This window comes from Acanthaster planci, linkage group LG01 (assembly GCF_054643075.1).
Source record: "Acanthaster planci isolate LZ-2023a linkage group LG01, COTS_SCS, whole genome shotgun sequence".
NCBI lineage: Eukaryota > Metazoa > Echinodermata > Asteroidea > Valvatida > Acanthasteridae > Acanthaster > Acanthaster planci.
The window spans coordinates 10,352,629-10,595,721 of NC_141777.1; the positions used below are offsets into that span (position 1 = coordinate 10,352,629).

The 243,093-nt window shown below is 41.3% G+C and overlaps 7 protein-coding genes, 1 long non-coding RNA gene and 1 pseudogene across 17 annotated transcripts in view; 1 reads left to right on the forward strand and 8 right to left on the reverse strand.

The window, feature by feature from the left end:
- Positions 1–2,980, reverse strand: part of fez2 (fasciculation and elongation protein zeta 2) — a 48,281-nt gene extending 45,301 nt beyond the window's left edge. Inside the window, exon 1 of one of the 2 annotated variants that reach the window (XM_087135961.1) lies at positions 2,569–2,980. In XM_087135961.1, the coding sequence (XP_086992087.1) occupies positions 2,569–2,882 (314 nt within the window). In that variant the 5' untranslated portion in view covers positions 2,883–2,980. The remainder of the gene's footprint in view (positions 1–2,568) is intronic. The other variant, XM_022243707.2, reaches the window with a different exon arrangement.
- Positions 2,981–4,741: 1,761 nt separating this feature from the next.
- unc79 (unc-79 homolog, NALCN channel complex subunit) lies at positions 4,742–81,062 on the forward strand. 3 transcript variants are annotated; one of them, XM_087146989.1, is made up of 51 exons: positions 4,742–4,853; positions 8,989–9,085; positions 9,632–9,752; positions 10,491–10,654; positions 24,934–25,104; positions 25,683–25,772; positions 26,423–26,478; positions 26,926–27,049; positions 27,615–27,679; positions 28,408–28,496; positions 28,634–28,709; positions 29,030–29,238; positions 30,446–30,714; positions 31,121–31,152; positions 31,947–32,050; positions 33,166–33,253; positions 34,362–34,574; positions 35,270–35,710; positions 44,385–44,672; positions 45,247–45,378; positions 46,048–46,189; positions 46,820–46,932; positions 48,159–48,307; positions 48,953–49,110; positions 49,826–50,007; positions 51,404–51,605; positions 52,040–52,252; positions 52,830–52,907; positions 53,480–53,589; positions 54,501–54,554; positions 55,823–55,855; positions 59,638–59,763; positions 60,382–60,564; positions 64,508–64,673; positions 65,615–65,796; positions 66,244–66,426; positions 67,128–67,549; positions 69,408–69,548; positions 70,800–70,838; positions 71,355–71,470; positions 72,418–72,503; positions 73,724–73,891; positions 74,512–74,691; positions 75,465–75,755; positions 76,484–76,665; positions 76,928–77,093; positions 77,728–77,811; positions 78,332–78,472; positions 78,673–78,750; positions 79,126–79,170; positions 79,433–81,062. In XM_087146989.1, the coding sequence occupies exons 2-51, from the start codon at positions 9,064–9,066 to the stop codon at positions 79,613–79,615; spliced, it is 7,350 nt and encodes a 2,449-aa protein (XP_087003115.1). In that variant the 5' UTR covers positions 4,742–4,853; positions 8,989–9,063; the 3' UTR covers positions 79,616–81,062. The 3 variants fall into 3 exon arrangements, with proteins under 3 accessions (XP_087003115.1, XP_087003150.1, XP_087003201.1); XM_087147024.1 differs by having other exon boundaries at positions 46,823–46,932; XM_087147075.1 differs by lacking the exon at positions 55,823–55,855.
- A 6,533-nt stretch (positions 81,063–87,595) lies between these two features.
- On the reverse strand, positions 87,596–88,544 carry LOC147800326 (uncharacterized). The gene is made up of 2 exons (XM_087142836.1): positions 87,898–88,544; positions 87,596–87,740 (listed from the first exon to the last, which is right to left on the reverse strand). The coding sequence occupies exons 1-2, from the start codon at positions 88,542–88,544 to the stop codon at positions 87,596–87,598; spliced, it is 792 nt and encodes a 263-aa protein (XP_086998962.1).
- Positions 88,545–92,764: 4,220 nt separating this feature from the next.
- Positions 92,765–158,230, reverse strand: LOC110983970 (protein unc-79 homolog). Of its 5 annotated transcripts, XM_087147173.1 has the most exons (6): positions 158,154–158,230; positions 154,132–154,286; positions 95,975–96,231; positions 94,485–94,572; positions 93,416–93,593; positions 92,765–92,963 (listed from the first exon to the last, which is right to left on the reverse strand). In XM_087147173.1, the coding sequence occupies exons 5-6, from the start codon at positions 93,537–93,539 to the stop codon at positions 92,767–92,769; spliced, it is 321 nt and encodes a 106-aa protein (XP_087003299.1). In that variant the 5' UTR covers positions 93,540–93,593; positions 94,485–94,572; positions 95,975–96,231; positions 154,132–154,286; positions 158,154–158,230; the 3' UTR covers positions 92,765–92,766. The 5 variants fall into 5 exon arrangements, 2 of the variants coding, with proteins under 2 accessions (XP_087003299.1, XP_087003328.1); XM_087147202.1 differs by lacking the exon at positions 92,765–92,963 and having other exon boundaries at positions 93,582–93,593; XR_015427991.1 differs by lacking the exons at positions 92,765–92,963; positions 93,416–93,593; positions 94,485–94,572; positions 95,975–96,231 and adding an exon at positions 138,964–141,304.
- On the reverse strand, positions 107,595–115,573 carry LOC147800327 (uncharacterized). The gene is made up of 3 exons (XR_015428028.1): positions 112,381–115,573; positions 109,449–112,145; positions 107,595–108,641 (listed from the first exon to the last, which is right to left on the reverse strand). It is a non-coding gene; the product is annotated as an uncharacterized LOC147800327 (long non-coding RNA).
- LOC147800328 (uncharacterized) lies at positions 121,601–123,627 on the reverse strand. Its single transcript, XM_087144270.1, has 2 exons — positions 122,530–123,627; positions 121,601–122,487 (listed from the first exon to the last, which is right to left on the reverse strand). Exon 1 carries the CDS (start codon positions 123,625–123,627, stop codon positions 122,884–122,886), a length of 744 nt encoding a protein of 247 aa, XP_087000396.1. The 3' UTR covers positions 121,601–122,487; positions 122,530–122,883.
- On the reverse strand, positions 144,306–149,058 carry LOC147800329 (uncharacterized; annotated as a pseudogene).
- Positions 158,231–170,897: 12,667 nt separating the features above from the next.
- Positions 170,898–222,981, reverse strand: LOC110981394 (kinesin-like protein KIF16B). 3 transcript variants are annotated; one of them, XM_087137881.1, is made up of 31 exons: positions 222,673–222,981; positions 220,697–220,766; positions 214,664–214,786; positions 211,040–211,156; positions 209,204–209,236; positions 204,393–204,451; positions 203,600–203,703; positions 202,954–203,023; positions 202,110–202,182; positions 201,609–201,676; positions 200,436–200,536; positions 199,734–199,880; positions 198,723–198,820; positions 197,979–198,050; positions 197,277–197,327; positions 196,665–196,724; positions 196,256–196,375; positions 195,495–195,546; positions 194,631–194,768; positions 194,208–194,364; positions 193,813–193,866; positions 192,216–192,777; positions 190,306–191,394; positions 186,075–186,176; positions 182,108–182,253; positions 181,339–181,518; positions 180,254–180,329; positions 179,223–179,336; positions 178,524–178,613; positions 177,495–177,578; positions 170,898–176,897 (listed from the first exon to the last, which is right to left on the reverse strand). In XM_087137881.1, the coding sequence occupies exons 1-31, from the start codon at positions 222,717–222,719 to the stop codon at positions 176,742–176,744; spliced, it is 4,413 nt and encodes a 1,470-aa protein (XP_086994007.1). In that variant the 5' UTR covers positions 222,720–222,981; the 3' UTR covers positions 170,898–176,741. The 3 variants fall into 3 exon arrangements, with proteins under 3 accessions (XP_086994007.1, XP_086994008.1, XP_086994013.1); XM_087137882.1 differs by lacking the exon at positions 186,075–186,176 and adding an exon at positions 187,973–187,993; XM_087137887.1 differs by lacking the exon at positions 186,075–186,176.
- Positions 222,982–224,355: 1,374 nt separating this feature from the next.
- On the reverse strand, positions 224,356–239,867 carry LOC110981452 (phospholipase B1, membrane-associated-like). Its single transcript, XM_022239039.2, has 14 exons — positions 239,576–239,867; positions 236,407–236,504; positions 236,027–236,087; positions 234,861–234,919; positions 234,047–234,114; positions 233,389–233,432; positions 232,774–232,882; positions 232,147–232,342; positions 231,569–231,657; positions 229,921–229,990; positions 229,686–229,787; positions 228,528–228,623; positions 226,786–226,851; positions 224,356–226,192 (listed from the first exon to the last, which is right to left on the reverse strand). Exons 1-14 carry the CDS (start codon positions 239,646–239,648, stop codon positions 225,875–225,877), a joined length of 1,449 nt encoding a protein of 482 aa, XP_022094731.2. The 5' UTR covers positions 239,649–239,867; the 3' UTR covers positions 224,356–225,874.
- Between the last annotated feature and the right edge of the window lie 3,226 nt (positions 239,868–243,093).

Consider the following 243,093-nt stretch of genomic DNA (forward strand, 5'->3'; position numbering starts at 1 on the left):
TTTGCATCACAGAGGGGGTAATGACACAGAATTACAGAGTAACTTGACCACAATGCAGAAATTTATTAGTCATCTTGATGAAAACCATTATGTTAATGTATACTGACATTACATTTTAATCAATACACGTAAGCTTCAGCTACATGCACACTTGAGACAATCCCAACTACAGTAGCTTGTGAAGTTGAACAATCCCATCTACATGTAAATGTATTTATACCAGTCTAGTGCTGCAGTTAGACCAGCTATTCACCAAGTCCAATGTACTGGTACCACAGTTGGGACCATCTCCGCAGCTGTCAATTACAAGTTACAAGAGACCAATGCAACGGCATTTAATTATGAGAAAAAGACAGAACTGTATAAATGGTAACTAAACATTCCTTCCTTGCTCAAAAGTACACTTTATGTAAAATATAAGCCCACATTTACAATGTAGGATGCTGTAAGATACAATGTCCATTTAAGATGCAGTGGAAGGTAAAGTCTCTGTAAAATTGTTTAAGGTTAGATCCACAGTTCAGAAAGTGGGCGAGCACTTGTACTGGGCCATACATTTGTAGGCTCACAATAAGTGGTCATCAGTTGGCACAAAAAGGATTTGTGTTGGACTATGCTCTATGGCTTCAAATGGCACAGAAACATGTACACAGTAAAAATATATGTACTAGCAAATCTCCATGCCATGAGTCATAGAGCCGGGTTTTCTACCTTAGATCGTTAATATGTGTAGGCCTAGAATAGTACATACATGTACATGAACATGTAAAAATGTACTTTACGTGTTGAATTGGATAGTATTGTAATTCTTGATCACTAATATCACAATTAAGTGGGTATTAAGCGTGCATCAAAAAAGCAGCAGGGACATTCACTGAGAATGCCAACAAGAACATGTACATGTACTTCTGACTCCCTGTTGGACTCTCTAAAAGCTAATGTACACCTTAACCACATGTAGTGGGGACAGGAAACTTCAAAGGCTAAATGGCTGGAAGGTTGGCAGTTACTAAAGTTTCATGTTACCAAGTCCAAGTGACAATGCAGACATGACACTTAATGATTTCCTCACCGACATCATGAACTGACTCTCATCCGCAAGTGGGTGTCAGTTCGTGAAAACCACGTAAACAATTTCGTTTTCACAAACTGACACCCAAGCTCGTAAAAACAATACAGCGCGAAGAAAAATGCTTGGAAAAGTTTGATATGAATCTAATCCATCTGTATAGGGCCTAGTACTTGTTGCATTGCACAAAAATTCAATGAAAAGTCGTTTTAACTGGTAAAATTGAGATCGAAGTCAGTTTGTGAAAACCTAAATGCACAGAGTGCGTGCTGAAAGTGCCGCACTGTACTGGGTGCCAGTTTGTGAAACGAAAATTCCTCAGTTCTCTAAAATGCGGACAAATTGGATCACTTCGCGCACCACTGGGTGTCAGTTCATGGTGTCTCCGACGATTTGTACAACAAAGAACCAGAGTGAAATACGACAATATAATGGTTTCTCTTAATTTTCAAAGCATATTAGCAAGAATACCGTGGTATAAAAATTCCACACAGTACAGTGTACATGTATGTGTATTTGGTATTTCTTGATCACCAGTGGGTATTTTTCGGCACTAAACAATGCCACTGTTCGGTAACATCGTTTAAACATCAGTTCAAGTAATGAAAGCATGTAAGGCACATTATCTGAAAGGGAATGCAATTGTGAACACAAAGTTGGACTTGTCGCAATAATCATAAATAATGGTAACTCATCCATGTGGTGCATCAGAACTTAGAGACTACCCCTAATCTTGCAGAAGTTCCTTTCTAAAGAAATTCTATACTGAGACAATATCCTTCCTCTAAAAGGAAGAATGTCTCCCAAAATGGGTATTTTTCTTGGGGATCCTACCGTTGCCCTGGAGATCTTGTCAGTGCGATAAACGGATTCATTGCAAATCCTGAGAAGCCGTAAAAAATTATGCAGTTTACATGTTTGATTAGGCCTATGAGCTGAACCATGCCTGCAAGGGGACATGAAATGTGGTTAATGAAACAAACTTCAAAAGTGTTGGAGGTTTAAATTCAGTTTACTGTACATGTACATGTGTAATGATCAACAGAAAATGACTGTTCTGTTGACGGCCTGCTGTACGTATGTATCCCTAGAAGTCTGGGGTTCGTTGTCCACAGCAGACGATGAACCCCAAATTTCTGGGGTACCAGCTGACCAGTGCTTGCTGTGAACATATTTGATAAGCAACATCAACCATGAAGATACTGGCACAACAACCATGCAATATTGGAGAATTCAACAGCATGACACAGGGCCACCCCCAGCTGCTGGTGCAGGGTTCGTTCGGTAGCACAGCGGACGACGAGCCCTACCGTATAGACAGTTCTTGGGTTGGGGAAAGGGATGATGGTAGCCAAGGGCCTCCATGTACATGATGTAGCATGCCAGGCAAAGCCAGACCATCATGATCGTGATTCAGGCAATTGGCTATCCAAGAGGAAGCCATTTGCAGGCCCTCCGCTACAGTTACTTACTACATGTATTTACCAAATCATACTCACTTGCAATTTTTCATAACCTCCTCTTGTGTGAGAATTTTGACAGGTGCAATTCTTTCCGTGTTCAGGTTGTAATTCCTGAAGCACACGGCGAGTTTGTCGTCAAAGTTGTTGACCAAATCCTCGATTGACATGGTTCGTTCATTAAAATTGTCCGGGCATATTTCCTCTTTTATCGACAAAACCGGGAAGGCATTTCCATTAGAATTGATGTCATCTGCAGAGGAGCCCCTGAACTCGATAAATTCCGGCCATTCTTCCGTGCTTGGGGTGTGTGGATCGCCTTGATCGTCGAAAATCGCAAGCGGTGCTGCCATTTTCTTGACTTGCCTGCGATGCACTTCATATGTTTTCTCCCGTTTATTACGAGTGCGGCGCGGCGACAGCTTGCTGCATGGGCTTGGTTCACTGGTCCCTCCTCCTTTCATTACACGACTGTGCGTTTGATGAATACCAGTACAGCGGGGACGATGCGTCAACGCATGATGCAGAATACAAATTTCATGCAGGTGTCAAAGGCTTCAAGGGGGAGGGGTGGAGTCAGGTTGGGAGGTACGCCGGATACACAGTGCCAGACGACCGCCGAGCGCGAAGTGGGGAACTCCCTCCATCAGTTTGTGCACAAACATAATGGAAGCTATAGCTCTGCTCTGTTATTGTAATATAATTAGCAAATTACATGTACAGATTTGCTCTAGTAATCGCACCTAATATTATGCAAACAATGAGTAAAATGGAATAACATAATGACGTGACAGATCCCAAAGATGACAATTTCCGAAGGTTTACCGAAGGCCCTTGCATTTAATTTAGTTGGGGAGCGCATACCCCCGTCCCTCCACCACGGCTGTTTTCTCATCTTTGTACACACGACAACCACTTTCATGTACATGTACTTTTGGAGGAAATCCAAATGAATGTTTACAGTTACGCGTAAAAACATATTGATATCTTCCCTTAAACGTATTTTCTTCAAAACATTTTTATATTTTATGATGTCATCATGACGTATCACACGTTCCAAATATAATTTGATATAAACAAAGCCACTTTTATGCATGACATAAAGAAGTAAATAAATATTCAAAATTTAAATTACTAGCTGGTGACAGTTTATGACGCCACTATAGAGTTTAAATACATGTATTTGTAACATTATGCTACTTCTCACTTGTTAATTTGAATGAATCAGACGAATGTACCCTAATAAGAATTTTTAACATCGCTTGTTTATGAAGTCTTCACGACTTCATATCATCAAGACCCCATCATTCATTCCTTGCGTAGTAATCACCCAATCTGCACATTTTTTTTCCTGAAAAATAGTCCAGAACCTTTTCTCATTCTGTCCCGGTTACCAGAAGCTTTACATGCATCTGGCCGAGGCGGAGATCCCACCCAGTTTCGTACAACGTTCACAGTTCATTGGATAAAAATCCTCACCCCCTCCCCAGAAGGTGGTAGTAGAACCGTTTCTGAAATGCTGGCGCTTTCAACTCCTTAAAGAAAACGCCACCCGTACCACTCCCCCAAAGCTTGTTCACCCTGAACACTCCAAACTTCACTAAACTGATAAGGGAATTCACAACAGAGGTGCGGTAAGAGAGTATGGTATACGAGCGGTCGGCCGACATATTGATTTAATCTGGGTATTAACATATAATATATGATTCTCGAACTGGCCAGGGCTAGGGAAAAGCGTGCGAAACGTTTGACCATCATGAGCTCCTCCATGGTTTGACATGGAAAAGAACATTTATATTAAGGGCATAACTTCAGATCTTCAAGGGAGATTTGAAACCATTTTTATTTTGAGAAATCACTAAATTACTTCAAAATCTGCTGTGACAAAGCGCTTTTACCACCATTTGACGTTCTAGCATTTGCCTGAGGAGGAGCGCCTGTGTGCACAGCATGCAAGAAAATGTTAACTATGTAAAGTATGCGAACTACAAAGCGGGCCAAATTTTTTTTCTTCGACAAGACAATCAATTAATATAACTTATATATATTTATTGATGTATTATCTATTATTTTGCTAATTTTTAGTTAAAATAAATTGATAAAAATACTATTTTTAAATGATAAATATTATTTAGATTTTTAATTTGTACGAAATTTATTATATGGGGACTAAAATAACTTATAAGTACATATAGTTTGAACGAGACCGATCTGTCACACGCGGTCAAATCGAGGTCAGTGAAAAAATAATGACAAGACTGAGAGAAATGGTGAACAGAGATTTTGCCGGAATGTCAGAGTGTTGGCTGTTTTCAAAGCAAAAAGTGAGTATACGTGGAAGATAGTCAGAATTTAACAGTATAGGCCTGTTCCATGAAGATGTTCTGAGCCTGAGGCCCTTCATAATCTGTTCATCAGTTCATAAGCCTTACATGCCGTAGGCCTATCGCAATTAGGCCTAGGCCTACTGCATGAGTAATTTTGTATAATTGTAGAAAGGCATTGTGGGAAGGCAAAAGGTTCAATGTTTGCTCCTTTTTCCTTCCCACAATGCCTTTCTACCATTGTGCAAAATCATCCGTGCAGTGTTTGCGATAAGAAGTTATGCCCTTGTTATGTCTGGGCTCGTTCTACATGTTCTGTGGCTTGGTCCCCAAGCAATAGCCCCACTAGTAGTGTGGCATGCACTCTCACTCCCGCTCCATCCTTAGCCACACATCCGTATACGTAATTTCGTGTTGGCGTACTGAAAATTTTCGGCGCACCCACTTATCACCGTGGCCGCAATTTCTTTTGCACACAGAGATGATCCTTAGCCTCTCTGCTTTCTTAGCGCCATTTATTGAATGATTTCACTCACGTTGTTCTGGTATTTTCCAGTTTGAGACGATGAGGGGTCAAGTGACGTAATGTTCAACGACCTTATTTTAAAGATGGCGACTGTGAGAGCGAGCCCGTGAGATTAAATGGGTGAAGGCAAAAAGACCGGAAAATACCAGAACAACGTGAGTGGAATCATTCAATAAATGGCGCTAAGAAGGAAGAGAGGCTAAGGATCATCTCTGTGTGCAAAAGAAATTGCGCCCACGATGATAAGTGGGTGCGCCGAAAATTTTCAGTACGCCGACACAAAATTACGTATACGGATGTGTGGCTAAGGATGGAGCGGGAGTGAGAGTCCGTGCCACACTAGTGGGGCTAGGGCCCCAATTCAAGGGCACTGCCCGAGTGGAAAGAAGTGATTTGGCCTCATTACTGAGGGTAATGCCACAATGGCGTCGTAATGCTGTGGGGTTTTGGATTTGAATTTTTGTGGTGAAATGGTTCACAGATGTAAGAAAGCTATTAGGCGTAGGCCTAAATCAAATTTTCCCGTCAGCAAACCTGCTTAATCAGTTACGCCTAATCTACATCTAGGCCTATAGGCCTACTTCTAAAAAGCAGGATAACCAAGTTTCAGAGCGTGAGACAAAGTATATAAAAAAAATAATTAGATTTATGGTCACCAATTTCGCGCTTCCTCCCGTTGACTGTTGCTCCGTTCATGCCGTTTGTGTTTATCAGACTGCGCATGCGTCAAACCCACCAATGACCGTGAGCGCTTGCTTCACATCTTGGCTCGACCATTTTTGGTGGTGGGGGATGACATCTTGTGTTGTTTTCGTCGCGGGACTGTCCTGGCTGCTGCTGTGACCTGAAAACACATATCGGTCGAGATGCGTGACGTGCTGCGCCGTGTAGGTATAGCTTGGACAAATACTCATACCTCGGATGACTCATACCTTGGACAACTTTTACCATGGGCAACTCGTGCCTTGGACAACTCATACCTTGGACAACTCGTACCATGAGTTAAGACTACTCGTACCTTCATGTTCACAATTCATTTGTAACTTTCTTGTTCTTCCTTTTCACCATGATGAAGATCATATTTGACAAACACTTCAAGGAAAAATCTTCATAAATCTCCTGGAAAGATCTCGAGTGCCAGCATGATTTTTTACCTAGTACCTGACGCGGGCGTTGGGGCCATCGGTTTACGTGACTGATGTCGAACAACCTGACCGTTTACCAACTTAACTTCCTTTTTTATTTGATGAACATTTTTAGTGGGGGGAGGGACTTTACTAAACTTTAAATTCTGGGTTTTTTGGGGGGGACTTCAATTTATTCTTATGGCTATGGAAAACCATTATTTTACTGGAGGTATGAGTTGCCCAAGGTGTGACCCGGCAAAGGTATGAGTTGGTACATTTATGTTGAGTTGATGGTACGAGCTGTCCAAGGTACAAGTTGACCTGTTCCCAATGCCACGATGACATGAGTCAGATGAGGCCTGGACAATGCTGGGACACTTGGCAATACCTTAGGCTTGTACTTGTAGCTAATACAGCATGGGTAATTTTGCACAGTGGTAGAAAGGCATTGTGGGAAGGAAAACAGGGCAGTTTGCTCCCTTTTCCTTCCCACAGTGCCTTTCTATCATTTTGCAAAAGTATTAGTAATAAGGCTTAGGGCCTAGGCCGAACGTTATAGCCATATGCTCTCCGTCCCGTTCCCCCACTCCCCGGTCAGTGCCATTTGAGCATAAATAATGAGCCCTGTGATTGGTCACTGTGACCCCCAGCGTGCAGCAGCCAACTGCCATTTCAACAAGTCAGTCCAGTTATGGCGAAGTAGAATTACACACACATAGGCTTAGGCCTGTGGAACAGTGTAGACATCTGGGATTCTCGCAAAATGGCAGACACCATGTCAGTGAAAATAGTGACCATGGTGACGTACGCATACACCAGCCAGTCTGAGGATCAGGTTGCACAATCTTTTCTTTGATCAGTACATATGTGGGTGCCTGCTCGTTGCAGTTGTTTTCATTGGCGTGGTGTGGTTGCTACGTGTACACGTATCCGCAATTTTCTGAAACTCCCGGATGTCCGCGCTGCCCCAGTCGGAAAGTGGCAGCAGCCAATTTCCATACCTTGCGTATCGATTGCAGCTGTAGTCAACCATTTGGTAACGGCTTGTCTTCACATGTACATACACTGTATGTAAACTGCATGACTCTCGAATGCTGATCGGGAAATATATGCACCTTTTATTTAAAATCAGCGTGGTTTTGGCCTTTTTTTGGTACAAAGTACGTAGGTGTGTAAGCTACCAAACATAGAACTCTTGAAAGGAATGGAGCAGCATTTCTATGGGTACACAACCACCACAAAATCCCTGTTCATGCTCTGTTTTTATGGGAGCGGGGCAGACATCAGACACCACAGTTTTGAGGGTTTGCATTGTAGAATATACATGTATGTTTGCAGGAGTACATCGTAGACGATGCACCACAGCATTTTGAAGGATATCTGTACAAAATAGATTTCTTTTTAAACATGTGTCCATTTAGGACTGGACACACCAAAAAATCGTGTGGCATTTCTGATTTTTAGTTATTCAATCATTTCGTCGAGAAATGCAATGATGATCTGTGACAACCGTAAAAAAAAAAAAGGAAAGAGACTCAAGTTTTTCAATGATATGTTGGCAATGTGCCTTGTGTGCATCCCGTGTACGCGCCCCTTTATTTTAGAGCATCCTATGGGCTCTGTTGGGTTGAAGGTGGAGATGATAGTGTAATCATGACAATGCTCGTGATGTTTTGAAGGTGAATTCAACGCATTTGATGTTCATTTCAACTTAGTGTTAATTCAAATTGGCCAATGAGAGAATTTTTGGGTACACCATAACCAGACCCTCCCCACACATACATGACATACATAAACAAGCCTGTGTAAACCCAGCCAATCCTGGACAAAATTGTGGGGACACTTGGCAATAGCCATATTCTCTCCAGCTCCCTCCCCCACTCTGCTAGTCAGCGTTGTCATGTCCAGCTGAAGTGCAAACCTGGTGCATAGACCCAACATTGAAAGGGTCTGGGGGGTTGGAGGCCCAACGAGATTTGTCCAGGATTATAGCATGCCTACATGTAGCTATGAGTATGAATGATGCTGAGCATGTTCAGCACGTCCGCGCAGTCTATCGGTCCCTGAGTTGATGAATGGATTTTATTCCAAGGCAAATCAACTGAGGATGGAGTACAAAAGTTTCAAAATTGCGTTGAACATATACACTGGACATGTACATGTATATTAACTTTTAACCCATCATTTATGTCACATCATTAGTGAAATTGTGAATAGGCCTGCGTGTAGGCCTAAATCCAGGAGAAAAAAACAAAAGCGGAAACCTTTGATCTAAATAAAAGAATATGGTTGAAATGGAAAGAATAATGATTATTGTAGAGAATAGAGGTACACTTTACTGGTATAAATGGAGATCAAATGTACAATGTATTATGCCCAACTTGTGATCACACCTGTCACACCTGCGCAACACCATTGTGTACAATACATGTATGTGTCATTTTTGATATTCTAGGTTAGATTTTGTTTTGTAATATTCTAGGAGTGGTTGGTTCCGTCCTGAAGTATGCAACAGTGAAGTAGACTCTTGCCTTGTTTCCATTAATGTGACTTTGAAATGTCTACCAAATCAGAACAGTGTAAGTACATGTAACACGTTTAAAAGATCCAGTGCGTATATAGTGTCCCTTGTGGTTACATTTATATGATCCAGGTATTTACTTTGTGGATTATGATTGGACAAAAATAGCACATGATAAAAAAGGAAAGAGTTCTATGTATGGACAACTCTTCATGCCCCAGTAAACAAACCTGAAGACTTGTTTGATTAAATCTAAGTGTTTTCTAAGTAAATGCTGTGACATTTTCTCTGCTAAATTTCACTTTTTAGGACGTTATCACTTTCTGACCGCTGTTACAACATTTGAAGGGAAAATTAGCGTTTTTCATATATGGAACTCTTACCCCCCCAAAAAAGCCAGTTTCTGAAAAAGTCAAGGGGTCACTCAGCTTAGTGACAAAAAATCTACTGAATCAATACGTACATCATTTATGCACCATCTTCTGTAAAGACTCAATTCATTATCTACCTGTATACGTGTACAATGCACATCTTCCTTTTCACCAATTTACGCAGGTTTCATGTAAGATTTTGTTTGTCATTTGCAATTTTCTCTCATTGACAGTTTCGGCTAAAATCCGTAACTTGACGGATTACCAGAACCGGATCTTGCACAACATAGCCCCCTTGCCGACAGGGACTGACATTGCCAATACATTGCGGTATTTCATACACACACTCAGAAGGTACATGTATGTTCAAATTCAAATATGGAAATTCACCCACTGTGTTAACCACTTGGTGTTGGGGTTTCCGATACTGGACTCCTTGGTTTTGTATAAATAGCCGGGCTGCCCGAAATCAGACAAAGAGGCTGGGCCTTGTAACAAAAGACTGTACTTGGAACAAAAAACCTGCTGCTGGGAATTACCATCATTTTTCAGCTGGCATTAGCGGAGGTAATCTGTCATTGTTTTGAAACAGTATACCACAGTTATCACTGTGGACAAAAGTGCTCCAGCACTCCAGCGATGAGCGATACAGTACCGCTGCACACTCATCCGGCCGCATTTGAAAAGATGCCACTGGGCCAATTTCGGGAACAAAGCAAATTACGCAACACTGCGCAATCTAGGCTGTCTTTACTGGGCCGCAGGCCTGGCTGCAATACTAGAGCATCAGTGAAGGTTGCCTGTCAGATTAGAGTAGCCATCAAACAGTCATTTGTGTGGGTGTAAACCTTCAGTAAATGAAGTTATAAATTCTTGATGATGATGCACGATTACTTAGAAGAGCTCTTGTAGTGTGCTTGAATGTGTACTGTAATGAGATGGTAAAATCTTAAATGTTGAAAGCTTTGCAACAAGAGGAACGGTTCTTTCAATCAAGGCATGTTTGGTATTGTGTATATCTTTCACTTAGATGTCGGAATGTCTCTATAATTGACATTTTCTGGCATTTGAATGTTTGTTTTGTTTTGGTAGCATCTTGAAAGAGGCTCCTGCTGACCTAGGTGATGTGAAGCATTCTGCCCGGCGGAGGCTGAACCCCCGACTGCCCCACTACCCTAGCCTGGACTACCTTTGCCTCTATGAGACCCTAGACAGCCTTATTGAGATTGTGCCCAGTGTGCAGTATGGCCAATCAGGTAGGGAAACATTAGTTTTTACAATATTTTGTCTCTTGTTTTTAAAATGTTTTGTCTCATTGATCGATGGCAAACACTTTGGCAGTAATCCTGAGCAAGTGATAGGAAAAGAATTGTAAATAATCATGACACTGAAAATGCTCATAGCAGTGAAGTGTTCATGAAGTAAATCTTTGGATACATTTAACATTTGCTGGCAGGAATCCTGCAAGGTACTGTACATAACTCCATATAATCTTAACTTTGTGTCTTATCACGGTCTTATGTTGAGGTTTAGCTGCAAGAACATCGCGGAGGTATCAATTGTCATTAAATCATATTGACATCCATTACTAACTTAATCAGCACATTTTTCTCCAGATGTACCCATTGCACCTGAATGATTAAACATTGGCAGGCTGCACAGGGTGCCATGATTCAAAGGAGGGGATTTGTTTCTTTAATCACTTGTGTCTGTTAACTGTATTTTGGTTCAAGCACGTTCATCTATTTGTATATTTTACTTGAGATTTTAGAGTTGCTGTACACTTGTGCTAATTGTGAGAGCTAATTGACTAACTTCCAGGATGATTGGAAGTCTCAAGAAATACAAAGTTTTAACCTTTACTTCTGATTACTTTCTGGTCATTTGCAGCGAATTTTGCTTATTAGTTGAAATGTATGCAACTTTTGTAAATTTTGATCCTGAATATCCGTTGTGACATGACAATTTTATATTCATTTTCATTTTGCATAAGGTACACACATGTATATAAACTGGCCTTTATTTACCAAATGATGGGTGTGTCAAATTGTTTTCCATCTTTGTCAAATTCATGCAATATGCAGTATGTTGTCTTCCATTGAGGGTATGTATGAAGGATATGCATGTATGTATATATCTTAACAAGTTTGATATAGATATTTGGGATTGTTTTAAAACATGATGTTTTAGATGTACATAGATGTACATGTACATTTATATTAATATATTGATCGTTTTATTTACATGAAGTCCTTTCAGCCTCTGACAGTTAATCAGACACAAACATTCGTAATTACTTGATGCCTGTTCAATTGTACCATTGCTGTGAGATTTTGCATCACAGGGGAACTGCCAGGACTGGTCTACATGTATTTCCCCCGATTACCTAACCTTGATCCTACCAAGCACTAGGATGGTATCAAGTTCCAGGTGGTTCCTATATGCACCTGTAGCATGGGAGATGGGGGAAGTGGAATCTACCTGACTTCAGCATCTGCGGTCCACGTAGTTTGTTGGATTCTATTTGTAGAAATTTTTATTTGCCTTTTAACCCCTTAACGGTGGGAATTTCTTGCCAAAAGCCAAGTCCAAGAATTCCAGCCTTGCTTGGCCACGAAGGCCACCTGCCAAACTGCAAATTCTAGGTTTGTGGCCCGACGTGCTCTGGCATGCGGCTCTACTCACCCTTCCACATTCCCGTTGCCTCTTTTCAAAGTGGGGACTATTGTGAAGCTGGTGATTATGATGCAAATTCGGTCTTTTCATTTCTGGGCTACGCACAAAGACCAATTACCATATATACAAGAGCCAGGGTCTGCCTTCTTTCACCGTGTTCGCTCGAGCGTGGGCCGAGAATAATAGCTGAAAAGCGGGCTGAGGATCTCAATTTCTACGGCGTGTCTAGCCACCTCTCGGCACGAAGGGGTTAAGTTGAATCATGTCCTTGGTTTACTTACACATACATGTACATGTACCATTAGCTATTCATGGTACAACATGTAACTCATCTCAAGTTGCTTTCAGAGGGTTGCTTCCGTGCTTTATTTTGTTGAGTTTGTGGCCATACATGTACATGTAGTTATAATTGGAGTCTTGTACCAACATGTGATATGATCTGCGAAAACCTGTCACAAAGGAAAGTGTTAGCTTTTCAGCAAATGGCCCTCAAATACTGATGTTTCTGTTTCCACCTTGGTTTGAAGTGCACCCTCACCGGCTTGTGCGTGTCCGGAATACATGCAAAGACTGAACATTCCAACATAGATTGGCTGCATGTAGTCTGGCCAACCCACGCCAAACATGCATGAACCTACACTAGCGTGCGTTGAGTGCTTACCAAAGAACCATCGGTTCTACATAAAAACATGCCCTCACTTGTTTCTGCTCAGAGCATATTATACACGTACATTTCTACACAGTCCTCAATAAGCATCTGCATGGATTTCAAAAGATAGATATGCTGTGTTTTTTTGCTCTTTTGTTATTCACTGGCGCATTGAAATAAAGAATTATTTAATCATAACTATTCCCACATTGAGTGCTCAGTTGCTTACTTGCCTGTAAAGTGTCATGTACGCTACATGTATATGTACATGTAGCTTAGAACTGCTGCATACAAGAGCCAACTGTTCTTTGCTTCAGTAGAGACCACCCAGAAAAAATTTTGATCAGTGACAAGTTGACAACGCACTCACTCCCACACTTTAGTTGTGGGGACATACTGTACACTCGATATTTCACCTACATGTATTTTGTGGGGATGGAAAACGTTGTGGGGACTCAGAAATGTCCCCAAAACTCAGTTCAAATTTCCCTAACAAAAGAACTTGTCCCCTGAACTTGGTGAATGCCTACCCACACATGTGCACTCATTTACTCCTCTTCTGGACTGCAAGCATGGACTGGTTGCCCGTTCTGTAAGATGGTCTCACCCTGTTCTGGCTGATGGAATGAAGTGGCAGCAAGGCTTGGCGGTATGTTTTCAACACATAATTGCAGATTCAGGGTGAAGCCAGTACCTGATGACACCTGTAACAGTACAGCATACATGTGTTGCCAGTAGGACTGAGAGATCAAGGTGGTCGAGTTTAGCTGGTTGTACGATGATGGTATTTCAAGGAACTGTAGTCTGTTAGTTTCACTATAATTGTTCATTGATGCCAGTACGTGTATTGAAAACGTGTTTGTATATTGACCATTTTTAGAACCTGCACTGAACTGGAGGTGAAGTCCATTTATCCATCTGGATCAGAGTTGACTCGGTTTCTTTGAAGAACTGAGACTGTAGCAAAATGATAGACCTGTTGTATCATTACAGCACATTTTATTTATTTAATTGAAGTAAATTGTGGAATTGTTAAAGAAGTCTTATGTACAATTTCTTCTTTTCTTGAGTCTTGAATTTTTGATAAGATATTCACCCACCGGACTGATTCCTGTTGCAGTGATCAGCAACTCATCCATTATCACAGAGCCATTTACCGGTACCTCAGTTCTAGGCAGTTGGACTGGCAGAGTACCGATACATGTACATATTAAAGCTGCATGGTTTCCAATAGTCCTTAGTGTCACCCGTTCTACTGGTACTCAATTGTGTGCTCCGTATGAAAGTCTGATACATGTGGGCATACAAATATTATGCAACTCGGTGTATCGGCCAATCATAGCCATTACAAAGTCATTTGCCCCCCCTCCCAGATGGTGATGGAGGATGTCAGTTGGACACCAGTTATCAGCTGATTCAAGGAATTAACCACTTCCTGCCAGGGACTCCGGAATCGGAGACGTATGGTTTATGTGTATGGCCAGGGTTTCCGAACTCAGACAAAGGAAACAGGGCCCTGTAACAAAAGACCGTACTCCGAACAAAAGACCAGGCTGCTGGGATTTATCGACATTTTTCACTTTCAAAAGTGGTGATAATCCAGCCTTGTTTTGAAACCTTATACGGAGGTTTGGGGCATTGAGAGCAAGCAGATTACCACCGGGGACAAAAGTGCTCCACCACCGCAGCGATGAGCCACACAGCATCCCTGCACCCTAATCTGGCCCCTATTGAAAAGAGGTCAGCAGTGCTTTGAGCCACGTTCGTGAACAAAAGAAAGTTACATAACGCCGTACAATCTGGGCTCTTTTTACAAGGCTGCAAGCCTGGCTGAAACACTTGGGTGTCAATGAAGGTCACTTGTCAACTAAGAGTAGTGCCTAAAGATTACTTCGTGCGGCTATGAACGACTGTTAAATGAAATGATTAATTTTTGAAGAATTTTGAAAACGGAAAAAATGATAGTCATGCCAGCCCAGCATCATCAACATTGAAAAATGCCCCGGCATGAAGTAGTTAAAGAAACCTGTGCTCTGCTAATATGCCACGCATGAGAATTGATCAACTTCAGCCTTATAGTTCAAGTCTGATGATCAAGTGGATTCAGCCAGACACAACAAGAATTGAGCTCACTTTTTCTAGCAAATAATATTGAAACTTGTGTGAGAACAACAGTGGAGGAAAACAGAAAAACATTTTCACCAGGCACTGACTCCAACCTTACTGCTTGCATGAGCTATGCTTTGTAGCCAAAGGAACAATGGCAGATGTCTGTTTATTGTCAAAATTGGGAGGGAGGTGAGTGCGAGTTCTTCTTGAATAATCAATCATGGAATCTGCCTGCATGTAATAAATGTTTATCTGCAAAGTTTTAGCAGATTATATTAAACACCGGCTCACAGAGAGAATGGAACATTGGAAGGATTGTTTTCAAGTTAATGGAAACCCCAGTTCTGGAATAGTTGTTGATTTTCTCAGTGGTGACAAGCTGACTGAATTTCATTGAGCCACTGTTTATTATTGTAATTAAACGTTTTGTTTAAAGTTAAGTTTAGTTTAAATTTATTTCTCATTAATGCAAACTCTTTTCTTTGATCCTTATTACTTGTGGTGGTTTTGGCCACAAAATATTTTCCAGATGTTGCTCATTATTCATTGATCGTTTGAATAAAATGTTGAACTTTAGGAAAACGTTGTCCTTGTTCCTTCAGATCCTCATTAGTTGTGGTGGCATCACCATAAATAATGTGTTTTGTAAATTGAATATTACGTAACAGGATGTCCTAACTACACAGGAAGCAAAATCACCCGTGAGTGGCAACTCGCACCTACAGTTGCTTGTGATGGTTTCTTCCGTAATTGAGTAATCTTGTATGGAATTGATGCTGAAACATTTTTGACAAGAGTGCTTGATCCAGTTTCAAACTGCCCACAGTGCTCCAAGCAGTATTGGAAGACAAGAGATTTTCATGGGTAGAGTATTACAATAGAGGGCCTGCATGGAGCACCCTCCCAGAACACACGTTTGTTAGTTAGATTTAATGACAGTGAATGCACAAAAGTTTACTCAGGCCTATCCCAGAGTAAGAAAGAAATGCCCTCTAACATGATGTCATACGCAGGGTGTCTGTCAATGAACAAAAATCACTTTCATCTGTTCAAAATTCCTTCAATTGTGTCCACTTACAGTTCCTTGCTCTGCACACTACTTTTTTTTGTTAGCCAGGCACCTTTGTTACGTTGCCTTAATCCATGCTAGGGACCTGGACTTTGTAAGGGTTGCCCAGCAGATTAGGATGGAGTGACTCTTGTCTAGTAGAGATTATTTGCATTTGAATTACTTGCCTTTTGGTGTAAGGGAAGGACACTCCCTTGGATTCCTTCTAGTGGAAAAGAGCATATACATGTACTTAAATGTTGAAGACTCATAGTTGGGTGCTGGTAAGGGCATCATGTCTGTTGATTGATTTAGTTGATTTACAGTAGTTACTTATTGTATTGATTGCCAAGGTGGCTCAAAATGCAACATGTTTTCTGTTGCTGAAGTACTGGTGGCTGTTGTAAGTTAGTTTGTTTACATGCATTGATGTACCTCTTACCCCATGTCAACAGTGCCTTTGTATTCCCTTAACTGGTACTGTTTTTGATAGTATAGTACATGTATGTAAGTGCTGGGTCTCATGGATGGCCACTAAAAATTAATTGAGGATTACATCTTTCTTTTATTTGATTGAACCACTAGTTCAATTGTGCGATATGGCCAAGAAATTTGTAGGACTAATGTTGATTGGAAGTATTCACTGTTTTTTTCCCATTGAATCCATACTGCAAAATGTGTGAATTGAGTATTTTTTCTTGCAATAAATGCTAAAAGCCAGTTTGACTTCGACAGTTGATGTTATTTTGTTTATGCTCCCTCTGCTGGTAGATTCCTAATTAACCAAGGGTTTTGTTACAGCAGGGTCCTATGGTTCCAGATGCTTCTTACTAACAAGCATTTACAATAAAGAAATATTGAAGTTGAAGAAGAACCTCGTGCTGTTTGTTGAAAGCAGTATTTGCACAAATTATGATGCACTTGCACAATATACATGTGCCTTTGTTGCCTACACCTCCATTGCTATTTGCCCCCTCGGGTGTACAAAACTCATTGACCCTGTCTCAGCAGGCAACAATTGATTTTCTATACCAAGGTAATACTAGATTTTTAAATGCGTGTCAAAATGTATTTTATTTCACTAAAGTTGTCCACCAGCAAAGTGTTCACATGTAGTTAAACAACTTAAATAAAATTGAATAATTGATGGTAATATCATCTTTTGCCTCCGTACTACCCAAAAATTTTTTATTCTGTCATGGGTAACATCTGAAACTGCGAGGTCTCCCCTGTGCCTGTCATGCCTGTGATGATGCAGAATTCTGAGCCACCGTTTTCTTTGTGTTGATGCTGTCCCATGCAAAAATCAACTTTTTAAATTTTTTCATAATTAGTTATTGCTTATGATTTGAAATGAATTTCATCTTTGTAAGAAGATATCTGTATGTAGCATATTTTTTCTTGAGTCCTCTTTGCTGGTGTCGGTTTTATAAATTTTTCTTTTCAGATTCTGCTTGTTGCCAGTTTAATGGATGGATGCTGATAATAAATGACAAACTTTTAATTTTGTTCATTATTCCGGTAACTTCTGAGTATATCAATAGATCTACAAAATACAGACATGTTGAACTTGAAGAAAGGCCGCATGCAGTCTGTACTTTGGGTGTTTGATAGTGTAACATTTTCCATAAATTGTGATGCACATGTACAATGTGACATTTTTGCATAAAAAGGCATCTGCTTAGGATGAAAAACGTCTGTTGCACTGATTTGCTACTCATGCATCATATCCATCACAGAGTCATTTAATTCTACTGGAATGCAGTTGTCTTTCATTGTGTCTTCTATTTGGACCAGTGAGGCCGTGTCAGAAACGGGCTTCCAGAGCTACGGCTAAGTCTACTGTCTATGCGTCTCCACGCATTTTCAATGGAGTGAAGACCTAGACCTAGCTCTAGACAAGAGATTCGGATGGAGCCTAAGTTGGCAGGATGATTGGTTGCAGATTATTAACAGCAGCTGACAGAGATCCGATAATGATCATGGGCTGATGAGTCTCTATGGTTATTGACAGAAGGTCAAGTTCTGGAATTATTGATATAGTTTTTTGATGGTGACAGAAGCTGACTGAACTTTATCGAGGAACTGTCTTTGGATTATGATAAAACAAAGTGTTTGAAATTATTCTTAAATTTAGTGATGTGGTTGGAGATCATATGCAGCAGAAGCTGACGGAGAGCCAGTGGAGAACATGCGGAGGAGTGTTTCAAAATTAATTGTTATTGCTGGGAAATTGAAATAAAAATGAATTTTACAGTAAGATATGTTTGTCATTGTTTTCTTGTCATCTTTTCTTAATTTTTTGGTCCAATTTTTTCCAGATGCTACTTGTAACCAGTTTCATGGATGGAGTATGATAATAAATGACAGACTTTGTGATTTCGTTCTTCCCGTAGCTTATTAACATCTATAAAAATACAGAAATGTTGAATTTGAAGAAATGCCTCATACATGTTCTTTCAGTACTTTGAGTGTTTGATAGCAGTTGACAGGTTCCACAAATTATGATGCACATCTACAGTGTGACATCTTCGCGTAAGCAAGGCAACTGTTCTGGTTGAAATGAAAGGATATAACCTGTCAGACTCACTGCTGTTGTAGTGAGCAGCAACTCATCCATCACTTCAATCACAGATAAGAGACTGTGACCAGTAATTTTGAACTATCTGCAGACTATTCCAAGTCATGCCATTGCTGGGACAAACTGCCAAGTTTCTGGATATATCTTTGCTAGATGTTGATCCCACGTGACTGTTTCTCATCTCTCTATTTTGCCGAAGATATTCATTTTACTCTGTGAAGTGGTACATTGTAACTCACGTCCATGGTTCTTGGACCTGATGAGTGACTCATTCTATCATAGCTGGTGAAGTAAATCAGCTGTGAGTTGGTTCCTGAGTGTTCTTACCAAGAGCTGATGATCTGGATGTGACATTGGGAAATGGTTGCAGGCTTTTCTTAGCAGAAGCTGTGAGTTGATGATCGATGGACATTTCTGGAACTGATGCTCGACCATTTCAACCACGATGCCTGTTGAAGTTCCAGACTGCTGGCAGAGTTTTCTCAGCAACATTGGAAGACAACGTAGTTGCATGAGTAGAGTACGACAAAGAATGACAGCAGTACATCTGTCACAGAGCATTGAAGTTGAGTCCTGTGCGTGTGCTTATTTCGTTGGATCTCCTGCTTGAACTCGCCGATGAGTGAGTTATATGTACAACATGGTTGTTGACGTGGTTTTGTCTGTAAGATTCTTTTTCAGATGCTGCTTGTTCAGTTTCATAGATTGAGTATACATGTAATAATAAGGGAATAAATATGTGCTAGGCCAGTCCGGCTCAGGAGAATGGACGTGACTCGGCTCGGGCATAATCAGCATTCATTCTCGTGAGCAAGGTTAGTTTAATGCTGGCCAAGCACATAGTTAGTCCCATTTATGAATACCTGGGATTCAGAGGTGTTTGGCCCAACGACTGTGCTGGTTTTGTTGGGGGCACTGGCTCGGCGGCCTTGTTCCTATTGCATGGCTCCTTATTTCAGGTACCATATAATTAAACACGGCCAACTATGACTTGCCCCTTTCTATGATGCCCATTAACAGTACCATTTTGTAGGCTTGGTGCTAGTTTTTGCTCCATTCTGTAATTTTGCTTGGCTAGGTATTTGTAATATTTCGCTTTGCTTGTCAATGATTTGGCTTATCTGTAATAGTTGGTGTTTGCATGAGAAGTTAAAGTTGCTAACAAACAAACTTTTAATTCTGCTTTAATTCATTCATTGTCCTGCTGATTTCAGTTATCAGTTCAATTTTGCTTTAAATGTATTTCATTAGCTTTGTCTCAGCCTGATGTCATTTAAGCATTCTTGTTCTTGTCCTCTTTTAAAACTTTACCTTCTGCTGTACGCTGGCCATACGCAACAGTCCTGTAAGGGTTAAGGATATATTATGGGTATGTTTGTGAATTTTGTTGGAGATCAATTTTGAAACGAGATCCCAAGTAATTTTGGGATGTGAAGTGTTTTCCTGGATTAGCTGATGAGAGATCCAAATTGTAAATACAGTTTGTGTTCATCATTGGGGAGTGGATATGACATTGTAAAGATAGGTAAATTGTATTTTCTCACAGATACCGTTCTGCTTATATTTCCATATAAAGTTTAGTATATTTGAAGAAACCTTGAGTCGTTAGTCTGAGTTCTTTATTCTTCTCTGTATTTTTTTCTCCATAAATTGTGTTGTTCAGTTTTCCTTGAATCTAAATGTATGGAGGGTATTTTTGCAGATTGTAGACTATGGCACTAGTGCAAGAAGGAGGTCGCACAGAAATTGAAGAAGGGATTGTTGACAGAGAGGTCTTAGCAGAAGCTGAGAGCAATCCACGAGAGAACTGTGGGCAGAGTCAGTGTATTTTCAGTGGCCTAGATGGAGACCTGATTAGAGTGAATTCCAGAGTACTCCTTTGTGAACGAGTACCACCTCAATGGCAAAGGAGGAGGAGATCTGACTGTAATGCGTGCCTGGCATCCATAAAGATGGTACACTCTGATAAATGTTGCTTGCTGTGCTCTATGTGCCCTCAAAGGGTTGTCGTTGCTGTGCCACTGATTGTTTTCACACACAGCCCTTAGCTTGAGGAATATTGCTATTGCTGTATTATGGTACTTCCTTTTGTTTGCTGGCATATAAATTGAAATAAAAGGAGATTATTTCTTTGGCTGACTTTTTTTGGTATTTTTTGGTTAGTTTTGTCCATTTACACTATCTGGCTCTTCGTCTTAAGCAGCTTTCCTCTGTCAAGTGTTCTTTTGTCTTGTTCAGCTCTGTAATGTCTCATTTGTTTTTATTTTGTCCAATTTTCCTGTTGTAGTTTTTCATTGCTTTTTATGTTTACTTTACCAATAATAGGATGATTTTACTTGAATATTATTTCCCTTGATTTTGATTAGTTAAAACTGTATTCTTTTTATCCATGCTTCATGAATGAATAATTTGTTATTGTTGGCTAGGGTCTTGATGTACACATCACCTTGATGACAGTTGTTAATCTTTTATATTATTACTGACAAGCACTGCTGAATCTTTTATAATGCTTTATTGGAAATGTCTGAAGATCTGATATAAACAAGGAATAAAATATATTATTTAGTTTTGGGTTCTCAGTTGTTAGTTCTCAGTCTGTGCCAATATCGGTTGTGATATACATGTACATACATGCAGTATTGACAGATTTCATTACATACATGTACATATATTTTTCCAGGATACAGAGAAGATGTACCATGGAACTCAAAGGCCAGTCATTTATCTCAGTGCATTTCATTTCAGCCTCTGTTTTACCCTGATTCATATTTCAGACTGCTACTGCACTCAAAATAGGGCCTCATGTGGTTGTGACTGAATCATAAAAATGAGTAAAGTAATTGGCATTTCGCAGAATGTATGTATTTCTTTCAGGTGCAGATTTGAAGCTGGTAGGAGGTGCTGACTGAGACCCCCAGTTGGAATGATGATAGAGCAGTTTCTAGATGGCACCTGTCAGCAGTTTAGTTAATGAAAATGAGGAGTTTTGCTTAGTGTGGCCTGCATCAGGGGCTCGTAAACCTGCATTAAATGTGACGTGTTTTGGATCCCGCCAAGGGGACATTGTTGCTACAGGACATGTGAAGACACTTCATTTATGAAACTGTTGCCTGTTTTGTACATTGTACAAATGAAGATGTGTATTCACACAGTGTGGAATTAATTTGTTTAGAATACATACATGTACAGATGTGTCTGGGAACTTGATACAGAATACCTTTACTTTAGCAGCAGCTCAAGTCACAGACTGGATGTGGTCTCGCACCATGACTGAGTACAACCTGGCCACTAACAGCTTCTCACCCTGTCGAGTCTGATGGAGTACATGTTTGTTACCCAGACTGATGTCATGAGTATTCAGAGGCAGCAGCTCAAGTCACAGACTCGATGTAGTCTCGCACCATGACTGAGTACAACCTGGCCATTGATGACAGCTTCTCATCCTGTCGAGTTTGATGGAGTACATGTTTGTTACCCAGACTGATGTCATGAATATTCAGAGGCAGCAGCTCAAGTCACAGACCTGATGTGGTCTTGCACCATGACCGAGTACAACCTGGCCATTGATGACAGCTTCTCATCCTGTCGAGTCTGATGGATGAGACTGATGTCATGAGTATTCAGAGGCAGTAGAGTTTTTGTAGGACCTGTGATGGAGTGACGACATGAAATGAGAAACTTTCTACTCTACATGTATTAAAGTTAGTTACTGTAGTATTTTGATGTATTGCAATAAAGATTGTTGAAATGTAAGAAAGTCTCAAATCACCTTTGCTCTGAGCTCTTAGTACTATGCTTTCAAAGATCTGACCTAAAATAATACAAATTGGCTGCATGACCTTCCAGATAAAAAGCATTAGACTTGTTTTTTTATTTTGATTTTCTCACAGACCAGTCTTTTTATCAATTTATATATTGCATGGTGCTACATGTACTTATCAGTGTGCTTCATCTGAGTTTTCAGACTATTTGAGCAGAGCAGCCTGCTGTGGACGAGATTCACTTGGAGGTGATGCAGACGGAGTTCTGGGCTGATGCAGATATTTTCAGAGAACCTTGTGTTGAATCGGAACTGGAATGGAGTGACCACTTGAAACGAGAAACATGCTATTCTGTGTTTTTAAAGTTACTGGTAGTGACTGTTCTTGTATATTTATATTTATTGAAATAAAGAGACATTGAAGTGTAAGAAACGAAATATCTCACAAAGTCTTTGAGCTCCCAGTGCTTGTGCTTTGAAATATTTGACCTGAAAATAATACACATTGGCTGCGTGGCCTTTCTCATTTTCATTTTCTCACTAACCAGACTTTTTTATCATCGAATTGGGAGCACATGTGTAGACATTCCATGTACAGGATGCATGAATTGCTTGGCTACATGTACATTGTATTCACAAGTGTACCTCGTTTAAGTTGAACAGAGCAGCTTGCCATGGACACGTTACATCAGGTACTGATGCAGATTTATTCAGAGAACCTTGATGGAGATGCAGCTTTAAATTTGGAGCTGACATTTTGCAGTGGAATTTGTTACAATAGTTTCTTTGAAGAACATCATTGGAGTGTTATGAGGAAGAATGTTTTGACTATTGTTCCAGGCGCACCTTCACTGATGAGTGGCAATAATAAATTGTACAGTGCTGACTCAAGTCCTGGCTTACTTGGTCACTTTGTCATAAATTATGTACAGTGTTGTTCATCTATGAATTTGTTGCGTGTATGCTGACGTTTGATTGCAGGGACACTTTATGCATGGAACATCCCAGACTTGTATGATGATACTAGTATGTTAAGCTGAAACACAGAACTGTAAGCATTGACTCATTTTGTTTTCTTTTACTGAACTTTTAGAGTACTTTTAGCTGGAGAAGAATATGTAGCATGGAACTGGTGACCTTGCATTCAGCATAGGGAGCTGGCAGGTTTCTTTAAAACAGAGTTTAACAGAGGACTCTGTGCTCTGCTTTCTGATTCCAATAACAGTTTGTTGATAACGACTTATTGAAACAGGAAAAGTGAGAATTTTTATGATATTCTCACTTTGAAACCTAATATTTCTGGAGTGTTTGTCCAGGTTATGAGTGCAGTATACTTTTTTCAGTCGTTGATTTGGGATGTTAATACAATAAAGCATTTTTAAAAATTTAATTTTTGTGCCATCATTTCTTTGAGTCCTTAATCCTTGTGATTTATTTATCCAAAATAATAATGAAGTCTGATGTCCCCCATGTCTGCAACAGACAGAAGTACATGTAATGTACAAGAAACACCAACAGGTTCATTTTGCTCCAGCAAGCAGCAGTAATCAACGTCAGTAATTTATTAAATTCAGTTTGTGATCTTGGAAGGTGCACGTACTGGCATGTATGAGTGTGCATGTATAGGAAATTTCTGTACATGAATTTAATTGTGAAAACCTGATTAAATGAGAGACTTCATTCCTGTGGGGCTGCCAGTGGAAATGACTTGCAAGGCTGATGGCAGAGTGGTGTCAGTATGAGACGGAACTGGTAGCAGAGGTTTTCCACTGGAAACTTAGTTTCGTTGAGTAGCTGTACGTGGAGGCATGTTACTATAAGAGATACATGCTTCATTTTTAGTTGAATGGTGTACACATGTATTTCAATGTTTTCTGGGTATGTTTTTAAACTGAGAGAGTTTTCATGCAGTGCTTGCTCAAGAACAGTTGCATACATGTACATGTATTTGTACGTACAGGTATCCTTTGATGGACATGTACAGATGTATGCAGATGTATCTGTCTCGGTGAAACCAAACTGTGCTTGTAGGTGTACATTTATGTTGAGTGCTGTGTTTTGTGTTTGCTATTTATAATACAAAGTTTTCACAGTGTGAGAGAGATTTTGCAGATTACATAATTTTTTTAACATGTATTTATTATTTCTTTTGCATTGGGGAGATGTTAATTTTAAATAATGGGTTTTGCCCTTATCCATCGTATATATTGATAAACACTGTATGCTCAGAGCTAGTCCGAGAGCTTGTGAAAAAATTCACAAGCTTACTCGGGTGGGACTCTAACCCACGACCTTCTTACTAGTGAAGACGTCTTAACCACTTGACCACTGAGCTTGCTGGGGTCGGCTGGCCGGTCTGAGTCAGGTGAAGCAGCGGGTACCGCAAACTATTACATCAGGTTACTGAAATTAAGAAATCATTTTCTGATAACCAGCTTCCCTTACACATATTTCAAATTTAATGAAAATGGAGTTTTTCCTATAAACAAATATACTGATCAGTGATGTCATTAAATATGGTACGTTGCATTTGATACATGTACGGTATGTTATTGTTAGATACATGTACACAAAAATGTTCTCATTCTCACACCAAAAAGTTCTCCCCACATTTTCTGCAGAGGTGACAGCAAGTCAGACTTTATTGGAACTTCTTGGACGTTGTAGATTCACAATACATGTATATTGATTTGCCTGTTTGGTTGATGCCAGATCTTGGCCAGGCCATTCAGCAGCTGTTTGGCTGCATTCTTTGGTTCCTGGAACCTGAGATTGTGGACACCATTCCCCACACTGTGGCCTCCACACTGGCCATATTCCCTGCTGCCCTACAGAAGGAGACGGTGGATCTGCTCTGCACCACCTTACTCCCAATATGTCTGTGTAAGTTCTCTAGTTCCGTCATCAAGGAACAAGCTTATACTCTTGAGCAACTGTGCACTACTTCTGATAACACACTATTTGACAAAAATTGAACTAGTCTTATTATTTTGTACCACATTGCTGGCAACATGCAGTTGCAGCTACCAGTGATATCTATCACGGATCGTAGTAAATCTTAGTCATATTACTAGTCCTGGCATGCCACAAGTAATATGGCATGAATGATTCCACATGTCACAGTTCTTGTGAAAGCATGTACATTGTACACTGTATCAAGCGTGACTTCAGCTGGGATGACTTTGAAGTTGGTGGTGATCATCTTGAGAAGACTTTAAACATTGTCCCAAAATAGGATCTTCTCTAAAGGAGAAAATTTTCCATATCAACCTGCTTTCTTAATCATATACTGGCATGCAATTAACTTCTGAGGTTCATGGAATATAAGTTCTATGGCAAGGAACATGCTGTAATTAAGTACATGTATCAAGAATCCAAAAGTTTCTCCAGTTTCATCATAATTTTCTTTGTTTCTTGATCCCTTTTCCATCCTCACTCTTTCGCTTTGTTTTAATTAATAGCTGAAGTTCAGTCCATTGAGGGAGACACATATGCATCTATGTCAGTGTCAGCCGTCATCATGTTGGTCCTTCAGCACTGCAAGAACAAAGGTAGGAAGAGGACGTTGGCTCCCAAGTTTTTTCTTGAGAATGAAGACATGCGTGACTTAACCCAACAAAATGATTCAAGGGAGCCACTTTTGAGTTGCAGTCTTTTGAAGGAACCTTGCACTATGAAGAGGAGGTAGAATGTTGTCGTTTCCATCCACGATGTCCGTTTTCATAAGTGTGTTCTGTCTTAGTAAGTATGTGAAGCTCGTCTCTTGTAGCAGTCTGCTGCAGTTAGTCGAGTGTCCTTTAATTAATTTGTCTCACAGTTGAGTGAACAATATTGGCCTACGGTTGTGTTCTGTCTGCACCATCAGTTCTATCCTTTCTGCCAGGCTTGTAAAATAGACCGTATTCGCTGGCAACCCAATTTCACTCAGATTCCCCAATGTAGTGTATTCATCGGGAACGTTCAATTTAAAGAACCAAACTCGATTCTATGATTTCATTCTGAACCCCCAAATCACATGTACTATCCCATTAAGGGTTTCAGATGTATACAATACATTCAGGACTATGACTGACATTGGGTCACCTGCAAATACAGTCTGTGGTTGAGTAAAGCTACAGGTACACACAGTATAATTTATTTGTGGTCAATTGTTGTGTATTAGTTATACCACAGTATTTTGCAATGCGTTGTGTCTCTGCAGCTCATCATGCCCAGCTTATGGAATGCATTATGACATACAAGAAGGATGTGTATAAGGTAAGAATAGTTCGACTTAAAAGCCAGTGTCATATTGTCATATTTAATTGGTTTTGTAAGTATCCGGGACTAGGGGAGGCAAGGGAATCATCATGATTGAAACATACCTGACCTTTAAAAAGTGATTCCTAAAAATCATGCCCTTCGTAATTTTCTCATCTATTTTCAAGATTGCAGTTATTATTACAGAGTAATATACTGCCCAGGAGGAACATGAATAATGTAGGCACTTGTGGATAAATGCAGTAGTTACTGTCTGTGAGCAGTTGCATCACATGCTTTTTATCCCTGCACTTGCATTATGGACGGTGAAAATGTAAGGACTAGACACCTGCCTGTAGCAGCACAGGTGGATATGAAGTACAACTTTGCAGGTAGGGCTAAAGAGACTTCTGACACCAATAATATCGCGTTTGATCTCCTGACTGATTGTTACTCCCTTTGCAGGATATCTTGTGCACCATAGCATTTGGGCCTTCTTCAGCCCGAGGGGCTGCTGCTAATCTGCTGTTCCACTACTGGCCGTCGCTTGTACCTGCCAACGTAGAAGACAGAGACTTCTCTTATACATGTAAGCACGTGTGGTGGAAGCCAAGGTGGTCACCTTGCCTGAACAAGATAGAACACATGAGGGTTTGTTGTGAACATGCCATGTGTGCTTGAGGGCCTGTTTTCATGCTGTTGAGAAAACTCGTAGAACATACTTTTTCTCCCACTGTAAACACTCCTTCAAGCTGGATTTTGTCCCTCTTATCTTGCCAGGATTAACCAGGAGGGGAAACATTGTGAGGACCTGTGGGAGTCCACACAGTGTCTTCAAATCCTGCATTATGTTGATCACTGTTCCCGGATCCATACAACCGTTTTAAAGTCCAACCACAGTTCCCTGTGGCATGGAATATGCACAATGTGAATATGCTCAAACCTACTCATAAGGTCTTTGTGTAAGCACCAAAAGCTGAATGACCGTGACCCTTCAGTGTTGGCCCAGTTTCCCATTTTTCTACCAGTGAGGAGTTTCTTGTTACACGAAACATGCTTTTTTTCTTAGTAAAAATGTTCATATCAAAACGGTCCACGGTCCAATTTGAAATTGTGTGGCCTTGTTTGCTCATGTGTATTGCTTTGTTTGACAGGTTGGAAGCCCATCATGTGTCAGAGGTCCAACTGTTTGTCACCCGTCAACAATGCTGCTGTCAAGGTAGGGAAAAGAAAAGCGGGCCTTGGTTAACTTTGTCTGGGGATACTATCCACTCTATCAAACTTTTTTATAGTTGGTGATGTGCTTCTCCCTTTCTGCTTTGAGGAACCTGAGTAAAAACTCAGTTGATATTCCTTGAGCAAGTGTATTATCTTCAGTGACTTAAAAAACAAAAAGGGATTTTGTACTTATGTACTTTTGAATTGGCTGATAATCTAGACCACGCAGGTCTGCCAGCTGAAGCTGTTACGCTCATACATCTGTACATGGAAGGTTATTGCGTATAGTTCTGATCTTACCTTGCAGAGTACCGCGTTTTATGTGTTGTAATTAATCCTTTTTTCCTGTTTGCTTAATGCAAGAATTTGACAAGTATCCTTCTACTCTATTCTGCTCTGGAATGGATTCTCTCTAGCACTCCATATTTCTGTTGACGTGCATTCTGGTCACCATCTTGAGACCTGTTCTTTCTTCTCCTGACCACTACTCATTGACTGGTGCCTTTGAATAGTTTGCATCGGGTTCTCTGAACCTTTAAAATATCCTTTTTGGAGCATGGAACTGGGCAATTTCCACTTTTAGTAGATCTCATTCCAGATGCATTCTGAAAGGAAGCAGAACATTATGGGCATTGAATTGGTTCCTGAAATGCATGCTTCATAAAGATTACATTATTCCCTGTCTAGGCCCTTCTTACATGTACATTTCATGTTTTGTTCTTCTTTCAGATGTGTATGGACCCAGTGATAGCTGGCAAGTACAGCAAACACCCACCTCCTCTGTATCTTTGCCAAGTCTGCAGTGACTATGTTAACAGGTATGTCACCTATAGCCTCTCTTTTGACCATCATAACTTGGCATAACATTGATTAAAACATTTACTAGCAAACTTGTGTGATGGCAACTTTGTTGTGAAAACGTGATAATTCCCAAGAAAGTTTCTTTTATTTTCAGGGAGATCAGTGACTGCAAGCCATTTCTCAATGTTCTGCAACCCCAGGAGATTGTCTCGAAGATCTGCGAGAACAAGGTACGACATATCTGTAACCTACACTCCTTAATTTTATCCTAGCATTAACCCTCCCACGTCTTCAAATCCAAGGGGCATGGTGATCCTGATGCCATTTGAATGCTAAAAGAAAAGTGTCAACTGACTGTACATGTAAGACAGCTACAGGAACTTCAAATAGTGTGGTTAGTTTCGAGAAGTAATTTGGGGAGGGCAACAGGTGTTTTACCAATTAATATCCCATTTTAGAGTGTAAGGCCTCATCATTAATGTATCACTGACTTCAGGGACAGGTCAGAAGAAAGTTGTTCTCTTTTAATTGTTCTGTCTTTCCACTTCAGAACTGCTCCTCAATGGATAAAACAGCCTTGTTCACCTGTTACTCCTCGGAGTGCACAGGTTACCATGGTAACCGTCCCATCCGCTACTGTACTAGTTGTAACTCCTACATCCATGCTGACAGGAAGGATCACATCATCCAGGATTTCCCTGCAGATCCACTGTCGTGTGACAAGGAGACCCAGAGTTACCTGTGTGAGGCAATCATCAGGTAAGTGAGGCAGTTTGCAGGGCCTCTGCCTTGGTCTGTGACGCACTCATTACCTACAGTATGTGGAATCTCTTTGTAATGTTTGCCCTCATGTATACTCCGGTGAGGTTGTGGTATTGTAGTCGAGACCAGCACAAGACCAACACAAGACCTCTAGTCTAAATTCTAGTCACAAGCTATTCAGCTGAACAGCCACAAAAGCATTCCGTTGTCGTCGTTCACCCTGTTACTTGTGACTAGTCTTGTGTCTGTATTTGTGTCTTGTCTTGTGATGGTCTCGACTACAACACGGTGAGGTTGCTCGTAACTGCTGTTATTGGTCATACAACTGGCTGATGATATAATACCTGGCCTGCCTGGTGATGACTTTGTACACATGATGGATTGGATTGAAGTCATATTTGAGCAAATTCTACCGTAGCAGTTGCTGTCGGCTTGAGATTTTGATATGTCTGCCTTCACCTCTATTAGCAACAGTGACTCGGCTCTGCTTTGCAAGTGCATTTCTCAAATGCCAGATACTGATAACTTTTTTATATACAATATATGTCCTTAAGTTCTGCTTAAGCCCAGATAAATTCATGGATAATTTTTTGTGTAAAGTCACTGACCTTGAAGTTGCCAGGTCACTTATTTAGGTACTTATTGTTAAGTCGGATTAGTTTTTCACAGTAAGTAGGAATATAAGAGACCTTGTGACTGTGGTCATGAGTGTTAGACTTACATGTGTATGTAATATATTATTAACAACTTCAAGTGGCATTTGGCCACATGCCTGCACATATGTACATTGATTTCCACTTCTCCAAATTTTAAATTAGAAAATTTGAAGGCCTGAGGTTTTGATTGAAAGCAGAATTTGTCTCAAAAGGCAATCTGCTGAAATGGAATCATGAACGCCCTTATGCAAAGATACATTCTTGACACAGTTGTCAGATCAGTCAAAATCAGTCAAATTTCCCATATGTGTCTGTGTACTGGGGCAAATCAAGTGGAAGGAATGTTTTACTATTTTTGACGGTTACAGCAGAAAGAGGGTTAAACCCTTTTTACCTTTGAGAGTGATTTTGAGACAGCAGTTTTGATCTCGACATTTCCGGCCTCTGTAATCAGCAAGCAGTGTTAGCAGGTTTCTATATTTCATACTACTGAATCTGATAATTGTATGCTACAGTTGATGTAACGTCATGAAATATTCCATGTGCAGCCTTCTGAAGGAAGCCCACGTTATCGAGAAGGACCCCTTGATGGCAGCTGCTGAGGCTGAGACCAACACAGATGCCCTCAGCCAGCCCTCGGAGAACGAGGTCTTGGACCTGGAGGGCGGGGAGGGGGACTCCCGCCTACTCAGCCGCTTTGGCCTATGGCTTCTGATTGAGAAGTGCAACCCTACGGAGCGGACGCCTGACGAAGTGGTGGGGCGTTTGCTCAGCATGGCCTTCCAGTGGTTTGGGTTCACTGCCACACTGACACAAGGTAAGTGTGGTACCTTTCTGTGTGTGATCCTCGCCCTGGGTGGAGTAGATGCAGCTCGGTCTCCAGTCCTAATTCCATACTTTTGGAACCACTTTCACATGTCTTGTTATTCCTGCCCTTGATGAAGAATAACTGGCTACTCTGATTCTAAAATGGACAGAGAGGTGTGGAGCTTTTCTTCCCTTTGTTTAAAAGCGACTTTGATCTTAGCCTGAAAAATTTGAAAGATGTAAATTCAGTCCCTTTGTCATCCCATTATTCCACTTTCATTTGCATCCCTTTGCAAAACTCTTTTTAAGGATTTCTTATTCATGTCTGGAAATCCATGCAGAAATTTCATCTGTCTGATTTTGAGTTTTAATATAATTAGTTTTTCATTATATTTTATTCTTTTTTTCACCCACAGACAGTGTTGCCTTGGAGAGCTTAAAAGCAGACGTAAGTTATTTGAAATTAATGATTTAAAGATGCTGCCATATTCAAATGAAAGACATTTTTTTCAGTGAGATGAATAAATCAATACTGAAGTATCAATATAAATGACTTTGTTGTCGGACTCTGCTTTGTGTGTATGGCCAACGTCTTCATTTATCCTCATTAGCCATATAAGTAATTCCAGAAATTAGGGGTCCATTTTTTTTTCATGTCCCTGTCACATCTCACATATGGTTTTGTAAGTTTAGAACACATTTTGTAATTTCCAGGAGTGGTGAATTAATGCCATTACCAGCCAAACAAACAGTAATAATTTGAGTAAGTAACAAGGGACAGATAACCAGGGACACAAAAGTGTCACATTTTTGGACGCCTAATTTGTGGAATTACCTACATGTGTTACACCTGCTAGGTAGAACTGAAACTCTGCTTAATCCTGATTCTGCCAGGTCTTGCAAAATCTTCTTCAGCTATAGGGAAGGTATAGTCCAACCACTATTTCTTGACAACGGGGCTGGATGCATCTTCCAATCTCCATTCTCACGCCATTCAACCTCTAGCCCACCTGTACAACTTACTCAGTAACCTTGCTTTGTCATTTTATCTTCCCTTCTTTGAACTTGTCAAAAGGCTTATGATTTGACTTGTAATGGATTTGTCATTATGACTACAGCTCTCAACCCAACTTCTAATTTAACAGCATGAAATTGATCAGTGATCTGAATTAAGAAATTCTTCATAATGATGTTTAGTATGACCATTCTGCATTTCATGTTTGGTGTCCTGTCTCCCTACAGTACGTGACTAAATGGCTGATGAAGATTCTGAAGAGTCACTTCAATGTCTTTGTGTCCTGTCTGTTACCACAGCCTCCTGACTATGCCAGAGTTGGTGGAGACTAGTAAGTAAACACTTCAGAATCAGTTCTGTTAAATGTCTGATCATGAGCTGCAGTATATGCACGTTGCTAAATGCCACTTCAGTTTGGTGGGTTTTTTTGGAAACGGACATTCCAAAGTGATGTTCAGATATATTGAAAAGAATAAGAGATTAAATCAGTACTCTGAAATATATGATTGCTTGCCCTGAAGAAGGTACCCAGTTACCGAAAGGTCGGCAATCATATATTTCAGAGCACTGATTTAATCTTGTATTCGTGTTGATATTCTGATCACGGTGCTACGCAGCCCTTCGTATTTTTCAGATATATTGAACTTGGTTTGTTGGACTTCCAAAATGAGAAGGCTTTTCAGTGTTGAGTCACTTAGTGCGTTTGAAATTCAAAATGTTTAAATGAGCATTTTGAGCCCCCAGAAGCCACGTAGATCTCTACAGGATCTTAAAATGGTTAGAAATCAACCCCATGTCATTTCTCAACTTCTCTCCTTTTGTACCGATTGATGTGCATAATTCTGCCTCAAAGGGATGTGGACCTTATTTTGGAGCACTGTCTTCTGGCCCAAAGTCAGTTTCTATGGTGTTACATTATGCCGTGTTGAAAAATTTGGCACTTTTTCATGGTCATGACTTGTAAAGACTTTTCCTTGTGATTGTTCTCCTTGTGATGGTAAAGTTAAGGAATGCCGTATTCCCAACATTCACAAATAATAATAAGAAGAACTGAAAATTTATAATGCGCTGTTTCCATGAAAAATGATCAATGGCGCAGTACCAGTTAAGATAAGAATAATTAATTTAAAAATGAAAGGATAAGGAAAAATGAATAAGGATAAACGAATGAATGTCAGTGCGTTAGTACCCACACCGTAGTATGGGGATACGTCTGCCCCGCCAACAGGGAGAACCTAACCCTGCTGGCATCGATGATGCCAGTAGAGGTTTATGTATATAAACACAGACCTGCCAACCTGTCGTACACCTTCCTGAGGTCAGGCAATACCACACAATAGATTAAAAGTATTTAAATGAGCCCTCAATTCAATTCAAATTCTAATCTATTATGTAAGGAGGAAGGAGTACCATTCCAATCACCTTGGAGTTCAATTTGTTTCACAGTGACAGTCTGTGCAGCAGGATAACTGAGCTTCTTGGTGGCCTAAGGAAGGTCTTCAGTCTGACACCATACAATGCAGTAACATTTGAGGTGAGATTGCCAAATTGTTTGTTTTTTCCTAATTGCTGCATGACAAACCAATTAACCCTGGATTTCTCTTCAGCACAGATTGCAGTTCATTGTAGTTGCAGGGCACCATGAAAATTACATGGGTACCAGTCTTGCTTTTTACACTTTGACTAATAGAGCTGCCCAGTCGGCAAGATATTGAATGTATATATGGAAACATGGCACATGTACCGTGCACAGTGATACAAAAAAGACTCCCCAAACCTTGCGTAACAATTCCTGATTGGCTCAGAGATGATTCAGAATTACTCTGTTGGAATTTTGAAATGGTAACCCAGTGATCATGGGTTTACATTCCTTGTTCGGGCATTCAGGTTGGTGCTGTGTTAAATTCCTTGCTTGCCTGAATCAGAATTTACTGTTTTAGCAATGGAATGGTAACTCAGTAGACTTTTGCACTATGAATTCATAATTATGCACATATGTGCACAATGGCCTTAGCTACAAGAAGTAGGCAGGGGCCATTACATTCCCTGCTTGCCCGATTCAAAATTAATCTTTTATAGCATTGGAATGGTAACTCAATGGTCTTGGGTTCATATCCAAAATTCAGGGATTCAGATTGGTGCTGTGTTACATTCCTTGTCTACCACTCCTGTGACCCGCGCATAAATCTTAACGAGGGTCATGTAGGGACTTGGCTGTCTGTGTCCACCTGATTCCATTAATGGCTTTCCTCTAAAGATCATTCTTTAAATTTTGGGTCCAAAAATGTGACACTTTTGGTATCCCAGTTGCACCAGACCTGTGTAAATGTAAGTGGAAATATCATTGAAATAGACTCGATGCTACGTACGTTTGTTGGGTTGGTTGGTAGCTAATTTTGCAGTGCTTAATCACTGCAGGATATTAAGGAGGGTATACTGATCTGACAACATCATATGTCAAATTGGATCTCATACTCATGAAATGACCCTAAATCCTTTCATTGTAGTCTTCTTTCCAAGATTTTATACAGTACAGTACACAATGCCATGGAGCCATTTGTTGAATCCCTGCTTTTGTCACCAGATGTAACCAAAAGAACCATTATCAAAATAGAATCCGTCGACTGTTTTGGCTTAACCAGGTGTGGGACTACATTATGCCTCACTGGATGGAGTGCATCTGTTGTGACATCCCTGATGAGGAGCTGTCTCAGCTCCAGGACGTCCTGTGTCGCCTCTTCGACGTGGACATGAGCCCGTTGCCCTTCTCCACAGAGAAGCTCTTCAACTTTGTGGCCTGCCGGTTCCGCGGCATGGCGGCCAATGACCAGGAGAAAGCCCTGCTGTGGCTTCAGGTGCGTGGACTTGAAAGGATGACAAACCTGTCGCCTGGTACCTGTGTCTGTGCTAAATTCTTGGCCCTCTAGTGGCCTTTCTTCGCACAAATTCAAGAGAGGGAAAAAGTTTTTTATTGGCTTATGGTGTGACTGAACAATTGAGTGAATTTCCTTCTTAACACCTTTGCGACGGATGACGGTAAGAGCTGCCGTAAAAATTAAGATCCTCAGCCCGCTTTTCAGCTATTATTCTCAGCCTACGCTTGAGCGAACACGGTGAAAGAAGGCAGACCCTGGCTCTTGTATATATGGTGATTGACCTTTGTGTGTTGCCAAGAAATGAAAAGGCCGAATTTGCATCATAATCACCAGCTTCACAATAGTCCCCACTTTGAAAAGAGGCAATGGGAATGTGGAAGCGTGAGTAGAGCCGCATGCCACCGAACAATGAGCCTTTTCACTATGTAATTCAGAGCACGCAGGGCCACAAACCAAGAATTTGCAGTTTGGCAGGTGGCCTTCTTGGCCAAACGAGGCTGGAACTCTCGGAGTCGGCTTTCAGAAAAAAGTTCCCGTCGTCAAGTTAACATGAGAATCCCCCAGCCAAGTTTGATGTTGTCCTCTTAAATTTCCTCTTTCAACCAAGTGACACAGGTATATGATAATTATGGCTGATGCAAATTCTGATATTGTTTGTTCTGTACCGTAAATAGATTTTGACGGAAACGGACATTGTCATCCCGCTCAAGCTTCTCCTGAGCATCTTCAGTGATGGCCTGACGTCCATGTCCAAGATCCAATTAGCCAAGCAGAAGCAGAGAGACCAGCAGCGGGCTGCTAGCCAAACTGCCGAAACCCCAGCCGGCCCAGAACAGCAGCAGCAACAGCAGCAACAGCAGGCGCCTGACGAAGTTGCTGTAGAAACCCCAGGGGCTCCACCTACCGAGCCCACTGTCGCCGCCGCACCGCCTTCAGTCACACCTCCTGCAGGGGCTGGCCCAGGGACGGAGGGAGGAGTGGTGGTGGGAGGTGTGCCTGTGGAACCGCCCCATGTGAAGATTGATCCCTCTCCAGACGATGGACCCATACAGGAACAGGATGAAGAGCAGATACTGAGATGCTTTGTGTTGATGCTTGACATGCTGAATATTCAGGTAACTGCATTGGCTACACATGCATGTACCTCATATAATTTCTGCTCAAATCACTTTCCACCAACAATCTAAATAATTTTTTAATTGTATGACTTCAACAAATGTGGTTGTGGTCTTTTGTGTTTGTTACTGATTTGGATAAATGTTGACCAGGCTGTGTCACAGTGGATAATTGTGACATAGGATTAATTTCATCCCAGTGCTTGAATTTTTGTCAACTCAGTTTTGCCCCATAAAATAATTCTTTTGGTTCTTTCACAGTCATTATGTGAATATTCATTAGAAATGTGATCTGCAATCAGTGGGTCAACTCTTGCTATCAATGATGATGCTGTTGTTAATCATCTGTTGATGATTAGATGATTAGCAATCTTTTGTGCCAAGCAAAGATCAGCAGAGAGCCAGTCAGAGGTGTCACACAGCATATTAAAGTTTGGCTGGTAACCTGTTCTAGCTCAGCAAATAGTCTCTGTGCACAGTCTACGTTTGTGTTTAGCACCTGCGAAATCATACCCTCTGAATAAATGTTGGGTAAAGTTAAACAAAGCAGGCAGCAGAAAAGTTGGAACTCTAGCAAAGAAGCCTACTCGACTTCCTAGAGTCACATCAGAGTTCTCTCAGGAGAATATTGCATGTTTGATGGTGCCGTAAACTGGGTTGCATACAGCATGCATTCAGCTCACACAATCAAGGTATTAAATGTTCAACAAAAGGCTCCTTGCATGAACCAAAAGCTCACGCTTTGGAATCCACACTTCACGCCTCCATCATTTTCTGATTCTTCTACTTTTTTTTCTTATTTACATGTATTTGTGCCTTTTCTCCACTCCCACAGAATTCCTGCATGACATGGTGCGGTGCTCTTGTCGATAGTTGTTTTTCTAGCTTCTTGTCATGTAGACAGTGTCTAGTACCCTGTGTGTGAGTTCACCCAAGCACTTTACAGTGTGTGTCTGCATGATCCCTTTCCTGTCATGTTGGTGTCTCTGGCTGGAAGGACAGGTCAGTATTGGTGTTCGGCATTTTTATTTGTGTGTCGGGCAGGGCAAAAATCCAAAATCCATTAACATCGCCGTGGCGCAAATCCATCCCTGGAAAAAAATCCTTTGGTGAAAATAATATCTTACCTGTTAAGCTTTAATATATTGGAATAGCTTTTCCGTATGTCATTCTTATTTGAAGTATGGAACCATTTTTCAGAAACCGTGTCCTTTCCAGTACCTACAAAATGTATTGCCACTGTTCATGTGGTTGTTGCTGTAGCTACTGATGCAAAGTTTCCAAATCTCATTATTCACACATTGCACTACAAGCTTCAGCAGTTATTAAAATAAGTTTGGTTTCCATGAGGCTGCGGAAGTACAGTCAAACCTGCTTATCCGGCCACCTTTGTAAAACGGCCTCGTGTTTGTAGCGGCCACTTTTACATGGTCCTGAGCGACATTGCACGTAATTTGTTGGTTGCAGGTTTCAATATTGCAGCCACTGTCCAATGCGGCCAGCAGACAGGTGTCTTGGAACGGTGTGTGTACATTTATATTGCGAGAGAACTTCCACATTCCGGCCAACGAAAAAGTGTAGGCCGCCCTCTTGTGGTGCATCAAATTTGTAAAGTCAGATACCTGGACTTCTTTTGTCATGATCATACATGTGTTTTAGGTGCCGACTATTTATCACCAATGTATGGTTACCGCGTGCTACACAGCCGTTTTTCACACGACGTGGTGATCTTTCGTGACTTCTGGGCATTGTTTTTCTTGCATTTTCCCTTAATTACTAATGAGTACAGTGTTCCTGTGTACATGTGAATATTAAGTCGGACCCTGCTACATTTGTTTTGAAGGGTAACTGATGGCCATTGTTGGATAAAATGTGTACAAGTGTGTGTAAGTTACAAGTTGGGCATTAGAATGGAAAAAATAAATACACACACATGTCCATACATGTACACATGTAATGTTGGAACGTTTATAAAGAGGCCACCTCTCCTAGTGGCCACATTCCCCCGGTTCCATGGATGGCCACTATATGCAGGTTTGACTGTGCTACAAACTTGATTGAAACACACTGCTGAACAAGGGCTTAAACCCAGGTTGTCAATTTTTTTTCATTTTTTCCCCCTAAATTCTCTTTGTTTGGAAAAAGTTTTGTATCTGAAGATCACCTGACACTCTATGCCACAAACCCTGTGAAACTGATCTGAAAAAGTGTTGTCTAAATTAATTTAATGCTTCAGTATTTTCCCTGCTGATTTTGACTTTTAGTACATGTACATATTGTTTTCTGATGGCTAGATATACCACCGCAAGTGGGAATTAGTGACGTCTGTGCACTGTACATAGACTTCTTACCCATTTCAGTCAAACCCTGCATGGATGTTCACTTTACATAGATTTTTTCTGATAGGTTTTTATCCCTGGAGGATTTTTGTGAAGGGAAATATTGAATGTCAAAGAGCCTCTTTTCTTGGATGCTTACGGTTGGTGCATTAGAAGGAATAGAAGGCAACAGGTACCAGTCTAACGGTGCCAGAACTGTAGTCAAAAGCCCAGGTCGTTTTCCAATACTCAACTTTGTCTCCGTCTCATGCTTCGTGTAGCAAACCATTCCCCGATTGTGGGCCTGAAACATTTAACTTAAATTGAAATACTGTAATTTTTGGCACTTTTGCATCTTACTTGATGTTTTGTGGCACTATCAGACTTACTATTGCGCTTACAACCTCAAAGTCAGGAAGAAAAAACAGTTGAAGCCTGAGACTTGGCCCAAGTCGAGTATTGGAAAATGGCTCTACAGTAAAAGACCATAAAGATGATGACATCACTGTATGCCATGTGGAAGCACAACTGACACTGAGTGCTTTCTGTTTTATTTAGAATGCTGTACCAGACAGAAATAATGGCAGTTCCGTAGCGGCCATTTTACCTTATGTACTTGTGCAAGTAGTGCTGGTCTTTCTGGCCCAAAATTGGAACAAAACTGATAAATGAACTGATGGTAAATAATACAGATAATAAAACCCTCCTGTTTTAACCATCAAAAACAGTCAAAAATGCCTTCCACTTGATTTCCCCCAGTACACAGACACATGGGAAATTTGACCGATTTTGACTGATATGACAATTGTGTCAAGAATGTATCTTAGCATAGGAGGGTTTTAAACATGATGCAAATGTAATACAGTCATCACTTTTTACATCTATTCTACCTTAAATTTTTCATGAAGTTTCAATCTCTAGGTCAACAAGTGGTTCATTTAAGCTTACCAAACACTTCATGAAATCTTTGATACTGTAGAGTACCTACTGCCACATTTTTTGGCATTAAATAACTCACCAAGTACAAAGCAAATTTAAAACTGCTAAACTTTGCTTTAAAGCAAGTTAAGAGCTTTGCTGCTGCATTATAATCATAGTGTTAAAAGGTAGTCTTCAATATGATCAGTGCTTAGTGCAACAAAATCATCACATAAAATTCTTGTTACGCGGTTCCTTCAACATATTTTAGATTTTGTGGGCAATATCTGAATGTCACTTATCTGAAGTTTTTTGAGGGTTCAAAACTTCACTTTATAGTTGACCAAGTCATGTTGCAGTTTAAAAAGTTCAGATTGTTAAATTCTATTTCATTCCACTTGCAATATGTCATTTAAGAAAACAATAAAACGTACTTAGACTCTTTAAAAAATTGTGAGAGCCAATGAAATAGAAAGCAAAATCGAATCCTGGACACTGTATCGTAAATTAACTCTAAACACCCATGGCAGGTTTAAAATCATTGAGCCCAGGTTGCCCAAACCTTATAACCCCACTGCCATGATATGGGCAGTTTTAAAAGGTAGTCTTCAAATTATATGATCAGTGCTTAGTGCAAAAATATCATCACATTAAGGCCCAGGTATTAGTACACATTGCTAATAGAACACCTTAACATGTAAGTCAAACCATTTTTTTTTACACGAATACTGGTTCGTGTAATTCAGTTGCTCTGGTTATAGCCATAATTTCGAAATAATCACTTCTTAAATGTTTTATTTTTTATGAAAATATTACTTCAATATCAATTTGAAAAATCAGTTTTTAGCAACTGTGATCATATAAGTACTTTTGAAAACCGTAAACGTGTATGTACAATATGAACATTTGCATTTAATATCAGCTATTACCTTGTCAAAAACATCCACTTTAGCCTGCTGCTTAGTCCTACATTTACACTTGCTAAGATTCAGCTACATGTACTTTTGCAAGTAAACTGCCCATGTTTAAGCCAATCCATCCAGTGGTGAATTGCCATCAAAGACTAAATCAGTCAAATGATGGGTGTATTTTACGGACAAGGCAATGTTCTTGATATGTAGGCATTTTAATGAGCAGTCACTGAGATTCAGCACCTTTATGTAATGCATAAGTAACTTGACCATGTTTCAGCTGATCCACACAACGTGGAGATGCTGGCAGGGCCCAGATCAGTCAAAATCTTTATGCTATTTATGGGTCATATGTAGCAGTGTGCAATTGTTATGGTTCAGATCCCTCACGTAACACAATTTTGGCAAGTTACTCGACCAAACTTTTAGCTTAATCGAATGCTGAGTTGCCAGTAAGGATCAAATCCTTCAGATTTAGCATGTCACCTGCAGAGGAGGCAATATGTTCAACATCTGTGTCCTGCAACGAGCAATTACTAAGGTTCAGCTCCTTCACGTACCTCATTGTTGGCAAGTGAATTGACCATTTTTCAGCTGATCCACGCAATGCTGAGTTGCTGGCAAGGATCAAATTATTCGGATGATGCATGTGTTCTACAGATGAGGCAATGTGTTTAATATCTGTACATTGTAGTGAGCAGTCACTGAGGTTCAGTACCTTTATGAAGTGCATATATCGCAAGTGAATTGACCATGTTTCAGCTGACCCACCCAATGCTGAGTTGCCAGAAAGTGTTAAGTCTGTCAAATATGGCATGTAACTCACAGATGAGGCAATGTGTTTAATATCTGTACATTGTAGTGAACAATAATTGAGGCTGAGTGTTATGACATGCTTCAAGTATTGTAAGTAATTGGACCATGTTTCAGCTGATCCACCAATTGCTGTGTTGCCAGTCAGGATCAAATTACTGAGCCCTTTTTTGCCTAATAGCAAGGCAATTTGTCTGAAAGTTTGAATTTGCAATGAGCAATAGCTGAGATCCAGTTTGTACTCACTCCTTTCATATGGGGGCAAGTGAGCTGTAGATCTTGAGGCTGACTCATCAACAAGGATCAAGTCAGTCAGTCTTGGCATGCTACTTACAGACAATGCAATGTGTTCAACATCTGCACATAGCAGAGAGCAGTTTCTTAAGTTCAGTGTATGTAGGTACTGCATTTGTGGAAGGCTACTTGCCCACGTTTCACCTGACCTACCCAATTCTTCGTTGGCTGAAAGGATCAAATCAGTCAGTCTTGGCATGCTACTTACAGACGATGCAATATATTCAACATCTGCACATTGCAGTGAGCAGTTGCTCAAGTTCAGTGTATGTAGGGACTTCATTTGTAGGAGGCTACTTGCCCACGTTTTTCCTGACCCACCCAATTCTTTGTTGCCTGAAAGGATCAAATCGGTCAGTTTCGTTATGTCAACAACAGATGAGGCAATGTGTTGAATGTCTTGGCTGTGTAGATTGCAGCTTATAATTTCTAGTATCTTTAGTTCTGTCAAGTGTTTGATGAACACAGCCCACTCTTCTGCTGGACCTCCAGATGTATTTTTGCCATGTATGAACAGTTTAGTTAAAACTCTGTTTCATCTCAGTGATGACAGGATTTCTTTCTTTCTTGACGCCACAGTTGTGTTTTTTGCCTACAAATGGCTGCTAAAATTATAATTGGCCTTTGGTACAAAAATTTTAGAATAACTTATAGTGTTAAAACCCTGTGCAGTTATCAGAACACTAGATTGTAATACGCATACTGTTAAATACTAAATGGAAATACTGTACAACCCTATTGAAAATAAATGGGACAAATGTCCATTTTAAATGAACCTGAGGTAAAATTAAAAACAACCAAATGGCGATATTCTGTAAACTTTGGCCGCCCATAAAGTTGTAGGCAAAATGGAAGTGGTCTGTCGCCGATGCATTGCCACATTGTTAGCTGAAGTTTAGGGCACAAAAACCCATAAACTCAATATCACAACAGCATTGTTGACTACATGTGGAATAGAAAGGGTGTCCACCAATGATTTCTTTGCAACTGGCATGCATCGCCGACTTCATTGAGAGCAAGTAGTGAATATGGTGTTAAAGTAATATTTTCAGCTCTGATGTTGTTTCAATCCAGTACCGGTAGTGAGGAAAAAAAACTTAATATCCTATTGACAAAACCCTTTCCAATCAGCTGAAGCAACATTCCATGTGTAATTCCAATGCTTGGTAATGCAGTATAGGACAACAGATCCAATGGACCTCATTCCTGAGGAGACCATTTTTCAACTATTGAATGGAATAGTATCAGACCATTTTAGAATGCATGTGGGTTCCAAGCTTCTTTTCCATTTTTTATATCGTTGATCTTGATGCTAAATATATGCTTTCAGTAGTCGGTACCTAATAATCATCTGAAGGGTGAAAACATTACACTCTGTTGTAAACCATTGGCTGTATTCTGCTACGGTGAACCAGAACATCTCTAAAATTCGGTACAGGTTTTTTGTTTTTTCAACTGCATGCAGTCAGTCTAGATAGACTGGCTGATACACATTTGACAAATTGGATCCTTGCTGCTTGTTTTCATTCTGGAGTACATCTTTTAGGGGCTAGTTAAGTCTTAAGGTGCAAACGTATGAGTTTCCTATGAACTCATGCTTATCAGTGGTGTAGTTGAGACCTCTTACATGTAAGACCATCAAAAGACCATTACAAAACTAACACAAGACTGCTAGTCTGAATTCAAATGAACTACAATAAAAACATCAATGTGTTACTCGTCATCTTGTTACTTGTGGTTGTTTGTACCAAAAAGTGTACATGTAAATTTGATACATGATCAGATACCGGTACAACAGTTATTTTTCACACACATAAATGTGTGGTTTATTGCATCTTGAATAAAACATACAATTAAGCAGTATTCTTAGATAAGGGACGGTTCTAACAAATTGCAGACTTAAATTGCATCAACTTTAAAATAGTTTTCCATCTGCATATCCCATATCTGTATTTAAACAATTTTATTCCTCATATTAATCCTGTTACTGGTTCATGCCCTTGGATGATTTCAATGCTGCCCTGTATCAGTACTAGGGTGTGTTTGTTGACCCTTGATGTCACGGCTTGTAAACTCAACAATACCACGTCTAGGGCACATCAATGATAACCATACAAACTGTTTCTGGCAGTGGATTTCTTACCATGTTTATGCCTTGCTGATGTTTAATATGCCTGTTTACAGACTTTGAATACCATTTACAAGTACATGTATGAGCACACTTCATGTGCACGTATTTTGCAGGCTCAACTTTATAAAATCTAACCTGTGTTGCAGGTCGAGACCACTTTAGACCTTCAAGACCAACCGGCACAAGGCCAACACAAGACCTCCAGTCTGAATTGAAGTCACAAGCTATTCAAATGAACTGCAACAAGAACGTTCCTTTGTCATTGTTCACCCTGTCACTTCTGACTGGTCTTGTGCATGGTCTTGTGTCTGGTCTTGTGATGGTCTCGACTACAACACTGCTGTGTTGAGGTAGCAGCAACTCTTTGTGGGGAATTATGCGAGTACCACGTACAGTGGTCATTTTCAGCACCTTGTTGATTTCAAGATGACAGCCTCAGTGGAATTATTTACATATAGATTCTTAAATAACTTAAGATTTAGTTTACAAGTTCTGTTTTCTCTGATGTTTTGTAATTGCTACAGTGGTAAAAATAAAGAAGTTTTACCCATCACTTAGTTTTATGCTTCGATGGTGAAGTTGAAGGGATGTTTTTGCCTTTTGCAAAGATGCACCGTATTTTTGCCCTTTTGGAGCACATTTCCTGGGAGCTTGTTAAGTCCACTGCATAAGTTATGTATGATTGTCAGTGGCCCCAAACTTTGGCTGGGCAGAATTGCAGTTGAAATCTCAACGGCTGAAAGTTTTACACTGATGCCAAAAGCAAGACCTTGAAGTTTATGGCTGAGGCGTGGTGATTAGAAGCCAGTACCTTGGTATCTCATGTTTAAAGTACACAATGAATGACAAGAAAACAGAACAAAAGACACAAGAAAACATAAGTCCAGGATATAATCAGATAACCAAGGTTAACTTTTCTATAAAGTCACTTGAAAGTGAATGCTCTTTCAGATGGACCTGCGGTATCCCCATGTTTACCAGGACATGGAGGGCAGCCACTTCAAGGATGTTAGGTTTCTCCCAACCAGACCTGCCCATGACTTTGTTGGATTCTAACCCCCCCCGCACCAACCCCTAGTAACCATTAATCTCTAAGAGTTTGCTTCTTGAGCTAATCATCTCCCATTCACCATGGCATAAAGAACCGTCAGTCTAAGGAAATTTGTCCCCCCTCCAACCCAGACCTGTCACTGAAACCTGTTGCACTCCCCACCCCCACTGTTGAACAAACTGCCAATAACCGTACCAATAATCTTTTACTTTTGCTTCTTGGGCTGTTCATCTTCCAGGTGGACCTCCAGTACCTGCCCTTCCATCAGGGCATGGAAAACAGCCAATCCAAGGACTTTGTGTCCCTGTTGACCCAGACTCTCTCCATGACCTGGCTGGACCCCCACCGCTGCACCAACCCCCGGGGTTTGGGTCGATTCCAGCAGGCTCCAAGTGGCCAGCCACCCACCCGGGCCCTGGGACCTTGCCCTACCTGTGAGCTGTGGGGCATCTACTTCCAGTTGGCCCTCAAGCTTCTGGAACACATCTCACCTGTCAGTGAAACCAAAGTCTGCGATATGCCCGAGGTTTGTTGCTCTGGCATTTTAAAGTTGCCTAGTGTTTTGTCAGAAAATGGAAAGTAAATATCAGAAAATGAAGAATGAAAAGAATAAAAAAAAATTTTTGCTTTTTGTTGAAGTGATGATTAGGTTCATCTGGCAGATGTTGTATCAATAATTGTTTGTGCACTGAACAAATGTTAACGTTGTTTGCCTAAAGTTCTTGACAAACAATTTTGTAGAAACAATACTAATAGAGAGAAGGGCCCATGTCTCGACTTTATAATCGTAGTGCTCCTCTCTTTGAAACATAATCTGTATCAAAATTAATGTTAAATATTTCTAAATCCAACACACGTTTTTATATCTATAAAAAATTCAATATTGTACGTCCAGTCAGCTCATTTTATTTTGGTCCAGATGACTCAACATTGTTGTAGTGTTTGCAATTCTTAATTTGCGTAGACAATAAGGATTAATACATGTAGCTGGAGACTCAACGTGCTACATGTACGGTGTTTAATGGAGGAAGTCAAAAACACAAGTATTTAATGTGGTGAATCAAGCACTCAGTATGATGACCTTTGTGTTTCCTTTTCAGGTGTCAGAGTACCAGTTTGAGAAGTTCTTAGAAGATGGGCTGGCCAAAGCCAAAGCATTGAACAATGATGTCAAGGGGAAGAAGAACCGTATGGCTGAGAGAGGCTCCAGTAAACAAAAGAGGTTTACCAAGGTAACCAGAAAGATTTCATTACCATCGACATTGATGTCTAGGTGCTGCTTCACATCTCTACTCATTGTGATGGCTTATGTCCGCCGTACAAGTTGAACTATTTTCCCCGTGTCAAATTTGCCCAGTAGTGAGAAAGAACATGGCAGAGACTTTGAACCCCATGCTGTGCTGTGGGGTGTGTTGGCACCCGCATACATTGTAAATGTATCAGGTTTGTGCAGATTCAGCCGAAAAATTGGCCGTGCATTCTCAGCACTCATTTTGAACAAACCATTCCTCCATGCATACTTCCCCTCATTATTTGGCCCTACGGAATACAATGTACCATTCCTGCACAGAGCTCTTATTGAATATACGGCTCTGGGGGAAAAATGAAACCCACATCACCATCACATTTTTCATGCACTTTTTGTGGTCTAGGCAAGGTCTGACCAAGCATTTGCAAAAGAACTGTGTCATGTGTCCATGCCCAGATGTCCTTTGCTGTGAGACACTGTGTTTTGTGCCCATTTAGATGAAAATTGGTCAAGCGCACTTTAAGAATGCACCCAGGGCACCCTGTACCTCAGTCTGTTTACACACTGCAAAGTCTGTGCGGTCCATTGACAGGCCATGACAACAGTCCAGGAAGTGCACTTTGTAGAGTAAAAATATTATTAATTCGTTTAGACCAAGGATCCAGGCAAAGGGTTCCTGAGTGCCACTGAGATGAAACCAGTGGAGGTGTTTACGGCAGAGACTGTCAAGCTGCCATCAGCCAAGGACTTGAAGGCAGAGAAAGAAAAAGCTGTCAAGAAGGCAACAGCTGGAGGTAGGACCCGGCCAGAATATGTCAACTAATTATCAGGGGTCATCCATTTTTTCCCATCATTTTTACACTTGTACAAAATATAGTCTTTAACTCTGATCTCTCCCCATCCCAGAAGCATACGCAATGTCATGGCGATGGTCGATTGTTGTTTTCACATGGAGGCTGTTAACCCCTTGCTGCCTAGTGTGCATTTTACACACTTTGGGAAAATGATGAAAAAATGAATGATCCCTTCAGAGAGGGGATTATACTCTACTGCAATCAAAAGGTTCAGTGTTGAGCATTAAATACTGTGGGTTGCATGGTGGAGACAAGTTTTTAATAATCAGGTCTTCATGAGCAAAAATTTTAATCATTGAAGTTGTCACTGTCAAGTTGCTAGGTATTCAACCAAAATGTGACAGAAACATTCTGCTCTTTCTTAAAAAAAGAGAAACGATATTCACGACCCCCCAAGCCTTGTGAACTCACTTGGAATCTAACTTACATGTAGAGTTTAACTGACCAGTAAGCTGACCAGTTAGCTGACCAGATGACAATTTAGACTTGAGAGTTAAGAGTAAAGATGTTTACTAGTATACCACACAATGTCTTTGCTCCTCATCTGTGCCTTGCTTTCCATTTTCAAAGCAGATAAAAGTGCCAAGGGGAAGAAAGACGGTGACAATGGGTCCACGAAGGAAGCTCGCTTCAAGCTGGAGGAACTGCCCAAGTCAATCCAGCTCCTCTATGTGCTGCTCAAGGTAGGTGGAACAAATAGGTCCCTCCCTCCCACCCTCTACACCAAACAATTACCCCATATTCACCCACTGCATCTTTTTGGCATCATGTTGATTGATGTGTTATTGTAATTGATCTTATGTAGGGCGTAATGTCCCAAATTTCTGAGCGCTAAGAATGTGCCTCTTGATTATTCATCATGGGATTTCATTATTTTTGCTGGATTAACATTTTGTAGGTACCTTTTTCCAAAAAGGGTTGGGAAATGGGGTCAAGAAACTTTGTCCTTGTCCTTTAGACTGGAAGTTCACAGAATTAAGTGAAAAACTTCGCAAATACACCCCTGACTCAGTTTGAGACAGTTGGCTCTAATGTATGACCGACACAAAACACAGTATACAGAAACCAGTCAGTTACTGTCTTGTTAGCAGTATCTCCAAGATGGTTAAGGTGATGACTCTAGTATTTCACATCCAGCTCTTCAATGGAGATGACAGCAGAGTGAATTCATTTTTAAAGAAAAGTAATGTTCATGTTAATGTCAGAACTGAGAAGCAAAGATTATTCTCTCCATATTTCTTTACAAAAGGGAATACTGGTAACAATGTTTGAAATACATGATCTGCTGTGTTCCAGACTACAGCCTGCTATAACTACACAAAATTTCTTGGGTATTGAAACACTGGCAGAAATTGGTAATCATTGGGGTACCACTGCTAAGTTGACTGACCCCTTTAATGTAATTTGTGTCATATGCTGCCGTCCTGGTAGATTTCATAACCTTCCCCCCCCCTTTTTTGAAAAATGGCATTCTAATTGTGACTGTAATTCTCCTGGCCATCGTTTATAGGAAAAGATACTGACGTGATTTGAGATTGATAACTTTTAAGAGACTTGACTGTGGCGCATCGTGATGTACATGTGCATCTGTTACAGTATATTGACGTCTATGGCTGTTTCACTCAATCCGGTTCGTAAGCGTGACGTCACCTCAGTTTAAACCACGCCCACTGCACATGCACTGCACATAGAGTTACATGTATTGATCGTCGTTTACTGGAACCATGGAACCGGAAGCTTAACGCGCAAATTCAGCAATCGTCCAATGGGAGCCTGTATATTGTGGCACTTGTTCCTTCGTGACAAAGTCACTTACGAATCGGATAGTTTGTCAGTGTGTATCCAAATGCAACATACCTAATTGTTTTGTCTCACAGTTTCGTTTCTGTTTGATTTTATTCTGATGTAGGAGGTACCAAGACAGACTGACCCTGATGTGCTGCTCAACCTGTTCAACTGCATCAAGATCCTTGTCCTGAATGCTGAGTGTCTCCGCCAGGCTGCCAAAGATCATGATGCTTTCCTCAAATATGCTCAGAATAATCTGCTTATTCCCAGGTATGTCATTGCCTCTGTGTCATGCCTTGCTCAAGGACATCAGTGCCATTAGTTTGTCGGTTATTGCTCAGTCACCTGAAGGTTCAGTTGTAGGAAGGTTCAATGAACCAACGTTGCAGTATTCCAAAAGTTCAATATTCCAAAGGTTTTCTAGTCTGAAGGATTGATTGTCTGAAGCACTGGTGAATGGCAAGGATCAGTTATATGAAAATAAAATAAAAATATTTAAGGGAAAGTCTGTGCCAAGTTTGGATTCATGAATCCTGAGTGCTGTTTAGATTAACAAACCTTCAGACTATTGGACCTTGTTTTGATTTCTGAGTTGAGTGTTTGAACCATTAAAGCTCATTCTAAATTTAAAGTATTGAACGTTCCCAAAAAATATTAGAGTTTTGGAATATTGCACTTTCAGACAAATTCTTCGGTGTGTTAAATCATCAGGGGGCAGAATCTTTTGACTTTGGCACCAAATATGTATCAAAATTAGTGAACTGTGATTGGATTATTGGACCTCGGTCATATAAAATATGTCCGTTCAGATTAACAAACTTTCACACACTTGAATCTTTTGGATATTACATCTTCAGACTTTTTGGCAATCCTGTCTGCCATGAGTAATGTTCTCTTGCTTCTTCCCTTCCCCAGCTTCTGGAATTTGCTGGAAGGAGAGTTGAGCCATGTCAATGAGATCCTGGTCCCCCTCTTCCTGCACAGCCTGGCTCTGCCCCACGGGTCAGATGCCATGTGGAACCTGCTACAGAGGGATGTGGAAAGCGATGACTGGAAGGCACGCTTCAGGGCTGGTAAGGGCCTGAAACATCATTTTGCTTCAACAACAGCTCGTGATTTGATGATCCAGTGATGTGGCTTTCAAGACCTACAAAATGGTGGCAAAGAGTGTAATTTTGTCATTATGCCTTTCTTGCCAGCAGTGTGGGATAATTTGAACAAAAGTTGACTAAAAGGGAATGTTGTAAGTTGTTGCCACATCAGAAACCTTACCCTTATTCATGATGTTCTTTGCTCTAGAAAATTGTCCAAAAGTCATGGAAAATTGTAACTTTTCAAAACTTTCAAATGACCAGGAAGTTATATAGTTTACAGTTCACACACCTCTTACTGATTCTTACCCTGGATAGCTGATGAAACTGTCATGCCGAGATCACTTACATGAGCACTTACAGTGGCCTTTATGCCAAGTACCGGTATGAACTAGATGAGTGTCAAATGCTGCATTGATGCAATTCTGGAGTACCTGTGTAGGGTCCATTTTGGCTCTTTACTGAACAATTCTTGATTGGCTGCAGTCAGCTAGTGTTGTAGACCCGTCTATCATTAGTCCCCACAAGTTCCTTCAAGTCCATCACCACGGGAAATGCTGTCCACATGCGTATTAGGTCCTGTGTAGGACGTTGGGAATTACCTCGGCAAGTCTTTGGAAAAAGTCTGTCCCCAGACCCAAACCTTTCAAAAGGGTACATGTGACAGTTGCATGTGGGTTTATATGTTTTCCACTAGTTGAGCGTGTCACGGCTCTTCTGCGGTTTGTGGAGAAGAAGTCATTGGGTAACAACTCTGTGATCATGTGCTCACTGGCCTGCGCCTTCAGCACCCTGGTTGCTGCCACCGATGACATCTGCCCGGCCGTGTCATCCAGAGCTATGATCATGCTAGAGACCATCCCTAAGAAAGTCATCAAAGTGAGTGATGTGATCTCCAGCATGATAAGTTTGGCATATGAGACAAAGACTTGGCCAGAGTCTAGGAATTAAAAACTCTGGGAGTCAACAAAAATAGATCATGTTTTCTCCTCAGAGGTTTTACCCAGTGGCATTTCAGTAACAGGGCCTAACCAAAATCAGGAGACACTGTATTCTACACTGGACAGCAAAAGAAACTTGCCACTTCTGTCAAAGGCCACACATAAAAATTCGCTCCATAGAAATAAACAATTTTTGTACACAGGTATGCTGCAATACCCCTCACTAATCACATGACCAAAAGCAAATGATTATCTTTATAACAAAGAAGAAATTGACATGCACAGCCACTTGGTAATAATGAATCAAAAGTCACACACAAAAGCACTCTCCACCAAGCAAAAATGACCCATGAATGGACTACATTTTAAACAACCAATGACAAAGTGAACACCTGTTTTGTCAAAATGATGTGCATGAGTGGTTTCTGTATAGGGATGCCATCCTTACTGACTATGCATACACATTATTGAAAAGTAATGATTGTAACTTCTTTATTTTGTTCTGTGACATTGATTTCTGCGTAAAATCTAAGGCTTATTCTGTTACTTTCTGTGACTTTTGATTTAGTAACCAAGTTGTGCATGTCAATTTCTTCTTTGTCATAAAGATAATCACTTGTTTTTTGGGCATGTGATTAGTAAGGGGTATTGCAGCATACCTGTGTACAAAAATTGTTTATTTCTATGGAGTGAATTTTTATGTGTGGCCTTTGACAGAAGTGGCAAGTTTCTTTTGCTGTCCAGTGTATAATGAATAGAGTGAATGAAATTCCCTATGTCTGGTTAATCCTGTGCTTAAAACAGCTTACCATGAGAAATGATGGTCTGGTTTTTTAGAGAGCCATTTCAGAATAAATCTACTAGTGCATTGTCGTTGACATTTTGTTTATTTGAATACAACTTTGGTGCCCTGCGTGTTATGCATCCTTTTCCCAGGAATTCAAAATGTATGCTTGGAAAGAAGGGATGTTACAGCCTGTACACACTTGTACAAACTAAATAAAAAGGTGGATCAGCCACCAAACTGTTGTGGGATGGTAGGGGTAGGGATGTATCAAGGATGACAAAATGGAAGACGTTGTAATTTCCCATGTTGAAAAGTATGTTTACATTTTCAGATTTTTGCATACCCCTATGTGTATGTGAATTGAGTAATCTTACGTCAAACCTTTCAAAATGCTGTTCCTGGAAAGGCATTTGTGCCACATTCACACAAGTCAGGGCACAGAAAAACCCAAACAATGTATTACCTGGTTGTCACAAAATGTCTGCACGTAGTGCATTTCAGTCCAAGAGAATTACCCGTTGTGATTCGTCTCACTCTCTCTGTGCAGGTCCTAGTGGGCTGTCTAGAGTTCCAGTGGGACTGTGTCATCGAGGACCGTGTCATGATCCTGAATGCCCTCTACAAGCTGCAGCACTTCCTGTCTGACATGATAATCCTGTCCTGGGAGTTCTTCATGAACAGACTGGACACCTTGGCCTTGGAGGCTCATGTAGAGATGGAACAAAACAAGGAGTTCCCCTTCCCCATCGGTAAGTTCCCTTTGTAGGGGGTTAGACAACAGGGCCCAATTTCAGGGTGCTGCTAAGAATGCGACCTTATGCTTACGGAGGCGCCATGTTTTTTCAATGCACACTATATACCTTAGAGGAAAAAATTGCTTAGCTTAGTGATGTAACAATAGAAATCAGTGTGCACATGGAACTAGTAGCCCAACCACGCTCTGCTAGCAAAATTGTATTCTATAGTAAGCATGACTTTGCTGGTAATTGTTAAGTTGTACTGTGAAATTGGGGCCAGTTTGTAGGGTGCACCATGCACTGGGACAAAGAGTTCAATAACACATGATTGATGACTCAGCAGTCTGGTGCTAGGGATTTGCTGCTGAATTGTGCAGTGTGGTACATGCAGGTTAGTGAAACTTTCTGACACGCCTCCTATCTTTTATCTTTCTCTGCCTCTCCAGATCTGAGCCGTTCCCAGGCCGGGGCAGGTGATCGCATGGACACCTTCTTGAACAAGCAGACCCGGGCACGAGTTGCTCGGTCACAGTCGGAGACGAACAGCTCCCTCAAACCACGTTGTCTGTCCTCCTTCAACTTGAAGTCGGATTTCAAGCGTCGCAGCATGTCATCCCCAGCGACTACCAACGGCTTCAGCCGCATTCAGTTTGCACCAAGTGAGTCTTGTTTTAAATTAGTTACAGTACATGTAAATGGCTGTCCTCGAGGAGATTAACTTACTGTTACCCTTGACTTCATGATAGACTTTATGCTTTATTAACTTTGTAACCCTACAAGTATTCTCCCAGTCCATCAGTATTCACCAGGTGGTTTGGGCAGATTTTGCTGAATTCAGGAAGTTGGAGCCTAGCCACTATTACTTGCACGGGACTGCATTTTCTTTGTAAATATGTGCCATTGGTATCTTGCACAGTACTTGTAGATGATAAGGGAAGGTTCACACTTGTTGTTGGGGGGTGGAGTTATGGCAAACACCCCCTCCACCCCTTTCATCATCCCATAAAAGAAAGAAACTTAAGTAAAAAGGATAAAAACAAGCAAAGTTAGAAAACTTGGTTAAAAATGCCTTGAAACTGACTTCCCTTTCACCCTGAATAGTATCTGTTTATAGGTTATAAGTGCTTACATGCAGCCATCCCCTGTAAGTTAAAAAATACCACTTACGGAGCCACCCATGTCACTATTGACATTGTAACTCATGTATTGCACATTTACATTTTTCTCTCCTGGCAGCTATCCGTTCCACCTACAGCAGGCTCTCTGAATCCTCAGAACAGTCTGTTGGACCCTTAGGGGACGCTCTGTTTGATGGTATGTCCTCTTCTAGAGTGATCATCTGCTTTCCTTCTTCAAATATGAAAGGACATGTGTTTACTATTAAGTGATTGCAACCAAGTTTGTGTCATAAAAACCTATTAAAACTTTTCTGTTTCTGGGCCCTTTAAAAAAGCACTTTTTGGCAGACGATGCTTTTGCCGTGCAGGCTTAAGTACAAAATATTTATTGCCCCCCCCCAAAAAAAAATCATCTAAGAATGTATAAACTGATTTCAAAAAGAGAATGCCATTGGAAACTTGTATTGGCATATTATTCGTTTCTAACTTTGAAAATAGTCTTGCTTGGATAATGTTCTTCCATTGCAATTTTCTAGATAATGAAACTTTAGGGCTAAAAGGGAATGTAAGACTGAGAGAAAATTCTTTCTAAAGTTCACATGGATTCATGGCTGTCAGCACTTTTATAAAGAGGTCAAGGCAGGTTGCCATTTTTGAGCATGTTACGTACTCCAGAACACACCATGAGAGCAAGGCTTCAGTGGAAAACTGAGCCAAGTTTAGTGTCAAAATAAACACCGATATTGCCCAGTTTGTTGCCTTTTTCAGATGGTCATTTGCAGACTGTGCAGGAAGAACAACCGGCTGACATTCCTCCGATGGACCTGTCTAGCTTGGACAAGGAGACGGTGCATAAGCTGATATCACTTCTGATGAAGGTACAGGCCAAGTCACTAACTTGATGTCTTAGACTAGAAAAGTTCAGGCTTTGGATCAGGCTTTCTGCCATTTGTCGAGTGCATATTGCTATGATAGTGCAAAGCCAAAATATACAAATTTGGCAACTCTCTGCAGGAACAAGACAAGGGTTAATAAGTGAAACATTGAGGTACCGCCATTACTGAATGCACAAACTTGTAGAAGCTGCAAAGAATATACATTAATGTGATATTTGAAAGTTGTCACTAAATACATACTTGACACATCTCCCCTTTGCACTTATTCTCATGCAAATGGATCAGAATACACACCAACAATGCTCGGTGGAAACTGCAAAAAGTTATGGGCGCATTTTACTGTATTTCTCATGTTAACACCTGTTGACCTCCTGAACTTCCCAAACAGCAGAAGTTTGCTCTGTTGGAAAGCAAGGGTATGTTCTTTATCAGACCCTCGGTATACTGCTCCATCATGTAGGTCATAAAAGTTTAATGGTGACTGGTGTGGTGAAAGCAGCATGCAGGGGTTGGCCTGACCCCTGTAGATCTCTGTATCGCTGATAAGATGGTTGTTGCAAAGTGAGACCATAGAATCAAGAGGCAGGATCTCACAGCCAGGTAGTCTGCCTACTGTCTGATCTCGGTTCTGCAGTGCTGATTTTATAGAAGTTTCACTTGAATGTGAAGATGCATTAGTTTAAGTTTCTCTCAACTTTTTACCTGAGCTGGTCACGTGTGACTGCAGGTACTTTAAGAACTTCCAAAGGGAATTTAGCTGTGATTGTGTGAGGGTTTAGATTTGAAGGGCCTGTCAGCTGTTACTGTCGTTACAGACCCTGTTGGTGAAGATAAGCTTCCACTGTGGATTGAAATTGGCTATTCACTGATTATCAAATAATTTCTTTGTGAAGTTCATGACAAGAGATAGCAGTGCTGACGAGGAGCAAACTTCAGGCAGGGCTATGGTAAGTCTAAACATGTCCGATTTGCCAGAAGTACTTGAAAGAAGTAATGCAGCCTTACTGTTCCGTTAGTATTAACTTTATAATTCTGTTTGAATAAAGGAACATTCAAATTCCTACTGGAATTTGGTTAACTTAAAAAGTTGGCATGATATATGGTTCATAATAAACTATGAATAAGGGGAATTCCAGTTTGTTTTTCTACTTATAACACTACTAACACGTCTACACTTTTTCAGTCATTTTTCCATTTAACGTTATTCATGTGTCAATGCTAACTGCTAGGCGTAAGTGTATTCATTCTTAAAAGCAAGCAACCAAATTATTCTTAGAAACATAGCAGTCAAATATGTCTAGCTGGTTGCAGAGTAGCCAAATGGACTGCCAATTTCCTGGTTTAAGGATTTTTATATGCCTGGTTAATATAGTAATATTGCTCTATGGACCTGGCACCCCATTAAAGAAGTGGAGGGTGTTGGGTTAGTGTTATTACTTCAGTCTATCGGTGTTTAGCAGGAGCACAGTTCTATGGGAATATTGTTATATTGCCAGGTGAACAAGAGTTTCCTCAGTGTTACTGTTACTGGGCAATATTAATTATATCTCAATTAAAAGTGCTGATATGTAGATAGAAATATTCTGAGTAATTCATTCATTCTTTGTAGTTTTCACTGTGTTGGGAAGAGCCATGTTAAAGTAACACACATTGTCACGCTGTCTTCCAAGAAATAAGAAAGATTATTGCCGCATTACTGCTGAATACAGCCAAAACAAGGAATCAACAAAATTAAACTGTTTCAGCACCATTAGATTTTGCAGTCATTTGAATTATTTTATGTTGGAGATAGTACAAAATCTTATATACTAGAATTGGCAGTGTGATGTACCTTGTGATTAAAAAAAAAATGTATTTTGGGGGCAGTTTGCATGAGTTTTTTGTGCAATCAAAACTGGTGTGATTTCTTGGCATTTTTTTTGCACAACAAACTTACTTGGTTGTAGCCATTTGGAAAAGACCTCATTCCTTGTTAGCTGCTTAACCCTTGTAAAAGTCACAGTACCTTTTTGTTGTCATTGTTACAACTCTTTTGGATTCTAAGTTAATGTTTCTCATCCTGTAATTTCATATTTGAATTAATTTCTGTAAAAAGAAAGCAGGGTTGTTTGAGAAGACTTTGAGGAGAATTTCATTTCTTGGAAGTGCGGTGTGACTAAGGCTGTGACATTGCTAGAAATCTGCATAACATTTATTAAACCTGTGCATGTTCCAGAACTCGGTGAAGGGGAGAAATATGATGCGCAAGGTCAGTGCCCCAGGGAGGCCTCGTTCACAGTCCGTCACGTCCGTGCCCCCTATAGTGTGTCTGTCACATACTGAGAATGTACAAAATTTGAGCTGCTTTGAAAACGTGGCTGGGTTTTCTTTAACAAGGAAGAAGTAGGATACTTATTTGGATTTTTCTGCATTCACTTGGTTGCTGATTCTGTAAATTTCAAATGGAATCAAGTGCTGGATGTGAATCGATGATTAGATTGCTTTTAATCCTTTGGAATTTTAATATGAGGGTTAAGGCTTTTTAAATCCTTTTTGTCTGAAAATCTTATGCTGAAGAATGATTCTTTGACAAAGGGTTTGAGGGGATACAGGTTTTGGGTGGGGGGATGCAACTTTGCAAATTGAAACACATTAAATTACTTGGTCTTTTTGGAAATTGATAATTTTCCTCCATCATAATACTAAGGAAAAATATATACCACAGAAAATTTGAAAAATTGAAAACTTTAAATTCGCCAATAATTGGAAAAAGGGAAAACCCAGAAGTTTTCAATTCCCAGCTTTTGTTTTGTGCACCTTGTGAGGCCCATGTGAAAACTCCAGATCATTTTCTGGAGTCGGTGGACAAAATGCACACATGTACACCTCCCATGTTTGTAGCAGATTTAAAACGCGTAACACCCAAGTGCACGTGTCCGTCCATCGTTTTGGAGTAATGCCGTGTGGCACAGCCATTTCCTCCCAGCTGTTTCATGGTCCTGTTTTGGAGCCTTGGATCTCCTGTCTGACCCCACATCCCATCCGTTTTTTGCCAAGTTGTGGCCAATTTCAGATCTCCTGCCTTCCACTCGACATGTCCATGTAGTTCTGTCAAACCTTGCAAAGATGCTGCCCATGCACCAAAATGCCATGATACATGCACATTTTGCACTTGCAATTGAATCCGCATGGAGTGTAAAAGGTAAAGCCCATGTGCTTTTTAAACAGGGATATTCACAAATTGTCGGACCTAATCTCCTGATGTCCAAGTTGACTACATCTTTGCAAATGCAGTTCCCCTAAAGATACAATGTACTTGCCATTGTTTATACAGCTCTTTCCATTGAAAATACCATTTAGCCCTTCACTTTGTTAATCTTTCCAAAAGGACAGAGTTCTGAGTTTTGCTGTGAAGAGATTTGGAATTGGCTAATGGCCGTCTGTGACAAGCAACATTGTCCCCTGTATCGTTAATGAATTGTCCTGTACGTTCAGCATTGACCCCCTACACGTATTGCCATTCAGTTGCCCCTGTTTCACAGAATACATTGGATTTGGTCACATGATGTACAGTCTTCTTACTCCGCAACAGACCAAAGACCGTTTTCCAAATCTTTAGCTTGTCTTTGGCTTTAGCTTTCATTTGGAATTTTGAGCCATTTCCAAATAATTGTGTGAACAGAAGGGGACACTCCAAACCATAGCCTCACATTGCACACATCCATGTTTCTCTGGCAGAAAAACTGAATTCATGAAACTTCAGCTGAAGCCCTGGGGATGAAGTCCAGATTTTGAAATCCCCATAATGCCAGTAGCATTGTTGTCGTTCATGATTTTGATGGGATCTCTCTCTTTTGAAAAAAAAGTGAAAGGGGGCAGGCATTGATTTGAAGAAGTGTGTAAAAATGCTCTATGACAGCGAATGATTTATATTGCCTGCCACTTTACTCAGCCATGTCAGAAGAGTGAGGTGTCATTAATTGAGGTGATATTATGTACAAAGTGTTTGTATAATGATAATATTCAACCTGATTTGTCTGTAAGTGTAACATAGCGTACACCTTGCTGTTGATCCAATTTCGTCATGGGTTGTCTGCGTTCTGTACACTGTCTACGTCCCCATGTGTTAAGTCGTCCAGTACAGCATTTGGTATACTTGTACAACGTTGTGATTGACATTGGAGGTTAGGTGCCAGTTCGTTAGTACAGGGTTCTTTGTGTGAACTTGTTTGAATTGTCAAGAGGAGAAACAAAGGCAGATTTTTTTTCAAAATTTTGTCCTCTGTCAAATCATCCTGTGATTGCGTTGAAAATTCATAGACATGAACTTCATCTGTTCCAAGGATTCCCGCATGCTCTTTTGCTTGTAATTTACCGGTCAATTTCCAAGAAGCTGTGGCAGAAGTACCACATTGCAGCCCTGCCCCCCAAAAAAATCCTGTGATATTCAACTAGAATGTTACTGATTTCTCAGTTGTCAAAACTCCAACTTGAATTTGGCCCCGAGTCAAGGGAGTTTGATGCAAATTATTATGGTATTATTTTCATTAATACCATGAGCAGTTTGGTTATATTTATATCAGTTCTTTCCAAATGGCAGTGCCTCTATTCAGGGAACTTCTTGCCTTTATTCACAAGAATAATAACCTTTAATCTTCCAAACATCGTCAGTGTTCAAACCTTCCAGCAATGGACTTGGTATTTTACATTGTTTATCTATTAAATGGTTTTCCTTTGTTTACACTTGCATGCATAAATCAACCAAAAAACATAAAAAGTAAAAAAACAAAAAAACAAACCAAACCAAAATCAAAGACGATGCTTTTCTTGTGGACCTCTGACACTTTTTGTGTTCCACAAACGTGATTAAAGGTGTCTCACTTGTCTCTGAAGCTGGAACCTAACAAAAAGGAATGCATCATATTACAGTTGATGCATCTCTGTTGTCTGTGGTCAATTTTAGTTTTTATCCACCTCTCCCATCTATATCCTTCAACAAGCTGATACCCTCACTCCACTGTACAACACTCGGTGTACATCATGCCACTGTATGTTAACACTGACACCAGACCATTGTTACATGTAAACATCGTCCACCATAACCCTCTGTTAACCCTCATCTGTTTCATCCTCAGCTCATGTTTTCTAAGTTGACTCGCCATTTTCCATATTTTGTTCATTTGCATGAGTAAATACCTCATTTCTCCCACGGCTGTGTTATATTCTGTTTTTCATTTAATTTTGAAGGTTATTATTTGACTTTATACTTCTTCTTCATCACATGGTTCCATTGTCTTTCTTCCATCAAATATTTGAATGAAAAAAAATCCAATTGAAAAAGAAGATTCCATCTTCATGCAAATTCATTTGACAAACAGGTCCATAAAAGTTACTTTTATCACAACATTTATTCTTTCTTCCCTTTATCATTTGGTTTCACTTTGGTCATTTTTTTTGGGGGGGGACATGCTGAACCAGTATAAAAAAAATCTTTATATATCACAGATTTGATGATTAGTGCTTCCTCTGGTACAATGCAGTAAAAACTTGAAACTCAGAAAATCTGGAAATTAGAGCATTTTGGCATTAACAGTTTCCTTAACCCGGACCACCTAGGCCCTGTTGGCTAGAATACACCTTCAATCCTTCAAAACCCTCCAACTGCCCCCATGAGAAAAATGGATCCTCAATCCTCCTGTGACATTTCTTGAAGATGTTCTGTGGAGGGGTGTACCCACTGCCTCCATCCTTCAGAATCCTCCACCAATTCCTCATTATGTTGAGGCTGTGTGAATGGTATCCGGGAGCAGTATGGAGGATTTCACATATAACATGGGCATGAATTTATGCATGGCTGAACATAAGCAACACAAGGTCTAACCCACAACCTTGAAAGAGTGCATCGTTTTGTAATCGGTAATGCAATTTTGCCATGCAGCCTCAATCCTCCAAAACTGCCCGGAGGATTTTGAAGGATTGAGGATGGTTGGGGAATGGGATACATTGTGAAATACCTTGCGGTAAAGTATCTTTTTTTTCCTTTGGGGGCAGAGCACTGTGCTGCGTCATCTCAGTGTTCTCATGGGGTACAATCAGGTGGAGAAGTGCTTCATCCTAGCACCCCAGCAGCTCAGGGAATCAGCTGTCTTCTATGCCTTTATGGCCGGAGCACCAAAGGTATCCAAGCACTCCCTCAGGCCCTGGGATGTACAGGCAGTTATAATACACTGCCCACTTTTTTCCCATGTTCCCAAATTTACTGAAATATTAAGGGCATGTAAGTACACATACAAACTAATGAAATGTGTTGACTGAAAACAGTATACATGTACAATGTTAGAGGATTTCTGCAATAACAACAGAGCCCCACAGGAGATGTTGAAGGCATGTCCAATTCCCTCACTCCGGTAATCTCCTTGCTTGAAACAGTGAACTGAATCACTCCTGTTGACCTACATACCAGTAATGAAATGTGTTGACTGAAAAGAGTATACATGTACAATGTTAGAGGTTTTCTGCAATAACAACAGAGCCCCACAGGAGATGTTGAAGGCATGTCCAATTCCCTCACTCCGGCAATCTCCTTGCTTGAAACAGTGAACTGAATCACTCCTGTTGACCTACATACCAGTAATATGGATTTTCTCGTGTAACTAAACTCAAGATTGCTTAGTGTCAGCATAGCAAATGAGTGTCAGCATAGCAAATGAACATCTTATTTGACTTAGTCATGGTAAAGCCATGCATTTTCAAGATGGTTCATAACCCTGATTGTTTCTTCTTGTGTGTCTGCAGATGCTGGACCACAACGTGAAGGTGGGCAACATTCTCCTGCCCATGATTATGGAGCTTTTTGCCTACTCCCCATCACCCCAAAAGTCCCCCCAGGACATGCAGCCCCATGACTACACCCTGTGGTTCCTGGAGCCCCACTGCAGGCACTCTTGGCTCATGTCGGTGCTCATCATTCTGTACAAGGTGAGGCTGAAGGCTGGGCCAGACATGGCCCCTTCATAATGTGTAACACTTAAGCCACCGTTGTAAGGCATTCTTGCAGAATGAGACAGTAGCACTGTTATTCATCTGAATGTGCACAAAATTATACTGTGTGGAGAAATTGCATCTGTGGCACTGAGTTGTCTGCCACAGGGTCTGTTTTTGTCTTCTGGGGTTGAATGGTACTTTTTTTGCATGTAGGAGGAGGATCATTGGGACAAGGTACATGTATGTATAAAGTGGATGAAATGGTGGATAAAGTTGGCATAATGGTTGGGCTGGATAAGTGGGATGATGGGACAGCCAGAATAAGGAGTGAAGGGAATGATGGGGAGGGGTGGAGTAGGAGGTGAATTGGATGATGGGGAGGGGGCGGAGGAGATGGATAGGGTGATGGGGAGGGGGAAGAGTAGGAGATGGATTGGATGATTGGGAGGGGGAAGAGTAGGAGATGGATAGGATGATGGGGAGGGGGCAGAGGAGATGGATAGGGTGATGGGAGGGGGGAGAGTAGGAGATGGATAGGATGATGGGGAGGGGGCAGAGGAGATGGATAGGATGATGGGGAGGGGGCAGAGGAGATGGATAGGGTGATGGGGAGGGGGCAGAGGAGATGGATAGGATGATGGGGAGGGGGTGGAGTAGGAGATGGATAGGATGATGGGAGGGGTGGAGTAGGAGATGGATAGGATGATGGGGAAGGGGCAGAGTAGGAGATGGATAGGATGATGGGGAAGGGGTGGAGTAGGAGATGGATAGGATGATGGGAGGGGTGGAGTAGGAGATGGATAGGATGATGGGGAAGGGGCAGAGTAGGAGATGGATAGGATGATGGGGAAGGGGCAGAGTAGGAGATGGATAGGATGATGGGGAAGGGGCAGAGTAGGAGATGGATAGGATGATGGGAGGGGAAAGAGTAGGAGATGGATGGGAGGATGGGGAGGGGGTGGAGTAGGAGATGGATAGGATGATGGGGAGGGGAAAGAGTAGGAGATGGATGGGAGGATGGGGAGGGGGTGGAGTAGGAGATGGATAGGATGATGGGGAGGGGGAAGAGTAGGAGATGGATAGGATGATAGGGAGGGGGTGGAGTAGGAGATGGATAGGATGATGGGGAAGGGGCAGAGTAGGAGATGGATAGGATGATGGGGAAGGGGTGGAGTAGGAGATGGATAGGATGATGGGGAAGGGGTGGAGTAGGAGATGAATAGGATGATGGGGAGGGGGTGGAGTAGGAGATGGATAGGATGATGGGGAGGGGGTGGAGTAGGAGATGGATAGGATGATGGGGAGGGGGTGGAGTAGGAGATGGATAGGATGATGGGGAGGGGGTGGAGTAGGAGATGGATAGGATGATGGGGAGGGGGTGGAGTAGGAGATGGATAGGATGATGGGGAAGGGGCGGAGTAGGAGATGGATAGGATGATGGGGAAGGGGTGGAGTAGGAGATGGATAGGCTGATGGGGAGGGGGTAGAGTAGGAGATGGATGGGATGATGGGGAGGGGGGTAGAGTAGGAGATGGATGGGAGGATGGGGAGGGGGTGGAGTAGGAGATGGGTGGGAGGATTGGGAGGGGGAAGAGTAGGAGATGGATAGGATGATGGGGAGGGGGCAGAGGAGATGGATAGGATGATGGGGAGGGGGAAGAGTAGGAGATGGATAGGGTGATGGGGAGGGGGCGGAGGAGATGGATAGGATGATGGGGAGGGGGCAGAGGAGATGGATAGGATGATGGGGAGGGGTGGAGTAGGAGATGGATAGGATGATGGGGAGGGGGAAGAGTAGGAGATGGATAGGATGATGGGGAGGGGGCAGAGGAGATGGATAGGATGATGGGGAGGGGGCAGAGGAGATGGATAGGATGATGGGGAGGGGGCAGAGGAGATGGATAGGATGATGGGGAGGGGTGGAGTAGGAGATGGATAGGATGATGGGGAGGGGGAAGAGTAGGAGATGGATAGGGTGATGGGGAGGGGGCGGAGGAGATGGATAGGGTGATGGGAGGGGGAAGAGTAGGAGATGGATTGGATGATTGGGAGGGGGAAGAGTAGGAGATGGATAGGATGATGGGAAGGGGACAGAGTAGGAGATGGATAGAATGATGGGGAGGGGGCGGAGGAGATGGATAGGGTGATGGGAGGGGGAAGAGTAAGAGATGAATCGGATGAGAGGGTGGGGCAAATTAGGAGATGGACAAAATGATGGAAGGGAGGAGTAGGATATAGATGGAAAGAGAAGGTGGATGTGGGATTGGAGACAGATGGGATTAGGGATGGAGTTAAAGTAGGCATGGTAGATATGGGATGATGGGGTAGAATTGTAGAGGATAGGATGATTGGGTTGAATGCAAAGTGCAAAACTGATATATTAGAGGAATCTAATTATACACAATCCATCAAACTCACAAATGCACTGCTTATCTAAGCATCCAGGTCTAGTCTGACTGTACTGGGCCCACATTCTTTAGGCATTGCTCTCTCCTTTAAAGAATCATGAAGCCTTTGTATGCCTATCTCCCTTGTTGATGGTTTTATGTTGATTTACTTTGAGGGATTTGATTGCATAATCTTTATGAAAGGGAAAGAAAATAGGAATTGTTCTGTTCTTTGCTGTGGTCATCTGGGCATGCTCTCTCTTCGAAGACAGAATCGAATTACCCTGATGACAGAATAGTGCATTCCAGAACAGGGTGGACTTCATTTATATAACTTGGATGTCTCTTAACATAAGCTGTTATTACAGGAAAGAAATTCAAATTCATAAGAAGCAGCGAGCTATGGCAGCTTTGCTGTTCTAGTTATTCTGTGTCTGCATATTGTACACTTCATTTCTGATCAGCAGTACTCAAAGTGCCAGTGGCTGTGTGGCTTTTGTGAATGGAATAATCACAAACTCTGCCTGGTTCCTTACTTCGGACAACCAATCATGCCAGAGAAATTTGGTGGTATACTTATTAACTGCATTGCAGACCTGCGTACACTTCCCATTCAAACTTACAAAGTGCTTTCACTAGTTTGCACCGTGACTGTAAAGATGATCCATCTTCTGTGGTGAACCTCTGATTGACTGTTCTTGCAGAAAAAGAAGTTCTTTCATTGTAATTTCATTGTTTCATTGTGTTGTCTATCACAAGTCCTTTCTGAAGACCAGTCGCAAGTCTTTGCAAGAGGTGCAGTAGTTAAGTCTTTTCACAAGACCAGTCACAAGTAACAGGCCTAACTTGACTAGCTTCTGACATTCAACTGGATGGTTTTTACCCTTGATTGACTGTTCTTGCACAAAAAGAAGTTCTTTCATTGTTGTAAGGCAGTGCAGTATTCAAGTCCATCACAAGTCCTTTCTGAAGACCAGTCGCAAGTCCTTGCAGACGTTCAGTAGTTAAGGTCTTTTCAGTCACAAGTAACCTGTCACAAGTAACAGGCCTAACTTGACTAACTTCTGACATTCAACTGGATGGTTCTTCCACTTGCATGGACTTGTACAATGAACTCAACTACAACTCTGTGGTAAGATTGTACACACACTCAGAGCATGAAATTAGACCAAAGATGTGCTCGGTCAAAATGTCATAACACAATCAATTTTGTTCTGACATTACCTGCTTTTGGTCTGCCAAGGTAGAGTTCTAACGTGCAGTGTCAGGGGTCGAAATTCACTTTTTTCCTGGTCCTACCAGAACCACACACGCAGCCATATTGAACAAAACTAATAATACATCAGATGCCATAATCCCATATATTGTGTTGATATTTTAAGAGCTGTTATTGACATGTTGGTCAGACAGTTTGTCTAAGCGTCTTTGATTTGGTTTGGACAAACACAGTAAGTGCTTGGAAATGTCCGATGTCCAACCGTAATTTCACACTCTGCACACAGTACAAAACCACTGCTTTATATTGATTTTTTTTCAATTGCTCCCAACAGTACAACTTTGACCAGCTGGAGCTGAAAGCAGAGGTGAAATCCCTCATGCGCATCACCATCAACACCCTAGAGGCACAGAGGCACCAATGTAAGCCCAAAAGGCCTGAACCACCCTCGCCTGAAGACATCTGGGGAGCTACCACACCACTGGAGAAGAAACGATCAGGTGAGATCACAAAGTCACTCTGCTTGTGAATGAAGTGTGGAACCCAGCATGCCATAATTTAGTCTGTTAAGTAACTTCCCTAACTAACTAATAGCTAACAGACCTACAGGTACCTGTTAAATGTACTCAGATCAAGTTAATCAGTTCTTGCTGAAATTAAGCTTGACGTTATAAAACAAATACCATCTTTTGGTGCAGTAAAACTAGCTCCCACCCCCCTCGGTGTTCCATGGAGCATTGCATTTTAGAAAGTAGAATTTTCCATTGATCACCTCAGGAGGCTAATTTTATTTCACAACTTGAAGCAGTCAATTTTTGTATAATTAACCCAAGCTCACCTAGCGCAGCTCTGTCCTTCCTAAGACCAGAATTCAGTGAGTTCTCAAAACTGCAGGAAAAGAACACCAAGTGTAAACTCTTTTCCTCATTTCTAATCTTGACCTTTGCACTCTGACCCTGAGCTCCAGTTGTAACCACTGCATAGAAGCGCATGGCTTTCTGCTAGCAGTTCATAAAGAGCAAGCTAACTTCTTATTCAGAATATTCTTGAATAGAGGTTCAGCAAGAACAATTTCAATAACAATTAACAATGCATTTGAACCATTAGAATGTGATACTTGCAATACATGTCTTGAGATGCATGCAATAGCAACAGAGGTGTGGTTTTGTCATACTTGCTGGATTTCAGCATTTCTGACTCCAAAGGTATGAATTTTTAGTGGTTTAAACCATATTTGCTGCATTAGTACTTTGTAAAAAAAAAGTGCTAGATGCAAGATTGACATTTTTATACCCAATTTGGAGAGCCATCGTGTCATTTTAGGGATTTAAAAGACCTAGAAAAAAATCACATTATTATATTTTGCACAGTTATCTCGTCAGTGCCTGGGCTAATTCCCAACCACTGTCAGAGAAGTAACCATTTCTCCATCTCTTCGCAGAGTCCAGCCTGATCCAGGCTGTAGGAGAGGGAGAGGAACAAGACAATGGTGAGGAGGTGTCCTCCAACGCCTCGGCAGGGCCTTCCTCCCCTCTCATCCCAGTGGCTCCCAGGGAGATTCCTGCTGGCCTCCATCAACAGGTGGAGTGTGAACCTGACATGCTGTTCGTTCCTGAAGAGGAGGTAATTTTTCCCTGTTTGCTTCCAGCTGAAAATGAATTTAAGCATGCCAGTTTGGTTGAACTTAATATTTGTACTTATTGGACGCCGTTTTGCGAATTCTGAAATTATTTCAGGATTTCAAAAAATTAAAAATGAAAATTGGCATTCACCTCATTGTTGGGAAGAGTAGGTGGATTTGTAGATTGTGGTGCACATTGTTACACTTATAGAAAAAGTTTTGTGAGTTTTCGGAAGCCCACCTGCACACAACCACCAATCATCAATTTCATACCTTAATTTCACTCTATACAATATTGTGCACTCTTCAGTGTATGTGGTTCAGTGTATACTACTAGATGTATGCAGGAGTCAAAATGCCATGATAGGTGAAGTGCTTCAAGTTGATTCCGTACTACAGCCTTTACACTACAAGCTTTTGCAATTGTATTTGATGTTTAACACTCAAAGGTGACTGCCCTACCCATCAAGAAGTCCAACCTCAGCTTTGTAGCATCGACCATCGTAGAGGTAGAAGAGGAGAATGAGGAGAGTGTGGAAGCCCTAGAGCCCCTGAACAAGGTGGAAGCCATCCCAGCCAAGGCGCTGATGGTCAGCAAGGAGGAGCCGGTCAGCGTCCAGGCCGTCCCTCGGGTTAGTCAGTCGGGGCATTCTTGCCATTCACAAATTTCAATGTCTGTTCTGAAGAAATGTCATCCTGGAACACTTCTTTTGGGAATTCTTTGGGCCCCTTTGGTTTTTTTTTTATGTCCCCGATGGGAACAGGCAACAATGTTGAATAAAGTGAGCAACAATGTTGACCACCTTCCCCATACAGGAACACTTGCTTTTCCCAGTAGGAGCGGTGGATGTTCCCAAGCGGAATAAGCAGTGCTTTCTAAATGATCAATAGCATTCTAAATCTGCTCAACTTTTTGCTGGATTTTTCGGGATCTGGGAGAGTTTAACAGGGAAACCTTTAGAGATGAGATTAATTGAGAATGGAAACTTAACACATTGACTGCTGACTACGAGTGTACTCTTAGTTACAGGTGCACTGGATTCTGTCACTATGAGCATACTCGTAGGAAAGCGAAGGCTATTGGAATGTAAATTGAATGCACTGGCATCAACAAAGAACACAACAAATAGGCTGCTGCCAGTGTGGAGGGTGTACCTCCGTAAAGTGCTCATGTTCAAACAGACACCTAAAAGGTACCTGTTAAATATGCACGCATGCGTAAAACGCTTTGCAAATGGGAACACCCCTTTGAAATTATTGGCGGCAGTGAACGTGTTAAACCTCAGTCTACAGATGGTTAGATTTTGACTGGCTGGTATCCCCTGTTCCCCAGGTTGTGACCGAGATGGCGAAAGTGGAGCGCCAGGCCCTGGAGCCCAGCCTTATGTCAGCCAAGGTGGAGTCCTTCTTCTCCCCCTTTGAGAAGAGCAAGCTCCAGCCCCGCTTCCGCTCCAAGAAGCAGCGCAAGATGGGCGTGGCCACCATCTCCTCCAACGCCCTGTCACAGCGCATCGACAATAAGCTAGGTGGGGGAGGCAAGCAGGGTGAGCTGAGCCTAGACCTGTCGGCAGCTGGTGCTGGAGGGGGCATCAACGCTGGCATCACAAAGGGAGGCTTGACCAGGAAGAGCAAAGAGAAGGGGAAGAAGAGGTCACAGAAGCTGAAGGAGCAGGCCAAGACACCAGAGAAAAAGAGCAGTGTGTACTCAGCTGCTAAGCGCTATCATGAAGATAAGAACTTCATGGCTTTGACAAAGTACGCTGTTAAGAAAACATTTAGGGATGTCCTTTACTGTGCACTTAATGTTGTAATACCTGGTTCATACTGTCATGATTTTGGTCCCGATAGCTCCAGATTAATTGTGAACGTGTGTATGGTAACGAGTTGGAAATGCAGGGCCCCAGTTGCATGATACTGACAGTTGTTCTGCAGTGAGACTATGGATATCAAGGACAATTATACGAATTATGAAGCAGATCCATCTTGGTTGGATTATGATACGTTACAGTCAACAACGGGCTACTCCATTAGAGTCAGGAATACAAGATATTAGTGATGATTATTCACGTTTCACTTACAGTTGTAATATTAATGAAGATTTATCACCTGTATCATATGCGTTGAAAAATGTACCAAAGGGTAGTACAGTGTTATATATTTGTACTGAATTGTCATAGAACAGCCTCTTCTGACCTACCGGTATAAGGACCACCCAAGGTTCTGGATAATCAAACACATGCTTTTTTAACCAGTTTGTGCCGGGGCAGTTTTCAACGTTGATGATGCTGGGCCGGCATGACTATCATTTTTTCCATTTTCAAAATCCTTCAAAAATTCATCATTCCATTTAACGGTCGTTTATAGCCGCATGAAGTAATCTTTAGGCACTACTCTAAGTTGACAGGTGACCTTCATTGATGCCCGAGTATTTCAGCCAGGCCTGCAGCCTTGTAAACAGAGCCCAGATTGTGCGGTGTTATACAAGTGTCTTTTGTTCAGGAACCTGGCTCAGTGCACTGCTGACCTCTTTTCAATAGGGGCCAGATTAGCATGCAGCGGTGCTGTGTGGCTCATCGCTGCGGTGGTGGAGCGCTTTTGTCCCCGGTGGTAATCCGCTTGTTCTCAATGCCCCAAACCCTGGTATACGGTTTCAAAACAACGCTGGATTATCACCACTTTTGAGAGTGAAAAATGTCGTTAATGCCCAGCAGCCTGGTCTTTTGTTTGGAGTACGGTCTTTTGTTACAGGGCCCTGTTTCCTTTGTCCGAGTTCGGAGACCCCGGCCACGCATATAAACCATACGGCTCCGATTTCGGAGTCCCTGGCAGGTAGTGGTTAATACATGTATCCTTGCGTGCCATGCTTCATCAAGACTTTGTAAATAGGGGGCTAGTGGAGCCAAAATCATGAAAGTGTGAGCTAGGCTTTAGACAAACTAACGAGGTTTCTCTCAGATGCAGAATAAACTATTTACCTTGTGCCCACTAGTTCAGAGGTCTCATACACACTCAGCTCTTATATTTACAAAGTTGAGCTGGCTTGTTCCAAACGATGTAGCCAGTGGGTACAGTAATCAGTGGCCTGGGTTTTTGCATTACGAACATGCAATATTTAACATCTCCTCAGTAGAAGGAAATACTTTGGGGGTATACCTTGGGCATATATTGAATTGATGAAAAAAATTAAAAACTAGGTAAAAAATAGAAATGGTCACTGTGGAGTCGATCTCATAAGTTTTGGTAAAGTTTGACCATAAATTAAGAACGGTGTTGAAGTACAAAAGATGTAATTAGTTTTTTGTAGCTGAAGTGTTCTGAGTTTGCAAAACTAATAAAATATATAGTTCAGTATTCAGGTTACTGATGTAGCAAAAACTGTATTTAAAAATACTGAGATACATTGTATGGCTATTGTGAATGATCATGCTTGTCAAGGTATCACACATTGTGTATTGGTAATTACAGATGGCCACGATCGGTTTCAGCTTATCTGAAATGCTGTTCATAGTCCCATTAACTACCTGCCTTGCATGCACCTATTTTGTCATCTCTTTTACACTTGTTTTATTTTGATCACTCAAGTGATTCTTTTTTCGACATTTTTGTGTGACAGATGCACTGATTGCGGTGTATTACTGGAGGAGTACGATGATGACACTGTGTCGCTGGCCATTGTGGTATTGTCTGCACTTGTCCACAGGGACCCTGAGTTGGCAGCTCCTCTTCTCTTAGAGATGCTGCAAGTGGTTGCAAGGTAAAGGGCTGACTGTTGATGAGTAAGGTTGGTTGGGCCTGGCTACTGGCCTAGGTTGGGATTGATTAAGTAATATTGGGTTTGGTGTGTTTGAGTTGCAATTTTTGGGAGATTGGTGCCTGGTTTATTGGCTGGGTTGTATGTTTGTATGAATTGCTTGTTTGAGGCAACATTGGTTGGAATGGCAGTTCTGGGCTGAGTTTTGTTTTGGTGGAATTGGCTTGGATTGATCTAATTGGGTTGGCTGGTTGCATTTGGCCACCCTGAACTGGGTTCAGTTAGGCTGTCCTTGGCCAGGTTTGGCTGGATTTGGAGGATTGGGCCAATATCAGCCTGTGTATTGGCTTGGTTGGACCAAGCTAGGCTGAGTTTGATTAGATTAGGTTGGGTTGAAGTAGGATTGGATTGTAATAAGCTACGTTAGCTTGGTTTTGGCTGGGTTGTGTTTTAAGCTGTCCTGGAATGGCATGGTTAGTTGGGATTGTCAATGGCCGAGTTTGGTTGGGTTAGGAGGTTTGTGCCAGGGCTTTGCTGGGTAAGGCAGAATTTGGTTAGGCTGGGCATGGTTGGGTTGGCTTGGCTGGGTTGGCTTGGCTGAGCTGGGCAAGACTGGATGTGGTTGACTAGGGCCGAGTTAAGATAAGTTGGGTTGGGATGGTTCAGGGATGGGACGGTGTTAGTTGGACTGGGTTAGTTTGGGCTGTCCTAGATTGGCTGGGTTTGGTTGGGGTGGACATGGCTGCACTTGACTTTGTTAAATAGGCTGCCCTTGGCTTCGCTGGTAGAACTTGGCTGTCCTGAGTTGGATTGGGTAGGGTTGGACTCTGATGGGATCAGCTTGGCTAGTCAGGGCTGCGCTTTGCTGTCGCTAGACTTGATTGGGCTGGAGTTAGATTGGATTGGGCTGCACTCGACTGGGTTGTGCTGGACTCAACTGGGCTGCTCTGTCCTGGATTGGTGGGTTGGGTCATGTCGGTTGGGTTGGACCGTTATGGATTGGGTTCAGAACAAATAAGTGGCCTGGTAGATGGAGCTAAGTTGATTGGATTTACTGGGCTGGCCGGTGTTACATTGGATTTGCTTGGACACAGGCTGATATTATGTAGGGACACTTGAGTTTACAGACAGATTTTGACTTTTCAGCTCTTTTTTCATTGTTGCTTAAATTTATATGAAATTCCTCTACCGTCAGTTTTAATTCATAAGGTTAACCAAAAAAAATTTTATTTTACCATTTTTTCTTTATGCTAGGATTGCTAGTGGAATCTTCTCCCCTTGGCAAGCAGAAAGGTAAGAAAATTGCAGTGAAGTGTCTGCATTGTCACCGATGTGAGATGGCATTTATTAAAAGTCAATGTCAGCTTGGGTTTGCTAGATGAAAGGTCCTTTACACAAAAGTAGTACTTGTCACATAGAGATGTCATTGAGTGAACAAATCCATTTACATTTAATGTTGAATTTTTACATGTTTATAGGGCAACTTTTGATGTCAATGTTCAGTCTTTTGATTGAAAGTAGATGTTAACTTCTAGATGTGGCCCCAAAGAAAAGGAGTTCAGATTTAATTTGAATTGTAATAATGTGATGAGGCCATGTTTGTCCTTATATTTGCTTCAAAGTTTACCAAGTGGAATTCTAAAATGTCTCATGCCTTTTGCTAAGATGGGAAAGTTCAATTCATGCTTGTCTGATGCGGTTATAAATACTAAATTTTGGATGTATGGCAAATTGTCTGAAAAATTTGTGCAGTGGAAAAAGGACATCTCATTTCTAAAAAATGTCTCATTTTTTATTTCTCTTGGCTAGTATTGGGAGTCCACCAGGCCATTGCTGCACTGTAGCCAAGCAGTTCCTCCGCTGTACTTTGCATCAGCTCGCTCCCAACGGCATTTTCCCCCAGCTTTTCCTCAGCAAGATCGAAGGTATAGTCTAACCAAACATAGCACTGGAGCCTCTGGCAAACAGATGTGTGGCAATCGCAATCTATTGGTCTGTTTGTTCCATATGGATCTGGATCACAATCAGTGATCCCAATGCTGATTTGCTCCATCCATTAGGCGGGTTGTGGTGGCAGTGAACCAGTGTTAGATCACTGGTTGCCATTTGGATCTATGTGAAACAGAGGCCCTAAGGTTGCATTTGCGCGTGTTAACTCTCGATGTATTTTGAGGGGTACAGGATCATATTGGGAAACCAGAAAATGTCTATCTTTCTGCCATCTTGAACTGTATGCACTGGTTTGATTGAGTGTGCGCCCTCACTTAACATGAGTCATACTCAATTATATATAACGGGTTTGCCCGTCTCCCCAACGCAAAAATACATCTTGAAAATAGTTCGCGGTACCCGCTGCTTCATTTGACTCGGACCGGCCAGCCGACCCCGGCAAGCTCGGTGGTCGAGTGGTTAAGACATCTGCACTAGTAAGCAGGAGGTCGTGGGTTCGAGTCCCACCCGAGTAAGCTTGTGAGGTTTTTTTCGCAAGCTCTCGGACAAGCACTGAGCATACAGTGCTTATTAATATACGTTGGGTAAGGGCAAACCCGTTATATATAATTAACATCTCCCCAACGCAAAAATACATCTTGAAAATGAGTCATACTCGCAAGAGTACATACGCCCAGGAAGGTGCTTGAGTTTGAGCAATACGCTCAAATGCAGCCCCAGTTATCTCCATGATAGAAAGCAGGAAGTTTCGACTTGGAATTCTATTCAAGCAAAGTGTAAAGCACAAGCCATGCTGTGTTTACCCAGCCTATCCTTCAGTTTGGATGTCTACATATCATTCCATGTGTTCATCATGTTTTATAATGGGTTTATCCTCATCAATGGAAATTGTCATTGTCAGCTATTGACATTGTCTTTTCAGATGGGGACTTTCTCAAGACCATGGCAGTGGCTCTGACTGATTTCAGTGACCTATCGCCTCTGGATGCTGTCAGCTTCCTCCTGGAGGTAAGTGCCGATAAATTCAAGGAATATGGTCTGGCTTATCAGGTCCGTGCCTCTGCCTACATCAAAGCCAAAAACAGTTCAGCTGGTAATTACTGGTGTGATTTGAAAATTGGACTCCATGAAATGATGCAGTCAGGTTTGTGTGGACTCAGTGACAGTATTGTGGCTGGCTGTTAAGAATGATGACATTTGGCTAGCTGTTCAGAATGATGACAGTTTAACAGGCAATCCAAATCATATTGTCACCGTTATCACAAACTCAAGCTCAAGCAGTATCTTTGGATAGTTCATGAAAACCTTCTGGTTTCACAAACTGACATCTAGGTGTGCACACTCACTGTGAGTACATAGGCATCACAGAATATTTTTGGTCCCCATGAACATGACATGCAAGCATGTCACAGATGAACCTTTTTGAGGAACAATTGACGAGATCCATTTGATTGAGATAAAGGGAAAAAAATACCTAGAAATCCTTTTAAGAAAAGCTTCAATTAGTGAAACCAAAACGCACTAAACGTGTGCACAAACAGGCCTGGTTACAGTTAATGAAAACAAATTTCATGAAAGAGGAGAGCATCTAAGTACCATCAAGTTCATGGTGTCAGTTACAATATTGCTACATCCTGGCGTGCTCAAAATTAGAAATGATATGGTCTGCATTTTCTTGAAATAAAATTTTTCCTTGCTCATTATTGAGAAGTGTAGTATTTATCCAAAAAGCTTACATACCGAAAGGTGTTTGTACATTTTTTGGATAAGTATGTGGAACTCACCCTTCAGCTGACAATAGCTAAACCAGTCTGGCAGTAGAACTGTCAGCAAGACCACACCATCGAGATTGGTTGCTGAAGTCATCCATATCACAGTGCCTAGGTTTATCCAACACAAGTGAAGTGACTGTACCACATAAGTTTTCATATCAGGTGTTTTCCCCTTTATTTGTTTATAAAACCTTGAGCTTTGGAAAAAATTTACAAGCTTACTTGGTTTGGACTCCAACTCAAGACCTGATGCTTACCAGATGTCTCACCACTCAGATCAACTGCTGAGGTTGGTTGGCTGGGTTGTGTCAGATGACCATTGGGTACCATAATTTTCATTTTTTTTCCCCTTGGCAGCAGGAAGGTGTTAATTTTATGATTGCTGTTTTTTCCCGTTGACCTGTATTTATAATCACTGCATACTCATGTTGTTAACGTTGCATGTTGATGTTGCAGGGTCTGAATGAGAAAAAGACGTTACCTTCACTGCGCATCTTGCTGGTGCTGATGAACCTGGCTGAGTACATGGAGAATCTGCCTCTAGAGGGCAGCAGTGCCTGGGGCAACCTAATATCACTCTTTGAGACGTTCTTCAGGAAGTTGGCCTTTGCCCTGCCTGAAAGTGTTAGTCCTTGGGTCATTCTTGATGAGGTTGTTTGTCATTGTATGAGCTTGTAAAAGTCGGTTTATTCTTTCCACTTTGAATGTAAAATCTGGTGTAAAACTCAAAACCAGAATACCACTGAGCAAGCAGCATGATATTGAAGGGAAGATTTGGGATGCAAACATGGGATTCTTTTCCTGAAGTGAAGTCACTGGAACTTGATGAGGATAGCAGACAATGAGAAGCAGTCCTGTGCATATTATAAGTGCTTGTGAGGATGGAACTGAAACGTTGCAGTTTACCTTTTGTAGTAAAATAGATGTCATAGCCCTTTGAGGTCTTGTCTGAGGCTTCAACTTCGGAGACTTTGCCATTCAGGTTTTTGATGACTCGACCTGCTGATGAGATTTTTCAGTTTTGTTTTGCCTCAGGCTGCATGTCTAGCCTCATAACTGCAAGGAAACAAGGCAGATGAAAAATAAATAAAAAATTTTACAGGTGGGTTGATAGCCTACAGTTCAGCGGTCCTGTCGAAAGTTGGGGAAGATAAAAATCAAGCAAAGCTGGAGATGTAAGATGAAGCAAATAACTTGGGAACACTCTCCAAGTGACCACTGGCTCGCTTGCTTTCCATCCACAGTGTGACACCAACGACCTGTTCCGCATCATGATAGTGATCCTGAAAAGCCCTGCTACCAAGACCCTAAGCACCCTCCTGGACCCCATGACCAAGCTCATTAGCTATGTCATCCAGAATTGTCACTTCAAGCTTAAGCTGCTGATTGAGGTCTGCACCCTCTGCAATCGCATCTTTGTCAAGGTACTGGGGTCTTGCTTTAAAAACCAAATACAGAAATTATCACAAAGGTTTCTGAAGCAAGGAGATATAGTGAGCATGCTGGATGGATCCTTATTTTTTAGTGGTCTTGAGATAAATGCAACTCACACTTACTTTGTGTGCACATCAACATGCACATCAAACATAGTATCTCCCTTGCCATTGTAAAGCATATAGATAATACGGGCGCTCCTCCAAGAGTTGGAACATGTTGACAAATCACAGTGTGTGAAATCTGTCAACCGAATGCGCGTTTGGATAGGGTTGACAGATGTCATGCACTGTGATTGGTCAGCATGTTGAAAAGTCTGGAGGTGCACTGTTGTAGATCCCGAATTGTTTACTTTTATGTCTGTCTGTGTGTTTTGAGGGATGATAATCGGCCTATGCAACGTTTTGATTTAGCAAGCCATTGTGGGTTGCTGTTGGCCAAGGCGCAGTGATAGGTTAGCAAAGCATTTGTGATGTGATCAAGCAAAATGACTCGTTCAATGTTTGGATTTTTGTAACTTTGAACGGATGACTGGAACAGCAGGGGTCTTCACAGTTGTAAAATAAACAGTGTGTTTTCCCAACTGTAGAAAAACCAATTAATTGAACATGGTTGACAAGATTCATTTGTTGATTGCATCATGCATGTGCATGAACTCAAAATGACTAAGTGAAGGTTGCAAAAAGCAAAATTTGTTTCAGTTTACTGAAAAAGGGTACGTATATAAAGCGACCAATTGTTGTCATTCTTGGGTTGCCCACAGGAGCGTGAGCGCCAGTCTGTCGCCCGCTGCCTGGTGATGGAGTTTGTTAATGCCCTCAAGTTCAAATCTTCCCTGCCGGACATCAACTTGATCCAGCTGGTCCAGTTCATCTGCCTGGATGCCGGTGGCAAGATGAGCGACTTTGGCAACCTGGTGGGAGGGGATGGGGACATCTCGGATGCCTGCATGGCTGAGCTGTCGTCCTCCAGCCTGGCCAATGACTGCCTGAAGCAGTACCTGAATGATGCCATCGAGTATGTTGGTGATCTACATACATTGACCAAAGTCAAGGTACGGGCAGACTGAAGACTAAATGATCTTCATATCATATACTTGTGACATGATAGGTAACTCTTTCAGAGATTCTAAAATTAAGTTGGTTGCTCTTGTAGGTCGCTCTAAAAATAGAGGGTCCAACTGGGAAATAGGGTTGAGTTTACAAGTTGTTCAACAAGGTTCAAATGAAGCTCAAAAACAGTGTTTCCACATTCTGATCTATCACCTGCAGTTTTGCATCCCGGCTTTCCAAAATATCTTTTGGAGTAGAAAATATGAATGGCATGAAATGAAAATGAAGACAAAATTGTAATGAGGAAAGTGTATGAATTTTTTTCCAATCCAAATGTACTTAGTAATGATCTCAAACTGTTCCTATTTTGTACCAAGTTTGCTTTGTAAAGCTCTGGACAAAGAGTGCATGATGGAGCGAATCCAGGATTTGTGGGAGGCAACAAAAAGAGGACAAATACCCAATTTTGCATTGGTCGATTTCCGTGCCCTGTATAAATCTGGTTGACCTGTGTGTGCAAGTGTGCATTCTGATGGAATACAGCTCTAGAAGTCCTTAAAAGGCTTCAGGATTTAAACTGCGAGAACTTTTGTCAACATGAGTAAGCATTTGTGGCCATGTGTATGCATTCTTGAGAACAAGGCTGATCTCATAAGTTAAAAGGGATGGGATCATAACTCATAACAGCTTACGGCTATGCTGGCACACCTGTTTCCTCCTCTTCTCACAGGACAAGATGAAAGGCGGATCCCACCAGAACCTGAATGAGGACACTTTAGGCAGCCAGCTGAAGGCAGGTGTGGCCCAGATCATAGCGCTGGAGTTTACCCGTAGCAATCAGCGTGACTCCACCAAGGCCGTCAACCGCTACTTGCCCTGGCTCTACCATCCGCCTTCTGCTGTCCAACAAGGGTAAGTGTGTTTTGGCCGACAGTCACTTTTTTGGGGGGAGTGGGTTTCCAATGTTTTGTCAAGGTCAACTTGTCAAGAATTATAGGGTTTTTCTGTCTTTGCCAAGTTTAGTATACAGTCCTTCTCAAGGCCTTTCACTACCCAAAGAAATGAACATGCCTCTATTGTGTTGTGGCCTTGAGATAACGTAATCTTGCAAATTAACCCATTTGTAATTTAGTGTTGATGTATTGATGAAGACTTTATATTTCCTTTTCTTCAGACCCAAGGAATTCATTGACTGCATCGCTCACGTGCGCCTCCTGTCCTGGCTCTTGCTCGGTTCCCTGACTCACGCTGCTGTCTGCCCCATCAATTCATCGGTAACTGGCATTGTGTGCCACCCTATCCCACTGGACGCTGGTAACCACATCGCTGATCACGTACAGGTTAGTCGGGAATTGCTCACTCAATCTTCATTTTGCTTTATGCCTTACAGCGAGTCTTATGGGGGTACGTGTAGGTTGTCTTGGAAGGATGCATTTTGGTGTGTATCTATCACCTTAACTAAGAGTAGTAGTCACCATTTATGCTTTTCACAAGAGTTTCAACACACTTCAAGGTCACCAGTTGCTTGAATGTAGCATTGGGACTGAAGATGATTTCCATGATGCTTTTCCCTCCAGAAACACAAATTTGTCAGCTGAAAAGAGATATTGTTCAAGCATCAATGTATATTCATTGTGTTAATGGTTCAGAGAGCACTTACTTCGACCTGTAGTCAGTTTGAGCTTGCCTGCAGCCAGTCCACCATGATATGAAACCTATGACGTATTGTCTAGTCAGACATAAGGCTGAGTTTGTATTTTGGTAATCTCTGTGTTTCAGTATTTGGGGTAAAATTTCTGATGAGCGTGCACACTTGGTGCCATCTGTGAACCTGGATGGGGTGTTTCTGTTTTCTCAGGGTGTGGAGTGACACCATCGAGTCTGGAGCACTTGTTGAATTGTGCCATAAAGGGTCAACTTTAAACCTTCCCAATGCAGCGTTTCATTAAATTATTTCTCTCTCTTTATTTGTAGGTTATCCTGGCAGGCTTTGCTGAGCAGTCCAAGGCATCAGTTCTCCACATGTCGTCCCTCTTCCATGCCTTCATTCTCTGCCAGGTACAGGTGTCACTGTGTGCAATATTCCCCTAAGTTAGCCTGGTCTTTCCTTGAGCTTTCCTGTGAGCATTGATCCTTTCAAATGAAATGGGTAGAAGTGGAGTTTTTCTATTTCTTTCTGTTCACTGTGTAGAGGTACCCACGCACCAGCAAAAACATGTAAGTTTGGTTTGGACATTCATAAACAAGGTGTTGAAACTGTGCTGCGTGGTGTACCATTATCTCTGCTCCATCCCACCTCCCAAATCAAGTCTACTTTAGAGTGTGACTGTATGGGCCTCGATCTGGACCAAGAGAGGGCGCTATTTTCTAAGCCATGGAGATTTCTTTGGCCAGAACTGAACTTTACTGGTTCATAAATAATTAGGAAGTACACGCGTCACAGTCGCATCACTACCAACATTCCCAACTGATGAAGGAGTGCTTGAGGTGGATTTTCATGTAATGGAGATTGTGATGGTTTAGGCCAAACCATAGCATTCCTAATGCATGTTGTGCATGGATCATTTGTTGTCCCCAGTTATGGACCATGTACTGTGAGCAGATGGCTTCCATCAACCCACCCCAGAGTGACCAGCACAACACAGCCATGATGAGCGTCATGGACTTTTGGGGTCGTGTCACGCCTGGCGTGCTGCAGCTGCTCTCACACTCCAAAGTGGTAAGCTAGCAGGTTCCTTGCGACTTCAACTTCATCAAGGGAACACTGGATCTGCAGTTACACCTGCAGGTGTAGTTGTTCGATCTAAACCCTGCCACAAAAGAAGGATTTGTATTTTTCGTCTTTGGCTGGCAAGTTATGTTTTTTTTCTGATCTATTTTAGGGGGAATAAAAATAATTAATTTTGTTTTGTTTTACAGCTTGCAGATATGGTCAACCTTCACTTCTTAAGTTTAATGGAAGCACTGCAGGAATGCAACTCCTCCGTTTTGACCAAGGTACGTCCCATCTTCACTGCTTTCTGGTGTCATTAGCTCCAATCCGTCTCATTCTGTCACCACATGCACCTGTCCTTCGTTAATTCCTAATTCAATTCATATTAACAAGAGTTTGTTGCTCAGTCTTGCATTGTCTGTCTTACCCAAGGTTAAACTCGACACAGTGATTCTTGAATGTGGTGTTTGGTATTCTTTGACCACATTTATTAATGCACCAAATGTGCCCTCTTTTAAGTCAGCACGGAACATACATGTATAAGTTTGTTGCCTTTTTGACTGTTTAAAAAGTTTTTTCCTATGAATTGCTTTTTTAAATTATACCTTTTCTAGTAACGTTCGTAATTTTGATATTTTTCATCCATTTCTTTGTTGCAGCTTTTTCCAATGTGGACATCTATACTTTTTAGTTACCCCTCCAAGGTAATATTGTTTAAATTTTTGTGATAAAAACAGATATTTTCTATTTTAATTCCTGGTGTTGGCATTTAATGTGAAGTAAAGACCAAAGTTAAACTCAAATACCTTTTTTCTGTTGTATTTTTATATTATAAGCCAGGTGTACACAAATAGAAATTAGACGGCTTGGGACTGTATAAATACATAAGTCTATTATAACAGCAAGTTCCGTCATTGGTTCACACATTATAATATTGATGCCCCTTTTTCTGCATGGTACATGTAGCTTCCAGGCAGCCTACAGGTACGCCTGCAGAATTGTGAGAACTGGGCCCCACCAAGTCTGACCAAAGGGGAGGTCACCACTTACCACTCCTCGGTGCTGCTTAAGTGGCTGAAGAGACTGCAGTTCAAGATGGGTCAGATTGAGATCCAGTCTTCGGCAGCGGCACAGTTCTATACTGTCTGAAACTGCAAAGCAGCCAAGTTCAGTCTGGATGGGTAGCACATGGTCTCATTTGCTTGTATAATGTAAAAAGACCACATTGCTTTTGGAACGACACAAAATTAGCGTATTGCTGATTATTGGAAACATTTTCATTTCACAGCATGCCTCATCACAAGTTGATCAAAATGCTTTTTTTGAGTTCAGCCTTGCTACTGATATTGTATTTTTTCAGTTTATTATCAAAAAGTCTTCAAAGGGCTGAAGGAAATGAAATCTAAGTTTAAAAATCTTAAAGCAAATGAGCAATTTAAACCAGTCCAACAGAGTCTACACAGTATATTTAACAGTGTTTATGTATTCTGTACTTACATGTACTCTTTGCCACCTTAATCTGTAAGCTAATGCTGCATGTATGTGCATTCAAGTTGATGCAATTTTGAGGCGACTATCTAAAAGCAGTGGAGTACTGTGTCGTTGCATTGTTCGTAGTGTTTTCTTGATCCATCCCTTGAAGTCCTTTTTGTCCAACTGTAGGTTTTTGTTGAATGTTGGGGGTGAATTTACAGCTTGTGTAAGAGTCATATGATTTAATGGTATCACAGAATATAAAAAACTATTTATCATTTAAGGAATACACAAGGAATATTTAATCTTCTGCACCGTTATAATATTAGGGGAAAGAGCTTGATTAGGCAGCCATTTCCATTGGCTTGTTCGGAACCTGTAGCCTCATTTTTTTAACAATTTGATTTGGACACCAACTGAAGTCATATTTGAATTTATGGCCGAAGATGTTGCTTATCCACCTTGAGCGCTCTCATTAGTTGAAAAGCATTTAAAAATTTTGGTAGTGATCGTTCATTTTTGTTGTCAGCTAAGCCGCTGCAAGGCATAGTCGTTCATGAACTTGTGAAGTCTAGTTCCCATAGTAGCATCTCGTTAGGAAAATTGCGCCCTCTCTTGGTCGCATTCGGGGCTAATTGTATCATCTGCCATAAGACAAATACATAAATAGTACCGTGGTACAGATTTCAGAAGTTAACTTCCTCCGATTTTTTGATTTGTGTATGCTATTTTGCCATTAATGTTTGATAGTTAATTTTTATTTAAACAATATTTGAAAATGTTCACGAGGTAGACGCCATATTTGAGGTTACTCTGTGCAATGTACTCGTATAGTGCTATAGAAATTAACGTTAAATTTATACGGACATTCTGCTGTGTAGATGTTTCGCTTGACATACTTCCGTAGGTCAACAAGCAATCGGTGCTGTCTTGCCTATCAACGAGTACTAGTATACATATATGTAAGAAATAAGCATGTTTTAATGTTTCAAAATGTGAGAAGTAATATAAAATGATGAAATAAATCATTTGTAGATATCCTAATTGTTAACTTTGATTTAAATATCCATTAGAAGATTAATACAAAATACATTAATAAAGGTGTTCGGGTAACTGAAATTTACTTCCACTCTTCCAATTGAACCTCTTTCTTATGAGGCAATGCATTTCCCACACAAATGACAAGGAAAAGAATGACATCATCCGATATTTCTTTAGCCTTTCCTTGCCGATCTGATGGGTGATTTGGTTTACGATGGGAAAAAAAGCAGACCAGGTGTGATTATTTAGTGTCCACCTGTTACATCCGATCATACCATCACAAATGCACCATAATGTTGTACAACTTCAAACCAATAACAAATCAACTGTCGATGAATAACAAGCCTGTAACTGCTAGGAATAAAAATAATAGGAAAAAAGATTTGTACGATGTTCCCCTTGAATTTGTAGTAGATTATTTACAACTTAATTACCGCACTCTTTTATTACATTCAACGTCGGATTTTCTTGCCCGAAGCTGCTGCAGGGGGCAGGTTTTTTACCCACAACTCCTTCAACTTTGCAATTGTGCTTTGACCTAACAATGCTTTAATAAGTCAACAGCGGATATGGCAAAAGAATTCGTAAACGAGTGTACATGTCCTCCGTGGAACAAATAAGAAAATTGCGTTTACATGTCATCCGGCGTCAAGTGGTTAATTCATTTCCATGTTAGAAGTAGTTCAATACTCCCGACAAGTACAGATGTGAGTTTATATTCCCAAACAGCGCATTTGGCCGGATCCATGGCATTACAGCTTGACTTCAGGTGTTACAGGCTACCAAGATCCACCTTATTACATGGGAGGGGGATGTAAGGGGGATTCTTAATCCCCAAAGGTTACGGCATTATGTACAAGTGTCATGGCTATTATTGCTGGAAATAACTCAAAAGTTACATTTCAGTACACCAAACAAGCATGTTCAACTTGTCCTTCTTAGCAAAAGGCATCAGATATGCTTCAATTTAGTAGACTCTGAATAACATAAAAGTACTGCTTAAGTCTGACCGCCTTGTGGGGCAAAGTATAGAAGTAATGTGTATATTCTCAAAATACCCAGCATTCACCACAGAAATGGCCGCATGAAAATGTTAAAACTGTAGGCATTCTTATTCTGAAATAAAATCCCTGCATGACACAAGCACCCAGTTGTATATTTATAAGCTCACATTAGTGCCAATGAAGGCATATCAATAAAGTTTTTCTCACCTTTCTGCCTGCCAAGGGGAGAAGATTCAACTCGCAATTCTAGTATAAAAGAAATATTGGAAAATGAAATGTTGCAATTGAACTCTGCATAAATTTAACTGAGACTGACAAAATGGAGCTGAAAAAGTCTAAACCTGTCCTTAACAAGTGTTCCCACATAATGAAACAGCCCCAATCCAGGCAAATTGATAGATTTGATTTATTATCATTGTTTACAAATACACCTTAAAGTAAAAATCCATTTTTTGCTCACTTAAAAAAATACACGAACACTTTACCCATTCTTTATTACACCCAAGATATACACAAGTAAAATCACAATAAAGATCATTACAAACAATGAACACAATTATTCATGTGGCAGATTCACGTTTTAAGATAGATACATTTAGTTATAACTAGGCCTTTGCGATTCAGCAAAGATCAAAGTACTCGTTAATGCTATTGTCTATTTTCAAAGCTACTGGAGAGGAGACCAGGCGAGTAGCGCAGCCACGAGGCCTTTTCCAACTTGATTTTGAGGGTGTTGACAACTGTGGTAAGTTATTCATATGCTTCCTTATATGTGCATAATTCATGAATTTCACGTAAACAGTTGAAGCATAGACTCTCCAAAATAAACGGCATCAACTCCTAAGCTTACGCAATGTTCCATCTGGTTTTTCAAGAGGGCAATAATAAGCGGTGAGATAACAACTATGATGCTTGTTGGTGGGGATGGTACTGACGTTGGAGTAACACGAGCAAGTAGCAGTTCAACAAGGCCGAATGGTCAAAGCAAAACGGTTAACAGCAGCTGTTGAAATATAGGTCGTCTTACTCTTAGTGTTACCGTATCCCGTGGGCAGAGACGAAAACGTCACGCCCGCGTACATATACTTCAATAGCCTAAACACTGCAACAGTTTAAGCTCGGCAAGGTGAAGTTTTCCAGCAGCAGAACTGTCAAAATACTGCTCAGACAACTGACCTGCACTCACGTGACGGCCGCCGACGCACTTAACACGCTCGCCATCTTTCTTATACTTTCAATTTGCATAATAGGTTAATGTATGCAGATCCCCTCGCTTATGATTGGTTGGCATTTTTGCTACCCTAACGGCCCGGGGTAGCAAAAATCGAAAACATAAAGAAAAACATAAGAAATTCCTGACAAGTTGGAAAAGGCCCTCGTGCTGAGCCGCTCGTGTATGCGGTCTCCTCTCACAGACAGCCACGAAGGCCTTGATGAAAGGCTACTTGGCTCACAGCACCAAACCCTGACAAGGGCAACTCCTAGACTCGTCCAGTCGAGTACAAGACTGGACGAAGCGCGGGTGACTTCGACCATGGAGGAAGTTCCATGCTTCGACCCACTCCTGATCAGTTGGTCATCAGTTATGTAAATCATTATTTCGCATTTTATAGCGCCTAATTCAATTCTGCGTTAACACTGCACAGACAACTGTCGAAAGTTTCAAATGCGTTCGTTCCAAGCTGTCCATAGAAAGGATTACAATACTTTTGCAATCTACAAACATTTATTCAATTTCGTGTGTAGTCTGTTTCCTACACAAATAACGGCCTTTTAGATTCGTCTAGAGCTACAAGGCGATATAACACATCTACAACTCCTCAATTTCGTCATCAAAATCAGATGATATGATAATGTTGCCATTCGGGAATTGCAAATAATAACAACCGTGAAATACAATCACTTACAGTAGTCTGGACACTTCACTGCTTAGCCTACGGGCTGATCGGGAAGGCGCCTGTTCATGCCCCACACCGCATAAAAATTAGATAATATGCAGCTTTTGCAAACTGCACGATGATACAAAAAAATGATCCAATCCATCGGAGCAAAAAAACGGCCTGCACAGAACTGGCCTATAGCTTTGAAAATCACTGCGGCATATACAGCTGTATGCCGCGGCAATATCTCGGCTATACCCGAAACAGAAAATGCTCTGTGCCCAAGAAAACAATGGACCCACAAGACGACGTCAATCCCAAAAACATAGGACAAGAAGTGTTCCCGCTAACGACGCACCATTAATAAGTTAAACCCCTTTTTGTGACTGACCAATGGATCTTAACGACTACGACCAGCAATGTTATGCAATCCTAAACTTGCACAAGCCACCAAATAAAAATACCTAAAGCTTTTTAGGTGACAAAGAACTTCTTTCACTCATCATTTCTCGTCGTCATTGAAATACTGCAACTCATCAAACAAGTAAAATAAACTTTCACTCTCTGCATTCTTTTCAAGAGATGAAATGTTAAAGCTGCAACTCATGAAACAAGTAAAAAAACCTTCCTTTTACCCTTAGCATTTTTCAAGAGATGAAATAAGTGCCACAATTCAAGGGGACACACAAAAATAACATCAATGACAAGGCCAATTTCAACTGTCCATTAGTGTACGGTGTGGTAGTCCCGGAAGCAGGGGACGATGCAGAGGGCCTGGTGGCACGAGTCACACTCGATGTGCGTCTTTTTTCGCTGCCCTTTGGAAGAGCAGAGAACACATCGCCGGTAGCGGTAGTCGCCGTAGCTGCTCCTCTCCAAGGTAACAGGAAAGTGACGGCCAACGAAGCGGGAGCTCGTGGCTGGTGGAGTATCGCGCTGGGGTCGGTACTCGGGCAAGGGTTCGTCGAAGAGAAGTTCACGGACGAGCTGCAGGCGGAAGTCGAGGAAGGAAAGACGGTGACCAACAACCCGGTGCATACAGTAGCTGTTTACCAGGGTCAAATCCAGCAAGTAGAAGAACAGCTTCTTGTACCACTTCATGGACTTACGAGTTGCTCTGTGATTTGCCGCTAGCTGGTCACTGATGTCAACGCCCCCCATCAGGGCGTTGTACTCGAGGACGCAAGCTGGTTTCTTCTTTTCTGCCCCTGTCCTGTCTCGCTTACCGGTGCCACGGATATCTGCTCTATGCATGGTGGAAAGCATGCGGACGTTCCGTTTGTCTTTCCACACCATTGCTAGGAGCGAACCATTCACACCCAGGTCAGCCGTCTGGTACGCTGTTCCGCCACGCCGTAGTTCGACGGACTTGAGGTCTTCGGGCATGCCCTTTCTGTGGGGCATGACAGTACCGACGACGTTGAACTTCTTAAAGTGAAGTCGGCGGTACAAATCTGGACTGCTGAAGGCCCGGTCGAGGGCAAGGTTGTATCCCTTACCGTTTAGATTGACCACAAGGTCCATTACCACTTGTGTATTTGCTGGAAGGTCTCCCTTACTTTGGCCGGTGTATATCTTGAAGTTGTAGCAGTACCCGGCGGCATCCCCGGTACTCTGGCACAACTTGTACACCTTAATGCCAAAGCGGGCCCTCTTTCTTGGGTTGTAGGTAGTAAAGCGAAGACACCCGTAGAACTTCAACAAGGAGTCGTCGACAGAAATGTCCCGCTGTGGAGTGTACACAGTGGAGAACTTCTCAAGGAGATAGTCGATGACAGGACGTAACTTGAACAGGCGGTCAGGGCAGTCCTCCGGCATGGCACTGTTGTCGTTAAAATGCAGGGCCTGCAGAATGGCAAGGAAGCGGTCTCGGGGCATGATGGACGGGAATAGGCTCATTTTCAGCAGTGGATCGGTCGACCAGTAGCTGTGAAGAGTGGGGTGTTTTGCGATACCCATCATGATGCAAAGGCCCAGAAAGGCCCGCAGTTCTCGGGTATTCACATCAGTCCATGACCTCATGTGTGCCGATGTCGTGACGGGTCTCTGTGCGGCGAATCGGTTGGTTTCTTGGGTGATCTTGTCATACAGTTCGTCGTCAAAAAACGCCCCAAACGACTCACTGCAGGTGGAGCTGCGATGTAGACAGGGATCGACGGCACCACCTTTACCGGTAAAGCCGTACCTCATCGGTGCACTGTCCTCATCCTTCCACTGGAACGATGCGGCACTGGTGCTTGTCGATGCGGCGGTTTGCGTAGCTGGGGAATCCCTCTTTCGCTTAGCGTACATCGCCAAGGGTACATCACTGTCTATAGGCCAACATAAATCTGTACTCAAGTTTACTTGGGCAGGTGAAGGACACGGAGAGCCCTCATCTGAACTTGGCCAAAATTCACTCCCGTCACTGGATGAACTGGACTCGCCAGATGAAACTTTAGCCTCGTCAGCCATGTTTTCAGAAAGCTGAAACAGTGCGTGTCCTCCTATAAAACTCTGGCTGGCACTGTGCACGTAATGGCCGCTGCACCGAGGTTTTCATCTGCAGCAGCGTTTCGGCTGTACGTGGGGTGAGCCGTGTCAGTGAACTTGGCAAGGGAATGAATTTTTTTATCGCTAATGCGGCATGCAGCGCGTGGGCCATGAGGGCGACCCGGCCGGGTGAACCGGGTATTCACTGGGCACACCAGCATAACATTCATAATGAACCCTGCACAACTGGCTGTGCGTACATTGTACGTCGGCCCGTTCGCCTATTCCATTTATTAAAAGGGAGGCGGTGTTTATCATGAGGAACAGTTTAATTTAAAGCTATCCAGCGTTTCTATTATCTACAAGGATTATTGAAGCACTCGTCCTATTTTCAATGTGTTCACCAGCCCATTGTTTCATGGAGATTCTGGAAAATGATTCCCATTTGGGGCTGTGAATCCTGTTGTGGATCCTGCATGCGAACACGCTTAATATAATGCACAAACTGCGCCACGATCTCCTCAAATTAACACCCCTAAAAATCATGCATAACCATGACAACGATTTATTTTGTAGCTCCAACCTTAAACATGGAGTTTTCCTGAAATGTACACGTACGCGTACAGGTCTCAACTTCAGACTGTAGTCGTTTAAAGGAAATCCTTCCCTTCAACATGACCGTTTTTCTACACCGTTATAAAAAAAAAACCGGATGCCTCCAATGGAGTTTGGTACAAATAAATTCTTTGACATGTTCAGCGCACTGATGGAGATGCAGCATGCACGCTCAAACTTGTCGCCACAGACTATGGACACCCAGGCAACAAAGTTGGTTCGGCACGGTCAAATAAGGAATTGCAGATGAATAAAATGAAACAAAATATTTATACTAAAGACAATTTTCATCTCGAAATTACCTTTTCTAATACAAGTTAAAGTCCTATATTAAAGAAATATGCATTGGATCTTCAGAAGTACAACACGCATCCCAGCCTCGAGGAGTCTTGTGAATCGTATGGGGCTAATTACTCAGCCATTTTTGTTCGATTTCTTTGGCAAAACTCCTCTCGGTAACTGTCTAACGTTGGTCTAGTAAAAACTGGTGAAAACTGTGTCACATTTTGGACAAAACTCTTTCAAGAGAAAACATAAGAAAAGATGTCTGACAAGCATGGTCTGGTTACAAAGCTCCAAACTAGTGACGGCGCTATTCAGAATTCTTGCCTGGCACACTGGAACATCCTCAGCCCCATGAGGATTTAGTCCTCATAGCCTTCTGAAGGGTAGAGCACTGCAATCTTGTTGATAGATCTCTGCAGTTCTCCTGATGCTTTCTTCACCTTGACGTTGCGCACTTTGCCATCTGTTCCTGGGTAGACTTCCAGGATTCTGCCTATACACCATCTGCCTCGTACCGGGTTTGGGTCAGCAACAGTCACGATGTCATCAACTTGGACATTCAGCTTCTCTGTTCGCCATTTCTTGCGAGGTACTAAAAGTGGTAGCACATCTCTGGTCCAGCGTCTCCAAAATGCATCTACGATCCTCTGGACAAACTCACTCGGTGTCGAGGTTTTTTGTCTCCTGGAAGGGTCCTTGGGGTACGGTGTTTGATGTCCTTCCCAGTAGAATCTCGTTTGGGCACAGGTAGGCCCCATCATCAGGGTCGTTGGGGAGCCTTCCGATAGGTCTCTGGTTGATCAGGTTTGCAACTTTGAGTAACACTGTGTAAAGTTCGAAGGGAGTCAGGATCTGTGCTCCAACTGCATGCTTGAGTGCTGCTTTGCAACTCTTAACAAGTGACTCTGCACAGCCGTTCTGGTGTGGTGCGGTAGGTGTGATGAACCTCCATTCCATCTTCCTCTCTGCACAGTATTCCTTCAATTTGTCGGCATTCCAGCCTTCTATCATCTGCCTCAGTTCTCGCTTAGCTCCCACTAGCTGCGTCCCATTATCACTGATCATCAGAGCTGGATAACCTCGTACTGCAAAGAATCTTCTGAGAACTTGTAAGTACTCCATGGTGGAGCAGTCAGGAGCTAGCTCCAGATGCACAGCTCGTGTATTCAGGCAGGTGAAGATGACGCCATAGTGTTTTGCCGTCTTGTTTCGTCCGATCTTCACTTGGTATGGGCCAAAGTAATCACATGCTGTGAAGTGAAATGGTGGGGCGTGTGGTGCCAATCTCTCTTTCGGTGGGTCTGCCATGAGTTGATCTCTGTCTTGCGTTCTGCTTCTCGGCAGGTAACACATCAGGGTAACCCTCACAATAACCAGGTAACCCTCACAGTGATCAGGATAACCCTCAAGTCTAAATAAATAATCTACCGATGGCTTATAATTGATAAGTCTTGACCACACAAGCAAATACAATCTTCGTAACTGTACAAGATGGCAGCGTGCTAACCAGAGCTCTGTGGAGTTGTGTTGTGTTCTGAGTTTTGAGTGTAAATCTGACGTACGACCACTGATGGTTGGGGATCAAGTGTACCTGGTGCGCTGCCATCTTGAGAAGTCCTGGCAACCCACGCAGCCAGCGCCCAGACCTAAGGTAATGCGCGCCTGTGATTGGTTGCCGCGCGCATGTTTAATGCATGAATTAGACGCGCCTGAATTATTAATGACCCAGACTAAACACAATTTTGCACAGCTACCCTGTTTCGCCACAGTAGTTACATTTTAAATTATAGACCGTACTGCGATAAACGCTCCCTCGTGAAGCATGTCTGCAAGATGGCAAATACCATACCAATCAGAGTGTGGTGCTTGTTCTCAGTTGCCGGAGCTGCCGATTATATCAGATCTCTTTGAAGATTAGGGAATCGTTAGACAGTCTCGTTTATTTAAGAAGTGGTAGATTATAGGGTTAGGGAACCCGTGTGAACCAGTTAATTCGGGAATTAGCGGAGCTTAGACTAGAAGGATTGTGTACCGTTGTTCCATGCTTGTTGGCATAGCGACGGTTGGTTGCGGTCCTGGTCTGGGAGCTTCCTTTCCTCGTTGAGGTTTACTGGGTGCAGGTTTCCATTAGAGTCTGGTGAGGACTATTATAATCGCCTTCTTAATCAACTTACCTGTGTTATTTCGTAATAACTTGAAGTGGGTGAGGGTTATTTAAGTCACCTTAAACCTTGTTGCAGTTTGGGAACTGTATTGCTTCGTAAGGCAGTATAGATTATTGTTGTACGAGTCCACACCGTTGTGTTGTACATTTATGAAGATTGTATTTGCTTGAGTGGTCAAGGCTTATCAGTTTTAAGCCATCGGTAGATTATTTATTTAGACTTGAGGGTTACCCTGATCACTGTGAGGGTTACCTGGTTATTGTGAGGGTTACCCTGATCGCTGTGAGGTTTACCCTGATCACCGTGAGGGTTATTCTGGTGTAGGTTAAGGATAAGGCCTATCAATCACGTTCGTAGTGCAGTTGACCACGTAGGACTACCTCCCTGTGAGGATAATTTTGTATATAGTTAATTGCTGTTGTATATAACGGATAACTGAGCACTGACATTGAATAAACCAATCATATAATTGCCTTGGAAATCACTGGTCACCGTGAGATTTAGTCAGTCCTGTATCACTTATTGACATTTATTGTAATCTTTATTGGCATTGGGATCAATTACCTAATCACAGAGTGGTAGTAAACTTCCACAGCCCCTAAGGCATAGTCCACCGTTCGTTAACTGATATCCCCTTGCATTTGGATAGCCGCTCATTCTTGCATAAGGTTAAATAAATATATTTGTGGGGTTAGGCCAGGTCAATTCTATCTTCGATCAGGCCAGTCTGCTGGTCCGCCACAAAAAGGTGTCAGTTGTCCCGCCACACTACTCTTGGCAAAGAAATGCACCATAACTTTGAGAAATTTTACGTTTTCTTGGTTGAAAGAAGTTGTCAGCAATACAAAATCACGCAAAGTTCCCGAAAACACTTTTTGAACCATGAAAATCTGTCCAGCGGAAACCAAGACTGATCATACTTTTTCATTACAGTAGTAGAAAGGTATTTCACACATTTGAAGTTCAGGCAATGGTCCGTGGTTCAGGCATTCCCCCGGTGGAGGCCGTCTGGTCATGGGCTTGAGATCATTTATCTTTCTTGGGGGGGGGGGCTTGTGTTTATAACTCAACAAAATGACTTCCCAAGGTCTTGAGGACTGCATGTGGATTTGGGTTTGAAAAGTGTCACTGTTTGAAAAGGCTGTTTCGTCGTAGCTGCTGCTTCTTGAACGACCCTGGGGTTACACGTACATGTACATGCGTTTCTATCTAATTTTCTTTTTTCTGTGACAAATGTTGCCGTACGTGTGAGAATCTCCACAACAGATAACTTCATTCTTTATTAGACTAGTTTTCGAGCGTTTTATAATAAGCTGGCGGTACCGGTGATGGACGAGATCCTGGCCTCCATAGGTCTTTCCGATGAAGTAATGAAAAATGCAACGCTAGTTAAAAAATGCGACGCTGGCTGAAAAATGCGACGCCGACTAACAAATGCGACGCTGGTCGAAAAATGCGACGCCCGTTAGAGAATGCGATGCCGGTCGAAAAATGCGACGCCTTTCGAAAAATGCGATGCCCGGTCAAAAAATGTGACGCCAGTTAAAAAATGCGAAACTGCAATCTAGCGATTCATACGACCCGACTGCACACAACATAAACGATGACGAGGAACACACTGAAACCTACCAAATTTCCCTAGAAACGTATACTATATATATACTTACGTGTGTTGAAGAAGAGCAGACGAACTTTTGCCGGGCGTCTTTCACCCAATCAACCATCTTGAATTTACCGTGCAAAGCTACCAACGGCTGTTGAGCATATCGCAGGAAATATCTTCATCAAACACGACACAGCCGTGCATAGAACACGGGTCATCCTCGTCTAATAATGAGCAAAATATTTAACGATATTATGCATGCGTCTTGCCTTAGAAGCGTTTAGTGAAATCGATCCTAGGGCGCGTCTTAGCTAAGATCGATCGTATGGCAGGGACTAGTCCCAAATTCTAAGATGAGTTGCAAGATAAGACGAGTTTCGTGAAATCGGCTGCTGGTATTTTATAATATAAAAATCCCATACAATTTAGGATAATTAAATTAGGACTTAAGTCAGTGTGTTTACGCGCAATGGAGACTTTACGCGTGCGCGATGTGCGGGAGAATACGTGACCGAGAGTCAGCGGCAAGTCCCAGCAGTTCACAGTCAAGTTGTCAACCCGGCCATGAATAAAGGTCAAGTTCTTGAACCCCTGGGAAGGCTCCCATTGTTGCCCATCAGTGACGGAATTATCTCATCTAGTGGCCTAAACTTTGACTGACAGCAAGTGAACTATCTTTACAAACACCCAGCAACTTCATTTTTCTCAAAAGAAAGTTGCAATTTCGGGCACCCTGGCAATGACTATGCAGCCTTGAAGGTCTCTGGTACCGGGAACCCTGGCAGCAAGTGGTAAAGGATGAGGAAATTAAACTAGCCCTACCAAGCCAAGCCCCAAAACCCATTCCAACAGTACATCCCCATCTCCAATTCAGCCTTCCAGGGCCAGGAGCAACCCAACATAACCCATTCCAACTAACACCGGGTCCATCTGTAGTATTCACTGCCATCATTCATTTTGTATAAAAGGTGCTCAGTTGCGTGCGAGATACTGGTTTACAAAGACTCAAGAGACAGCAAAGCCTAGGTTCAAATGACACAAACCTGGCTGGACTCAGTCAGCAAGCAATAATTTCATATTGCAATATGCCTACCAAGAAAGCAGGTGATACACTCTAGAAAGGACTGTACACGTTTAAGGGTCCAATGGACTGTTCATCAACAGATTCTGAGCAGGTAGTATGGATAAATCTGCCAGGAGAGAAAAACGTACGTGTTACAATGTTAATACTGGCATACGTGTCTTGAGTTAGCTAAGCAATTATTACCTAAACCAGATAAACCATTCAGGGTGAAGAGGAGATCCATTTCAACATATTTTTAACAGAAATGGTGCTGTTTTTATAAATTTGTCTACATTTTCTTGCTTGTGTCATTTTTAAATGGTTGCCCCATTTACTTTTTCCTTTTTGTTAGTTTAGAGGGAGTAGGGATGATGGAAGGGGTGGAAGGAGTGTTTGCCGACCCATCTACCCCACAAACATGAACCACCCAGATCCTCCACTGTGCAAGAACTAATGGCACATATATATTTTTGAGGGAAATCTCGTCCTATGCAAAGTAACAGTGGCAGGGTTCTTTACCTTTCTGAATAAATCAAAATCTGTCCAAACCACCCGGTGAATTTTGAAGGCCTGGGGACAATACTTGTAGGGTAAAGAGGGTACTCAAGCATGAGGTCTATCACGAAGTAAAGGGTGACAATGATGTCTGAAGTAAGTTAATGTCCTCTTGAACAGCCAGTAACAGATTTAAAACTGAACTCATCGGTGTAAACTGGATGCGGCCAAATCTGTTTGCAGTTGCAGGGATGACATGCTGTGATGCTTGAAATCTGCCTTCAAGTTGAAGGAAAGGCAGTGTAGTTTGATGGAGCTTTTTGTCTCTGACTGAGACCGAGCAACCGGCACCCTGGTCTGCTTTTTCAGGAAGATGTCCATGCAGTCACATGTGCTGGTCTCTGAACGGTTTAGATTTGGAAAGGCAGTGAAAGATGAAAGAAGGGAGGCACGTTAGTAAAAGTTCAACTGACCTGCATGTACCACACTGTAAAATGCCTAAGCGAATCCCTGTCATCTGACTAGTATAATGCATGGTACACCATACAAAGTGGGCCCTATTTCACAGCATTGCTTAATTAAGAGCAGAAAAGTCGTACTTTACTCTAGCATAAATTCTGCTCACCAGAAGCACTGTTTCATGGCAGTGCTTGGCGTGGTTGGGCTACCGGTTGCATGCGCATAGAAATTATTATTGTTACCTCATATTAGCTCAGCAAATTTTTCCACTGAAAAAACATGGCGCCTCTGTAAGCATAAAGTCATTTGCTTCAAGTTAGCAGCCCCCTGAAATTGGGCCCTGGTATTTGGCCCCCTATAAGGGAATCCACTGATGGGAAGGGCAACTCCCTACTTTGTTCCATCTCTACATGAGCCTCCAAGGCCAAGGTATCCAGTCTGTTCATGAAGAACTCCCAGGACAGGATTATCATGTCAGACAAGAAGTGCTGCAGCTTGTACAGGGCATTCAGGATCATGACACGATCCTCGATGACACAGTCCCACTGGAACTCTAGACAACCCACTAGGACCTGCAAAGAGGGAGAAATCACAAGAGTTTTGTACTGAAATGCTGCTGCTGCAACTGACTCACTTTGGTGACTTTCTCAGGGATGGTCTCTAGCATGATCGTAGTATGCTGTGATATGCAACCCAGTTTGTGGAACTGTCAAACATGAAATATTTTCCTGGTAGAGCTCTGATAAGTCCAGGCGGCTTTGTTGCTGTACAGCTATTAAAACGTTTCTGCCAACCACATTTATAGGTACATGCAGTTTAATATAGCCCAACATTTATTCTACAAGTATGATTTCACAGGGCGCTATGAACTAAAGCAGACTGTGCAAAGAAAACAAATATCAATATGCTGTGTTTGTAACCTCTGACAGGCTATCTGCTGATTTTTGCATTGCACACAAACTTGGTAGTCATCTAATTATCAACAGATAATTGGCAAGAGCATCATCATCAATAACAAGAGTTGACCCACTGATTAGAGATCAAATTTCTAACAAATATTCACAAGATGACTGGGAAGTAACCAAAATAATAGGGCACCAAAGATCACTGAGTTACCATTCCAATGCTCCAAGAGTAATTCTAAATCAGGCAAGCAATGAATGCAACACACAGTGCCAACCAAACCCTGAATATGGATGTGTACCCAAGATCATGTATTCAGTCACCATTACAATGTTCTAAGAGAGTAATTCTGGATCCTCAGTGGGCCAATCGAGAATTATAGTTACACAAAGTTTGACTATTTCAGTTGTCTTTTTTTGTGTCACAATGTAAGGCACATGCCTTGCTTGGTGTACAGTGTCCTTCCAGTGCAATCAACAAAACTTCACTGAAGAGAATTTCGGGGTTAATTTTTTGTAGCTGTTTAACCGTTAAAAACCCCAACCAATGCAGCAGCTCACCTCAAATATTACTGCGCTGTAAGGTGCCAGACTGAAGACCTTCCTAAAGCCTTCAAGAAGCTCAGCTATCCTGCTGCACAGACTGTAACTGTAAAAGATATTGTACACTCAAATATGATATTTGATTAGTATTTACATTAAAATAACCCTTATATACCTCTTTGTGAACTTTGGGAAGATCTCTTAGATCACGAGGGAAACAATCACAAGGAAAAGTCCCATCAAGGTGCCAAATTTTTCAACAGGGCAAAATACAACCGTAGGAACTGACTTTGGGCCGGTGGAAAATACTTCAAAATAAGGTCTACCTCCATTGGAGGCAGAATTTTGTACATCCATAAGAAACAGCTGAAAAATGGACATTGGGTTGATTTCTAACCATTTTGAGATCTGTGATGCTTCTGAAGGTTCAAAATGCTCATTGAATGAAGCGACTTCAGTATTTCTGAACAACACTTTGGAATGTCCATTTCCAGAAAACCTACCAATTTGAAGTGGCATTTGGAATAGCAATGTACATATATTGCATCCTTTAAAGGGCAACAGAAAATAAGACATCTGGCCGTAGTATGTTTACTTGGATCCCATTATAGACATCTATGCCATATAAACCTGGATTCAGCAATATTTTTGGTTAAAAAAGCTCACTTTTGAAACCTGTTTCTGCTGAGCGCCATGGCTACCTTTCGTGAAAGGAGCATGTTGTCATTGCTTCATTTACATCTCATGAATACCGCTTTTCCAGGATTTTGTCGACATAGCACCATGAAAACGGTTCTCCAAATGGTGCATGTACATATATACTAAGCGGGTGCGGTCTCATCAATGCACATAATTACATGTAGTAAAGTATTACGTGTGTAGTTACATAGTCGCAAGCCCAAGGCGAAGAGCCTTACCTCTTCGAACCCATCGTGCCACCAGAGCGCCGATTGGGCTGACAATATGGGGCCCAGGATCATGTGACAAATATGGCATGGTAAGTTCAGAGAGAAAGACAGATGTTTTGAATGTTTTTACGTTAAAATGTTATTTTATTCAAAAAAGTGTCAGGTTATAGGCTGGCAGCTCAGGCGTGCAGGCCTTTGTACGAAAACGTATCAACAAAACCAGGTCCTGTAGGTTATGATGTGTTTCATTTCCACGGTAGTACGTTGTTAAGAATATTAAATTGTATTCCCCATTTTTCCACCACAGTTGGGGTTGCTCTTTAAAAAAGTTTTGCAAATTTTCAAATTGATGTACTGGAATGATATTGGAACTGAATTCAAAATCTTCCAGAGTTTTCAGGCTAAGATTAAAGTCCCTTTGGAACAAATGGATTGACAAATTCAAATCTCTCTGTCTATTTAAGAATCAAATTAGCTGGTTATTCTTCAAGAAGTAGCAACAAAAGTAAACGTGACCTGGATTAGAAAGCCTGGAATTAGAATGACCAAGCAGCAACTACTTCAGGGCAGAGACTGCAGGCAGAAAGGCACCAGACTTACCTTGAGCCGGCGTGGCAGTAAACTCAAACCACTGGAAGGCCATGCTGAGCAAGTGCCCCTCCGCCTCATCAGGTGTCCTCTCTGTAGGGTTGCACTTCTCAATCAGGAGCCATAGGCCAAAGCGGCTGAGTGGGCGGGAGTCCATATCCCCGCCCTCCATGTCCATGACCGCTCTCCAAGGGCTAGCTGAGGGCATCTGTGTTGGTCTCAGCCTCTGCAGCTGCCATCAAGGGGTCCTTCTCAATAACGTGGACTTCCTTCAGAAGGTTGCGGATGGAATATTTCACAACATTACATAAACATAGCATACTATTTTGAGTTTCAGAAACAACTGCTTGTTACTTAAAGTGGCCTAAAATGTTGAGATCGAAACGGTCATCTCAGAGCCACTTGCAGAGGTAAACAGGGTATAATTTTTCAATTTCAGCAGATTGCTACGGGATCGAAACATCAGGCTTTTCAAATTTCTTATTTAGAATTTGAAATGTGCAAATCAATGTGTTTCAGTGCATTTTGTGTTAGGCATGCGGCCAAATAGTACTCAAAGTTGTCATCAGTACATGTCAATAAGTCTATTTAAAAACATCAAGAAACCACAAGTTTGTCTGGGTTTTCACTGTCAAATGTTTAAAGGTTAGCACAAGTTAATTAACATGGATATAATAAAGAAACTGGGTGAAATTAGTAATTTCCCCTCAAAGAAAATCTCCCGGACAAAAAAAAAAAACATTTTGATGTCCGAAATTGTGCCAAGTACTAATAAAGAATTCAAAGAAATGAAAAGGGTTGACAAAATTCTCTCTCTCTTTGTTTTGATCACGCTGAGCGTTAGTATTGGAAGAGAAAGCCCGCGAAACTATCGCAACAATATAGGCGACTCACAGCAGGCCTACTTTTGACAGGCCTTGTAACAGTCGCAGCGAACAGATTTTGGACACGCCCACTTTGAAGTGAACAAGTTTGGACAGTGTGCATTATGGCAGGGCCACACGGCAATATCTGTGTTTACGTGGCCTGGGGCACATACGTGGGGACTAGAAAATGGTTGTTCTGCCAATCAAAGGATTGTACGTTGTGAGACGCAGTAGAAATAGATTCGAAAAATTTCTCTCGCACCCGAATTATGGGGTGCCAAGGGGTGTGTAAAAATCCCAATGGCTTGAAGAACGTTCAGATGCCGGGGGATGCAGACTGGAGAGACACAAAAGAACTGAAAAAGATACATGTAGGAAGTCAGCCTGGAAAACGTTATTTGTTCGTTCCTGTTTTGGCGCCTGGTAAGACTGTCTCGAATGATGGTTGGTTTAGACTTGTAGCAATCATTAGAGATCACCAGGTAAAGCATGGACTCACATCCCTGTGGCCTGGGCAGGCTTACCGATGGTAGCCATAGTAGCTCCAAAGGGCTGTGACTGAGACTCGTGATTGGGTCCACATCCGATGCCGTATTCACCAGGGCAGCGATCTGGGAAGTTGGTCCGGAAAGTGCTACAGTGTGGATTACGTCTGGATGCCCAATTGTCATATGCTTGCTAGGTCGCCTTTGCATGTAATGGCCGCTTGGAAAAAATGGGGTAGTGACTCATGTTCATTGAGGAGGCGCCCGAAGGACTCTAACAATACATGTATAATCGAAGACAAACAGAACGAGCATTTATAATATTTATTATTAATTTATAATACAATGTCATCTATGACAAAGAATTTTTTTTCATTTATTTTCACATATCTGATAACATATGGAATTTGTAAAGTTCCAAGGACCCCGTTATAACAGTGTTCCACTGTATTCAACTGAGTAGATTGTCTCCAAGACATTCTGCTTGAAGGCCCAAGATAAAGGGGAGGTGATGACAAGAAGACATTGTCCGGGGCTGCTCCAGCCTTACAAGGGGGTGTGGTCCGCTAAGGCGACGAGCCTACTTCACAAATGCGAGCCCCGTAGCAAGAGTATCTCAAGACGTGGGGTGGGCATGGTCGGTATCTTCCTCCGAAAGGGAGGCTGACGGAGGATCTGCAATCTGGAAAATGTCATAGGCAGTGAGGATGCAGATAAAATCAGTGTCATCCTCAACCAAACACACGATGACTTTGCTTCAACTGAAGTAAGGCCATGCTATAGTCAAGAGCAAAGGGTGCCCGTAGATTAGCAGGTTGAGCGGAGGACCCTCAGGCTGGAGTGGACTCAGACATGTGCCAAGTTCTGGCTTGAGACTAGAATATCACCACGCATGAACGATCGACTGGAATTTTTGGGAAAATTGGTCTGCAAGATTCCAGTCATGCTATGTCATGGCTGATGTTTTCCTCTGGCAAAGCGGCTAACGGCAGGCTGAGCACTTGTCATCATGTCTCGCTGAATAAGACAGGCGGCAATCAGACGGAGTGAGGGCGTTGATAGAATCAACTTCATTCTCTTCGGAAAACAGTGCTGGTTGCCTGGTTGGGGACAGGGCAGTGCCTCGTTCCGAGCCAGCCCCATGGAGAGCGGCCTGCTCCCGAGGGAGTACGCCCGGCTGGTGTGATTCTGATGTGGAACCCTGTCCGATGTAACCATGTCTCGTGGCCAGAGAGGGCAGAAGGGCCTGGTCTGCCAGAACAGGAACTGCAGAATTACGGACAAAGGGACCAGTAGAGATGAGGTTCGATGATGTCTAGTTGAAAGCCCTGAGCCATGGGTGGGCTGCGGTGACTTTATGTCCAGGTGGCCCGACAGCAGAGGTGGAAGACGGGGCCGCGAGACGCGGAACGCCCGGGTGTATTCCCGATCGAGGTCAACGGGAACTGCAGAATTCTGGGCAGAAGGACCACGAGAAATGAGGTCCAATGACCCAGTGATGCCCATTAAAAGCCCAAGCCGCGGTGTGCTTAAAGCACCTGGTGGCAGGTGGCCCGGTGGCGGAGGTGGCAGCCAGGGCCGCAGAACACCCGAGGAGCAGTGCCAGTTGAGATCAACGAGGGCTGCAGAATTCCGGGCAGAGGGACCACGAGAAATGAGGTCTGATGACACGGTGATATGCAGTTAAAAGCCGGAGCTGCAGATGGTCGACTTGAAGACCCGGAGAAGTAAAAACCCTTTTAAGTTAAGCCAAAAAGGGGTTAGCGGGTGTCAGGGTGTCATGGCTTGAAGACACACCAGGTGGAGCGGGCCACAGCACTTGCGGGGGGCCTGGCCCGCTTACTTTGGTATATGGGCGAAAGAGAGAATGCCTGGGGGCCGCCGGAGAAGTAGTATTCTAGGCCGATGTCTAATGGCAGGTGGTACTCTTCGGTGTCCCCGGGGAACGCTGGCTGGCATTCTGCATGAATGCCTCTGGGCTATGTCGAGCAAAGGGCATGGCGTACCTCATGATGATGGCAGGACGGGCCCCGGAGACGTCTGATGGGGTACTCTCAGGGAGTCCTGGATGGCTCGTCAGGCCAGAAATTGACCAAGGAGACAGAGTCCTTCCCAGATCCAGTCCACCACAGAGTTTCCCTGTCAGCTCCGTGGGGCCAAACAGACCAGGTCAGGGTGCACCATTGGTGATCAAATCTTTTCAGCGAATGAATAATACCTGCATGGGAAATTTGCAAATGTAAGTGACTGTTTGGGTAGGTAGAGCGCCCTAGACATTACAAATACGTAGCCAAACAAAATTTCAGAAAGGAGCAAAAAATTGCAAGCCCCCAAATAGGATTATTAAGGAGCACAGCAAGAGTGGTAAATCTTAGTTTGTCAAGTATAATCGAATTATTATCAATGTCATTCATACTGGTTTATTAAGCAAACATTAATTACACTACTTGTGTGCGGAGTAAACTTTGTAACTTAATCATAACAGGACAACTTGTAGTAAATGTGTCTGAGATAAGCCACAGTCAATGCATTTGATTGTTCCAACTGCCGTCACATTGCAAAATGCACCACTTGTGCTAGCAGTCTACACTTCGCCATAACCCATGAAAAAATCTATCAACAGCATCCAGGATTCAACCAGACACAGTGGTACCAAAGTTCTCTGACATTTCATCAATTCAATCTGGAATAACACCAACACATTGCCTTTTAAAAGTAGTTTCTTAAACCACTGATGAAAACTCTCCAGCTTCGGTTGAATCCACTCCACATCCTGTGATACTGTTTCTTCAGCAGTCTCTACAGCAGAGTTGAAGTTGAGTTCTGAACCTGTGGTTCTATACTGGAGAAAATACTTGTACCGTACATCTGTTACAGTAAAGTGCAAGTTCTTACTTTCACAATGAGTATGTTGTAGTGGCAACCTGAGCAACCTGCCATATGGAAGCTTGTGTACTGCATTTCAAAGTTAATAGACTAAACCACATACGAGGATTACATAATGATGTCATATAGTTCAATATTTACCGGTATTTCATCAATTCGTAAAAAAGATAACTGGAACATTTTCACAATTGCCTCTTATTACTGTAATCTGCATACATTTCCTCGAAATCTAACAACTTCTCTATAACCAAGAGAACTCATTACTCAAGAACTCCTCTTTCTGTCACAATCCTCCAACTGTTCTAAAACTGGCTTCGAGTCAGATGCTGTTGTATACATGCATAATCTGCCACCAACCCTGCTGTTAATTTACTCTGCCAGTCCAAACATGGGACAAATGACATGCATACCTACATATAGAACTGAAGTAAATGACTCTCAGGTGGATGTGATTAATGAGTTGCTGCATGCTCACTGTAAGAGAAATGAGTCAACTGGAACAATTTGCTTGTGTGGAGACATCACATTGTAAACAGAGCATTATTTGTGGAAAACCAACACTCAAAGTACGGACAGCATGGGTCTTTCTTCAGGTTCAACATTTCTTTATTTTTATGCATCTGTTATGGATAAACTGCTGGACTAATACAATGTAAATTTTTATTATTATACACCATCCACTGAAGTGATAACGAGAAGCATCTGCAAAGAAATTTATAGACAAAAATCACCACAGGCAGAAACAACTAAATACCCAGAACATCTATTGTTTTTTAAAAGTTAAAATTTACTTCATACATTCATTGTTCATTTATTTCCACAGTTTAACATACATACAATTTCAATTTTCAAACACTACGTAAATACAGAGGAAACGCAGTGGAGGTACCCACTAAAAAGCAAAGCTTATGATTGTGGGCCCTAAAAGCAATTTATAGTTATCAGTTAATTACCACACACAAAATACAAACATTAGACAGACCAGACACTATATGTATGTCAGTTAACATTTATTTCAATTCATGAGCAACAACAAATTAATTGAAAAATAATCCTTCTCAGGTTACTAAACTGTAGGCTGCTGCTGAATATAATCTGCCTCCAATCATCCTGCTAACAAACTCTGCCAGTCGCAGTCAGCCAATCCCAGACCAGAAGGTGCCCACCATACAGATCTACTGTGGATCTGTGCTGGCACGCACACCCACCGGTTGTCAGGCATTGACACTACCGCCCCCTCCGAGGACTCTTGTTTGTCCCTGAACAAGGTGGCGAGCACCAGCAGCTGGGTGCCCACAGAGGTCCGCTGGCACCAACAACTTTTTCACAAAAGGGAAAAACATGAGGAAAATACATAACAAACAATTTAGAAAACAAGGATGCTAAAGTAGACATATGGGCATCAAGGTATCCCACCACTTGAAGGTGGCTGCTGGTGGACTTCTGTTCGCATAACGAGTTTCTCCCAGAGACAGCGGATGGGCATTCTCCAGAAAACGAGGGAGTGGTGGTGCTCCAGGTGGAAGCAGCCCTCCTTAGTAGTTAGACACTTCCACAAGATAGGTTTCAACATCCAGCTCCTCGTCATCTGGTGTCCTATGGGAGCATCTCCAAGCGACGCACCGTAGATGTCGTGTTACAGGGTTAGTAACGAATGGGCTGAACGGCCAAACCAGCTGATATCAGTTCCGTTTTTGTCAACCAAGCTAGCACAGCCACAGCACGACAACTGCTTGCAGCTGCTGGGTGGGTTGATACTGTTCCAATTCCCGTCCTTGGTTCAGTCTCCATCTCGGGTGCAACTTCAGCCACCACACAGGTATGGTCCACGATCCAATTCTAAACCCGTAGCCAACAGCCGGCCACCTCTGCAGCCTCCACATTATTACTGTCAATCATTCCCATCACCAATTAGAGAACACACCTTGACCTTCTAGTTCTTTGTGAGCAAACCAGTTGTGCTACTGGTATATTGACTCCCGTATACGTGGAGTCCCTCTACCGGCTCCATGCCATTCACATCAGTGTGGGGCAGCCCTGTTGGCTCAACTTTATTGATTCCCACACAGAGCCCATCCACCAGCTCTGCACCATTCACATCAGTACAGAGCGGCCCTAGGCTCCACTCCATTGATTACCACACAAAGCCCCTTCTTTCGGCTCTGCGCCATAAACATCAGTGCAGAGCGGCAATGTCGGCTCTACTCCACTGATTCCTGGGCAGAGCCCCTTCACAGGCCCCTCACCATTTACTTGCATTATGAGCAACTCCACCTCCATGATTCAAGTAGGGCAAACAAGCTCCAAAATTCGACACACTGTGAGTTGGAGAACTTAAGTGCTGCCAGAAGAAGGCCCTTCTGTCTGCCGTACGACATGTGTTGTTAGGTGTCTTTACATGGGTTAATTCCTACTCCTGCTATAGGGGCTGACACAGCCAGTGTGCACCACATTTCGAAGACAGGGTCCGTAGTTGCACCGAATGAGTCCTGGCACTTGTGGTTGTGGAGTGAAAAATGTGGGGAGTCCCATGATGAAGCCCCGCCCCCGTTGAAACAGCCAAACAGCTTGACTACATTCGGAATGGAATAGTGTGTGCCACGCTGAAAAATGAGGCTAGTTTGTCAAATGTGATGGTGTACGTCTTTTCACAAGGTTGGTCCTTCAAAAAGAAATCAGTTCATCAAAAGTGATGAATGGCTGACCCACTATCTCCAAGGCCCTATTCTATTCCCCACCGAGTGGCGAGGCAGATGCCAGACCAACATGACCGACAAAAGACAATTATAGACTTTTGCTCACATTTTCATTGCTCCCGGCTGTTTATTTTCACACCAGCACTTCTGTCTGGCATAAGCTCCAAAACACTAACACCCAAAATAACGTGACTGAGAAAACCACTATTACGCTGACCCAGCGGCAAAGTGTGTCCCGAAATGACCAGTAGGGGCCAACCACACAGCTCTACAGTGGATCCGTTCTAGTGGCCCCAATGGTCACCCGGCACTGACGCCCAAAATATTGTGAATCTTTTCAAACTGAATAGATCCTTGTTTATGAGGAATTGTTTCTTTTAAATGTTGCCGTTATCAAACATTCAAAAGTATTGATAGCATGAAGCCCGTCATACAGTTCAACACTTCTTTATTTTCACATTCTTGTTATCAATAAAAACACAGCTGGAACAATACAGTGTTTGTTATTTAGTCTATTTGTTATACTCTATTCAACTGTTGTCTTCCAATGTTACATGGAACCAACAGTCGGGAACTGGATCAGACAATTTTCAGATGTCTGTCAACGAGCAACATACCAGTACCCTCAGCTTCTGCTCAGAACAACCTATACAACATCCATTTGATCAGCTCCTGCTAAGACAAAATCCGACCCAAGCAAGATAGTCAGCCATGTTGGATCAACAGCCTGGCAAAGATATACCCACAAGCTTGCCACAGTTCAGGAGATATGGCTCCCCCAAGCAGTTGGATGACTTGGAATAGTCTGCTGCTAGTTCCAAACTACTGGTCAGAGTCATGTTGTCACTGCTGAAAATACTCTACCACCTGCCATACAGCTCTGAGTCACAAGATGGGGCTGCTTTGTACAATGCTACCTGTAAACTACCAGTTCAGTGAGTAAACATTGGTAGTTAGAAATAAAGTCAGCAACTTTGGGTACAAGTTGCCAATCACTAGAGCTTTTGCTTTCTGCTTATGGAGAACATCCTATATATTGCAAAATATTCCAAAATTCTATGGACACAACGAACGCAAGCAAGAGGAAGGGAGCAGTGACTAGCTTTCTCAAGATCAACATTTTATTTCATATTATCAATCAATGAGTAGCATCTGGAAAGTAATTCTTGGACAAAAGAGCTACACATACAAGCAATGCGATCAAAGGAACAATGACATACATTAAGGCTTTTCTTTGTCTTGGCATTTATGCTATTTCAATTTCTAGCAATTAGGAAGAATTCTACAATATTAAACACTGTATTATCATAATCCACAGACAGGTGATAAAAATCAGTTAGCTTCAGTCACCATCTGTTAATTCTAGAATCTGACTTTCCATGAACTCAAGTAGAAATAATCATCCCATGTTCATGAATGGATCTCAGTAAGCTACTGTTGACCATACATGTAATCTGCCACCCAACACCCTACTATAAAGCCCACTTAGCTCTCAACAGGAGACACAAAGAAATAGAAACTGCATAGAACTAAAGTTAGTGGCTCTTATCTGTGATGGATGTGATGAATGAGCTGCTATTCACTGCAACAGACGTGAGATTCACAGGTTACATCGTTTCAACCCAGTTACCTTTCATATTGGTGCGGAGATGTCACATTGTATATATGCATCATACATGCAAGCTGAGGGTAATGTTCCCGTTTATGCTCAAATTGCAGACACCACCAGGCTCTTTTCAAGTTAAAATATTTATTTTTACACATCTATTTGACAGGCTTCTGGGATGTTAGTTTCTATTACACTATCCACAACACTAGTAATGAGCAGCATCTCAACAGAAATTTATGGAAAAGGAAACCACAAGCAAAGAACTGGCACACACATCTTCTTTAAAAGTTTTCGTTTATTTCAACTTGAACAATAAAAATTATTTTAAAACAATCGTTCAAAGTAATTCTCTAAACATGATCTCCGTCAGCTGCTGTTGAATATTATCTAACATCACCCATGCTGCTAACTCACTTGGCCAGTCTGAACAGAAGATTCAAAAACACATGCTCAGACTCAAGTGAAATTAATGGCTCGATGGATGTGATGAATGAGTTGCTGCTGGATGCAACAGGAGTTTTTCAGCTAGAAAGTAGCCTTGCTTATGCTGAAACGTCACAACGCACAAGAGAACCATAGTTGACAAAGTTAGTTATCAACCCACGTAAAAGTATACATACAGCATGAGGCCCTTCTTCAAGTTCAAAATGTCTTTATTTTTACATCTGTTCATGATCAGCTTCTAGACTGAAAGGTTAGTTTTTATTATTATCACACTGTTGATGAAACTGGTAACAAACAGCATCTAGAAAGAAATTTACCGGTATGAATAAAACAAAGATGACCAGAAAAACGATGGCATGCATATATTTCTTTTTGAGTAAGCATTTATTTCAATTCACAATCAATAACAAATGATATTAACTGGATTTCTGTCAACTGGTGATGAATATTATCTGCCACCAAACATGCTGCTAACAAACTCAGCCATTCCAAACAGAAGACTCAAAGAAAAAAAAAATTGATAGAATGTTAGTAAAATGGCTCTATGATTGATGTGCCCGATGAGCTGCTGCTCCCTGCAAAAGAAGTGAGACTTAGGCCCACAAGTTTCTTCTGCATCCTTTCAAGTAGAACAGTTTGCTTGTTTATGGAGCAACATCGCACTGCACAATTTGCAGGTGCATCAAAAACTGTAACCGCTTCTCATTGTCTCCAGGCTTGCTAGCTACAGTGCTTAGGGCGCTTTTGGGGAATCCTTGGTGTAATTACCAGAAATATATATAACAATAATATAATAATACAATAATCATAATTTGTGAAATGTTACTGATATCAAACACTCAAAGTACATACAGAATGAAGCATTTGTTACATTCAACACTTATTTCTACATGCTTGTTAATAACATGAAGCAGCTGCAACAATTAAACAATGTTACTTGTATACTGTTGCTAACTCGTGAAACTCTGCTGTCTTTCAATGTTGCTAAATACTCTGAGGCTGGGATGAAACTACATCAGATGGCTTAGCTGAATGTGCCATCACCAGTTCCAGACTAGATGTCCGTCAACCAGCAACTCTCGGAGTCCACTCAGAACAGCCTTGTTCTGGATTATCAATAGGTAGTAAGCAGCATTTGGGAAGTAATTTGAGAAATGACATACATGTACTTGGTGGCTTCTCTTTGTGTTGACATTTATTTTGATTCACAAGTAAATGTGAAGAATTTTAGAACTGTAAACAATGTGCTTTATCATAATTCAAAAGACAGTTCCTCAATGGAGTTCAGTCTGCTTCTGTCACCATCAAGAAAACTTTACCATTAATTTTCGAACTGGTCTTTCTGTCAACTCCAGCAGAAAATAATCCTCCCTGTTCATAATGATCCACGTTCACTGCTGTTGAACATAAGCTGCCACCAAACAAGCTGCTTACTCACTCTTTTCAATGTTACGTTACCAGTCAAATACTCAGAAAGTACAGACAGCGTAAGACCTTTCTTCAAGTTCAGCATTTCTTTACATTCCTTTATTTTTTAAAACATCTGTTAATGACAGGCTACTAGAACACTGAAATAATGTGAGCCATTCTGCAATCATACGTCCTCCATAAAATTTGCAGTCATACCCCATTCATAAAATCTGCAATCATACCCCATTCATAAAATCTGCAAATTGCAATCATACCCCATTCATAAAATTTGTAATCATACTCCATTAATGAAAGTAGTAACAAACAACATCTGGAATGAAATTTATGGACAAACCATCATCAGGAAAGAAGATAAGAGAAAAAATGCCATGTACAAATACATGTATGTTCTTTCTATAATTGACATTTCTTAAACAATACAAAAGTTTAAGATAATCCTTTATGCTACTGCCCTATGCAACAGCATGGAGTCTGACAGGCTATGTCCTAACCAAAATAGTTGCCTTGGATTTGAAGATATCAAATTGTACATATGTATCTTACATATTGGCTGAGGAAAGCACTACTCATACCAAAAACACAAATCACAGACATGAGGCTTTTTCCCAGCTCATCATTTTTTTCATTTTTACACTGCTGAACTATTGTTATTACAATCTTAGTTTTTGTTTTCATACTTCATCCATGAAACTGGTATCGAGCAGCAGCAGCACAGAAATTTATCGAAAAAACCCACCTGAAGCAACGATGACTAGAGAAGCAATGGCAAACATACATGTATATTAAAAGTTCATGTAACTTATTTCAATTGAGAAGCAATAATAAATAGGTTTAAAACAATCCTCCAAATGTTCTCTACTGGATCACTGTCACCTGCTGCTGAATAAGCCTATTATCTGCCATTGATCACATCCATGCTGCTCACTCCATCCAAACAGGAGATACAAAGACAAACAATTGCATAGAACTAAAGTAAATGGCTCTGTGATAGAGTTTCTGTTCATGCAACAGAATTACAGCAGTACCCGCTGCTACTTCTGACTCAAACCAGCCAGCCGCTACCAGCAAGCTCGGTTGTCGAGTAGTTGAGACATCTGCACTGGTAAGCAGGAAGTCGTGGGTTCGAGTCCCACCCGAGTACACTTGTGGTTTTTTTTTTTTCGCAAGCCTTCGCGGGAAAACATCGAATACACTGTGTTACAATAAATGTCGCAAAAGGCAAAAAACCCAAATCAACAGAGGTACACCTGAGAGATAGATTTGGTATCTTTTCACAATTCCCTTTTTATGTGGCAATGTTACATTCAACAATATACTATAATTTGGGGAAATGTTGCTGCTATCAAACACTCAAAGTACAAACAACATGAGACCTTTCTTAAACTTGAACACTTCTTTATTTCTAAGCTTGTTAACAATAACAAACAGCTCAAAGAATAAAACAATGTTCATCATTTTAGTCATACTCGATATCTATTCATGAATGTCTGCTGTCTTCCCATGTTACTGGGAAACTCTGGAAGTAGTCTGGGCCTGAATCAGGCATCCTGACTGAAAACTAATCCAGCACCAGTTTCAGACTATACCTCTGTCAACCAGAAAGTTTCAGAAACCCTTGGCTTCTGCTCAGAACAGCCAGCAACCAGTTCCCAACATGACGGCCACATTATCACCTCCTGGAAAAGAAACTCATCAACCATCGCCCAGCTAATTTACTTCACCTGCCATGATAGGATGAGTCTTTCGTCAAGTCTGTCACCATGGCTAGAGTTGCAAATTCAAAGAGTAAAATAAGAATCCTTAGCAAAAGGGTGAAACAGGACAGTCGGCCACATGGGATCAACAGTTTGGCAAAGATATAAATGCAATATATGCCAAAATTTGGGACAGAAATTGCGTAGCAGCAGGATGACGTAGGCTGGTGATGACACGACTTCTAAATGTTTGATAAAACTGTTGAATCCAATCGCTACACCAGTGATACTGCTGACTTTCTTCACTAGTCACCATAGCACAACTTCACTTTATAAGTTCTGTATAAGAAACGATGGAGTTTTTCCTGAAAAACGGTATCTCTTTTAAGGAAAAACATGGCATCCACACACAGGTTCTCACTTGTTGGCATGGGACAGGCTGAGCACCCAAGACCAACTTCTCTTGATGTGTGCATGTATGGTCTTTGCGTGTGAGCTGTATGCCAAGTTGGACTTTTTCCACCAGTCCGTCTCTTCTTTCCAAGTGACAGAATGCTTCTAGTCAGAGCTGAAATAGGTTGAGAGTGATGTTAACATGCGCCATCGTATCATAAACATTGTACAATTTTTACCTGCTGTGAAGAGGTCCATCATGTTTTGTACACCTGAGGGTGCCCTTTGCCCCTGAGGGTGAACAGAACCCAGGGACCCATTCACAACAGGCAACAATTGTTGTATTACATCATGGTAATAGATTTTACGAATGCAAGAAGACGAAGTGAAATCATTTTGACACATATTTCATTTCACTGAACTGATCTTCACCAACATAGTCTTCAGTTGAACAAATTCAAGAAAATGGACTAACTGGTAGGAGTACCATCAGTCGTGACATTTCTGAAGAAATTTTCCAGAATGCTTTCTTATTTTGTCATGGGTAACATCTAAAAACTGCAGTCTCCCCTGTCATGCCTGTGGGCATGCAGAATTCAGAACCGCTGTATTCACACACGAACAGAAAGTTCTATACTTTTTTTGTCCAAATATTTTCCTGCACAAAAATCAAAATTCGGATCTCGTTTTTGGACAGAGAGGAAACCTTTTCTTAAAACCAACCAATTCCATCTGACGACAAAATATAAAGAAATTGCTCCACTTAAAAGCACGAATGAACAATGTAAACAAAAATGGCAGTCATGGCAGACATACTGCTTCAATGTCCCACGTACAGCATACTTAAACTAATGTAGTACTTGTGCCACTGCAGAACCTCGTATCCCAGGTCACACCAGTACAACATGGAGGAGACAACAATTTAACCCTGGGAAACATCAACGTAATGGGCCCTATGTGGCACTGTACATTACTAACATACCCCGGTGATCATCGCTCATGTTCTCCCAATCCAGCATCTTGTCCATGCGTTCTAGTGGCATGTCATCATCACGTGATTGGTTCTCGTTCGATGAAAAGTCAAAATCTACGACTGTGCCATAAATAAAAACGTACATGTACTAAAGACTTGGTGAAGGAATGACAACAGACATTCCTTGCGGGCCAACAATTCTTGATGAAGATACACAGAGTAGATAGGTAATGTGAATAAACCAGTAATTCAACGAATCTGTCTTGATATTCTGATTGGCACACATTCACCACTAACAGTCTGCTGCTAGTTCCAAACTACTAGTCACAATTACACATAGTCATTGCTGAAAACACTCTGCCACTGACCACACAACATGTAATTACAGCCAAGAGTGACCAGATGAGGCTATCTTTTAAGATACTACCTGTAAAATATCAGTTCAGTGGGAAAACATTGGTGGTTGTTATGAAGTCAGTAATGTTGGGTATGAGTTGCCAATAACTGGAGCATTTGCTTTCTGTTTACTAAGGACATTCCTTCACAAAATATTTAAACTGACAAAATAAATGAGAATCAAAGAAATACTAGCATACTTAAAGGCTTCTCTTTGTGTTAAAATTTATTTCAATTCACAAGCAATTAGGAAAAACTATAGGATTACCTTAAAATGCATTTATCATAATCCAAAGACAGCTCCGTCAGCTTCTCTATCACTATCAAGAAAAACTAAAATGTTAATTCTAGAACTGGACTGGATAAGCTGTTGGACTAGCACAATGCAAGTTTTTATTATACCCCATCCATGAAACTTGAAACAAGCAGCATCTGGAAAGAAATTCATAGACAAACCCACCACACACAAAGATGACAAGAGAAACAATGGCATACATATATCCTCTTTTTGAGTTAAAAGCATTTATTTCAAGTCATAAGCAATAAAGAAAATAATTTTCAAATAAACCTTCACATTTTGTTATATGGATTTCTGTCAGCTGCTGTGGAATATCATTTGTCTACAACCATGTTACAAGAAATAAACAACAGCATAGAACTAAAGTGAATGATTCTGGGATAGATGTCATGGATGAGTTGCTGCCCCTTGCAACAGAAGTGAGTCTGATGGATGACACCATTTCAAAGTTAATATTTGCCTTGTTAATGAGGCAATGTCACATTTTACCAGTGTCATAATTTGTGGAAATGTTACCGCTATCAAATACTCAAAGGACAGACAGAATGAGGCCTTTCATACAACTGACACTTGTTAATTTTTACATGCTTTGTATCAATAAGAAACAGTTGGAGCAACAAAACAATGTCAGTCACTTATTGTCAAACTCTGCTCATGAAGCTGCTGTTGTCGTCCAATGTGGCTGAGAAAACTCTGCTATCAGTCTGGAACTGGATCAGGCATCCTGACTGAAAACCAATCCAGCACCAGTTTCAGACTACCACCCAACCCCTGGCTTCTGCTCACAACAGCCAGCAACAAGCTTCCAACTTGACATCCATACAATCAGCCCCTGCTAAAGAACTCAGCAAGTAGCTCAGAGCTGATTAACTTCACCAGCCACTAGGATGAGTCACTTGTCAAGTCTGTGACCATGGCCATGAGTTACCACCTCACAGATGGAGAGGCAATATAATCAGCCAGGAGGGATCAGCCTGGCAAAAATGTACACACAAACTTGCAAGTACTCACAGAGATTTTGCATGGTGCTACCACAAATCTATTACGTCTTCTTGCCACCTTTGCCATAATTTCAACTAATGCATGGAAAGAGCATTGCAAGTGATTCGGACAAAAAACAAACTGCAGAATAATGAGCAAGAGGTGAACGAATAGGTGGTAGAGTTATCTGGAAAAATATGTACTTTACAATTTGAAAACATTACATAACTGGTTTATTTCACTACAAGTGACTTTTGTATATATACAAAACATTTGATGGGTATATCGACTGCCATTCATCACAAGCAACTTATAAGCACCTAATGCAAAGAGTTGATATTTATTGAAATTCACAAGAAATGAGGAAGAATATTAAAATAATTTTAAATACTGTGCTTTATCACAGTCCAAAGAAAGTTAATCAATGTTACAATCAAGAAAAATTAAACAAAATCTGCAACTAACCATGTTGCCAATACACTCAGCCAGTACAAACTGGAGACACTGAAATAAGCAGTTGCATAGAATTAAATAATTTTGTGATTGGTGTGATGAATGAATTACTGATACTCAGTAACCAGCGAGTCTGACAGTCTAACTTTTCAATCAAAACAGTTGCCTTCTTAAGCAAAAATGTCACATTGTAAATGTGCATCTTAATACAATTTTAATTTCTTAATAAGACCATCCATGAAACTGGTAAGAAGCAGCCCCTGGAAAGAAATTTATGGACAAACACAAGCAAAGACAACTAATGCAACAACGGCATACATATCTTCTTATAGAGATCAAATTTATTTCAATTCATAAGCTATAAAAAATAAGTTAAAAATGATCCTTCACGTGTTATTAAACTGGATCTCTGTCACCTGCTGCTGCTGAATATTATCTGCCACCAACGACGCTGTGAAGTCACTTGGCCAGTCTGAACAGGAGACTCATAAATTAATGACTTCATAGAAAGTGCTTGGCTCTGTGAAGGATGAGTTGCTGCTGGATGCAACAGAAGCTTTTAAGACTCACCAGTTGCCCTGTTCATGTAGAAATGTCGCACTGTACATGAGCAACATTTTATGTGGAAAATACTTCTCAAACACTGAAGCACAGATCTGTTAATGTTAACTAAGTCACAAAATAACACAGGACACCTGATTGTCCGGACTCGATGTAATCTGATTTATTGAACTGATCAAAGAAATGGAACGGCAATAAATGTGAAATGTATCGAGTAAAAAATTGAACCTGCTGTATGCCTGACTCACTCACGTGCTTTATCGCAGTCCAGGCTGCACTACCTTTGCTGTATGGTTGACTACAACGCTTACAATAACAATTTGCAACTGCCAGTGGAGTTCATTTCAGTGCATGTGGTTTACCACAGCTGTGGGTGTCTCTAGTCAACCACATGGGACGCAGCTGGAAGAAAGGTAGGTCTCGGTTCACTGCGATACACATGAGCAGTAAATGCTGACGTCACCCTCAACCCTCAGCACGCTCTCCCACACTTAGCATGATCCTACACATGAAGCTTTTACTGCACATGCAACTTGTTCTGTTCCTGCTCTGATGAAGAAACCACCTCTTACTCTTATTAATAGGTGTGCAGTTTACTGCAGTTCGTTCCACAATGAACGAAACACTTATTAGTGACTTCACCTATTCTTTGGAAAGAAATTTAAAGACAAAACCACCACACGTACAGATGACCAGAGAAACATCCATACACATTTATCTTCTTTTAAAGTTAGTGATTATTTCAATTCATAAGCAATAACAAATATATTGTAACTTGAAGCTAAACCTTCACATTCTTAACTGTGTGTGCCACAAGCCAATTGCTAGCTCACTCGACTGATCCAAAAAGGAGAGTCAAAGAAATAAACAATTTCATGGAACACGGGTAAATGGCTCGTTGATGGGTGTAATGAATGAGCTACTGCTTCCTGCTACAACTGAGGTTGCTACACCAGTAACTGAATCTGTCGCGGGATCAATGGTGGTAGTGCGTGCACACAAAGGGTATAACAATGGAGCGGACGCAGTGCTGTTACCTGACCAAAGCAGGTCTTGAGATGTTCTCCCTAGCACGCATGTACTGTGCATGGCATTTTTCAGACACAAAATAAACTTGCGCCAGTCCCGTGCTGCCTTAAACATGTACATTTGCATGGGGAATCACGTACAGATTAATGCTAATGTACACAGATACGAATACAGTGGTCTTGCGCATTCTCTGTGCCTATTCAAAGATAAGATTGATGTCATAATTTTACTAAGACCTAAACCTGTACAAGCCATTTCCACACAAAGGCCCAGCATAGCTTGAATTACCCCCAATTCATGTCCACATAAAAATCGAAGGAATAAGTAACTAGTATAACTCTTCTGAATTATAGAATTGTAGAATTACAGAATTATACAGAAAAATTATGGTTTGCAGAAAGAATTTGAATACTCCAACAGAACACACAAGAGAATTGAGCCTATCACAAAATTCAACTGTCAAATGGTTGTGAAAATGACTTATATACCGAACAATCCAAACTTCGCACAATTCAAATGTGTTAAGAATTACCGTCACTTATTCAGAATATGGAATCTTACACAGAACTTAACACAAGCCTTAAAACATTGTGAAAAGCACACAACTGGTTTTCTTTATTCCAAATATATCTTTAACCAGTACAAAACGTTCATGAAAATACAAAAAAGAAAAAACGAATACACCTTTTTCTTCTCTCTTCCTTTCAAACAAGTAAAGGCAACCACTTTAGTTTCAACTGTTGATTAAGATCTGCTGAAGATTTTTATACAAACTATAAAATGTTTGAACCTGTAAAAATACTATAAAAATAAGTTACAACACAATATACAATGAAGGTTGAACGAGCAATAATACTTTGGATATAACTTACAAAAACTAACCTACATGAGTAAACTCTTAAGTAGCTCATCCCGAGTTTGGCCTTCTCTGCACTACAGGGGAGAGGTCTAGGGTTGACTCTGTTGTTCCCCAGGCTGGCAGAGCTCTGCATCAACTTCAACAGCCAACAGTAGGACTCCCAGCACTTCGTCTGACAAATGCAGGTCCCATCCAAGTAGACTCCCGTCATGGTATATAAGCTGACAGTGGCCATCTTCTTGATCTTGGCTGCAGGCCTATGGGACCCTCTGGATCCCTATAATTTCAAGGGGAGGCATTGATGAAGCAGTTGACACCGATGTCTGATATGGCACATGGTGAGAGCAAGAAGGCATCCTCCTCCATTCTTGCTAGCTCCCCCTCTTGTTCCTTGGGCTGCTGTCTAAGAGGATGTCAAACCAGTAGGGGGCATCCAAGTACTTTGGATCACCCAGGCCTCACTGGATACTTGTGGCCTTTCCATCTCCTCCTGAATGGAAGTGCATCTCCCTCTTTGGCCTTGTGGAAGCTGGCGTAGTGTCTCCCAAGGGTAGCCTTGTAGTGACAATCCGTAATACAAATACTTAATTTGACCATGGGACTCTCATATGTCTGACTCTTGTGGTGTACACCGGTTCACGAAGGTGGCATAAGGGAGCATTTTATCCCAATCTCTTTGCCTTCTCTTCGGGCCGATGAGGACTACAACAATGATCACTGAGGTTTTATTAAATCTCTCAACCATCCCGTCTGATTTGGGATTAAAGACTGTAGATTGTCACCTTCCTTCTGTAGAGGTACTGATAGAACAAGTACATTACTAGTACTACTGTTTGTAATTCACATCTCGTGACACAGTAGTTTCTTTCAGGTCTTCGAGGTTTCTGCAAGCATAAGCCAGAACTTTCTCTTCCCCATCCTGAAGCTGGGACAACACCGTACCAATGCTTTGTCCACTAGCATCAGTGTCAAAGGTGAAGTCCCCCTCAGGGATAGTGTACGGTATGACTGGAGCAGCCTTCGAGCTTACTCTTAAGCTCTTCAAATTATACTGGCATGCTTCACTCCACTCAAACTCTCACGCCTTTTCTGTCAAGGCATGCAGAGGACTAACTATCTCTGCAAAGCCTCTAATGTGCTTCTGGTAGTAGGAAACAAAGGCCAGGGAAGCTTGTTACGTCCCTTACACACATTGGCACTGGCCACTCTGCCACTGCCCTCACTTTTGCTGGGTATGCGGCCACCCCTTCAGTGAACACAATGTGCCCAAGGTAGCCAACAGACTTCTAGAGTAGTTGGCATTTACTTGGCTTGAGCTTAAGCCCTGTCTGTCTCAACCTCTCTGATACCACTCTCAGATATTGTACTGTCTGAGTCTCTGTCTCACCAAAGAAGATCAGGTCATCAAACTATATCAACTGGATTTCCCACTGTAGTCCTGCCCTAACCTTCTTCATAAGTCTCTCATGGGTTGCTGGGGCATTGCAGAGGTCAAAGAGCATGCATTTGCATCTGTACAGCCTATTTCTCACCACGAATGTGGATTTCTGACTGGCCTCGTCAAGGTAAAGCTTGACCTCGATGCTTGACCTTGATGGTTGAGGTCAAGCCTCGCAAACCACTTGGCTCCTCTCAGTGCGTTGAAAGTCTCATCAATGCGTGCAACTGGGTACGCTTCTTTAATGGTGACAGTGTTTAACTTTCTGTAATCTACACAAAAATGCTCTGTCCCATATTTCTTTGTCACAAGGATGACATTGGCCACCCAAGGACCGTCCGATGGTCCTATCTTCCCTCGTTCCTCTAGGTCGGCAACCTGACTCTGGATTTCTTGTTGGTTAGCATAAGATTGCCGACTGGGTCTCTCTTTTATTGGTCTAGGCTTGCATCACCAGTCTTGATCTCATGCTTAACAGCATCAGTTCTGCCAATATCATGGTCACCAGACGAGAAAACATCTTGGAAGTCTACCAAAAGTTTCTCTACTTCTCTGTGGTACTGTACCTCTAGAGTAGAAACACTCCTAATGTACAGGTCTTGCAAGTACTCTGGCAAGCCCTGCCCTGATTCAGTGGGCTTGTCCATTAAACTTTGAACTGCCTCAGGTTCTACCACAGTGACCGTTCCCACAACGGTCCCTTTCTTGGTAATTCTTTTGCCTTTTCCTGAGTTAAATACCCGCAGAGAACAGTCTCATTCCCCATCTCAACCAGCGACCTGGCCAGCACTAGGCCTTTCTTGGCCAAATCTCCACCTCCTTCAAGAGGCTCTACTACAGCTGGACCTTCCGGTCCTGCTCTTTCTGAGCTATCTTGCCCTGCACCACAGCCTCATGCCCATGGAGAATCACTATGGTTTCTGTTACCACTGCTCTTCCAACAAAGGGCTCTCCTGCACTGATGGTGCACTTAATTCTTTCTCCATTTACTCTCCACTCTTGAGTGTGGAAGTCCAAGTACCCACCTGTAGGTAAAGGGAAATCCATGCCCAAAATACATTGGCACTTCATTTCTATAACGACTGCCTTGACAGGGCGCATGGGTCTGCCCACCTGCACATCTACCCAAGCGGCAACAACTGCAAGGGGACTGCCATCGGCCTGTCTTACCTGAACTTGGCCTGATTCAGGGACTGGTTGTTTTTCCTGTGGTATTTTGTAGTAGACCACACTACTTATTAGGTGTCAGCTGAACCAATGGCGATCAAAAATCGACATTTGGTTCCTCTCACGACCCCTTTCACATGCAGTCCACCCTGGGGACAAGAGTTGGCTACTGGAAGGGTTACTTCCCTTTCTCCACCCTCTGATCTCTTCTCTTCTACCGCACTGTCTCTGACTGGACCGTCTCTCGGGTTCTGCTGTTCCGAGCGTGGCCACGGACCCTCACCATCTTGGTGGGCCTACCATCAAGCATGCGCTGCTGCTGGACTCTCAAAATTCTGTGTCTCAACAGCAGTCTGAACGGCTTCATCAAAATTCTTTGGATGAGCCTAGTTTTTGCCTTCTCGTACAGACCGACTTTCTACTGCTTCTGGAAAGTGATTCTTTGCCAACCAGTCATGCGATTCCTCCTGAATGTCAGGTTATGCCTTGACCACCAATTCCTGTATGGCTTGGCCAAACCCTTGAAGAGTCTCTATGGGCTTCTGTCGCTGACGCCTTAGCTTGGCAAGGTAATTCTTGCATTGGCATCCTGAGCCAAACCTCCTGTCAAACAGTTTGAACAGTTCACTATATGAGTGCTCCTGGCCAGATGGAGCCTCGCCTACTAATCTTAGGGCATTACTTTTTCAGACAGGCAAGCAAAAAAGCAGAGCCTGCTCTTTGTTCCACTGGTTCATAACTGTTGCCTGCTGTGTAAGCTTCCATGGAGCTTGGTATCCTGGTATACCCGAGAGGTCAAATGGCACCCAAGGTAAGGTAGAGGATGCAATTTACCCCTGAAAGGAGTACAAAACCCACCGACTGTCATAACAGGCAAAACAGTTTCAAAGATGCAAAGAGGGAGTAAAATTTACTACATCACAATTCATTTCATAACAATCGTCTTCACTGACACTGAGTATTGAGTTGAACAACGTCAGCTTAGTTGAGTGAACCATTGACATTTCTGAAAAACTTTTCCAGAAAGCTAGATATCTCAGTTTATTTGGGGTAACACCTAAGAACTACGGGGTCTACCCCCGTCATCATATCTATGGCGACACAAAAGTTGAACTGCCATATTTGCACACACACGAAATGTTCCATATTGTTCTTCGTACTGATGCATCCTGCACAAAACTCAAATTTCTCATCTTAATTTTGGAGTGAGAGAAAAAAATCCTTAAAAACTAAACTGCTGTTACTGTGAAAAAAGTAAAAACAGGAACAAACAATGCAAAAAAATGGCAGTAAATAGTGCTTCACTATCCCCAACAGCACACTCACCACATATATGAACTAACGTAGTACCAGCATAGCTGTACACTATGGCATCCACGGTCACGCCAACTGGAAACGAAACATTTAACTGTCATGTATGTCAAACATTACTCATGTTCTTTTGATCTAGCACATGAATGCGTGTTTGTATATCAAGTGATTTTTCGTCTGATAAAAATTGCAATACCGTGGTATAACAAATAAAATGTACAAGAACTGAGGACTAAATGTAAGGATGACAACAGACTTCCCCTGCAGACCAACTCTTTATTTCGATACACAAAGAGTGGGTAATATAACTACACCAGTAATTCAACAAGTCAATCTTGATATTCTGCTTGGCACAATTAGTTTTATACCAATAAAGCAGTCATCCCTTGACTGCTACTGGTAATTACGCACTCCTCCACCAACTCCAAGCAGGACATTAATTAAGCCTTCCTGGAATTGTCTGCTGCTAGTTCAAGACCTCTGGTGACAATTACATGTAGTCATTAAGTGCTGCAAAACTCTGCCACCCACCAACAAGAGTGACAAGATCGGGCTGCCTGTAAACTATTTGTTTCAGTGAGAGTACACTGGTGGCTAGAAGTAAAGTCAGCAACTTTGGGTACGAGTTGGCAATCACTTGGAGCTTTTACTTAATGAGTGCTAAGGACATTCTATCTCAAAACATTCCAATTTATGAAATGAATTATCTCATGGACAAAATCAACACAAGCAACAGGAACAGGAGGAACAATGACCTGGTTTAAGTATAACAATTGATTTCAAATTTTAATGAGCAGTATCTGGAGAAAGTAATGGACAAACACCACCACATGTAAATGTAAAAATGAGAATCAAAGAAATAATGACATACTTGGAGGCTTCTCTGTGTCAAAATTTATTTCAATTCACAAGCAAGTAGGAATTACAGAATTACCCTAAACAATGCAGTTTATAATAATCCAAAGATGGTTCCTCATAGTTGTCTTCTATCACTATAAAGAAAAACTATACCATAAATTCCAGAACAGGACCTTGCATCAAATCCGGTAGAAATCAATCCTCCAAGTTCATAACTGGATCTGTGTCAGCTGCTTTTGAACATCATCTGCCACTAGCAATGCTGCCAACTCACTTTGCCAAGACAAGTAGCAGCTCACTGCAAGAGAAATGAGTCTGACAGGTTGTATCCTTTGAGGAGCAATACATAGATATGTCACACTGTACCATATGAATCATACATCTAACTTGAGGAAATTGTATACTGCTGTCAAACACTCAAGGAACAGAGAGTATGAGGCCTTTCTTCAAGGTCAACATTTCTGTATTCTGCTGGAATAACACAAAGCAAGTTTTTAATTATACTCCATCCATGAAACTTGTAAGAGGCAGCATCTGGAAAGAAATTTATAGACAAAACCACCACTTGCAAAGATGACCAGAGAAACAATGGCATACATATATGTGACCCGGTACATCGAAATGAGGAATAAGTTGCGAATTGGCTTTTTGAGATGTGTAGGGCCTACATGGTCAGAAAGAGAATTTCATAAGCTTTCAGATGGTACGCATTACAAACACACCTTTGCAACTGTCTACAACAAGAAATCCAGTTATCTCTAGGTTTTTGTGACACCAATCAAAAAAACACTGCCAGATTGCTTCAGAAATGAAAAATCTGCCGTGATGTATGAGTGGAACTGCTTGTGTTGCATGAATACTGCACACGGCATGGCACACATGCACTGCACACACTATACTACCGTGATCGCACAAACCCTGTTTTCAGGCTTGCTTGACTGCTACTGCAGACCCATTTATGGACAGTCCAATTGTTGATTCTTTCCAATAACCACATGATGACAGAAAGTGTTGTCATCAGAAAACCCAAGCAAAAACAATTTTGTGGCATGTCAAGCTGAACAGGACTGGTGAAAAGATGAAAGATCTGCCACACGAACATACACCCTTGAATCAATTTTTATTGATTTCTAAAAAAAGATTTTTAGGCTACAACATTACAAAAATCTTAGTACAATGATTATTTGTCTGTAAGAAATACACTGAGAGATATAGAACATTGGAAAAAATCACTAAAAAATGTTGTCTCAGCAGAGCAAGTAAAGTTTAAGATTAGGCCTTATTTCATGTATATGTTTCGTAACTCCATGATTCAGGGAATTCCATAACTCAAAATCTGGATAACTCAAATTTTTATTTATTCTCCAAGGTCTGAGTTTTCAGATGTAAATGGCAACCAACAAAAACATGACTGCACCAGCTGCACATGGTACACATGGCCCGGCTGTGGCCTTTGTGACTTATCCTTCAAAGTTTGCCACCCTTGTATAAGCCGCAGAGACATTTTTCAGTGTGAGAAATGTATTATAAATGAATTATATTCCAAACTTTACAATAAGTCATGGAAATATTACTTGTATCAAACTCTCAAAGTACAGAACAACATGAGGCCTTTTTCCAAGATGTATTTTTGCGTTGGGGAGATGTTAATTTATATAACGGGTTTTGCCCTTACCCAACGTATGTATTAATAAACACTGTATGCTAACATGAGGCCTATCATACATTACCCGGTATGTGCCTGTCATGAAGAAGAAACAACTTCAACACTTCTGTACGCATGTTAACAATATGAGACGACTAAAAACAATACGTTTATCATTCATTGCCATACACTATTCACGAAATTCTGTGGCCTTCCAATGTTGCTGGGTAAACTCTGTCACAGTCTGAAATTGGATCAGGTAGCCTGGCCATGGAGGAAGGAAGACAATATGTCAGCACCAGTTTCAAACTAGATCTCTGTCAATCAGTAAGCCTCAGTTTCTGCTAGGATGAGTCACTTGTTGAGTCTTAGACCACAGCTGTAAGTTACCACTTCACTATTCATGAAAATGTTTTCTTCTAATGTTGCTCGGAAAACTCTGCCAGCAGTTTGAAACTGGATCAGGCAGCCTGACTATGCTGGAAGGAAGACAATGTCAGCACCAATGATTAAGTGCAGAACCGATGTATTCGTACACGAACAGAATTTTTCATATTGTTTCTTATGCTGATGCCTTCCTGCACAAAAATCACACTTCTGGTTTTTTTTTTTAAAGAAAGAAATTCTTGTCTTAAACACCAACCAGCCTTTGTCTGCCAGCATTACAGTGAGATTATTGAGAAATTGGCCCAAAAAAAAAAAAAAAAACCCAATGTGGTCGTGACCGTGGCAGAAATAGGGCTCCAATGTCCCCTACGGCACACTACAGCATACATGAACTAATACAGTACTAGTGTACAACTTTGTATGCAAGGTCACACCAATACAACCACTACAGTGGAAACAATACTTTTAACCATGGGAAAGAAAAGTAAAGTGTTCCAGGCGATACACTATTGTGGCGGGCATCCCCGGGCCTACCCTGAGTTGATGGGATCAAACCAAGCACCATTAGTGGCAGAGTCGATCTTCCCAACCCAAGGCTTTTCCCCAGACGAGAGACCACACAGAGCGACCTCAAGGCAAAGGGTGCGGGACCGTTTTGGAGGAAATATACCGCCGATTGTGACCGAGTGTTAATTAGTCTCTGTTGAATTACACAATCAACCGGTAAAGAAAGTAATCCTTGACAGAAGAACTGTCGGTACAGGACGTTCAATTATTCCACAATAATCAACACAAATCAACAATTGAAATGTACAGTGAAGTGATTGGGAGATTGGTTTGGTTGCCTGTGCATTTACTTACTTGGATTGAGCACTAATTAAGCGTAGGGCCCCAGCAGCAATACTCCAATGCATCAACTATGCACCATGCGCATCAGCCATTCACTGCGCATCAGCCACACACAGCGCATCAACAGTCACACTGCGTCAGCAAAGTACAACTTGTACAACTTCGTACGAGCTTCACCTAACGTGCATGCGAGCCAGCGTCAGCAACGTACAGCTCTCACAGCCTTGTACTTGCAACACGTCAGCTACACACACTAGTCAGCCACGTACAGTCTATACAATCACGTACTTACAACGCATCAGCACCACGCAACACTTCGCACAGCGCTGACAATGCTTTAGCTCCGTGCCAACTCACCAACTTCACTCTGCGAAGTCCAACAAGCAAAACCCAACTATATTGCGATCGCAGCGCTCACTGCGGTAGCACGACCATGTGCACACAGCGCGCTACGCTATGCCTAGCCAGCACACGTTACCAAGTCACTAGCCAATCAGGTACGTGCACTGCAACTCATTAATAAAATTAGACTAGCTCTAGTCCTATACACTTTCCGTCACAAAGGCCCGAGCATGGCGGGGTATGTCCCCATACACCACAAGCCATAACAATTAAATAAGGAAAGTGTGTCTTCAACTTATAACTCTTCTACAACTCATAGAAGATTCACTGGGTCTTATACAAAGTATAACTCATTAGATATTCACAAGATCTTATACACATTCTAAGGGGAAAAAGAACGCCTAATTTTGCCTCATTAAATATGCGCAAAACTTTCCTACGCAATGCAACGGGCACAAGAACACCAAAATTTATCTAATTTAATATGCACAAGACTTTACCAAAATTTCAAGGCACCTAATTTAATATTTACAGGAAAATCTGCTCACAACTTGGAAATGGCATACAAACTGATCACTGTTTCTCGCATGATTTTACACAAAATTAAGAGACAAGACTTCTGGCAGATAAAATTATATAAGTAGATGTTCTCCAAGGCTCACAATATACGGTTGATTTTACACAGGTTTTAATTTATACAAAAATAGAAAATTTCAAGTACTGCATGATTACACATGATTGAAGTATAGATTTCACTTACTCGTCCGTACCAACTTAAGGATTAAAACACTTATAAAAATAACTTATGTCATCTTTAAACAAAGCTTAAAACTCTTTTATATAAGAGTGTCGGTCCTCGTCTCTGGTTCTTTACTTCCCGGTCGGCTTTCCCTCCGCGTCTACTTCTATTTGCTTCTGGTAGACCGAGTTGTGTTCATCCGTCTTGACGAGCTTGCCGTCTAGATACACCTGCGTGCAAGTGTACTCCCGGACGGTGGCGGTGCGTGTCTTCTTCGCTGGAGGCGGTACAAATGGTAGCGAGGCGGCCTCTTGTTCGTCCTCTTGGGAAGCTGACGAAAGGCTCTCGGCGGCCTCCTCCACGACCATCTGCAACATGCCTTTCGGTTTTCCCCCGGACCGCACGTAGGGTGAGACTGTTTTGGACTGGGGCGACGAAGGGCGCTCCGTCAGTGGGGACATGGGGGTAGGCGACAAGGACAAAACTGCTGCTCCAACAGACTGCTTAGAGGCAGTTGCCTCCGCAACCTTCGGGGACGGACTTGACTCACTGGGCGACATGGCCTTAGTAGTCGGCTGACTACCGGTCACCACCGTTCGCACGGCGCTGAATAACGACCTGTCTTGACCAAGGCTCTGGGCCGGGCTTTTAGCGCCCTCCCCCGCCTCACTAGGGTGGCAGGTCTCCATATGCCGGAACAGCGTGCCTACCTGACCCGCCTGGTAGGAACACCTACTGCAAAACAAGGTACTCTTCGACTGATGTATATTTCGAATATGGCGCCAGAGGCTTTGCCTATGGTTGAACCACAGGGGGCACTCTTGGCAACTGAACCGCCTTGGCTTGGACCTTCCACGACCTTTGTCTTGCAGCATTTCTCTTCACACTCTGCAAGAGAAACCATAACAGAAAGAAATATGTATTAATGGAACATATGTCGATATCTGGACAACCCTCGATTGTTAGCAATTCCACTGCAAGTTAAGTACATGCAATTTCACAAAAAAGCAAAACAACTTTGTACAGCGCTAACGGTAGCGCAAGGGCAATCTGTGCGCCCGTTTTGGGTACCGCCTCGACGGTGTTTGACCCGACACAAGATTGTCCTCATTCTCCGAATTTGACCCTTCTCTGACGTCATGAGACACCAGAGGAGTTTCACCATTACTGGCCTCATCAACCAACTCCCCAGATGAACCACTGACATCTGGAACATCAGTCACTTGATCTATCGGGAGGCTCTCCTCCACAACATCCTTGGGTTGACTTGCCCAAGTACCAACTGTTTCACCGACACACGGCTTCAACCTGTCAACATGGACAACTTTCAACTTATTCCCCGACTTTTGCTGAATACGGACGATAACATCCGATAACTTCTTGGTAATTAACCAAGGTCCTTCCCAACGAAGCTGTAGCTTGGGGGAAAGGTTCTTTCTTTTCGCTGGGTTGTGTAGCCACACAAGTTGGCCCTCTTTCAACCCGTGTTCGAATGCTCGCCTGTCATAATTTCGCCTTTGCCTCCGGGCACTTTTCCTGAGACAATCTCTTGCCCTTTTGTGGGCACTCTGCATTTCACTTCTCAATTTCTCAGCAAAGTCCAAAGTTGTGTCCTCTTCAACCTCAACACACCCCGTGACCAAATCCACTGGAACGGTCACTTCCCGTCCCAACATCATCATGTTGGGGCTTTCGCCAGTTGAGTCTTGTGGCGTACACTGGTAGGCGAAGGTGGCATAGGGGAGAAATTCGTCCCAGTCCTTCTGCCTTCGCTTAGGGTCAATGAGCATCGCCACAATGTTGACCAAGGTTTTATTAAACCTTTCGACCATGCCGTCAGACTTTGGATTGTAGGCGGTCGTACGAGTTTTGGAAATGCCAAGGACTCGGCACATTTCAGCAAACACCTCAGATTCAAAGTTAGTGCCCTGATCTGAATGTAACTCTTGGGGCACTCCAAATCGACACACAAACTCTTTCACCAAGGTATGCGCGACCGTAACTGCAGTTGCGTCTGGAAGCGGGAGTGCCTCCATCCACCTTGTGCAGTAATCGCCAATGACCAAAACCCAACGGTTGCCATTGTCCGTCATGGGCAATGGCCCGAGCAAGTCGATGGCTACTCGCTCCATGGGAACCCCAACTGGATACTGCTGTAAGGGTGCAACCCTTCTCTTAGCAGGTGACTTTCTTCTGGCACAAACATCACATCCCCTCAGATATGACCGTACGTCCGCGGACATACCTGGCCAGAAATATCGAAGTTTCACTTTGGCCAATGTTTTATTGACCCCTAAGTGACCACTGAGTTGCCCACCATGCAACTCAGCAATGACTTCCTTGCGGAACTTTGGTGGTAACACCAACAACCACCGAATGGACTTTCCGTCATCGGAGTCCCATCGTCGGTGTAGCACACCTTCGCGGACCTCCAACTGGTCCCACTGCGACCAATAGGTCTTGCAGGTCGCTGACAAGTGGGAAATTGTCTTCCACTCTGGTCGGTTTTTGTTCTCTTCCTTTAACCTGATGAGCCAACTTACGGTGTCATCCTGTAACTGTGCTTCTCTTAAAACACTCCCAGACAGGACTGGTTGGGCGGCCACGCCCCTAACCAAGAACTCACTACCCTGAGGCTGACCCTTGGGTACCATACCAGTTGCCTCAACTCCACTGATCTCTTCCTCACGGCCGCACTGTTTACATGGCCGTCTTGACAGTCCGTCAGCATTTCCATGCTTCTTGCCACTTCTGTGCTCAACAACCAAGTCGTACTGAGACAGAACCTCCAACCATCTCGCCAACTGACCCTCGGGGTTCTTGAAATTAAGTACCCACCGCAATGCAGCATGGTCAGTTCTGACCGTCACCTTCCGGCCATACAGGTATTGTTTGAAATACTTCAAATACACCACCACAGCCAGCAACTCTTTGCGGGTGACACAATAGTTTCGCTCAGGTTTGCTGAGCTTCCGGCTCGCGTAAGCAAGCACCTTTTCGTCACCTTCTTGAACCTGGGACAAGACTGCCCCAATGCCATCACCACTGGCATCGGTGTCCAGGATAAAGTCGCCTTCAGGAATCGGGTATGACAGAACTGGAGCGGCCTGAAGCCTGCTCTTCAGCTCGTCAAACGCCTCCTGACAACTCTCCGTCCACACAAAGTCCCTTGCCTTCTCCGTCAAGGCATGGAGTGGGCTTGCGATTTCTGCAAATCCCCGTATAAACCTCCGGTAATACGAGGCGAGACCCAGAAAACTTCTCACTTCTCGTACACACCTCGGAGTTGGCCAATTTGCCACTGCTTCGACCTTTCTTGGGTCTGTGGCAACCCCTTCTGAGGACACAATGTGCCCCAGGTACGCCACTGACTTTTGAAACAGCTGGCACTTGCTGGGCTTCAATTTGAGCCCGGCATGTCTTAGCCGCTCAAACACTATCCGCAAACGGGCTAAGGTCTCCGGCACCGTCTGACCAAACACGATAATGTCATCTAAATAGATCAGTAGGATCTCCCACTGCAAGCCGGCCATGATCTTCTCCATGAGCCGCTCGAAAGTGGCAGGGGCATTGCACAGCCCAAATGGCATGCATTTCCACCGCCACAGGCCATTTCTCACAACAAATGTCGACTTTTGACTGGCGTCCTCATCAAGAGCGACTTGCCAGTACCCCGATGCTAAATCGAGGGTACAGAACCACTTCGCCCCTCTCAAGGCATCAAATGTTTCATCAATGCGCGGGACGGGATAGGCATCCTTGATGGTAACCGAATTCAACTTTCGGTAGTCAACGCAAAAGCGCTTCGTACCGTCCTTCTTGTCCACCAGGACAACATTTGCTGCCCATGGACTATCTGAGGGTTCAATTACTCCCCTCTCCTCCAGGTTGCGTATTTGCTCCTGAATCTCCTGCTGATGCAGGTACGGATGACGCCTCACCCTCTCTTTTATCGGTTTAGAATCACCAGTGTCTATGTGATGCTTGACCACGTCCGTGTGACCGATGTCATGGTCACCCTTGGACAACACATCTTGAAAGTCGATCAGACATTTCTGGACATCCTCATGGTACTTGGCCTCCACATTGGCTGTACCCCTCTCATATAGATCTTGCAAATACGGGGGCAACACCTCGTCCGCATTTGCCACCACGTTGAATTCTTCATGAATTGAACTAGCTTCAACCTGGGAAACCACTCCCGCAGTTGTCCCCTCCCGGGCAACTCTTTTCTCCTTTCCAGGATTAAACACCCGCAACGGAACAACATCGCCTTCAGTCTCAACCAGAGACCTGGCCAGCATCAAGCCTCTCTTGGCTAAGTCACCACCACCTTCAACCGGTTCAACGAGGGCTGGCCCGAGCAAGTCTGTGCCCTTCCGAGCGATTTTGCCCGGGACCACAGCTTCATGACCTGGTGGAATTACTGTAGTCTGGGAAACCACAACACGCCCAATGAAGGGTTCGCCTGCACCATTCATGCACTTGATTCGCTCACCGTTGAGCCTCCACTCCCTTAATTGGAAGTCTATGTTTCCACCTGTTGGCACGAGAAAATCCATGCCCAGGATACCATCATACCTCATTTCGGCAAAGACGGCTTTCACTGGGTGCGTGGTTCGACCCACTTGCACCTCCACCAAAGCCTTTCCCAGCACAGCTAATTGGCTTCCGTCAACTTGTTTGACTTGGACATCCACTGTCTCCAAGACAGGTCTCTTCTCTTTTGGGATTTTATGGTACACTTCACTACTTATCAAAGTATCAGTCGAACCTGTGTCAATTAAGAATCGACACTTGGTCGACCTCACCGACCCCTCAACAAACAACCCATAACGAGGATTGCGGCTTGAATGAGGCAGGGAAATTATTCTCTGCCCATCGTCTTGCTTTGACCCCTTTTCTCCTCTGCTGTCATTGTCACCGAATTTTCTTTTGGACCCTCTTGGTCTCTCAGCCTTCCCGCGGGTCCTACGGGGGGCTGATCGCCGTTTCCCTGTTTCGGAGCATTCTTGCACTCCCGGGCAAAATGCCCTTTCTCCTTACACTTGAAACACTTGAAGGTTCCAGGCTCGGCTCTCCCGGACTTACTTGTCTTTGGAGAAGACGAGCCTTTGCCTGGTCCCTGACCAGCGATCTGACCTGACAATGACTTCATCATTTCGGCCACAGAACCCAAAATCTTGGCCTGTTCCTTGAGACTTAACTCCAGAGTCTCCAACCTCTGTTCTGTGTCAGAGTTCAAAGCCCTCGCCAACTTGGCGGGCTTCCGATCCAGCAATCTGTGTTGCTCGACCTTTTCAAAATTCTCAGTCTCTAGGGCAGCCTGGACTGCTTCGTCCAAAGTTTTTGGACGGGCCCTGTTTATACCCTCTCGTACTGAGTGACTGTCAACGGCATCAATAAAGTGGTTCTTTGCCAACTTCTCTCTAGCCTCTTCCTGAATTTCAGGGTACGCTCGCACCGTTAACTCATGGATTGCTTGCCCCAATTCCAACAAGCTTTCCTTCGGCTTTTGACGCCGGTGCCTCAGCTCAACGAGATAGTTCTCGCTCTGTCGAGCTGACCCGAACCTGCGCTGAAGCAACTTCACCAGCTCACTGTAAGTGTGCTTTTGGCCTGAGTCACCCACCAACCGTAGTGCGTCACCTTGCAAGCTTGCGGCCAACCACTTCGCAGCTTGCTCTTCGCTCCACTGGTTTACCTCACGACAGGACTCGAAATGGCGGAAGTACTCCTTCCAGAGCACTTTCCCACTATACCGGTCAGGAGTTATGTTTGGCCTGCGATTGAATCGCTCCAAACTCCCCTTCTGACCCGAGTCACCATGGACACGTGCCTCTCGTTTCAGTGGCCAAGGACCCACTGACGAGCTGTCCACTCCTTCAACGGAACTGCTGTCCTTCGCCTCGACGGGGCGAGTTGCGAAACTTAGCAGATCATTGTGCACTTGTTTAGGGGTGGTCTTCTCCCCATCACAAGCAAACGGGTTAGTACTCGACTTACCCTTTTCCACGCCACCTTGCCCTGACAGGAACAGCGTCAGGTCGTCTATGACTTGACTCTCGCGCTCCAAGGCGAATGGCGTCAACCCTGCTTGGGGTTTCATCCCTGGGCTTGGGTCCTTCAGAGGTGTACTTTCCATAAAGCTCACCTCCCTCCCCATCTTTGGGGCCAACTCAGGCGTTCCACCTGCGCCTGACACCTTCCCAGCTGCTCCAGAGACGTACCCAGACGTCTCCCCAGGCAACTGAAACTCAACATCTGAATCAACCCGATGGAGCACACGCCCGCTCCCAGCTGGCGTGCCAACGTTCCCTCCCATATTTGAGGAAACACCCGACTGCTGTTTCATGGCAGCCTCCAGCTTCTTCGCAATTAGGTCATTTTCCCTCTGCAGAAACTGGGCTTCCAAACGCAGTCGCTGCACCTCGGCCTCAGCACTTGAGGTGCTCACTTGACCCTGCAAGCCTTTGCTCATACTGACGACCAGGCAACCACCAATACCCACAAGAAAATCACAAGAAAATTAACAACAAAAGCAGAGCAATCAACAACTGACTCAAAATTTCTTAACAGAGAAATCAACTTAATCAGTCACAATCATCCCACTTCTGACACCATTTGTGGCGGGCATCCCCGGGCCTACCCTGAGTTGATGGGATCAAACCAAGCACCATTAGTGGCAGAGTCGATCTTCCCAACCCAAGGCTTTTCCCCAGACGAGAGACCACACAGAGCGACCTCAAGGCAAAGGGTGCGGGACCGTTTTGGAGGAAATATACCGCCGATTGTGACCGAGTGTTAATTAGTCTCTGTTGAATTACACAATCAACCGGTAAAGAAAGTAATCCTTGACAGAAGAACTGTCGGTACAGGACGTTCAATTATTCCACAATAATCAACACAAATCAACAATTGAAATGTACAGTGAAGTGATTGGGAGATTGGTTTGGTTGCCTGTGCATTTACTTACTTGGATTGAGCACTAATTAAGCGTAGGGCCCCAGCAGCAATACTCCAATGCATCAACTATGCACCATGCGCATCAGCCATTCACTGCGCATCAGCCACACACAGCGCATCAACAGTCACACTGCGTCAGCAAAGTACAACTTGTACAACTTCGTACGAGCTTCACCTAACGTGCATGCGAGCCAGCGTCAGCAACGTACAGCTCTCACAGCCTTGTACTTGCAACACGTCAGCTACACACACTAGTCAGCCACGTACAGTCTATACAATCACGTACTTACAACGCATCAGCACCACGCAACACTTCGCACAGCGCTGACAATGCTTTAGCTCCGTGCCAACTCACCAACTTCACTCTGCGAAGTCCAACAAGCAAAAACTAACTATAATGCGATCGCAGCGCTCACTGCAGTAGCACGACCATGTGCACACAGCGCGCTACGCTATGCCTAGCCAGCACACGTTACCAAGTCACTAGCCAATCAGGTACGTGCACTGCAACTCATTAATAAAATTAGACTAGCTCTAGTCCTATACACTTTCCGTCACACTATTCATATACAACCATGAACATCAGCATAAATTGCTCATATTCTGAAGATCTGGTACAGGCATTTTTGTGGCATGGTTAATTCTCGTTTGAAAAAATATCACAATCTACTACTGTGCTCTGATAAATTATGATGCATGCAAGGATGACAACAGACTTCCTCTGCAGACTAATACTTCATTTCAATATGTTGAGAAGGTAATGTAACTAAACCAGTAATTCAACAAATCTGTCTGGATAATTCTGCTTTGCACATAAGTTTGTCAATAATACTGTTATCCCTCCTTTCTGCTGGCAATACCTCCATCAACTCACAAAGCCATACAGCAACAAGCCTCCCTAAGTTTTCTAACCCGGGTTCTTGCACATGTTCAGCGTGCACGCAAAGACTATATTAGACTAAATTTGTTGTGCGTAGTTGGCGTACTTCGCGTCAAATGCGCAAAAATTCTAAGTCTATGCGGTGAGTGTGTACCAAATGATTTTCAATTTCATTTCAAACCATGCCCTCTTTTGTTCACTCTTGGAGCAGGTAGCCAGCTGCTAGTTTCAAACTATATGTATTCACTTCTGAAAATACTCAGCCATCAACCATATATTCTAATTGAAACTGAGAGTAACAATGAAGCTTCCCTGTGAGAAACTACCTAGAAAACAAAAGTTCAGTGGTGTTCATTGGTGATTAAAAATAAAGTCTGCAACTTTGGGTACAAGTTGCCATTCACTGGACATTTTGCACTCTGTGTTCTGAGGACATCCTGTCAAGAAATATTACAAAATTAACAATGTTATGGACACAAATTAAGACAGGCAAGAGGATCAGCAGGAACAGTGACTGGGTTTCTCAAGTTTTACCTTTCATTTCAAATTCGCAATTACAATTCAAAATTACAACAGGTAAAATCAAGGAGATCAGAGAAACAATGACATACTCGGATGGCTTCTCTTAGTGTTGACATTTAAATAACACTTTAAGAATTTCAGATTAATTTAAACACTGTTTTATCAGTCCAAGACGGTTCCTTGATGAAGCTCAGTCAACTTCTATCCCTATCAAAACAAACAAAACCATTAAGTCCATAACTGGACTTTCCGTCAATTCTAGCAGAAAATAATCCTCCCATGTTCATAACTGGATCTCTATCAGCTGCTGATTAACATACTGCTGAAATAATCACCTGCATAGACCTATCAAAGTAATTGGTTCTAATCTGTGATGGATGAGTTGCTACTTCACTGCAACAAAAGTGAGTCAGCCAAAATATTGCCTTGTTCATGCCACAATTTCACACTGTATACATCACACATAATCTGAGGAAAATCTAACAGCTATCAACCACTCAAAACACAGACAGCATGAGGTTTTCTTCAAGTTCAACATTTCTTTATTTTCATACATCTGTTGATAAGCTGCTGGACTAATATGTTAGTTTCCATTAATGTACTTTATCCATGAAATTGATTAAGAGCAAAACCAGTAAGGAAATCTATGGACAAACCCCAAATAAGCAAATATGACAAATCAACAACATACATATATCTTCTTTTAAAGTTTATGTTTATTTCAATGCATAGGCAATAACAAATAATTTCAAAATGATCATTTCAATGTTCTAAATTGGATATCTGTAAGCTGCTGCTGAATATTATCTGCCACCAACCATGCTATTATGGTAACTCACTCAGCCAGTCCAAACAGGAGACTCAAAGAAATAAACTGCACACAACTAAAGTGAATGGCTCTGTGATGGGTGTGACAGATGAGTCACTGCTGAATGCAACCTTGTTTATGCAGAAATGCAAGAGCAACACACTATGTGAAAAACACTCAAAGTAGAGACAGCCACAATATCCAAAATGTCTTTATTTTTAAACGTCTGCTTTTACATCTGTAATTAACACTCCGCTGCTGGACTTACACAAAGTTTCTGTTATCATACTCTGGCCATGAAATTGGTGACAAGCAACATCTTAAAATTTATGGACAAAACTACTGCGCATAAAGATGACAAGAGAAAAATGCAATATACATGTATTTTCTTTTAAAGTTACCATTTATTTCAATACATAAGCCATAAACTAATAATTTTAAGCTCATCTTCAAATGTTCTCAAATGTGTGTGTCACAAACCATGTTGATCACTCAACCAATACAAACAGGAGACCCAAGAAATAAACAATTTCATGGAAGTAAAAAGTCACTCTGCAACCCAAGGTGGTGAGTTACCACTTCTGTCACAGAGTAAAATAAAAAACCTTGCAAAGGGAAAATCCTCCTCGTTCAGGAGAGGCCTTCGACCTGCAGTGGGATGACATAGGCTGGTGATAATAATGCTGACATGTAACTCTTAAATCCTTGATAAACTGTTGAATCCAATCACAATACCAGTGATACTGCTGAGTTTCTTCACTAGTCTCCATCCACAGCTCAACTTCACTTTATAAGCTCTGTGCAGGGAAAGAAGATGGCGTACGGTCTTTGCCTGTGAGACGTATATCAAGTTGAACTTTATTTCACCGTCTGTCTCTTCTTTACAAGTGACAGAAAAGCTTCTAGTCAGAGCCGAGCTATCATAAAAATTATACGACTGTTAATTATCTGCTGTGTAGGGGTCCATAGTGTTTTGCACACATGAGGGTGCCATTTGCCCCTTAGGGTGAAAAAAAACCATGGACCCCCATCACAACAGGTAGCAATTGTTGTATTACATCTGGGTAATAGATGTTATGAATGCAAGGAGACAAAGTGAAATACATTTTACTGTGTTGAGATGCATTTCATTTCACTGAATTGTCTCCACTAACAGTCTTCAGTTGACCAATGTCAAGTAAAATGAGTAACTGGTAAGGAGTACCATCAATCTTGACATTTCTGAAGAAATTTTCCTGAAAGCTATTGTGCAATTTGTCATGGGTAACATCTGAATATTGTAGAGTCTCAGAATTAAGAACCGCTGTCGTCGCACATAAACAGTGTTTTGGCATTTTCTTTGTGCTGATGCTTTCCTGCAAAAAATTAAAATTCTGATCTAGTTTTTGGAAAAAGGTTACATTTTAAGAAAATGTTTTCCCTTTTTCATCTGCTGCCATTACTGGTACAATAAGATTACAGCAAAATTGCCCCACTTAAAACATGACCGAGCTAAGCCAACAAAACTAGTGGTTGTGGTAGTACTGTCCCTAAAAGCGCACTCATATACATAAACTAACGTAGTACCAGCACTGCTTGCATCCAAGATCACAATAATACAAAGTGGTAGAAATGACACTTTTAATCTGTAACCCTGTGGGGTAAGTCACTCATGAACATCGCTCATGTTCTTGCAATCCAGAAAATGCATTTTTTCTGGCATATCATGTGGTTAATTCTTGATCAATAAAAATCACAATCTACTACTGTGGTATAACAAATAAAAATGTAGAGATACTGAGGACTCAGTGCAAGGATGACAACAGACTTCCCTGCGGACCAACACTTCTTTATTTTGAGACACCAAGTAGGTAATGTTCCAGCAGTAAATCAACAAATCTGTCATAATCTGCTTGCCACAAGCTCCCAAATAATATTCTGTCATCCTTCACTGCTGCTGGTAACTCCAACACCAAGTCAAAACTGGATACCAACCAGCTGTCTTAGAATAGTCTGCTGCTATGGTAGTTCCAAACTACAAGTCGCAGGACGTAGTCACTTCCGAATATACTCAGCCATCCACCATACAACTTGTATACAGCCCAGAGTGACAAGATGAGGCTGCCTTGTGAGAAACTACACGTACCTGCAAAATAACAGTTCAGTGAAACTTGGAACAAACAGCGTATGGAAAGAAATTCATGGATGAAACCACCACATGCAAAGATGACCAGAGAAACAATGGTATGCATATCTTCTTTTAGAGTTAATAGCATTTATTTCAACACAGAGTAAATAGATGATCGATAACTCGTGATGTCGTGTTGCGCTGTCTCCACACTGGCCACGATCTCCGTTGCCAGTACGCGGTCAGGGGTGACGGCGAAGTTGAGGCCTTTCCCAAGAAGAGATGTCTCGACAGCGGTGAGGGTCCTCACAGAGAGGGTGATGACTCACTTGTGAGACTCTCCTGAGTGGATAACGTCAGTGGTAGCCGAACACACCTGGGGAGCTGGTCACCACCCTAACTGGGATGGCGGGCAGTGAGTGGACGAGGACCAGCATTGGTACACCAGACGCATCAAGGAGGCCATCCACATCCGCCTCAACCGACACAGCATCAACAGAGAAAGTGGCATCAACATCCCTGGGTTCTGGCTCCCCCTTCGTGTCAATGGAGTGGAGCGAGTGATGCCCGCTGAGGACACCCATACTACGTCCGCAGTACACGGCGGAGGATGCGGTCCAGCGGTATATAGCAGACTCTGCAGCATCCAGACTTCAGTTGCCTGATGAAGGCTAGCAGCACCAGCATCCAAAACGTCGCTTCCAGCAACACGACATCACGAGTCATCGATAATCTTTTTTTCTGTATTCGTCATCTACCACGGTGATTATGTTTATCTCTTCCATTTATTTATTTCAATTCATAAGCAATACAAAATAATTTTCAAATGAACCTTCACATTTTATGCACTGGACTTCTGTCAGCAGCTGCTGAATATTATCTGCAATCAACCATGCTGCTAATTCACTCAGCCAGTCCAAACAGGAGACGCAAAGAAATAAATGACATGCATAAAACTAAAGTAAATGGTTTTGGGATAGAAAAAATGGTTGAGTTACTGCTCCCTGAAGAAATGAGTCAGACAGATATTTTTGGTATCTTTTCAAACTAAACGGTCAGCTTGTTAATGTGGCAAAGTCACAATGAACTTGCGCATCACAATTTGTGGAAATGTTACGACTATCAAACACTCAAAAATACAGACAGCATGAGGTTTTTCAATACTTCTTTATTTTTACATGCTTGTTAACGATAAGAAAGAGCTCAACCAACAAAACATGTTAGTCATTTATTGTCACACTCTATTCATGAATCTAACCAATGACTTTCAACTTGAAGAAGTGAATAAGGGGTAACTCTGGTTTTGTAATATTTTAAATCGAACTCCACAAATTATAAATGCTGATTCTAAATATCTTGGGAAAACTCTGCCAAGTGACTGAAAGTGGATAAGGCAGCCTGACTGAAAACTTGTCTAACACCAGTTCAAGAATAGGTCTCTGTCAACCAGCCTCAGTTTCTGCTAAGATGAGACACTCGTCAAGTCTGAGACCATGGCTGTGAGTTGCCACTACACAGAGTAAAATGATAATGAGGCAAAAGTCAATCACACAGGATCAACAGTCTGGCAAAGATATACACACAAACTTGCCACAGTTTTGGACAGGCTTTTGCTCAGCAGCGGGATGACTTAGTCTGGTGATGATGATGACATGTGACTCTTTAAACTTTGATAAAACTCTGAACTAAATAACCATCACAACAGTGATACTGCTGACTTACTTCACTTGTCTGTACAGCACAACTACAGATTATAAGCTCTGCGCAGGAACAAGAAATGACACTTTCCTTAGAAGCAGCATCCCTTTAAAACTTGGCATCCACACGCAAGTTCTCACTTGTTTGGAATGGGACAAGCTGAACACGTAAGACCAATTTCTCTTGACATGACCAGTCTTTGTGTGAGAGATGTATGCCAAGTGGGAGTTTTTCCACCATCCTGCAGTGTGTATCTCTTCCCTTGCAAGTGACGGGACGCAGTCAGAGCTGAAATTGGTTGAGAGTGAAGTTAACCTCTGATGCCACATTGTATCATAACCACTGCACAGTTGTTGCCTGTAGTGTAGGAGTCCACGGTGTTTTGTACCCAAGGGTGCCATTTGCCCCTGCGGGTGAACAAAAACCAAGGACCCCATCACAATAGGCAACAACTGTTTTTTATATCACGGTAACAGATTGTAAAGAGAACAAGGTGCATTCCCAAAACATTTTGCTTTGTCACAGTACCTTTTATTTTGCTGTCATTACTGGCCTGGCAGTGGCATAGCTAGGATTTTACTAGTGGAAAGGGGCAGCAGCATCTTATGGGGGGGGGGGCCACCAGCTTTCAGTGGTGTGTTTTTGGGGGGCAAGTTTTTAGCCTTGTTCAATATCCATTACTCTGTTTTTTTTTCAATGGGGGGAGGGCACCTGGGGGCACCGGGAATTTGGGGGTGGGGCACTTGTAATTGGGGGGACAGGATCTGGAAAGAAATTCATGGACAAAATCAACAAAAACACAGATGACTAGAGAAACAATGGCATGTACATATATGTGACCCAAAAATCAGGGATAAGTCACAAATTCTCTTTCTGACCATGTACATAAGCTTTCAACTGGTACACACTACAAGTGTAACCTTTCATACATACACTTCCAAAATATACAGAAACTGCCACATTTTTCAACATTTACCCACATCCCCACTTTACTGGGCCATTACATAAAATGGCCTCAAGCAACTTATTCCTGATTACAATGTACCATGTCACATAATTAACTTCTTTTAAAGATAACATTTATTTCATTTCATAAAATAATCAGCACATTACCAGCGACAGTTGATCTCGTGCATCTCAAGCTCACTCAATCCACCGCAGCACCCTCAGTTGTCTCTGCAACACAGGCTCAAAAGTGCAGCATCAAACTGAAGAAAGTGGTCTTCACACACAACCAGGCATCACTTTCATCAAGTGTCAGCAACTTGGTACTTCAGATACGATCCAGGCCAAGGTTTGCTTGTTGTTTCAAATCCTGAACCTCTGATAAAGCTACTCTTGGTTTTGTCCATCTCAATTCTAGTACAGCCAAATGACACACCCAGGAAAAACCCTGCTGAAGTACACAACAAACAAATAAGAAGTTTGGGATAAGCACAATGGATTACAAAACAAAGCAGAGTATGCATCTCACAATACAAGGGGGGATCCTACTGCTTCTTGGCCTGTACTGTCAAACAAAATAGTCACGTATGAGTAAAACAATGGCGGTTACACCATGGATAAATCTTTTTCTGGAGTATGTGTGGTTCTGAGAAGAACCAGGGAATAACTCAATGTTTCGAACAGTAGTCTCCTAAAGACGGACAGAGTACACCAACGTTTCCATATGGAATGAACAATGTAAACAAAAATTGTGGTCATGAAAGAAATAAGACATCAATGTCCCATGTGGCACTCTACAGCATACATAAACTAACACAGCATACAAGTGTGGCTGTACAACCTCATATCCAAGGCCACACCAATGAACTGGTGAAACAACATTTTCAACCTGTGACCCTATGAAAGATTAAGGTAATGTAACCTGTGCACTACATCACTCATGTACATTGGTGAACATCACCCATGTTCTCGCAATCCAATACATGTGTTTATTGGAATGTCAAGCAATAAATTCTCGTTAAATAAAATAATAAATAAAAATGTACAAGTCGACTCAATGCAAGGATGACAACAAACTTCCACTGCGGACCAACACTTCTTTATTTCAATACTTAGAGTACCGGTAGGTAATATAACTCAACCAGTAATTCAAACAATCTGTCTTGATATTCTGAGTACCACAAGTTTGCCAATAATACTCCGTCATCCCTCGCTGCTGCCACCAACTTGAAGTCGCATACCAACCAGCCCCCTCAGAATAGTCTGCTGCTAGTTCCAAACTACAAGTGAAAGTTACATGAACTGGTCCTTGCTAGGAATATTCAGCCATCCAGAAGAGATGAAGCTGCCTTGAGAAACTACCTGGACAATAACATTTCAGTGGGCGTTCACTGGTGGTAAGAAAAGTCAGCAACTTTGGGTATAAATTGCCTGTCACTGGGGCTTTTGGTTTTTGTGTACTGAGAATGTCCAGTCAAAATATTCCAATTTACAAAAAAAACAAATTTATGGACAAAACCAACACAAGCAAGAGGATCAGCAGTACTGTAACAATAACTAGGTTTCTCAAGTTCAACCTTTCATTTCAAATTTTCAATAATCAGCAGCATCTGGAAAGTAAGTAATTTATGGACAAAAACCACAACATGTGAAGTTAATGAGATTAAAGAAATAATGACATACTCGGATGGCTTCTCCAAGTGTTGACAATAAGAGTCACAAGCTATAAGAAGTTTAAAAGAATTTCAAACATTCTTTTATCGGAATCCAAGTTATTTCCGTGATGAAATTCAGATAGGTTCTATCACATCAAGAAAACAAAACCCTTAATTCAAAAACTGGACTTTCCATCAACTCCACTTGAAATAATCCTCCCATGTTTATTGCTGGATCTGTCAGCAGCTGATTAACATAATTTGCAATCAGCCATATTGCTAGTTCACTTTGCAAGTCAAAACAGGAGACTCAAAGAAATAATCATCTGCGTTGAACTATCAAGGTTAATGGTTCTAATCAGTGATGGATGTGATGGATGAGTTGTTACTTCACTGTAACAGAAGTGAGTCGGCCAAAATATTGCCTTGTTCATGCCAAAATGTCACACTGTATACATCACACATAATCCGAGGAAAATTTAACAGCTATCAACCACTCAAAACACAGACAGCATGAGGTTTTCTTCAAGTTCAACATTTCTTTATTTTCATACGTCTGTTGATAAGCTTCTGGACTAATATGTTAGTTTCCATTAATGTACTTTATCCATGAAATTGATTAAGAGCAAAACCAGTAAGGAAATCTATGGACAAACCCCAAATAAGCAAATACGACAAACCAACGACAACCATATATCTTCTTTTAAAGTTTATGTCTATTTCAATGCATAGGCAATAACAAATAATTTCAAAATGATCATTTCAATGTTCTAAATTGGATATCTGTAAGCTGCTGCTGAATATTATCTGCCACCAACCATGCTATTATGGTAACTCACTCAGCCAGTCCAAACAGGAGACTCAAAGAAATAAACTGCACACAACTAAAGTGAATGGCTCTGTGATGGGTGTGATAGATGAGTCACTGCTGAATGCAACCGTTGCCTTGTTTATGCAGAAATGCAAGAGCAACACACTATGTGAAAAACGCTCAAAGTAGAGACAGCCACAAGGTCCAAAATGTCTTTATTTTTAAACGTCTGTTTTTACATCTGTTAATTAACACTCGGCTGCTGGACTTAATACAAAGTTTCTGTTATCATACTCTGGCCATGAAACAAGTGAAACAAGCAACATCTGAAAATTTATGAACAAAACTAATGCGCATAAAGATGATGAGAAAAATGCAACATACATGTTTTTTCTTTTAAAGTTAGCATTTATTTCAATTCATAAGCCATAAACTAATAATTTTAAGATCATCTTCACATGTTCTCAAATGTGTGTGTTACAAAACAGGTTGATCACTCAACCAATACAAACAGGAGACCCAAGAAATAAACAATTTGACAATGGAATTCAAGTAAAAAGTCACTCTGCAAACCAAGGTGGTGAGTTACCACTTCTGTCACAGAGTAAAATAAAAAACCTTGCAAAGGGAAAATCCTCCTCGTTTAGGAGAGGCCTTTGCCCAGCAGTGGAATGGCATAGGCTGGTGATGATAATAATGATGACACGTAACTCTTAAATCCTTGATAAAACTGTTGGATCCAATCCCAACACCAGTGCTGCTGAGTTTCTTCACTAGTCTCCATCCATAGCACAACTCTGTGCAGGAAAAGAAGATGGCATATGGTCTTTGCCTGTGAGATGTATATCAAGTTGAACTTTATTTCACTGTCTGTCTCTTCTTTGCAAGTGACAGAAAAGCTTCTAGACAGAGCCGAGCTATCATAAAAATTATACGACTGTTAATTACCTGCTGTGTAGGGGTCCATAGTGTTTTGTACACGTGAGGGTGCCATTTGCCCCTTAGGGTGAAAAAACCCATGGACCCCCATCACAACAGGCAGCAATTGTTGTGTTACATCTGGGTAATAGATGTTATGAATGCAAGGAGACAAAGTGAAATACATTTTACTGTGTTGAGATGCATTTCATTTCGCTGAATTGTCTCCACTAACAGTCTTCAGTTGATAACCAAAGTCGAGTAAAATGAGTAACTGGTAAGGGGTACCATCAATCTTGACATTTCTGAAGAAATTTTCCTGAAAGCTATTGTATAATTTGTCATGGGTAACATCTGAATATTGTAGAGTCTCCGTGTCATGCCTGTGGCCATGCAGAATTTAGAACCGCTGTCCTCACACATGAACAGTGTTTTGGCATTTTCTTTGTGCTGATGCTTTCCTGCAAAAAATTGGAATTCTGATCTAGTTTTTGGAAAAAGGTTAAATTTTAAGAAAATGTTTTCCCTATTTCATCTGCTGACATTACTGGTACAATGAAATTACAGCAAAATTGCCCCACTTAAAACATGACCGAGCTATACCAACAAAAAAAAAGCGGTCGTGGCAGTAATGCCCCCCAAAGCGCACTCATATACATGAACTAACGTAGTACCAGCACTGCTGTACAACCTTGCATCCAAGATCACAACAGTACAAAGTGGTAGAAATGACACTTTCAATGTGTAACCCTGTGGGGTACGTCACTCATGAACATTGCTCATGTTCGCGCAATCCGGTATATGCATTTTTGTGGCATATCATGTGGTTAATTCTTGATCAATAAAAAATCACAATCTACTACTGTGGTATAACAAATAAAAATGTAGAGATACTGAGGACTCAGTGCAAGGATGACAACAGACTTCCCTGCGGACCAACACTTCTTTATTTTGATACACCAAGTAGGTAATGTTACAGCAGTAAATCAACAAATCTGTCATAATCTGCTTGCCACAAGCTCCCAAATAATATTCTGTCATCCTTCACTGCTGCTGGTAACTCCAAAACCAAGTCAAATCTGCATACCAACCAACCCTCTTAGAATGGTCTGCTGCTATGGTAGTTCCAAACTACAAGTCGCAGGACGTAGTCACTTCCGAATATACTCAGCCATCCACCATACAACTTGTATACAGTCCAGAGTGACAAGATGGGGCTGCCTTGTGAGAAACTACACGTACCTGGAAAATAACAGTTCAGTGAAACTTGGAACAAGCAGCATACGGAAAGAAATTTTTGGATGAAACCACCACATGCAAAGATGACCAGAGAAACAATGGTATGCATATCTTCTTTTAGAGTTAATAGCATTTATTTCAATTCATAACTAATACAAAATAATTTTCAAATGAACCTTCACATTTTATGCACTGGACTTCTGTCAGCAGCTGCTGAATATTATCTGCAATCGGCCATGCTGCTAATTCACTCAGCCAATCCAAACAGGAGACACAAAGAAATAAATGACATGCATAGAACTAAAGTAAATGGTTCTGGGAGAAGATGAAATGGATGAGTTACTGCTCCCTGAAGAAATGAGTCCAACAGATATTTTTGGTATCTTTTCAAACTAAACAGTCAGCTTGTTAATTTGGCGAAGTCACAATGAACTTGTGCATCACAATTTGTGGAAACGTTATGGCTACAAACACTCAAAATACAGACAGCATTAGGCTTTTCAATACTTCTTCATTTTTACATGCTTGTTAACAATAAGAAAGAGCTCAACCAACAAAGCATATTAGTCATTTATTGTCACACTCTATTCATGAATCTTACCAATGACTTTCAACTTTAAGAAGTGAATAAGGGGTAACTCTGGTTTCGTAATATTTTATTTCAAACTCCACAAATTATAAATCTTGATTCTAAAGTTGTTGGGAGAACACTGCCAACTGTCTGAAAATGGATAAGGCAGCCCGACTGAAAACTTGTCTAACACCAGTTCAAAAATAGGTCTCTGTCAACCAGCCTCAGTTTCTGCTAAAATGAGACACTTGTCAAGTCTGAGACCACGGCTGTGAGTTACCACTACACACAGTAAAATGAGAATGAGACAAAAGTCAATCACACAGGATCAACAGTTTGGCAAAGATATACACACAAACTTGCCACAGTTTTGGAGAGGCTTTTGCTCAGCAGCGGGATGACTTAGTCTGGTGATGATGATGACATGTGACTCTTTAATCTTTGATAAAACTCTGAACCAAATAATCATCACAACAGTGATACTGCTGACTTTTTTCACTTGTCTGTACAGCACAACTACAGATTATAAGCTCTGTGCAGGAACAAGAGATGACACTTTCTTTAGAAGCAGCATCCCTTTAAAACATGGCATCCACACGCAGGTTCTCACTTGTTTGGAATGGGACAAGCTGAACACGTAAGACCAATTTCTCTTGACATGACCAGTCTTTGTGTGTGAGAGATGTATGCCAAATGGGAGTTTTCCACCAGCCTGCAGTGTGTATCTCTTCCCTTGCGAGTGACGGGATGCAGTCAGAGCTGAAATAGGTTGAGAGTGAAGTAAAGCTCTGATGCCACATTGTATCATAACCACTGCACAATTGTTGCCTGTAGTGTAGGAGTCCACGGTGTTTTGTACACCGAGGGTGCCATTTGCCCCTGTGGGTGAACAAAAACCAAGGACCCCATCACAATAGGCAACAACTGTTTTTTTATATCACGGTAACAGATTGTAAAGAGAACAAGGTGCATTCCCAAAACATTTTGCTTTGTCATAGTAACTTTTATTTTGCTGTCATTACTGGCCCGGCAGTGGCGTAGCTAGGATTTTACAGGTGGAAAGGGGCAGCAGCATCTTATGGGGGGGGGGGCAACCAGCTTTCAGTGGTGTTTTTGGGGGGCAAGGTTTTAGCCTTGTTCAATATCCATTACTCTTTTTTTTCAATGGGGGGGCCTGGGGGCACCAGAAATTTGGGGGTGGGGCAGGATCTAGAAAGAAATTTACTGACAAAATCAACAAAAACACAGATGACTAGATAAACAATGGCATGTACATATATGTGACCCCAAAATCAGGAATATGTCCCAAATTGACTTTCTAAGATGTGAAATTCTCTTTCTGATCATGTACATAAGCTTTCAACTGGTACACACTACAAGTGTAACCTTTCATACATACACTTCCAAAATATACAGAAACTGCCACATTTTTCAACATTTACCCACATCCCCCCTTTACTGGGCCATTACATAAAATGGCCTCAAGCAACTTATTCCTGATTACGATGTACCAGGTCACATAATTATCTTCTTTTAAAGATAACATTTATTTCATTTCATAAAATAATCAGCATATCACCAGCGACGGTTGATCTCATGCATCTCAAGCTCACTCAATCCACCGCAGCACCCTCAGTTGTCTCTGCAACACAGGCTCAAAAGTGCAGCATCAAACTGAAGAAAGTGGTCTTCAAACACAACCAGGCATCACTCTCATCAAGTGTCAGCAACTTGGTACTTCAGATACGATCCAGGCCAAGGTTTGCTTGTTGTTTCAAATCCTGAACCTCTGATAAAGCTACTCTTGGTTTTGCCCATCTCAATTCTAGTACAGCCAAATGACACACCCAGGAAAAACCCTGCTGAAGTACACAACAAACAAATAAGAAGTTTGGGATAAGCACAATGGATTACAAAACAAAGAAGAGTATGCATCTCACAATACAAGGGGGGATCCTACTGCTTCTTGGCCTGTACTGTCAAACAAAATAGTCACGTATGAGTAAAACAATTGCGGTTACACCATGGATAAATCTTTTTCTGGAGTATGTGTGGTTCTGAGAAGAACCGGGGAATAACTCAACGTTTCGAACAGTAGTCTCCTAAAGACGGACAGAGTACACCAATGTTTCCATATGGAATGAACAATGTAAACAAAAATTATGGTCATGAAAGAAATAAGACATCAATGTCCCGTGTGGCACTCTACAGCATACATAAACTAACACAGCATACAAGTGTGGTTGTACAACCTCATATCCAAGGCCACACCAATGAACTGGTGAAACAACATTTTCAACCTGTGACCCTATGAAAGATTAAGGTAATGTAACCTGTGCACTACATCACTCATTTACATTGGTGAACATCACCCATGTTCTCGCAATCCAATACATGTGTTTATTGGAATGTCAAGCAATAAATTCTCGTTAAATGAAATAATAAATAAAAATGCACAAGTCGACTCAATGCAAGGATGACAACAAACTTCCACTGCAGACCAACATTTCTTTATTTCAATACTTAGAGTACCGGTAGGTAATATAACTCAACCAGTAATTCAAACAATCTGTCCTGATATTCTGCATACCACAAGTTTGCCAATAATACTCTGTTATCCCTCGCTGCTGCCACCAACTTGAAGTCGCATACCAACCAGCCCTCTCAGAATAGTCTGCTGCTAGTTCCAAACTACAAATGGAAGTTACATGTACTGGTCACTGCTGGGAATATTCAGCCATCCAGACGAGATGAAGCTACCTTGAGAAACTACCTGGACAATAATGATTCAGTGGGTGTTCACTGGTGGTAAGAAATACTTGAAGTCAGCAACTTTGGGTACAAATTGCCCGTCACAGGGGCTTTTGGTTTTTGTGTACTGAGGACGTCCAGTCAAAATATTCCAATTTACAAAATAAACAATTTTATGGACAAAACCAACACAAGCAAGAGGATCAGCAGTACTGTAACAATGACTAGGTTTCTCAAGTTCAACCTTTCATTTCAAATTCTCAATAATAAGCAGCATCTGGAAAGTAAGTAAAAACCACAACATGTAAAGTTAATGAGATTAAAGAAATAATGTCATACTCGGATAGCTTCTCCTAGTGTTGACAATTAGAGTCACAAGCTATAAGAAGTTTAGAAGAATTTCAAACACTCTTTCATTGGAATCCAAGTTATTTAAGGACAAAATTACCATAAGGACAAAAATACCGTAAGTAAAGATGACAAGAGAAAAAATGGCATATACATGCATCTTTTTTAAAGTTAGCATTTAGTTCAATTGATAAGCTGTAACAAATAAGTTTAGCTAATCCTTCACATGTTTTCAACTGTGCCTTCCAAAAGCCACATTGCTCACTCCACCAATCCAATCAGGAGACTCACAGAAATAAACAATTTAATGGAATGTAACTGAATGGCTCCCTGATGGAAGTGATGGATGAGGTGCAGCACTGGCCAGCCACAGGAATGAGTCTGTCGGATATTTATGGCATCTTTCAAAGTGTACACATGCCTTATGTGGCAGTGTTACATTGTACAAGTGTTTCATAATTTGCAGAAATTTACTGCTATCAAACATTCCAAGTACAGGCATTTCATACATTTCAACAATTCATTTTATATTTTTATTATCAATAAACAACTGGAACAATCAAACAATGTCATTTATTGTTATACTCTATTTATGAATACGTCTTCCATTGTTGCTGGGAAAACTCTGCAACCAATCTCAAACTAGATCAGGAAACCTAGCTGAAATATTTGAATACCAATTCTAGACTGGGTGTCTGTTAACCGGCAAACATCAGATTCTGCTAAAAACAGCCTCAACCTGTTCCCAGCTTGACATTCATATGATCAGCTCCCGTATAAAACACTCAGCAAGTAGCTCTCATCAGATTTACTTCACCAGCCATCGTGGGATGAGTTGCTCAGCAAAGCAAGGTGGCGAGTTACCACTTCTGTCAGTAAAATGAAAATGTTAAGGGAGAGGCCTCCTCGCTTGGGAGAGGCCTTCGCAAAGCAGTGGGATGACATAGGCTGATGATGATGACGACATGTACAGTAACTCTTTGAATCTTTGATAAAACTCTGTTGAATCCCATCACTACAACAGTGATACAGCTGACTTTCTTCACTAGTCACCATAGCACAACTTCACTTTATAAGCTCTGTGCAGGAAAAGGAGATGGTAGTTTTCCATAGAAGCAGCTATATCCCTTTGGTGGAAAAACATGGCATCAACACACAGGTTCTCACTTGTTTGGCATGCCCTTGACATGTACAGTCTCACAGTGTGTGAGCTGTCTGCCAAGTTGGACTTTTTCCACCAGTCTGTCTCTTCTTTGCAAGATACATGATGCTTTTAGTTAGAGCTAAAATTGTTGACAGTGAAGTTAACATTTGTTGGATATTGTAAACATTATGCAATTGTTTCCTGCTATGTATGCCTCTATGGTGTTCGTACACTCGGGGTGCCCTTTACCAATGATGATGAACAAAACCCAGGGACCTCATTACAACAGACAGGTGTTTCATTATATCATGGTAATAGAGTTAACGAACACTTGGGGACAAAGTGAAATGCATATAGTTTACTCCATCACAATGCGTTTCATTTCATTGAATTGTCTTAACCAACATTGTCTTCAGTTGAACAAATTGAACCAAATATAATAACTTGTAGGAAGGACAATCAGTCTTGAAATTTCTGAAGAAATTTACCAGAAAGCTACTTTATTTTGTCACATGTAATTGTAACAGGGAAAAATGGCACACTATGGGGAATTAGCAAAACAACAAAAACTCTAAACCAAGGATCTTTGAAGGAAAAGTTGCAGGAAACTGAATTAATAAGGACTCAGACACCAATATTTGACTCCAAAAAGGGACAAAAAATAATTTAGTGATGAAAAAGTACAGGAAAAATGAAAGAAAAAAAAACTAAAAGGACTCAAGGACTTTAAAAGACTAAGACTTTAAAAGACTCAAAATCGAAACCCAAACCCAACACAGTGCGTAAAATGGACCTTATGAGTTTACACTCGGACTTCAATCACTGACTCCTAGCAGAATAGGGCTCAAGCAGAAAAACCACACTCCAGTTAGGAGGAACAATACATAGGTACATGTGAAGGAGACTGGTCTCTGCTGATCTGCTACACGGAGTGTGACCAGACCATGTGGTAACTCTATATGGGGGAAACTAGGGCTTAAACAAATGAACAGGGGGGCACACTACTGGAAAAAAATCAAGAACTCTAAGCTAAAGTTAAACACTTTAAAGGGGAACTACTTCTCTGTAAAAATGTGTACTTAATAACAAACATTTGTGGCTCTGCCACACTCGCCCCATCTTAAATCATTGCTGTCCTCAGCAATGCAAATAAAACTGAGTTTAATACAAATATATAATACACATATTATACAGCATAACTTAACGACAGGTATCATTCTATTATTAAATTCAAAGCACCAACCAAATACATTCAGGCATTTAGGTACACAACTAGTATTTAGCGACTCATCATGTACATTAGTCTCGGAACTCCTCTGGTGGAGGAATGGCAGGAGTGGACATCCGCTTCGACTGCTTCCGGTGTTGCCTCATGTACGCCATGGTCTCATTGTGAAGATTGGGCCAAAAGAACTTCTGCTGCACAAGTTTTAGCACCTGTCCATAGCTTAGTGTCTCCATACTGTGATGAAGGCTCCTGAAGACGTCATATTTCATCCCATGGGGCAGTACTGCCAAGTATTTGACCTTGGCACCACCAGTCCTGTAAAACAGTAGGCCACCCTTCACTTCCAGGTTATCCCACACCTGTAGCAACTGCTGCACCACCTTGGGCTCATGGGACACATCCTCTTGGGACCATCAAGCTTCATATCCACGACCCTCCGTATGGCTGGATCTCGCTGCAGGGCTTCCCGCAGACTGTGTCCACTTGTTGTGCCTCCACTCTCATGGTTTGGCTCATCATCGATTCGAGCACTGGCAGGGACTGCTTTTGGGTGTCTAGAGGGGACTCTGGGGGCTTCAGGACTCTTGGGTGTAGACTCATTGATGGTGACTGGAGTTACTGGGACATCTTTGGAAGACTTTGTCTTGTCACAATGCAGCATGGATTCCAGGTTGTGAATGTAGCTATTCTGTCGTTGCTGCTCGCCAATAATCTGGGTGATCATTGCCTTCAGTGTGTGGATTTGGTGAAACTGTTGCAGTATGACTCTCTGCATACAGGCTTGATGCTGCAGTAACTGTAAGATGCTGGATTGTTGGTCAACAGTCACTGGTTCCTCTTGGCAACTTCGGGTGAAACCATTAGGAAGTGGATCAAATCCACAAAACTGAAGGGTAGTCAGTGCTTCCGCCATCGTGTCCACTCACAGATCCAGTTCTGATCTTGTTTTTGAAAATGGAGAAAACTGCTTCTTAATATCAACATATTACATCTGCTGACATTACAATGACATTGTGGCGAAATTCACCCAGTTAAGAACGAACAATGTAAACAAAAATTGCAGTATGACAGAAATAGTGCTCCGTTGTCCCACAGCACTCACATACCTAAACTTACATAGTCCCAGCATGGCTGTGCAGCCTCGTATCCAAGGTCACACCAATGTCTTTTGCAGCCTCGTATCCAAGGTCACACCAACACAAAGAAGGGAAACGACACTTTCAATGCGTATACGCATAGGGTACATTACTGATGTACCACGGGAAACTTCGCTCATGTTCTTGCAATCCAATATTTGTGTTTTTGTGGCATATCATGTGACTGATTCTTGTTCAATCAAAAAATCAGGAAATTCTACCCTGGTGTAACAAATAAAAATGTACAAATACTCAGGACTCAATGCAGGGATGACAACAGACTTCCCCTGTGGATCAACACTTCTTTATTTTGATACAAGGAGTAGGTACATGTAATGCTACACTGCAGACCCCCTCCCCTGGATCTGCATCTGTTTTATGGACAAAATCATCACAAGCAATGAGGATCAGGAATAAAAATGACATCAGGTATCTGAAGTTCAACATTTAATTTTAAATTATCAATTAGTAATAAGCAGCATCTAGAAACAACTCATGGACAAGACCACCAAAATGATCGAAGAAACAATGGCATGCAAGTAGGCTTCTCTTACAGTTGGCCTTTATTTCATTTCATTGATTTCTAACTTTAAAATAATTGTGATTTAAACACTCCAATATCTCTATAGTCTAGACAGTTGCTCAATGAAATTCAGCTTTTCACACCTGAGAAAATCAAAACAATCTTTACACGTCCCGTATCGCACGTAGGACTGTCCACTTTTGCACACAGGACGTTAGTGGAGTATTCCTGTCCCTTTAATACTTAATGATTATCAATGCTCTTATATTTTCCAGAACTAAATCTCTAATGGTCAGAGATCTTCCATTGATCACCGATCACTGCATCCCAACTGAAAGTCTCTCCATCAGCCCTAGGTTATTTTGTTCCCACCAATTTCCATGAATACCATCATATGAATAAATTGAATAAATGGTGCCTGTGCTCACCGAACACACACCAAAGGACTCCCCACGTCCTCATTTCTCCTTTACAATGACCTTACACTGACCCCCCAGATTTGGACTATCAAAAGAAGTCCTCTAATTCCTTTAGCTGGAAAATATTGCTCATGCAAGTAGTCAGATTGGAATCAGTCTGGAAAAATTGTATTCATGTTTTTGTCCACTATTATTTTCACACAATAAAAGCAACTAAGCTTTATTCCTGTGTCTGGCTGAATCCACTTATAGCCTGAACTGAGATTAAAGTGTTGATCAATTCTCATACATTTTAAAACAGTAAAGCACAGGATTCATTGACACTGTCATGTCTGCTGAGTCTGCTGATAACTTTTGTCCAATTAACATCCGCCATCACCATCTGGACAGAAAAGACTTTTGAACGGCTCTCATTGGCTGATACATGCTGTGCATGTATCAGACATTCATAAGGAGTACACAACGGTATAGAAAGGGTGATTTACAGACTTCCAGAAAACCTACAGCTCATTTAGGTTGTCCAGTGCACATACATGTCCTCAGCCATTCTCAACAGAACAAGAAATATGACTGCTTAGAACTGAAGCAATGGCTCCATATGATAATGGATGAGTTGCTGCTCATTGCAACAAAAAATCATCTTTTCAAAACTTCAAGACTCAAGGAAAAAGAAGTGGTGTCAGACTGCTCTAACAATTCCACAATTTATTTCAATTAAATAAATATGCATGCTGTAATGCATACATACAACACGCCTATTATTCTGCTATAGTCTGAGTTCTTCAGTGAAACTGAGTGATCCTGCTGGATATAATGGACTTCACCTCCAGTTTGAAGTAGTTCTAAAATGGTCAATACACAACCACATTTTCAATATACAATGCACATGCATCAATTAACTTCTATAGTAATAATAACAGACTACAGTTTCTTGAACTACATTCATCCTACAGTACCATCGGCCAAGCTCCCCTGCCTTCATCTCTCAGTCCAACTGTAAACGCTTGCACACTGTACCATCACAGGTGTCAGATCAGCTTCTGGCTCAAATCTCTGCAACTGTGTTGAAAATACTGCCGAGGCTTGCTGCACTTCATTTGATCAGTCAGAGTGGTGGCCCGACATGAGACCATCTAGAACAGGCGAAGTCCACGCTTGCAGTTCAGAAGTAGAATAAATGAGTCTGTAGGTGCCAGTTACCGGGCACTTGAACATTTTCCTTGGGCAGTGTCCACTGATGAATATTTGTGTAATATATCACAATTTACTGACACATTTATAAGCAACTGAGTGATAATCAGCAGTCCATCATTCCATAGGAAAAAGAGGTGAGAGGGTTTAACACCTTCGCACTTTCCTGCCGCCACAGCACTTACTCCCTCCTGGCCTTGCACAGTAAAAAAGCAGACCCGCAATGTCGTGCCCCTATCGTCGATTCTCTCTGGGCCTGCACACCCTGATCCAGGGATACACGGAAGTGTAACAGAACTGGGAGTGTACAAGCTGCCCCGCAGTTGCTGCTAACTGGCCTGTTGTGCCACCCGTTGACCACAGACAAGGTTCCTCCGAGTGGCACTGAGCTGAGTCGATCGTCGATGACAATAACTTTCAAGCGCTTGATTCAGGATCCATCAGCCTGCTGCCACTGGCTTCACCGTAACCCTGGCAAGGGACCCTTTCCGGGTACTGTCTGCCGGAGCCAGCCGAGGCTGGGACTACACGATTATGGGCAGGGTCATCACTCCCTGAGGTGCCAAAACACCCCGTGCACCCCAAAGCAACTGAGTACTCAATGTGGGAATATTTAGATAGAAAAATTCTTTATTTCAATCTTTAAGTCAATAACCAAAATGTAAAATACACCTCGTCTTTGTTTTGAAATCCATATACATGCTACTCAAATTTAGAACTGGGTGTGAGTAGTATCTGCTCTGAGTGGGATTAAATAAGGTATGTGTTGTATGTCATTGGAACAATCACCCTTTGGTAGACACTCAACATGTGCATGCAGGCTTACGCACTTCTGGCATGGTGTACGCTGAGTATATGCAGCCAATTGTTGGAATACATGGTCTTGTGTGTGCAGGGTGTCAGCAAACAATTTCACATCAGCCTGTTTCTCCTTTACCCTTACGGGTGCCCAGTGCACTGCAAGTCAGGCTGGATAGAGAGCCACCAGTAGTTAAGTGTCATCCATTCAAAATTTATTTGTGATAGGTCTTTGCAGATCACATCACATACTGGCACAAGACTCCAGTACGACTACATGTATAGCCAAAAACTCAACAAAATACAACATGTAAATGTATCTCTCTAAAAGCAACATCAAATGATCTGCATGTTAGGTTACTAGCCACAGGAAAGTGAACAAGGCCATGATTCAGCTTAAAAGGCAAAGGAAACTTTCTACAACAAGAAGTCAACAAGCAACATGAATCACAGATGCTGAAGTCAGGTAGACTCCACTCCTCCCACCTCCCATGCTACAGGTGATGCAGGAACAACCTGGAACTTGACATCATCCTGTCTGGTAGAATCAAGTGGTTAGATTATCCGGGCCATTCCCTGGAACTTGACATCATCCTGTCTGGTAGAATCAAGGGGTTAGATTATCCGGGCCATTCCCTGGAACTTGACATCATCCTGTCTGGTAGAATCAAGGGGGTTCGATTATCCGGGCCATTCCCTGGAACTTGACATCATCCTGTCTGGTAGAATCAAGGGGTTAGATTATCCAGGCCATTCCCTGGAACTTGACATCATCCTGTCTGGTAGAATCAAGTGGTTAGATTATCCGGGCCATTCCCTGGAACTTGACATCATCCTGTCTGGTAGAATCAAGGGGTTAGATTATCCGGGCCATTCCCTGGAACTTGACATCATCCTGTCTGGTAGAATCAAGGGGGTTCGATTATCCGGGCCATTCCCTGGAACTTGACATCATCCTGTCTGGTAGAATCAAGGGGTTAGATTATCCAGGCCATTCCCTGGAACTTGACATCATCCTGTCTAGTAGAATCAAGGGGGTTCGATTATCCGGGCCATTCCCCTGTCACACGAGATCTCACAATGTAGGTACCAATGAACAGGCTTTAAGTAGTTACAAAAAAATATGTATCTGATTAAACTAAGGGTGGAAGGACCTAATGTGAATAAAAAATCAATACTATATAAATATAAAGGTACGTGTACGTTTTAAAACTAGCACAAATATCCATATCAATACATGGATATTTTCTACCAATCAGTTGTTAAACAAAGGCCGGTGTATACCTAATGCAAAAATGAACACGAATGTAAACTGTCATGTCACATTAGAAATCAGGGCTCCAAATTCAGGTGATATACATGTACGTTGTATATTTCTACTTCAGTGAATTTTGCAGCAAATGAGTTGTGAGGTGAAATTACATGTATTTGTTTCACTTTCACATTCACCTTTAGCATTAACCGGCAACTAATCAGAAGTTAAGGTTAAAAGTCTGCATTTGTCATGGGACTTCCAATCATCCTGGAAGAATGGGTTAAAAGTTTGCATTTGTCTTAGGACTTCCAATCATCCTGGAAGAAGTTTGGCAGTTTTCTCCTTCTAAAAATACATGTACCGGTATTAGCATGCAGTTAACTATAACATATCATGTAAGGTAAACAAATAAATGTACAATGTACATGCTTGTACCAAAATGCAGTTAACAGACACAAGTGAATGTAGAAGCAAGTCCCCTTCTTTGAATCAGTGCAGCCTGCACAGCTTGCTAACGTTAAACATGGAGAAAAATGTGCTCGAACATGGAGGAAAATGTGCTGATTATGCCTGAGCTGCAGGCAAGGGTATTTTCAGTGTTCATTCCCCAGTTGATTTTAAACATTAGTTTAAGACCAACCAAGTACATAGTTATTCCCATCCGTAACTACAGTTTCAGTCAGAGAGTCAAAAGAAGTCAGTACGTAATAAATTGCTGAGAATTTTATCCAAGAAATTTACTTTCATTTTCCCAAACACCCCCCCCTCCAATTTATGGTGTCCAAAGGAATCTCCTTCTGCATGCGCCGGCTGCGATGCACACATATTCTTGACCAATGAGCCCTGAGCTTGAGGATGCTGTATACTTTCTTGGCAATGGAGGGGCCTTTGGTCAGAACTGAACTTGCTGGTTCACAAGTGACTAGGAAATGCACAAGTCACGCGTCGGTGGCATCACTGAATTTTACACTCGCAGCTATTTTCAACAGATAAGAGGGTGCTTCTGCTCGAGAGATAGAAATGGATTATTGTCTCGTATCTGGGAGCCACTGTGTTTTTATGCAGCAGGCATTATCAAATCACAGTTGGCATTATCAAATGTTAATACGCAGTCATGTTACACATTGTTAAATTGGGAAAATATCAATGATACTGTATATACCATTTGATTACAGTTAATACCTCCGAGATGCAGCTTAACCTCAATGTAAGACCATTTCAGGTACTAAGTTAATGTATGAAGTAATGTACAGTATTATGCAGGGTTCTAGCCAGCAAAGTTTAAATGAAAAAAAAAGATTTAGTTCATGAACATTACAGCCATGAGCATTTTCAATGCAGTGCTCAATACATTCTATTTTCCATCTACAGAATATTGTTAAGGATTATTGCCAAAGTTTTGTACATGTAAGCATTTGCAATTCAGTAAAGAAACAAACTATTTCAAAAACAAACTATTTCCCTACCTCATTGGCCATAATGCACACTGGGTACAATCTCAATAAGGCTGTCTAGGGTCTCATAGAGGCAGAGGTAGTCCAGGCTTGGGCAGTTGGGGGTTCAGCCTCCGTCGGCAGAATGCTTCACATCACTTATGTCAGCGGGAGCCTCTTTCAAGATGCTACCAAAACAAAACAAAAAAATTCAAATGTCAGAAACTGTCAATTATAGAAATACTCCAACATCAAAGTGCAAGACATACTAAACATGTCTTGATTGTGAAAGAACCTTTCCTCTTGCTGCAAAGCTTTCAACATTTAGGATTTTACCATCTCATTACTGTATACATTCAAGCACAGTACACTGTAAAAACTCTCCTGAGTAATCCTGGATTCATAATCAGACTGTCACTGCGCATGCATGTAGTCCATTGAAGTTTAGTTTCAAGCTATCTTCACTTATATTTGTTCACTTGGCAGTTCAGTTTGGTGGCTCAAAGGTGGCAGTATTGCCCCCAAAACTTCAAAGATACAATGTACAAGGGCAGTTCCAGGGTGTCAGACGTACATTTTGGACACTTCGACAGTGTGTGTAATTATACTTATAATCCTGAAGCAGATTTTGATTTTGATAAAAGACATCAGCTAGTTGGTACATTCATTTAATAACAAAATTTCTCACTCAGAATTATTATCCTTGTAGAAACTGACTCATAACACCATGGTGTCGGACGTACTCAGAGACAGTAAATTTTTTTAGTTTCCATTTTTGTATCACAAACTCTGTGAATTGCCAGGACCTGAAGAAGTAGTTTTCCTGTGTTTAGTTTTAGCAGACCCTTGTTAATAAACATCAAGGCAAGACACATTTTTATCTTGTTGTGACTTTCAGATAAAGCATTTATTATATTGGTGTCGGACGAACATTTTTTGGTGTGGGACGTACACGTCCAAACTGACTTTTTAGAATAGAAGGTAATCAATTCATACCCAAGCTTGTCTCATTTTTCTACCTTCATGAAGGCTTTTGTAAACTTTCAAACCCAAAGAAAATGTCAAGCCAATGGATACAAAAATCATCAAAAGCAACTAGAAAGGAATTGGATGATGGGGCATTCAATGAAACAGTATGAAAATATTGTTTAGAAGTATTTATGCAAATTTTGCTCATTTAAACAAGTCATGTACTGTCAAACATTCATCCTAAAAAAAACCAGTTTCCTACAGTTGACAATCCTTGAGAGAAATAAATCAAATAAAAAGACAATTGCATACATGTACCAGTAAGATCTTTTGGTCTTAGAACATGAAATTAAACATTTTTGTATGACAAATGCTGCGTGTGTGCTAAGCTGCAATTTATAGATTTCCAGTTCACACCTCACAGGTTATAGTTCACATGTAAAATCCAAAAAGAAGCTAAGTGAGAAGATGTATATACCCTTTAAGATGATTGCAAAATCAAAGGAATGGGCTAGCAATTAGGCTGAGAGATTACCCCTTTCAATGAAATTTAAGACTAATGGAATAATGCTTTTAAAACTACAGTCTTACATTGTATGTTTCATGATAGATAGTGTACATGTATATGCCATGGAAAGCATATACAAGTGGAACTCCCCCTTTAATTCCTCAAGCAATACAAAGTGAAACCAATTGATTTTACATGTACCTTGAACAAAGGTATAAAAAAACACACCTTTGTTTAGTCTTTGACAATTCTTCTTTCTTGATGTGGATTACATGTACATGTATACAACACCTAGAACTTTACTTGTCTTCATCAAAGCTCACACTGACATGACTTACTTCTGAATACATGCAAAGCACATGTTTGTCCACACATGACACATGTGGAATGGCTTCGGGCCCTAATTATGACCTTATTAGGATGTGTATGTCCAAATAGTCAAATTTATGCAAATTAGTAAAAAACAAAAGTGAAGCCTATTTAGTACTTTTACAAAAGCTTGGGGCCTCATTTCCATTTATGCAAATGAGGTGGTAGTGGTTTCTGTACAGTGTAAAAGCATTGCATTGCCAGCAATGCATGGTTCTTACAGTGTTGGACGTACAGGGTGTCGGACGTACACATCTGATTCCACAATTTTTGAGTATTTGAAAAAATAATTGGGGGAGTTAAGCTGATGTCTAGAAAGAAGGAACTCATTGTGCTTTGTATTGTAAATTTGGCAGCCTTTTGCTAAAGGGTGCACTCAGGGGATAAAAAACTATGTCATTTTGGTGTCGGACGTACATAAGTATTTAAAACCAATTTTTCAGTATCATATAAAAGCCAAATTCTTGAATGTTGTTAGAAATGAAGTATGTTTCATGAAAGTATACACCATAAGCTTCAAAATTATATACAATTTGTCACATTTGGACCAGTTTGAAATTTTGGCCCAGAGGTTGATGCTTCCGTGGAACTGCCCATGTAGTATTTGTCTAGAAATTCAAAGGTGCTATTATAAACAACACGCTCGATGATCTTGGAAAATGATAAAAGTATACAGAGATTGGACAATAATTGTTTACCACTGCTGGGTCGCCAGTTTTAAAGGTTGGAGTAACTCTAGCCCTAACAGTCCTCAATCCTTCACCTGTTGGAGGACTAAGGACTGTTTGGGCTAGAAACCTTCATATCATTAGGAACTGCACCACTTGGCATAAAGTAGTTTACGATATGTGTAAGAGGCCTAGCATTAGTTGTTACAATTTGTTTCAGTAAAGAACTACTAATCAAAACCAGGACTAATTTTATTAGGTAAGTTAATTTCTTCTGTAGCAGGAGAGAGAAAAGTGCAATTTGAATTAGGGTTCAGTAAATAGTCACGGAAATTAAGATCTGAGGTATTTTTGCTAGCAAGATTTCTACCCACGGTAACAAAATAATTATTAAAATGATCAGCTATGAGTTGGGGGTTAATTACATTGGTAGCATCTATCTCAATCATATTAATTTCAGATTGCGGTATAGGAGTACAATGTTAATTATTCAATGTGTTTATATATTCCATTTAACATTCTCAAACTCTTTAGGGAAATTATTGCATTTTGAGTTACAGAGGACATTGGTATCAAAGAATAGTTTTGTAATTCCCATACAGAGCTCGATTAGAGTCAGGGCTAGCTATAATATTTACAATAAAGCTTATTTTCACAGATATAGACTTGCATAAACTAATAGCAATCCAAGGACATTTAGGTGTTTCTTAATTTCTTAGATCTACATTTCTCTTGCTTAAAAGGGTTATGTTTGTCAAGACAGTCATTGATAATACCATAAAATGAATAAATGATGAATTGGCATCCTCAGCATTTAAATGGGCCTCCAGTCACAAGATGAATGATGATCAGTAATATTAGTTACATTTTCGGATGTAAAGTATTGGGCTAGACTGTGTTGATATCTAACATGGTTTACTTTGAGTGAGTGTGAGGTGAATATCAGAAAGTGACCAGGTAATTGATAAGGGAAGTATATTTGTGATTATCAATTTGCAGCAAAGCTTCGAGTTTCAGTTGTGGAAATATAAAAGCATTATTTTTATTAGCATGAATAGGTAATTCAGCCTGAAATTTTTCACGAACTAAGGTTTTCTGATTTCAAAGTCAAGAATTGACTTAGAAAACACAATTTGTCAGGCCACTCCCATAGGTTTGTTCACCATGTTCACAGGGCTTCAAGTGATGTGCGTGAACGGAGCTATTTAAAAAAAAAATTATTTTCACCTGTCAAGTATTTATGTAAAATGACTCTTACAAGAAGCAGTCCCTACCCGGAGGCAGTCTAGTAATGGGCCCTATTTATGAGACTAAAATGAGCCACTTCTTCAGATTGCTGTTTTAGCAGGAATTGGCCTTGGCAATAACATGAATAATGGGGTGTCGTCAATGACGCCATCAGAAATTAGGCCGACTACAAACTCAGTACCGGTAACAGTTGAAATAAATCTAGGAAAGCACTAATAGGTAAATTAATGTTTCTTAAAACTGTGAGCTCGTGGATGACTCAAGTTTTCTAAATATCTTCCACGTATACTCACATTTTGTGTTGAAAACAGCCAACACCCCGACACCGGCAGCCTCTGTTCACCACTTTTCTCGGTTTTTTTTTTTTTTTGCGATGTGACGTCGTTTCGACCGCCGCGTTTGACGGATCGGTCTCGTTCAAACTAAACCAACATATAAGGTACCTAAAGTTGGTATATATACTTAGGAACTACACAGATTAGTTATATATAACATAATAATATTTAATGATTTTTTCAAGTAAAAATCAATGAAAGGTAGAAAAATAAATCAATCAAAATGTAGAAGCTACATTGATTGTCTTGCCGAAAAAAAAACTGTAAACGCGGGCTTTTGTACTTTCGTGCCAACTGTGAATGCCGCGCGACTGTACCTTGCACCTGGATTTGGCAAACGCCGAGTCAGATGGTATCAAAAAGCGCATATACAGAAAGAATTTTGTGACTTTTGAAAAACGGGGTTTGAAATCTCACTTCAAGTTCTGAAGTATGCCCTCGACATAGGCCTAGAAGTTCTTTTCCAAGTTTCATTACTTGGATTAGGCCTTCCTGGAAACTTATCAGTGGCGTAGCTAGGATTTTACTGGTGGGGGCACAAAGGGCACCAGCTTTCAGTGGTGTGGTTTTGGGGGCAAGTTTTTGTTAGCCTTGTTCAATATCCATTCATCCCTTTTTTCAGGGGAGGGGGGACACCTGGGGGCACCGGGAATTTGTGGGGGCACGTACCCTCTCAGGACCTCCATGGGTACGCCACTGAAACTCGTCGGCGTAATTAAAAATGCACTAATTACCAATCAGATAATAATTAGGCTTTCAATCACAAATTCCGGCAAATAGATCTCGTCATACAATCAACTAATCAATTTAAACTGTCTGCCCATAATTGAGTCACGATGTAAACTTATCATTCATGCAATTAACACGTTTTAAGTCATTGCAAGGGTTTTCTTTAATCCAATCAGTGATGGCTGCATGGATGTTGCCCGTCACTCACAATTAAGATGTCACCTCAACTGGTTCTCTTTTACAATTGCTGCTAAGTAAGTATAAATGGTTTAAAACATCCACATCGACTGATAATGCACGTCTGTTCTTCGTGATGTGCAACTCTTCCTTTCCTGAAGCTGGCCCTCAAAAGACTGATTAGATGTAGCCAGGAGACCATTATGCATCAATAAACCAGTCTCATCGTTCTACCGTACAGTGCAAATTTTAACCAGTTACAACAATGCAAAACACAACATCGAGTATATTATATAAGGTCTACAGTTCAGTTATACCACGATGGAGTTAGATTGATCATGCGACGGACAACTTAATAAAATCGACGTTTGAACAGTCAGCCGGCTAATAAAGCCTGCTGATCCCGGTGACAATAGTGGCAGCTTAATTTCCATTTTTAAGCTGAGGGTTGCTAAATATACAAAGTCATTGACAGCTATGACGAACACAGTGATTTTATCAGTATCCTCAACCATCCTTGCAGCGGCGTTTATGACAACTCGGATGACTTGCGACAGCGTAATGTAGATTCGTCATCCACACTCTTTCCGATCTCCATATACTGTACGAGTAACACTACCATGCAGTAAGATGGAAAACCTCACAAACATAAATGGCACAGACAATGTTGCGGTTGCACTGACCACCGAAATAATGGCAGTGGCTCCTCATCAGAGGTCGCTCAGTGTGATTGGTATCACCTTCTTGACTCTAACGATCGTCCTGGTTGTCACGCTGAATCCACTCTGCCTGCTAATTCTCCGTCGCGCCAGCAGCATCCAGGAAACCACCAAGATGTTCATGGCCTCGCTCACTGTTACGGATCTCTGCAGTGGGATTTTTGTCGCAACTCCACTGTTGTTGGAATTGATAAATAACGGCACCTGGGTGTTGGGCAATTTTCTCTGCACGATATCAGGAATCGTCACTCCAACATTTTATACCTTAGACTGCTTGTCCCTTGTTCTTTTAAGCGTTGACCGATACATCGCTATCATCCATCCGTTGCGCTACTCAAGTTTGATGACAAAGCGGTCAGCAGGAATCAGCATCGGTCTTTTGTGGGTCGCAACATTTACAGTACATATTGTTTGGTTTGGCATATTTGTGAGAAGTGAAGTAAGTGGCAGTGGGAATTGGTGCGTTTTCCCTTGCCAGAGGTGTTTCTTTTCATACCACTGCGTATATGTCGTCTCTGTTGGGATTATCGTGGTAGTCTACGTTCGCATTCTTAAAGTAGCTCGAAGTCAGGCCCGTCGCATCGCTGCTCAGAATCACATTGGCAATCCCGCAAGACAGAACGAACCACAACCAGTCAGTACCAAGTCTGCTTCCACCGTGATCCTCATAACGACCACCTTGTGTGTCTGCTGGGCTCCTTCGTTTATTGCGCTGTCATTGTACGCGTTTGGCGTTGCCATCAGTTCAACAGCTCTCATTGTAATACAGACCGGCTTCTTCACGAATTGCTGGCTGAACGTGGTCATCTATTATTGGAGGAACCGGGAACTTCGCCAAACGATACACAGAGTAGTCTCTTTATGCTGCCACTGACATTTCTATGTCAACTTCAGAGGCGGATCTAATGAGGGGGGGGGTTGAGGAGGGTTGCAACCCCCCCTTCAGCCTCGGACTAAATGGAACTTCCAAGGAAATGAAGGAAAATGAGTACAAAAAAATCTGAAGGTGGAAACTCTGGTGTTAATTTAACACCGTGAGTATTATCGGAGACAATACCAGACTGGGTGTAGTCCTCTGTTAACACCCATAGGGTGTTAAAATAACACTAATTTGACACCACGTTTTTTTGCAGTGTACAATAGCACTCATGTGCATCAAAGTTGGATGCAGTAGCCTATTAACTCACATATAACTTATGTAAGACGTACTGGAAACATTTGACACTTGGACTATAATATAGATGTACCCATTATACTGACGATAGCTGTTGAAGCGGAAATTTACACTGAGCTGAAGTTTCTTTGTTATTGCGCTTCTGTTATACGTGCTATGCGGAATTCCTGACAAATGGCCAATTACATTGATTCTCGCTAGTTACGATAATCTGACTTTCGTTACGAGCATTTTAAGAGATGGCACTTAGTAGACCCATGTAGCCAAGTCTGACTTCTTAATGTTGCTTACGTTATGCAATTTAATGATTCATTACACTACCAAATATGTAGAGACACAATATCCTACAAAACAGATCGTTGGTCGTTCAGATCGTGTGGCCCCTTCATTTCTTCATCATGAGTATTGGTAGGAAATCTGACAAACTGGTCATGAGTGTCAAAAAGTAAAAATTTAGATGAGTTGAGATTTCTGGTTTTTCCTCATCGCTATAACCTGGGTACGTATGATGACTTATTAAAGAATGTCGGTGGAAAGTGCAAGTTAAAAGGCGCACGGCATTGCGTGTGAAATAATTTCATGTCCACAATTCAAGCTTGACTGTCTTTCTAAAGCTAAAACATGAACACATCGATTAATGTATATACAAATAATACCTTTCCTACTCTCTACATCTTATGAATTCAGAGTCAATATACTGCACATTACTACTAATCCCAGATCAAGCCTGTGTTTGATGTAATAAGCCACTTATAATTGAAAAGGCAAAGTTCTAAACACAGTTTATACAACCAAATCAGCTGAATGCTAAAATCAGAAGCCTTTTATTAACTTGCAGCACGCGATCTTGTGTTCACAGAGCCTCCGTTCATCAAAATCGTCAAAATGTCACTTGAAATACATGAAACTTAAATGTGATTAAAAATGACACATGTATGGGTAATAATTAGCATATCCCGATAGGAATTAGCATGTCAAACACACACTCCGGTAAACACGTCTCGTCATACAATTCCACTTTGTCCACTTCAGCAGTCCATCATTTTACCACAGATTCATGGGGTTTAAAGTGATTGCAAGGGTTTTCATTCAATAAATATCCCAAAAGAGTTGGCTGAATGCTGTCCATCAGTCATGCCAACTCAATTTGTGTGTGTTTGTTTTGTTTTGGTTCTTTTTTTAGTTGCTGGTAAGTATAAAACCCCCGCACGGGCAGTATTAATGCGCATGATGTGTGCTCTTCGTGATCTCTAACTCTTCCTTTCCTGAAGACATTGCTAACTCCACTGTGGCTTCCAGATGTATTTTTAAGAGCAACTGATTGTGAAATATAAAGATTGAAGATCGCACAAAAGCAGCAAACTATTTTCAAATCTCTAAAAAAGCGGTGACCCTGAAAATGGCAGGAGGAAATCCTGACATGAATGTGCGCCGTCGGCATCATCATGGTAGAAGTGATCGTTGGTGGCATTTTCTTGACTCCAAGTCACTCTGAACCTATTCACTTTGTGTTTTTCCCACTGTCCTACATTTGAAGCAAGATATGGGACGGAGAGACCCCCCCAGCCTTTGTGTTGGTCATTGTTTGATCGGAATTTCAGGACTTCTATACAGACTTCGGGGGGGGGGGTTAGGTAACAATAGTCTATAGAGTATGTATAGGGATTGGACAGGTAAGGGGGTACCCCTCCGTCCCATATCTTGCCTGGTATACTGTCAAATACGACCCGGATGTCCATGGCGTCACTCACAGGTTATGATTAGTACAATGGGATTTTTGTGGCACTTGCACTTTCGATCGAACTGATTATCACGACAAGAGGGTGCTCGGTGACTTTCTACACACTATGAAGGAATCTACCCTACGGTTTATACATTAAGTTGCCTGTACCTCATCTTTGAAACCATAGAGGGATTTCACATTAGCTTCATCTGCGCATATCCACATCAACTGCGAGCATCTCTGTGTTGGACTTTGTTGAGCGCGCCCGTGGAGTCGACACAGTACATGCAGTATCCGGTTCTTAAGTGTGGCGCCACTTCAGTTTAAACCACGCCCACTGCACAAGATACACGACCATCGCAGGTACGTTAGTTCGCGATAAATTGCCGTTATTTTTTCTTTTGATTTTACGTGTTGAGTCATCCTGAAAGATTCTTCCATTGAAAGTTGAAGCCTGGTAAGTCTTAATTTAACATACCTTTATGTATTTTGTATCTTGGCTCCTTACTTCCCATCGTATTAAGAATTGAAGCTAACACATACAGCCTCGTTTTCAAACGCGGAAATGCGCAGATCGACGCTAAAAGCGTCGTATTGAGATCCCTCTATTGATCGAAACTCGATCGCCATTATCCATCCACTTCGCTACTTGGACCTTATGAAACCGAGCAAGGCAGAAGCCACAGTCGTTTATGTGTGGGCTATGTAAATATAGTACATGTATTTATACATCAAAAACACGTACAGAAAATATCCGCTCCAAATGTGGGACTCTGTCACCCTGCACTTTATTCTTAATTTCCAACAGAAAATATTGGATGGATTTAATCGGTGATTCCTTCGGCAGTTTAACATCTCACTTGCACTATTAGCGCCAATATTGACAAAGCATCCAGGCAAATAATTCCGACTTAGATTGACAAGCTCTAGGCGGAGATTTTATTGTTGAACTCAGCCCTACCCATTGAAATTTCAGAATCACGTACATCTTACGGGTGACTTTCAGAAAGCTGATTAAATGTAGCCTGGAGTCCAATAAACCAGTCTCCTCAACCAATCGTAATGATTTTAATCAGTTATAACAGTAAAACCCCCTAAAACAAAACAAAAACAACGCAACATCCAATATAACCCATAGTTTAGTAAAGCCACAATGGTGATGGACAATTGACTTAATAAATTGAAGTTTCGATCAGGCGACTGATCAAGCCTGCCAGTCCTAGTCATAATTAAAGTACGTGGCAGCTTATTTGCTTTTTAAAGCGGAGGGTCACTAAATACACAAAGTCATTCACTGTTTATGACGAACACTGTGAGTTTCATCAGTATCCCTACCAATCCTTGCAGCGGCGTTCATCATTCTAACCACACAGCCTTGGCAACTCTGGTGACTTGCGATAGCGTACTGGGCCTGTAGAGAGTTTCCAATCTCAAAAAACACTGTCATGCAGTCACTGTCATGCAGTGAGATGGAAAGCATGAATGCCACAGTCACGGTTGCACCGACCACCGAAAAAATGGCAGTGACTCCTCTGGGATCACTCAGTGTGGTTGGTATCACCTTCCTGACTCTCACGATCGTCCTGGTTGTCACGTTGAATGCCCTCTGCCTGTTTGTTCTCCGTCGCGCCAGCGGCATCCCGGAAACCACCAAAATGTTCATGGCCTCGCTCACTGTTACTGATCTCTGCAATGGGATATTTGTCGCAGTCCCACTGTTGATGGATTTGATAAATAATGGCAAATGGGTGCTAGGCAATTTCCTCTGCACCATATCGGGGATCGTCTTTCCTACTTTTTATACCTTAGACTGCTTGTCCCTTGTTCTTTTAAGTGTTGACCGATACATCGCTATCATTCATCCGTTGCGCTACTCAAGTTTGATGACAAAGCGGTCAGCAACAGTCAGCATCAGTCTTTTATGGGTTGCAACATTTACAGTACATATTGTTTGGTTTGGCATATTTGTAAGAAGTGAAGTAGGTGGCAGTGGTAATTGGTGTGTTTTCCCTTGCCGGAGGTGTTTCTTTTCTTACAACTGTGTATTTGTCGTCTCTGTTGGGATTATCGTGGTAGTCTACGTTCGCATTCTTAAAGTAGCTCGAAGTCAGGCCCGTCGCATCGCTGCTCAGAATCACATTGGCAATCCCGCAAGACAGAACGAACCACAACCAGTCAGTACCAAGTCTGCTTCCACCGTGATCCTCATAACAAGCACCATGTGTTTCTGCTGGGCCCCTTCGTTTATCGCACTGTCGATGCACGCCGCGGGCATTGCCATCAGTATAACAATTCTCACTGTAGCACAGATCAGTTTCTTCACCAGTTGCTGGCTGAATGTGGTCATCTATTATTGGAGGAATCGGGAACTTCGCCTAATGCTGCACAACTTGGTCTCTTCATGCTATCACTGACATTTCGACGACAACTTCGTGCTGGCCTTATCGTTTGATAGGAAACATTACCACACTACGGATGGAGGAATTTTCTGCACCCCTGTTTGAGGCTATTTCGTAAAAACAAAAACCGTGATCAAGCTTGTGCTCTTTGTTTGGAAAAGTGTCCTTTTCAGCACATGTGTCTGTACGGTAATCCACACTCAAATGCACCTTTGTATGAGCCAAAAGATATATATATAGGATGTTGTACTTTAAATCATTTTGACGTCATTAAAGGTCTAACTGTGATACAATTTGGATCAGGCGATCATCGGTGAGGTTTCTCAAACAATAACGATGAGGCACTATTTTGTTTTCCTGAATGCGTACCACCAATACTTGACACCTGTTACGTCATAATAATGTTGAAATAATTACTGGAGTTAATCGGTCCATCATGCTTGGGAGCACACCAGTGAAGTCTTTGAAGGACTTCAAAATGACATCATCGTGTATCTCAAGCTATGAAAAATCATATTTTGCAAAGCCATCATTATCATATAAACTGATGAACAGTATATCCGTACGTCTGTGATACAAAACATCCTCGAGGTATTTTAAAACTGACTAATGTCTTGAATGCTTCAAAACATCTTTTTCTGCAGGTGTAAACATTTGCTGGTTTTTAGAAGAAAACAATTAAAAACTTCGTTCAGTCGTGGTGTAATTGATAAACATGTAGCATACCAGTTGAACACGCAGAATATGTATGAAAATAATCATGGCACTTTTGGAACCTTTTCTTTTAAAAAAGGAAGCCTATTTTCATTGGAAATTCGAGAATTGGGGTTAAATATTTTTCTTTTTGAAATGCCAGTGACGGTTGTAGTAATGTCATGTGAGCACGCTGTTCAAAATACGTGCAGATAATCACTTGTCCACATCCCTTCACATTCAGTGCTCTTGATTTTGTGATTTTCATTCTGAAACAAGGATAAAACATCCCGATCTATGAAACATTAAACAACTCTTACACGATTATTGTGGTTTGTATGCTTATGTTCTGAATTTTAATCATCTTCTGGTATACATTTGGTTTGAATTGTTATGCGTGACTCTTACTGACTTGGATCATTGTTGTGCATCAAAAATCATCTTTGCCTAGATATTACTTTTTAGTTTCCATTAGTAGTGAGCATTTGTACTGTGCAACATCACCCCTGTGTTTTCCAGCCAAAGTCTACATTCTGCTTAAATATCAACGAAGTGCTCAACTTGATTAACTGTAATTACCTTTAGGGTAGGCATACTACAGCCTGGTCTAGGTGGACCTTGGTAGGCCTACGTTTTTTTCAAGCACGTACATGTATATACCACCCAGTAGTGTGTGTCCCACCATTATACGGACATCTGCAGCAGCAAATTTTGAATTATACCGGATCGTTTTAATTTCACTTCAGAAGTTTTAAACGAAGAACAATTGAAAGTTCCGACTAACAGTAAACAGGAGAGACGTTACATTTGGAGCTTTTTAGTTTTTCTGGTTGTTCAGTGCAGGCCTACCTAGTGTTGTGTTTTGCGCCCATATTGCTGAAGAAACTACTAGGCCTACAATTTTGTCGCACAAATGACCTTATGTAACGCATAGGCTTGTTAGCAGTTTAAAAGGGCCTAAGTATAGGTTTTCCCGGCCAATTTCAGAAAATGTGCGATCTAATTTCCAAACTAAAATTTCTATTTAGCGTAGATTTGAAAACGACTTAAAACCTGGTTTCAATTTCGCAATAACAAGCATTCGACTTCGTTATGCACCCTTCAAATCAATGAATGTGCATTACGTCTCATTAAAAAGGTTACAATTACGTGACTGGTATTGACGTATATATTCCTTGTCTATTACAACAAATGTGCATTCTTATTCGCTGAAAATCTGTCTTTTACCGTTACCCTTCGGAAGTGAGTACATGTATTCATTTTCATTTGCTGTAATTTAAAATCGCAAAATATACGTTCCATTTTATTAGAATATACAAGGTTACACAAATCATGACACCATTTTGATAACAAAGGTCATGTTACTCATTTATAATGTGTTTGTTATCAAACTGTAAAAAAAAAGTTTCTTTTATTGAAACGCAGCACAAGAAGGACGGTTCCCTCAGCGCCAGTGTTTATATAGGTTTCCCGTAGTCGGTAGTTTCCAATGACAACATTAATGGTTCATTTAAATCATGAATGTTCATTCATGAATATTCATGAACATTTAACCAATCAACTAAGCACTTCTGAGAATTTAACCTCTGTTGGCACACCAACGAATTTTAATTCTTGACCAGGCATACGTTAATTAACACTTTGCGCAAAATCGCCTGCACATGTTCCGAAATAGATTGAGTTCAAATTAAAATGAATGCAGAATTGCAGACGTGCATTTCGTGCAAAAGTGAATGTCAACATAAACTAGTGCAATACCGGGAAATTGAACGCTGATTCTATACGACTGAATGCACTCTCTTTGAAATAGAATTGTTATTTGTTAATTAAACAGAAACGGGCATTTAAATGTTCGTTCTATTTCACTCAAAAACGAATGCTGGTATTACTAATTGATTCACACATTTTCCAAAATTGACCCAAAAAACCTATATTATTTACTAAATGTTAAAAAATGCTTAGGAACATTTTCCAATCGATTTTATGGGAGATGATATAAATTTATAAATCATTTTTCAATGTCTGGACCGTTGTTCAGTGAAAAGTAAAGTAAGAGAACATGGTTAACGTAGGCACGAATATGTGATACTTTATTGATAATGGCAACTTAAGGTGGGCATATTAATCAACCCTGCATGCAGTTTTCCTTCGAGAGGTTTTCCTTAACAACCTGAAGATATAAGACTGAGGTCGTACTTGAATGCTCTGGAAAAGTGACATTATTTGTTATCACACGAGTGCGAGTAATGTAGTGCGTCTGTGTCCCGTGTACCATGGTACCACTCGGCCGTGTGTTCCACGAGCGCCAGCGTGATAACGAATTTATCTTCATGCAAACTTGACGTACAGTAAAAATGTTACCTGGGCCTATGCACGCAAACTCGCCACCTTTGAATTTAAGTAAATTTTCCAGTTGTGCGTTTTGCTTTTAGCGTAATACGTTGGATTAGAGCAGCACATTACGCAGGGTTCCGTAGGAACCGTGCAATATACGGTTATATGTCACACCACCTGTTGCCATAGATCGACCAATCAGAATTGAGAATTCAAGTCTGCCTGAAGATAATACTAGTTGTCTGGTCAAGTATTCAGTAATACCCAGGAGAACTGCACTGGCGCACTACACTATGCAACTGCACTATGCAAGATTTTATAATCTTGGATTATTCAGCCAAGGTGACAATGAATTTTAGATGCTCTGTTATAGATAAAAATATAATGTGATCGTTCCATTTATATAGAAAGTCACATATAGTTGCTTATTCAAGTCGTGCTCATAAAATTGCTATTCAAAAGTTTCTGATTTGAAGAAGATTTCCCCAACACATAAGTTTGATGATAGAAATGCAGAGGAAGCAATTCAATAGAGAGCCTGACATTTATTCTTTAGAATAAATCTTGTTCCTTGTTTCTATCTATCTGGAAGGTACATGCATGCAACAATTTCCCCTTTTTCAACATTCCACCTATTGCCATTTCGAGATTGCCATTTCGGTGTCCAAGTTTGAAGCATACTAGAAACAAAATGCAAGATTGTGGGCTGCACATGAAAAGCTGTACTCTGCGAGCATACAAAACGTTCGGGGGGCATTGTCCAAGGCTTTCTAGAATTTACGATAATCTTGCAAGCAGCAATAGTATTACTCAGTTTAAGTCATGGTGAATTTTCAACGGAATATGTTAACATCTTACTTCCTCTAAAATGCACAAATATGTGCATATGGTGACCCGTGAAATGTACGACACTAACTCTTGCTGTGTTCAGTAATTTCAGTACAGGTTCTGTGTTACCAATAAATTTAAGTCACTTCAAAATAATTTCAATGTACCGTATATATGTAATTAATCCCCAAATACCCCATTTCTTCGTGGAGTCGTTTGTAGCTAGCAGAAAGTGAGTTGTCGCTTGATGACCAAGCATTTAGGCGCATGGACTCGTGAAATTCACAATGAATCGCAGTTACCGGTTTCCATATAGGCCTAGGACTCTTCTGGGTTATCGGGGTCCTGCCCACCACACTTCCTCCCTGCCCACCAGTTAACCCCAATAGAGGGATCCTAATACGACACTTTTAGCGTCGATCAGCGCACTTCCGCGTTTGAAAACGAGGCTGTATGTGCCAGCTTCAATTCTTAATACGATCAGACGCTTGAAAGTAAGGAGTCAAGACACAAAACACATAAAGGTATGTTAAGTTCAGACTTTTGAGGCTGAAAATGTTTGTGAAAGAGTCTTTCAGGAACACTCGACACGTAAAATCCAAAGAAAAATAGCGACAATTGACCGCGAACTAACGTACCTGCGATGGTCGTGTATCTTGTACAGTGGGCGTGGTTTAAACTGAAGTGGCGTAACACTTAGGAACCGGATACTCTATGTACTGTGTGGACTCCGCGGGCGCGCGCGAAAAGTTCAACACAGAGAGCCTCGGTTTCGATGGAGATATGCGCAGACGGCGCTAATGTGAAATCCCTCTATAGGGTTGAGCGATCACGCAATGGAGGAAACGACACAAGCCCCTAAGCCCTGGCCGCCGAGTCGGCCACACGTCTCGAAGCTGTACTATAAGGCGCTTACCTGGATCTCGCGGTCAGTAGAGCTTACACGGTCGGCTAAGGCACTGTTTGTAGTTAAGGACTGGAAATTAAATCCTTTAAACCTAGTGACTGCATCAACTGAACTGAACACAATGAAAACATGAAAAAACCCCAAACTCGTGACCCTTCAATAGGCAGTTCCACTCCACCATCTATGAGACGTCTATGCCTCCGTGTCTTTAATACCCTGCGCAGACGGGATGTGATGACGTCATTCACGCTACTGGCTGCCTGGTCACAGTTGAATGAGCTTTAACTTCACTGACAGAACAACACGTGGTTTACACCGCGTGCAACCTATTTATCATGATGTGTGATAACCATTGCAACTCTTCATTTTACAAATACCATGATAACCTTAGCAAGCTTTGAATATGAAACAATTAGTAACCGTACTGACACAAATTTGTACGTTTCACTGGTTTCTTCTATGCATAACTCGGTTCTGGGCAAATAGAAAACTGGACAAGGGAAAGTTCACACATCGGACGTTGGAAGGGAAAAATTTGTTACTTTTGGTGTCTTTCAATGGAAAACAAAACCACTTCACGATTAGTCCTGGATTGTATATTTTGAGGGGACAAATTTTTAAGACCTGGGATCCACGGCCCCTCCCAGATTCTAGGAATTAAGTCAACATAAATTTTACACGGTTCGAACGCCCGATGGTACGCAGCTACAACATTCAAGAAATGTCAGCTTTCAAATCGGCTTATATAAATTTTATGAATAAAAACTGTGTAGGACAGACCTCGCGTAGAAAATGTGATGGGCTGACGATGAGTGTCAACATATTAAAGACTCGGATTCGGTTTGTTGCAAGGTCGTCCAAGACTACCTTCGCTAGTGAATGCAAATTGTAACAACCAGAAGACAGAGGCATATGGACGTGGAAATGTATCGGAGAGAATTGGTGGTTGCGCATGATTTAAGCTTGACGGTTGGTTGTATAGGAAAAGAGTAATGAATACCAGTGCCAGGAAAAACCAGTATTAAAAATCCCTTTTATTTCTCTTGCTCTTTACATCTCATAAAGCTGAGTCAATACATTGTATATAACTGTTAATTCCATTCAAAAATCTCCAAGACTTTACTTAGGTAGTACTTGATAAAATGCAGCATACCTAGGTCGTTGTAAATTTCAGTAAACATGTTTTGTGTTGGTATTACATTTGCGGTTAATCATTTACTGAAATTTACGGATATCAATGTTCGCTTTTTATAGTCCATCGAATATTTACGCTTCATATCAAGTTTGTAAAATTTTAAATTTTTGCCAAGATTACTCTCACTTTTCATTACGATATTAACTACTGGCTTTAAAATGTGGCCACATGATTTTCCGCATAACCTTCACGAAGACGCGTGCACCAACTTGGTTCCCTGGCTCCCCAACATAACGAACACAGAACATGTATTTGTTGAAGTGCTTGAAGTTGCTACAATTAGTACCAAATTGATACCAATCACTTGTGAAAACAAAGAACCCTTTGTGTAAAAGCCTTTGTTGATTTGGTTGGTCATGTCGATATGCAGGTCTCTATGAGCCCAGTTCGCTCTAGTTCTGATCTTTGAAAAGCTGCACAACATTTAAAAGAAATCACAGAAGCTGAAAAAGTGTGAAGATAATTCACCGAGTGGGGTTAGTCATTTAAACGCATACTCTGATCGCACTTACACTGCCATAGGTTTAAATGCGCCAACCTTAACACAGTAGATTTGTGTCCCCCCATGTTATTGAACGACCCACAAAAGACACTTATTTTTCACATTTCATACTGCTGTGAACTCACATCATTACAAAAAGAAACACCTGGCACACACAAAATTGCACAAATGCATAAAATAATTACTAGCGAATTGAAAGGCAAGAGTATCAGTAAGACAATAAAAACTGAAATTCGGGAAGGCATTCGAGTTTGTGCTGAGGAGTGGAGTATATACATGTAGTTTTTTTTCATTAGCGGGTGTTCATGCCCCCTTTTCAGCTACCGCCCGCCGCTGCCTACACTTCCTTGGTGGGTCAACACTGAACACAGATATATTATCATTGTCTCATATTTTGACTGGGTCTGGGATACGGAACGGTGAAGTCTCGAACTCCTTCAAACTGAATGGCATGGTCGCATGTTCAATTTAACCAGGTTCAATCTGCTTTATATAAGCACAAAATGGTCCACAAAATAATCGGCTACAAATGCTACAATATTTGCCATTACATTTTCGAGTGTGCCTGGCTAAATAATGACTATTACGTTGTCCATCACCCAACTGATCTCATATGGAAACTTGCTTATCCTCTCCATTTATAAGGCATTTCACCCCAATCCACCTATACATATATAATTTGTTTAAAGTTCAATGTCGTTGGGTCACTCTTGCGCCCAGATGACTCTCCCATTAAATTCTGAGTGGTGATTTCATTTCATGCACTCAGTTCAATAGTTACTTCAGAGAGAATCTTGATCAATGACGGTAAAGTGAATCAAATTTAGCAACCAAATCGTTTTAGCATGAATTAAAGCTCCTGTACACATTTGCCACCCATTCAATCACCTTCATCAAATGTACACCGTAGAAAAATATTTATTGGGGTGGGTTAACAGATACAAGATCCAATTAACCGGTGAAGATGTAAAAACATACAGTTAAATTTTTAAATCATTTCTAGTAAAATCAACAAATGCAGGCGCACCAACGCATACTTGTTAACAGGGTATGGGGACTATACACAAGTGTGGGAATACAGACGTCATGGGGACCAAAAACGTCATGGGGTCAATTTTTGTCCTGACAATGTGGTTCCAATTTTCCTAACAAATAAGAAATTGTCCCCTGGAAGCGGTAAGGCCTACCCACAACCTTTACCACATACACGAGTACTTTACACAACTTCACAAAATTTTGATTTCCACTCCACCCAAAGCACAAGGTAAGGAGTGGAATACCTGTACAAGTCAACAGACATTATACTGAAGGCACATTTTGATTTTGGTCGTGATCCAAAACTTTACACATCGAACTCCATGTTAATGCTAATCTGTCCACTTGGCAATAACAATTTAAAATTCCAAGTTTCAAATCTATACAGTGATATACACATACACCAGTACACTTAAGAACTCGCAAGATTCTTCCAATGTAATTCGAGACACAAAACAACCTTGCAGCATTAAGCTCAAAGTTGAAAGGCAAACTTAACATGAGTTGTTCAAATCAAGCAAGAGCAGTGAAGTTACTTTCTTCAAAGTACACTAATAAGCGCACGAGGAGCTTTTCCACAAAGTACTCCAGTGAAATAAAAGGATAACTAAGTACTGTGAACAATAGCAACATTGCTTTAAATGTCACAGATACCATCAGTGAGTTCACAGTGACTTCTATAATATCACAAGCGCACTTCCCCCACATAATAGGGCAGTTAATTACACGAGCGTGATGTATATTTCCCTGAACAAAAATACTAGAATTGTAACTTAAAGGAGAAGTCATAATTCGTTAAAACGGGTGCCGATCCACAACAGGTAATCCCGAAGTAATAACTTCCTTACATGTATCTTTAATTTTATTCTTAGGCGAGGGGAGAACTACATCCATAAATCAATGACAAAAGAATGCACGGAAATCCAATTTAAAATATCCGGATATTGACAGACATTAGATGATGTAAATCAGGAAAACCTGTGGACACTTTAAATTCTGACCTAGAATTATCAATGTAATTTATGCTTCAATTTCAAAGGAAAAGTCTCCAGTATGACTTTTTAAATGTTCCATTAACTCACAACCGTAGCATAGCTTGTTTACAAGCATGCACTGTGAGCAAAGTAACAAATCTTGTTCTGGAGGAATTGTTTAAAATATCAATTAATTTAATACATTAAAATAAAAAAATGATATATATACATGGAAGATGGGCTCAAAGGTCATACTTCGAACAAGAAAAACAAAATTTGAATTTAAAAGTTTTAAAATTAGGATTTTTATAAAGTGTTTGATAACAATGGCAAAAATATATCTAAAATAAAAACACACAGACAAGAAAATGGGCAACCGTTTTATTTTTTGATGTGTTTGCCACTACAACGTTTAGCACCACCTGGTTGAAGAAGGTAGAATGGTGCAATGAAACAAAATTGACAGAAGCCAGGGCTGGAGAAAAAATTATCAACTGGTTCAAATGACCGAAAGGACTCTATCAGACCTTTTTACATGGATAATAATAATGCTGCTAATGTTAAACAATTGAACAGTGTTTCAGGGCACTGTGATACTAGAACTGATTCATAGAACAGTGTATTACCTACATGTGCATGCAGTCTTGGTTTCAAGAACCTTCTGTTATTTCCTCTTCATCATATTGTCAACATTTTGACTTTGCTTGCAAATGTCGATTTTAATAGATGCCATCATGAATTTATTTGATTCCGTAATGGACTTCGTTTTTGCTTAAACAGGTGTTGATTTCTGCGATCTCTGCCCTCTGTTGGTTGAATTTTTCTAGAATGTGAAAGTGCAGCAGCACGTAGGTGCATGCAGAACAAATGTTAGATAGCAACGTCTTGGGTCAAGAATATGCACATCTAAAAACTTACCAGGAGGAGGCCATTCCTCTCCAAAGCCCTTATCAATTTTAAACAGGTGGCAAGAATGGGAATCCATTAATGAGGTGGCATCATGCTCACATACAGAAAGTACAGTTGGGGCAAAAAGTTTATGTACACTTGGTAGAAAAACAGTTTTCCTCAATTTTTTTTGCTGTTTGAAATAGTTTTGCCAACTTTTTCTTTATGAGGTCAGACAAATTGTATCTTAACTTAATGTTCATTGTGTGTACTTCAGTTGAAAATACTCAAGAGACATTTATTATGGTTCAAAATTTTAATATTTAAGAAAAATCATTCTGTGAAAATTTACATTTACCCCTTTATTGATGTTCCAAAACACTTCAGTCCACTGCGACTATATGACAAAAAACACAGAAAGTGGTACTAAATATTAGGGTTGAGTATGTAAAATTTTGATTTGTTTGTAAATATAAACGTGAATCATTTACATGTCTCTTGGTGTTTTTATTTGACGCGTACACCATGTACATTAGGTAGAGACCCATCTTGTCTGTCCTCATGAAAAGAAAAGTTGGTAGGAATGCGTGAAGTTGTGAAATTTGAGGAAAACTGTGTCTGTTCTACCAGTTGTATATAAACTTTTTGCCCCGACTGGAAGTGCGGAGCATTTCTCTTTGACTGCCAGGGTTTTATTACCCAGCTATGACTCTCCCTTGTCAAAGCGTGCACCAGCTCAAGTCTAACTTAAAGACGTGCATGTGAGTGTGATACCATCGCTGTGATCGGAATCTCCTCCAATTAGTCTAAAGGCAAATTTCGACATCTCTCTGCCACAGGTAGGGGATATCACATCTCAATTGCATACAGGCTGTCTGGAATACGGGCGATTCACAATAGTGCGCCACCAAGTGTTTGCAACGCGTAGGCCAATCACAATGCGCGAAATTTGTCGACCAAATGTGCGTTTGGAAAGGGTCGAGAAATTTTGAGCATTCTGATTGGCCAACGTGTTGCAAACTCTTGGGGGCGCACTATTATGAATCGCCTGTATTCTACGGATAACCTCAATTAAAAATCATTATGGAACATATTGCACTCAATCAAGAAATACTATTACACCATCGCACGTCTTCTCATACCACTTTGCTGTTTTAAAAGCAGCTGGCTTTGCTAAACATAATTTGATATATCATCCTTTGACATGAATTTGCCATGATTTCTGTATCTTTCATCTTTGAACTATTAAAAACCACATCATATTCAGTATGGGGGCCAAAAACATTGTGAGGACACCTGTAGGTCCTCACCAGCTGGTAAAGATGTCAGCTCACACTGATTTCACTTTTTATAAAGTTTACAACAAATTCACTGACAACAAGGCATCCATGAAGTGATTCCCTGTTAACAAAAACTTTAGCAGGGAGTAACATCTATCTATCTACTTCTCTTTGCTGTTTTCAATACTTGGGTGTATTTGGTCATTTTACATGTATTCTGGGCAAATTATTGACATTGTAAAATCAATGGACTGACACATGAATATGCAGTTGCATCTCACACGTAGGACGAAACCACAAGCAATGGATTGTTCTCCCACTGACAGAGAACAGAACAATCGTTTTGTGCAAGCATATTCAAAATAACCACTACACAATAGGCAATAAGAGTAATACCCAATCCATAATCATATCTGTTTATCAGCTGCAAATGTGGCCAACTTTATGCTTGCAACTTTCAGTGGGACCTCTGACATCTGTTTGATGTCAGCAAACACTGTTTGATTGCCGGTATGCATAAGTTGTTTGATAATTTGCATTCTATCTTCAACAAAGTCAATTAACTTACTATTACTGTGCATTGCAAATAACAGATACTTTTTGGTACACATACATGTAAATGTATAGAATATGTAGCAAGCTGTTATGACATAAATTTTTTCCCGAACAAGACAAGAGTGAACTTAAGACTCTCAGGTACCACTTGGGTTCCATTCATGACATTCCTGAAATTTGGCTGTGCGAACTTACTGTGGCCTGATGTACAACACGTGCATCTATGGGAAGTGGCTGCAAGTGCTCTCAGGTAGCTTCCGTATATTGGTGCACCTGTTGTCTTGAGCTGGAAGCCCTAACGTCAAGATGTGTCTTGATTCTGAATCACTCCTGAACTTTCTCAGCCAGGGGGTACAGTGCCAATGCACACTTTCCTTTTACAAACATGAGAACGGCAGCCCATGTTGCATGTGCTTCCCCGAGGTCATGTCGCATCAACCGGTGCCGTATTTGGTCATTTCGAAGGCCCCTTTGCGGAAGAACGTGGCAAAGTCGCAGAGTGTCTGCTTGGAGAGGACTCGATCGGGTCCGGGGGACAGGGGACAGGAAGGATTCTTTAAGCACACCGAGATGAAGTTCCTCAAATAGACCTACAAAAAAAAGAAAAAAAAATGAGTTTGGTATATGTTTTCCAGTTACATGTATGTTGGTCCTAAAACTATCATGGCAAACATATTGAGTACATTCTAGTCAGGAACCATTCTAAATCCAATCAAATCCTCCAATGTGTAAGAAGCAACCGTGTCATGCCGTGTCCTATCAGACAAAATCTGGCTGTACGTACTTCCAATGCTACCTGACTCAGATTTCCATGAAAAAAAATCCCTCAAACTGCCCTGAAATATCAAACACAAGATAACAGTCTTAGCTTGATATCTCCAATAGTTTCCTTGTTATAGCCTCTGAAACTTAAAGGGGCTTTCTAAGGAGAGTTCAACTAGGACGTGTTCGAGTGTGGCCGTACTGCACGTGTGCATTGTTCAACAGCATATGACAAGTGGTTGAACTACAGCTTGCACAAGTACTTGTCCCAACATTAGTTGAGACCAGACTTCTAAATTTTGTGATTTTGGCTTCTGACAAGCTTCAACCCACCCTGCTTGCCAACAATGTGAAACGACCGGCTATGTGGAGAAACCTGTTTAGACGACTGAGGCTTCGCACACAGGAGTAGCGTAACCCCTTACCTCCAGTTCTCCCCTTCGTCTGGCTATTGCTTTTTCCGACCAATTAGTGAAGATCTTCTTTGGGGGGAAGCTCAATGCACGAATCTACAAGAAAGATCAAGTGACTCTTGTAAATACATTTTGAATCCAGTGCATACAACACAAAATGCAATCTGAAACAACATTAACACACGTTTCAAGGTCAAATATTCCTTGCAGCGGTGGCAGTCTATTACATTACATTGCATTACATTACATCTATCTATTACAAGTAAGTTGCAGTAAATAAAGACAAAAACCATTCAAATCAATGACACATACACTACTTTGTCACTGTCCATCCACTTCTGACCTGAAATTTTACTTGACTTGTGATCAGCTTATGACTGACTTGTGATTGCCCATGACTGACTTGCAATTGGCAGTATTGTAGTTGAGACTTCTAAAGACTATCACAAGGACCCGACAAGACCATCACAAGACCTCCAGCCCAAATTCAAGTCCCATGCCTTCAAATGAAGTGCAACAGAAGCATTCCCTTGCCACACTTCAACCTGTTACTTGTGACCGGTCTCATATCTTTTGTTGTGATGGTCTCTCTCGTGATGGTCTCAACTACAGTACTGCTCACTGACTTAACCTAGTGATTGCCCTATGATTGACCTGTGACTGCACTATGATTGACTTGAGATTGACTTGTGACTGTGATTTGTGGTTGACCTGTGACTGCACTATGACTGACTTGTAACTGCAGTATCTCTGGCAACTGATGCATGCTTTGGACTATACATTAGTCATCGGCTAGAATTAGAAGCAAATTACTGCAGTGGCACCACGCCTGGGCCTCTTCCACCAACAATGTGTCGTGACAAGCCAAAATACACGTGCAGTTCCAGTGTGCAACCTGGACCTAAATACAGTGCCACCGCAGTGATGGCGTCACCCCGGATCAGTCATCATTGGATTAATCTTGACCTCCAACTGTAAAGTAGCTACCAGATGAAGGTCTTTTATTCTCATAAGGGTCCCTCGGTGCCCAAGTATACTTACTGCTGGGATTTTCTGCTTCATGTAGTCGTGGAGCTCTCGGAACTTGGAGTAGCGGCGGTAGATCTGCCACTTCTCGTCCAGTACCTGGATCTGGTGACAAAGAAACCAATGAAATAAAATAGACATGCTGCAGCTGGTCACTCCATTCGATACCAATTAAGAAAAAAAGAGTACACTGCAAACAGAATAAATTCAGTTAAACAGATTCAAAAGTAGTACTCCTATTTACACTTCTTATGAGACAAAGTTCTGAGTCTTTTTAAAAGCTAAATGATAAATGCCTTTGTTGCATCACTCAAACTGAGATGTAAACAGGAGCATATCCAGCACGGTGGGGGGGTCAAGTTCTGGAGACATGTAGCCTGTTTTTAGGGATCAAGAGCACTAGTGTTTCAGAAATGTTACTACTACCTGTTTGGTGGGGATATAAGGATTTTTCTTTTACAAATAAAAAATAGGAAGGTCAATTTTAGAGAGAAATCCCATTTTGTTATTCCCCACACCCAAGACCTGGATTCACTACTGGATATAAATTTCACTGACAACAGCAACAGAAGTTTTCTAAGTGAACAGACTTTTTGATAAGTCCACTGCAAGCAGATCCAAACTGGAAAAAGAAAAACCATGCCGGAAAACACATTGTCAGCCTTGAAACTTGCAGCACTGTTCAATCTAATTGTACACACAAGGTTTACGTACGTGCACTTCAAACACATAGTGGGCATCCCATCCGTGACCTCGTAGCATGTGACTGGGAATGCTGATGAGTATTGGATCACGCAGTGTCTCTGTGTGTGGAGTGATTGGTGAGGACTGTAAAATGGAAGAGGAAGAGAAACGGAACAAATTAGATTTACACAGCACTTCTCAAAACGGCAGAGGTCACTGCATTAAACACTTGGAGATCCACAAAATGCTGTTTATGGAGGAATATGCATTTATATGCTACATATGTATGCACTAGCACTGGTAAATAGTGATCTATACACTGGCAGTGCTCTATGCTCTAGTAAGATAGTGCCCTATGCCTGCACTGCACATACATGTATACAGTACTATTATTTTCATCTGACATATTTACAAATGTAAAGCATCTTCCCTTGGGCATCTAGAGCACCGGGGCAATAGTGTTCAAGAGTTAAGCATTTCTCAATCTCTTTGCCAATATAGGGGCTGTTTCTTGTTCGCACATATTGGCACCGTATCAATAGTTGTAGGGACTACACAGGTGTTGAACAATAGTTTGACAACTTTGTTTCGGGACGCATTTGTGTCTCCACAACTCAGCCCCAAATTTCCTAAGCCAAGCTGTCCTCTCATTGCAGGATGGATCAGGGCCCAATTTCACAGCGCTGCTTACCACAAGCAAAAAAACGGCGCTTACCGTAGCAGAAAATTCTGTGCTTACTGCGAACGTATTTCACAGGTTAGCGAGGAATTATGGCGTGTGTGTATGCATACATCCTGTACCTAAGGATTCTCTGCTTAAAGGGTTAGCGCAGAATTTTTCTGCTGGTTTCTAATTCTGCTGGTCAGATTGCTCTATACACTGCAGAGTATTTCATTCTTGAGTTCTACTGTGGTGTTCAAAACAAGCTTCACACAACGTGACAAATGCTCGAAGTTCATTATCTCATGCCCTTGTGAGCTCTTGTCCAATTCAGAATTTTCACCATGAGTATTAAACTGCTCACAAAGTAAAGAGAAACACTTCAGGTATATGTACTTACAACAGAGTATCTTCTCTTTGGTGGTGAGTTGAATTCTCCATTTCCTTGCAGTGACAAGGCACCATAAGAATCACTTCTACAGAGCAAACAAATCAGACTTCACTTGGGAATGTGATGGAAGGTCAGAAAAAAGGAAATTTGGACCAACACAAAACTTTGCCATGTGTTTTTGTCCGTCTGCTGTATGGCATACATTGGGCGTAGAACAAAAGAAAATCAACTCATACAAGGAAAAATTCCATAACTGTTCTTTCCATCAATTAGAAAAAATTAGCATTCCACTTTGTATTCTCCAACGCATCTGTAGCTGTTTCACTCTAAGTTGTGGGAAGTCTCAGGCCACATAGAAAAGTTCCATTAGAATGCCTTTTTATCCATGAACAAGCTGACAATGTATAATACTCTGCTATGACGCGGTTGGACCTGTCAAACATTCAAGTCAGGTAAACTAGTAACTGATAATCGACACGTGACTATGTGGACAGTTGAGGAATCCTGTCATGACAAAGATTTCAGATAGTCGTTTGCCCTTAAAGCCCAATGCAAACACAAATAAGTCACCACTTTTAATAACTTCGGAGGAGGTCAACTTACAAATGTAGGGGAGTCAGGATTTTGAGCTTTCCTTGCTTTCTACTTCTACAGCCTAGCCGGTTCAACTCCCAACCAGGCATCTAAAGCTCAGCATTTCTTTATTTTTTTGCCCAGGGCCCATGGGCAGAAGAGTTCATTGGTAACTAATAGGTCAACCCTTGTTAAATGACTTAAACTTTTCAGAAGCAACTTTTCATTGTTAAGCATTTCTGGTAATGAAACAAAGGATTCCTCAAAAGAACCCATAATGCACCACAATGTACAGCATATGTAGCTTATAAGTTTGGAGAAACCTGTAGAGATGAGTTACAGTTTTAGAGGTGGGACGAAAACCCTTTGATAATATCCTGGGTAAAACCCACAGAATAAGGTAGGTACGAGCAGAGAATCAAACCTGGGCTGTAGAGGTGAAAGGTAAGGACAGAAACACTACGCTAAACTGACTCCCTGATTTCCCCCTAGCCTGTTGGAATTTGATCCTGCCTCCCCACCGTTTCTTGATCTGTTTCCTGAGCTCCTCCATCTCCTGGCTGTGGTCCCTCTTGAGCTGCTCCAGCTGTCTCTCCCGCTCCAGCCGCTCCCTCTCCTGGTCCCGCCGCAGCTGCTCATCCCTCTCGCTGCGTTCCTCCAGCAGCCGCTGCTTCACTGTCTCCTCCACCAGCTTGCTGATCCTGCGGCAAATCAAACGTCAGGCCCTCGATGTCTTTGGTGACATAACTGTTTAAGTCATTATCTCTTTAACCACCTGCCGCCAGTCTTATTTTGGGATAAAAATGTTGACTTTCCCCTCAAAAAAGCAAGAATGGCAGCAAACTATTCAGGCTCTACCACAAGCCAGGAATACTGATTTGCAGGAGTCATTTGAACAGTATAGCCTAAGTGTAGTACTTTTCTTACAGCAAACTCATAACTTTTTTACCATTCTGAAGCACACCCGCAGAGCGATACTTGCTACTAAATCAGGTGTGCACAGCGCCAACTTCAAGTTTAACTCATGGGCTCTCTCCAGTATCCACAAATTTTGCAAACGTTGTGTGCGTGCATGAAACAAATCAAGGATTAGCAAAATTTCTTTAATTTTCCAGCCAGCACACGGATGCCCAAGACCCCCCCCCACACACACTCAACCTCTGAGGACAAGTTCAAGTCAGTTTGTGCGTACAAAGACAAGTGATTAATGAAGCAGACTTGTTGTATGAGTGTACCTGTTGTCATCAGATAACCCTCTTTGGTACCCGCACTGGGCAGGCAGAACCTCACCTCTCCTGATTCTCAAGTTCTTGTAGATGAGCTCTCTCCGCCTCGATGAGAGCCCGCTCCGCTTGCCTCTCTTTCTCGAACTCCTCCCTTTGTTGGATCAGGTCGCTCTCTTTCTCCTTTGTCTGCTCCTCCAGGTGCTTCAGACCCTGTTAAAAACAAATCCGGAACAGTAATTACAGCCAAACACTGTGTGTTTGCTGGTCGAGAGACCTAAACTCGGGAGATCTGAATGAATAATTAAAGCAACAAAGTGAATATTTGTTAATAATGCATGTCAACCCTAGTCATTATTAAAGAAGGAAGCTGTTCTTGAGCCTGAACCAAATAACTGTCTTCAGATTTTGCTGGCTTTGTCATTCACAGAGTATGTCTGGCTGGGAAATCTATCACCTACATGTACAATATGCTTCCCAAGGCTTTTCATGGAGGGGTTGGCTTCAACATTAATGATATTTACAACAACGTTTCCGGGTTTGTATTTGAAGGCTCGTTTGTGTTTCTTCAAATACCTGTTTCTGATGAACTGATCTAGAACAGTGTAAAGGCACCTGTTTATTGGCTTTACATGAGACTCGGTGCCAAAATGAGACACGACCAGCTGAATACTTGGATAAAAAAATTCCACAGAACTCAAAATTAAAGAAAAGTTACTTGAAAAATCATCTTTATAAGGAAATACTGTACTGTACAATGTACATCTCTCCAGGTTTTCATGAATCCAAGACAAAGAAAATCAGGAATCAACAGTTTGAAAGCAGGAATTGTAGCATGAAATGCAAGAAAACCCCATGAACCAAGCATGTGGTATTAGTTTGCTGTTAATGTCCATGACTGGTGCACAAGCATGTACATGGCTGCTAATCCTGTTGGCAAAAAATGCTGCAGAGCAAGTGGGGCACTGATGATGAGAGATAACTGCCTGGGAGATGAGCGCAGCAAGACGTAGGTGCACGGTGACAATGACCAAACGGACTGCAAAATAATGGCCTAAAATCAACAAAGTAAACTTTCCATCTTTAAAGAAATCACATCAGTCATGCATATTGATACAAAAACGACCTAAAATGAGATACAATATTTCAGAGAATGCATGTTGTTACTTGAAGGAAGTTTGAGTGCATCTCAAAGTTCCTAGATTCCAATATTAGAAGCACAGACTGCATTCACTTGATAAGTACCGATGCACTGGCATGCAGGAGGTTAAGAGTTCTTGGCCCATATCTGCCATCGTTCCATTTTTCTCTTGGTCAACTGCTACAACGTACTGGTACATATCTGTACTTGTGCCACAAGAGAAAAGCCCAATATAGAAGTGTACAGATTATGTACAATGCTTAGAAGTGTGACAATGCTGAAAATGGAAAAAGAAGCTATCATCCAATAAAGGTAATACGGAAGAGTCATCTATTGGCATTCCAATATTTGCCACTCGAACCTTTCTTTAAATGCTCTCATGAATGCCGGTCTGACAGAAATGCTAGAGAACATAACAAAAACTAGAAATAAGGAAAAGAGGTCTGCAAATTAAAACTATCCATTATAAAGATGTACCGTACATGCACAAAGAAATGGAAGTCAGAAGAGCTTGTTCTGCACGTAAATTGAACTGTTAGTTGGGAACTTCTGCCAGCTTTTTCAAATGACAATTCTGTTTTTTCTGGGGTGATAAAAAAAGGGGAACTGTATCAGCTGCAAGAGCGTTCGGGGGGAGGAGGGAAAGGAGGGAATCCACGCAATCATCCATGTAGTGGATTAATAGCTGAGAAATCCCATCAAGTCATTTTCCAACAGAATTAACCATTTTGGGCTACTGATATTGTTTGGATTTAGAATGGACAAGAAATGTGTCTTAAGTCTCTGCATTTCATATGTAGATGTACACGTACATGTTGAGCATACTGCATTTGCATGTACATGTAAGTTAACTTCCAAAGCTAAATTCCATTTGGAAAGGGCAATAATATCTGAAATCTGCCTGCTTTCGAAACTGCAGACCCTCTGCTTAAATCATCATGGAAAGTTATGATATTAACATAATGCACATGCATTATTTTTCAGGTTCAAGTCTGGCAATCATTTACATACAGCATGTGCAATACAATCGATCTGAAGTTATGAACATACATTGTACATGTACAGGAATCGACCAGTACATCTGTCCAGATATTGATTTCTTGTATGTACATTGTACACTATGGCACACGATGCCTTATACACTGCAATTACTGGTGGCACTTACTGCTCCTGTCAACTCTCTGGGCCCGGAATGTACATGTATATTAGGTGGAAATACAAAGCAAATGTGAACACTCAAACACCGGGTACCAGTACCTATATATGTGATATGCAACCATTTAATGTCAGTAGTCAAGCCCCTGGGAAAACATACTTTGGAAGCAAACAGCATTGCCAGATGCTGTGAGCTTTGTCACAATTAGCAGTCCAGCTACAGGTGTATGTACATGCACAGATGCTTCTTGAGAACTCGCCTAACTCAGGCTTCCCACCAAAATCGGAGAACCAAGTTCTGCGACTTTTCCAGGACCTAAAACACGACAATTTCCATGGCATTGTAAAGCCAGTTTGCAGTGACTAGCTGTTTGGTATTCTGAACTGAAAGAACGCCATTTTTACAGACAGACAACAAATTCATCATTACTCCGTTATCACATCAAAAGTAGCCCAACTAAACCTTGCAAGATCTTGATTTCCGTGACTTTTCTGTGACTTTTTTTCCCTACTTATATAGGACTAGACTATTTCTCCCAATTTTCGATGGCTTTTCCATACCTTCACAGGACAATTTATTCCAGCATTTTTTAGGGTTTTTCCAAAACTGTAAGAACCCTACAAACTGGTGTGTATTTCAGTTACACCTGTTGTAAAGATTGCTGGTGCGGGCAGACACGAGAAAGCAGTGAATTTACTCCCTTGTTGCGATAATATTTATAATCACGGCACAAGCTTCTCACTTTACCAATGAGTGTAAACTTCTTTTCAAAATTAGCACTATATGTACCGGTACAATGTACATGTACATGTAAAACTGTGTTGTGATCAAATCAGAATATTATCCGAAAACCTCTAGGCCAGGCAACAATAACAATGGTATGTGCCCAAAGACAATGGAAAGTGTGCTTAACTAAAGAGAAGCACAGACACACACAATACAAGTTGTAAAGTGGGCAGATTTAGGAATAAAAAGAATATTTGAAATTAACTTATTCAAAAGACAACAACCCACTCAAGAAACCAATGTAAAACATCAGGTTTTCAACATGATGGACACCAAACTAAATGTTGGCAAAATAAAAAATTTGCAACCTAAAGTGACAAATAAAAACAAAGTTTGAAAGTTAGTAGCCCTCCACCAAAGTGTTGTTTAAATGTAAAGAGATTAGTGGACAATGGTTGAAAGCACAGCCATGTTGGAGTTATCACTCTAACTGTTCAATGTATGCTTCCACAACTGTAGATTATGGGGGAAGGGAGGGGGGGTTAAGTTATCCCAAGTGGGAGAAGGAAAAAGAAGGGAAGCGAACAACCTCACAAAAATTATGAACGGAATAGGGGTAATGCAGTACCAGGGACAACATGACAAATAAGAGGAGAGGATGGTGTCGACAATTTACATGTAGGATGCATATTTCAATTTTGACTTTGGTATACTTTTTGCAAATTCAAACCGGATGGAAACCCTTCACTCCTCTGGTTCTGCCGAGGAGATAAACTTTACCCATGTCACAATGTTGGTTCGAATATATTCTGTTGATCTCATTTGCATGTTGACACTGTTACTGTTTGCCCAATAACGGGTTATGGGATTATTAACAAACAAACAAGGTTAGAACAACAAGAACAGATGTGCATTTTTCAGTGAAACCAACTTAACTTAATTTGTCTACCGTACGTACACGTATACAATCACATGAACAAGACAAGCACGTTACCAAAAAACAGGGCTTACGTCCACAAGTTTATGCAGTAGAGAAAAGGCTAGGATTAGGGCCATGCTTGTGAATGTGTTCACACACCAGAATAAAACACACCACAGTGTCCAGGCAAGTATCTGTACAGGTGCAAAGAGACAAGGGTGAGATGAGGCAAGGGCAAAATATCAGGTTTGGGGGAAGTCTGAGGTTCAGCGACTGCAGTCTGTTATGTGGAAAAATATGGGGGTGATCAGTTCAAAATGAATTATTTTCCTGATCTCCTTGATGGATGAAAAAAAAATGGATTGTTTCCCCGACAAGTTGAGGGTATTACACACTGCGACAGAGGGGGTGATGGTCATGTGTTAAATATAAATGTATGGCAAACACGTTACTGAAATCAGGAAGTTTGATTGATTTCTGTCTCATTCGTTCATGCCAAGAATCTTTGAAATTATATAGACACATGTAAAAAGATGCCTTTAACAACTTTTCCCCCGATAAGACTACATGTAATTGTAGTCTTTACTGTAGTGTACTTGTAGTCACAAGGTCTAACCCACAACCTTGAGGCAGTGCATCCTTCGCTATCAGCAATGCAATTTTCCCATGCAGCCTCAATCCTCCAAAATCCTGCAAAACCGCCTGGAGGATTTTGAAGGATTGAGGATGGTCAGGGCTACTGTATACCAGTACACTATCTGAATAAATCCCACTAATACATACTGGTACATGTTCATGTATTCATTGCATAATTCATTCCAATGCATGATGACACTGCACTCAAAGAATAGAAGTTTCATTCCACAGAGAAAAGGAAGTTCCATTGCAAAGTCAAAGGAAATAACTTGCCTTAGCCCTAACAGTGCTCAATCCAACAATTTTGATATGATTTTCCGTATATGTACACCCAAGGGGTTAGGGTAGCTAATGGATAATATTCAGGATATATCCAGGCCAACGGTAGCAGGTATGTTTTCAACTGTGCTTTGTGCAGTGGAAAGAAGAATTTTATATGACAGCCAGAATGTTGCTTTATGCAGGCAAGGTCAAATGGAATGGAATATTCTATGTGTCACCACTGAATTATTCTAACCCAATGCACTCATAGAATTGACAGGTACCTGTACACTGTACATGTATGATCCAAATTCAAAATGCAAAGACTTCTGTCCCTTAAGCGTAACAATGTACAGGTAGATTTTTTCAGTATGTAAACTTGTTGATTCAAATGTGGTATCAAGGCAATCAAGCCTGATAAACAAGGTGCTGTTGACTCTGTCCTGGGAATCGACAGAACTGTCAGTATTTTGATGCAATCTTGGAGGTCATGTTCAAATATCTGCAAAAGGACTCAAACTAGCAACTCCATTCCGTAAAAACGCTTACGTGTTTTCAGATTTCTGCCTGAACCCATAACAAAAAGCCAAGGTATCCAGACAACACTGTCTACTTTCTTGAGCTCAGTTTTGACTGTGTTTTATTTAGCACATTACATGCACATATCAGCATGCTTGTCTGACAAGAGCATTGAGAAGTTCACATGTTAACCAATGAAACTGTGGAATCGATACCAGCCATGGTTACACTGGCTCCACAAAAATCCAATGCTTGTTTCGTGGATTGTTTCAACATGCAAAGCAAAAGACAGAGCCAAAGCTGACGCTGATGTCTTGTAGAAGTACACTGACAGGAAAGGTGGGAAGTTCCCAGAGGGAGATGAAACTGCAAGAGCTGGGAGTTGATGTGTGACAAGGATTCCAACAGATCCCGGATGTCCAGAACCTACAGGTAGATTACGCTGAGGAGAACCACTATAAAAGGGAATTCATGATGGGATACAAAAAGGTGTGCTGGGCCACTGTATAAAACTGTGTGAAATGGGTGCTGTAAAAATATTTCCCGATGACGGAAAATGCTTTAAGCATCTGACCTTTAAATAGCTTGAAATTTTCTTCCAGAGGACATTGTTGCATTGGATAAACAAAATTAACTTGAAATGAATATAGTGAAGTACCGGTATTTCTGACACATGCAAGTGCTTTTAATGTGAAAATGCTACAGGTAACTTCTATTTGATCAAAAATCATTTTCTTTTTCCAATTTTCTAGTATTAAATGTACTGATTTGGTAATGAACAGTAAATTCATGTAACACTGGGCTTGACTGAGAGTGCTCATAAAATACTAGCATAAATGAGCCTCTGGTTTTCATGACCGACTATGAGTGTGTAAACAAAATGTACGTACGTACACTGTACACTGCAAACAGACACCAGGTAAAGCTTTGTGTCTAAAACTGTCTTAATTTCATCTTTACATTTTTCATTCTACCATACATACATGCATATACCAGGGTATGCAACAATTGTACCTTGTTTTGCATGAGCACAGCAATTTTAAGGACAAGTTCGCTCACTCAGGATCCTACAACACATGTTTTCCCAACTAAAACATCTTGATCCCTGTACAGTCCTTAATCCTTTACATGTCGAAGAACTGATGACTTTCAGGTGTAATTTTTTTCATTTTTCAGTGCAACATTTTTGGACCTGTCAATACACATGAACATGTGCACGTGTGTACTTGGTCTTCATTTCTGTACGGGAAAATTCCCATTAATGGTATCCCTAATCCCTAATTGCTCCCAAAGAAACTTTTGTTTCTGTAATAACCAGAGTTGTTGTCAGGTCGAACACCAGTTATTAAAGTTCTTTCAATTCTCTGCAATTCCATCCTCCATGTTTGAGCCCACATTCACAGACGCAGTTATGAATTTTCTGTGCAGTGGTTTCTCATGGGACTGTTTACATTGAGGGCGGACTAACTGTGCGATAGGGCGTAGACTCGCTGCATGTGGAAATCTTGTCGAGACAAAGATACCTCACTGAGACCGCTTGTTCTGGCCAATGAGTGGTCTCACTAGGCTTGATGTCACATACTGAATGCATGGTTCGGCACTTCCTAAGTCATTGTGCCTTTTATTATTTCTGTAGAGCACTGCTGTTATTGCAGAAAGTCAGTAATTTGTGTACCAAACAGGAATAATGTCTTCTTTTAACACTTTCCAGTTTACTGCTCATCATCTGTGTCAATGGGCCCTACACTGTACATGTACACGTAGGTCATCCAGTCTCAAGCCACAAGCTACTGAAATGGACATTGACAAAGGTATTCCTTTAGAGCCAATGTTAAATCCTTTGCCATTGTGACGTGACCAAACTCATGATGGCCTTCACTACAGCAGAGGCACCAATAGTTTTGTGTGAAATACGGTACCGGTAGCTTACATGTACCTCTCACATCCACCATGCATTTAATACAATGCAAACCATTCCCGAATGTCCATGATTTTAAGCTTAAAAATGTGTGATTCTTTAAAAGCCACAGAGCAGCAAACATAGCAAAGCAAGTCGACTAGGTATTAAGCGATACAACAATGAAACCCCAACAGTACACACATTGTACATGAATGCCATTGTCACAGCTCACTTGAATAGTTTGTGATGGCCTTGCAAAAGGCTCGTGAGGACTTGACAAGAACATTGTGTCAGGAGGTGTGTTCTACAAAAATGTTGAGCCAAGGCTTTTCTAAGCAATATTTCATGCATAGCAGCTGCCAATTCCTTATACATGTAGATGCACTACTGGGCAGCATGGCTAGCACTGTGGGCACATGATTACGCAAGACTAGAGGCGCATTTTGAGAGGGCAAACATTTGGTATGTACAGTCCCCAATACAAAAATATAATCAAAAAGGTGGCAGGCCAGTGGTGTATCCTGGTCATCGGTCACAGACGGGAGCTTAGATTTTTCTTTCCCAAGCCAACTGTCCAATGTTTTTTTATAAAATACTTCACTTCCCAAAGGAAGGTGGTTATACTGTTTCTAATATACTAGCACTTTCCCATACAAAAAATGTAATGACAAATTGGGGGGGGGAGGCTGACAACCTGCCCCCTTCCTCCACTGGATATTCCAGCAGGGTAGACTGAAATGTAAGACTGTAGAGCCAAAATACCCGCCGCCACTATCTTTTCCATTTTGGTGGTAAGCTTTGAATGCAAATCCATGTGTAAATTCCGGTCAAAAGTTTCATGAACTGGGAGCTATTAAGCATGGAAAAGACAAAAACAATGGCTAGTTGAATGGCAATATGTATTTGCAAGTTGTCTGCACGTTGTCTGTCTAAAACTAGACTGTATCTAATGGGAGGTTATGGATTCTCAAAAGTCCCCTGATCATTCTTTGCAGCTTTCCACTTACCTCCATCTTCTCATTTAATTTCCGTTGCTCTTCCTTAAACCGGCTCTCACTGAAGCTCTCCGTTTGCAGAAGTTCTTCCAAACCCTGCTTCTTGCGGGTGATCTGCTCTACGAGGTGCGTGAGCTTTGCTGTCTCTCTTTTCAGTTCCTCCTCTGACTCCAGCAGGCTGCTCTTGGCGGCCAAGGCCTCCTCTAGCAGCCGCCGCTGCTCTCCCATCTCCTCGCTGTCCTGCCCCTTCCTCACCTTCAGCTCCGCTCGTCCCTCTTCAAGTGCCGAAAGCTCGTCCTGGATGCTACACTCCTTGGTTTGGAGCAGCTCCTGCAGCTGTTCCTTCATGTCCTTGATGCCCGCATCCTCTATGGTGAAGCTTGAAAGAGTCCGGCTCCGAGTCATATTGAACTGCTTCAGGTGCTCGTCGGTACTGTTCAGCTTCTGCTTCTGCTTCTCCATGGCTGCCTTCCGATCGGACAGCTCCTGCTCAAGGTAATGCAGATTGGCTGCCTCAATCCTCAACAGATTGTTCCACTCAGCTTCCAGAATGCTTTCGTCCCTGCGTTTTTGTTTCTCAAGCTCAACAAACTCGGCCTCGATGTCCTTTTCTACATCTGCTTCCCGCGCTTCCAGGGACAGTTCTTCCGTGGTTATTCTCTTTTCTTCCGCTTCTATCCTCTCCAATTCTTGCCTCAAATCTCTTTTTTCTTCTTCGCTCATCGCGGCCTTTATTGCACGCTCATTTTCCGTCTTCCTCCGGCCCAGTTCTGCCTTCTTGTCTTCCAGCTCGGTCCTGCTCTGCCATATTTCCGCAACACGGTTCTCGGCCTTGGCCTGGATGCTTTTCTCAGCCTCCTCGATGGTGTCCAGCTGCCGCTGCTTCAGCTTGTCAAAGTTGGCCCAGGCCTCGGCCACTTGCTGGTTTTCCATGGCTAGCTGGGCCTTCACTGAATCGTCCATTGTCTTGGCCAGCTGCCGGGCCACCTCGTGTTTGGCTTTCAAAGCCTCTAGCTTCTCCCGCTCTATCTCCAGGAAGTGGTGCTCCTCATCCCTCTCGCGCTGGACTTGCTCTTGCTGCCTCTGGAGATCCAGCTTTGCCTAATTACAAAAAAGGAGAAAGGAGTACCAGACAGTAAATTAGTGACTACTTTGCAAAAACCCCAAAGAACTATTCACACATCATTGTGTAGCAAGACATCATCTTGGAGAAGACACTGCTACAAAGTATGGTGAAAACATACACATTTCAAACAGCATTCCTCTTGTACAATGGCTTACCATTATTACATGTGATTTCAGTTGGTAGAGTTGTAACTACATTTAAGTCATTTCTGACTAACAAGTTGAGTCTCAGGTCCATTATTTTTAGCCAAATCAAGTCACAAGTCATTTTGTCTCAAGTCCAGTAAAGTCTCCAGTCCATTTTCCCCATGTCAAGTCCAATGTCACTTTTCACCAGCATATCTGATGTTATAATACAGGTGATTCACAATAGTGTGCCTCCAAGAGTCTGCAATGTGTTGACCAATCACAGAGTGCTAAATCTGTCGACTCAATGCGCATTGGAAAGGGTCAACAGATTTCACACACCATGACTGGTCAAGGCATTACAAACTCTATTTAATTGCTTTTGTGACCCATGGTGTTTAGCCTCTTTGGGGCAAATGCTTAATGGCAGACTGTGGAGCACTTCCATTGGAAGAGTTATTTTAATATCTTTATTGGTCTCGCATATTGAGTTGTTTTAATTGTGAACCAGGATGGGCAGTTAAGAATTGTATCTGACAGGTGCTGTAACAAATACAAACAAAGAAAGGGTTAGTGGGGCATTTGAGAGAACTGCAGTTTATTGCTTGAAAGTTGTAATTGCAAGAAATAAATCCTGCGGCAAAGATGTTCAAAAATCTTTGCCTGATTACCTTCTCCAGGTTTTCCTCCATCGCTGCTTCTTTCTCTTCCAGCTTTGCCAGTTCTGCTTGGAACTTCTCCCTTTCTTCCCGGAGCAGGTCTTCCAGCTTCACTCTCTCCTCGGCTAGCTCCTCCTCCCGCTCCAGCAAAATTTTTTCCCGCTTCTGCTCCATTTCAGCCAGCCGCTGCCTCTCCTCTTCTGCCCGCTTTTCAGTCTGCTCTCTCTCCGATTCCAGTGCAATGGCCATCTCCCGGCATTGGCGCTCGCTGTCTTCCCGCTGGCGGTCCAGTTGTTCCAGGTGTTCCTGGAACTCCTGGCACTGCCGCTCCTTCTCTCGATTGTACTCCTCTAGCTGCTTCAGGATGTCCCGGTTCTGCCGGTGCCGCTTCTTGCGTTCTTCCTCCAGCTCCTGCTCGGCCTGGGTGGCTTTGTGCTGAGCCTGTTGCCACTGCTGGCGCATCTGCTCAATCTGCTGCTGCTGGGCTTCCAGGTCCGACTCACCCTTCTTCTGAAACTCCTGCCGATGCGACTCGGCCACTTTAAACTTCTCCTCAAGCTTTTGTATTTCAATCCTGAAAAGAAAAGAGGTTTTCCTATTTGGGTGAAATGTACGGCCATAAAAAAAAACAAAAAAACGGTTTAACCCTAACAATGCTACATTCTCCAATTCAGTCAAAAAGCAAGGATCTTGTTCCAGTGGCATTACTACAGTGATGAAAAATCCACGTACTTGAAGGAAAGGTAAGCTTATTCTAATATGTCAATAAGCAACTTGGGACATTTATGCAATGTTTTGCATTACACGTGGGCTTTCCTATGGCACTGAGGTAGGACACCATCCATAAAGCCCCAACAGGAAAGCGCACATGTAAATAAAGCAGGACATAATTATTTTTTAGATCTACTGCTTCATTTGGAGCGTCTGCTGATGGGGCACTGCATTCTTCAATGCAATCTTAACAGTGAGGGGTGGGTGTTGGCATCTAAAGCAGACTGGAAATGTTTACTCAAAAAGTGATATTGAGGTACGGGGAATGACTGCAGTGGCTACACCTCAACTGGAAAAATATCTTAATCTCAAATGGCCACAGCCTAAGATTTCTCTAAAAACTCAATCTAATACAAGGATATCACATTTGTCTTTGTCAGTTTTGCTTCAGAATTTTGTTCCACTTTGTTCCAGTGCTGGCAAAGACAGCAAGGGTTCCAATTTCAATAATTCTGTTACCAGCAATGTGAAGCTACAAGCTACTTATTAAAATTAACTGGGATGAGTGACATTTTTCTGTCATAATTCAGACCCTGGGACCTTAAGGCCCGACTTGCAATCTGCCCGGAGTGGGACCAAGAAAGGCCACAATACTCCTAGCAACTTTTGGCGGGACCGTATTTTGCTGGATCACGAACAATTACAAAATGAATGTCAATGCTGTCGTGTCACTGCCAACAAGATGGCACTCTACTGAACAATCCCCACCAACCGGGCTCTGTCAACTGATGAGGGGATGTTTCTGCTCAAGGCAGATTGATGTCGCAGACTGACTTTACAGATTCTAACTCCTTTCTGATCAGATCAAAATAAAAACAGCAAACAAACTTAGGCACACCTTTTTAACTCCAGCTTGTCCCATTCTTCCTTGTGCTTCCGTTCCATGCCAGCCCTTATACAGTAAATGAAGAAACAAAATGAATCACAATCATGAAACACAAATTAAGAATAAACTGCCATGCTGTGAGGAAATAAAAACACCTAAACTCGATTTTGGAGTGACAACTCTCCCTCAAATTTTTCGAATATTACCTAAAGTCTTTGCTGTCTATACATTCTTTGGCACCTCTTTCCTTTTAGGCAGAGCACAAAAAAATTTTTTGGCCACCAAAGTTTTCAACTATAAACACATGTATAATTTTGGATGGTTTTCACAAAGACGTTGACAAGTGCTACCATGGCTCACTAAGATAGCAATATCCCAACTATGCAAAAACTAGGCAAGAGTCGTACCCACTATAACGAAGTGTGGCTGCTAGCAGATTTTCTGTGGATCTATACATGCTTAGATCGTTCATGGATTTGGACTTCAGTTCTCTGCGTAGACGCTTCGCTTCTTCAGGATGGTTGAAGCGAAGAAGGTTGGTTTCACCAATACCAACAATGCAGCCTGCATTAATAAAATTAACACACACATGCACATAAGAACAAAAAAAATTCAGGTCACTCTGGATCCGAATGAGGCCAGATTCACAATCCAGACTGACTGTGTATCAAAAGGTGATGGCAAATCAATTATGAATCCATCACTAGTCTATCCATTATAGTCGATCAAAAGTCTGGATCACAGTGCTTTTAACAATAAACTGCCTTCACACGCAGGACATGTACATGTCTTTGTGCTCTTTTCACCATTTTTCAAATGACTGCTGTTACCTTGAGTAAGTTGTAAAGGTGCCCTGACTTGGGTGCCATTGACAGAGCAGACAGCCTCCTCTATTGGATGGAGACTGACTATCCCTCCTTTGTTGCTCAGCCAGCAATGCTTATCTTGCACATCAGCACCAAAAAGAACTGAGGCAAGCAAAGAAAAACAAGTCACCTAATTAATTTGTATTAGGCAGTCCTCTCATATTTATCAATTTTAACACATTTTTTTAACATAAATACTCACTTTTTCAGTTGGTTTATTCTGATCTTGTATTGTTTTAAATACATATTGTTTCAAGAGAGAAGTATTTTTATTCTCCACAAGGAGTGCAATTCAGCCTTAAGCCAGGATAGTTTTTGTACTTACAGACCATTAATAATACATTAATTATTCATACTGCTGTTGCATTATCACCAACTCAGCATTACAGTTTGCACAAGGCTGTAAAAATAGAGTGTCCTGACTGACCCTGACCCTCCAAAATCCTCAAAATCAACCCCGACACTTGGAAGGATTTTTTCAGAGCTCAGGAAGGTTAAGCTAGGCTATTACTACTTTACATGGCCCTTGATTGCTGTTCCTTGAAATAAAAAAATCTGTATGCCTAAGCTTTTCTGTGCAGAGTTAGATTTTACCTGGAAAGTTAAATGTACAGTTTTAATAACTAAATTTTCATAAAAGTGCCCCCAGCTTAATTTTTTTTATCACACAGCACAACAAAGAAGAAGCACTTATTAGTCAACAGATCCTGCATCATGAGTAGTAAGCAAATCCTATCATCTAATGGCTTTCATTCAATCCCAATTTGGATGCAATAAACAGCCCATCCAAGCAATATTCCTAAACGTATGTTCTTTTCAATCCCTCACCAATGTCACAGGGATGGTCAGCATCCTGATGGCCGATGGTCGTGTTCCCTTCCTGCGGAGGATCGAGACCATGCAAAACAAAAACATTACAACTACTCTCATGTGACAGACTGCACAGTTTGAAGAAGAAATAGAGTGAGACGTTTCCAACCCACAGGTGAACTCTCAACCTCCACACAGCAGTCATCTTACTGGGCTTTGACATTTCTAGATATTGGCCAGCAGGGCCCGATATTTTCTTTGACCTAGTCCCCTCCCTGACTGCACCTGTGTTGTGTTCCCCACCTGGGCCCATTGCACTGTAGCGAGCAAAGCATGGCATTCACACATACACCGTTCTGGTCCTGAACACAATAATGCCTATCTGCTCAACTTCCCTGAATATCTTGGAGAAAGTTTATTCCACCAACATGCTGCGGTGTCTGTGCCAATTGGTTCACGACACAAGTCGTGCTCTTGGAGCACATTGCATGTACATGTACAAGAGCACTCAAGGGCTCTGTTGGGTACATGTATGTACGATACATGCACCTCTCCATCCATATCTAACTAATTAACTGTGACCTTGTATTTACAAGAGCAATTGCTCTGGATGTTGTTTTCTTGATGTTTTAAGTTGGGCTACAAGTATTTCATGTACATGGCAAGAAAAGATAAATAAAAGCCGGTCTATCTTGGCCACACTTTCTTCCTTTATAGCCCCATTTTCCAAGATTATGGTGGCTGACATATTGATGGGATTACTGTCAAATATCTCTCACCTTGATGTGATAAAGTTTAAGTCCCGTGCTTAACAGGTCATCATCCACGCCAATCAGATGAGGTAGGTCTGAGTCCAGAACCACTCCCATTCCTTCTGATCTCAGGGCTAAGGTGCGCTCCTGAAAAGATGGGTGAAAGACACACAAAAAATCCACATTTTCACAATTTTCAACATCTAAAACTGATAACATTTTATTATGACACTCTGTCAAAAACTGAAAGCACATCAATCAATATTTGCTATCTTCATTTTTGTCTCCAAAAATTCCAAAAAGAATACTGCACATCAAACTCATTCTGAGAAATACTACATCAATAAGCCAGTTCGGTATTCCAACAGCGCATGCCCAAAAAGAAGTGCATCCGAGGTCATTCAAACGCGCGTGCTAGGTCTGCCCAGTGCTGCACCTTCATTATTTTCTGTGTTTCTTTCCACTTGGTGGCCCACTCTTCTGTCAGCATTTTTACCTACAGGGAAAGAAATTTGGAAAGAAACTAATGAAAAAAAAAATACAATTCTTTAAGTGCACAATACATGTACTTCAAGCTTTACATGGTAGAGTAAATACACCAGTGATATATGTAGATGAAACAAGGTATTTATTCAGAAGAATTATTGCTATGGGAAGGAGCAGGTGTCTCCAACAACGATAAAAGTATTTACTGAATGGATTGTCAACGAACTAATTGGAAATAACCAAACACATAAACACATTAACAGGATCTTGCATCAGCAAAGACACCAACCGCTCACTGCGGCTGAATACATGTATTTCGCACTCAGTACTAATGGGTGTAGAATACGTTATACGTGCAGTACTCTCACTGACATTGCACGAATGGTCAGCGTTTATCTTTCTCCCATCTTGAAACAACCACGTGATGCACGAGTCTGATGAAGAGTTTGCTCCTGCTTACCTGTGGGTCATCGGTTGCTATACATGGAGTGCTTTCTGTTTTCAGGGATCTCAAGCAATACAAAAGTGGCAAACAATTAATTTTCTTTCTTTTTTAACTCACCCTCGCTTCATTTTCTTGCAATTTGTCTACAGTCTGTAGGTCTGTCAATTCCTGTGGGAAAAGAAGTTCATTTGTGCTATTTTTAATTTCAACAAGTCTATCATTACAAGACAAGCAGATGAAAGCTTGTGCCGTCTTCTGCAATGAATATTGGCACACACGAGGAATGTATGCTTGAAATGAGAACAAGGATTAACAACAGAGGCAAAAAGTGCATGCTGCATCAGTGCTGTCATTTCTGAAAGTCACTGCCTTGGACAGAAAATTAATACATTGAAATCTTTGAAACAATTGATAACACGTGAACAGCGTTGTTGTCAAGTCAAGTCTAACCCTTCACAAGTCAAGCCATATTCCTTTCATGATAAGACCAGTCATAAGTAACAAAGGAATTACTGTCACAGTTTATTTGAACAGCTTGTGACTTGGCCAAAGACTGGATGACTTATGATGAATTTGACTACAACACTAGTGAAGTCAAACTCATGGCTCAACAAAGATTACGAAGTCTTTCTGTTCCTGACTAGTGTTATAGCCATATCTGCAACTGGCTTCTTGGGCTAAGGCTACGTCTCATGTCAGCATGTACCTGTGAACGTACTGGCAACCAGGCAGGACCGAGACCTGTAGCTCTAAGGAATAAGATTTGAATGTGGCCCTACTACTCTCGGCACATGTGGTTCCCTTCATCTTTCATCTTACCATTCCAGTAAGGCAGGCTTTCAACCGTGCTATCTCTGCCCTCAGCTGCCTGATGAGCCTGACGTTAGGATCCTGCGACACAATGAAAGAATGAGGTTTTAAACAGTCAACAATGCGCCATGCCCCGTCGAGCTCATGCATAAACCAAAATCGCAAAAAACTCATCTCAGATTTTATAACAATAACCTTGACCCTTGACCTAGGAGTCCAAAGATGATCGGCTTCCAGCAGGACATCAAGACAAACCAAGTTTGAAGTTGATATACTTAGTCTTGCTTTTGAGTAATGAAAGAAAAGCTTCTTGTATCCATGTGGAGGGACAGATGGACACACAGGCAGACATGGCAAGCCAGTATGCCCCTTTGGCTTCACCAGCATGGCACAGAAATCAACCAAGATACGATGTTCAAGTAAAAATAACATGCCCTTCTTTATATCTGAGAGAAGCATTTGAAGCAGACCCCGTCCAACCATGGGCAATTTCTTTGGTGTTCAGTTCACCCCAATAATCAGAGAAAGGGAAATCCCGTGGGAGCTTGTAGAGACTTGCTGGGATATTAAACAATAGAAACAGACATCATAAAATAATTCACAGATACAGATACACACGGTACAGGTTTGGGACATTCTGTAATATCAGTGATATAATACTGTGTTTACATTTCAGAACTGTGAGCCTAAGTAATACAAAGATTAGTGGCAAGGCCAAGAAGTGTCTGCATGGGAGTGCGAGCAAGTTTTTACCTCATTAATGGTAGGCTTGTTTATGATGTTCTTTGCACGATTAGCATATCTCAAGGTGCTCAGCGTCTCACCGTAATTCACGTCAGCAGGAGAAATAGCTAGAGAAGAAATTTAAAGAGTGTAACAGCCAATTAATACTTCACATGATTGGCAATTTGGATACTTGGGACATTAAAAAACTGCCAAATTGTGTTGTTTACAGACGTATCATAATAAAGAGTGCCATCATCTTTATTATGATATGTATTTCTATTTCATTATAAACTATTACCTCTAACTTTAGGCAATTTGTCCAGGGTAGAAAACCAATGGCATAGGTTTTTGTACTTTAACCCCTTCGCGCTGGGAGGCGGCTAGACACGCCGTATAAAAATTGAGACGCTCGACCGACGCTCGAGCGAACACGGTGAAAGATGGCAGACCCTGGCTCTTGTATATATGGTAATTGGCCTTTGTGTGTAGCCCAGAAATGAAAAGACCGAATATGCATCATAATCACCAGCTTCACAATAGTCCCCACTTTGAAAAGAGGCAACGGGAATGTGGAAGCATGAGTAGAGCCGCATGCCACCGAACAATCAGCCTTTTCATCGTGTAATTCAAAGCGTGCAGAGCACGCAGGGCCACAAACCGAGAATTTGCGGTTTGGCAGGTGGCCTTTGTGGCCAAGCGAGGCTGGAATTCTTGGAGTCGGCTTTTGGGAAGAAATTCCCGGCGCAAAGGGGTTGACCATGTAAAGCAAAACAAGCCGGGCTCTACATGTACCTTCCACAAATTGTCCAAAGTTCTTCCAAACTTCCTGGGGGATTTATGCGAGAGCACCAAAGATTAACCTTAGCCTTATACAATTCGGTAATAAATAGGTCACTTACAACGTAATAATCTTCAATAATCCTCCAATTTTGACATAATTTTCATGCACTCTCATAGTCAGGGTTCATTACTCACAGTATATTGTAATGATGACAGATTTGGTAACTTACACCAAACTTTCCCGAGCATGAAACTTACTTGCCACCATGATGGTCTTAGAGTTGCCTCCAAGGCTGTCTTTCAGCAGCCATGTCAGGACCGAATCCCGGTAGGGAATAAACACCATGGACTTGCGCTTGTTGGTTGTGGACACGGGACTGTGATTCACCATGGACGACATATCAGCTGGAATGATATCAACGAATAGCAATAATGAGTCACTTGTTCATTGGCTACGCGGAAAGTCCTTACAATTATGTTCAAATGTTCTGAATAATAGAGACATTTTGGCTAGAACATGGTCAAGACGAAGGCACGCAAAGGTGCCCAAGGCAGCCGCCAAATGACCCACATCTGCCTGTAAAGCACAGCCAGAGATTGTAAGTTCTGATTTTTGCAGAGGGAGAAAAACCCAAATACTCAGGGAAAAAACCTTGGTGGCATAAGAGAGAATCAAACCCAGGACCATGGTGGTGACAGGCGAGTGCTTTAAGCACAAGCTGCCTATGCCACCCAGAAACACGTAAGGTAGGATGTAAAACTGTCGTTTGGCAGCATACAGGTGATGTTTTATGCAAAGGACAATATAAAAGTAAGTTTGGTGCTCAGTGAAATTCAATACTTTCAACATAATCTGCCAGCACTTTAATGACTGTAGCAATTGGAATTACATGTATATCTTTAAATCAACCACATAATCTCACATCGTAAACGAAAAAAAGGAAGAAAATCTGCACTTACCTAAAGCTGAAATTACATTACCAAGGGTGACCAGTGATTTGTTAATATTGGCTCCTTCTTTTAACCGGTCCCCTGTAGCACCTGTGGCATCTGCTCTTTCACTGCAATATAACAAGAGAAATACATGACAATGGATATAAACTTTTATGGTAAAATACATTTGTTTTTGTATAAGGATAGCATTGGGACCAAGCCTACATGGACTGGATTGGTTGGTGGGTGGGTTCAACAATATCTGCATCTTGGCTGTTGATCACAAATTGTTTTACTCATGAGGCATTTGGCATGGTACATCGTCAAGTTGAAACAAATTATTTTTCATACATGCACTGTGTCCATGAAGGTACACTTTTTCACTGCGCAAAATTGGGAAAAACCAACATGCCTTTTGAAATTTGACATCTTGTGGCAATGGTACAGTTTCATATCATTAGTGTCCATGCCCTGCCAATAAGCAGCAAATTCATCAAGGCTCAGCAGGACCAAGAAAGTACCAAGCTAACAAAGACATAGGTTCTTCAGTGGACACTGATACAAAGTCTGTACAAGATTTTGGTGCAAAAATTTTAACACAAAGCTGCTACAAATCTTTTTGCTGAGAAAACGACGGGGAGGAGTTTGACTCGGTGACTGTTTGGTAACAATGAAACCCTATCTTGTCAGAATAATGCACTGAATGCCTGGACCTCAATATACCTCCACCTCATCACATACGTTGTACCCTGCCAGTGACATCAGTGCATTAAAAGTTGGCTGCTGCCCCCTTTATTTAGGGGGAATCTCTCAGCCAATCATCTGGATGGATGGGTATGCCAAAACTCTTCAACTCAGGGCACTGGAGTACAAACCATTACAACAGTTACAGGGGCAAGCATGTACATGTACACCCATTTGTTGACCACCGGGCAATAAAACATATGCTAGGTGCCATGTGAAATCGAAAAGTGGTTGTGGAGTGGTCCTATCACTCAAACTTGTTTGTTGATGACTCCAATCGGAATGAGTTGAAGGGTGTTCGTTTGTGTGTTCATGGGAATGGTAGACCATTTCTTGGAGTCTCTGGTTGCCCTACTCTTTAGTCTGTTAGCAACATCTATGCAGTACACTTCTTGAAGATGAACTCTGAAGTGACTTGGAGAAAGTTATGAAGATAGTAATCATGTCAAACCTTACCTGCCTGCCAGATCTACCAGGTTGATTTTACTGATGGTCTCACTTGGCATGTCATCGTGAAATTTGGCCTGGTAAAAATGAATAATAAAATGCCATTATTGAGGCGGTACTGGCATTCTACTCTGTACTACACACCTACATGTATTGGTTAATGTATTTTTACCATTAAAAAACTGCATTTATGTTGGAGAAAGAGACTAACATTATGCTAGCAATAATGCTTAAGCCCTTTAGATAATGAAGTTTGTTGAAAAAAATCAAAATTAGAATTTTCATTGGGAAAATTCATCTTTGGCAGTAACAACATCCCTTTGATGGCAACTAACTGCGTGGGTGCAAAGATTCTTGGTTTGAATTTCTTTTGGAATTTACAGTCTTCAGGAGTGCACTGTGTGTTCAGAAGCCCGATTCAAAAACATCCCATCAGCCTCTCTCTTCTTTGTTGGTTGGGGGAGGGGGGTGCTATAAACATGGGATAAACAAATTGTTTGCCAGGCTTACTTGGGTGAAAGTGATGGTGAAGATTGCATGTGACCTACTGCTGGTGTCGTTCATCATGGTGGAAGCTGTGGTTCTATAAACAGAGAGAACTAAAGATGATCAAGCCGTCAGCTTCCAGGAGTACGTCACAGCCTGACAGCAACTAAATATCTCATCATTATTCGGGGACAAAAATTTCGAATTTCATTCATGAGCCGGAAAAGACAACAACTTAGGCAAAAAGGCATAAAGGAAATAAAGCCATTTGGATGTTAATAATCTTTCCGGCATTGAATGAGTTGCCAAAAAAAATCTTCTCCACAAAATATCTTTGTGACACACAACATGGGGAATCACTCCTGTTAACTTACACCATCTGTATGGGCGTGTGTAGGTAATTAACATAAAAAGGGACGTGAAGATGAAGTCACTGTCCCACTCTAGCAATGTTGTAAATAGTATCACACTTGTGCTCGTCAAACATGCTTATCGAGTTGGGAGGGGGCATGCTTTCAAGAATGTACGAGTGTTCTATACATCATTTTGTCTTGAAAACAAAATGCGTCCTCAGGACCTGAGAAAGTCATGTACAGTACCAGTATGTGGACTTTCTCAGGTCCACAAAATATTTTCCCCTCTCTAAAAAAACAGGTTCAGAGGCATTTAGGGGTCTGGGTTATCAATTATGTCAATGGCAAAAGGAAGAACAGTCAAGGAATCCATCAACACAAACCCGCTTGAAACCATGCTCACAGTTCAAGAAACTGAAGTACATGTACATGTAGTTTCACTGGGTTTTCTTTAAACACGAGAGAACCAAAGAAATGTACATGTACTTGTTTGTAACACTATAAAACCGATGTACCTTTGTGTGTTCCCCTTATCCATAAGGACATGAACATCTTGGTAGTCAGACACAAGGTGCTTGGAAAGGTCTACAGAAGGAAACAAACCACCAAAATGCATCACATTGCTTTCATGAACACTGCATTCATTCAGAGTCTACACAGAGCGAAAAAAAGGAAGACACATGGTCCACATGTACATGTAGACTCTTCAAACACACTGTCCCAGAAATCACAAAAAGAAGGGCCTTCTTGCCAAGAACACTGTTTAACTATTTATAGTTAACAAGTCATTACCTTGAAGGAGTGCAGCTATAAAGTTCTGTTTAATAGTCACTCTTTGTACCACACTGTTGTCTTCATAAATCTAGCTCTGGCCACATTTTGGCCAATCTGCTCCTTGCAGCCACTAGAGATGGCACGTACTATGTACATGTATTACAACATTTCTGTGGTGGGAAGACACCGCATGTGAGCACAGCTTTATGTGCACTTGAAGCAGGAGGTGCTGAGCAAGCACAACCATTTCCATAGACGTGCGCAGCCTTTCACATCATGCCGTGCACCAACTTGGAGGTTTCCCTCCTTGCCAGTTAAGGGGGCGCTTCTTGGCAGAATGGCTAATGATGAGTTCACAATTGAGCAGTCTGCACGAGAGGAGCTCACCTTGGACGTAGGGTCCATCGCGGGGGTGTTCCCTGACTCTCAGGGTGTACTGGGTGCTTGGTCGTAGCAGGTCTCGCACTCTCTCACAGTAGATTTCAAGGTAGCTACAAGAAAGAAAATGATGACACAGATCAGATTATCAGTTGAATTGGAAATCAGACCTTGATCAGTGTTGATAAGCAGGTGTAGTGGGCAGATCCAATTTGGAATTGGCTCTGACTGGAAGGTACGTGTACTCTACTGCAGACATGCCCTAGAATAACTGAATTAAACTGTATTTGGACTGTGTACATGTACGCTATTTTGAGCATGTGCTGCATACACTGTACATGTACCAAGAATCCAATCACAGGTTGACCCATTACCCTCTGTTTTAAGGGGTCGGTGTTTCAAAAAATGAAAAAAAATATTATTTTACATGCACAGATACAAGGTTTCATCCATGTAATCTAGAAACGTGTATACACCGTAATTACATGTAACCTTGCAGACGAACCCCACAATATGCATGTCAATGTTAAAAGGGAGATTTTCATTTAAGTCCTCTTTACATGTTGTCTGCAGTGTGCTCTTTACTTGGTGCATCACCCACTTCAATTGAATTCATTAGTTTTCACTGTGAAACATCCCTATGGGGAAACGGCTCCGGGTGTTTTTAACCTCGTTTACAAAGAATAAATACTCAATATTCATGTCTTACATAGCAGATTTTCATCTGTTCGACTGTCACACACTGATGACTCTGAAACATGATTCAACAGACTAGGCTTTCTGGTCAAATCATAACCCATACCTGACTTCAGTTCGGCACGATATACCGTCATCGTCTTTCTTAATCCTACTGAAGAGGCCCTGTCAATAAAAATAAGAGAAGTCCACTGTTTCAGACACCCACTTCAAAATCAACACACAAGGAGACTGTTCTCCATGAAGTGGAACACTTGGAGTCTCTCCATGTGAAATCAGTCCTCTGGAGCAGAAATCAGTTGCAACTGATATTAAACTTAGGGCCCAGTCTGGTTCCAAGACTTGAAGACTCTGACCCATTCAGAGAACCTTACGGTTCCGTGACTGCCAAGGTGACCTGACAAAAATGGAAGGAATTCTTCTAGTTTCTGAAAATTTCCAAGATACAGTCAAACCTCATTACAACAAAGTTAAAGGGACAAAACAAATTGCTTTGTGACAACCAAGACAAAACCCCATCATTTGAAAAAATTGAGATTCCCCAAGTCTGCTCTTTGTAACAGTAATTTGTTATAACATTGTTTTTTTTAATGAAAGTCGACTGTAGTTCGCGATTCTCCAAAACCTACTCTCACTCATTTTCGCTGTTAATGCTTGGAAATTTCCACAATGTCTTTTCTTCGGTGATTTCATCACATGCCACAGGATTCTACTACCTTATTAATACTGTGGGGATTTTGAATACTGATCGCCACCTCTGCAAAATGACATGCATGGGCCGCATCCCAGACATCACACCATGCATCTTGAATTGCACCATGTTCTACATGCTAACATTCCTTCAACTTCTCAAGGGAATTGTTGGGTCTGTGAACCAGACACTTCATTTCTGATAGTCTTCCAGTGCAACATTTTTGTCAGTTAGTTCAACCAAATTTACCCAGTTTTTTCACAACTGGATTTTTTGTGATCCACCCTGTACTGACATTGTGAAAGTTCAAAGGAATCTCATGTCTTTGAATTTCTATGCATACAGTACCAGTACATTATTCAAATGAAGTTTATAATGGCCATGAACGATGACTTGAGGAGGTCATCAGTTTATGCCTGACTGGTTTTGTGGCTTACTATACATGTACATCCATGTACTGTATATGGAACCATAGAGCTACAAACCCACAAACTACCGGGCCCAGTTCTGTTGTGCTGCTTAACAGTTAACGTGAATGATGTGCTGTTACCTGGTACGGCAGAAAATCATGTTGCTGCACACACTCATAATGTTAAGCACTACATGTATTTTGCAACTTGAATGAGCAGACAGTTGCATGGAGATTCCTACATTACATGTACATCACTGATTCTAGCAACTTTCTCCTGGGGTTAAGCTTGGTTTTGCTGTGCTTGCTGCTTAACAGTTTCCATAGAACTGAAGGAGGCTCTGTTAATTAGCACAAAATCAGCTGTACATGTACGGTACATGTACTTGAAGCTACCGGTAGCACCATGAAATTGGGCCCAGGATGCATGTAGATGAAAAATAGCAGAGCTTAAAATCAAGAATGTACACAATTGAAGATGTTGCTAATGGTACATGTACAGCGTAAATGTACCTACATGTACATGTAAGTATACATGTACATCATAGGTAGGCATTCATCATGATCAGGGGCCAAGTTCTTTTGTTAGGGAAATTTCAACCGCGTTGTGGGGACATTTCTGAGTCCCCAGAATGTTTTCGGTCCCCACAAACTGGCTGAAATGTTAAGTGTATGTCCCCACAACTACCGGTACGGTACAGTGCGGGAGTGCTCACTCACACATACACGTACATGTGTACACCACTGAAGTCGTATTGTGTACATGTACATGAATGAGCTGGAATAAATGGCGAAGCAGATAACAATGCATTGCTTGCTTTGTTAATGTCATTTTTATAAATTGAAGGCTATAAAAGACACCTGGTTCAAAGAACGGCAACATAACATGGACAATATACAGTTGACAAAGCAGATGTACACACACCATACCAATGAGACTGTCACTCACATGAATGCTTACATGTCCATGCGTGGGTTGTTGGCAACAAACTATGGTAAATGTGGGAGGAGGATAATTGGGGCGTGTATCTGCACACTGAGAATGGGTATGATTTTGGCCTATACACTGAGAATGGGTATGATTTTGGCCTATACACTGAGAATGGGTATGATTTTGGCCTTCGCATTTAGACAAGCTGAAGAGGTCCCTTTGGGGAGGACGTACATGTAATTTCAATAGTATATTGTACATGTACGTGAACACATTCAAAACCACATTCGGATTTTCCACATTCACATTCTCTGCCAAATTAACATCTTGGATGGAGCAACTTAGTGCAGCAATCAAAAACTGCATTCCTGTTGGTATACACTGTACATGTACAGTACTGTGTACCAGTACATACAGGCATGTGACACTTTACGGATCACTTCAAGTACTGGGTAAATGCTCAGTAGGCATGAGACGCAATGTATTAACTCGGAAGAATGTTGCACACTATAGATATTGTGCAAAGTGCTATAATGAAACTGTTAGTTTGTGAATACGGCCGTTTCACAATAGTGCGCCACCAAGAGTTTGCAATGTGTTGGCCAATCACAATGCGCGAAAGTTGTCTACCCAATGCGTGTTTAGAAAAGGTCTACAAATTTCGAGTGTTGTGATTGGCCAATGCGTTACAAACTCTTGGAGGCGCCCTATTGTGAAACGGCCGTATTACACTCCAACATGTACACACACAAACACACACACACCTTACGTACATGTACATGTATACCTACTGTGGACATTCCTTTCTTTTCGTGCAGTTAAGAAAACTCAGTGAAAATACTCGCTTTTCTTGAACTGGGAACACGATTTTCAGCTGCATTTTTGTAAAAGGTTTCCTTGACTATTCCTCTTCCTTTTACGACAGATGACCCCTACCCCAGAATGCCTCTAAACCCCTTCTTCAGAGAAGGGGAAACGTCCCGTGGACGTGTGTAACTCCTCCTTTCCCGCATCATGTGGACATCTTTTGTTCACAGGTCCACCCTAGGTATGTAAGGTTAGTACATCAGTACAAACACACACATGCAAGGGGTAAATGTACATGTACATGTACCGGTATTTCCATCACATCTGTATTATACATGTACATGTACCTGCAAATTAATAATTCCGTCAAAGTCTTTCCCTACATGTATTGACTTCTCCACAAAGGCCTAGGCAACTGATGAGAACCTGCACATGATCTCTGTTCTTTCTCTCTGATGAAACACCATTAGGGGAATGTACAGACCCATCCTGTACATGTACATGTACCCCAGGTACACGTACGTGTACATTGTATGTCCTTTCAGGGAGGCCCCCAGTTATGTCGGAAGCATTGTGCTGACTACTGTCTTCCCTGTGATTATTATTCTACATAACGCATACAGTATTTGTACTGTAGCTGAAACAATATATTTACATGTACACCATAGGGAAGTGCAAAGTCATTTTTGGCATGTACATGTATACATGAGCATCAACAATCACACCATTGGTGACAACTTTACAACTATTTAAAACTTCTAAAACCTTTACTAACCAACGGCATTAAATCTCAAACTGTTCTCAAATTGCCATTTCACCATCATTAAAAATACATCACGCAGCGTGATGAGTCACCAGAGATATTTACATACATGGCCTGCTTTGTTCATACAGGCCACTACAAAGTTATTGTTGTTTCTCATCACTGCCCTGAAATTGCCAAGAAATCATTTGCCTTTGGTTTTGATTTGGTTTTTCCTTTGGGTTTTGGTTGAACCAACACCAGGCTGCAGAGGCTGTACTTGTACCGGGCAGAGATAACACTGTGCAACTACATGTACAAGTACTCCCCCAACAATGGAACCACTGTACTGCTTAGTACTGTACAAACCATGTGCCAATGACCCTTAAGCGTTTTTCTGAGCAAATAATGGCACAGTGATTCTGTTTCAGCCATAGGGCTATCTACATGTAGGTGTAGGAGTTCAAAAATTTCATACTGGTCAATAAATCATAAAGTTTAAGACTTCCACATCACTTTCACATAATTCCTCTTTACTTTTAAACAAACCTGCAGAAAACTGCCTAAACAGACAAACAAAAACCAACAAAATCAGCAAAAACAAAAGCTTAACACTATCATAAAGGTGGGAAAAGACGACACTGTACACGTACAATCACAACATGTATTCAATAGCATTCCTGCAACTTTCCAAAAAGTACTAGTAAGTGAGGAAGTTTCTTGCAACATGTATTGTCCAAGCAAGTACTGTACATGTACATTGAGCATTGTAAAACACAAAGAGTATCCTCTTTCAAATGTAATTTAAAATGAACGGAAGACTCAAATCCAAACAAAAGTCAATGGACTCTCTGTCCCTTTTAGTTCTGGGTACCGATACATGCACATTAAAAAACCAACGCACTTCCGTTCAACTCCTACTTGTTAAGCAGATACCGGTACATGTACAAGTACCGCGGTATGTCATGCATGGCGGGGGATCAAGAATAAAAAGAATTTGGTAGTAATAAAGACTGAAGTTTCAAGCAGAACCAATGTAGAACTTCAACAGTTTTCCCCCCTCCCTTTTTTTGACAGCCACAGAAGACTCCCCTGAAAGACAGACCCTGGCATGTACGAAAATGGTATTTGTCATGTTGTGGCCAAATGGTGGAAATGCACTTCAGGTGTAGTCGGTGTCACACGGGCACCTTGGGCAGTCATGTGAATCCGCCCCGGTACTGCGCTGGTGTTCAAAACGAAACCAGTAAACTGTTGAGTGGTTCAATTGTTAATTAGGCTCTCTGTGCAATGAACTAACCAAATTGAAACTTAAAGAAGTGTTTGCTTTCACTTACTTCGCATATTCTTGGTATTAATCCCTTGCAGGACTGTGGAGATAACAAGAAAGAGGAAACATAACTAAAGTTGAATCCAGTATTATATGACACGAAATATATGACACGGAAAATGCTTGAAACTTGTGAAGCAGCACATGTATACATCTGTGTGCACACATGTACATGTACAGTATGTACCAGTGAACTGTACAAGTGTGCACCAAACATTCATAACATTAGTTGAAAGGTTATATATAAAACTTCAAAGGACCATTTTGATGACCAATCTATCTGCCGGATACATGTAATTACAGAGTAAGTGGTTTTCTAAGTGGTGAGCGACCCAGACGGTTGACATCACATACACTTTTTCCCCATGATTTAAGTCCAAATTTTGCTCTGCATACATGCACCCTGGTCCTGCTTCCTGAGACTACTCTTATATTCAGCTGCCGGTACTTAGAGAACTTACATGTAACTTGTGCACAGAACAAAAAAGGTTCAATGTGAGTTATCAGCAAAAGGTTTATGAGCAAGAGGCTTTGTTGTAAAAAATTACGTTAATACCAATATTAATCTTTGGTCAATTGATCTACCGTGTACCAGTACACCAAAATGTTTAGAAAAGTTACATTTATGGAAATTACATGTATGAATTTGTGAAGTGGCTGAGTGAAACATTTCTAATTTCATTTGATGATTGGTAGCCCTAGGCAGAGAGTGTGTGTGTGTCAAGATCCATTAGTTTTCACATCAAATAACAGAGATATCTTTCACAAGGTTTCAGTATTCAACCATCCAGTGGGAAATCGAAATACTCATTGATCTGAGTCAATTTCTAAAAAGCGCTTATGACCAGCTTTAAAAAAAATGAGCAGACTGGCCTGTAAAATCATTTAGCATTCCCTAAAAGGGTTCCTGAACAGGGTATACTCTGTGAACCAGGGAGAACAGTTGTGGTGTTTGTACTTGTGGTTGAACCACATGGCAAGAACTTGAACACGTGTGTCGACAGACACCAGGCAACCTGTCTTTGAGGGCTGTTGGTAAGAATTTTGTTGGGGGAGGGGAGAAGAGGGTCAGCAAATTTAATTGGAAGGGTCGAGCCCAAGGAACAAGATTTCCTCCTGTTATTACCTGCTGCCTCAATGCATTTTTCACGTTGATTGTGAAACCTGATTCTCAGAGGAACTTGGGATTTACAATATGATAGTGATATTCTAAGTGGTTGAGAGTGTCAGTGCATGCAGCTCAAAGAGCAAGAAACTGCTTGTTTTAGATTTTGCTTTCCAAAAAGCAGTCAGAGGGGTACACTTTACATGTTATGCCTGGATGTTGGATTCAAATTCAAGCTACTCATTGCCAGACTTATTTGCCACCTTCGTGCTCAGGGCAAGATTCCAGCGACAACCATTTGTCAAGCAATATTAGTCAATTTTGCGTGGGACCCATAATAAATTTAATGCAGAGGTTACAGAGGAAAATCAACCAGTAGCCAACAAATGACTATCACTTAAACTTGGCCATACATTTGTAGCAGTAAATGTATGTGAGGTAACTCTTTTTTTTATTGGTTTACACAGGCACATGTAGGTCAAATGCTTAAAGGTAAATTTACAAGAACGGCATACATGTCCATGTTCAAGCTTCAAATTACATTCGGTGGCATACTGAACCCGTCGTCAACTATGGAAATATCTGTAATGTGTTGATTTTAATGCAGCATGTACATGTATCACATTATTTGTTATTCATTTGAAAATTTTACATATGTATGTAATCCGTACCAAGGGTACAATATGGTAGCTTCACTTCACAGAACATTACTGCTGAATTGTCTACAAGTTAACTTACCGGCTCACCCATCATTGTGTAGGATTTACCCGATCCAGTCTGCCCATAGGCAAAGATACAGGCATTGTAGCCCTCGAAGGCCGACTTGAGAACATCCTGTCCGAGATCGTTGAAAACCTGAACAGACGAGACAAATTAACAAAACAAGAAGTGTCTGAATGTGCCATTACAAGGTGTTTTGTAAATTATGAGGGAAACACTAAGATTATGACATGAAAATGAAAAACAAATGAACAAACAGAACAGGTAAGTTGTTTTGGAGGGGGGGTGGTGACAGGGGCCTTTGAGACACCGATGGCAGCTAGACATACATGTACCAGTTAAAAATACTTTGAAAAATGCTTTGAAATACATGTACATGGTTTGAGGTCCCTTTATGTATCATATACACTGTTCCGTGTAAGAACAATTTTCAATTTATTATGTACAAGCAAGTTAAATTGTTTTTCAGAATGGCACTGCACTGATATGATTTAAGAACTGGCTCAAGTGAGATTCACAGTGCACACCCCCAAGTGTTTCACAAGACTTCCTTTTTATGTTTCCTTTACCAGAGAATGAGACCTGCCATGTGACAGGCTCTCGATCATTAGGAATGGTAAACTGTCTCAGGTATTAATGGATGCTGAATGAAAAAGAATAAATGAACTCACAAATGGTCTTAACTTCTTAAGACTCCTTTTGGGGGGACCCAGCCACAATTTGTTGCAGATACATTGTACAAATGTGCATGATGCCGGTGCACGTACTGGTACACATGTACATGTACATAATTTGTGACTGAATCTACAAAATGAGTCATAAGGCCATTTTTAGGGCTGTACTGAATACATTTATCTGAAATATTATTGTTTTAATTTGAATATTCAAATGCAAAATTCATGAAAAGGAAGGAAAAAAATTCTTTTGTTTTAAACGAGAAAAATTGCATTACATAGAGGCTTGTTTCAAGTGAATTCAAATGAAAAGCAACAGACTTTTACGATTCAAAAAGTAATGGTAATTCATTAAACAATTTAAAAGGAATTGAAATTTTTAACAGGGCAAGAAGAATTGTTCATCTCTTAAATCTTACTAAATCATTGCTGCAGATATTCCTAGATGTGAAAAGCTATTATCTTGATCATTATATACAGCTGTGCGCGTTATTGTAACTGATTTTGTACATGGTTTGTTCATCAAAAATCTGCCGGTCGGTACGATCGAATATTTGGATATTCAATCAAATTGAATGTTGAATATTCAAACAGTGAATGATTTGAATTGACTCAGCCCTACCAGTTTTCCAATGATTTTATTCTAAAGTGCAAACGGAGCTCTTTATGTATCAGTCATGTACATGTGCGCATTGGCAACTGTTTGGGGTTTCTCTTGATCTAGGGCCTACACTGTACATTGTGCAAGATTTTCTTAAGGCCTTTACATTGTCAGAAGTGGCTCTGGCAACTTCTGACTCATTTGATTAGGCTAAATGTTGGTCACATTTATAATTCATGATCTCGTTCTCACCTCTACATTTTAATACTTTAATGTACAAACCGGTATCACTCTGGCTGGTATACATGTACGTGTACATGTATACATGTACATGCACCATTAGGTCTAGGATAAACTTGACAGGTCCTACATATCTCTACTGTGCAATATTAAAAATTACTCTGCTAACAACTTGTGGCTCATTTCATTTACCGAGATGGGGCAAATGTTAACGTACAGCAGGTTTGTACCCATGGTGCTCCATCAGCATGTTGTTACCCTGTACATGTACATGTATTCATCCCTAGAATGTTTAACACTGGGGTGAGATTGACCAATGATAAAAATAGCTGAAAAGGGACATAAAGAAGCTGGACTGTGAAAATCTCCTATACTTTTGTACACAGTCAGTGAGAAAAAAAAAGCTGAAATCCAAAGCAAAAAAGCTGATATCAACTACAAAGCTGAGAAATCTCACCCCTGGTTCAACAACACATTACACACACAGTACTGCATGTTCAATATATTTTGTCAGCTTTTTACCATACAAATGAATGCGAATACCCGTACAATTTGAAGATGCACCAGGAGATGCACCTGTAACATGTGTATGAAGACACTATTACTGTCTGGTTGATATTGGTACAAGCAATTTCCATGTTGTATGTAAACACTGCTCTGACAAAAATTAAAGGCATGACTGCATTATCAGACTATCGACAGTTTATTGGTTGAAAGGTTCTGAGTGTCAATTTTAACCTTTGTACTTTGAAGCGGCAGTACATGTATCAAAACTAAGTACGTTTAAAATTTAGTGAAACCCATGTGCCCTACTTCAAACAGAGCATATTCAAACGGTCATCACTTGCCATCCATTTTATGAAATCCAAGATTGACTGGATAACCTATAAGCCAATGGTTACAATAATGGACAAACCAACTGAGGGTTTACAGGATTATTCAAGGGAGAGGCAACCTCCATCCCGGAGGAAGAAAAAACATTGCAAAATTAGCCTATCGATCCTGCGCAGAAGCACCCCCTCACCGGTTGAAAAGAGCCCAGTTGGTGAGGAGTGTCCACTGTAAAGCATGCATTTCATAGTTGTTTGTGAACCAGTGAGTGCAGTTCCCACCAAAGGAGCCTCCACTGCTAGGAAAATTGCACCCTCTCTTTTGGTCCACCTCGGGCCTCTTTGAACAGATAAAACATAGCCTACAGGTGCACTGTACTCTACATACATGTACATGTAACACATGCAAAAAGGGGTGGCACTGGAGTTGGTGGCCATCCCTCAACCAAAAAGTGTGTGTGGGCGGGGGAGGGGTATGTATATCCTACACCCCTCAATTTTTTCTGCCCATATTTACTCTCAATAGAGCTTCATGTATCTATTATTACAATCGATAGACACAAATTCTGGTAGTGCTGTGTTTAATAAAGTTTTACTTGCAACAAGTTTGCATTGAGATTTGCTGCAGTTTCAAGTGTTCAACTATTGCAAGTTACAAAAATGCTGAATAAAATGCCGAATACAGTATTGCCCGACTGTAGGGCATTCACTTAATTGTCTAAAATGCAACTACATGTACAATCATTTGCAAAAGTTTAAGACCACCTTGAATTTTATTGGTATTTCTGTCACTGGGCCTGCATTACACTGTTTCACTGAATGATTACTTAACATGTTTTTACAGCGGTGCATAACATCAGTGTAGTGCTATATACCAATTTGAATGAAATTTTTTACAAAGGCAGGTCTTGTATGACATTTTGTCTGCAAGGCAGCACGGGTTAAAAAAAAGCCAGTCTAAGCGAACAGAAATCAGGGAGGGCACACTGAATATTAGACTGTTAACATGTCAAATCATGGAAATGTAGTCAAAAATGTTCAACCAAGGTACCAAGGTTACACACTGAAAATAAACATATGGGAAAGTTGCCATAATTGATTGGTTTCAGTTTGGTTTTCCTTCAGGTTAATGCAGTTTCTATGGGTGGTCCTAAATTTTGCAAATGACTGTACCTGTAGCAGTGTCAATACGCCCTTCTCTCTGCCACAAAAGACAGCCAGGCGGCACTGAGAAGAATCGGGATCCAGCCCTTCGCCTGTTCAAAAACTACAAGTTATGTGTAGACAACAACTTTACCTTTTCCTGGGATGCATACTGTGGGTCTGATTGGTTGACTGACCAATATGAATAGTCATAGGTGAAGGTTTTGACTCTCTCTCGTCCAAGCGCCGCCTCTCCTTCCCCAGGATGGGCCGGTATCTGCAAAAGCCAGACATACATGTAATTGCGAAAATAGAAATGACCCACAGTGTAGAGTACGCGTAGTAATGAGGAGACTCCATGGTCTACATGTGTACATATAGATGTGTACATGAACTGGTTGTGCATTACCTATATGTGAATATACCAGTACCATTATGTCCCACATGTCATACTGTACATGTACCGGTACATGTACATAAAACACACATGTGGAATACATATACATACATGTACATGTACCGTACATTGTACACTTTCTGAGGGGAACAAAATTTTTGTTATAACATACCATTATGCTACAGTTTGTGAGGAATGTTGGTTTCAAGCATTTAATCTTTTCTGGAGCTGCATTTCCACTGGACATTTTTGATACATAAGTTAAAGAGACTGTTGAGTATCCATATCTGCTGTCAGATGGTCAATCAGAGGGCACTTTCATAAGCTCCTGAGGATATCATAAGCTTCTGAAGATACAAGCCACCCAAAGTTTTAAGCGGCAAATTACCGGTAGGAAATTTTCACTGGTTGGGAGTAATGAAAGCATGGATGCACAGAAGAACAACCACGATGGAATGTGAATGTAACAGGGAAAAAATGGCACACTATGGGGAACTACATGTACTTCTATGTAAAAACATGTATTTAATAACATACTCATTTCTGGCTCTGCCACATTCGCCCCATCTTCATGATCTTAAATCACTGCTGTCCTCAGCAATACAAATTCAAATGAATTTAGTATAAATATTATCACACGTTATACAGCAAAACATAACAACAGAAAACATTTATCATTGTATTAAATTCAAAGTACCAACCAAATACATGTACATTGTACATTCAGGCATTTACACGTACATATAGGTACACAACCGGTATTTAATGACTCATCATGTACAGGAGTCTTGGATCTCCTTCGGTAGAGAAATGGCAGGGGTGGACATCTGCAGTCCAGCCGTAGACTTCTGTTTCGACTGTTTCCGATGTTTCCTCACATACGCCATGGTTTCGTTGTGAAGCTTGGGCCAAAAGAACTTCTGCTGCACAAGTTTTAGCACCTGTCCATAGCTTAGTGTCTCCATACTGTGATGAAGGCTCTTGAAGATGTCATACCTCATCCCATGGGGTAGCAGTGTCAAGTATTTGACCTTGGCTCCTCCAGTCTTGTAAAAAAGTTGGTTATCCCACACCTATAGCAGCAGCTGCACCACTTTGGGCTTTTGGGCCTACTTGCTACGACTCATCCTCTTGGGACCATCCAGCTTCATATCCTTGACCCTCCTATGGCTGGATCTCCCTGCTGGACTTCCTGCAGATTGTGGCCACTTGTTGTGCCTCAACTCTTACAGTTTGGCTCGTCATCATTCAAGCATTGGCAGGGACTGCTTTTGGGTGTCTAGAGGGGACTTTGGGGGCTTCAGGACTCTTGGGTGTAGACTCTTTGATGGTGACTGGGGTTCCTGGAACATCTTTGGGAGACTTCATCTTGTCACGGTTCAGCATGAATTCAAGGTTGTGAATGTAGCTATTCTGTCGTTGCTGCTCGCCAATAATCTGGGTGATCATCGCCTTCAGTGTGTGGATTTGGTGAAACTGTTGCAGTATGACTCTCTGCATACAGGCTTGATGCTGCAGTGACTGCAAGATGCTGGACTTTTGGTCAACAGTCACTGGTTCCTCTAGGCAACTTCACGTGAAGTCATTGGGAAGTGGATCAAATCCACAAAACTGAAGGGTAGTCAGTGCTTCTGCCATCATGTCCAATCACAGATCCACAACAACACTGTGTTGGTTTGGACCTAACCTCTGACCAATTAACACGAAAGACCATAAAAAAAACTTTAAAAAGAACAAATTACCTACATGTAGTCCCGACTAAAACAGTTTCAAGCTCAGTTTTACAAAAAAACATATTCCCTACCCGGATCTTCCACCAAAAATAGAAAAACAAATGTAACAGGGAAAAATGGCACCCTACATGTATGGGGAACAACTTCTATATAAAAACGTGTATTTAATAACATACATGTGCTCTTTTCTGGCTCCACATGATCAACACACTAACTCACAGTAACTTTTTACAACTGTTAATTCAGTGCAAATGGGGCTCCATGTGAAACGCACTTGTATTTTCTTGCACCCACAAACTGGCACCTTAGTTATATCTTATTTACTACTTTAGCGGTACTTTCCAAATCCTCTCACAGTCGAGTATTTTGTAAGACTTGCAATTTTAAAAGCATGTATATTATTGACTTCTCATAGTCATATGGAGACAAGGGGACAAAATTATTTTTGTTCCCAAAACTTGGTCCTGAACTTCCTGAAAAAGAGAAGTTGGCAGGGCAGGCGCATGTACGGTACAGTACGTATAGAACTTGAGGAAGTTGTACATGTACCCAATTCCTGTGCTATCCTCGAACATACCGGTACTGGGAAATGTTGATTTTGGATGGAACTTCCTGGCTGGAATAACAGTTCATTTTAAGTCTCATCAGAAAACTCTACCTGTACACATACAGTCCATGTACTTACATGTACATGTACTGACACATGTTGTACAATGTACCGTACCAGTATGTACATGCACGTGTGTGGTCTTAGGGTATTCTCCTTTGGTTTTCGACTGAATCTCTTCAATAGGGGTCTACAATGTACACTAGTTGGTGCTCACACAAAGTATCCCTAGGTACATGTACATGTATATTAGGGTCCCGTTTTAATATTGGGTTATGCCCTGCACAACGTTATGCAGATGACAAAATCATAAAATAAATATTTATCATTTATCATTCACTGATCAATGTCTTCATGTTTTATTTTGTACACATACATGCACATTAAAAACATTTATCATACAGTAGATACAATGTACATGTAAATTTACCAGTCGGTACAAACTTTTATGAATTCATTTTTTACAAGGACGTATGGCCTTACCGGTACATGTACAGTACACACTGGTTCAGTGTAATCAGTCCTTTTGAACTGTTCAATCTTGAAAGGTGCTTTTTGCGAGGAGCAGTTATTCAGGATCGTTGACAGACTGCAAGCTGCATGCATGTTGAGTGATAATCACAATATTTGCAATGCTGACACATCCCTTGCCATTAATTAACAATACGATGCACTTTGCCAAAAAATAAATAAATAAACAAACAATAGGGGCGATTAACATCCATCCAAGGTGACTGGCGGGAAAAACATGTACACATACAAAATAAACAAAGACCTATTTTCCTTTCTGCCTTGACACAGCAGCTGGCCAAGCCAGACCTTGGAACTTGGACAATGTATCCACTGAACCAACAATATACAGGTAACTTTGCCTTTGGCAGTACATGTACACAGGTATGTAACCGTACAATGTGTACATGTGCAATACATGTACATCCTGTACATTTGGGCATACACTGTCGGAGCCACAAGGGCCCAACATCAGTTCTTTTAAATGTTTTTGTGTCTCCCTTGATGTTCCAATGCAGGGTGCTGTTTTCAAGGCATTTTGGATCCACTCTTCATTTTACACCTTCTCGTACGGTGTCATCCAAGGCAGAAACAACAGTATAACAGCTACTCTTACATTATATTTCTGCAATAAAGTTTGCCCATTCTGTTATAAATAGTTTGCCCATACATGGAAGTGCTGATATTGATGGAAAATTCGGGGAAAAACCATCCTGAAATCAGAAAAAACCTGACAGATCTCACCGCTGCACTCATTAACGAACCTGTTCGATCAAGCATTGTACATGTACATGTAGTGGTGTAATGTACAAATTATGCACTGCACAGAGCTTTCAAATAATTGCACCATGATGTTTGGAAACCAAAGCAGATGGTCTCCACACTGGAATATCCAACAAAAGGAGATCCATAATTATTCCACAAAAGACCTTGCACACAGACATGAAAGTGTACAGTACCAGCAAACCATTTCAACTGTACATGGGTGTGTAGGAAATTGGCGCAAGGCGAAGATTCATGCAGTGAATTACAGTACACTACGCTACATGTACCTGCATTTGCCATACAAAGAGTTGTTTCATTTCACTGAAAGGCATTTTCCCCCATTTCCCTTGAACCTGGTTCACGTACATGTACAGTGTACATACCTGTACATGTACATGTCATAAACGGGCTGCTCATGTACGGGAAATATAGAAAAAGATTATTATACAGTACACAACAGGTCCGGCCAACTGACTATACTGGTTATCATCTTAAACTTTGGCTAGCAATGCTGGCTAAACAAATACACAAAACACAAGGAAACATTTTATAGGCTTATGAGTGGTGAACACTACCCTGGATGGAAAGAAGGCCTGTTGTAGAAATGCAGTCACCTTACAGTTACATGTAATTTATAAGTTGATTTGTGGGAAAATAAGTGGACAATGTAAAACTGTCTGTGTATACATTTTGTTTACAGAAAGTTGATGTTTTTTGTTGCTGAAAGTTCAATTCAACTTTGTTGACTGTTCACTACAAGCATTTGAGCAATGGAAAGTTTTCGCAATTCTTGATGTAAAAGTTAAGCTTTATTTTTCAAAGAAAACAAAACAGTGTTGCCACATCTTGAATTCTCATCTCATACATACATGTACATGTACCGGGTACATGTACGCAGTACTCTATGCCACTGAATTTGTTAAAATACATGTAAGTTACATGTAAGTTGAGATCCAGCTATGCTACGTATGCTATGAAATTCCTTCAGTTTTTGAGACGTCATTCTTTCCCACATTGTTACACAGAGAGCACTTTTTCTAGTACACACAGCCCCCTCCTCCAGAGATTACAAACTAAAAAAGAAAAATGATCATTTCTATGCTGTTTACCATCATCATAATCAATAAATATTTTTGCACTGGCCCCCATCACTTCCCCAAGTACACGTACATGTATATACAGTACATGTACTGTACAGGGTGTACATGTATGTGTCTGAAATACATGTAAGTGTGAAAATAATGAAAAACTGAACACTTCTTATTTTTTTCTTAACTTATTTCATGATGCGTTACTTATTAACATTACATTGGTTACCCTGTGCATTACATGTACATGTCCGGTTGCAACATGAAATTTGGTCTCCCAAGAAATTTGGTTCTTCCCTTCATACTCACGGCCCTATTAAGTTAATTCCACACAAACGTTGGATTGGGTTGACAGGGTTGTGCTGTAAACAGTCTTATAGCCAACCATACTTTAGTGCAGGGACGATTACCGGTAAGTTATGGCGAACGGAGGGCGCAAAGTGACCGGAGTTTCGCGCATCACAGCTGGGGGTCCACGGACCCCGCTTAAGGGGACTCTAGAACACTTTTTCAGTGAGTTTTTCTTTCCAAATTGATTAAGAGGTCAAATTTGATTAATTCTTCCAGGTAAAAATTATGAAATTTTCAAAGTGACTGATGTTTTTTCTGGGATTTTAAGGATTTTTGTGCCGGTCGTTGTACTGTTTCATCAAACTTACTGCCAGATGGTAGAATGCTGAAGTCAGGAAGTGGAGATCCCCGACCGGCGTGGCTACATAACACTGGCTGTAACATACCGGTACATGTACCTCATTGAAATTTGTAATTCATTTAAACAAACAGATTTATTTTTTTTTCAAAAATGAAAGCGGACATGATCGGCTTTATCATACCATCACATCTGTACCATTATCTTTTAGTTCCACTTTCATTTTTGGCAAACCAGATAATGAGGTTGGTGAGGAATTCTGCATTTCCACTTCTGCACGGAGTTGCTGATTATTAGTTACGGTACCATTGTTCCATGCATAAAGTCGTGAGCAGCATGAATGGATGACTTGGTACATTATTGAGTTCCAATTTCACACTACACTTACACCACAACATCGTGACAAAGAACAGAACACTTGGTCCCAATGTGACTTACTTTCAGGTTTGTTATGCTTGTCTTCTTTCCCTCTGTAGAGATAATGCAGGTTGAGCCCAAGTTGATTTCTCTGTGAACACAAACACAAACTTTTGATCAAACCTTCCAAACTACCGTATTCCGTGCCGGTGGTTAAGTTACATGTATACAATTAATAAAAAACAATTCTGAACAGTGCCTATGAGTCTCAGTGATGCCAACATCTTTCCACCGATTTCCTTTTTTTTTCACTAGCAGTGACGTTTTAAATGTTAGCCCATCCTCCTCCTCAAACTATAAATAATTCTCTAGCCCCTTACATGTACTTGCCCCACCCCTAAACAGAACAGCACCAGCAGATGCAGAGACTGGTGTTGCCACTCTCTGTGAATACAAGTTCCAGACTGATCACCGATGCACATGTATACTAAAGGCATGCAGTACCATGCACGACATGCCTTGAAGGTGGCAATCCTTATCTTATCCTTTACTTGTTTGCTTCACTCATTTTTGAAATATCTACAGCCTCTCGATAAAGATCAAAATTTACAGCATGATCAGTCTTGACTCTCGGTTTTGTTTATACACTGCCACAGTTTTTACTGTTTACTGTTTTGGACATGCTTTTGTAGAGAAGACTGAGAGGATCAGAGAAAAGGCTTGATTCTTGCCCTGTTTTTACAGGCATGTTCTGTGATGTTGCATACCCCTAGACATAGAATTTTTAATTGGAGAGTGGATGGCGAGGGTGGGGAGGGGAGAAATGTTGCAAATACTGTGAAAGAGTTGATGTACATGTAGGCTACCCCTAGAACAATGGAGTACGGTATACCACAGTTCTAGGGGTTATTTGTAAGCATCATTTTTAGAGGGGTAAAACAAAAACCAGGACGGCATGTACATGTAGACCTATCAGTGTACATGTAGACCTATCAGTGTACATGTAGACCCATCAGTGTACATGTAGACCTATCAGTGTACATGTAGACCTATCAGTGTACATGTAGACCTATCAGTGTACATGTAGACCTATCAGTGTACATGTAGACCTATCAGTGTACATGTAGACCTATCAGTGTACATGTAGACCCATCAGTGTACATGTAGACCTATCAGTGTACATGTAGACCTATCAGTGTACATGTAGGCCCATCAGTGTACATGTAGACCTATCAGTGTACATGTAGGCCCATCAGTGTACATGTAGACCCATCAGTGTACATGTAGACCTATCAGTGTACATGTAGACCTATCAGTGTACATGTAGACCTATCAGTGTACATGTAGACCTATCAGTGTACATGTAGACCTATCAGTGTACATGTAGGCCTACACCACGTTGGGTACAATTGGTAGACATTTGCAGGATTGCTCAATCTTTGCATGATCAGTGGATCTTATTCCACAATTTGTGGGCAATTTGGCTATCACCAAAATTTCCTTTTCTTTCCTTTCTAATTCGCCAAGTTCACAGCTGTAGAAGACTGGTTTAAAGAGGGGCGTAGGCCTACATGTAAACACTGAGCAGGGCAATCAGGGAACCATGCAGATCTGCCAATTGTGCTAAACAAGTACATATATACAAACATGTAGGGATCTACATTACATACATATCAATAATATAAACAGAGCAAAATCTGAAAGAATCCTATACGAATGCTGCTTGTGCATAAACATCAAACACATGATAAACTCTATGAGACTGGTACTAAAAGTGGTAGAGCCTTGGCCTCAGTGTGTTCTGAATGCTGGCCCTACCTCCTTATTTTCAAGTGCTAAACATGCTAAATTTGACTTTTTACAACGTATATAACCGGTATTTCATTTTAATGATAGATAACTGCAGGGAAACCTTAGTGGCGTCCATATAAGGAATTGTTAATCTTTCAGCAAGATTTTCAATATTGTTATTGGGAGCTTAGGCCTACATGTATGAATATGATTTATGTACAGTGTACATGTAAGGCCTACCGGTACAATGCCTAGCCCTACTGTACCTTTGATTGATCGGCCGCACGCGAACTGCAACTTTCACCGAAGCCATGACCAGTGATGGCAGTCAGTAGGCCTGAGAATAGTATCCGGTGACTCGATTCTTGGGAAAATCCAGAAAAAAATCAGCACTTTCTACGATGTCCTGTAGCACAAAAGCTTCACGGTATTCTATCCTGGTTCCATGTTCATTGAAACTGCTCACGGCAATATAAAACAAAGAAAATGTGCGAAAAACCGCAGAAATCTGCACCGCATGTTTTCAGGGCCACGACCTGTTCCACAAGTACTAGGGCCTAAATTATAAACATCTTGTGTGCATGCACACCTGCAATAAACAGTGTGCTAGTTATTTCGAGACTAAAGAGGGCGCTGTGTCACATGTCACTTACACGGTTGTATGTCGGTCTTCCCAGTTTGCACTACACAAATACGCGCCCATAGAAAACAGTGCAAAATCAGACCGAAATGGCGCCGCCTGGTGACTCTCGGGAAGAGGTTGGCCTCCTTTTTTTTCACTGGAAATTCAAGATAATGGCCAGAAGATCACTTTTCTTTTCAATTTTATTGAGGTTAGCCGTGAATCTTTTTTAAAATTCGCATCCCCTGAAGATATTCCCAAAGCAGTAGTAAAACTATGTGCTCAACTCTGAATGTAGCCGCCGGCCTGCTCTATCCAAAATAGGACCGCAATTTTGAGCTTTTTGTGAAAGAAACACCCCGAACTGGAAACTATCAGTCCCAAATTCGGGATTTATAGATATATTTCTACCATCGCTCCTGATTATGGCCTGTCTTATTGTAAAAATTCTGTGAGATCACAAAATATTAATGAGCTCGCGCGCAGAAATGCAACCATTTGGTGGAATGCACCCCTTCGCGTCGCCACAGCCCAACCTTCGCCACGTAAACATCGGTCCGCTAACCAAACATAAGCCGAAAGTTTTACCATGCAGGCATGCACCTGTCGATAGTTTCCCCAAACCTCTCCAGGTCCTTGAATAGGATCAACACTTATAAAATAACAAATGCCCATCCCTGGGTCTCGGGCAGCCCTTCCTCTTTGCAGCGTGTCATTGGTAAAAAAAATTGAAAAGTGGCTTAGCCCGCCCCCCGACCCCGGGCTTGCAAATCGTGACCATGATCCCCCATAGAAATACCCAGGGGGACTTGGAAAGGGGTAGGGAACTGACAGATGCACAAAACCTCCACTAGGCTGTAGAGATATTGGAGATCTTTGGGACATTGCTTACGTCTTTGATCATTTATCATAAGCAAGTCCTGTGTCAAATAATTGAAATGTGGCAAATAAACTTGAATAAATCAATTCCACCAAAAATATTGGAGCCCCCGTGGGGTGCATGTAGCCAGATCCCCTGGTATTATTTCAACACAGTACTACGTCAGTCCTCTACCCGTTTATTTGTTAAAGTGATGGCTTAGACACACGAATGAAACTGAATCTCGGTTTGGAAAATTAAAATGTGGAATAAAAGACAACGGCAAGATTTTGCGCGACCTGATCACACAAACGAGTCACCGCTGCGAAGCTGTATCTTTGCTATAACAGTTGTTTGAGGCCTTAAAAATTGGCACAAACAGTTTGGATTGAGATCATACCTACAAAGTAATATAAAATTCAAAGCAATTTAACTTGACTTTTGAAGAACCGAACGCAAAGACAAAACTAAACGATTTTACTTTATTCACCCTCTTTTGCGCATTATACGGTATATTTTGTATTTATTTCTTAATTAAAATTGGAAAAACATGATAAAGCTACAAGATATACATATTTATAACATTTCTGGTATCAAAGAATGACAGTACAATTTATGCAAAACGAGGGCTCACAAAATGTGAGTATTTATATGCACGCAGGAATGCTAGCAGGGCAAGATCGACACTTGAAGGCTCTCGGAACTACACCAGAGCGACTTGGCTTCAGACTTTACTCTTTTCATGGCCGAACCCAGTGCAAATGTGTGTATTAAATTCGTCCGTCTTAACCGAAATTCGAGTTGACCGGAGTCGCTCTTTATCCTATTTGGTTCGACGCAACCCCAGAACGCCTGCCTGAAGCGGGTGTATAGACGCTATGCATTGCATCCACACGAACATTCTTCAGCTTGACGCGCGCGTGCTTTTGGCAAATCAAGACACCCTACTGGTCGAAGTACCACCTATCCACGAGCTTTGCTCCATCGCAGTATTGGTTTCTAATTCTGGTTATTGATTCACACTACATATTATCTTATATGAACATCTAGGCCAACATGCACGGGGAAACAGCACAACAAAACGCTCAATAGACCTCATGCACAGGGAAGTCATTTCAATTTGTGTTACCAGGAAGCTAGTTTAGGTTGCACACCTCTTTTTCATTTGTATAATGATATGGCTTAAATTGCTGAGATATAAATTTTCTTCGATGTTCAATTCTTCTTCGTTAACATATATGACATCAATTTGTAATGAATTCTTATTTCAGTGTTTCCACATTTATTCTCAGGTGCCAAAATATAAAAGGTCGCTTTCGATTCAACAGGACCGATTGAGGTCAGTTCTACCAACACACTACCCGTTGACAAAGCTCACCGTCAGAAATAACTAAACGCGGATCCGAAACAAGATTTCTGTAGAGAGGAGAAAAATCTTTTTCGAGCAGATAAAAAAAAAAAGGAATCATTTGTTTTCAGTAAATAATGCAGCACAGTCAGTTCCTGAGAAATACTCATCCTAAATTATACTTTGTCTGTTTTGTCGAGTCGTGTGCGACAGATCAAGCAATACAAAAAGAACACGATCGATGTCCCAGTGCGAAATTCATCGCTGATTAGTATTTCCTGGACCCGTGGTGAGTGGAAACTAGTACTGAACTTGTTGAGCAGGCAACGATTACACATCATAAGTTCTATGCAACCATATTCATGTCTGTAGGCTTTGCTCATTTTACAGCATTCAACCAACCCCTTGGGGCGGGCTTAGATTCACTGTGTGAATTCTGAATTCACACTTAAATGCATTAATTTGATGATAAAGGATCCCAGCAGCAAAGTAAATCATTTCATGTCTCAAGGAATCAGTCCCAAAGATCGCTCTTAGGCCTACTTGGTACTTTGTTGGCACAAAAAAATCTCTTGCCGTGGTTATATATTCAGCCTGTCGTTTAGAGGGCCGGATTTCATTTGGTGTTTTTGTGCATCTTTAAAAAACTGATTCGTGAACCGCTTGGGCACCTTCCCCTTGTATCTGCTGATAGAATCTTTTAGATCCAGTCTTTTGCCTGTATACGAGGTAAGACACGCCTCCCAGTAGAACCAAAACCGATACGACAATGAGGGCAACAACTCCCCCAGCAAGCCCGCCCTCATCGCCCGCTGGTGGTTTATTTGGCTGCTGGCCTTGATTCTGGTCTGGATTCTGCTGTTGGTCGGACTGGTCCTGGTCTTGGTTCTGATCTTCATTTCCCGGGTTTTTCCAAGAAGGCTTGCTGTTCATATTCGTGTAAAAGTAAGGAAAGTCCTGCAAGAAATTGCGAGAAAAATGCCGACCTTCAGCACAGCTAACAAAATGTATCTCAACCTTTTCCCGCTCAATGTACCTTTACATCACAGCTTTGCTAAGGGAGAGAAATGTCACGATCACATTCTGAACTGAAACTATGAAAAACTGAGAATCGATGGCAAGTATTCTTCCTTTAAATATAGGCGTTTTGCCAGAATTGCGCAATTAAAAAGACGTAGATTGTATGTCTGATTATTAAAGTGCATATTTTATATTTAAAGTGACCCGCCCAGTGTTCGTTAACCGGGGCGGTTGATGTGATATTTCGACAAAGGTTGTGAGGGTCTTCGGTACCTCCATTACATCTGTTTCGATACAGAGTTCGAGCAATCATTGTAGTGTTGTGGTTGAGCGCATTGCAAGTCCATAACAACTCTGGATCGTTACCAAGTCATAAAGTTTTCAAATGCACCGTGACAAAAGCATTCTTTTGTCACTCTTCCACTACCCATTCTTATAACTGGTCTTATGACAGGACTTGTGACAAGTCTGGAGCACAACACTCATTTTAAGCAGATTTTCTAAACAGATGGACTTTCCAAGCTCAATACCTCTGATGGACATCGAACGTTCTCTCCAGGCGTCCAACTTCTGTCTTTGGAGCCTACTGGTTTGATCTATGTAAAGAAATGATCGATGATTAGTTTCTGGCGCAATTTATTCGTATCCAATGAGGCAGTCTTGAAAACATCGAAAACAGGCAGAACACCTGGAAAAGGATGCGTTATTAATGAGACACAATAGCTGCTATCGAAATGTGCGTGGCCGATATAGGCCGACAGTTGGATATTACATATACCCACATATGTTTATTTCTTTTAACTTTCTTCCATGCTCCATTATTCCACATGGTCCCCATAATAGCAATGAAAGGCACAACCTTACTTATGAAAAGGAGTTATGTAGTTAGTGGGTAAAGTCCCATGACTGAACACAACTTCACCATGTCTAGAGAATTGGACGCTATCTAATTGTTTGATTTTTAATTATATGACACGAATACCTATCGTCTTGACACGTACTGCGGCAAGGCATCATCGGCAAACCGAATATTCCATCTTGCTGATAAATGGATATACCGGTTCACGTTGCCTCCATATGTACATGAAGTCTCCAGGGTCGAGTTTGGGCGGCCTGTTCTTGACATGGGTTTCTTGTTCTCGCGCTCGAACGGCGGGAACACGACTCAAGAACACTGTTCTCGGTACAGGATCACACACCATTTCTTCGTCAGGGTTATATAGGAACACGCGGAAAAACTCGTGAGATTTAGATTTTGAACAGTTGCAAAAATAGAGAGATGGCTTACTAAGTCGGAGACAAAAAAGTTTTGCAAAATTAACACCAATTGTATTCCATAACACAGAAATGAATGTTCCTGCTTAAATAGAAAAGAATTCGGCCCAGTTATCCAAGCATTAACTCTCGAATAATGTACATGGACGACACCATGTTGCATGTTGCCTGTCACTAACTACAAGTGATAACGAATTGTACGTTCCCGGCGTTCGAGCGGCCGACCCAAGAACAACAATCAAGCTGTTCGTGAACATACGAGAACAAGCTACCCGAACTCATTCCATAGGATTTTCCTTGGTTCATATTAATGAAACAAATAGATGCTCCAACAATGTTATGAGTGATCAGTAGCTGATAAACTATCGTGCTCTTTCTTCTTCATAGTGGTAGCTGCGATGAATTTTCTTCGTCATAATTCAATGTATGAAGAATCTGTTTCCATTCGTATTTGGTTAAATGCACTGAAAATGCTCTAAAATCATCCATGCTTTTCTGTACAACTGAGGGCGCTGATGCTGTGAAGTCATCTTGGGAAGACATGGTTCAGTATACATAGGTTTTTCTGTTAACCAAGAGAATTTACTTACTGGAATCATTTCTGAGAGAGGGATTGATGCTTGCTTTAATACTGCTATGCATATAAACAACATTCAATCAGTAAAAAAGAGAAAATTGAGTCCAGCAAAATCTACAAATATGTAGAACGTCTGCGTACAAACCAATGTAACATGGAAGCTGTCTTCCTGGGATGACATCGCAGTTTTTCTGATTAATATGGAATAACAGTGGGTATAAAAACCAAAAGACAGTGAAATATCCCTTTGTAATCGTAAAACAAAAGTTGGAAATGAAATATCCACTGCTCGTTCAAGAAAAAAATTAATAGCAAGAGAATCAGTGAAGTGAAGTTGCCGCCTCATCGCAATTTTGATTTCTGTGCAGGTCTCCTATGTCAACGACCTGCATTTTGAGGCAAGCCACTGAGCTTACTCACCATGTTATTCCAGGTAGCAATAGCCTGGGCACCATGGGCCTTTTGGCTAAAGTGGAAGCAATCTGGAGCGAAGAACGAAAGGTCAGGGGTGCCGTCCTGAAGAGTAAAACCACAGCACTGGTATAACATCATGAAAAGGCGTGGGCATGGCCAGAATATTTTTTTGGGGGGGACCACTATATTTTGAGGAGATTTCCAGGTTGGGGAAGCATTCATCAGCTCAGAACGGATAAACAATTAACAGAGAGACGGGGTACACTTTGAGCATTTTTTATCCTTTTCAAGCAAACAGTGATTTTCATCCCGTTTCATATGTCTTTAATTTGTATTCATTTCTTCCTCTTTTGTTTATTTTTTCGTTTTTTTTGGGGGGGGGCAACCCTCTTGCCCTAGCGATGGCAAATTTCCGGTTCCACATTGTCATTGTACAATATCTTCGATACGGTAATGTTTTTGGTTTGGAATGATGACCTGTCAAATAAGACAATTTGAAAAAGTCGAAAAGAATGATGCATAATTGACATGGGTGTAAATCCCGTAGTGGATGAGGGTATATATCCCCCGCTTTTTGTGGTGAGCAAAAAATTAAAGCCGATTTTGAAGAATTTTTCGGACGTCCAAACAAGTAAGATGCATTCAGTATTACTCACAAAGGGAAAACAATAACAAAAGCCATAATATGCCATTCTGATGTAAGATTCTGCATAAATGTACTTTACAGATGTACATCTGTGTCATGAACATAGCCCGCTATATAATGTCATATGACGTCAGCCCCCCCCCTTTTCAAATGTCCATGGTCGGGCAAGTCATTCCCCATCTTTCCCCATCCCCCCAATTTACGACACTGATCATTGATGTCACCTTTGAAGGTTCGATTATTTCATTTCTGAAGGGAAACACGGGAGTTACATACATTTTTTGCCAAGGTTGCGACGAAAGCAAATTAACATTTCCGCATTTAGGCCTACGCCACTGGGCGCGTCGCATTTCATGTACATGGTGCCAAATTTCATTGAAACAATTAGATAAATTCATATTTTATGCCCGTCCAAAACATGTACTATTAAAGGTGTATTAATTTTGGTAACACTGGCCCGTTTGCGTTTCCCTCTAAGAGCACAAGATTCAGTTTGTTCTGAGGATGCTGTACCCTACCGGATGTCGCGGTAGAAGTGTGTCCAGGAAAAACGGTTGGAAGACGGCGGCAAAATCATCTCGGTCGAATTTACCGCTGTTTATGCTATCTTGCAACAGAGTCTGTGGGAATGATGAAACACGCAAATCACTGTGCAGTGATGAGTTCAGGCAAAGAAAATATGACAGATAATAATAACTCTTTGGCTCATTTTGTCTTCGTTTGGTGTTTTACATTATGAAGTGGGTTTCTTACCTGATACTGTTCTGTCGCTTTTTTCATCATCGTTCGTCCGCTTGCACTCATTCCACAAGGGCAAAGAACTCTAAAGGCATGAGAAAAAAATGCAAGTGGACTTAAGAACTTTAAAATGATTTTTCTTTGATTCCATTGAAACTACAGTTCGTAAACTGAGAAATCTAGGTGAAATATCTTCCTCATTTCAACCACTTCCAAGTGAAACTTTGGCATATACTCTGCATGCATTTAGTTCCCTGGTTCAAAGTTAAGAATTAATGTACGCCCTTTCCAAAGTGTCCGACATGCCGAAGTCATGGCTTGCAAAGAGTCTGTCAGTATCCTTATTTGGCATTTGTCCTTCAATTTGAACGGAGTGTCAAGTTTTCCTCCTAAGATTTGCCAAAAAGAGTAAGGGGTGATTTGTCAGAATAATTTAAAGATTTGAGTCCTTACAGGGGCGGCTGATGGCGCGAGCGATGTGTGACCCACTCATAATAACGAAGGACAAATTGCGCAGGCAACACGGAACAGTTTTGCTTTGTGTTACCAACAACATATTTCAAAACCTTTATATCGTCCCATTTTGAAACAGCATTTTGCCTTCATTTTTCACAGGAATGGGGGTTCCATGCTGAACCCGTTACTGTGTTGCGGAATAGGGTTCTAATGATCTAGAATGGCTATACAGTCACGAACAGCTCCAGGCTAGTCAATGTGCCAAAAATTGCCTGCGAGGACCGAATCACGATTTTGAATGCTGTCAAATTCTGTGATTCCCTTGCACGTGGACCGGATGATTTTTAAGGAAAATGTAATCTGCCAGTAGGATTATCAGCTTGTAATCCTGAAAGTATCGGACCAAACGGGGCTCCCAAATCGCTCTATTTTTGCAATAGAGTGTAGGCCTCCCTCATGACCGTTTTGAGGGATGATTATCACTGGAAAGAAATATCTTCAAAATTTATCAGTTAAGCATGTGAAAATCAAAGGAAAAATAAAAGATGAGGAAGCGAGCGTAAATTGGATATGTGTCTTGAACACCTGAGAAACCTGTGCGTATTTTTCCTGATGTTTTGAAACATGTGTTTATCACTGTTATCTATGGCAGCTTATCAACGGGTCATCAACCTGGCCTTACAAAAGCAGGAGCCAGTACTATCATTTTACATTTTAAAATGTAACTCTATGACCTCATCTTAGAAGAAAGAGTACATCAGGTGCAAGGGCGCCGCCAGCATTTTATCAAAGGGGTGGGATTTTTTTTCGGGGGGGGGCAAAGCAATCATCAGCAGCAAACTGATAAATTATGAATGGCAGACAGCGGTCACTTCCAAGGTATTTTGGCATCAAATTGGTAATTTCCACCCCATTTCCTCTTTTTCATTTCTCTCGCTCTTGAAACTTTTATTTTATTCTTCCTCCAGGGATGGGGGTTTACACCTGCTTTCTTCCCCCGTGACGCGGATGTAGAGAACAATCCCGAGAGAAAAAAATCGGCCAACATTTCTTCCTTGGTAATATCTACAGTGTACTCTGCTTGGAAAGGTACCACAGTCACGTCATACTGTGTAAATTTAAGAAAAAAATGGAGAAAAAATAATTTTAAAATGACTTGCTTCGGTGATGTAAGATTAATGCCTGGGGTTTCTGCCGGGAAACTTACTGGTGTAAAACATCACAGACAAATCCTTTAATCTCGGCTACACGCCACGCCTCCAGTATGCCAACGACATTGACAAACATCCGGGGAATCTGAGAGGAAGGGAAGATCACAGGAAAGAGCAGGAAAGAGACATCAGGTCTATTTAGTAAAGATGTTGTTTCTCTTTGCAGATTTCCACATTCACCACAATACGATGTTCCTTAAACTAGTTCCCAAATTTTCTTGGTATCCGCTTTGAGCAGAAGAACCTCTATTCGGTTGAAAAGAGCCACATGTCAGGAGTGTTCATTTTGCTGGTACATAGCAACGCGCCTGTAACGCGTGCTTGTTATGGTCGTTTGTGAACTAGTGTAGTGCATGTCTGACCAAAGGGGCTCTGTTGCTAGGAAAATGGCGCCCTCTTTTGGTCCTCCTCGGGGCCCATTTCCGGGCACAATTATTCTTCTTCACTTCTACACACCTATACGCCGTCTTAGACATAACCTCATAAGTGAAATGGTGGCTATCAGCCGTCACTATTGTTAACACCACCTGTTTTGGGCGAGCGCAGTGAATAGATAATATCTGCCCAACCTCACCTCAGACAAAATCTGTATGGCCTCTTCCACATTGGCCACGTAGTTCTCTGGCGAGAAACGTTCGGGATTTTTGCATTGTCGACACAGGTCGTTCCCGCCAATGAACAGGGTCACCAGCTTCCAGTCGTTATCTATATCGACAAATGCATCACTATGCATGCGCTCAATCAGCTTCCTAGCCTGACCCGGCATGTCTCTATGCACACACAAAAAAATTAATGACGAGCCAAGTTGTAAGTAAAATGGACATTAAAAAATGCTTATGTTTAGGTTGACCATAACATCACATGTTTTAGCAAAGATTTCTTGCGCTTAAGTGGAAAGCTTTTAATTGTTTTATCATTACAGGTATGAAATATAGGTCAAAAAGACAGACTCATACCCATCAAAATTAAACTTTTGAGCGGTGAAACTGGAAGTAAAATTGTGCAGAGACTTTTAATGAAAGAATCTGCATAACGCTATATAGTTTTTCTCCAGTTGTGTCGCGTCTCCACAAAATGTGGTTTATACACAGTTTACAGATATAATTTTCAGTCATTTTGTTCTCTATATCACTGGCTGGGATGAAATAGTTAACTGATGTCCATCCGTCATGACCGATTAGAGCAGCTTTCAATGACTTACTCTGCAATAGCTCCCGGCTTTGCCACGTTCAGCCGAGACCTCGGATTGTCCACGCCTCCTGTACCCGTGGAATAGCCGTATATATACTTGTTATACACTTTCAGAATATCTGTTGAGGATAAAATGAAGTAAAAATAATTAAACATCAACAAGAACAGAACAAAGTCAGCTTGACATCCCTCTGCATTGGCAAAAACGACAGCAAGTCAACTAACAGAATGCTTGGAATAGAACCGATTTTAAGCTCACTCAATTCTCTAGAAATATTCACAATACCTGACAAAGTCCGGGACAGACTGTGGAGATGTGGTATCTTGAGAATTGAAGAGGATGAGTGACCGCGCTAAAAGGGCCATGAGTAGTAATTTCAACAGCTTTATTTCTATAATATCTTACGACTGGCAATATGTAATAGGTAATATCGTACGACTTATAACATGCAACAATTTCAATAACTTATTGTAAACCTATGGGCGCATCAAGAAACTCTAATCGTGACATCTTCAATACATAGAGAGCAGATAAAGTATGGGATTCTTCCATAGTTCGTTGGCAAGGGTACCCATTGAAGTGGCACTTTCAGAAGAATGAACACTCTGAATCTGTCAAACTCACTGGGAACTGTAATGACGCTGGATATGTCCTGGTCGCCCCCGATCCTGTTAAATCAAACAGATTGCATTGTTTCATAAAACCTGGAAAAATATTAGCATGAGAAGTGCAAGCAACAGAATCATTGGTGTCACAAGGCGGCAAAGTGGCGCTCCCCCATTCCTTAATAATGTGAAAAATAAAACGGAAAAAGGGGAATAGCGAAAGAAATGAAAAAAAAATAGGCCTACGTGACAGGGGATTTAGATCATCAATCTGCTTAAAAATCTCCCAAAATTGTCCCCCATCTGCCTTTTATTGTTTGTTTTTTAGCTGATGAGTGCTGTGTCCCCCTTAAAATTTCCTCACTAAAAAGACGTTTGCCCCCACTATAAAAATATCCTTCTGACGCCAACCAACATAGCCCCACAAGTGACTGCATGAAGAGGAATTAATATGACAATAGCAGTTAAATAAAGTACAGGTATAAGAACTTAACATTTGGTTAGGAACTGATGATGTTATTGGATTGTCTTCTTATTCGACACGAGTCATGTCGGACACTGGACGTCAAATTCAGTTTCTGTATTTAAACTTTTTTCTTTCATGTGTCATTTTGATTGGAGTTTGTCATTTTCAAATCCACTTCCGATAATGTTGGGTCTATTTTGTTTTCACTTACGGTGCTGACAGGCCTCTGTACTCTATGGCAACCCCAATGAGCGTTTTTGCACCGGCGCCATTGGCTGCCTAATATGTGTAAAAAATACAATAAGTAGTATGCAATAGTAGGACAATGTTGGTGAAGTTGTGAAAGGTTTATATAAATTAAGGTCACGTTGTGGTCAGCTGAAAGGGTCTAAAGCAAGGTACAGTACATTCATTAATACAACAATACCTTATTTTCAATTTTTGGGTTTGCTACTTTTCGCGACAGGGCATTTTCATGCCTTTTTTGTTAGTAAGTCTTTACATATCGACTGGCAAAATTGTCATGGCATTGCAGGAAAAAAACCGTTGCAATTATTTGTGGACAAAAACTTCTGGAGTTTTGAGTATATCAAGCTGGCCTTAGTATTTTATTTTTCCGTGTCAGTAAATGGCCATAAGCTAGAAGGCGACAATGTTTTGGAACTAATTTTGGATGCACAGTAATTTGAAGAGTATGCTCTGAACAGTGTCTTTGCGGAATGAAGTCACGCAAAAGCGCCCTCGGTTGTCAAGAAAAGCACGGACATGTAAAGCAGAGATGTCGCACAGTTTTCAAAGATCTACCCTCAGATCAGTGCGGTCATACGCCAACTCGCACGCGTGCCTTGTTCTCGAATGAGCGCGTCATTTTGAAAGACCACTAGCTCAATGTAAACATCTGAACTAGCATTCGTAAATATTACATCTATAAGGAAAATAATTTATTTTTGGCCAGCATGTATTACATGTATATCTAAAAAGTAGGAACATAGGCCTAGACATGCATTGTTGGGCAAAAAACTTACTGTAAGAGAGTCTCCTAAGGCGGCAACAACGTTGAAATCACCAGGACGCAATTTGTTCACTAAAAATAATAATAATAAAAAAGCAGTGACGACTAACGTTAGTATTACGAATAATTGCAGCTGTTGATAATCTAGTTAACAGTGTTAAACAAAATAGAGCATGAAAGTAAAAGGTCACGTAGCGAGCTTCCGGAACCCTTGCGCGGTCTGCCTATAGGGATTTTACATGGGGCCGTCCAATCACGTTTGATAATTTTTGAAACACTCATGTTGGAACTTTACCTTTGTTTTCCTCAAGTAACATTGAGGAAAAGTCACCTGGAGATCATTAAAAAACGAATTTCATTTACGACCTTTCACTTCCAGCAGTATCGTATCTAAATTTCCTTGTTCACCCGTTTGTTTCCACTGCCCGTGCTAACGTGAAAACGAGATTGTACAACGTTGCAAAGATTTATCTACCTGCACTTGATGGGTTCTAGATTCCGTTAAGTTGACAAGACGCAGCTCTTGTCAGCAAAGGTTTAATAAAATATTAGCATCTTTCTTAAAAGTACATATAGATTAATGCTTTAAATTTATTACCTAACAAATTACAAAATTCTGTAAAATGTTTGGATCTGTTTTTATGATTTACCGACAGGTTACCATGAAATTTCGAACCGTAAATGTTCATCTGCGTACAAGACGTGCATCTGCAATGCACTTTTCTTCATGTATTTTAGATTTTCTTGAAGTGATGGGTCAATTTTTGGCACGATACACTATGACCATGTAACAAAAGAAGTAAGGTGCAATAACAACGGACGTTCATTGTTAGTGCACTGTGTTTCATTTATTAGATGTTCGTAGTGATATTTCTCTTTGAGGTTAGGTAATTGTTCAGTTTCTATAAATTGATATACTAGTATTTTTCAAAGCTTTTTTTTTAAAAAGTAAGTGAACGAAAAAGTATGAATAATTCATATTGTATCCAAGGGTTCCGGAAGTGCGCAGTCAGGGGTCAACTTTCAGGCCCTATACATTCGACGCCTACATTGCCTACAAAAAGTCGAGAACATTCTCAAGATTTAATCTGAAATTGGTCACATTATTTGCAATCGACAATGAATGAGAAACAAAAATCTGTCCTGTTTATTCACGAAAGAGTGAAAAATTAGTCTGACCTGAAGTCGGTTTAACGGGTGACACTGACGGCTCACAGTGGAATTTGGCATCCACAGGTATCTGAGTTTCAAGAATGGAAGCGTTAAACAAAATACAAACTACAGGCTTTAGAACGGGATTGGCGGCTTTGTACCGAGAAAGTTCAAAACTTACTCCAATCCTCAGATTTAAATATACGTATTTAGAAAAAAAACCAAAAAGTGTTGGAATTGGTCTTTCGCTTTAAGTCCTCTTAAAATGCTACACAAATAACTTGGCGACAGTTGAAGCTGAAGGGCTGGCTTATTTTTATGAGATAGAACACGCTCAATATACGAAACACCTTCAGGTTGAACCCCGGCTAGTTTGTATTGAGAAAGCAACATTCTCTCATACTTACTTTCGACGAATTTCGGTTGAGCTCGTCAATTGGTGACGGATCTCCGTATCCATACTTATCCAGAGTTTCTATAAGTGTGACATACTCATCCCAGAAACCTTTAGTTCCAAAAAAAGAGGCAAAATTAATCTCAGCAGATGCAGGCCAGATTCCAATCAGGGATCTATCGACCCGTGCTTACAATGTTATGACAGTTTCTTTTTGAGACACTTCTTTTCCTTTCTTCTTCGTTCTGATTTTGCTGTCAAGTGTTTATTTCCTACATGACGGGTATATATTTAGGGTCAAGGGGGCGATCTTTTTTTTGCGAACATTTAGGGCCCAGCTGTATATGGAGAGACTTGCGCAAACCACAGACTTTGGAACCAAAATGGTTGTTTATTATGTGCAGGACAGCATGCAGATATTGTGTGCTAACTGTTCATGTGCGGTGATGCATAATCCAAGAGCAGTTCCAGAGCCATTTTTGGAGGGTGGGGGGAGACTCTTGGCACGTAACGTCACCTTTAACTTTTGCTACTGCAAATCCATATTTTTATGGGGGGGGTGGAACTGCGCCTGGCAAAATTCACTAGTTTGATTCCAACAATTGAGACACTCGTGTTGCAACTCTCTCACTTAAACAGCTCTGTTTGTTAATATAGTGCTATAGACAGCGTGAACTGACCAGTCACCATGCACCTAAGATCCCAGTTTTCCAGATTGAGTTCCCACATCTTGAATATTTTGTCAAGAGCAACTAACTCTTGGTTTATCTTTTCCTTATCTTTTGCTTTAGCTGTCCAAGGGAAGTTAACGAAGACGCAGTATCAGAATCATTACTTATCAGAATACTTTATTAGTCAATTGAGTTCAAATTAGGTTACACTCAACCTCAGCTAAAAATAACCACGTTTCCACACACATTACTCAGATAAGCTGCAGTGTTAATGCATAATGTTACAAAGTATGCCAATCTGCGTGGCCCGTGTGGATGATTCAGCTTAGCTTTCCGTGTCATCTATCTCTTCATTGCAAGTCTTGCCATTTACAGGTTTTTGCAAAATGAAGTAAGATCGATTTTGATGGATTATTTGACAACTTTTGGATTCTAATCGTGGCTTTATGACTAAACTATAATAAGAGTTCCAAGTTGCCAGAGTAACATTTGAGCTAAACCTTTCAAAGAGAAGCTTGAGCAGTGATTTTCATGAAGATGGGAAATTAATAGATACATCAAAAGAAGGAGTTCTTTTGCTTTTTTAAACCCCGCCTCACACCTGAACTTTTTTAAATTGAGCATGGCAACTGTCTTACGGTCTCACGTGGCGAAAAAGTTGCAAAAATTTACATCGCACTCTAATTTTCGTGGTTAGCGAAGGGCGGGTGAGTTTCTGCTGAGCAGAGAGCTCTCAGTGTCTTCGTGGCAACTAGCACAAGCCCCCCCCCCAAATTAACACTTGTGCAACTTATGTTCTCTTTCAATGAGTGAAAAATGTTTGACATCATTTGTGTAAAGTGTACTGAAAGGTACTTTTTTTGAAAGCTTATAGAATTGACCCAAGGGATTCAGGGCCCGTGTTGCCGTGTTGTCATTAGAGGAAGACGTCGCTCAGTTTTTGGATTTTCTGTTCAAAATTGTGCGCCAAAAAGTCCGGGAAAAGGTTGCTTATTGGTTTATTGCAAGGTGTACTTACACAACATTGAGTCAGTAAAGAAAAAGAAATAAAAACAGCAACACACAAGAAAAGGCAGTTGTGCAAATATCAACGTCTGCCTGAAATGACATAGTTTGAAAAGTCAAACAGGTACCAAAATGCCATGATTGAAAACAGCGAAAGATTAAGACTCAAGACTTTATTCTGCACAGGTGTGTCAGAACAGTCCATTGCCAAGACACCGCAGACTTGCTCTGTGGGTTCCCGTCTCATTATGTAAATTTTGATATACTTCATGGCGTTATAAAAAGTGTCATCATCTCCCTCTTTCGTGTTATCGACATCTAAAAACGAAACAAAACAATTAAATACACTCAAAATGAGAGCGCAGATTTAGAGAGCGCCAGTCATCGAAATAGTCGCTTCATGGTTATGTTAAATTGTGATATGATTTTCTAAAATTCTTCACATGTCGCCCATTTAATAATTTGAAGAAAATGGGTAAATGGTCTTTGAAATGTTAGGAAAATCATGACGCACAATAAAAACTGTGTTGCCTTTTTTGAAAATCAATATCTCAATTGTCATTCTTACAATAATTATAATATTTTCCATTTTCATGACAGCGTAACTCCCGTCATAGACATTCCAGAATAGTTTTGATAGCATCATGGGGTTTCCACAAATTTTATACATAGAACACAAAAGAGATAAATTTCACCAGGTGGGGTTTGCCAGATCAAATCACAATTTGACTAATTCTAACTGCAAACTGTCGACTTCAGCTGTTACAGTGTGAAAGTGAAAACTTGAATCTCAGTGACTGTGCATTCCCCATCATACTTGAACATAGTAAAATGGTAAAAGAAAAATGCCCATGCCATCTTGTTGTAATGAATGATTCTCAACATAGCTACACGTATGTGAGGTCTGTATTACCACATGCCAGGTAGTGCATGCGTGTTGATCGTCCCAAAGACTGCAGCTTAATTTTGACAGCTCAGGTGATTTAAATGTGTTCATAAAACAATCTGAGCGTTTTTCATGACTGTGCCCAACGAGGAAGGTCAAGATAATTCGGAAAATTTTTGCCAAACGCCCACGATCCGTAAACAACCTCCTCCCCTCATACAATTTCCGCTCGTGAAATTGACAAAATAGACTACCTAAGCCTAATCCTTAACAACTTTCCCACAAAAGGAACAGATTTAAATCTGCTGACCATTATTGTAACATAGGCTTCACATATTTTATAAATATTGTGCACAAACGTTTACATCAAAATATATCTTAAAAGCAACGCAAATTAAAATAAATACGCTCAAAACGTATACTTGTTCCGAAATGAAGTGTTTTAAAGAGACCCATGCACCATGCTTAACGTGCGTAAAGTTCTTGCCTTCAGTTCATTCCAGAAATTATCGTAGTCTTTGAATGGAATAGGGTAGAACCAGAAATCCTATACCTGTTAGCCCCTTATACCGTAAAAGTAAATCGTCCTAAAATATGAACAAAAGACGAGGGGAACTTACTTTCAATTTCGTCAGCAACCGAAGCTGTGATGACCAAGCAGAAGACGGCCAACTGAAGACCAAAAATTCTCATCTTGGTCGGTAACGAACGTCGGTCTCTTCCCAATTACAATTACATGTACGAATGATTTCAATCTGTGCGGTACAACTTAATGTAATCATATGATACGGTCAAATACTGGCAGATCTTCTATTGAACTTTGTACCAATGGCAATATTTCAACTCTTCTAACCTGTTGTACAACAACGTGTGGCAGGTCAGACTGCATGAGTCCTCAAGCACAAACAATGATCTGGTTACATAGTGTACTTCAATATATTTAGCGCTGTTCTATTTTAAGATTTTTCACCCGTCACGAGACTGTACTCTGTGCATATGCACCTCCGGTTCCCAAGCACGAGATCATTTTCGTTTTGTGGAAAATAGATGCAATGGACAACGCATATTTCCTTGTGTGTGCCTGGGCAGTTTCATACGCAGCTGTTCAGAACGGTACCGTCGGATAAGCCAGAAAGCACAGTAAAGAATCGCTCTGGTTTACGGTGGTTTATCGGGCCACTGCGCGGAATTCTGATGCCGGAATTCAAAAACCATTGGAACGAGCGATAAACGATTGTGCACACGGTGACTGAAAATGATTTGCAGCGCGATGTGCTACATTTAAGGCCGGTTCATACTTCACACGAATGCAAAAGCGAGGCGAATTTGACGTCACGAAACATTTGAAGCTAAATTTTGCCTAAGTTGCAATGTGTTGAACTTTACAATTACGCGAATGTTTGATCTGCCCTCACAAATTCGTGTTCCTATTCGCTTTCGTGTGAAGTATCAGCCAGCCTATAGGATACATACAAGACGGAAATCATCGCTCGATCGGTGCTCCAACTACATGTACGCAATGCGGCATTTCGGCTATTCGGCAAACTTGAATAGTAGTAGACAAAATGGTCGTTGCCGCGAACGTGCCAATTCTGACGTTCTACGACACCAATAGCGCCTCACTCTGGGGTCTCAAAGACGACAGAAAATTAATCATCATGCTACTAGCCTGAAAGGAAAAAAATCGTCCCTCTCTCAATTTTTTTACATTGAAAAAAAGTTATGACTCCGTTTTGGGAGCAATGGCGCCTTGTACCCCCTTGATCTGCTCTTGTCTAAGTGAACAAGATCAGAAGAGCCTTAAGTTTGACCTACATTGCGTGCTTCCAGAGCCCCCTAATGGGAAAAAGGGAGCAGGGCCCTAAAGATTGCCCATGAAATACCGTGCCAAGACGTTTAGTTAAATCTGTACGTAAGACAAAATGTCAATTTTTTCCAAGCTTTTTTGTCTGCACTGTATTGCCGCAACAAGTTTGGGTGTTTGTTCTTGCAACGGCGTAAAATGCGAATGTGACTTGATGTTGTGGACAAAAAAAATTAAAAGCCTTACAGGCTTGACATCCTTGATTTTATTTGCTGGTGTTGTTTACCGACTGTTAGTTCTTGAAACTGAGTTTCACAAACTAACTTCCACTTGCAAACGAGTGTCAGTTTGTGGTGTCGGCGATTTTGTAACAATGAGTGGAAGTCGATGTAATCGTCGAAGACGAAAGTTACAATTTTATTTTGTGGCCTTGAGTTAAAAACAGAGATAAAATGGCCCAAGTCGGGTACAAATTCAAGAAAATAAACCGTATTCATGTAAAAAAAATCGCTGACAAGAACTGCATCAGGTCAGCACAAATCAAGAACCTATCATTGCAGCGATAGCGCAATATACTCTCGTTCTCATAGTCAGGTGATAATGCAGTAGTAGGAATTAGCCGATTCTGGAGCACCTACCCTTTCCACCCAGTTTCCTCAAAACCCCTGGGTAGTACATCGACTCAAAAAATCGGGGGAATCCCCTAAAAATCTGGAATTCCAGATTTTAACAATTTTCCCTGGGTACCTCATCGACCCCCAAAAATCGGTTCTAAAAATACCAGGTAAATATACACCTTATGAGCCAAAATCCCCTTTCACCCAACCCGCGCCGGGGATTCCCAGTTACCTTTTGACCCCGGCGCACTTTTCCTGTCAACAACTCGTGACCAGCGCCGATCGCACAAACAATCACTCTCAAACAATCACTCACAAACAAAAAAGGGACTTCCTGTCGCTGTCTCGATAGAAAACTGAGAAAAATTTTAGAGACCTACATATAAATAGAGACATGAGCAACCCACAACACCGACCTCTACTATCGACCTTTAATCGATTTAAGAAGGCGTTTTTAGAAGATTTTGTCAAGCGGTATAACATCCCATTACCGGCACCCAAGCGTAAATCTCACACCAAACCCGAGCTCGTTGAAGCAATACGAATGGACCAAAAACAATTTAAGTACCTCCAGCGTCAGTCATATCGGCAGCTGTTGAAAACGGTTCAAAAATATAATATTCCTTTTGCAAACAAAGACAGATATGTTAAACAGGACTTTATTGAAGCGATTAAAGCTTACACTCAACCCGAGGAAATTGCGGAAGTCGACATTAGAAACGTCAGGCGCTTTAAAGGTAACTACCGCAATTGGGAATTGATACCCCGTTTCTTTGAATATGACCTCGTGCACTTTTTTGATTTTTACAAAACTTTCATCGAGAAGAAAGCGTTGGAAGAATTAAAAGAAATTGGTTCGTACAAATTGCAAACGACTCTAAAAGTGCAGTTTAGATTGGAAAAACCCGAAAAAAGTGAATTTGGCGTATTTCCCTTTCCAAGCGAAAATAATTTAGTCGGAACCAAACCTGTCTTGAAAAATGCACTCGCTGAACAGAGGGAAAAACAGATTGAGGACGTGGAAGCTCATACACAAATAGGTTCTGGTTGGATCTTTGATAAAGTAAAAGCTTTTTACATCAATGTGGTTAAATACAGCCCGGTGGGCGCGACTTATATCCCGCTACCAAAGTATTTGAGGGACAAAAAAGCAATTATAAACGTCCAAAACAAAAATGACCAGGAAAGCATCAGATGGGCACTGAGAGCGGCTTTAAAGTCATATTCTGACAAAGTTAAAAGTCAGTTAGAAACAAATTCAAATTACAAAATAAATAACGAGCAAACATCGACCTACACAGAAGCAGACGGTCTAAATTTTACAAACATAAGCTTTCCGACACCCATATCTCAGATCCCGCGTATCGAATCGCAAAATAATTTGATAATCAATGTGTTTGGTTACGACAAAAAAGACGGTCTTTACATTCTTTATAAAAGCAAAAAAACGTCTGAACCTAAACAAATTTTACAATTGAATTTACTTTATTTTACCCGAGGTGAAAAGAGTCACTACTGCTGGATTGAAAACTTTTCTCGTTTGACAGGTGATATCGATCATCACGAGCATAAGAAACACTGGTGCTTCAAATGCTTGTCACATTTTCAACAGGAATTGACACACCGGCTTCTAAAGTAGAATTACCCGCCAAAGGCGAAAATATTCTCAAGTTTAAAAATTATACAAACAAACAAGCCGCCCCTTTTGTCATTTACG

Coding starts and splice junctions, on each gene's coding strand:
- LOC110981452 (XM_022239039.2), bottom strand. CDS start 239,648: ATGAGAATTTTTGGTCTTCAGTTGGCCGTCTTCTGCTTGGTCATCACA. Junction 232,343..232,773: donor AAGCCGGGAGCTATTGCAGA/GTAAGTCATTGA, acceptor GTGTGTGCATAG/AGACATGCCGGGTCAGGCTA. Junction 226,193..226,785: donor ACGTTCGATGTCCATCAGAG/GTATTGAGCTTG, acceptor AATTTCTTGCAG/GACTTTCCTTACTTTTACAC.
- LOC110981394 (XM_087137881.1), bottom strand. CDS start 222,719: ATGGCTTCGGTGAAAGTTGCAGTTCGCGTGCGGCCGATCAATCAAAG. Junction 179,337..180,253: donor CAAAGAGAAGATACTCTGTT/GTAAGTACATAT, acceptor TCCATTTTACAG/TCCTCACCAATCACTCCACA. Junction 177,579..178,523: donor TGAAGCAGAAAATCCCAGCA/GTAAGTATACTT, acceptor TCTTTCTTGTAG/ATTCGTGCATTGAGCTTCCC.
- LOC147800328 (XM_087144270.1), bottom strand. CDS start 123,627: ATGCTGCAAGACAAAGGTCGTGGAAGGTCCAAGCCAAGGCGGTTCAGT.
- LOC110983970 (XM_087147173.1), bottom strand. CDS start 93,539: ATGATCCTGAATGCCCTGTACAAGCTGCAGCACTTCTTGTCTGACATG. Junction 92,964..93,415: donor TCATGTAGAGATGGAACAAA/GTAGGGAGTTGC, acceptor TAAACCGTTCAG/AGACCAGCACATGTGACTGC.
- unc79 (XM_087146989.1), top strand. CDS start 9,064: ATGTCTACCAAATCAGAACAGT. Junction 9,753..10,490: donor TTCATACACACACTCAGAAG/GTACATGTATGT, acceptor TTGTTTTGGTAG/CATCTTGAAAGAGGCTCCTG. Junction 75,756..76,483: donor ATACATTGACCAAAGTCAAG/GTACGGGCAGAC, acceptor CTCTTCTCACAG/GACAAGATGAAAGGCGGATC.
- LOC147800326 (XM_087142836.1), bottom strand. CDS start 88,544: ATGGCAGACCCACCGAAAGAGAGATTGGCACCACACGCCCCACCATTT. Junction 87,741..87,897: donor ACAAAAAACCTCGACACCGA/GTGAGTTTGTCC, acceptor GGTACGAGGCAG/ATGGTGTATAGGCAGAATCC.